This window comes from Coregonus clupeaformis, chromosome 37, assembly GCF_020615455.1.
Source record: "Coregonus clupeaformis isolate EN_2021a chromosome 37, ASM2061545v1, whole genome shotgun sequence".
Taxonomy (NCBI): Eukaryota; Metazoa; Chordata; class Actinopteri; order Salmoniformes; family Salmonidae; genus Coregonus; species Coregonus clupeaformis.
The window spans coordinates 30,036,070-30,302,765 of record NC_059228.1 but is presented as its reverse complement, the minus strand read 5'-3'; the positions used below and the strand labels follow the sequence as shown (position 1 = coordinate 30,302,765).

General features: G+C 43.2%; 3 protein-coding genes and 1 long non-coding RNA gene across 8 annotated transcripts; 1 reads left to right on the top strand and 3 right to left on the bottom strand.

Moving 5' to 3' along the window:
* The first annotated feature begins 41,424 nt into the window (after nucleotides 1-41,424).
* LOC121553454 lies at nucleotides 41,425-72,308 on the top strand. The gene is made up of 8 exons (XM_041866568.1): nucleotides 41,425-41,804; nucleotides 51,369-52,204; nucleotides 62,536-62,697; nucleotides 68,602-68,767; nucleotides 69,644-69,777; nucleotides 69,966-70,087; nucleotides 71,915-72,019; nucleotides 72,218-72,308. Exons 1-7 carry the CDS (start codon nucleotides 41,726-41,728, stop codon nucleotides 72,009-72,011), a joined length of 1,596 nt encoding a protein of 531 aa, XP_041722502.1. The 5' UTR covers nucleotides 41,425-41,725; the 3' UTR covers nucleotides 72,012-72,019; nucleotides 72,218-72,308.
* Nucleotides 72,309-80,420: 8,112 nt separating this feature from the next.
* Nucleotides 80,421-101,470, bottom strand: LOC121553733 (cGMP-dependent protein kinase 2-like). The gene is made up of 18 exons (XM_041867084.2): nucleotides 100,841-101,470; nucleotides 99,417-99,583; nucleotides 98,803-98,916; nucleotides 97,162-97,267; nucleotides 94,338-94,401; nucleotides 94,164-94,241; nucleotides 93,856-93,950; nucleotides 93,397-93,465; nucleotides 91,150-91,248; nucleotides 90,821-90,971; nucleotides 89,891-90,027; nucleotides 88,101-88,190; nucleotides 87,839-87,980; nucleotides 87,580-87,743; nucleotides 87,147-87,269; nucleotides 84,603-84,665; nucleotides 81,638-81,704; nucleotides 80,421-81,521 (listed from the first exon to the last, which is right to left on the bottom strand). The coding sequence occupies exons 1-18, from the start codon at nucleotides 101,308-101,310 to the stop codon at nucleotides 81,426-81,428; spliced, it is 2,295 nt and encodes a 764-aa protein (XP_041723018.2). The 5' UTR covers nucleotides 101,311-101,470; the 3' UTR covers nucleotides 80,421-81,425.
* Nucleotides 101,471-102,714: 1,244 nt separating this feature from the next.
* Nucleotides 102,715-228,454, bottom strand: LOC121553480 (collagen alpha-1(XIII) chain). 5 transcript variants are annotated; one of them, XM_041866607.2, is made up of 44 exons: nucleotides 227,741-228,454; nucleotides 222,938-223,007; nucleotides 176,930-176,974; nucleotides 174,665-174,672; nucleotides 169,561-169,587; nucleotides 165,844-165,879; nucleotides 162,573-162,599; nucleotides 160,268-160,318; nucleotides 150,054-150,089; nucleotides 149,251-149,277; nucleotides 148,939-148,965; nucleotides 147,150-147,176; nucleotides 146,998-147,024; nucleotides 146,805-146,831; nucleotides 145,693-145,764; nucleotides 144,282-144,344; nucleotides 142,434-142,523; nucleotides 142,240-142,281; nucleotides 142,111-142,128; nucleotides 141,467-141,493; nucleotides 140,942-140,977; nucleotides 139,381-139,407; nucleotides 138,699-138,743; nucleotides 134,734-134,769; nucleotides 134,590-134,643; nucleotides 133,797-133,883; nucleotides 133,667-133,693; nucleotides 133,445-133,480; nucleotides 133,286-133,342; nucleotides 133,164-133,187; nucleotides 132,838-132,936; nucleotides 132,550-132,684; nucleotides 130,482-130,553; nucleotides 130,238-130,282; nucleotides 130,045-130,095; nucleotides 129,893-129,919; nucleotides 129,648-129,734; nucleotides 128,558-128,593; nucleotides 127,390-127,443; nucleotides 127,194-127,247; nucleotides 126,447-126,482; nucleotides 121,761-121,847; nucleotides 108,546-108,584; nucleotides 102,715-106,407 (listed from the first exon to the last, which is right to left on the bottom strand). In XM_041866607.2, the coding sequence occupies exons 1-44, from the start codon at nucleotides 228,035-228,037 to the stop codon at nucleotides 106,378-106,380; spliced, it is 2,325 nt and encodes a 774-aa protein (XP_041722541.1). In that variant the 5' UTR covers nucleotides 228,038-228,454; the 3' UTR covers nucleotides 102,715-106,377. The 5 variants fall into 5 exon arrangements, with proteins under 5 accessions (XP_041722541.1, XP_041722542.1, XP_041722543.1 ...); XM_041866608.2 differs by lacking the exon at nucleotides 176,930-176,974 and having other exon boundaries at nucleotides 142,434-142,526; XM_041866609.2 differs by lacking the exons at nucleotides 165,844-165,879; nucleotides 176,930-176,974 and having other exon boundaries at nucleotides 142,434-142,526.
* LOC121553482 lies at nucleotides 214,492-215,338 on the bottom strand. The gene is made up of 3 exons (XR_005997537.1): nucleotides 215,183-215,338; nucleotides 215,011-215,043; nucleotides 214,492-214,610 (listed from the first exon to the last, which is right to left on the bottom strand). It is a non-coding gene; the product is annotated as an uncharacterized LOC121553482 (long non-coding RNA).
* Nucleotides 228,455-266,696: the final 38,242 nt, after the last annotated feature.

The following is a 266,696-nucleotide window of genomic DNA, read 5'->3' as shown; positions in this document are numbered from 1 at the left end:
CATTTGACATGCTGGTAGAAATTAGGTAGAACGGATTTAAGTTTCCCTGCATTAAAGTCCCCGGCCACTAGGAGCGCTGCATCTGGATGAGCGTTTTCCTGTTGATTAATGGCCTTGTACAACTCGTTCAGTGCAATCTTAATGCCAGCATTGGTTTGTGGTGGTAAATAGACAGCTATGAAAAATATAGCTGAAAACTCTCTTGGTAAATAGTGTGGTCTACAGCTTATCATAAGATACTCTACCTCAGGCGAGCAAAACCTCGAGACTTCCTTAGTATTTGATTTTGTACACCAGCTGTTGTTTACAAATATACAGAGACCGCCACCCTTTGTCTTACCGGAGCCAGCCGTTCTGTCCTGCCGATGTAGCGTGTAGCCTGCTAGCTGAATGGTATCATTGTTGTCGTTCAGCCACGACTCCGTGAAACATAAGATATTACAGTTTTTAATGTCCCGTTGGTAGGATAACCGTAATCTTAAATCGTCAATTTTATTCTCAAAAGATTGAACGTTGGCTAATAGTATTGATGGGAGAGGCAGTTTACTCGCTCGCCGTCGGATCCTTACAAGGCACCCCGACCTACGTCCACGATATCTCCGTCTCTTCCTCAGGCGAATGACGGGGATCTGGGCCTTGCCGGGTGTCTGTAGAATATCCTTCGCGTCCGACTCGTTGAAGAAAAAGTCTTCGTCCAATGCGAGGTGAGTAATCGCTGTCCTGATATCCAGAAGCTCTTTTTGGTTATAAGAGACGATGGCATAAACATTATGTACAAAATAAATTACAAATAACGCGGAAAAACACACATAATAGTACAATTGGTTAGAGGGCTGTAAAACGGCAGCCATCTTCTCCGGCGCTGTTGACGAAATTTGTGGAGTTCATTCTGTATAAACATTCCTGATATACTGAGGTGCAGTATATACAAGCAAAATATATTAGGTTGTTGGTTATTATTGTAAATATTCCATAGTAAATGTTCATCATAGGCTATGTTCATGATACTATAACCTATTAGTAACTGAAGACATCTGAATGTGATTAATGTTTTGAAATGTGTACTTTGTTTAGACAAGACATATGACCCCTCATCATAACACTATCCAAATGATAATATTGTGGTACTTTTTCCTCCTCTTTGTATCACCTTATTGCCCTCTGCTGCTCAGCGGTAGCTGCATGTATCCAGCAGATACACTGTGAAATGGAGAACCTTCAGGGTATTTTTCCTCAACCTTCAGAATTATACTCTAGTGCCTTCATCTTACCACTTTTTCATTCAACCTTGAACAGCTACAAATGTCTAAAGCCTGTATCTACCTCAGACTAGACAATAGGATCATTGTCTTTGGTTCAAGCCATAATCAGGTGGTACTATGGTGCTGGCTCTGAAATAATGAATTGAAACAAAGTTGGGATTCACAGTTGCTGTATCATGCAACAAAGACTACTGTGAATGCAGAGACTGCACACTACATTTGTACAGGGTGTGCTGGGAACCCTGCAATTTTGCCCCTGTGGCGTGGTTTCCCCTATTTCATCTTTAAGATATGAAATTATTCAGGAGGAGGGGTGTGCCTCTTCATAAACAACAACTGGTGCGCTGCTTCCAGTGTGAAGTAAATCTCGAGCTTTTGCTCACTTGATATAGAATACCTCATGGTAAGCTGCAGACCTTCTTATCAACCAAGAGAGTTCTCATCCGTAATTATCACGGCTGTCTACATCCCTCCACAAGCCAACAGAACTGTATGGGGCCATGAACAAACAAGAAACCGCACACCCAGAGGCAGTGTTTCTGGTGGGCAGAGACTTAGCTTTGGCTGGTGATGATCTGGTGATGATGAGGAATGGGGTCCGGTCAGCATCGTAGGCTCACTACCGCGTGGCAATGCTGCTGGAGTCGCATTGGCTGCCCGAGCCAGGGAGAGGGTTCACCCAGATTCCACAGCAGTGGAAGGAGGATCGAGAATGACATCTGGGGTGGACTCAGTCTCTGAAGCAAGCAACTCGTGAGGACCGGTGGGGGCTGGGAACATGACGTGTCCCTGCCCGGTCTCAAGTCTCAAATCCGGTGAGACAAAGGACCATGAAAGAGAGCAACCCGGCTCTACATATTTGCTGACCTTTGACCCACTGACACCGCCCCAGTTAGAGGGGAATAAGGCAGCCCAAGAGATAACACACACAGGAAACTTTATTTACACACACTGACCAAGATGAACATGGAGAAGTACATGGGATGTACATGATGGTGATGGTTCTGTAATACATAAATGGAAATGCAATGAATATATACATGGAATGAAATGAATAGAACAAAGTAATGAATGGATATGAATGAGCTATAACCATGTAATGGCATATGTAATATTCTATATGTTCAATATGAATAATAAAGTAATGTCCAGATCGAGTTGATGGTCGTTTATCTAGATGCATTGCATGGCTCACACACACACGTTGTCATAAACAGTTATCAATCTTACTGCACTGTCGTGCCTAAACATTACATTACTCTTTCAAAAAAAATGACAATATGGTTGTAATTCTATCGCCGTCAATGCATTTAAACTGTTAACGTTTCTGTGTATTCAAACAAACACATTTAAACTTGACTGTTACTCTTTGCAGTAAGTGAACAATTCACTCAAATGCAAACATAAAGCATTATTTTATCTCAACTGAGCATACAGTCCTTTTAAGACACAACTGTCTCTTGTTTCTGAAGTATTTTTTTATTATAATACATATTTGTTTTACCATTTCTTGTTTGGAACAGTCTTTGTTTGTAGTACATGAGACTAGTCATAGTCACAGGGGGATGATGGAGGCTGTCTGTTACACCTACTGGGAGACCTTTGTAGTGGTGGTGTGACAGTGACAGTGTCGTCATCATCATCAGACTCAGCTGAGGAGCCCTGGATCTCTGGGTTGAGGTACTTGAAGAATGAGGAGTTCCTTGTGATGTAGTGTCCATTTTTTATGGCTGTGACCATTGAGCCTTTGACCTTTGACACAGTGTAGGGCTTTGTGTTGTAGGGCGTTGTGAGCTTGTTGTGCTTGGGTTGGCTGTGTAGCACGATATCACCTGGAGTGAGATTGTTAGGCATGGCGTGTCTGTGTTTGTCTGAGTGAGCCTTCATCTTTGCCTTTGCCTTGTTGTCTCCGTTGGATTTCACAGTTTGCCACCTGGCTTGGTGGGGACAGCTGTGGGGACCTTTGTGTATATTTTGTGTTGAAACCTCAGTTCAGCAGGTGATGTCTCTGTGGTGCTGTGTGGTGTGGAACGGGACTCACGGAGGAAAGTGTTGGGGTACTGCCACGCGGATGGTTTTGCCTAGAGTGCACATGAACCGTTCTGCTGCATCGTTAGCCTGAGGCCAGATGGGTGTGATCTTGCGGTGGTGAAACCCTAGGTAGGTTGGAAACTGAGTCATTTGGTCACTGTTGAAAGGAGGGCCATTGTCTGTTTTAATGACTCCTGGGATCCCGAACATGGAGAACACCTTGTCCATGACTGGGATGACAGCATTGGCTGGATAGTGAGAATACTCATCTACAATGACTAGTAAGATACACTCCTGTGGGGAGAGGGCCTTAGAAATCTGCACTAACACTATGCCAGGGGGCTTCTGGTAACTCAGACATTTGGAGTGGTTCTGAGTGAGTGATTGGGGTATTGGCCTGACAAGCTAAGCAGTTTCTAACAGTGGCTTCTGCCTGTCGGTCTATGGAGTGAAACCATACCTTTTCTTTGAGTGTCTTGGTCTTTACAATGCCCTGATGTCCTTCATGGGCGAGCTGAAGCACTCTGCTTTGAAGAACTGAGGGTATGGCGATCCTGTTGCCTCGCAGGATGATGTCATCGTTGGTTGACACAGTAAGCTCACTACTGACTTGTTTGTATTGTGTCAGTGTAGCAGCATGTGGTGTGTCATTTGTGATTGTGTGCCATGTATTGTCTCTGATATGGGCACTGACCTTTTGTAGGGTCTTTCTGACTGTCTGTTTTGATTTCCTCCAGTGTCATTGCTTTGGGTGTGGCGTGCTGTGCCATGAAGTTGACATTCTTCTGCCACTTTCGCTGCTCGTGTGCTGTCAGCTGTCTTTGCTGGGAGCGGGTGAAGGGAGATGTAGTCTGGTGGGTTATCGGCTCCTTTTCTGTACTCGACTCTGTAGTTGTATGGATAAAGCCGGAGTCCCACCTTTCGATCCAAGCAGGTGGCTTTGACCTCGGGTTGTTCCAGATCATCTCCAGTGGTTTGTGATCTGTTACCAGAGTGAATGGGTTGCTATATACTGTATGTGCAGAAGGAAGTGTTCACAACGCCATACGATGGCTAGTGCTTTGCATTCTGTAGCATCTCTCCACGTTACTGAGCGTGCGGCTGGCGTATGCTATGGTGCGTCTCTCTCCCCTGTGTTTCTGGTAGAGAGTGGCACCCAGTCCGACCGGGCTGGTGTCCACGATGAGCTCTGTTTCTTTCTGTGGATCAAAGTATGATATGCTGGTATTGCTGGCGCGATTTCCTGTTCCTCAACCCACTGCCACAGAACTTCCTTCTTTGTGAGCTCCCGTAGTGGTGCAGTGATGGTGGCATAATCCTGGATGAAACACTTGAGCAGTAGTTGGCCATGCCTAGAAGACTCTTGATTTCACTTATATTTTGGGGATTACTGGCCTGGTGAATAGCTGTGACTTTTTTCGGGTCAGCTGAGATGCCGCCAGCAGAGAAGAACTTGAGTCTGGATTTATTGTACTCACACTTCTTGCGGTTGAGAGTCAGTCTGCTCTCCTTGAGCCTCTGGAACACTGCTCTCAGGCTGTTATCATGGTCAGCTTGTGGTGCTTCATACACAATAATGTTGTTGCTGAGGTTTTTCACACATGCAATGCCTTGGAGTGTCTCACAGATAGCATACTGGAACCCATCTGCAGCAGAAGAGATACCAAAGTTCAAACGTTTATACCTCCTCAGGCCTAGATGAGTGGAGAACGTGGTGATGTACCTGCTTTTGGGGTGTAGTTCAAGTTGGTGATATCCAGCTTCTAGATTCAGCTTGGAAAACACTGTGGCTCCGTTGAGCTCGTGGATGACATCGTCCATGGTGGATGTGATGTGACGTTTTACCTGGAAATATTTCAGCTTTTCGATTCCATTGAACAGCTCTGGATGACTGTCCACAAGTTCATCTGCCACTGTTCGCTTGACTGTTTGGGGAGACACTGAGTTGATTATCTTGATCAGGCCTAGCTCCTCAGCTGTTTGGTATCTTAGCAGGGAGTAGACATCATCTTGATGAAATAGAATGTGCTCTAAGTGTTCTTGTCTGTTGCCTCTACATTGCATGTGAGTGCACCAGCGATGGGTAGTGGGTTTGTGGAGCCATACAAGAAGATTTTGATTCTTGCTGGACTGAGCTGCGGCTGTGGCTTCACTGTATTGAAAACCACCTCACTGATAATGTTCACTGCAGCCCTTGAATCTATCAGAACTGCTACTCTGATATAATTTAGCTGAATGTGTGTCTGTGGCTGTTTAACACTTTTGTCACTGTTAACTACAAATCACTGCTTGATGAGTTTGGCCTTGCACCATCACTATGTGTTGCACCTACTTGGTTAACTTTCTGGCGTGATCTGTGTTGTTTAGCATTGTCTATGGTATCCGTGTGCTGCTCCTGCTTTGGTTTTGAGTGGCACTGCTTTGCAAAGTGATTTTGTTTCCCACAAGCTTTGCACTCTTTTCCTCTCGACGGACAGTCTCCATTATGTGGGTATTTGACTCCACAATTCCTGCATTGGTTGTTTGATTTAGCCCTTTCTATGCGCTTGTTGGCAGCTGGTTCCTTGTTGTATTGCTTCTGATGCACTGCATTGACTACAGCACCTGTGCCCTGTTCTATGCCTGTTGCCTGGATTAAAGATAATTCCAATGATCTCCCATGATCGAGAAGAGTGGTTAAAGTCATTTCAGGCTCTGTCAGCGTTCTCCTGCGCAGCCTAGATGAGGTACAGCTCTGTATCAATTGTGCTTTGATCTCCATGTCAACATCTGCAAACTCACAGTTCTTTGCCAACATGCAAAGTCTGGTGTGCTAAGTACCTAGGTTCTCGCCCAGCTGCTGAGTGGCTTTCCTATACAGTGAGGGAAAAAAGTATTTCATCCCCTGCTGATTTTGTACGTTTGCCCACTGACAAAGAAATTATCAGTCTATAATTTTAATGGTAGGTTTATTTGAACAGTGAGAGACAGAATAACAACAAAAAAATCCAGAAAAACGCATGTCAAAAATGTTATAAATTGATTTGCATTTTAATGAGGGAAATAAGAATTTGACCTCCTCTCAATAAGAAAGATTTCTGGCTCCCAGGTGTCTTTTATACAGGTAACGAGCTGAGATTAGGAGCACACTCTTAAAGGGAGTGCTCCTAATGTCAGCTTGTTACCTGTATAAAAGACACCTGTCCACAGAAGCAATCAATCAATCAGATTCCAAACTCTCCACCATGGCAAAGACCAAAGAGCTCTCCAAGGATGTCAGGGACAAGATTGTAGACCTACACAAGGCTGGAATGGGCTACAAGACCATCGCCAAGCAGCTTGGTGAGAAAGTGACAACAGTTGGTGCGATTATTCGCAAATGGAAGAAACACTAAATAACTGTCAATCTCCCTCGGCCTGGGGCTCCATGCAAGATCTCACCTTGTGGAGTTGCAATGATCATGAGAATGGTGAGGAATCAGCCCAGAACTACACGGGAGGATCTTGTCAATGATCTCAAGGCAGCTGGGACCATAGTCACCAAGAAAACAATTGGTAACACACTACGCTGTGAAGGACTGAAATCCTGCGGCGCCTGCAAGGTCCCCCTGCTCAAGAAAGCATATATACAGGCCTGTCTGAAGTTTGCCAATGAACATCTGAATGATTCAGAGGAGAACTGGGTGAAAGTGTTGTGGTAAAATGGAGCTCTTTGGCATCAACTCAACTCGCCGTGTTTGGAGGAAGAGGAATGCTGCCTATGACCCCAAGAACACCATCCCCACCGTCAAACATGGAGGTGGAAACATTATGCTTTGGGGGTGTTTTTCTGCTAAGGGGACAGGACAACTTCACCGCATCAAAGGGACGATGGACGGGACCATGTACCGTCAAATCTTGGGTGAGAACCTCCTTCCCTCAGCCAGGGCATTGAAAATGGGTTGTGGATGGGTATTCCAGCATGACAATGACCCAAAACACACGGCCAAGGCAACAAAGGAGTGGCTCAAAAAGAAGCACATTAAGGTCCTGGAGTGGCCTAGCCAGTCTCCAGACCTTAATCCCATAGAAAATCTGTGGAGGGAGCTGAAGGTTCGAGTTGCCAAACGTCAGCCTCGAAACCTTAATGACTTGGAGAAGATCTGCAAAGAGGAGTGGGACAAAATCCCTCCTGAGATGTGTGCAAACCTGGTGGCCAACTACAAGAAACGTCTGACCTCTGTGATTGCCAACAAGGATTTTGCCACCAAGTACTAAGTCATGTTTTGCAGAGAGGTCAAATACTTATTTCCCTCATTAAAATGCAAATTAATTTAAAACATTTTTGACATGCGTTTTTCTGGATTTTTTTGTTGTTATTCTGTCTCTCACTGTTCAAATAAACCTACCATTAAAATTATAGACTGATCATGTCTTTGTCAGTGGGCAAACGTACAAAATCAGCAGGGGATGAAATACTTTTTTCCCTCACTGTAAGTACATTCACCCTATTGCTACACAGGTACCTAGGGAGGAGGGGGTCGGGTTATTTTTCTGGACAGGACAGGGCCTAAGTAGACTGGCCCAATAAGCACATCCTAGAGATGTCCCTTATTGGGACAGTGGTTAGGACATTTGTCATTGGTGCTGGTGGCCTGGGTTTGAGACCCACGAGGGCAGTCACCCTACTACCACAGTCTTAGCAAAATATGTTAATTTAATTATTTGGCAACAGTTACAACACACCTATCGGATATAATTAAAATGAGTTTCCCATTGAAAGATGGGAATCTGTAGGATTTTCCCCTGAGCATGAATTATGACCACATTTCCAATACCTCACAAATTATTCATATTTATTAGTTCTATATAGCTGAGCATCTCAAAGAGAACTCTACACCACATACACCATTTAGAACAAACGTGTCATTGAGAAACTCATTTTATTAGATCAGATAGGTGTGTTGTAACTGTTGCCAAATAATGAAATGAACATACAGTACGAGTCAAAAGTTTGGACACACCTATTCATTCGAGGGTTTTTCTTTATTTTTTAAAACTATTTTCTACCTTGTAGAATAATTGTGAAGACATCAAAACTATGAAATAACAGATATGGAATCATGTAGTAACCAAAAAAGTGTTAAAAAATCAAAATATATTATACACTGCTCAAAAAAATAAAGGGAACACTTAAACAACACAATGTAACTCCAAGTCAATCACACTTCTGTGAAATCAAACTGTCCACTTAGGAAGCAACACTGATTGACAATACATTTCACATGCTGTTGTGCAAATGGAATAGACAACAGGTGGAAATTATAGGCAATTAGCAAGACACCCCCAATAAAGGACTGGTTTTGCAGGTGGTGACCACAGACCACTTCTCAGTTCCTATGCTTCCTGGCTGATGTTTTGGTCACTTTTGAATGCTGGCGGTGCTTTCACTCTAGTGGTAGCATGAGACGGAGTCTACAACGCACACAAGTGGCTCAGGTAGTGCAGCTCATCCAGGATGACACATCAATGCGAGCTGTGGCAAGAAGGTTTGCTGTGTCTGTCAGCGTAGTGTCCAGAGCATGGAGGCGCTACCAGGAGACAGGCCAGTACATCAGGAGATGTGGAGGAGGCCGTAGGAGGGCAACAACCCAGCAGCAGGACTGCTACCTCCGCCTTTGTGCAAGGAGGAGCAGGAGGAGCACTGCCAGAGCCCTGCAAAATGACCTCCAGCAGGCCACAAATGTGCATGTGTCTGCTCAAACGGTCAGAAACAGACTCCATGAGGGTGGTATGAGGGCCCGACGTACACAGGTGGGGGTTGTGCTTACAGCCCAACACCGTGCAGGACGTTTGGCATTTGCCAGAGAACACCAAGATTGGCAAATTCGCCACTGGCGCCCTGTGCTCTTCACAGATGAAAGCAGGTTCACACTGAGCACATGTGACAGACGTGACAGAGTCTGGAGACGCGTGGAGAACGTTCTGCTGCCTGCAACATCCTCCGGCATGACCGGTTTGGCGGTGGGTCAGTCATGGTGTGGGGTGGCATTTCTTTGGGGGGCCGCACAGCCTTCCATGTGCTCGCCAGAGGTAGCCTGACTGCCATTAGGTACCGAGATGAGATCCTCAGACCCCTTGTGAGACCATATGCTGGTGCGGTTGGCCCTGGGTTCCTCCTAATGCAAGACAATGCTAGACCTCATGTGACTGGAGTGTGTCAGCAGTTCCTGCAAGAGGAAGGCATTGATGCTATGGACTGGCCCGCCCGTTCCCCAGACCTGAATCCAATTGAGCACATCTGGGACATCATGTCTCGCTCCATCCACCAACGCCACGTTGCACCACAGACTGTCCAGGAGTTGGCGGATGCTTTAGTCCAGGTCTGGGAGGAGATCCCTCAGGAGACCATCCGCCACCTCATCAGGAGCATGCCCAGGCGTTGTAGGGAGGTCATACAGGCACGTGGAGGCCACACACACTACTGAGCCTCGTTTTGACTTGTTTTAAGGACATTGCATCAAAGTTGGATCAGCCTGTAGTGTGGTTTTCCACTTTAATTTTGAGGGTGACTCCAAATCCAGACCTCCATGGGTTGATACATTTGATTTTCATTGATAATTGTTGTCAGCACATTCAACAATGTAAAGAAAAAAGTATTTAATAAGATTATTTCATTCATTCAGATCTAGGATGTGTTATTTTAGTGTTCCCTTTATTTTTTTGAGCAGTGTATATTTCAGATTCTTCAAAGTAGCCAGCCTTTGCCTTGATGACAGCTTTTTTGCACACTCTTGGCATTCTCTCAACCAGCTTCACCTGGAATGCTTTTCCAACAGTCTTGAAGGAGTTCCCACATATGCTGAGCACTTGTTGGCTGCTTTTCCTTCACTCTGATATCAAACTCATCCCAAACCATCTGAATTGGTTAGAAGTCGGGTGATTGTGGAGGCCAGGTCATCTGATGCAGCACTCAACCACTCTCCTTCTTGGTAAAATAGCCCTTACACAGCCTGGAGGTGTGTTGGGTCATTGTCCTGTTGAAAAACAAATGATAGACCCACTAAGCCCAAACAAGATGGGATGGCGTATCGCTGCAGAATGCTGTGGTAGCCATGCTGGTTAAGTGTGCCTTGAATTCTAAATAAATCACAGACAGTGTCACCAGCAAAGCACCATCACACCTCCTCCTCCATGCTTCATGGTGGGAACTACACATGCGTGATCATCCGTTCACCTACACTGCGTCTCACAAAGACACAGCGGTTAGAACCAAAATTCTCCAATTTGGGACTCAAGACCAAAGGACAGATTTCCACCGGTCTAATGTCCATTGCTCGTGTTTCCTGGCCCAAGCAAGTCTCTTCTTATTATTGGTGTCCTTTAGTAGTGGTTTCTTTGCAGCAATTTGACCATGGCCTGATTCACGCAGTCTCCTCTGAACAGTTGATGTTGAGATGTGTCTGTTACTTGAACTCTGTGAAGCATTTCTTTGGGCTGCAATTTCTGAGGCTGGTAACTCTAATGAACTTATCCTCTGCAGCAGAGGTAACTATGGGTCTTCCTTTCCTGTGGCGGTCCTCATGAGAGCCAGTTTCATCATAGTGGTTGATGGTTTTTGCGACTGCACTTGAAGAAACATTCAAAGTTCTTGAAATGTTCCGGATTGACTGACCTTCAGGTCTTAAAGTAATGATGGACTGTAATTTCTCTTTGCTTATTTGAGCTGTTCTTGCCATAATATGGACTTGGTCTTTTACCAAAAAGGGCTATCTTATGTATACCACCCCTACCTTGTCACAACACAACTGATTGGCTCAAACGCATTAATAAATAAATAAATTCCACAGGGTAACTTTTAAGAAGGCACACCTGTTAATTGAAATGCATTCCAGGTGACTACCTCATGAAGCTGGTTGAGATAATGCCAAGATTGTGCAAAGCTGTCATCAAGGCAAAGGGTGGCTACTTTTAAGAAACTCAAATATAACATATATTTAGATTTGTTTAACACTTTTCTGGTTACTACATGATTCCATATGTGTTATTTCATAGTTTTGATGTCTTCACTACTATTCTTGTAAGGTGCTGTATTTATTTTCTTAGTCAACCTTGTGTTCTTGAACATAGCCCTGTTTCTTTGTGTTCTTGAACGTAGCCCTGTCTTTCATTTTTGTTAATTGATTTCACCTGTGTTAGTTACTCACCTGGTCTCATCAGCTCCTATTTAATTCAGTTCATTCTGTTTGTGCCTTGTGAGGTATTGTTCGTTTTGACTCTAAGCCTTTTCCTAGCTCATTTGTGAGAACCAGTTAGTCTTCAGTCCTAAGTTCTGATTCACCTACCTGTTTTTTTATTTTATTTTTTATTTCACCTTTATTTAACCAGGTAAGCCAGTTGAGAACAAGTTCTCATTTACAACTGCTACCTGGCCAAGATAAAGCAAAGCAGTGCGATAAAAAACAACACAGAGTTACATATGGGGTAAACAAAACATAAAGTCAAAAATACAACAGAAAATATATATACAGTGTGTGCGAATGTAGTAAGTTATGGAGGTAAGGCAATAAATAGGCCATAGTGCAAAATAGTTACAATTTCGTATTAACACTGGAATGATAGATGTGCAAAAGATGATGTGCAAATAGAGATCTGGGGTGCAAATTAGCAAAATAAATAACAATATGGGGATGAGGTAGTTGGATGGGCTAATTTCAGAATGGCTGTGTACAGGTGCAGTGATCGGTAAGCTGCTCTGACAACTGACGCTTAAAGTTAGTGAGGGAGATAAGAGTCTCCAGCTTCAGAGATTTTTGCAGTTCGTTCCAGTCATTGGCAGCAGAGAACTGGAAGTAATGGCGGCCAAAGGAGGTGTTGGCTTTGGGGATGACCAGTGAGATATACCTGCTGGAGCGCAGACCACGGGTGGGTGTTGCTATGGTGACCAGTGAGCTAAGATAAGACAGGGATTTGCCTAGCAGTGATTTATAGATGACCTGGAGCCAGTGGGTTTGGCGACGAATATGTAGTGAGGGCCAGCCAACAAGAGCGTACAGGTCACAATGGTGGGTAGTATATGGGGCTTTGGTGACAAAACGGATGGCACTGTGATAGACTACATCCAATTTGCTGAGTAGAGTGTTGGAGGCTATTTTGTAAATGACATCGCCGAAGTCAAGGATCGGTAGGATAGTCAGTCTTATGAGGGCATGTTTGGCAGCATGAGTGAAGGAGGCTTTGTTGCGAAATAGGAAGCTGATTCTAGATCTAACTTTTGATTGGAGATGCTCAATGTGAGTCTAGAAGGAGAGTTTACAGTCTAACCAGACACCTAGGTATTTGTAGTTGTCCACATACTTTAGGTCAGACCCGCCGAGAGTAGTGATTCTAGTCGGGTGGGCGGGTGCAAGCAGCGTTCTGTTGCAGAGCATGCATTTAGTTTTACTAGTATTTAAGAGCAGTTGGAGGCTACGGAAGGAGTGTTGTATGGCGTTGAAGCTCATTTGGAGGTTTGTTAACAGTGTCCAATGAAGGGCCAGATGTATACAAAATGGTGTCGTCCGCATAGAGGTGGATCCGAGCGTCACCAGCAGCAAGAGCGACATCATTGATATACACAGAGAATAGAGTCGGCCCGAGAATTGAACCCTGTGGCACCCCCATAGACACGGCCAGAGGTCCAGACAACAGGCCCTCCGATTTGACACATTGAACTCTATCTGAGAAGTAGTTGGTGAACCAGGCGAGGCAGTCATTAGAGAAACCAAGGTTATTTAGTCTGCCAATAAGAATGCGGTGGTTGACAGAGTCGAAAGCCTTGGCCAGGACGATGAAGACGGCTGCGCAGTACTGTCTTTTATCGATTGCGGTTATAATATCGTTTAGGACCTTGAGCGTGGCTGAGGTACACCCATGACCAGCTCGGAAACCGGATTGCATAGCGGAGAAGGTACGGTGGGATTCAAAATGGTCGGTGATCTGTTTAACTTGGCTTTCAAATACTTTTGAAAGGCAGGGCAGGATGGATATAGGTCTGTAACAGTTTGGATCTAGAGTGTCACCCCCTTTGAAGAGGGGGATGACCGCGGCAGCTTTCCAATCTCTGGGGATCTCAGACGTTACGAAAGAGAGGTTGAACAGGCTAGTAATAGGGGTTGCGACAATTTCGGCGGCTAATTTTAGAAAGAAAGGGTCCAGATTGTCTAGCCCAGCTGATTTGTAGGGGTCCAGATTTTTCAGTTCTTTCAGAACATCAGCTGTCTGAATTTGTGTGAAGGAGAAGCGGGGGGGCATGGGCAAGTTGAAGCGGAGGGTGCAGAGCTGGTGGCCGGGGTAGTGGTAGCCAGGTGGAAAGCATGGCCAGCCGTGGCAAAATGCTTGTTGAAATTCTGGATTATTGTAGATTTATCAGTGGTGACCCTCAGTGCAGTGGGTAGTTGGGAGGAGCTGCTCTTATTTTCCATGGACGTTAGTGTCCCAAAAAAGTGTTGAAAAAGCTAGCCTTTGCTTTCCTAACTGATTGTGTATATTGGTTCCTGGCTTCCCTAAAAAGTTGCATATCGCGGGGGCTGTTCGATGCTAATGCAGTACGCCACAGGATGTTTTTGTGCTGGTCAAGGGCAGTCAAGTCTGAGGAGAACCAGGGGCTATATCTGTTCTTAGTTCTGAATTTTTTGAATGGGGCATGCTTATTTAAGATTGAGAGGAAATCACTTTTAAAGAACAACCAGGCATCCCCTACTGATGGAATGAGGTCAATATCTATCTAGGATACCCGGGCCAGGTCAATTAGAAAGGCCTGCTCGCTAAAGTGTTTTAGGGAGCGTTTGACAGAGATGAGGGGTGGTCGTTTGACCGCGGACCCATTACAGACGCAGGCAATAAGGCAGTGATCGCTGAGATCCTGGTTGAAGACAGCGGAGGTGTATTTAGAGGGTACATTTGTCAGGATATCTATGAGGGTGCCCATGTTTACAGATTTAGGGTTGTACCTGGTAGGTTTGTTGATCATTTGTGTGAGATTGAGGGCATCTAGTTTAGATTGTAGGTTGGCCGGGGTGTTAAGCATATCCCAGTTTAGGTCACCAAGCAGTACGAACTCTGAGGATATATGGGGGGCAATCAGTTCACATATGGTGTCCAGGTCACAGCTCGGGGCTGAGGGGGGTCTGTAGCAAGCGGCAACAGTGAGAGACTTATTTCTGGAAAGGTGGATTTTTAGAAGTAGAAGCTCAATCTGTTTGGGCACAGACCTGGATAGTACGATAGAGTTCTGCAGGCTATCTCTACAGTAGATTGCAACCCCACCCCCTTTGGCAGTTCTATCGAGACGGAAAATGTTGTAGTTAGGGATGGACATTTCTGAGTTTTTGGTGGCCTTCCTAAGCCAGGATTCAGACACTGCTAGAACATCAGGGTTGGCGGAGTGTGCTAACGCAGTGAATAACTCAAACTTAGGGAGGAGGCTTCGAATGTTAACGTTCAAGAAACCAAGGCTTTTACGGTTACAGAAGTCAACAAATGATAACGCCTGGGGAGTAGGAGTGATACTGGGGGCTACAGGGCCTGGGTTAACCTCTACATCAGAGGAGGAGTAGAATAAGGATACGGCTAAAGGCTTTAAGTACTGGTCTTCTAGTGCGTTGGGTACAGAGAAAAAAAGGGCCAGATTTCCGGGCGTTGTAGAATAGATTCAGGGCATTATGTACAGACAAGGATATGGAAGGATATGAGTACAGTGGAGGTAAACCTAAGCATTGGGTAACGATGAAAGAGATAGCATCACTGGAGGCACCGATTGAGTCGGTCTCCGCGTGTATGGGGGGTGGGACAAAGGAGCTATCTAAGGCAGGTTGAGCTGGGCTGGGGGGTCTACAGTGAAATAGTACAATAAGAAATAACCGAAACAGCAATAAGCAAGGCATATTGACATGGGAGAGAGGCATAAAGCAATCACAGGTGTTATTCGAGAGAGCTAAGACAACAGCTGGTAATGGCGACAAAGTTTGGGCTGAGGCTAAACATAAACAGGATGCGGTACCGTAAAAAGGAACAGTCCAGCAGGCATCTGTATAGTTGAGTTATCATAAGGTCCGGTGAACAGCAATAGGAGAGTAGGAGGTAGTTCGGGGGTTGCTATAGCACTGGCGAGCAAGAGGCCACGGCTAGCGTGTGCTAGCGTGCCAGGGCTAGCAGATGGATCTTCGTGGTCGACATCGTAACGGGAAGCCTGTTGTAACCACATCAGACGATTTTGTCGGCAGACCAGTCGTGTTGGATCGGCGGGGCTCCGTGTCAACACTAGAAGGTCCCATCCGGTTGACAGAGATAGCCGGGAGATGGGCCTGGCTCTAGGCTAGCTCAAGGCTGATTAGCCAACAACAACGTCCATTTGGTTGCAGCTAGCTAGCTACAATGATCCGGTGTTAAAGGTCCAGTGATTCAGTGATTCCGGCAGAAAAACCGATATGTTCTGGGCCGATAACGCGCTGTGCAGACAGTGCAGACTGGCCGATAATAGTCCAGGCTAGAGCTGGCTGGTAGGTTTGCCTACCTGTGTATGACCATTGCCTGCCTGTGACCACGATTCCTGCCTTCTGCGAAGGCTAAATAAACACCTGCTGCACTCTGTGCGTGAATCTACACCTTTTTCTCCCTGAGTATTCATTACAGAATACCTCACCTAAAAAACTAAATGGATTCAGCAGAGCTACAGCGGCGCCTAACCCAGCAAGAGGAGCGTATGGAGGAAATCTGACAACTTCTCCGCCAGCCTATCCCTACTCTTCCGGTGCCCGGTATCGTATCCCATAGCCCTCCTTCATTCATATCCAGGCCTGGAAAATATGACGGTTCACCTGGGAAATGTCAGGGATTTCTGATGCAATGCAGCAAATACATTGAGCACAACCCCACTAACTTTGCCACCGACAAGAGCAGGGTGGATTTTGTTGTGTCTCTACTCACAGGCAGAGCCCTGGATTGGGCCACCGCCATATGGACTACCAACAGCACAGAACTCGGATCCGAGACCCATTTCCACACCCTCTTCAAAGAGGTTTTCGATCACTCTCCTACCGGTCGTCATATAGGAAACCTCCTCATTGAACTTCAACAAGGACGCAATTCAGCTGCCAAGTATGCCCTCAAATTCCGCACCATGGCTGCAGGGAGTGGATGGAGTGAGGCTGCTTTACTTACCGACTACCGAAGAGGGCTCAACAGGGAGCTTCAGGCGGAACTGGCCTGTAGAGGTGACCTTCAGGATTTAAATCAATACATACGTATGTCCATCTCCATCAACCGCCAAAAAACTCTGTCATCCAGGAACCCGAAACCTTCTCTTTCCATGATTCTGTCATTCCGTCCGAGTCTTCCAGAGCCCATGCAGTTGGGCCATGCTCCTCTCCCGTGTATCGAACGTCAAAGGCGGATCCAAGAAGGGCTCTGCCTATACTGTGGAGGGAAAGATAATCTACTCAGCCATTGCCCTGTTCGTCCCCCACTGAGAGATGAGAAGGGTCCCTCCGCTGCCATGCAGGTAGACGTGTCCTTATTGCTAAATGTCTCCCAGAAGCAATTCTCCATCCCAGTATTGATAACCGTGAAGGGGGTTACTAACTACATAGAGGGCTTGATAGATTCGGGAGCAGCAGGTAATTTTATCCTTCACCAGCTAGTACAAGAGCTTGACATTGATCTAACACCTGTCACCCCTCCCTTAAGGATTAACACCCTGAACGGGCAGCCATTGTGCTCGGGCTTCATTACGCACCTGACACAGAGCGTCACCCTCCAGATTGGAGTTTTCCACACCGAAACCATTCAACTCATGGAACTCTCATCCCCCAAACAGCCACTCATCCTCGGACACCCCTGGCTTTGTCGTCACGACCCTGCCATCTTGTGGCGACAAGGTGAACTACTGTCCTGGTCTTCTACCTGCTTCACCAGTTGTCTCAGCCTACCTTGCAGAGCCACCACCATTGAGGACTCTGCCTCTGCAGTGCCACCCACCATACCATCTGAATACGTCCAGTACAGCAATATCTTCAGCAAAATCAAGGCCTCCACTCTGCCACCACATCGCCCAGGGGACTGTGCTATAGACTTACTCCCTGGAGTGTCCCCACCGACGGGCCGTGTTTACCCCCTATCTATCCCGGGAAAATGAGGCAATGGAGAACTACATTGATGAAGCACTCAAACAGTTTCATTCATCCTTCTTCCACGGCTTCGTCCAGCTTCTTCTTTGTTGGAAAAAAGGACGGTGGTCTCGTCCATGTATTGATTGTCATTCCCTGAATGACGTCACATTTTTTAATTTTAGTCATTTAGCAGATGCTCTTATCCAGAGCGACTTACAGTTAGTGAGTGCATACATTTTTCATACTGGCCCCCTGTGGGAAACGAACCCACAACCCTGGCGTTGCAAGCGCCATGCTCTACCAACTGAGCTACACAGTCAAGAACCGTTTTCCTCTGATCCCAGCGACCCTTGAACATGTGGGCCGCGCCAACATCTATACAAAACTCGATCTGCGAAGTGCATATAACCTTGTCCGTATACGTGAAGGCGACGAATGGAAGACAGCCTTTATCACCGCACGAGGACACTACGAATACCTGGTCATGCCCTACGGCCTTACTAACGCCCCGCCGTCTTCCAATCCTTTATGAACTAGGTTTTCCAGGATATGATCAACCGCTTTCTCATCGTCTACATTGATGACATCCTGATTTACTCCCACTACCTGAAGGAACACATAAAGCATGTACAAAAGGTTATTCAACGGCTCCTTGACCATAACCTTTATGTGAAGACTGAAAAGAGCACCTTCCATGTAACCTCGGTAAAATTCCTCGGTTTCGTACTGACACCTGGAGGGGTCAGCATGGATGAGAACAAAGTCACCGCCGTCAGTAACTGGCCCAAACCCAACACCGTTAAGGAACTCCAACGTTTCATTGGGTTCTCCAACTTCTATCGCCGGTTCATTCGGAACTTCAGTTCTACTGCCGCTCCCCTCACTGCCCTTACCAACCAAAAGACCCGGACCCTTCAATGGACTGATACCGCCCTGACTGCTTTCAACAACTTAAAACGCCTTTTCACCTCAGCTCCTGTCCTTCGTCAACCTGATCAAACCCTTCCTTTCACCCTGGAGGTGGATGCCTCCGAAGTAGGTGTAGGAGCCATACTCTCTCAGCGGGTGGGAACACCTCCAAAATCACATCCCTGTGCTTTCTTCTCCAGGAAGTTATCCTCAGCTGAGAGGAGTTACGATGTGGGGAACAGAGAACTCCTTGCCATCAAGCCGGCCCTCAAGGAGTGGTGCCACTGGTTGGAGGGTGCACAACATCCCTTTCTCGTCCTAACAGATCATCGTAATCTGGAATATATCAGAGGGGCCAAGAGGTTAAACTCCAGACAAGCCCACTGGGCTCTTTACACGCTTCCATTTTCATGTTACTTACATCCCTGGAAAGAAAATCGTAAAAGCTGATATTTTCTCCCGCCAGTTTGACCTTCCGACCAGTAACTCAGACCCTACACCCATTCTTCCTTCCTCTTGCATTATGGGACCGGTACAGTGGGAGGTTCACTTTGCCATACAAGAAGCCCTAACCACGGACCCGGCTCCTCCTGAGACACCAGCTGGGAAGAGTTACGTACCAGCAGCTGTTAGACCCCAACTGACGCAATGGTGTCACACGTCCTTGGGGTCAGGACATCCGGGCATTACACAAACCACCGAACTTCTAGCCCATAAGTTCTGGTGGTCCTCACTGGCATCCGACGTAAGGGATTACATACTCTCCTGTCCAGTCTGCGCCCAAACCAAAAGCCCTCTTCATCTCCCTTCCGGTAAGCTTCAACCTTTGCCAATCCCTCACAGACCCTGGTCCCACATAGCTGTTGACTTCATCACAGACCTTCCTGAATCCTCTGGTAACACCACCATCCTTGTCACAGTAGACAAAAATGTGTCTTCTGGTTCCTCTCCCTCATTTACCTAACGCCATGGAATTGGCTGAGTGTATGTTCCAGCAGGTGTTCCGTCTGTATGGGATTCCGGAGGACATCGTCTCTGACCGCGGGCCCCAGTTTGTCTCCCAGGTCTGTCGAGCCTTCTGTGACCAACTGGGGGTCGTCCTCAGCCTCTCCTCCGGGTAGACGGAACGCCTGAACCAAGAAATAGGGAAGTACCTCTGCCAACAATGTTCTGCCTCTCCACACGACTGGAGTCGGTATATGGCCTGGGCCGAATACGCTCAGAACTCACTCATGCATTCATCCCTCCGCCTTACTCCGTTTCAGTGTGTACTTGGTTACCAACCCCCCATGCTGTCCCAGCTGTCGATGACTGGTTTCGGCATAGTGAGCGGGTATGGGAGACCGCTCACCGGCATCTGAAGGAAGCCTCTAATACCCAGAAACGCTTTGCTGACAGACGCCACCGACCTACGCCACTCTTTCACCCCGGACAGCGTGTGTGGCTCTCTACCAGAGACATCCGGCTCCGCCTCCCCTGCAAAAAGTTCTGTCCTCGCTTCATTGGTCCCTTCAAGATAACCCTGTCACGTACTGCCTCCAGTTACCCCCGTCAGTATAAAATCTCCTTGTCCTTCCATGTGTCTCTGTTAAAACCGGCCACCTACAGTGGGGAAAAAAAGTATTTAGTCAGCCACCAATTGTGCAAGTTCTCCCACTTAAAAAGATGAGAGAGGCCTGTACAAATTGAGATGTTTTTTTTCCAGAAAATCACATTGTAGGATTTTTAATGAATTTATTTGCAAATTATGGTGGAAAATAAGTATTTGGTCACCTACAAACAAGCAAGATTTCTGGCTCTCACAGACCTGTAACTTCTTCTTTAAGAGGCTCCTCTGTCCTCCACTCATTACCTGTATTAATGGCACCTGTTTGAACTTGTTATCAGTATAAAAGACACCTGTCCACAACCTCAAACAGTCACACTCCAAACTCCACTATGGCCAAGACCAAAGAGCTGTCAAAGGACACCAGAAACAAAATTGTAGACCTGCACCAGGCTGGGAAGACTGAATCTGCAATTGGTAAGCAGCTTGGTTTGAAGAAATCAACTGTGGGAGCAATTATTAGGAAATGGAAGACATACAAGACCCACGCAAGATCTCACCCCGTGGGGTCAAAATGATCACAAGAACGGTGAGCAAAAATCCCAGAACCACACGGGGGGACCTAGTGAATGACCTGCAGAGAGCTGGGACCAAAGTAACAAAGCCTACCATCAGTAACACACTACGCCGCCAGGGACTCAAATCCTGCAGTGCCAGACGTGTCCTCCTGCTTAACACAGTACATGTCCAGGCCCGTCTGAAGTTTGCTAGAGTGCATTTGGATGATCCAGAAGAGGATTGGGAGAATGTCATATGGTCAGATGAAACTTTTTGGTAAAAATTCAACTCGTCGTGTTTGGAGGACAAAGAATGCTGAGTTGCATCCAAAGAACACCATACCTACTGTGAAGCATGGGGGTGGAAACATCATGCTTTGGGGCTGTTTTTCTGCAAAGGGACCAGGACGACTGATCCGTGTAAAGGAAAGAATGAATGGGGCCATGTATCGTGAGATTTTGAGTGAAAACCTCCTTCCATCAGCAAGGGCATTGAAGATGAAACGTGGCTGGGTCTTTCAGCATGACAATGATCCCAAACACACCGCCTGGGCAATGAAGGAGTGGCTTCGTAAGAAGCATTGCAAGGTCCTGGAGTGGCCTAGCCAGTCTCCAGATATCAACCCCATAGAAAATCTTTGGAGGGAGTTGAAAGTCTGTGTTGCCCAGCGACACAGACTGTAAGGTTCTGTATTTATTTTCTTAGTCAACCTTGTGTTCTTGAACGTAGCCCTGTCTTTTTTTTTTTTTTTGTTAATTGATTTCACCTGTGTTAGTTACTCACCTGGTCTCATCAGCTCCTATTTAGTTCAGTTCATTCTGTTTGTGCCTTGTGAGGTATTGTTCGTTTTGACTCTAAGCCTTTTCCTAGCTCGTTTGTGAGAACCAGTTAGTCTTCAGTCCTAAGTTCTGATTCACCTGCCTGTTTGCCTACCTGTGTATGACCATTGCCTGCCTGTGACGACGATTCCTGCCTTCTGCGGGCTAAAGGCTAAATAAACACCTGCCGCGCTTTGCGCGTGAATCTACACCTTTTTCTCCCTGAGTATTCATTACAATGTAGAAAATAGTAAAAATTAAGAAAAACCCTTGAATGAGTAGGTGTGTCCAAACTTTTGACTGGTACTGTATATTGCTAAGAATGTAAGTGCAGTGGTGGAAATAGTACCCAATTGTCATACTTGAGTAAAAGTAAAGATACCTTAATAGAAAATTACTCAAAAGTCACCCAGTAAAATTCTACTTGAGTAAAAGTATTTGGTTTTAAATATACTTAAGTATCAAAAGTTAAAGTATAAATCATTTTTACATTCATTATATTAAGCAAACCAGACGGCACTATTTAAAAAAATAGCCACCGGCACACTCCAACACTCAGACATAATTGAGAAACAAAGCATTTGTGTTTAGTGAGTCTGCCAGATAAGAGGCAGTAGGGATGACCAGGGATGTTCTCTTGACGTGTGTGAATTTGACCATTTTCCTGTCCTGCTAAGCCTTTGAAATGTAACGTGTACATTTGGGTGTCAGGGAAAATTTATGGAGTAAAAAGTACAATATTTTCTTTAGGAATGTAGTGAAGTAAAATTTGTCAAAAATATAAATAGTAAAGTACTGATACCCAAAAAAACTACTTAAGTACTTTACACCACTGTGTAAGTGTATTGTTACTCCACTAGCAGATCTTGAATCCAGGCTACCAGCACCAATGACAAACACCCTAACCACTGTCCCAATAAGGGATATCTCTAGGGAGTGTGCTAATTGGGCCAGTATAGTTAGTCCCTGTCCATAAGAAACCCTAATCCCTCCTCCCTAGGCACTTATGTAGATGAAACAACTTCATAGATGTAAGTAACAGGGTGAATGCAGTTTGAAGTAAATCTCACTTATTTTAAAAGTACACTCAAAATTATTTTATTAACTGACACCTGAGACAGAGATGGTTGTGTAGCGGGAAAATTGGAGTACCGTGAACCACGAGGTTGTGAGTACAATTCCCAGGTGAGAACACGTAGAACAATGAACATGCACAATGTAATCGTGTGTCAAATATTTTTTTCTATCTTTGAGACCATTAGGCAACGTCCTGACAACTGATACGTATAAATGTTCCTGCAACGTTCCTATGAAACTTGCCTAGAACATTAACAGGTTCTGAGAACATGGCAACCATGTTCTGTGTGTGTTTGGTGGGATGTTGATGGAATATTCTCCTAACCCTCAGAAAATTGGACACATGAATGTTCTTGCAACGTTGACATGAAACCTGTCTAGAACATTAATGTCATAGAATTCTGAGAACATGGTAACCACGTTCTGGGTAAGATCTACTTGACATTAAGGGGATGGTCTCTTGGAAACATTCCTTGCACATTCCTATGAAAACGTTATTTAATGAACTAATGAGACTCTTAACTAAACTTGTGGGAACGTTTGTTTTTAGCTGGGGCATGTCGAGAGCTTCAAGTTCCTTGGCGTCCACATCACTAAGGACTTAACATGGTCACTACACTGATACTCACACAAAACCCACGCACATTCACATACACCACATATGCACACACGCGCATAACACACACGTATACCGACACAACACACACACACACACACACATACAAGTACACACGCACATACACACACACTTTCACACTCAACATATGCTGCTGCAACTCTGTTCTTTATTCTTACTCTTATTATTATCTATCCTGATACCTAGTCACTTTACCCCGGCTTTTATGTACATGTCTACCTCAAATACCTCATACCCCTGTACATTGATCTGGTACTTCCTATATATAGATAGCTTAATTATTGTGTATTTTATTCCTCTTGTGGTACTATTTATATTAGGGGTTTAAGCAGCGAAGCTGATGAAACCCTATTTTATTTGTTAGTGTTCATTATTATAATTATTATTATTCCTCTTCTTCCGTAAGGTCAAATTAAAATGCAAATTCCCATGAAATGGTGAGGTCTAGCAAGGTGCAACCTTGCATGATGGTAAAAGCCCATAGTCCACACCCTCTCATGCAATGCTATGGCAATTGGCCAGATGGTGGTGCTATAACAAGTGATTAAAGTAGCACATTTTGAAAGGCCACGGCCCTCACGTCGTGTGACCTAGAGTCATGAAGTTTAAATACACTTAGGTTGGAGTCATTAAAACTCGTTTTTTCAACCACTCCACAAATGTCTTGTTAATAAACAATAGTTTTGGCAAGTCTGTTGGGACATCTACTTTGTGCATGACACAAGTAATTTTTCCAACAATTGTTTACAGACAGATTATTTCACGTATAATTCACTGTATCACAATTCCAGTGGGTCAGAAGTTTACATACGCTAAGTTGACTGTGCCTTTAAACAGCTTGGAAAATTCCAGAAAATTATGTAATTTCTTTAGAAGCTTCTGATAGGCTAATTGACATAATTTGAGTCAATTTGTCAGGGTTTTGAGGTGGATGTGGTGTTGGAGTCAGGCGCAGGACACAGAAGCTTAGTCCAAACAGACTTTACTTGTCAGCAAATGACAATACAAAATAAAGGGCCTCAAATAACGGAGGCGAGCGATACGCAAAACAGTGCGTAAAACACTAAACATAAGCGATGCGCAAACAGTGCGTCAATACACTTAATAACAAGAATGCAAAATCCAAAACCTCAACGGACAGGCGTACAACAACACACAACTACAAACAAAACCAAAGGAAACTTATAGGTGACATAATCAGGACAGGATAAGACACAGGTGCACCAAACAGACAAAACCAAACAAACACAGAGAACATCAAACGGTAGCAGCTAGTACTCCGGGGGACGACGAACGCCGAAGCCTGCCCGAACAAGGAGGAGGAGCAGCCTCGGCGGAATTCGTGACAGTACCCCCCCTTGACGCGCGGCTCCAGCCGTGCGCCGACCCCGGCCTCGGGGATGGCCAGGAGGACGTGGAGCAGGGCGCGTAGGATGACTGCGATGGAACTCAGTCAGGAGGGATGGATCTAAAATGTCCCTCCGAGGCACCCAGCACCGTTCCTCCGGACCGTACCCCTCCCACTCCACGAGATATTGTAGACCCCCCATCCGACGTCTCGAATCCACGATGGACCGGACTGAGTACGCCGGAGCCCCCTCGATGTCCAGTGGGGGCGGAGGGGTCTCCCTTATCTCACTCTCCTGGAGTGGACCAGCTACCACCGGCCTGAGGAGAGACACATGGAATGAGGGGTTAATATGATAGTCATTGGGCAGTTGCAACCTGTAACACACCTCATTCAATCTCCTCAGGACTTTAAATGGCCCCACAAACCGCCGGCCAAGCTTCCGGCAGGGCAGGCGAAGGGGCAGGTTTCGAGTCGAGAGCCAGACTCGATCTCCAGGGGCGTAGACTGGACCCTCACTGCGATGGACATGGGCAGCGTTCCACGTCTCCTCCGAGCGCTGAAACCACTCATCCACCGCAGGAGCCTCGATCTGGCTCTGATGCCATGGTGCCAGAACCGGCTGATAACCTAACACACACTGAAAAGGGGTCAGGTTAGTAGAGGAGTGGCGGAGAGAGTTTTGAGCCATCTCTGCCCAGGGGATATACCCCGACCACTCCTCCGGCCGGCCCTGGCAATAGGATCTCAGAAACCTACCCACATCCTGGTTTACTCCCTCCACCTGCCCATTACTCTCCGGGTGGTAACCCGAGGTAAAGCTAACTGAGACCCCCAAGCGTTCCATGAACGCCCTCCAGACTCTAGAGGTGAACTGGGGACCCTGATCAGACACTATATCCTCGGGAACCCCGTAGTGCCGGAAGACGTGGGTGAACAAAGCCTCAGCGGTCTGAAGGGCAGTAGGGAGACCCGGCATAGGGATGAGACGACAGGCCTTAGAGAACCGATCCACAACGACCAGAATAGTGGTATTCCCCTGGGAGGGGGGAAGGTCCGTGACAAAGTCCACCAAGAGGTGAGACCACGGCCGTTGTGGAACGGGCAGGGGTTGTAACTTCCCCCTGGGCAGGTGTCTAGGCGCCTTACACTGAGCGCACACCGAGCAGGAGGAGACATAAACCCTCACGTCCACCAGTATTTAACACTAAGGCAGTGCACATACCTGGATGTCCAGAGGAGGGTGACGTATGAGCCCAATAAATGAGCCGATCACGGACCTCGAGCGGCACGTACGTCCGACCCACTGGACACTCTGGGGGAGTAGGATCGGTGCGTAACGCCCGCTCAATTTCCGCATCGACCTCCCATACCACCGGTGCCACCAGACAAGACTCCGGCAGTATGGGAGTGGGCTCAATGGACCTCTCCTCTGTGTCATACTGCCGGGACAGGGCGTCTGCCTTATCGTTCTAGGACCCTGGGATGTACATGATCTTAAAAACGAACCGGGTCAGGAACATGTTCCACCTAGCCTGATGAGGGTTTAATCTCCTAGCTGCCCGGATGTACTCCAGGTTACGATGGTCGGTCAGAATGAGAAAAGGGTGTTGAGCCCCCTCAAGCCAATGCCTCCACACCTTTAGGGCCTGAACCACGGCTAACAGCTCCCTGTCCCCTACGTCATAATTATGCTCCGCCGGGCTGAGCTTCTTAGAATAAAAAGCGCAGGGACGGAGCTTAGGTGGCGTGCCTGAGCGTTGCGACAGTACTGCCCCAATACCGGCCTCTGACGTGTCCACCTCTACCTGGAACGCTAAAGCGGGGTCCGGGTGCGCCAGCACCGGAGCTGAGGTGAACAGGTCCTTCAGTTTACAAAACGCCCTGTCCGCCTCAGCTGACAACTACATACGCACCGGGCCCCCCTTCAGCAGGGAAGTAATGGGAGCTGCTACCTGTCCAAAACCCTGGATAAACCTCCGGTAGTAATTGGCAAAACCCAAAAACTGCTGCACCTCTTTCACAGTGGTTGGGGTTTGCCAGTTACGCACGGCTGACACACGGTCAATCTCCATCTTCACCCCTGACGCGGACAACCGATGACCCAAGAAGGAGATGGACTCCTGGAAAAACAGACATTTCTCTGCCTTGACATACAAGTCATGCTCCAACAGTCTACCCAACACTCGGCGTACCAGGGCTACATGCTCGGCACGTGTAGCAGAGTACACTAAGATGTCGTCAATGTACACTACCACTCCCTGCCCATGCAGGTCCCGGAAGATCTCGTCCCACAAATGATTGGAAGACTGAAGGAGCATTCATTAACCCGTATGGCATGACAAGATACTCATAATGACCTGAGGTGGTACTAAATGCTGTCTTCCATTCATCCCCCCTCCCTAATGCGCACCAACTTATAAGCGCTCCTGAGATCCAGTTTTGTGAAGAACCGCGCCCCGCGTAGTGATTCAGTCATACTCGCAATCAGAGGAAGAGGGTAACTGTATTTCACAGTGATCTGATTGAGACTACGATAATCAATACACGGGCGCAAACCTCCATCTTTCTTCTTCACAAAAAAGAAACTCGAGGACGCAGGGGAAGTGGAGGACCGTATGTATCCCTGTTTCAGGGACTCAGCTACGTATGTCTCCATAGCCGCCGTCTCCTCTTGAGACAGAGGATACACATGGCTCGCGGGAAGTGCCGCACCTGTCTGGAGGTTTATCGCACAATCTCCCTGCCTATGAGGTGGCAATCGTGTCGCCCTCGTCTTGCTGAACACGAGGTCCAAATCCTCATACTCAGGGGAATGTGCATTGCGGGCACTTGGTTCGGACTCTCCACCGTGGTCGCCCCCACGGAAACACCTAGACATCGCCCAACACACTGGCCAGACCATTCCTTGAGAGCCCTCTGTTGCCACGAAATGGTGGGGTCATGGGTGACTAACCAAGGAAGCCCCAGCACCACGGGATACGCAGGAGAGTCAATTAGGGTACAACTGAATAATCTCCTCATGACCCCCCTGCGTCTTCATCTTAAGTGGCGCTGTGACTTCCCTAATCAACCCAGACCCCAACGGGCGGCTATCTAGGGCATGGACAGGAAAGGGTGTATCAACGGGCAGGAGGGGAATCCCTAACCTAGAACAAAATCTCAGATCAATAAAATTCCCAGCTGCGCCTGAATCGACTAGCGCCTTATGCTGGGAATGAGATGCAACCTGAGGAAATACTACAGGTATACAAAAGTGAACAACAGAGAGCTCTGGGTGAGTGGGGCGCCTACTCACCTGAAATGACTCTCCAGTGCGCGACCTGTTGTCCCGATTCCCTGGAGACCCTCCCCAGCACCTAGCCGCAGTGTGTCCTCCACGGCCACAGCTGGTGCAGGGGACAGCCCCCCTCGGATTCTCTCTCCTTCTCCCTCTAGCGCCAGCACCCCCGAGCTCCATTGGGATCGGTTCAGAGGTGCTAGGGAATGGAATGGACGGCCCCATCTCGGGACGTCCGCGGGTGGCCAGCAGGGTATCCAGCCGGATGGACATGTCCACTAGCTGGTCAAAGGACAGATTGGTGTCCCTGCAGGCCAGCTCTCGACGAAGTCCTCTCGCAGGCTACACCTATAGTGGTCGATGAGGGCCCTCTCATTCCACCCCGCATCCGCCGCTAGAGTCCGAAAATCCAGGGCGAAATCCTGTGCGCTCCTCTTCCCTGTCGGAGGTGGAACAGACGCTCCCCGCCGCTTTACCCTCAGGAGGGTGATCGAAAACAGCCCTGAAGCGGCGGGAGAACTCTGCGTAGCTGATGGTGGCGGCGTCTATTCCCCTCCATTCGTCGTTGGCCCACTCCAACGCCTTGCCGGAGAGACAGGAGATGAGGGCGGACACGCTCTCGTATCCCGAGGGCGCCGGGTGTATGGTGGCCAGGTAGAGTTCCACCTGCAGGAGGAACCCCTGACACCCGGCTGCTGTGCCATCATACGCCCTCGGGAGCGAGAGCCGAATCCCACTGGATTCCGGAACCGGTCTGGTGGGACTGGCCGATGGTGGTGGTACTGTAGGAGGAGGTGTGGGCACGCCTCCCCTTTCCCATCGGCGCAGGGTGTTCATGACTTCCTGCATGGCGGAGCCGAGTTGCTGGATCCTGGCGTCCTGGCAGCTGACCCGATCCTCCAGCGACTCGATCGCTGCCGCTGCTCCTGCTGACTCCATGAATGGTGTGTTGTTCTGTCAGGGTTTTGAGGTGGATGTGGTGTTGGAGTCAGGCGCAGGACACAGAAGCTTAGTCCAAACAGACTTTACTTGTTAGCAAATGACAATACAAAATAAAGGGCCTCAAATAACGGAGGCGAGCGATACGCAAAACAGTGCGTAAAACACTAAACATAAGCGATGCGCAAACAGTGCGTCAATACACTTAATAACAAGAATGCAAAATCCAAAACCTCAACGGACAGGCGTACAACAACACACAACTTCAAACAAAACCAAAGGAAACTTATAGGTGACATAATCAGGACAGGATAAGACACAGGTGCACCAAACAGACAAAACCAAACAAACACAGAGAACATCAAACGGTAGCAGCTAGTACTCCGGGGACGACGAACGCCGAAGCCTGCCCGAACAAGGAGGAGGAGCAGCCTCGGCGGAATTCGTGACACAGTTGGAGGTGTACCTGTGGATGTATTTCAAGGCCTACCTTCAAAATCAGTGCCTCTTTGCTTGACATCATGGGAAAATCAAAATAAATTAGCCAAGACCTCAGAAAAAAATGTGTAGACCTCTACAAGTCTGGTTCATTCTTGGGAGCAATTTCCAAACGCCTGAAGGTACCACGTTCATCTGTACAAACAATAGTATGCAAGTATAAACACCATGGGACCACGCAGCAAAAATAGAACTGTTTGGTCATAATGAATTGTGGTGTTAAAAAAGCAAACCATGTCGGTATGTTTTGTTTATTAGTTGTGTGGTGCATTGGCACAGATACCTGTTGGTGGAAAATGTATTGCATATATTTTATATAATTATGAATATGGCATCAAAATGTTGAAAATCTGATTTCCCCCTAGCTGATCATTGTCTGCAACCGGCTTTGATCAGTGAAGTAATTAAACAGACAGGGAGAGTGAGCTCCTCTGTGGTGGTCCGCGAACCCTCAGCCTTCTGGCCCGTAGCCCTGCGTGGCACCGGCTCTGCCACAAAAGCAAAGTAAATATTCACGTTTATAAACACAGGGTCGCTACAGTTGTTATTTGTGGTCGTAAACCTTATTTTGAGTTAATTGTATGAGGGTGGAGGGTGTTAAATGTATTTTACAGTACAATTTATTTCACAGTCCCCCCCTTCATGTGATAGGCTACTTGACAGGGAGACAGTGTGTGGAAACTTGTAAATGGTGTAAACTAGCTGCTGCTGTGTTCCTGGGTGTTGTGCCCAGGCTTAGCTAACAATGTTGTGAAAACGTGTGGTGAAGAGGTCCTCAAGAGCAAAACTGTTTTTGTTTGAGTTTGGTATGCCCATGTTTGTACAATCACTGATGTTGCTCAATCTAAGAGGACTTTCAAAGCTGAAAAAGCATGAATTATCTGATATCCAAGGGAATGAAAAGTATATTTAGTCATTTTATACAGGCTCTGCATTATTAACTGCGGTTCATGTTCTATCGACACAAATGGGCACCCCATTCAACCACAAATAGACCTTTGGTAAGATATCAGAAAATACACAATTCCCCACATCACACCCTGGCCTATATTCACATCATAGGAGTGAGTCATGCCAGTATGTGATAAGGATAAGAAAGAAACTGTGAAACAATACTATAACCCCAGGATGACTTGGCAGCTTTAGACTACAATCCCCACGCTAAGGAGCAGACGTTGGGTCAGCACGTGCAGGCTTCAGGCCCACACAAATATGCCTGGGTTATCTGTGAGGTTATCAATGAGACTCTGCTAGCTGTAAACATATGGAAACTACCCATTAACCCATTTCCTCCATTGCATCGCCCCATCTGTTAGTTTAGCAAAAGGCTCCTCAGCTATGTTTTCTTTTTGTCCCTTAGTGTGGGAAGTTTTGTGCTTTATAAAGAAAAGGCCTGTACATGTTCCTATACCCTTTGAGACTTTATAGGGCTACTGTTTCTCCGCTTTACTGTTAAAAATATAACCAAATGTTGTTAACACAAAGTTCCCCACCACCTGCCATTTTGCAATGACTTTCATTAAAGCCTCATTGTGCATTCATTTTGACATTGTTATTCTCACTATACACTCAACCAAGAGAGCAACATGCAAGAAACGACTTGTCTGGGACTTTGTTGTGGACACATCAAGGCCATCCCTCCTCATCATAAATCTAGAGGCTAAGAGGCAAGCCTCCTCCATCGAGTCAACCACAGTAAGTATAGACTTACACACTGTCTGAGAGTCAAGCAGGCTCAAATTACAGGGGAGAGTGTTCATGTGGCGATTTGGTAGTCAAGATGTGAGGAGTAAATACACTGTAACCTATACATCACAGTATTACATAGGACTCCCTGCCAGTGTCTCACAGTGGGATTCAGTGGGTTGACCTTGGTGTACACTGATGAATTATTACAATTGCTTCCTCAGTTACTGTTTGATTCTCTGATGGGATATTTCCTGAAATATGTCATGTTGAAGGATGTCTCAGGTCATATTGTTATTGTCTCACAAAATCTGAATAAAACAATTAATTTATCAAATGTTTAGCCAGGTCAAATTCTTTATGCTTATAAAGACTTTAAAACCTCTTAGATGTTATGTCCCCTATTTGGGAGACTTTGAGCGGTTCTGGACCGGTTCCGACTGACATTTTGGTACAAAGCACTCTGTGAACATCGTAGGGTCTCGCATCTTATAGTACAAGAAAGCCCCATCTCTCTGCTCTCTACTCCCACTCTCCCAGCGGGGCTGACTTGAAGTGTCAGGTTTCAGACCCCACATTTGCATAGGGAATGACGTGTCACATTTTCTGGCCTATCTAGACAAAGGAACGATTTCCTGTGTCTGTGAAACTCATGAAACGGCAGAATCTAACGGATGCAACTATACTAGTATCATCTCACTGTGATATTCTAGAGCTCTCAATGTGACAAAATACTAAATCATTTCATAGAATTGAACTAAGACCACGTTCTCTTGGTCACAGATGGCCAAAATCCCTTTGTGCTTTAAGCTGAAGTTGTAACGAGTCTGCACACATTTGAGTGGTGTCTCTGCGTCACTCAGTGGACGTTTAGGAAAAAATGATCTGTCAGAAGTTATATGAAATAGTGCTAATATTGTACTGTCACTAAGTATGACCATATTTATTTTACAGTTATAAGAAATGTGAAATCTTATAGTAAGTAGTTTATAATGAATTAATAAAGCATTTCAGTCATTTTAAGCCTATTGCCCCACTTTTGTTGAATAGGAAAAAAATCATATGATTTGTCATATTTTCATCATATTTGTACTGTGTACTTGACCTTGTGTCCTCAAAAGTGAGTACACTTCAGCAATTTATAACTATTTTTACCAGAAAGGTGAGTTCCAGACCTTTCTAAAACTATGCGACATTACCAGTTATTGTTTATGGCCATCTCATGAAAATAGTTACATTTGGGCATGTCTATTTAGGCAGAGATCAACATTTTGCCCTATCATTCATTGATAAAGCTGAGGACTTTCGTTTTTTTTTTGTGTCAGAACACCAATTATTTCCCAATTATAATGGTAGTAACAATGATGAATTACAACTGTCCACATACTGCATGTGGAAAACACTGCACTTTAAGTACTGTGAAAGACACAACTCACACACACCTTAACAAGTACAACAACAAGAAAAATTGACATTTGTAATCTTTATCATGTGTGCATAAACTAATCTCATAAAGGCCACATGTAGTTCAAAATGCCTTGTAAAGTTCAAGAGAAAACGGGACTGGATCAGAGCGGCTATAATTCCAAATCAACACACACTTTTATCAGTGGGTATTAAATACAAGTGTGCTGTCAAAAAGAGAGACCTATTTCATTTCCACTAAAGAATATGTGGGTGCTATTGTGACCATTTCTCATTTTGTTAACATTAAATCATGAATCAAACAACACACAGTATATTATCTGATTAAGGTTTTTGCCTTGATTGACATATGAGTCAAACCAATTTAGCGATGATTTGCCAATACCATTACCCTCACAATGAATTGTCACATATTAGACTGACATATTCAATAATACACCCCTATCCTATTGCTTCAGGTTAAAGGTGCGTCATTGTCCAACAATGTACCCCAGTGCTTTTAGCCTCTATGAGTTCAGGCACACCTAATACGTTTGTTAGCTGCAAAGCTATTGCAGGCACGCAGTTAGATTTATTAAAAGCAGTCGTAATGCCTTATGATAACAGAGACAATAATCCGATTACTGAGGTCATCCCCCTACTCAAGAGAGCATGATCTGGAATAAACCCCCCCCTGACCCAGTTCCTGTAAGTTTCGTGCAAACATAGTAAGTTAAGTTAACACCTAAAAAAAAAAGGACATCCAAGAGTGTAATCAGGGATTGACAGTAAATACAAATAAGCAGAGTTTATGTGGAAATGTTGATGGGGTGGGGGCTCGTTAAAACAACTCAATGGCCCTTCTCTTTGATCCTCTGACCACCAGAAGCAAATTACCCTAAATTGGGTCATTCTTAGGTTAGTCAGCATTCAGCTCCTTTTATGTCCACCCAGTAATTGTCCAAAAGCGCTCCCAAGAAAATCAGTCTGACTCTACCAAGCAGATATGATCACAGATGCTGTCTCTCCCTCGTCCTCCAAACATGAGGGGTGAAAAACAAAATGTTAGTGACAAAGCGAAAGGCTTAGATGTGTGTGTGGTGAAGGCCATGTCATTGGCATACTGTAGGAGTGTAGGTGGATGAGTGTGCCCTCATGCTTTCATTTGGTGTCTGTCCCATTGATGTCTTTGTCAAACTCACTCAATCAAAGGAAAGCAAGACAAAGGCTGTGGATCAGGTGGGAGGACGGCTCTCTGCTCGTGATGGAAAGGGCAGCCGGGGGTCTGGAACAGTGAACGTGCTGTCCACCATACGTTTCCGCAGTAACTGTCGCTCTGACCTCATCTAGGAAAGATCTGACTAAAAAGGGAAATTATACAATAAGAGCAACACAGTGAAACAATGGCAGGGTCTTGTGGGACTAAATGTGTACAAGTTTCAACCATGCCACCTGTAAACACTGCGTATCCTCTTCATGGTGTGTGCTTCAGAGTCCTTCACCAAACTCAGGGATAAAACAGAAAGGCAAAGATTGGAAAAAGTCTAGTAGAATAAATCATCCCTTTTGATCCAACCTTTATCATTTCATCAGCTAAAGAAGTATTAATTCAAAAGAACAGGGCACATTTAGAGACCCATATGGTTTTATTTATCCAAGAATCTTCTCAGACTGTAATAATTTTATAGAAACGCCAAGATATACAGCTTCCAAGTCATTTCTAAACATTAGTGTCTAGTGTTTTCTCAGAAGTAGGATTCTCAGAAGTACGGATTAACTTTAACAATATTACAGAACCTTTGCCCTGTTGTCCTCTCACGCCAACCTTACTGAAAACGATTTCTTCGTGGGCTAGATTTACCAGAGGACTCACTGTTAAAGGTGAAGAGTTGGAGGAAACAAGCAAAATAAGGATAGAGATAGACAGTTTAGAGCCATTTTTGGCGGCTCATTATGAAGATAAGCACAACGGCAGCATTGTTATACGTCAAAACCCAACATTTTGGGGCTGCGCTCTTTTCCTCTTTCATTTAGATCCTCTTTTCTGGAATCACGTCTCTGTTGGAACCCCTCAGACATCTTGCATCCTCTCAGACATCTTCAGTTCCCGGGGTTCAACACCTAATTACAGACTACCTGGCCAGACAAGCTCATGCAAGTCAAAAGTAGAACGTTGTTTTCACCTTTGTACTTTGTTGCCCGTCAATTCCCTGCGCCAATATAGTGAAGGAACAGGTTTTCTCCTGTAAAGTAAATTATCTTATAACAGGAGGTCTTTCTTCAATAGACTCTCAGTATCTGCAAAGCTACCCCAACTCCTGTTGACCATACGTTTAGTTTATCAGTGGCCCACATTGTAGCTCTGACAAGCCCTTCAGATAAGTCATGTCTGGAGAGTGGCATGCTCAATTGCTCCAACTGAGTCTGCAAATACAGGACACATATGTGTTTGTATTCTAATTGTATATTATTATCCTTTTTCATGTTATTGTATTAAAAACAACACCAGGAATAATTCGGAAGTGTGACTATCAGACCAAATTCATCCCCATTACATTTTTTAATCAGGCCATTTCATACTGTAAAGCAAGTATCTTGAACTTTACATAACAGTAACAGTAATAACCGAACCCATATGGTACAACATTAAGCCAAAAGTAACAGAGAGACCTGTCTGAGATCTTCAGGCAAGAACAGTCTGAGGGCAAGGAGTGAGATATATGTTTCTAATGCTTGAGTCAACCGGATCCCTGTGATGTCATGGTTGGAATGAAACCGTCATGAAGAAACAACAGTTGAACGTGTCACTGCTGAAACCTGCAAATTATTAACCTCTGCTTTGGAGAATTAGTCTTCATTTCCTTTACCATGTGCCATCAGAATTCGACACGTGACTAATATAGTAACTGTAGGCTATCAAAACAATAACATGCCAATAGTTAGGCAATGGCATGTGATTGCCTACAGATGTAAAATCTTAATTTGAGCCAGTTTGCTACAGCAGGAAAATAATCCTGCAGCAACAGGAAGTTATTATGTGGATTATAATTAATTAACATTTTTGTAGGGGTTGATACATTTTTCGTAAGGGGAAATCAAGTCTGAAATGTCAAAGTGGAAATTACAAACTTCAGAAACATTTTAAAACCTCAAATACACCACAAATTCTCATGCAACAGGGTGATCAAATTAAGATCCTACATATGCAGCAGCACACATCTCAACAGTTGTGAAATAACAAAATAAATCTAAATCTCATGTCTAATATACTGTAGGTGGACTGAACATGGCCCTTGGTCTGTACTTGGATCTGAGGTGTCAACGAGGCCCCAGGTTGATGTTGTTATGTATTTTTCTGCTGACTGAAAAGGAACCCCTGTTATGACATTTCAAAATAACGCATAAGATGGTCCAAAACAGCATGCGATGAGCCTGTGCAAATTCTTAAAAGTCAATATTATATAACACATGGAAAGGATCAGTATCGAACCTGCAGAGAAAGTTCCCATTCAGATCCAAGACCAACAAGACCATTTGCAAAAGTCCATTTGAAAAAGCTAACTCCGCATCAGTATGCATAAATAGTTTTCTCTTGCGGACACCATGAACAAAATCCTATTTGTATTGGCTCCAACACTCGCTTGCACATCTCATTATCTCACTTGTGACAATGTACCCAACAGTGAGTGGAGCGCTTTTGTTTTTCCACGTGTTAAAAAATATCACAGAGGATGGATGAGGACATGGGAAAGATGGGTATGTCTGATTTCCCATCACAATAATGTATGTGGGAAAGTATTCCTGTTTAGGCGCTACTGTACTAGCCATTGGTGTGACTTCAGAAGTTATGTAGGTGAACCCAGTGTGTAAATACTATAAGGTCAATGAGTACTTAGCCTACTGTAGGATATAGATTGCATTGCATCCCCTTCCTTAAAATCTGATGCAAATCACAGCTTCTGAGAAGGTATGGTAAAAGGTGGAAAAGGATGGGCTATCCTTATCCAGTTATACAAGCTTTATCAGTGCTCACTCACTCATTTCCATCCACACCCTGGAGGGATTTCACCCCTGTGTTGTCTCTCCTTTAACCTCTCCACCTGTCCCTTACCAAAGCACTGTTAATGGCCAGCACTGGAGAAAAAAATGTCAAAACACAAAGGCCTAATCTGTCTCTAAAAGGAATTTGGTATATTTAGAATCTACTCAACTTTTCCCTCCCAACAATCACTCAAACGCTTGGCTTATTCATCCAAACAACTACAAGGCTTTAATTTGTTCAACCCAGAACAAAGAAAAGCTTAATGGAAAGTATCATTAGTGTCTGAACAGACAAAAAGCTAATCCACCCCCTCATCCCTCTGCAGAGAGAGCGAAAGAGAGAGAAAGGTTTAAAGGATAAGTCTTGTATTGTGGCCGAGCTGACTGCAGCAAGTGTATGGGTGTGTCTAAATTCCATCACCTTGTTTTGTTTTCCCGATAGAAGAAAAACAGGATAAGACTTGTTTTAAAAAGGGGAGACTGGATGGTATCCAATTATGTGTCAATAATATTTCTAAGTAATATGAATATCTAATAATATCAGGACAGGAGCAACAAACGATAAGACTGGAAATTCAATGATATTTCTGGAATGTTTTCAAACGTCTCACTTAGGCTATCATTGATTAACAATTGGTACAGTAGCAGGCATGAAGTGTAGTAAAACATTTACAGATCCATTGTTTTGTTGAGATGTTATACATTAGCGGATGTCAATACATTCTGGCTTTAGCATTAACCAGCTTTCCATCCAACCTTTTTATGTGAATAAAGTACGTGTTGGATAAAAAATGTCAAGACATGCCTGATGGAAACAGAAAATGTGTCGGTAAACTTTCCAAATGTTGACAAAACAAAATAGGCTAGACAAGGTGGGATCTTTTTTTGTCTGTAAAATGTATTTACATCTGTATCCAGTGGGTTATTAGGCTACATATGAAATATATGATTATGAACTTTACAGGGGGGTGAAAGTGCAAGGTGATGCTCCTTTCAAGAATGGCGCCGGAGGGAATGGCTGCCGTTTTACGGGCTCCTAACCAATTGTGCAATTTTTTTTTTTTTTTATTGTTTGTAACTTATTTTGTACATAATGTTGATGCTATCGTCTCTTATGACCGAAAAGAGCTTCTGGATATCAGAACAGCGATTACTCACCTCGAACTGGACGAAGATTTTTTCTTTAATAGTCTGACACGAAGGATATAATGTTGCTCCCAGACAAGGCCCAAATCCCTGTAATTTGCATGAAGAAAATCAGGAAATAAAGGGGGCGGAGATCAGGGTGCCATGTGAGTGGGTAACCCGCCTGTATCATTCGTTCTATTGGCCAAAGTGCAATCACTGGAGAATAAACTGGATGAGCTCCGGTCGAGACTATCCTACCTGTCACGCCCTGACTCTGAGGACTTGTATTTGTTGAGTCAGGGTGTGTATTTTCTGTGTTGTGTTTGCTATGTCGATGTTCTATGTTTAAGATCTAGAATGTGTAGATCTATGTTGGCCTGTGTGGTTCCCAATCAGAGGCAGCTGTTGCTCGTTGTCTCTGATTGGGGACCATACTTAGGCAGCCTTTTGGCACCAGTTAGTTGTGGGATCTTGTTCCGTGTAAGGTATGTTGTTTGTAGGTTACCTTGGACTTCTCGTTTTGTTTCATTTGTTATTTTGTCGTTGTGGTGTTTATTCTATATAAATAAACATGTACGCATATCACGCTGCGCCTTGGTCCGTCCCGTTCATAAACAATCGTGACAGAAGATCCCACCAAAATAGGACCAAGCAGCGTGTTCAGGAGCAAACGCTGGGAATTAAACAGGAGGTTACGTTAGTAGATGTCCTCCTCGGTTGGGGGAGAATCATGGAGGAGTAGGCCGTCCGCTACCGAAAGGCGATGAAGGAGGATGCCCAGGTAGGAGAGGAGAAACGGCGCCAACAGTGCCGACAACGGAGACCCGAGAGGCAACCCCAAGAAAATGTTAGGGGGGGGGGCACACGGTGTGGACGACGAGGCAGCAGGAGGCAGCGACAGGGCGGATCTGCAGGTTAGGAGAGGAGGCCACCAGGTTAAGGGGGCTATTGGTTCAGAGGGAGCAGAAGTTATTAGGTCAGAGGGAGGCGCTACAGGAGGCGATAAGGGAGAAGGAGAGTGTAGAGGTACGGCGAGAGGAGCTGGTTAGGCAGCAGAAGGAGCGGGGGTTTATAAAGGAACCCAGTCCAGCTCCTCGCATCAAGCAAGTGGTGCGTGTCGCCAGTCCGGTCCGGCCCGTTCCTGCTCCCCGCATTAAGCCAGTGGTGCGTGTTCCCAGTACGGTCCGGCCTGTTCCTGCTCCCCGCACCAAGCCAGTGGTGCGCGTTGCCAGCCCGGCCCGGCCTGTTCCTGCCCCTCGCACCAAGCCAGTGGTGCGCGTCGCCAGCCCGGCCCGGCCTGTTCCTGCCCCTCGCACCAAGCCAGTGGTGCGGCGTCGGCAACCGGTCCGGCCTGTTCCTGCCCCCTCGCACCAAGCCAGTGGTGCGCGTCGTCAGCCGGTCCGGCCTGTTCCTGCTTCCCGCACCAAGCCAGTGGTGCGCGTCGCCAGCCCGGTCCGGCCTGTTCCTGCTCCCGCACCAAGCCAGTGGTGCGCGTCGCCAGCCCGGCCCGGCCTGTTCCTGACCCTCGCACCAGGCCAGTGGTGCGCGTCGCCAGCCCGGTCCGACCTGTTCCTGTCCCTCGCACCAAGCCAGTGGTGCGCGTCGCCAGCCCGGTCCGGCCTGTTCCTGTCCCTCGCACCAAGCCAGTGGTGCGCGTCGCCAGCCCGGTACGTCCCGTTCCTGCTCCCCGCACCAAGCCAGTGGTGCGCGTCGTCAGCCTGGTCCGGCCCATTCCTGCTCCCCGCACCAGGCCAGTGGTGCGTGTGTCCAGTCCGGCACGGCCCGTGCCTGTTCCACCGGTCAGCTGCTCCACTCCGGAGCCAGAGCAATCCGCTCCACCGGGGTCCAGTCCAGCTCCGGTCAGCGGCTCCACTCCGGAGCCAGAGCAATCCGCTCCACCGGGGTCCGGTCCAGCTCCGGTCAGCTGCTCCACTCCGGAGCCAGAGCAATCCGCTCCACCGGTGCCTGATCCAGCTCCGGTCAGCAGCTCCACTCCGGAGCCAGAGCAGTTCGATCCACCGTCGTCGGGTCCAGCTCCAGTCAGCGGTTCCAGTCCAGACACAGACGTCAGCCCCTCTCCAGGTTCGGGGTCTCCCACACCAGGGTCCAGACAGGGCTTGGTACGTCGTGGGAGGAAGGAGAGGGGAAGCAGCGCGCCGAGGTCCAGACCAGACCAGGGGCGCAACAGCGAGGTGGAGAGTAAGTGGTGGTCACACCCGGCCCCTACCCTGTTATGTTTATGTGGCGCGGTCGGAGTCCGCACCTTTGGGGGGGAGGGGGGGTACTGTCACGCCCTGACTCTGAGGACTTGTATTTGTTGAGTCAGGGTGTGTATTTTCTGTGTTGTGTTTGCTATGTCGATGTTCTATGTTTAAGATCTAGAATGTGTAGATCTATGTTGGCCTGTGTGGTTCCCAATCAGAGGCAGCTGTTGCTCGTTGTATCTGATTGGGGACCATACTTAGGCAGCCTTTTGGCACCAGTTAGTTGTGGGATCTTGTTCCGTGTAAGGTATGTTGTTTGTAGGTTACCTTGGACTTCACGTTTCGTTTCATTTGTTATTTTGTCGTTGTGGTGTTTATTCTATATAAATAAACATGTACGCATATCACGCTGCGCCTTGGTCCGTCCCGTTCATAAACGATCGTGACACTACCAACCAGACACGGGGCTGTAGTGGAGCGGGTCGAGAGTTTCAAGGTCCTTGGTGTCCACATCACCAACAAACTATCATGGTCCAAACACACCAAGAAAGTCGTGAAGAGGGCACGACAACACCTTTTCCCCCTCAGGAGACTGAAAACATTTGGCATGGGTCCCCAGATCCTCTAAATGTTATACAGCTGCACCATCGAGAGCATCCTGACCGGTTGCATCACTGCCTGGTATGGCAACTGCTCGGCATCCGACCGTAAGGTGCTACAGAGGGTAGTGCGTACAGCCCAGTACATCACTGGGGCCAAGCTTCCTGCCATCCAGGACCTATATACTAGGTGTGTCAGAGAAAGGCCCCAAAAATTGTCAAAGACTCCAGTTATTTTTACATTAGTTTATCTAGTAAATATTTTCTTAACAATGCAGTTTTAAGAAAATAAAGTTAAGGGCTTGTAAGTAAGCATTTCATGGTAAGGTCTACACCTGTTGTATTCGGCGCATGTGACAAATACAAGTTGATTTGATTTGATTTGATTTCCAATAAGTATCGAGGGTCTTATTCTGGTTGACATGAGCATCGATGCTTGACTGCCATTTGACAAAAAAAAATAATCTTGTTATTTTGTCTATAATCATCTCATCATGTAGGCTATACCCACACTGTATCTGCGAGCTGTAGGCTAGAGCACACGTGACAATACCAGAGTGGGCACTCGCTATTTAAGGTCCATTTTTTTGTGAGAAAATCATCAGTAGAGTTGAAAATGTGATGGAAACCCATTTAACTTGTCTTTTTTATTCAGTACATGGACATTTAACCGCAAAAGGTATTGTTATGTGTCATCACGCACAGCCTTCTATCCGCAACAAGTCTGTCGCCAATTGGATGGAAACCTAGCTAGTGGAATAAAATGAAGAATCTTTTAGAGGATTTTCTTTTGCTGTCAAAGAAGATTAGGAACTCTACTGTGAGGCAGACGGGATCATCCAATCCATATTCATTTGCTATGGTATTTCCTGGCCCATGTGACAGTTAATAATGAAAGACAGAAAAGCACATTCTCCATCCTGTCTCTATATTGAGTGGCAAAAGTGAAACAGATCTGTTTTATGATAGCATAATTGACACATGATGCAGAACCCCCCAATCACAGTAAGTTACTGAATTGTTACCCAGAAATGATTTGATATTTAGATAAAAACGGCTGCATTGGACCTTTAAGAAAATCCCCATTCTTCAATATTTCAGTGAATAATACATAATCCGCCAATCGATCCCCTCTACCTTTATCTCTCTCCTTCTATCCATCTGTTATTATTCTCTCTCGTTCACCCTCAGGATAAATTGGAGTCCCAGGCTTCTCCCTTCCTCCCCCCCCTCCTCCCTTCTTCCCAACTCCCTCTCTTCTTCCCTCCTCCCTCTCTTCCCCCTCCTCCCTCTCTTCCCTCCCTCCTCCCGCTGCCACTCCTCCCAGCGACTCTGTGCGTGTTGTACTCACATACAGACGCAACACACTACAGGCAGGCAGGCTACCAGACAGACTGGCAGACAGGTAGGCAGCAGTCAGGCACCATGACCCAAACAGTAAACAGCCTCAGCTCGGTGACCTGTGACAACAGATGTCAACCACAGAACTGAACACTGAAGTTTACTTTGAGAGCCTCAGAGGAGCTGGAGTAAGCAGAAAATAAGACAAATAACAAGACGGGATGAGGAGTGCTTGACTGCTGTTTTTTAGGCTGAGGAGGAGGGAGTATTTTACTCACTTTTTCTGCAGTTTCTGAACCTGTGGAATTCCATTCATGAGCCAGAGGAGGACTAAAGCCAGCATGGTATTCAGCTGGCAGAAGTCCTTTGCCATCCTGACCCCCTGGAGGAAAGGTATAGTACGCGTCATGTAACCTGCCTCTGTCTCATGATGTCTCATCCTACCAGCTGTCTATAGCAGCTGGATTTGCCAGGACAAATTGTAATTTGAGTGTCTGCTGGATGTGTTTTTGTGGTTTGAGACAGAGGTGTAATTTCAGTCTGAAGGTAGAGGGTGTCTTTAGTTAACAGCAGTGGGCTTTTATGGTGTCTGGATTTTAGGAAACGAATTGTCTCATCACATGAACAACTCCTCATATCCAAAAACAAACATATATTGACCCACATCCACATGGACCTTTCTCAGTAAACAGAGGAGAGTAAAGTGGTCTTGTTACCGCTCTGATAGTTCTATTGACTAAGGATGAATTTTGTGGTAGACTTAAAAGGTTGCAAGGGCAAGACAACACATTTGCTTTGCTGTGAATCTGCAGGTGCTAAATTCAGAACTTTACTGACTGAAGAAAACTGGACTTGATACATAATAAATGGTCTCTTGATTAGAATAAGCAACAGTATGCTATTTTATTACATAGCCTAGCATGGTTCTAATTTGAAGCCCAGACAAAACAATTACTTTTGCTTTCCAATGTCAATAAATGTAATTGCTAGACCATTGGGGAGTGAGATTTTTTAATCCTAATTTGTGTACCATCTGTTTGTTATATACGATCCAAGCTAAAGTGAGGCATCTTGTACAGATGTGCCACCAACAAGCAGGTTGAATCTTCAAGACTGAGCAGTGTCATTAAATAACAAAATCTAACAGAAAAGGGACATTAACAGTCGGTGCTGTGGAGCTGTTCTAAACAGGGCTATGAAACACGTTCATTCATATCAATCCTCATCCTTGTGTCTGGGGTAACTGGAGAATATTACATTACATTACATATGGTAATCAGCAGACTAAAAGCTTTATGTTATATTACAATGCAAAACCAAGTGCTTTAACAAATCACACCCGATAAAGCATAATAGCTACATATTGTGTGTTTCAGGAAAAAAGTCTGAAATATCCTGACACAAAAATAAAGTGATGTTGTTTTTAGGACCTGTTGATAGTCACAGAATCTATGGGGCCCTTGTGATACAGTGTAACCCCTCATTCTTCTTCCACTCCTCATTTCTCTGCGTTCCAAGAGTCCGCCTCTATCAGATAACGATCTCAGCTTATGTACACTATGTCCTCCACACCTGTTGGGAAGGATTGTCCCCCTCAGATCCTCAATTTGTTTTGTCCTGACACAGAGAATTCCCAGCATTGTTGTAGTTGTGAAAGAGCCTAGACCCTCCTTGGCAGGAATCACGTAGTTTGCCATGATCCTTGGGTTGGAATAAAAGGCCCATTGTAAAGATAACGCTCACATTGTGTACAGTACATCAAGACAAGGCATTTATTGGTCTATTCTTGTGGGGCCCTATTGTTGTCATTTGATTGCTGTATAGTTCACAGCAAGAGGATTGTCTCAAAAGCTGAGGGTGAAATACAATGACATTGTAATTCTTCTCAGGAAAAAAGAGCTAACAATGAGAAAACATCCATGGCTCTATCTTTGTGCATAGTTTCCCTGAGCAAATACTAAGGAATTGTATTAGTAATGTTAGACTTTAAAAAAAAAACATTGTAGCATTCAATATATCAAGAGTCCCTTCTTCCTCTCCCCATATTCATCACCTTGACTCAGAACCAGGCAGAACTGCACGTAGTGGAATTCACTGCTATATGGAATCATCCTGTGAGGAAAGGGTGACAGGAATGATTCAGATCCTGAGGAATTTGGAGGAAGTAAGAGAGTATTATACACATTTTCTTAAACTATGTATGAACTACTGTCTTGATGCCCTATTTTTTCCTGTGTGATCCTGCCACAATAATTCATGATGATCACAATAATGACAAGCCTGTTAGTGCTTGGATGAACTGCCATTTCATAGGGTCATCGGTCATAAAAATCAGCATTTAGTGGATTAGTAAATGCAGATGGAGGATGGATGGTCAGCAAAATCATCCTTTTCTTTTTCAAGAGGTAAAAAAGCCAATGGCTGTGTCGATATAGGATTCATTCATCCAACATCCAACAAGATTGGGAATTACCTATTAAAAAATATTCATGTTGATTTGCATTCAATTAAGAGGTAAACTGAGTTGGTTGGTGAGGGGGAATTGTGGGAAGATTCAAATTCCAGACCTGAGCTGTCGGAGGAAACTTACACCAAGGAGACTTGACTTGCGTTAGCTCTCCTGCACATTCTTGTGTTATCCTAAGGGCGTCTGATAGTGGGGAGCGGGGCCCCTGCTAGCTCCTAGCTCACATTGATAAAGGGAGTCTGGGATCCCTCCTCAGGGTCGACGCCACGTCCAAGGAAGAGGTGGAAAGGGAGAAAAGATACCAGGCCTGTGTGTTGAGAGACATGGAGCTGAGAGGTGCCCTTGTGGGTTTCCTTGGGTTTAGGATGGGCAAGCGATGGGGGGAAGGAGTGAGATGGAAGGTGTGTGGCAGTATTTCACACCTCATCAGATAGGACATCTGGTTTCTGTCACCTGAACTGCAGTGGAAATTATGTTGGAAAATGTTTTTCTTTGGGTCAATTGAATTATAATTGTGTTGTCCTAGAATTATAAATGTGGCTCTTGAGGAATCACCTCCAGTTACCATTACTTCATAAAGAACTTGAGGGTGAAACTTGCAAAAAAAAACAAAAAAACAATTGATGATAGTGACTGAATGACAAGTAGTGGGCATGAAGGTCTACCAGCGGGCTTGTGACCACCCAAAGTGCTAACAGAGAACGGACATTCTGCTAAACCCCCTGGCCGTAAAAATTGCAGGCTTGTCACAGCCTGTTTATGACCTTTCCACTTAGAATCCAAGCGACTTACTGAATGAACCGTTTAGCCCAGGGGTTACACATTCCATCACCCAGAGCCTGACCCACTGGGTTAATTCAATGTCTATTCCACATTGGTTCAATGTAATTTCATTGAAATGAGGTGGCTACAACGTTGATTCAACCAGTGTGTGCCCAGTGGGGAGCTAATGGACGTTGCCTTTTCCATTAGGAAGAGCACACCTGCTTGGGTAGATAGTTATGCAGAAATACGCCCTTTTTAGTGAGTGGACAAGTTCAGTTGTAGCTCTTCTTGGCCTTCTTGAAGCAATGGGAGAATTTCAGTTAAAATGTACATGCTCAGCCTAACAACAATCTGTCATGCTCTAGTTATAAATTATCTGTTTGTTGGGATTCCAGATTCTACACTTGAGGGAGAGAGCAGTAGTGTAATGTTGAGTCTGCACATACACAGTTGAACACACCTCAGGGAAGATCCATGATATCTAATGGAGGAGACTATTTACATTTTAGTAATTTAGCAGACGCTCTTATCCAGAGCGACTTACAGGAGCAATTAGGGTTAAGTGCCTTGCTCAAGGGCACAACGACAGATTTTTCACCTAGTCGGCTCGGGGATTAGAACCAGCAACCTTTCGGTTACTGGCACAACGCTTTTAACCACTAAGCTACCTGCCGCCCCGACTGTCTCTCTCACACACACACACACACACACACACACACACACACACACACACACACACACACACACACACACACACACACACACACACACACACACACACACACACACACACACACACACACACACACACACACACACACACACACACACACACACACACACACACACACGAGAGGGATGGATGTCTCCCCTCCTTACAGCACATATTTTAGCCCCTCCCGATCCAACCAGCCTCTGGCAACACACTGGTGCTGGCTGGATGTGTTTTCCCTCTGTGAGGGAGTGACAGCCATCCAGGAGCTTTAACCTTTGTTCTCACAGTAGAGTGGAAGCTCCAGGCATTTGGGAGGGCAGCAGGGCAATCTATCTGCTTTATCGAAACTCTCCTTTAGTGAGATCATTGTGAGGTAGATTTTCGAAATACTTTTTTTTGTTGGCCAACCTGAATGACAATATTATACTACACGTCTGGAATGTTAAATTAATGTTGCGGCGAAACAGCTGACTGTCATTTATGACAGAAAAGAGGGTAAATACGAGTCGAGAGGGGCGGCAGTGTGTAGCCTAATTACATGTGTGGGGTTACTCAGCCTCACTGGAAACGGGCTGACTCCACTGAGTCTGTTCAATTACAGTGTAGGATTTCAGATCTGTTTAATCTTTCCTATGATGACACCTGGAAGATGTTGACACCTGCTTGGGTGTAAGACCTGGTGATTTGTGGGATCAAGCCAAGCAGATTGTATCACAATGGCAGTAGTTGGATTACATGGTTGAATAAGCAAGGTGACTTCAGTGTGTAATTAAAGTCAATCTGGTCCCATGTTTTTGTCTGCTGCTAATTCAGAGGAACCGGCAATTACTGCATTTATAGAAAAGTTACGATAAAACAGCATAGACAGAGCAGAAAAAATACAAAATGTTATTCTCACAAAGAAAATGTGTTGTTATTCTCGTTTCTTGAACCAATTTCTCTATTAACTTTAATACATGACAGAATGTTTTTTATTCATCTCCAGCTTTTATTAATTTCCACATTCTTGGTTTTGAATATACATTTCTAGTGTGTTCAGTCACAGAAAAATAGATCAGTTTTCTCTTAATGCTGTTGTTTGGGAAAAGATGTCTTGACATCACAAATGGTTTACTCTAAGCTTATTCTATGTAGGCAACCTGAAACATAGCAACCCTATAATTAATTGCATGTTTGACTTTACATTTTTGTCATTTAGCAGACGCTCTTATCCAGAGCGACTTACAGAAGCAATTAGGGTTAAGAAAAGCGACCTTTCAGTTACTGGCCCAACGCTCTTAACCACTAGACTACAACTTTGGTTGGCTATTGAGTGAAAACCTACAGCCAAAACCAGTTGACCAAAACCTGGTCACCTTCTCCAACTCAGTCATTCCAATACTTCTTCTGAAAGATAAGTTCTTGAATAAAAAGTTTGTGGTCGAGGTTATGGAAGAAAACGGAATGGAAAATAGGCTCTCTACACAAATGTCTCTTGTTTGTATTTTACAAAACACATACCTCCACTATATTCATACTCCTGTTCACTTACAATATATTGCATTATTCACATTCCAAGCTGCCTGGAGCTGGGTGAGGTGCTGTTTGATCTCTCTGAACTGGGAGCCAGGTCTTTGGGTCGTTAATTGAAAATCCAGGGGGATTTGGATGTAGATTGTTTTCTCCTCATGGCCAACAGCAAAAATGCCCCTTCATCAGCAAACCCCTGTGCTCAATTACAAGCCCAGCACTGCTTTAAAGACTAGTGGATATCCATACCTGGGTCGTTCCACCAATTAGGTGCCTTTTGAGTATTGTAACTTGGTGAAAAAAAAAGGTTTTGTTTCACCTCATTTTAATATACTATCATAAAGAGCACATGTTAACTTAATAAAAAACGTTTTCCCATCTCAAGAAGTTACATTTAAAAAGGACTATAGTAAGTGCCTATTAAGTGCCAAATAAAGTAACAGGGTTGATCGTAACAGGGTTAACGACTTTATCTTAAATCAGCCATAAATCCCCTTGTGACAGGGAGAATGGAAGGTTTTGTATGCAAATTGTTTTTGAATAGTTTCGCCATATTAAAATGAGAGTTCAATTTACGTAACAGGGTTGACCTTAAAATGAGGGACAGTTTTTTTTTTTTTTCTTCAGAAATTACTTTGTCAAGGCAACAAAATAACTAGGGCTTTACAATGATGGTGAAAACTTGGAGAACTGTTGGGGTTAAGTGGGTTAAAATCCTCCTAGAAATCACAGAGGACGCACAGGGGGACATATCAAAATGCAGAATTTTGGCACTTTAGCAAGTCTTTATTCATATTCAATATCTGATTTATTGAATTTTCCATATGGAGTATATTAAAGAGGACTTCATTTAATATAACAGGCTTTTAAAATGTAATATTTGTGCACAATTTCTACTTAATATCAAAAGGACGCAAAAGGCACATATTTAATGGAACGACCCACCTAGGAGGTCACTGAACTTCTAAGTATAGGGTAAATGACTGCTTGTGGGAGTAATACATTAGCTGCTAGAATAAACATTAAGGCAATGTAGTTTACAATTTTCTTGCATGTTAAAGCAAGCTCGGATGAGTTATTTTTGTTGGGACAGTTGGGGGCTTTAGTTTACAGTATAGCAAATACAAAAATGTTGTAACTTTCAACCCAAAATACAACAGCCTACATGTTGTGCAGAATGTCTGTCTACACTCAGAAAAAAAGGGTTCCAAAAGGGTTCTTCGGCTGTCCCCATAGGAGAACCCTTTTTGGTCCCAGGTAGAACCCTTTTGGTTCCAGGATGAACTATTTTGGGTTCCATGTAGAACCCTCTGTGTAAAGGGTTATACATGGAACTCAAGAGGGTTCTACCTGGAACCAAAAAGGGTTCTTCAAAGGATTCTCATATTGGGACAGCCGAAGAACCCTTTTAGGTTCTAGATAGCACCTTTTTTTCTGAGAGTGTATAAAATGAAGTGCAGTACAGTAGTTGTTATGCAGGAGATCATTAGTGTTGCTCTTTAACTATCTTCTCCTTCTAATCTGTTACCACTGTGTGAGATACACCAGTTCCCATTACACTCCTGTTGATAACATGACTGATCGTAGACTGACTTCATAAAGCCAATTAAGAGATAGTCAGGGCTGTGCTGCTAGAGGGTTACACATGGACTGCAGTCTCTCATATCTCCCCCAAGGGTCCACAGCCTTATCAAGGCTTAGGGAGCTGCTGTAAATGTGTATACATATGATATTTCTTAGTTGTTTTACAGTACAGTCATACCTTGAGGACCAACCTAGACAACCATTGACATACTTCTGATTGGACTGCTGAGGTTTCAGGAGTGTCCATGCTGTGTGTTCCTCTGGGAGCGATAGAGCTTGGTTAAATGTGTCTTTCAGTATGTTTTTATTTGTTATTATTTTATTTGTTCTATTCAGGGAAGCGCCATATGATCCTGTATGAGCTTTTGTTTGGGACTTACATGCTGGATCAAAGGCTGAATACTACAGGGACATGTTTAAGAATGCTTACCTCAGAAATAACCCACACTGATACTAGTCTTCTATCTGATGTTGTTAGGTAATCTTGGACACAATAGGGCCTAAACAGTGTCTAAGTAGTTGTACTTTTGCTCTGACCACAGTGGAAACATTAATGTGCTACATTTTCCCGCCAATTGAAGAAAACAGGAAATACGTTCCCTTGCCTCTTCTGTAAGAATTTGTTTTGGGAATACGATGTCTTGAGTTGAGCTAGTGAAATTCTTTCCACATGTAACATGAGCACTATGGGAGTGAAGAAAATACGCATCTCATTCTAATCAAGTGAGACATACCAAATGACGCATGTACACCACATGCAATTATGTCGATTAATATACGAATTCATGATATGTAGCTAAATAAACATTGGGATTCTGACTCAATGTACTTTAGCTGAACACATTAAACTGGGGATTCGAAAAGAGAAAACACATGTAGGCTACACTTTACTATATATGCTTGCAAGTATTGTCTTCTGATACTAATGTTAAAGTTAATGCCCACCTTGAGAGCACTGAGCAACAGTGTAATTTCTGAATCTTTTCAAGAGGCTAACTTTATTAAATTTGTGATCTGGAAAACCCCACGTAACTTCTCCACAATACCTTGATTCACTAGCTTTGGCCAAAATCGGTAAATGTAAACTAACTGGGAAAACACAGCCATTTTGAATGGGAAGAGACCTGAGCCAGAACCAAGGCTGATAGGACCAAATAAGATTTAAATGCTATCATTGTTTTGGCAGAGCAACTATCCAATCCCAAAACAATATTATCACAACAGATTTTTTTCTCATGAAAAACATGGGTGCGCCTCCATTTCTGTGGATGTTATTCACAGTGAAATAAAAAAACAATGGGTTTTGTTTTGTGAGAAAAAGCTGCGAACAAACATGGTAGAGATATCTCCACCTCACATACCCCTCTGAAATTCAAACTTAATTCCATACTAAAAAAATCATTAAATAAAGCAATAACTCATTCATTCAACTTCAAAAAGAGGGAACCGTATAACTGTTATATGATTTATTACAATGTAATTGACTGGCTGCTTTTAAATCTGACACATCACCATCTCCAAATAGTTTGGCAGTTGATGTTATAACAAATCAATCAGTTTCATATACTCAGATGAGTGACTCATTTCCTGCCAAATAGGTTTTGGTTGTATCACTCAGCCTGAGCTCCTGTGAATTTCATTATTCCTCTCCTCCAATCACAATACGCCTGCCTAATATTTCCTAACAATCAGAGATGCAATTCCCCTGGGAGTGTTTATACTTAAATGGCCCGCGACAACTCCTTAAGTAGGCATTATGTTAGGAAGTTTTGTTTTGTTTCTGTGAGTGGTGCTGAGATTCAACTTACATCGATCCTCAAAATACTTTAGTTTTACTACTCTTTTAGTTCTTAGTTCGCACAAACGTGTCCTCCAAAAACCCAGTTTAATAAAGTTCCCTCTGAAGTGAATGAAATCACTGGATTTACAACTTCAAAGCCCTTTTTAATCAAAAATTTGCCTGGGCCAGATCTTCAATTTAAACAGTGGGTAGTCGTCAAACCTTCTCTATTGTTGAAGTTTGATCTAACAGTCTACTATTATGTTATACCAGAAAGGTGTTTGGGTTAGATTTGCAGCACAGGACAATTTTTTTTGAATTAAGTAATACTCTGATTTAAACCTATTCGCTGCTCAAGGACATGGTGGTATGTACGTTTGTTGTTCTGGAATTCAAGGTAAGTGGGAAAAAAAGTATGTTTGATTGACAGCGATGGGTATCAGATTGCCCGTGGCGAGAAAGCAGAGATATCACATATGAGTGCCCCATAATGGTATTAACTGGACCTTAAGATCAAAGCTGGACAGCCCAGTGTGGGGCACTGACAAATAGTGTGTGTACTAGGGTATTTATGTACCTCCGAAATTGAAAAATGCTGGATAGTATAAAACCAGTCCTCAGGTTTCATAGGAAGATCCTCAAAAACCTCTTAGATCTATATTTTGACAGTACATCTGTGTCATTCATGGTCACAGGAATTGGTCATGCAACTGTGAGTCTTTTGGAACAAAAACATCATCATCCTGCTTACACAAGAAGAGAGACTTTTTCAAATGCTTGAGTAGCTACAGTCTTAAATTTTACTCTTGACATCCACTGTCCTTAGGAAAGAGATATTGTAATTAGGTGTTAGTGATGTTCACAGGTATTCTATGTCTGTTGTCAAGAACAGTATATTTTTTTATCTGAAAGAGTTAACTTTGAAAGAGTTAGCTTTCTGACATAATGGTATTTTCGAAGCAGTTAGGGTACTGCTATGCAACACTTGAAAACGGGCATTCACTCAAGTATTTCTTTTGTATTTTATTTCATTGGGGATAACTGAGTGAAAGTCACTTGTGGGAACATTCGAAATAGGCAACTCAGGTAATGCACAAAAAAGGCTGTTGTACTAATTGTGCTTCTCATTATTAACAGGAAAGGGGGACAATGTGCTTGAAAATGAGGTTATCCTGACCAAGATGAAGCTCTTCAACAACTTCCATGAGAAGCTACTCAACAATGCTGTTGATTCTTCATCCACTATTGCCATGTCAGTTTCTGAGCAGGACATCTCTGAGCCTGTCAAAGGCTTGGAGGGGAATGCTGACTTGGATAACATGCCTGGACAGCCCCTGATGGAGTCAAGCTCAGACTACCTGTCACACATTTTCTCAAACTCTCAGCTTCCCAGGCTGTACAAGTTTGAGTCAGAGGACTCTGGGGTGGAACTGCCCAGTGGAACCAACTCTCCCTCCACACCCACCGGCTCGGAGCAGAGCTTTGTGGTCCACAGCCGGGAACCCTCCTATGACTCCTGTAACCTCAACACTCCTGTTCCTACCCCAGATCCACTCCTCACGTTAGATCAGTGCTCTGACACCAAACAAACAGAGGGTATGAGAGACACACCATGTATGACTGCAGACAGTGCAGTGCAGGAGTGTGATATGGTGGAGTCGGGGGCTGAACTCAACACAGAAGTTGAGAGGGTAGACCTTCACATAACTGAGAAGGACATAGATATGGAGCGGGCCCAGCACACAGCCTTGAGGGACCCCACTGAGGACAGTGAAGGGGTTTCAGAGCAGCTGGGTGAGAACAGGGCTGTAACTGAGGGGGTCAACTCAGAGAACACAAGGCCCAGGAGACAGTGCCTTACAGGGGCCTGTGACGATATGACAGGGGTTGACTTTGAGCAGCGGCCTCTGAGGAAAGGAACGACGAGTGACAGCCTGGAGGAGTATATGGAGGAATGCTGCAGACTGAGTGAGGTAAAGCCCACTTGTTATTTACTCACAACATCCTGGCTTCTCCGAGGGCTGCATGTAAGCCCACAGATATTCCTAATGTTTTATATTCTGTTTTATGTAGGAACCATAAAGTGTTATTTATGGGGAAACTATTCCTGACACAGAGCGATGACTTAGTGCTGTTTACCATCTGTGTACTTTCATCTGCAACATTAGGTATATTTGCTACTTGAACAGAAGCAGGTACCTTGTGTTTCCTTTCATTTATATATAACACATTTCCTGCTGTCTTTATGCTTACGAAGTCAGTGAGCGATGGCAATTAACGGGACTTGTTTAGACTTCCTCCAAATCTGCAGGGACTTGAGGAAAGGCCCCTTTTGGGTGGTGGACAACAAATATCTTTACGCTCCCTGTCATTATCCCTAATTACCAACCCTTCCCAGTCTCTATGTCACCAGCTAATCACAGAACCTCCAATGGGCAGGAAATTGGGGGAAATTGGGGGTATTTCGAGAGCAATTATCAACCTTGTCTTTGAGTTTACAAGAGAGTGCTAGATTAAAACTAAGGTGAATCAAACTTCTAAAAGACACTCAATTAGGCAATAAAGGTGTAGAGCAATATGAAAATGTCATACTGTTATAAGATAAAAGGGAACAAGAACTCATCTTAAACCCCTCTTTATGGGTAAAAAAAAAGAAATACAGTATTCTCATACTGAACATCCATGACGGCTATGACCTCAACTTGTCCTTAGTGAGATAGCTGAGCAACAAAACGCTACTTTACCCATTCATAAGGGCCAGTAGAGGCACGTTCCCTAACAAAAGCTTTCCAATGAGAGCTGTGTTTTCATTCATGTTTGGAAAAAAAGACATCTTCTTTTTCATGTTCCAAATGAAAAAACAGTGTCCTCTTGCGGAGCTGCACCTGACAGCTGTGGAGCTTTGCCAACCAATAATAACCTGTTTGATGTGCTGCTCAACTCATCACTATCAGCTCTCAGCACTGTTTTTGATACGGCGTCAAATGCACCTTCATCTGAATGTCTTGTTGATTTTGGTTTTGAGTGGAAATGAGAATCATGATAGCGAAACAGTTAATCTGACTGAGACACTTCGATGTTGTTCCACAAAATGTATTATTCGTTTTTGAATGTGTTTGCATAACATTTATATTACTGTAAGCTAGGCTAGTCATCGATTTAATGAGGCAGTAAGTGATACTATGTCCAATAAATGTTAACATTTTGGTTGGCTTGAGTAAGCCTGGGACACTTTGGTGTGCTGTCTCAAGCAAGCCAAGGTGAAAGTGGTGCCCATGACATCTATGACCTTTTGACAATTTCCCAGGACACAGATGGGTATCTCTTCAGATCATATCTTGGATGACACCAGAGCTGTTAGTTGATCTCAAATCCTTTACATGATACATACCATTTTCATCAATCCAATATGAATGAATGAGCAAACTAATCAGTTTTAGAATTTGAAGTGGCCAAACTAGAAAAACTTCAAAGCCCACATCTCTTAACAGATACTTCCCCATCTCTCCCTCAAAGACCTTTCACAACAATGTCACGTTCAAAGTCCCAGTCAAGACCAGGTTATATAATGGCATACAGCAGGGGAATCTAAACACAGGGCCTGGTTGCATACAGGCTGAGAGGAAAGGTGGAGAGGTCATGTGTTACAGTGCGGGGGCTTTTTTCATGCTACCGCATGTCACACAGCACCTGTTCATCTGGCTGTGGTGATATTGTCCTGGATAACCAGCCAGCTCCCCCCTTTCTCTTTCATCTGGTTCCTGCCGCTCCCTGGAACCAGGGCTGGACGTCCTACCTAGACGCATCACACAGGTGTCAAATTGCTAAAATTACTCACATATTTACCCAGATAAAGCCCCTTTGATAGCCTTTAGGGCCCCTTTAACGGACCAGTCGACTGGCCGGCGGGTTGCGATTATTTTGGGTGGCCCCACCGTGCCCTACTTTAGGGGTGCATTGCTGACAGGCAGCCCGGTGGTAAAACTCTTCATCATCATGGAGTTTGCCAAACAGCATTGGCACTTGGATTGGAACCAGTGCTATGGTCAGATTATATGAAAATAGAGCTCTTTGGCCATGCACACCAGTCATGGGTTTTGCTTCGAAAGAAAGATGCATATGAGAAAAGAACCCCATACCTACTGTAAAATATGGTGGTGGATCTTTGATGTTATGGGGCTATTTTGCTTCCACTGGTCCTGGGGCCCTTGTTAAGGTCAACAGCATCATGAACATTACCCAGTACCAGCACATTTTAGCCAAGAACCTGGTTGCCTCTGCCAGGAGGCTGAAACTGGGCTTCAAGTGGATCTTCCAGCAAGACAATAACTCCAAGCACACATCAACATCCACAAAGAAATGGTTAATTGACCATAAAAATCAACTTTTTTCAATGGCCATCACAGTCTCCTGACTTGAACCTCATTGAAAACCTGTGGTTCAAATTGAAGAGGGCAGTCCATAAGCGCAGAAGAAGGATATCAAGGATCTGGAAATATTCTGTAGGGAGGAATGGTCTAAGATCCCTCCCTATATGTTCTTTAATCTCATAAAAGGTTTTATAAAAAGGCTCAGTGCCGTTATCCTCGCAAGGTGAGGTATTGAAAACAGGGGCGGCGATAATTTAGACCCCTATCTTCTGGAGATTTTTTTTATTACTTGTTAAACAAAATCTCTTTCTCTGAACAATTGTATTAGTATAAAATAATATAATGCGATTTTTATTTTGCATACAATATAGGCAGTATTTGTAATATTTATTTTATACAGAATTTTTTGCTCAACTTTATCAATGGTGCCAATCATTTTGGACCTGACTGTATTTCACCATAAAGAGATTTATCTTAGTATTGTCATATATTATCATATATACATATATCATATGGATGTGTTTAGCTGTCCGTCTGATCTCATGCATGCAGGCCTCTATCCTTAGGGGGAAGCACAGGGCATTCAAAGCATATTTCCCCTTGCTTGGCTAACAGACTCCTTGCTCCGGCCAAACGCTACACCACGCCCATGGATGTTAGTTTCTTCTCCGCACTGAGTCTGGATCTGAGTACCTCCCTGACCCTTCACTGAATGCGAACACATTCGGGGCCATCTGATTGTTACAGAAACCGATGGGTTGGGCCAGAGACAGAACACGGAGGTTTTAAAATTCCTCATTGGCTTTGATACTCTGATGACTTTGTTTTGTACAACCCACCTAGTGCCCCTCGTCACCACACATTACTTAAATGATGGCAGTCTCAGACCAGGGCCAGCCCGCCCATTAGGCAGCGGTCTATGGCGGCAGATTGACAAGGGCGGCATTTTGCAAGCTAAACTGACCAAGACGTACCTTTAACAACACATAAAACCTCACATAATTCGGCCCAAAAACAATGACAATTTCTCTCAACCAGTGGCATATGGGCTTTTTAGATGAGCGCTGATGCCGCCCTGTGATAAGCGGTGGCCACTTTGTCAAAGGCAGGGGCGTACATTTTTTTTGCTTGTCCATTCCCAGCGCGTCTCTCCAGGGTGCTGTTGGAGAGACGCATCGCTGCAAATCAGGACTAATAAAGCCAATGCAACTGCCTGGTTTACAAACAGTAGGCCTACCACATGGATGGACATTCATAACATTCCATTGTGGGCTGACACTGTAGGCTACACCCCAATAAGCACAGACAGACTCCAACTTGTTGGACGTCTTTTTTTGGTCCTGTCCTGATCGGACGTCTTTTTTGAGTGCGTTCAAGACCAGCCTTGAACCAATAATAGACGTCTATGATTTGTTCAGATCTGGTCCAATCTGGACCAGCCTTGATTTGGCCCAAACATAGATGTCTATGTTTGGTTCAGATTTGGTGTGGTCAGACCAGCCTTGATTTCAATGTCCACGGACGTTGATTTTTGTTCTGGTCTGGACCAAATCTTAACCAATCATAGACTTGAATGTTTGGCTCAGATTTGGTCCGGTCTGGACAGGCCTTGATTTGGTCCAAAAATAGACGTCTATAAATGACATCTTTTCAACTTTCATTCAGAACCGGAAATGAACCTGATTTCAACATCCGGAAAATACGTCTTTTAAACGTCCAGAAAATATGTATTTTCACCTTTAATTCAGAACCTAAAATGAACCTAACTTAAATGTCTGGAAAATACTTGTTTTAGACGTCTTTTCAACAACATTTTGCTTACTGTGACTATTCTAGATATGCAGGGTATATAAGGGCAGCCATATTTTTTTGTCTCACCTAGGGCGGCAGAACAGCCAGGAAGTATGTAGCGAACGACAGAGCAGCGGAATAATTTTGTTTGAGTCGTCAGGCTATATTTTCCCCTCCGTTGAAGAATGTGTGGAACACTGTGAAATATGATGTCATAAAAGAATGAAGACGGGGAAAGACGGCAACCCCTGTCGAATTCCACAGCTGCAGCTGCAGCCCATAAACATGCACATGATGTACAGTACTAAACACACTTTCTAGGGGCTTCAGATTCATTCCACTGATTCATCTATTTATGATGAGCTGATCTGTGTGTATCGTGGTGCTCTTGCCTAAATGCTTTTTTGCTCAAGGCATCTCTAAAGTATGTGATAGGTGCTGGAAATACGATTTAAGTCCAATGTCAGGGATTGCAATAGGCCACCCAATAGACACCCAATTACTTCCATGGGTTATTGTTGGCAGGTAGTAAGACAAACTTAGGTAGACCAGTGTCTTGGTAAGGTGTTGTTTGTGGCTAACCGAGAGAGGTAGCTAGCATCATTGGGGTTGTTAATCTCACCTCTGACCCATATTGGCATTATGCCATTCATTCTGGCTCTCTGTAAATCCTCAAGACCCCCTTTTCCTGTCAGCACAGACACACAGTGTGTTCCCCAAAGAGCGCCATTGGAGATATACAACAGAGAAGAGAGGCAAGAATATTATCTGAACTCTCTCCCCAGATTGTGTATGCTGAAAACAAATGGGTCTTCTGGACAGAAAACCAGTAAATGTGTACAGCACGTATCGTTCTCCCTATCTCTGTGTGCATCCCACATCTGGCACCTCATTCCTTTCCAACACTGTCATGTTTAGGAAAGTATTTTTGATGCAGCAGACAGTGGAAATCTCCAGAATCAAGGCCTGAGGAGAGCCTCAGTTCTTCACAACGATCTTTGATATCAGCATATCATGCTCACATTTTCTATGTTTAGCTCGAAAAATATTAAAATCCTCAAACTGTGGAGTCCACAACTGTTTTCATATACAGTGGGGAGAACAAGTATTTGATACACTGCCGATTTTGCAGGTTTTCCTACTTACAAAGCATGTAGAGGTCTGTAATTTTTATTATAGGTACACTTCAACTGTGAGAGACGGAATCTAAAACAAAAATCCAGAAAATCACATTGTATGATTTTTAAGTAATTAATTTGCATTTTATTGCATGACATAAGTATTTGATCACCTACCAACCAGTAAGAATTCCGGGTCTCACAGACCTATTAGTTTTTCTTTAAGAAGCCCTCCTGTTCTCTACTCATTACCTGTATTAACTGCACCTGTATAAAAGACACCTGTCCACACACTCAATCAAACAGACTCCAACCTCTCCACAATGGCCAAGACCAGAGAGCTGTGTAAGGACATCAGGGATAAAATTATAGACCTACACAAGGCTGGGATGGGCTACAGGACAATAGGCAAGCAGCTTGGTGAGAAGGCAACAACTGTTGGCGCAATTATTAGAAAATGGAAGAAGTTCAAGATGACGGTCAATCACTCTCGGTCTGGGGCTCCATGCAAGATCTCACTTCGTGGGGCATCAATGATCATGAGGAAGGTGAGGGATCAGCCCAGAACTACACGGCAGGACCTGGTCAATGACCTGAAGAGAGCTGGGACCACAGTCTCAAAGAAAACCATTAGTAACACACCATCATGGATTAAAATCCTGCAGCGCACGCAAGTCCCCCTGCTCAAGCCAGCGCATGTCCAGGCCCATCTGAAGTTTGCCAATGACCATCTGGATGATCCAGAGGAGGAATGGGAGAAGGTCATGTGGTCTGATGAGACAAAAATAGAGCTTTTTGGTCTAAACTCCACTCACCGTGTTTGGAGGAAGAAGAAGGATGAGTACAACCCCAATAACACCATCCCAACCGTGAAGCATGGAGGTGGAAACATCATTCTTTGGGGATGCTTTTCTGCAAAGGGGACAGGACGACTGCACCTTATTGAGGGGAGGATGGATGGGGCCATGTATCGCGAGATCTTGGCCAACAACCTCCTTCCCTCAGTAAGAGCATTGAAGATGGGTCGTGGCTGGGTCTTCCAGCATGACAACGACCCGAAACACACAGCCAGGGCAACTAAGGAGTGGCTCCGTAAGAAGCATCTCAAGGTCCTGGAGTGGCCTAGCCAGTCTCCAGACCTGAACCCAATAGAAAATCTTTGGAGGGAGCTGAAAGTCCGTATTGCCCAGCGACAGCCCTGAAACCTGAAGGATCTGGAGAAGGTCTGTATGGAGGAGTGGGCCAAAATCCCTGCTGCAGTGTGTGCAAACCTGGTCAAGACCTACAGGAAACATATGATCTCTGTAATTGCAAACAAAGGTTCTGTACCAAATATTAAGTTCTGCTTTTCTGATGTATCAAATACTTATGTCATGCAATAAAATGCAAATGAATTACTTAAAAATCATACAATGTGATTTTCTGAATTTTTGTTTTAGATTCCGTCTCTCACAGTTGAAGTGCACCTATGATAAAAATGACAGACCTCTACATGCTTTGTAAGTAGGAAAACCTACAAAATCGGCGGTGTATCAAATACTTGTTCTCCCCACTGTATTTCTATCTTGTCAAGGCAACGGATGGTCTTGTGTATTAGAAAACTGAGAAGACCTGATCATATGTCTCATTTTAACATATGCACCTCTCCTATCTCTCTATTTCACACTTTCACAACTTTTAAGGAAAAAGCCAAGTGAGAACTCATTCTCTAACTAGTCCAAAGCCTGGGATTTTATCTGCTTGTCAGCGATTCCCACGTTTGAAACATTGTTACCCCCTCACAACCTATGGGGCCAGAAGAAGCTCTGAAAAAGGGTGGGGGCATTCCCGGACCCCTCTCTCTTACCATCTCTCTTCCCCTTTTAGGAGCGGTGATAAGATCAGTCCCACCCTGCGTCCATCACCGCTGTAGCCATAGCCGATCTGAGTAAGACATTTAAACAGGCTGCGGGGCCAGACGGAATACCAGAACACTTACTCAGAGCATGCGCTGACCAGCTGGCAAGTGTCTTCACTGACATTTTCAACCTATCCCCGACCCAGTCTGTAATACCAACTTGTTTCAAGCAGATCATCATAGTCCCCGTGCCTAAGAACGCCAAGGTAACCTGCCTAAACGACTATCACCCCGTAGCACTCATATCTATAGCCATGAAATGCTTTGAAAGGCTCACATTTACACCATTATCCCAGACACACTGGACCCACTCCAATTCGCATACCACCCCAACAGATCCACAGATGACACAATCTCTATTGCACTCCACATTGCCCTCACCGCCCTGGACAAAAGGAATATGTAGGAATGCTGTTCATTGACTACAGCTCAGCATTCAACACCATAGTCCCCTCCAAGCTCATCACAAAGCTGGGGACCCTGGGACTTAATACCTCCATCTGCAACTGGATCCTGGACTTCCTGACGGGCCGCCCCCAGGCTGAGGGTAGGCAACAATCCATCTGCCATGCTAACCATCAACACCGGGACCCCTCAGGGGTGTATGCTCATGTCCACATCACTAGGGAATTAACATGGTCCACACACACCCACACAGTCATAAAGAGGGCACGACAGTGCCTCTTCCCCCTCAGGAGGCTGAAAAGATTTGTCATCGGCCCTCAGATCCTCCAAAAGTTCTACAGCTGCACCATTGAGAGCATCTTGACTGGCTTATTCACCGCTTGGTATGGCAATTGTTGGCATTCGACTGCAAGGCGCTTCAGAGGGTAGTGAGTAGAGCTCAGTACATCACTGGGGCCGAGCTCCCTGCCATCCAGGACTTCTACCAGGCAGTGTCAGAGGAAGGCCCACAAAATTGTCAAAGACTCCAGCCACCGAAGCCATGGACTGTTCTCTCTGCTACCCACACGACAAGCGGTACCAGTGCACCAAGTCTGAAACCAACAGGACCCTGAACAGATTCTACCCCCAAGCCATAAGACTGCTAAACAAGACTCCTAAATAGCTAATCAAATCTCTACCCGCTGGTGCTACTGTCTATTATCTATCCTGTTGCTTAGTCACTTTAACCCTACTTATATGTACATACCAACCTCAATTACCTCGTACACCTGCACATTGACTCAGTACTGGTACTCCCTGTATTTAGCCATGTTATTTTTACTCGTCATTGTTATTCTTTATTCACTGTGTATTTATTCCTCGTGTCACTATTTCAATTATTTTTATTTATTTTTATCTTTAACTCTGCATTGTTGAAAAAGGACCCCTAAGTAAGCAATTCACTGTTAGTCTACACCTATTGTTTTCAAAGCATGTGACAAACAAAAATTGATTTGATTTGATTTGAAGACTGCTAATGACTGCTTGTCTCATATCCTCGGCCCATGACTTACTGTGTGTGAGGAGGAATCTCCTCCTTATCTTAAAACAGAGCTGTAAAACAGAGCTGGGATGGCCAGGCTACAGGCTAGACTAGAGTCACCTGATCACTGTCCACCCGACTGATCATCGCTGAGACCTTGGTCAGACACCTGCATGTCTGGGGAGATAAGGGGAGAGCCAGGACAGTACTGGACATCTCCACGAGCCATTGAGAAATGCTTCAAAACCACTGTCTGGGAAATGAGTAGCTGGTCAAGACTGTGTGTAATGGGCAGAAGGTTCCTTTTTCCGTCAGAGGAAAGGAGTGATTTCAGTTCTCCTGACTGTTATGATTTTGTGTCCCATTGTTGGGCCTGCGTTTCCATTAGTGGACAGGGACCTTACTGGAGTTTCACAGAAGTGGCACGGAAAAGCCTTCTGGGGGGAGAAAGGCTTCGAACTGAGCTTACTTCCTGCTTTTGTTGGGACACTGTGTGGAATGTGGATGATTGTATAAATATTTGCTCAAAATTTCCTTTTCATATTCCTGCAAACGTGAACATCTGTGCCTCTCGGGCTAATGGTCACACCATAAAACAAACAAACAAACAATGGCACACAGACATGTCTTTGTGTTCCCACACCAGTGCGGTCATAAGTTTGAAGTTTGAACAAAATCGGCAATCACTTAACTTCTGTTCCAACCCTCTCAAAGGCACTACGACTGTTATTCCAGACCTTTTACTTACCTATTTCCATTTGACCTCATAAGCGATATGCTGACATCTCCATGTTTAAGATGAACATCGTCATGACTACCATGGGAATATAACAACCACCCGCCATTACCATCAACTACAAACGTATGCACTGCCACTATGGTATGTCGAGAGATTATGCAATACCGCCAGGATGAGGCTAGACCCTAAAATACATTAAAATGAGTTGCATAATCCCTTCCAGACTCGACTCCTCCTGGTCAATGTTGACATGAAGCTGGGGAAAGACTTAATGGCCCATGGCAGCAGGGGAATGCATTTAGTTGTAAAACAGACTCAACCTATATGGTTAACATGTAACAAGTTGTAAAATATCCCATAAGAACATTCCTGTTTAGATAAAAAAAATAAAAATGTGTTGAATATCAGAGTGGATGGATACCCTCCCCGGCAGGTTACATCATCTAACATCACCCTCTTGTTAAATCCACTGATCCTTTTAGGCATATGATGGGGCACCTTTAAGGTGATGTTATGACTGGACCCAAGAATTTCAGAGGACATCATGTTTTTTTTATCCCACACTTTTTGGTGGATTAGGGACCAGTCAATGTTTAACCTTCTATCAGGCACGACAAAGGAATGACAGAGTGATATAAATCTCTGGAATCATTTGACCGTTTACCTCAACAATAGATTACAGCTCTCTCTATCTCTTCCCCTCATAAAAACACTGGGTTGAATTACCTACAAACAGTAGCCCAGTAAACCCCATTGCTTACTGGTTACCCATTGTAAAGATAAGGAACTATACAAAACAACACATTCTTACATCCTTTCCCAGAGAACATGTGGTAGTGTCTTGAAACAAAATCTGTACATTGCACATCTAGTTCTCAGCCGTAAAAGTTAAATTGGCAGCCCTACAGAGCCCTATGACCCCACTAAGCTCACCAAACCCTCATACCTCTGGTTCCTCAGGTCCACCAAGCCAGCTCCAACCCCCTGGGCTCCGGACTGGGCTACCTGGAGCACATCTGCCAGCTCATCGAGAAGATTGGTCAGCTCCAGGAGCACAACCTCAGGCTGCAGAAGCAGATCTGTGGCCTGCAGAAGGATGGAAAGATGACCAAGACCAAAGAGGTGAGTCACATACAGACAGTACTATACAGTATCATCATCAGCATACTCACACAGTGAGTGCTGGTCATTGGTGGGCACCCTGGGAAGAATCTGGATTGGACTTGTGTCGTATAAAAAATATAAAAAATTGCGTCTTACCAAAAATAGGCTTCCGCCATATTGCTTTTACATAACGTGTCCAGTCTTGTCAGATCAGAGAGGGCGAAGAGAGTAAGCACTGAGACAAAGCTTGTTTATAGCCAAACAATCTCTCTCAATGAGTTATAGCAAATAAAGGGGTGTTGACAACGTGAATGTTCTTAACGTTAGGGTATTATGATTTATCTCAGTTACTGCTGAAATTGTCAGAATTTCGAAGCTCCTAAAACTGTTAGCGTAGGACAGACCCAAATATCATCGATCTTTGATTTTCAGTTGACTGCTGTCCAGGTGGTGCAGACATAGCCATATATTCCTTGAAGTGAGTGATTATTCACCTACAGGGACGGACTGGCCACAGGGCAATTCTGGCAATTTTGGTCCATCTTTAGCCCAGTGGGCCTGTTTAAATTGGGATTTTATTGCAAAATGATCATTATTGGGCTTATAATGGGGGCATCAAGGAAGAAGAATGGGCCGATGTGGGGGCCTTGAGACAAATAAAATGGGCCGGTATGGGGGCCTCAAGGAAACAAATGTGTGGTGTGTTAGACATGCCACGGATGATTTCTGGGCTCACCCATGCTGTCCCAGCGTATACAGTGGGGGAAAAAAGTGTTTAGTCAGCCACCAATTGTGCAAGTTCTCCCACTTAAAAAGATGAGAGAGGCCTGTAATTTTCATCATAGGTACACGTCAACTATGACAGACAAAATGAGATTTTTTTTCTCCAGAAAATCACCTTGTAGGATTTTTTATGAATTTATTTGCAAATTATGGTGGAAAATAAGTATTTGGTCAATAACAAAAGTTTCTCAATACTTTGTTATATACCCTTTGTTGGCAATGACACAGGTCAAACGTTTTCTGTAAGTCTTCACAAGGTTTTCACACACTGTTGCTGGTATTTTGGCCCATTCCTCCATGCAGATCTCCTCTAGAGCAGTGATGTATTGGGGCTGTCGCTGGGCAACACGGACTTTCAACTCCCTCCAAAGATTTTCTATGGGGTTGAGATCTGGAGACTGGCTAGGCCACTCCAGGACCTTGAAATGCTTCTTACGAAGCCACTCCTTCGTTGCCCGGGCGGTGTGTTTGGGATCATTGTCATGCTGAAAGACCCAGCCACGTTTCATCTTCAATGCCCTTGCTGATGGAAGGAGGTTTTCACTCAAAATCTCACGATACATGGCCCCATTCATTCTTTCCTTTACACGGATCAGTCGTCCTGGTCCCTTTGCAGAAAACAGCCCCAAAGCATGATGTTTCCACCCCCCATGCTTCACAGTAGGTATGGTGTTCTTTGAATGCAACTCAGCATTCTTTGTCCTCCAAACACGACGAGTTGAGTGTTTACCAAAAAGTTCTATTTTGGTTTCATCTGACCATATGACATTCTCCCAATCCTCTTCTGGATCATCCAAATGCACTCTAGCAAACTTCAGACGGGCCTGGACATGTACTGGCTTAAGCAGGGGGACACGTCTGGCACTGCAGGATTTGAGTCCCTGGCGGCGTAGTGTGTTACTGATGGTAGGCTTTGTTACTTTGGTCCCAGCTCTCTGCAGGTCATTCACTAGGTCCCCCGTGTGGTTCTGGGATTTTTGCTCACCGTTCTTGTGATCATTTTGACCCCACGGGGTGAGATCTTGCGTGGAGCCCCAGATCGAGGGAGATTATCAGTGGTCTTGTATGTCTTCCATTTCCTAATAATTGCTCCCACAGTTGATTTCTTCAAACCAAGCTGCTTACCTATTGCAGATTCAGTCTTCCCAGCCTGGTGCAGGTCTACAATTTTGTTTCTGGTGTCCTTTGACAGCTCTTTGGTCTTGGCCATAGTGGAGTTTGGAGTGTGACTGTTTGAGGTTGTGGACAGGTGTCTTTTATACTGATAACAAGTTCAAACAGGTGCCAATAATACAGGTAACGCAGTGGAGGACAGAGGAGCCTCTTAAAGAAGAAGTTACAGGTCTTTGAGAGCCAGAAATCTTGCTTGTTTGTAGGTGACCAAATACTTATTTTCCACCATAATTTGCAAATAAATTCATTAAAAATCCTACAATGTGATTTTCTGGAGAAAAAAAATCTCAATTTGTCTGTCATAGTTGACGTGTACTTATGATGAAGATTACAGGCCTCTCTCTTCTTTTGAAGTGGGAGAACTTGCACAATTGGTGGCTGACTAAATACTTTTTTCCCCCACTGTATGTAGCTGTTTCCAGAATGGCAGAAGGATGAAAGTGGAAAGTGGATGAAAGTGTGTTTAATGAATAGAACAGCTGGGTCCAGCAGTCTTCAAACATATGGGGCACACATTTAGGAACGTCCTTATAGCATGGCAAAGAGACACGTTTATGTTTATATGAATGTAATTAATAACAAGCATCAGGGCCTTTTCCTGCCACCTGCTGAGAGCATAGAGGAGTTAGGGTCTGTGGCTGGGACAATGATCATAACTAGACTTCCTGAAAAATCTACATCTGAACCCCAACAACATAATATGAATAATCAGTTTATATCTGAAATGATGTCCATGTTAGCTAATCATATTCTGTAGCTATAATATCACTGTCTCACAGCTATCCAAAATTAGACATAGACAAAGGTTCAACAAACAAATGTGGCTATGGAAATGCACAAAGGCAAGCCCAACGTCAGCATTAAAATAGGGCAAATTACGTTTCTTGTTTCTGTGTAGTAAGCACCATTTAGATTAGCATTCCAGTAAGGTCTCATAAAATAGCTAAAAATCTGCTCAGTTAACAATGTATAACCTATAAAATCCCCTGGCCAGCTCTCTTGACTCTTGCTTTCTGTTCCCAAACAGGATGAATAAGTTGGCTCTGAAAGTTATCTTACCAACGCCAGAGAGAGAAAATACCATTGGTTATTTATGGGTTTTTAAAAAGTTGTGCCGTTGTTGTTTTAAAAAATCAGTATGGTAATAACATGGGAACATGGGTGGAAATTAATAGAATATAAAATTAATTAAATAGAAAATGAGGAATGTAGAGTTTAGAGTCCCAAAACTACCTCAATTTTATGTTTCAGTATCGGTTGAACCCAACATTTTCCTAAAGTGTTCATGGTTAGTCTTTCAGAATCAGCTCAACACAAGAAGAAAACCTGAACTTGAATCTGAAAAACAACAACCTTGGCACTAGATTTGGGTGACATCTTATTGCATTGTATTCAACTTTGCCCCCTCTCTTGTGACATTTGCCTGTGCTTCTAAAGAAAAGTACTTTGGCATTGTGTGGATGTCTCGCTTTCCTTTTGAGACTTTGGCACAATACCGGAGTGGCTATGTTCAGGGGGTTTCAGAGAGCTTGTTCCAAACTAGCTCTGACTGTTTGGGCCTGGGGGCCGGAAAAGCTTTCCACTGAAGCAAAGGGTGAACCCAGCAGGAGCCTACACTTCAAAGTCTTGAGAGAGAGAGAGAGAGAGAGAGAGAGAGAGAGAGAGAGAGAGAGAGAGAGAGAGAGAGAGAGAGAGAGAGAGAGAGAGAGAGAGAGAGAGAGAGAGAGAGAGAGAGAGAGAGAGAGAGAGAGAGAGAGAGAGAGAGAGAGAGACAGAGAGAGAGGGACAGTGAGAGAGGGACAGTGAGAGAGGGACAGTGAGAGAGAAAGAGATCCCAAAAAGTGCTCATTCAAAGACAACCACATCCTCTCTAACAAAAAACATCTTCAACAATCTTAGCAGGACTTACAATTCTTTAAGGTCACCAAATTCTGATATGATTTCACCTTGATAATTACATTTTCCCATTCAAATGTAAGATACATGGAGATAACTTAGGTGTTGTCATTCTCTCTGGTCCAAATCCTGACTTGAAAGATGTGCACACGATTTTCAGATGGTTTTGGGGACCACACCAGCTGTCCTCCCAAGCGTTTAGTAATTTCCCCTGCTGTGAGGGTTTCTATGGTTAGACCACAAGCTGAAACACGTAGATGACACATCAAAAGGAGGAGCAAGTCAGCTGGGGCACATCTAAGCCCCATGAATGGCGGTGCTGACACCTATGGTTCCCTGTGCCTGTGCCTAGGCCCATCTACCCCACCTTTCACATAAGCACCAGGTTCACTGCTGGGCTCATTATAAACACAGCCCAGACAATTGCATTAAAGCCCACCTACCAGGACTGGGGTGGTTTGGGGTTTCTCACGATCAGTCAGATGAACTGAGATGCACAAAAACATACATCTAGAGTCAATACTAGAGTGGAAGAAAGAAACTTGTAATCAAGTTTCTAATGTGAGGAATGAATGTGAGCTCACTCTTCAGGCCTCAAGCTCCCGTTTTTGTTATCCTAAAATAAGTACTACCTCAGACAAAGGAGCCGTCCGAAGGCTGTCCCTGGGTTATTGAGAAATGGGATGTGATGAAGGGAACATTCCAGAGCCAGAGTGTTCTGGACCTTCCCTTTTCCCCTGAGTGCACAGCAACATAATGCCTCTAACAGTTTAATCCTCTTCTTTTGGTCAGAGGTCAAATGCCTGGTGTGGGCGGCCCTCTGAGTCCCCAAAGGTGGGAGCTGCCTCCTTCTAACGGCTAAGCACACACAGATGGGGTGGTCCTTGGAGAGGGCAAAGACCACCCCTTCTCAGTAGAGGGGGTGTCTTCACCAAGGGGAGAGTGTGGTTGTGGGTCCAGCAGGCATATCAGACTGTGGTCAAAGTTCAGTAAAAACTAAAACAAAGCAGTGGAGCGTGACTTCAGTGGTCATTCATCATGCCATGCTTACCCAGTTTTCGGTATAAACGTCCAGTGGTTGCATAACAGGCCATTCAGAGTCAAAAAATGAATTCTGGGAGAGAGCACTGTCCAGAGATGATGCTATTTTGGTGTAGAGTTTTCATCTTGTGTCCAGGGTAGAGGTAACTTCAGTGCGGAGAATAAAATCATTTTGCACAAGATTAGGAAATGACTTCACCTAATGAGCCACTTGGGTTACGGCTCTGGGTTCTGAAGTTGTGCCGGTGACGGGAGTGTAACCTTCACGTGATGAAAAATCCCCCTACTGTAAAAGTGACACTGCACGTTTGATTGTTAACAATGAAGCAGGAAAAAACAACTCTTGTCTTATTCCGTTTATGCTACTGCTGGGCATCTGCGTGGTTTGAACTATAACAGGATTTTACATTAGCGTGTGACGTCCAGAGTTTCCTCAGCTGGAATAAATAGATGTGAACTTTTTCCAACTCTAAACAATGACAAGGAAAGTCTTTCTAATTTTTCTATGAACTACCATACATGTAACTGCATAGAACATATGTTGTAGGCTTACGAGAAAAAATAGTTAGGCCTACTTTGGATAAGTTAATGTAGAGTTCTGAAGTTTCTTTTTTTAGGTTAGGTTGCCATAAATCCAACTCAATCTTGAAAAGAAATAGGAAAATACACACTATGTATGAAAACAACAAATCAAGTTATTACGTTAAAGTCAGTTTAAAACAGTAAAACAAACTCAGATATCACAGAACATTTGGGCAGCATATAGGCCCAAAAATGCAAGATTGTGATGGCCAAAGCACATTTTCACTCTCCTGAATTTGTAACAGATGGTTGCTGACAGAATCAAGCAAGTACTATTGGAGGACCCTTGAACCACAAGCGAGAAAAACAGTCAAACTAGATTTGGATTTGCAAATACATTTAATATGCAGTGTTTTCTCCAAGATCATTGTTTTGATGTGGTGGTTTAATGAGTCTTTGTCCCTCCTACTCACAGTCCTGTACCTTCTCTTCCTGTCTGTCCCCCAGGATTTCTTCCTGCAGCACTGTAGCTGTGGAATGGCCGGCCTGGCCTTTCAGGAGAAGAAAAGACATTCCAGGAGTGAGTTCCTGACCACCTCCATGAGTGGCACCCTCTCTGACCTGTCCACCATCCCTGAGGTCACACGTCACACAGGACTCACAGCCAGGAGAGGTCAGTTAACTGCTTAATAACATGATAACAACCCATAATCAACATCCAATCAACTCTCCTCACTCAAAATCCAATGAATATTCCATACATTCTCCAAAAGTGTTTTTGGCGCAGTTTGACTGTAATTTCATCAGATGTTTTCTGCCCAACCCTTTCGTTTCCCTCAGAAAACCACAATGTATTATTTAATTGGCAGGTAGATCAGCACTTAATAACCTGCTCCTGCGGGACTCATTCAGTCACACACAACGACATAAGACCGAATTAAAGTAAATGTTTGCCCAACGCTTTCCTGAAACGGATCTAATTGGTTTATTAAAACCTTGTTAGTGATTCTTAGGTTTCAAAACGTGACCGGGTCACAACCCAAGGTGTGTTTCGCCTTTTCATCATCTCACATAACATTCCAAGCAATGCTAGTCACCCAGCAACAGAGTCATTTCCCCAAATGTTTTTTGCCTCCTTTTTTCGGAGCGGCTCATGTTCCCGCAGGTGGGCGGGTGACAGTACGGTGGTCTCGAGGGGACCGCTAAATTATTACTTGAGGGTAGAGGGAAATTCCTGGCATCCTGCCTATGGAAGGAACATTTAACGTACCATGGATTTAGGAATTACTTGCTCCTCCGATAGGCAGGATTCTGGAAACTGGAGCTGGGGAGTAGAGAGGATGGCGAATGGTCCTCCCTGTACTGCGATAACAGATTGAGGGGGTGGGGCGGTTGAGTGGGAAGCGGCAGCAGGGCGAAAACAGGGGGTCCTCTGGGACAGCTGATTCACATCACCATGTGTCATAACAGTTTCCCCCCACTATGAGTAGTGAGTGGTTCCAGCCCTCATGACTCAAATTCATATCATCTCTCGCTCTCCTCTCTATAGAGAGTGACCAGGATGGATGCCAGCCCCTGGTGCCCCTTTGTAGGAGGGGCCTGAATCGGAAGAACTACACAGAGGGAGAGGCACGCTTTTATCTCTGTGACAGTACAGAGGGTCTCTCTGCCCCACACAAACGGGTGAGTCACAAACATCCCTGCTCTGACTCACTGGGCTGTGCACAACAGCCTCAAGCCCTGTTTACGGTTCAAATATGTACATCTGCACAACACGATGTTACAGTAGATTTAAAAACACGCTATCCTGACCAGACAGTGGGGAAATAACCTATTTGTTAATGCTGAGATATGTGTGTTTGGTTGTGTAGCTGAGTGAGAACTACACGTGGGGCAGAGTGAAGGATCTGGTGAAGCAGACCAAGCTGAGGAACCAGAGCAGACTGGGACAGACATCCACCTCCCTGAAGAGATCCTGTCCACAGCTCTACCGGTGAAGACCTCTCAAGAAACTCTATACTCTAAAGTCTATTCTAAAAATACTGTATTTCTTACTACAGTATTTACAGTACAGTATTTCCTAAACACACAAAGAAACATTAGGATTAGCACGTTGGAAATGTCCACAAAACATAACAATCAGGACTTGGCTATTGTCTCAACCATTTGAGATTGTCTGTTCTAGCTGAAGACACTAAAAAAAAGATCACTAAAGATAACAGTTGGAGCTTGTTGTTCCTTCCAAGTTGTGTGAACATCTTGAGCTGATCATGATACAAGAAAGGAGAGGTCAAGTTGTAATTAATCACAGCTCTCTTTAGTTTCATCATCTTTTGTGGGTGTGTGTACCTATTAACTTTTAAATCCTTTAGTCTTCATAGAAAAATGAGTTCAGACTGTCATTGGCAGTAGGTCATGGGTTGTGTTTGTTGAATGACTCAACTCCTGCTTCTTAGAAAGAAACACACTGAAAATACAGAAAATGCCCGACCGACCAATATCATCTTACCATTTAGAGATAATTACTTAAAGCTGCAATATGTAACTTTTTGGGCAACCTGACAAACACTCCATTTAGTATGATATGTTATGTTTGGTATGGTTACATAAGACAGATGGTTACTTAAGCCAAGAACAAAAGGAGGGTGGTTGGTCGGGGTGGATAGGTTGGCATATAATTTGAATGTCTAGCAACTCAAAAGTTGCGAGTTCAAATTTCATCTCGGACAACTTTTGCATAGCTAATTAGAAACTTTTCAACTACTTACTACTTTTTAGCTACTTTGCAACTACATCTTCCCCTAACCTTAACCGTTTAAAATAACTCCTAAACTTAACCCTAGCCTAGCTAATGTTAGCGAGCTAGCTAATGTTAGCCACCTAGCCACCTAGCTAGAATTCGTAATATATCATACGTTTGGCAAATTCGTAACATATTGAATGCTTTGCAAATTTGTAACATATAATACGAATTGTAATTCGTAACATTTCATACGAAATGGGTGATGGACATCCACAAATTAATACATACCAATCGAAATGTAACATATCATACTAAATGAAGTGTCTCGGATTTACGTACAGAATAATGCGAAATGCTCTGAGACCAGGTTGGGAAATGGCGGAGCGATTTCAGCATAGTGCATCTTTAAATCTCTACTCTAATATTTCTATTTAAATCAGATAAATACCAATGTGGCTCCAACCTCCCTCATTTGTTGAACAAAACACAATGGGCCTCCTCTAACAGTGTCAGCTTTTTTACACACAGGAATCTATGTCAAAATATGTGTGGATATTTTGGGTTAGAAAGTGTTGAAAGCCTCAATAACTTCAGATGAGCACCAAAACTATATGACAGGTTCTTGGCAAATCATTTCAGATTATAAAAATATGCGAGTCAGTGGAAGAATTGTGGTATTCTTTTGTTTGAAGGTTGTAGAACACAGGAATCTAGTGGGAGTTGTAGGGCTTGAGGCAAGAACAGCTATTTCTTTGGCCCTTCAACCTACTCCACATGCTGGATGGGGCACTCCTCAGACAGAGGGAGAGAGCTTGGCACGGACCCAGACGATTAGCGGAGGGGTTGCCGTGTCAGGTTTGAGGTATGCTGGGAGGAGTTGGAGAATTCCCAATGTATTTCACAGTGGTCCAATGAGATATAGAGATTCTATGCATAATTTATCTAAAGGGAGACCCTCTCTTGGAAATAAATGCATGTGGAAAAAACATCCTGGTCTCAAGCATTGTGCATGGCTAATGCATTGCTCATTGTAATAGCATTGGAGCACACCAATAACAATGCCCTATTTCCCTCCAGCCCTGACCTGGGACCAGTGGAACTACCAGGAAGAAACAGGAACTCCATGGTCGCCTTGGGCCATCAGAACAAACTGGACTTCCAGTGGCCCCAGTAACAAATAAGGTACACAAAGATCTGACAATCCAAATAATGCTAACGTGTAGTGAAACATAGTGGAAGCATGCTGTGAACATACAAGCACAACTAATTTAGCAGCTATCATATGATTAATGGTCAGCATATCATAAAGATATCCATAGAGGTGAAGAGGCAACACTTTTTAAACACTGCCCGCACTGAACGTCTTTGTTTTCTACCTAGATACGAAACAGATGGCCCAGAGTGGGAAGAGACAGCCCTGAAGAGGAGGACAAAGTGAAGTTGCACAGATTCTTGACTGGACTGGGAGAGGAGGAGTGTGGAGGGGTGAGAGAAAGAACACTTGGATGGATGACAACATTTGAGTGAGGAGTGAAAAGAAAACAAAAGGATGGATGGTCATAGAGATCTATCTCTCTTGAGATACAATTCTATAATAAGGGATTTTATTGTTTCAAATAAGGGAACATTGATATGTATTTGAGAATAGAGATGCATTTACTCCACAATGTACATGAAAACGATATAAGTTACTTAATCTCGTACTACACTCGTTTTCTATACAATTCATATGGTAGCTTAATGCATTCTCTAAATATATTTTATTCATTCTGGCTGACATTTCAGTATTATGTGTTGATGGAGCAAACAATAACTATTTGATATGGTAGTTTCAACTAAGAAATAGACAATATTCTGGGGTGGAAATAAAGACTTGGATTATCAGCAATTTAATCAGAATCATATTGACAGTGATTAGATACAGTACATTAGAAAAGGTTGCTTGTTGTATCTTGCTTTCGTCTATGGTAAAGTCTGCTCCCCAATTGATCAGGGCTGGTAAAGTCTGCTGTATAATACTATTATTTACAAATGTCTGGTGATCCATTATGTGAGAGAGAAGTCTACAGTAAGACAAGTCAGGCTCCCTTGAACAAATGTGAAACATACACATATCGTACATATTTCAGAATTGTACTTTCAGAATCTATACAACATATTTAGTGTGATTTATCTTCTTGTTTTGAGTGTAGGCCTATATAGGCTAGGTGTTTGCAGTATGTACTGTACAGGGATGACAGATTGTGGTGTATATGTTGTGTGATTGTGCTGTATATAGCAAAAGTTTGTGTAATGTGTGGACAGTCAGTATGTATGTACAGGAGGGGAGTTATGCCTCTGTAAATTCCTATGTCTATATGATGGAAAGTTATCATTTTTGGAGAGAGGTTCAAGATCCCTAAAGATAAAAACCACTGCAACTTTGAGGACTGCTGTCAGACGTTACGATAACGTTTGTGATGCATTGCCCCAAGGTATTTTAATGTTCCTGTCAAACATTTATGTTAAAAAAACGGTCAATATATTGTTTTTAATCAATTGATATCACTACAAGATGTGGTTTAGAGACTGCTGTTGCTCTTGTTCATCTTCAAGATATATATTGGTTTTGGTCGGGACATGCAAGTCTGGTTTGACAAGCTAACAGTGATGTATCTTTTCTACACCACTGTTACATCACTATGAGGTTATTTAATAACAGACAGGCAAAACAAGTGCCATGGTACCTTGGAAATCTCACTGGGCAACTAGTGAAGGAAAGTTTCACACAGAAACTTTGGAAAGGATTATAAAGTTGGCTTCAAAGCCTTGACATATACCTTAAATACAGCAGCAGCTAATTTCAACTGCTCAAAACTGTCCATTGTGTTAATGACAGGAATGGAGTTAATCAAATTTTACAAGACACTAATCCCACAGAAAGAATGCAAACAATAGTTAGTTATCCAGTATGTACTTCAGCAACGTGAACAAGAGTGTAGTACAACACTAATGAGTTCTACATAATGTCATCATGTAGTCCTATTAAAATAATAATAATTTACTCTCTAACTGTATCATACTGAATTCATGTACCTCTAAATACTCGAATCAAGTAGAAAATAAATGTGTTGCAACTTAGAGGCAGTAAATGCTGTCAATATGTATGATACATTTTGTCGGGCTGGTAACTAAAGACAAAATATAGTGATATCTGTATATTGTATATTGTACAATTTACTGCAATGGATTAAATATCTCAATATGCATATTGCATCATTATTCAAAGTTATTTTTCAAAATAAAGTTGACATTTCCTAAGACATGAAATGTATGCTGTGCTTCTGTGCTTTAAGTTCATTTTAGATCACTCACTGTGCCCTCACAGGATATGAAGCAAATCATGTTTCTCATGGAAAGAGGGAGGTAAGCACTACCTCACTAGAAACTAGCTGATCTTGCAAATAAGTGGAAAGATACACTCAACTGTGTGTCCTTAGACAGAGATTCCTCTCTCTTTATGATTCATACTAATAAGTAATGAATACTGATTCTCATCCACGTAGAACTGCAGGAAGCGGACCAGCCCTTTCCAATTAGAGAGGACCTTCACAGCCAGTGACTCGGGAGATTCATACCTCTTTATGTCCAGGCTGAACATTTGTTGGATAAAAGACAGAATCCGACCCTGGAATTACAGAAGGGTATCTGTCACTATAATGAAGATGAAGGAAAACTCTTTGATCGCCACGTCATGGTAAAGTAGGTCTGTATCAAAGACAAATACTCTAACTGGATCTATGGGCATTGAAAGGATACTATACAATATTAAATTATTACAACATACAGAGCAACTGAGGAGAAAGCAAGCTAACTCACTCACAGTTGAGAGAAGGGCAACAACAAATAGGCCTATAGTATGGGTCTCTCTGTCTTTTCAGTATTTTGTCAGTACAGGACCTTTTTTATTTCTATATTCTTATTTTAAATGTATGTAGTTCTGTCCTTGAGCTGTTCTTGTTTGTTATTGTTCTGTATTATGTCTTGTTCTGTGTGGACAACAGCTAATGTGGATCCTAATAAAATACCAAATGACAAGTCACATACCCTAAGAAGGATGCAGAATTATTTGGTCTTGCTCTGTGATCCATAGGCTGCCCACATGATCTCTGGGTCTGTGTAGTCAAACACCTCATACAGGTGGTGGTACAGTCCATCAGGCCTCTACAGAGACACATGGATACATTACATCAGAACTATGCTGACATCTTCTGGTAATATGTGGTAATGCATGTACGATAAATAAAAAATATTCAAACTACTTGAATTTATTTTGCCCATAATAAAAAATACAGACAACATCCAGGCAACCGTTTTTTTCATCCTACCATTAAACACTCCCTCTTCTTCTTAATTTGTGACCAGGCATAGAACATCACAGTCTGTGAAGGCATTTTAAAACAGACAGTGACTGTAGGGCCTTGTCACTTGGTGAACGTGAACATAACATAAAGGTTTTACCTTCACATATTTACCATAAGATACAAGGTTTTATCATTGCGATAGTTAGTATGTTAAATCGTCTTTAGTAATCTCATTATAATCAATGCTGAGTACACATATCATTTACAACATTTATTTGCTATTGATTATGAGAATAAAAAAGCGTACAGTTTTCTTAGTGCCCTCTGAGATCCATGGCGTGCGTAGAGTTGGCTTTAAGATGGCTGGAATGTGCTCCTGGTATTCCAGCACCTTCAGCACAATGGACTCGTAAAATATGTCATAAAAGCCTAAAGTGTGCATCTAGAAATAGCAGGCAGGGAGCAGAGCCATTGTTCAGTGAAATATGGAGGGAACTTTTCTCTGGTATGGATGATTTACAGCAGGGAAAATCGTACTGTTCCCTTTACGTCTAAATCAGGTTTCCTAGACTCTTTCAACAATACAGGTATCTCTAGTAGCTTTAGTATTACGCTGGTTCACATGGTTCTGTGATGAACAATGTTTTACAGACATATCCAGCCAGATTTATTGCTATGTGGGGGATGAACAACAAAATAGAACTTAACAGTAATATTGAAAAAATAAGAATATAAAGTGAATATTCATGTTATAACATGATTACAATAGCATATGGTCCTATAAAAGTGAAAGCTTGGATGGAACTGATATAATGTGTCTCTATGACAGAAGCTCACCCCTGCCTCTTGGCACTCGTCAACGATGCCTGGCCAGTTTGTTGGATTTTCAGTGAATGCCATGAGCTTTTCCCATACCAGACCAAAGCCCTCCGAGCTCTACAGAGATCAACACACAACCAAACAAACAAACACTCAGAGGCCTCTAATGGCATACTTCCAACATGGGACAGATCTGATATTCACTGTGTTGGGTTTCTGAGGAAAATAGGCTGTTTTCCAATGTCCACCTCCAGAAGAATTCAGGAACAAATGTGCAATGCATAGAGAATTATGTACAAACCCACTGAGAGACATACAGACCTATTAAACCCACAATGTCACATTGCAGGGATAGTTACAACTTCAAACACTGCAGGGCTTGTCTCGATAAATGCCAAGCTCTTACAGTAGATGGGAGCTAATATAATGGAGGCAAGTATTGAATACCTACTGAAGCAAGAACCAAGAACATCTATAATGAACAAAAATATAAACGCAACATGTAAACGCAACAAGTGATGGTCCCATGTTTCATGAGCTGAAATAAAAGATCCCAGAAGTGTTCCATATGCACAAAAAGCTTATTTCTTAAAAAATTGGTGCACAAATGTGTTTATATCCCTGTTAGTGAGCATTTCTCCTTTGCCAAGATACTCCATCCATCTGACAGGTGTGGCATATCAAGAAGCTGATTAAACAGCATGATCATTACACAGGTGCACCTTGTGCTGGGGACAATAAAAAGCCACTCTAAAATGTGCAGTTTTGTCACACAACACAATGCCACAGATGTCTCAAGTTTTGAGGTAGCGTGCAATTGGCATGCTGACTGCAGGACTGTCCACCAGAGCTGTTGCCAGAGAATTGAATGTTCATTTTTCTACCATAAGCCGCCTCAAACGTCGTTTTAGAGATTTTGGCAGTACGTCCAACCGGCCTCACAACCGCAGACCATGGGTAACCATGCCAGCCCAGGACCTACATACGGCTTCTTCACCTGCGGGATCGTCTGAGACCAGCCACCCAGACAGCTGATGAAACTAAGGTGTATTTCTGTCTGTAATAATGCCCTTTTGTGGGGAAAAACGTATTCTGATTGCCTGGGCCTGGCTCCCAAGTGGGTGGGCCTATGCCCTCCCAGGCCCACCCATAGCTGCGCCTCTGCCCAGTCATGTGAAATCCATAGATTAGGGCCTAATGAATTTATTTCAATTGACTGATTTCCTTATATGAACTGTAACTTGAAATTGTTGCATGTTATGTTTATATTTTTGTTCAGTATATTTCCAGAGGGTGTGGTGGGTATACTACTAGCTACATACCTTCCCTGCTACAGTTAGCAGCCCTCCAATCAGGCTCTTTCCTGTCTCCTTCAGGAAGTGTTTGGCCTCTGGTTGTCTGAGAATGAGCTGTGACACAGGAAACAGACATGGATGAGCGGCGCTCTGTTCAGCTCTATATGTCTCTGGCTGAAAAATGACCAGTCAGGGGACTGCTTACCTCAAATGCTTGACGGATCGCACTGAGCTTGATATTGATGAAGGCATCATCCTCACTTTCTGGCAGGTAGGGCCTGTGATAAGAGTACAACGGGACGTTTAATCAAGTGTAAATGTTCCCGAGTCATGCTTGGCTGGTCAACTTGGTTGTCAAAGAGACAAGGTAGTATGTCATCTTTGCACATATTGAGCTCTATTTATTAAATTATTGGCAGAACGCTCACCTCCAGGAGTTTGGGTACATTCTCACATCTGTGTCGCCCACAGAAATGCTTCTCTCCAAGCTCACACTTCTCTGTAGGTACAGTCATTTAACAAGGTCACAACAGTCCACCCTGAATAAATCCAGTATCAAGTGTCTATGGACCAACTCTGACTCTTCTTACCTCATAGCAAGGGAAATACATCTCCTCTGAGATTGAGTCTTGCTGGAGCATCCCTTCATCTGAACCTGTATGTATTGGGAAGGAACACACTCCCTGAGCATTCATATCTTACTTACAATCCTAAAAGTATTAGGACTTGACTTGTATACAGTACCTTCTCTTTCTGAGCCAATCAGAGCCTTGCAGAGAGCCTCAGCTCCCCTCAGCAATACAGAACAACTTCAATCACGGGTCACCGTTTTCTATTTGTGGATCCCTGATTTCTCTTATATTTTAGATATTACAATTTGACACAGATATCTTTTCTCCTAAAGAAAGGTTTAAATGTTTATTTTTGACTACCTGTTTCAAGGCATTGTTCTCTTGGCTCTGCGCCTCTGATGGCTGCGATTCATGAAGCTGGTCAGATGAGGGCATCATTGCTTCCCTAAAATCTTTGTAAAGCACAATTTGAGTGGTTTAAAAAACAGCACACATTTCTACAAAGCCACATTTTCAAATAATGCCAATTCAATGATGAAATGACAAGTAATCCCCCCCAGAAAATGACATGCAGTGATATTGCTGTAAAAGGTTGTCAGTCGGTCATGCATCTGAAATATTTATTGTTTTTTCAATTTATTATGACGTCATCGCCATGGCTGTGTGACTACTTCCAAGAGCAACAACAACATTGAAAAATGTAAAGAGGTATCAGGTATCGAAAATATGTTTTATTATAAACAGAATAAATATTGTGTTAATTTTGGTAACATCTACAAAACCATATACTGCAATAGAGGTTTGCTCAATAAGTTAAGAGTGCACTTTATTTTAGGAGTTATGTAAAATACAGTAATGGCTGTATTATTATATCTTTGCACCTCAGTACCAACAATTGTTTCGCATGAATGGAAGGGAAATATATCCATCCAATATATCCATCCTCACAAATTTGCAGTACATTCAATGCAATGTGCCCCAAATTATTTGTCCAGGTTAAATAGAGGCCCAACCAATAAGGACCATCTTTCTATTTTGTATCTACAATGCATTTTCATTTACAGATTATTTACAACCACAATGACTTCCATCAGTTAGTGATACAATTGTACAAATGCCATACTGTATTTTGAGAAATGTATCTCAACTAATTCCCTAAACTGGCCCCTTCAGGAATAAAGTGGATTCATGATTTAATGCGCTGTTTTCCCAACCAAGCTGGATCAAAATAAAATAATGTATTTTGATCGGACCACACCAGGCAGATAAGGCATGATCGAAGGACAAAGCATGTGTGGAAGATTTGATAACTAACCATCGTGCTTATAGTCCCTTAATGCTGAGTATACATTTGATCAACAATTGGAGCACATTTGAAGCACAATTTCAAAAAGGAAATATAAACATACACTACATGGCCAAAAGTAAGTGGACACCCCTTCAAATTCGTGGATTCGGCTATTTCAGCCACACACGTTGCTGACAGGTGTATAAAATCGCGCACACAGCCATGCAATCTCCATAGACAAACATCGGCAGTAGAATGGCCTTACTGAAGAGCTCAGTGACTTTTAACGTGGCACCGTCACTTTCCCAACAAGTCAGTTGGGAAAGTAAGGCCCTGCTAGAGCTGCCCCGGTCAACTGTAAGTGCTGTTATTGTGAAGTGGAAACGTCTAGGAGCAACAACGGTTCAGCTGTGAAGTGGTAGGCCACACAAGCTCACAGAACGGGACTGCCGATTGTTGAAGTGCGTAGCGCATAGAAATCGTCTGTCCTCGGTTGCAACACTCACTGCCGAGTTCCAAACTGCCTCTGGAAGCAACGTCAGCAGAAGAACCGTTCGTTGGGAGCTTCATGAAATGGGTTTCCATGGCCGAGCAGCCGCACACATGCCTAAGATCACCATACGCAATGCCAAGCGTCGGCTGGAGTGGTGTAAAGCTCACCGCCATTGGCCTCTGGAGCAGTGGTAACGCGTTCTCTGGAGTGATTAATCACGCTTCACCATCTGGCAGTCCGACGGATGAATCTGGGTTTGGCGGATGCCAGGAGAACACTACCTGCCCCAATGCATAGTGCCAACTGTAAAGTTTGGTGGAAGAGGAATAATGGTCTGGGGCTGCTTTTCATGGTTCGGGCTAGGCCCCTTAGTTCCAGTGAAGGGAAATCTTAACGCAACAGCATACAATGACATTCTAGACGATTCTGTGCTTCCAACTTTGTGGGAACAGTTTGGGGAAGGCCCGTTCATGTTTCAGCATGACAATGCCCCTGTGCACAAAGTGAGGTCCATAATGAAATGGTTTGTCGAGATTGGTGTGGAAGAACTTGACTGGCCTGCACAGAGCCCTGACCTCAACCTCATCGAACACCTTTGGGATGAATTGGAACGCCGACTGCGAGCCAGGCCTAATCACCCAACATCAGTGCCCGACCTCACTAATGCTCTTGTGGCTGAATGGAAGCAAGTCCCTGCAGTAATGTTCCAACATCTAGTGGAAAGCCTTCCAAGAAGAGTGGAGGCTGTTATAGCAGCAAAGGAGGGACCAACTCCATATTAATGCCTATGATTTTGGAATGAGATGTTCGACGAGCAGGTGTCCACATACTTTTGGCCATGCGGTGTATCTACATTTTGGAAAGCTGAGAACATCCTAGAAGGTTGCTTGTTGTTGTTAAGGACACAAATGAGGCACACCACTGTCTGTCTGAGGGAAAGAAGGGAAGGGAGCACTGTCACTACCTCGCTCGCCAACTAAGGTGCATGAATTGAGGCGCAAACTGAAGTTGAAAGGAGATTCAGCAACTCTTGGAGGACAATGGAAGTAAATAAAAAAGCTTTTTTATTGTAAAACCAACATGTTTTGCCTTTGGCCTTCTTCATGGTTTTTACAGAAGTATTGTGTGTGAAAATATTGAGTGTAATATGTCAAGGACAATTGGTCAGATTTCTGCTACTTATTTAACCAATCACATCATATTTTGTTTAGCTTTTCTCATTGTGATTGGTCCCCGCGTCCATAGGAGGCCATTTTGAAATGTATAAAAGCCACATTTTTGTTCACTTCTGTAAAAACCCTGAAGCATTGGTTTTAATTGTAACAATAAATAATATTTTCTATTTATTTCCATTGTCCTCCAAGAGTTGCTGTCTGAAGGAAAGAACCCAATGGACTGAGATTACGGTTTTTGGCACTCAAAGTCTTTCAATCACTTGATGAATGTCCTTGTTGTCTCATGAGAGCTTCATGTGGCACTTGACACACTGTTCCTCCGGCCAAAAGCCTAAAATGCAATCCTTAAGAGGCAATCTTCTCCGTCTGCAGGCCAGAAAGGCAGCAACAGGCAGGCAGTCATGATGTCAAATGTATGGTAAGTATGGCAACCGCAGGGAAGAGATGGGATTACAGTATTCAGTCATGGCTGCTTCTGTGGAGTTTATTGTTTTAAGGCAGATAGCACAGTTCACTGCACTAGCGGAACACGAGCGTCAGGTAGTAGAGTGACACCACCTATTTGGAGACAAGGCTTTAGGGTGTAGAGGCTCCAGGGGCACCTCAGAAGTCCTTGTCCCAGCCTGACAGCTCATCTGGTGGCTCCTCCAGCTCTGGGGGGAAGATGTCAAAGTGGCTGTGGTCCAACGGCCCCTTCAGCTGGGAAGAGGAACATCAAAGAACACCAGTAAGATACAGTCACATCCAATAACTTCTTTAGCAGTCATGTGCTCTTTTATTTTGTAAATGGAATATTACGCATTGTAGCACTTCACCTCTCTCTTCAGTGGCGATATGAGCTTCTGGCGTCTCAGCCCCTCCCAGTTAAAGCCCTGGAACCATCTGCAGGACGTCACAAAGAGGCAGCTGTTAATTTTCTGTCAGAACTACAGATCCCATCATCCCCCAGTGCCTACACGCTACACCAGAACCAATACAATACAGCACAGTCTGTATACTGTAGATATTGCACACATGCACAAGTTACTCCACAAAGACAGCTCCCAGCCTACAGGACCCTATTTCAAGCAGTGGAAAAAAAATACAATTCTTCTACAGGAAGTCACACACACACTCACTCACGCACACACACACACACACACACACACAGGAGTATGCAATCATAGCAACACCAAAAACAGAATGACGTAGGTCTGCTAATAGGGTCACTAATGTTTTTATACCATTTTTACCAAACATCATTCGACCTTATAATTTGCTCTGTGAGTTAAAAACAAAACCATATTCCTCCTGCTTCAAACATTAGTGCTCTGATGACTTGAGAGGAAGCCAGCTCTGCCAGTCTTATGGTCTATTCAGGCTCTGCTCTGCTGAGTAGGGGCACAGCTGCACTCCTCATTCTCACGGCTAATTGCTCCCAGGTGAAAGTGCTGTTTGTTATGCAATACTGCCTGTTGTGACATGATTCTGAAGAGGAGGGAGGGGAAGGTGCTCATCACACAATTGTCTGCACAGTGCAGAAAGAATTTGACACCAATGGAAGTTTTAATACGGTTCTGATATTATTATGAATGGTGAGAGAATGATCCATTCCCAGCTAGCACATAACGTTCTGAGAACCATATGTTTCTTAGAGAGTGCGGTTGTCCTATGGTTATTTTGCATTCAACCTTCCCACAACGTTCTGGGAATGGTGCAGGATAGTTGCTTGGCTTTGGAACATTCTCAGTAAATTTAAGGAACTTGACAAAAAAAAATCATTAATTTAACAGAACGTTTCTAAAAGTTCAAACATGGTTACATTTAATTATATTTTTTGTAATGTTCTAGGAACGTTTTCCAACTGGTTTGACATTGGGAATGTTATCAAATAGTTCAGAGAATGTTAAGAAACAACATTCTTCTGTAGGAATTTCAGTACTTTAGCATAACATTTCCTACAGGTTTCCTCACGGTTCTATATAAAGTAATGTTCTCAAATTGTTCAGAGAACGTTAAGAAACAACGTTCTTTTGTGGGAATTTCAGTACATCATACATTTTTGTTGGATACCTGGATATTCGAAATACACTTTTTAAAAACTTTTTTTTTTACCTTAGCACTGCTGCGCAAGGGAGAGGCTGGTGCTCTATTGCTGCAGCTGTGGAGGTGCCGGTGAGACGGGAGCGAGCAGACAGCGGCAGAGAGAGAGACGCTACTCGGCTACAGCCAAGACTAGCTAACTTGTAGCTGCCACAATATTATTTATCATCCCATATAACAGTGCCTGTATTGACTGGAGTAGCCTAGCTAGACTGATTGATGCTACATTTGGCACTTTCTCCCCAACCCCATTCAGATAAAACAACAGCCTACCAGATGGTTGCTCTTTGTAGCCTACTCCTTCTCATTTTGCTAACTTTTAATTCCGTAATTTTATTCCATCTTGTGAACTCTCACTACGCATGTCATAAAAACTACATTGAAAAGTTTGGTGTTTTATTAAATTAATTATTTGAAATGTCATGATATATCCTTGTATGTAACAATGTCACATGGATATTTTAATTTAATTTAGAAAAAGCCTTTTCAGTGTTAAAATAGGCCTATACATTTTTGGGCCCAAAAATGAATACTCACACAAGTATTTGATTATTCGAATAACCGTGCACATCCCTAGTTCAAAGAACGTTCTAAGTTTAAGAAAACCTTCCATAAAAAACACAAGAAAACATTAGTAATGTTCTAAAGAATGTTCTAAGAATGCTAAAAACATACATTCCGTTCTCAGTGTCAACAAAACTCTCGCTATCCTCCATCTTGTTAAGGGTGTTCAGGTGTGTTGGCTACTCCACTAATTGGCCACACTTGATCTTAATGAGTGCTTGTTTCCTTTGAAATGGGGTCTGTTTGAATAGACTAAAATGAACAGCTTTGTATGAATAAAAAAAACATGGTATGTTAGCTCCATCCTGGTGGCGCAGTGGACTAATTCCATGGATAGAGAACAGAAGATCATAAGTTTGAATCTCACTGACACCATGTCACAATAAAACATAAATGTGTTTGCATTACAAATTTATTTCCATGTGTCCTATCTGTGCTTGGAGTTCAAAACAGTTAAACTAGGCTAGCAGTGTTATTAAAAGTCTTATTGAAATATTCAGTGAACGTTTTAAGGAAGTTATTTAAACATTTTGTTCAAAACATTCACAAAATTTAGAAAATGTTCTTAAAACGTTATTTACTTACCTTCAAATAACCTACCATTTCTGTTCTCAGATCACTAATAAAACCTCCCAGAAAAACGTTCAGGGAACCATAGTAAAATGTTCTCAGAACCTCCCTGCAACCTAAAACGTATGTTCCCAGGACAATACATTTTTTCTTCCGTTCTCAGAAAGTTTAATTTTTTATTTGTTTTACCGGTCAGGAAACGTATGACTTTGTTTCCGAGAACCAATGGGAAACCAAAAACGTACATTCCCACAACTTCCAAGGAACCAAATGTGCTAGATGGGTAACCTACTGGTTATGAAGGCACCACTGAGCAAGCTGTTAAACCTGAGCTGGATTCGTATTGCATTGGACCAGAAATCCATCAATGGATTAATCAGTTAAAGAACAGCAATTACAAATAATATATTTAAATAGTGCTTGTATCCTTGTATGGTGCATCATTAGTATCACAGTAGCTGATGAGTGTCTAGGATATAGGATCTGGCTAGGTGTTTAGTGGTATTGATGATGATAGGTGTGGAGTGGTGTTGATGATGCTTCATTAATAAGAAGTGGACCAACTTGTGTTTCTTAATGTCGATGATGCCGTTCTTCTTATTACCAAGCCTGTCCACAGGGTTGAGCCTAAGGGAAGGAAATTATGCATGGGTCTGTTATTGTTGACAACCATCTGGACAAACTGAATGCCGATAACATGATTGCAGCTAATACCCTATACACATGAAAGCAGGTTGATACAGTAGATATGACGCAGTCTGTTTGATTCAGAGCTGGTCTGGTTTGACATGTGATTTCCTGAAGACATCAATGCAGGCCACTCATGGACCAATAACTGTCAATGGTTTTTGTCTGGTCAATTACTACAGGCCCAATTGTTGTGTGACTGAGCTGGCCAAAGGATTTGAAACATGGTGCTCACTAGCATTATCCAGTAGCATACAGTGGCTTGCGAAAGTATTCACCACCCTTGGCATTTTTCCTATTTTACAACCTGGAAATAAAAATGATTTTTTGGGGGTTTGTATCATTTGATTTACACAACATGCCTACCACTTTGAAGATGCAAAATATTTTTTATTGTGAAACAAACAAGAAATATGACAAAAAAACAGAGAACTTGAGCGTGCATAACTATTCACCCCCCCCCCCCCAAAGTCAATACTTTGTATAGCCACCTTTTGCAGCAATTACAGCTGGAAGTCTATTGGGGTATTTCTCTATAAGCTTGGCACATCTAGCCACTGGGATTTTTGGCTATTCTTCAAGGCAAAACTGCTCCAGCTCCTTCAAGTTGGATGGGTTCCGCTGGTGTACAGCAATCTTTAAGTCATACCAAAGATTCTCAATTGGATTGAGGTCTGGGCTTTGACTAGGCCATTCCAAGACATTTAAATGTTTCCCCTTAAACCACTTGAGTGTTGCTTTAGCAGTATGCTTAGGGTCATTGTCCTGCTGGAAGGTGAACCTCCGTCCCAGTCTCAAATCTCTGGAAGACTGAAACAGGTTTCCCTGTATTAAGCGCCATCCATCATTCCTTCAATTCAGACCAGTTTCCCAGTCCCTGCCGATGAAAAATATCCCCACAGCATGATGCTGCCACCACCATGCTTCACTGTGGGGATGGTGTTCTCGGGGTGATGAGAGGTGTTGGGTTTGCGCCAGACATAGCGTTTTCCTTGATGGCCAAAAAGCTCAATTTTAGTCTCATCTGACCAGAGTACCTTCTTCCATATGTTTGGGGAGTCTCCCACATGTCTTTTGACGAACACCAAACGTGTTTCTTATTTTTTTCTTTAAGCAATGGCTTTTTTCTGGCCACTCTTCCGCAAAGCCCAGCTCTGTGGAGCGTACGGCTTAAAGTGGTCCTATGGACAGATACTCCAATCTCTGCTGTGGAGCTTTGCAGCTCCTTCAGGGTTATCTTTGGTCTCTTTGTTGCCTCTGATTAATGCCCTCCTTGCCTGGTCCATGAGTTTTGGTGGGCAGCCCTCTCTTGGCAGGTTTGTTGTGGTGCCATATTCTTTCAATTTTTTTAATAATGGATTTAATGGTGCTCTGTGGGATGTTCAAAGTTTCAGATATTTTTTTATTACCCAACCCTGATCTGTACTTCTCCACAACTTTGTCCCTGACCTGTTTGGAGAGCTCCTTGGTCTTCATGGTGCCGATTTCTTGGTGGTGCCCCTTGCTTAGTGGTGTTGCAGACTCTGGGGCCTTTCAGAACAGGTGTATATATACTGAGATCATGTGACAGATCATGTGACACTTTGATTGCGCACAGGTGGACTTTATTTAACTAATTATGTGACTTCTGAAGGTAATTGGTTGCACCAGATCTTATTAAGGGCGGCAGGTAGCTTAATGGGTAAGAGCGTTGTGCCAGTAACCGAAAGGTCGCTGGTTCTAATCCCCGAGCCGACTAGGTGAAAAATCTGTCTGTGCCCTTAAGCAAGGCACTTAACCCTAATTGCTCCTGTAAGTCGCTCTGGATAAGAGTGTCTGCTAAATGTATAATAAATAAATAAATACAAATAAATATTTAGGAGCTTCATAGCAAAGGGGGTGAATAGATATGCACGCACCACTTTTCCGTTATGTATTTTTTAGAATTATTTGAAACAAGTTTTATTTATTTTTTTCACTTCACCAATTTTGACTATTTTGTGTATGTCCATTACATGAAATCCAAATAAAAATCCATTTAAATTACAGCTGTAATGTAACAAGATAGGAAAAACGCCAAGAGGGATGAATACTTTTGCAAGGCACTGTATCGGTAGAATATAAACATGTTATTTTGTCAGCTGAAATGGTGATGCAAATAAGGGTTGCACTACAGAGTATTATTTTTTTGTGTTGGCTTTACCTCAAACAAAGTAGACAGACAGACACACTGCTTAGTTCATTCAACTACAGCCTCTAATCATCAGAGGCACAAACCCCTACTGGGTTAATAGGCATAGCCTATAGTCTCCAATTTCCCATCTCCCCAAAAGGTGTGTGTTTGTATGTGTGTGATTAATAAAAATGACTAATAGTAAGTTGTCCCTGACAACATTTCTATTGGCAAGCACGGCAGCAGTTTGTGATGCCACAGCCACATACTTGCAGAGTCTCCTGATAAGGTCATCAGGGCGCTTGCTGATCCTCTTGGGGAAGTCAACCTTTTCAATCCCATGGAGGACCATGGTGTAGATCTTAATGGGGTCGGTTCCGGAAAAGGGCGGACTAAAATAGGTACAAAACAGAAATTTAGGGTTCCTGTTAATGGTGACTATAGCAACAAAAAAATAATGGTTTTATGGACATGCTGGAAACACTTAGACACACTGTATATCTAATGCAGCACAAAAAGCTATCTCAAATAGTCTCTCATACACTCAACCTCTCCATGTCAAGCTGGTTACCATGGTTGCCAAATGGGGCCCTAATGCCTAATGGTTCCTCTCAGAGTTAAGTGTTCGTAGAGACAAATTCAAGAGCAGCACCATTTTTACTATTACTGTGAGCCACATGTCAGACTGTCATAGTGACTCACCTGCCTGTCAGCAACTCAAAGATGAGGATCCCCAGAGACCAGCAGTCAGCTCCAAAGTCATGGCCCTTGTTCATGATGACCTCTGGAGCCACATACTCTGGGGTCCCACAGAACGTCCATGTCTTCTTCCCCAGGCCTATCCTCTTAGCAAAACCAAAGTCAGCCTGAGGAAACAGACAGATACTGTAACATGAACATATTGTACATGAATATGTACAAACAACTGAAAATGAGCAGTGATCAAATGAAGGTCTATCACCATTTTGACATAGCCTTCTGCATCCAGTAGTAGGTTCTCAGGTTTCAGGTCTCTGTAGATGATTCCTCTGGCGTGGAGGTAGTCAAAGGCTTCCAGGACACAGGCAATGCAGAAGCGGGCTGTCTGCTCCTCAAAGGAACTCCTGTATCACAGCCAAGGCCAACATTCAGACACATACTAGGACTTAATACTGATGATTGATTGGTATTATTGATTCCAGGCTTTTGGGTGTTTTAGCAGATGTAAAACAACCTACACTCACATGTCCCGTAGTATACTCCACAGCTCCCCACCCAGGCAGACCTCCAGTAGCATGTACACATACTTGTCATCTCGGAATGTCCGAAACAACCTGGAACACAAAGTGACATTTAGAGGACCATCTGAACAATACTACTGTTCTGGGGTTCTTAAAGACATGAGTGCTTGAGAGAGGTCTTCTGCTCTGCAGTATATTTCTTTGGATGAAGTACTTTCAAGCAGTTAAGCTGCCATTTGTTTGCCTTGGATCTGTTTGTCAATTGAGGCTGAAGCAGATGGAGAGAAAGGACCATTTTGAGAGTGGGAAAAGAGAGATGTGTGAGGATGGATATTGCACTCAAACGGAACATTCCTTTTTGGGTGGCAGTTGGAAGCAGTGTTTGCCCAGGACTTCTATCCTTGAATGTCACAGGGCAAATAAATCAAACCTCAGTCTACACTCAGTGGTGAGACCCCGGACAAACTGACATTCTTTAAAGGGACTCCTTAGCAATTCCTTCCGGACCATAGAGAGGGGCCTCTATGAGTACAAAACCTATACGATTTTTTACATGGTAGGCCTTGCAAACATCAATATGTGTTTGCAAGGCCTACCATGTTCATATAAAGTACTTGCCTTTCACGATGTAATGCTCATATCACTTTTGTTATGATTGTCTTACATTTTAGTCATTTTAGCAGATGCTCTTATCCAGAGCGACTTACAGTTAGTGAGTGCATACATTTTTTTTTCATGTCTTCTCATTTGTTAAAATAGCTTTTACTATTACTTAATCCAACTGCTCTTGAACTGACATTCTTTAAAGGGACTCCTTAGCAACTCCTTCCGGACCATAGAGAGGGGCCTCTCTCTCGTAAGAGAGAACTACTTCTTGTTTCAAGGTCAACACCATTCACTTCCACAGTCCCTGAGAGCTGACCTAAGATACAAAGTCTTGTATCTTGTCTGTATAGGCTATTCAGTGAAATGAGACCTTTCACTTTCAAGTCATGGGAGTCAAGGCAATGGAACCATATCACTTGGGAAAAAATAAACATCCCTTTGTCGAAAACTAGAGAAAATCATGAGCATAATATTTGTTTCATGATCTTAAAAATCAAATAAAAGTATGTAGGGAAGACTGATTTAGGCAGCTACTGCCTCATTTATATTACATATTTGACTTTCTGTTTGAAACCACACTCTAAACATGCATTATTCATAGACTAGATAAATACAATACATGTTTTATTAATTTCCATTGTGTGTGGTCTGAACAACAATGAATTTGTCCTTCACTTAACTGTTCATTTATGCATTCAGTGGATACACATGAGGTCCTACTTTGCATAAATCGACCTACTGCGACTAAATGATATTGTATGACCAAATGTTGTTTTCCTCAAACAGTACAAGAGCATCTTTCAAAAAGCAATTGATGATGGGAAATAGAGTACAAAACCTATAAGATTTTTTACATGGTAGGCCTTGCAAACATCAATATGTGTTGTCTCCCTCTTGCTCTTGGGGTGAACTTGATTGTCATAAGGTCCATTTCACTGTATCATTCCAGGTGACAGCAGTCTGGATGAATGGGTAACTTGTGTTCTATTCATATTGGAACTCCTTCACACCGCTACAAACATGTATCATGTAAAGTACTCTAGGAAAACCATGCAGTTGTCAAAGCTTGAACAAAAGCATGAATAAAAAGCTTTGAATGTTTACAATGCTTTGGGGACTCTGCAATGGGCAGTGTTGTCTGAAAACAAACCTTGAGGACCAGAGCAGCATGAACACATGACACAGACCTGACTATGAAGTGTGATTTGGTCTGCTGAAGGATGTTCTTCTCAGAGTAGATGTGCTCCTGTTGTCTTGTGTCCACAATGTGCTTCTTTTTAATACACTTCAGAGCAAATGTGGAGTCTTCATCTCTCAGTTTCACCTGCAATAAAACAATTACTCATATTGTTTACATATACACTGAGTATACCAAACATTAGGAAAACCTTCCTAATATTGAGTTGCCCCCCCCTTTCAATTTATAAAAGAATTTAAAACTGTGTAGATTCACCACCATTCACCACCACCATCTACCCCCAAAATGTCCAACCAAAGGGGAAACTACACTGAGTGTACAAAACATTAAGAAAACCTTCCTAATATTGATTTGCACCCTCGCCTTTTGCCCTCAGAACAGCCTCAATTCGTCGTGGCATGGACTCTACAAGGTGTCGAAACGTTCCACAGGGATGCTGGCCCATGTTGACTCCAATGCTTCCCACAGTTGTGTCAAGTTGGCTGGATGTCCTTTGGGTGGTGGACCATTCTTTATACACACGGGAAACTGTTAAGTGTGAAAAACCCAGCAGCGTTGCAGTTCTTGACACAAACCGGTAAGCCTGGCACCTACTACCATACCCCGTTCAAAGGCACTTAAATCTTTTGTCTTGCCAATTCACCCTCTGAACGGCACACATACACAATCCATGTCTCTGTCTCAAGGCTTTAAATTCCTTCTTTAACCTGTCTCCTCCCCTTCATCTACACTGACTGAAGTGGATTTAACAAGTGACAACAATAAGGGATCATAGATTTCATGGAAAAAGCAGGTGTTCTTAATGTTTTGTATACTCAGTGTATGTTAAATTGTTTTTATATCAACTGTAGGCCTATGCCCTATGCTGCTGTTTTCGACATTGCTCCGGGTGGTGTGACCCAAACATCAGGCCACTCACCAGCTCTACTCGGCCGAAGCCGCCCATGCCCAGTGTCGCTATGACCTCCAAGTCCTGGAAGGGGTCATGGGTAGGGATGACGGCGATCCTCTCCCTGAGCCGACACACCTCCTGGGCCTCTGGGGACGAGTCGATAAGGGGGGTGATGGGCCTGTGGAAGGAGGGGGGAGGGGGAATCATTTGAGTTTAATGGTGCACTCCTAAATATCTGTTTCTGCACACAGTGAGGCCCTAAAGTTTCTGGGGTGGGTGGGTATTTGTAAATGTAACTGCCATTTGTTATTTGAATTATGTGTGGTAACAGTAATTTTGTGGCCTCCACTACTCACAGTGCATTTCTCCTCTCGTCGCGTCGGGAGAGCTCTTCGACGTATTCCTTCAGGTATGCCTGCAGTTCCTCATAAGTGCCCACCATCTGGTTGAAGTTGCTGGAGAGGTAGCATACTGTTTTTTTCCCAATCGTTTTGGTGCAATTTTCACAAATAATGTGGTACATTTTCACAACTCTTAGTACAAAACTCAAAATAGATCATCAAAAAAGCAGTTCTTTCAAAACTCAAAACACATTATCAATTGGCTGAGTACAACACACAAAATCATACAGTCACTTTTTCACCAAACGTAATCAGTGTTTCATCTAGAAATACATGTTTCGCATTGCAACGCATGTTCATATAAAGTACTTGCCTTTCACGATGTAATGCTCACATAACTTTTGTTATGATTGTCTTACATTTTACATTTTAGTCATTTTAGCAGACGCTCTTATCCAGAGCGACTTACAGTTAGTGAGTGCATACATTTTTTTTTTCATGTCTTCTCATTTGTTAAAATAGCTTTTACTATTACTTAATCCAACTGCTCTTAATTGATAATCAATTAACCATTTTGTAAACCTATAGATTTTTTACTGATTTGTCTACTATATACAGATTTGGAGAATTACATAATTAAAATGTATGTTTGTAAAGTATAAACATAAATTATGATATATACTGTAATGTACAATTATGATCATGACTACTATGATTTGACTCAGTAATTTTTAACAAAATTGGATATTGACAAGAACAGAGATGTACTGTATGTAACAAATGCATCCCCTATACAGTACAAATTAAGTTAATGGGGTCTTCTACTGAGGGTTTTTTACACTGCTTTCTTAAAATTGCATTGGCCAACAGAGTACTGTAATACATGCCATTTACGTAGCAGACGCTTTTATCCAAAGTAACAGCAGTAAGTCCATACATTTTTGTATTTGACCCCAGTAAGAATTTAACCCACAACCCTGGTGTTGCTAGTGCCATTCTCTAACCAACTGAGCCACACAGGACCCCTACAATACATAAGTACAATACAATACTGTAAAATGCAATACATGATTACCATACATATTGACTACTCGTACCGTTCAAATGCCTGGATAACGTGGGGGAAACATCTCCATTTGTGCAGCCATATCTGAAGATGGTGTGGTAGGGCTTAGGCCTCTACTTGGGTCCTACAATGCTGCACACCTCATTGAGTTCCTCAATGAGATTGAGCAGGCCTGTCAAGGTGAAGGGTTCATGTATGTCATTTTGTGGGACAATGTCAGGTTCCACCATGCAGAGGTGGTTCAGGCATGGTTTTGTGCCCATCCCCGATTCCTGAACCAATACCTGCCCTCATATTCTCCTTTCCTCAACCCTATTGAGGAATTATTTTCAACATGGAGGTGGAAGGTGTATGATCGTCATCCACATGAGCGTGCCACCCTCCTTCAGGCCATGGATGAGGCATGCGATGACACCAACCATGACCAATGTCAGACTTGGATTCGCCATGCCAAAAGGTTTTTCCCCAGGTGCATGAACAATGAGGACATACACTGCAATGTGGATGAGAACCTTTGGTCAAACGCTCAAGACAGGCTTGATGCAAACTAGTGCTGCTAAACATGATGTTTCTTTCATTTCTTTCATTTGATTACATTGTGAAAGATGTCTTCAATGATCACACCTTTGATCACTCATGGGATAGAAATGGTGGAAATTTGATGTTCAGTCAATTTTAATGGGTAGTGCAAGTATATTGCCTAATGTGAAAACAATGTAATGTACTGTAATTTACAGTACTATAGCATATTACTTTCAGGACTTCAAAGGGCAATTTTGAAACATGTATCTTGTATTTTTTTCCTATTGGATTTACTGGTTGTTAAAACAGCTAAATTGAGAAGATATCATTATGTTGTTTTGGTGATTAAACCAATGTACTCATTATATTTCACAGTAAACGTATATTTTGGACCAATGGTTGTGTGGTGAAAGATGTCTCCAAACAAAATGAATGCACAATGAAAGATTTAGAATGTAAGACTGTCTGCATTACAAGTATGACCAGTTTGGAGTGTTGTACTAAGAGGTTTGAAAATTCACCACATAGTTGTGAAAATAGTACCAAAGCGATAAATGGAAAATGTCAACACACGACTGTTGTTTAATTTCAGTATGTGTGTATGCGTGTATGAGTGTTTGTGTGTGTGTGTGTGTGCGCATGCGTCTGTGTGTGTGTGCAATGAAGCTACTCACTCTCTGTCCACCACCAAGCACTGTGTGTCATTCTCAGTGGAAATGATGTTTGCTGAACGCACATCCTCACTGGAAAGAGACAGACAGTCACATTTAAATCAGCAGAACTACACAGAACTGAAACCAATTGAAATTCACCACAGAATCATACAATAGCTGTTTGATAATGCATGTCTTTGTCACCAGACTAACATTCCACGACCCACTACTCTACAATATTGTGAAAGGATTTGATTGAAACTGAAGCGGTAAAATGTGTGGATTGTCAGTCAGGGGGCTAGCCTTAAGAATTGATTGATATACTGCAGGACAAATACATTTTAACATGGGAGAATGAGGGAACCCACAGTACAATGCTACAAGTGTGTTTGAACTTGGTGCTCAAGACAAACCAGGCCAGAGCGATTTTGCCCATTGAACATTTTGAATCGGCCAAAGAGATCAGTAAACAGCTCTTACCTTATGAGGGCTTTTTCTCCAAAGTAGTCACCCACACCCAGAGTCTTTATCTCCTGAGGCTCAGCACAGCCCTCTGTGGTCTGAGTGACACACACCTGGGCAGAAAACACAGCATGTTAAGTGCTATCTCTTTTTCCCGTGATCCAAAATGGCTGACTTGTCTGCACTAAGATTGCATGTTTTCTGCAATAAGATTGCATGATCTATCATGGTTTGATAAGAGATTTAACTTCTCTGTAATGCCAGATAGGAATGTGACTCTTTACAGCAACAAAGATGAACAATGACATTTGGGTCCTTTCTCTTACCTCTCCTTTAGCTATAATGAAGAAAGTGTTCCCTTCCTCACCCTCCCGAATGATATACTCTCCTTTATCAAAATAGTCCTAGGAATGAGACAAAATATTAACTTTTTATATCAACAAATCTTCCCAAATCACCAGTTATGAAAAAGTCTGATTAGAAAAACAGTAAAGGCTCACAATTTCTAGACAGTCAACGATTTTGGCAAGCTTCTCTTCTGGCAGGTCTCTCAGCAGAGATACACTGTACAAGGTAAGTACACAGAGATAGTTATTGGGAAAAACATGCGGCTAATAATGTTGATTTAGCAATGTGACATATTGCCAACAACTTCAAAGATAACCTTGTTGAGCTAAATCCTAACGTAATAGTATACAGTCAGGTCCAAAATTATTGGCACCCTTTATAAAGATGAGCAAAAAAGACTGTATTAAATAAATAATACAAATACTGAGCTACAGTTGAAGTCGTAAGTTTACATACACTTAGGTTGGAGTCATTAAAACCTGTTTTTCAACCACTCCACAAATGTCTTGTTAACAAACTATAGTTTTGGCAAGTCAGTTAGGACATCTACTTTGTGCATGACACAAGTAATTTTTCCAACAATTGTTTACTGACAGATTATTTCACTTATAATTCACTGTATCACAATTCCAGTGGGTCAGAATTTAACATACACTAAATTGACTGTGCCTTTAAACAGCTTGGAAAATTCCAGAAAATGATGTCATGGCTTTAGAAGCTTCTGATAGGCTAATTGACATAATTTGAGTCAATTGGAGGTGTACCTGTGGATGTATTTCAAGGCCTACCTTCAAACTCAGTGCCTCTTTGCTTGACATCATGGGAAAATCAAAAGAAATCAGCCAAGACCTCAGAAAATAAATTGTAGACCTCCACAAGTCTGGTTCATCCTTGGGAGCAATTTCCAAACGCCTGTAGGTACCACGTTCATCTGTACAAACAATAGTACGCAAGTATAAGCACCACGGACCACACAGCCGTCATACCGCTCAGGAAGGAGACGCGTTCTGTCTCCTAGAGATGAACGTACTTTGGTGCAAAATCAATCCCAGAACAACAGCAAAGGACCTTGTGAAGATGCTGGAGGAAACAGGTACAAAAGTATCTATATCCACAGTAAAACGAGTCCTATATCGACATAACCTGAAAGGCCTCTCAGCAAGGAAGAAGCCACTGCTCCAAAACCGCCATAAAAAAGCCAGACTACGGTTTGCAACTGCACATGGGGACAAAGATCGTACTTTTTGGAGAAATGTCCTCTGGTCTGATGAAACAGAAATAGAACTGTTTGGCCATAATGACCATCGTTATGTTTGGAGGAAAAAGGGTGTGGCTTGCAAGCCGAAGAACACCATCCCAACCGTGAATCATGGGGGTGGCAGCATCATGCTGTGGGGGTGCTTTGCTGCAGGAGGGACTGGTGCACTTCACAAAATAGATGGCATCATGAGGAAGGAAAATTATGTGGATATATTGAAGCAACATCTCAAGACAGGAAGTTAGAGCTTGGTCACAAATGGGTCTTCCAAATGGACAATGACCCCAAGCATACTTCCAAAGTTGTGGCAAAATGGCTTAAGGACAACAAAGTCAAGGTATTGGAGTGGTCATCACAAAGCCCTGACCTGAATCCTATAGAACATTTGTGGGCAGAACTGAAAAAGCCAAAATTCACCCAACTTATTGTGGGAAGCTTGAAGAAGGCTACCCAAAACGTTTGATCCAAGTTAAACAATGTAAAGGCAATGCTAACAAATACTAATTGAGTGTATGTAAACTTCTGACCCACTGGAAATGTGATGAAATAAATAAAAGCTGAAATAAATCATGCTCTCTACTATTATTCTGACATTTCACATTCTTAAAATAAAGTGGTGATCCTAACTGACCTAAGAGAGGGAATTTCTACTAGGATTAAATGTCAGGAACTGTGAAAAACTGAGTTTAAATGTATTTGGCTAAGGTGTATGTAAACTTCCGACTTCAACTGTATATATTGTATGCTCCTAAAAATTGGGAAACTATATTATTTTATCCTAATACAATTGCTTAGAGAAAGAGATTTTTTTCTCTCAAAAAGATAGGAGTCAAAATAATTGGCACCCCTGTTTTAAATACCTTACGACACAAAACCCACCACTGGTGTGCGTGGCCAAATAGCTCTATTTTCATGTTATCCAACAAATATAAACGCCTGGAGTTTGCTAAACAGCACTGGGACTTGGATTGGAACCAGTGCTATGGTCAGATTATATGAAAATAGAGCTCTTTGGCCATGCACACCAGTGATGGGTTTTGCTTCGAAAGAAAGATGCATATGAGAAAAGAACCCCATGTTATGGGGCTATTTTGCTTCCACTGGTCCTGGGGCCCTTGTTAACGTCAACGGCATCATGAACATTACCCAGTACGAGGACATTTTAGCCAAGAACCTGGTTGCCTCTGCCAGTAGGCTGAAACTTTGCAGCAAGTGGATCTTCCAGCAAGACAATAACCCCAAGCACACATCAAAATCAATGGCCGACTGTGGTTTTGAATTGAAGAGGGCAGTCCATAAGCGCAGACAAAGGATATCAAGGATCTGGAAATATTCTGTATGGAGGAATAGTCTAAGATCCCTACCAATGTGTTCTCCAATCTCATAAAACATTTTAGAAAAAGTCTCAGTGCCGATATCCTCACAAGATGAGATATTGAAAGGTATTGAAAACAGGGGGGGGCAATAACTTGTTAAACAAAATCTCTTTCTCTGAGCAATTGTATTAGGATAAAATAGAATTCTCCAATTTCTTTGAGCATACAATATAGCTCGGGAGTTGTATTATTTATTTTATACAGTCTTTTTTGCCCATCTTTATCAAGGGTGCAAAAAATGTCAGACCTGACTGTATATGCGTTCGCAACTCAAACTGTCATGCAATCTCCCATTTACATCAATGCCTGTTTCAGGCTTGAGGACCAAGCCCCTACATGTACCTGCGTAGGAAGCTGAAGTACTCTTCTTGCGTGGCCTGTGTAGACTTCATCATAATACTCTGGAAGGTCTGGCGGTCCAGAGCCCAGATATGAGCCTGGGATACAGCTGGGTATTAGAAATCACAAGTCCAATCAACACACCATATCAGATCAGACATTCACAGGGCCAGGTACTCTTATAATGTTATATGAGTTGGCCAAACATTGCATGAACATTTACTCATTTTAATATCTGAAAAAGGTATGGTGACTAAACTGCTTGGAGTAACCCTGGATTGTAAACTGTCAAGGTCAAAACATGTTGATACAACAGTAGCTAGGATGGGGAGAAGTCTGTCCATAATAAAGCGCTGTTCTGCCTTTTTAACAACACCATCAACAAGGCAGGTCCTACAGGCTCTAGTTCTGTCGCACCTGGACTACTGTTCAGTCGTGTGGTCAGGTGCCACAAAGAGGGACCGCGGAAAATTACAACTGGCTCAGAACATTAGGTAACTGCTTGCATCAGTTACCTAATGTGGAATAGAGTTCCATGTAGTCATGGCTCTATGTAGTACTGTGGGCCTCCCATAGTCTGTTCTGGACTTGGGGATTGTGAAGAGAACTTTGGTGGCATGTCTTGTTTTTGTAAGAAGTGTTGACATGCTGAATGCACCGAGGTGTCTGTTTAAACTACTAGCACACAGCTCAGACACCCATTCATACCCCACAAGACATGCCACCAAAGTTCTCTTCACAATCCCCAAGTCCAGAACAGACTATGGGAGGCCCACAGTACTACATAGAGCCATGACTACATGGAACTCTATTCCACATTAGGTAACTGATGCAAGCAGTAGAATCAGATTTTAAAAACAGATAAAAACACACCTTATGGAACAGCGGGGACTGTGAAGAGACAGACACACGGGCACAGACACACATACACATGATAAGACACGCACACTACACACACGTACACACTAAATGTATTGGGTAAAGTGCTATGATATGTAATGTCATGTAATATTTTAAATTGTGTATATAACTGCCTTAATGTCTTGGCAGCAGCTAATAGGGATCCTTAATAAATACAAAAATACAAATACTATTCTATGCAAGATTAGAGGAAGCACCTGTTGACTAGGAGACTGTGTGAGATTTGCATATTCTAATTAAGCAATAAGGCACGAGAGGGTGTGGTATATGGCCAATATACCATGGCTAAGGGCTGTTCTTATGCATGACGCAACGCTAAGTGCCTGGATACAGCCCTTAGCCGTGGTATATTTCCAATATACCACAAACCCCAGAGGTGCCTTATTGCTATTATAAACTAGTTACCAACGTAATTAGAGCAGTAAAAATAAATGTTTTGTCATACCTGTGGTATACCACAGCTGTCAGCCAAATCAGCATTCAGGACTCGAACCACCCAGTTTATATTGAGGTTTTAATAGTCCCTTGGTGACTTCTCATAAAATCATGTGCTGCCATGCTGCTTTGCCTCATACATGGATAATTTTGTATGTCATATGCATGGTTTGTTGCATGATATGCACTTGATTATGAACACTTTGTTTATGATGTGTGTGGGGAAGTACTGTATCTTAAAGGGGAATCAAATCCTCTCATTCTACAGACTCTACTAGTTAAACTCACCTTTCACTGTAGCAGTTCTCTTACAGTTGTACAATATAGCCAACTCTCCAAAGGCAGTCCTGGGACGCATCTCTCCGAGCAATTTGCCGTTCTGCATGACCTCTAGCAGGCCATCTGAAGAGAAAAAACCTAGCATGAGTATAGACAAATAGCTAAATATATGCTGTGTAAGTATAACTATAATATATGCTGTGTAAGTGCTATAACCCACAGGCAACCCCCCTTGTGAAGAAGTTACAAAAGTTGTAATCTCCTGTGGGAAGATTCTGTATGTAGACCGAAGAATCTGCCGGGACTGAATGGGATGCATGAGACAATGAGTAGCACTTGGATTATTATTTGTGGGTTTTCGTCACGTTATTTGGACATTATTTGGACAGGATTGGGCGAAGGTGGTTCTTAAACTGCTTCGCCTTGAGAACATTGCATGGATCGGAGGGTGGGGGTGGGGGTGGGGGTTCTTTGGCTGAGAGTTTCCTTTTGCGAGGGTGGAGAACTTTTTGCCGGAACTCTCAATTTCTAACACATATGAACACATAAGTCAATCATGCAGCAGACCAAATTACGCGAGATTTTACTTCTGGGTTAACAGAGATTAATAAAGTTGATATGACCTGCCAGCACATAGAGGTAGTTCCCTGGTTCTCCCTCCTGGATGACCAGTTGGCCCTCAGTGTAGATCCTCTCATACATGCAGTCCACCATCTCCCTCATGTGCTGCGGATCCAGCTTCTTCAGGAAGTCATTATTCATGATGGCATCATTGATCAGCTTCTTGGTGCTGGGAGCAGGAGGAGCACAGATAAGAGGTACAGAGAAACACCTCCAAGTAGACACTCTCTACTTTTAGAAGTCAAGGTTTTTTTCACCTCCAAATCAATATTCATCCAACATTCAAATATCATAATTTTATTTTGAATAATATAGTTTTATTGCCTCTGGCTAACTTTTCTGAACTAAATGATTCCATTTATTACACACGTACAGTAACAATGCATGCAGTGAGGTACTGGGATAGCACCCTCATGAGCAGATTTCACATTATTTCACCTTAAACAGCCCCCTAAACCCAACATACAATAGGGCTGCTAACTGGTGGTTGAGTGTACACGACCATGAGTAAATGCTTAAGTTAATCACAAGATACTTTCAATCAGGCCATTACTACTGTATTTTTACTACAGCATTCATGTTAGATTTTCATAGATGGACAAAGCGCTATATTTTCCCGTCTCTAAACCAGTCACGTAGAAGGAGACAAACAGTTAATGTAGTACCATTAGGCGTGTCAGTTTCCCTCTGCATCCCTCTTAACTATAAGGCCTCTAATTATTACATCAGACAGCCGAGGGCCAGTCCATTAACCTAAAATGGACCTGGTGAATGGACTAAAGCAGGAGAGTAGGGGGCAGGCAACCGAGGTCTGCTTAATTAAAGCCATAATGATCCAGTCCATGCATATTGCATATAGATGCTCATGGCTTTGTTTCCCTGTGTGCCTTCCTATTATCCCCAATGTTAATACAGGCTTTCAAATCTCCTTGGAGTGGCAGACACTACAAAGGCTTGGACAGAGCTCCATACCGTCTTATCCTTTCAAGAGGAGGATTGGGCCGGGATTCAATCCGATTCAATCCGATTTGGACAATGTGCCATTTAAAGGTAATTTACAATTAAGACGACATATGCAGTGTTTACCCTGAATGTGGTATCCGCAAACGCAGGGACATTGCCTTTAAAATGTGCATTGCGGACAAAGTGTGATCGGATTGAATCCCGGCCTTGGTTCTTTTATGTGCATGCACAGTAGCCTACACCAGACCCGCTGAGTACAAATAATGATTCAAGGTAGGCTTTATTATCGCAGATCCAGCTGATTGCTTTTAAACTTTGGGGAACATTTCTGCTTGCATGTCATGACATGTGGCCCATTATCACATACTGTACAATGCAACTGGGTTTATATGTGTTTCTGGAATTATTAACCCTCCAATAACCTCAACAATATTGTGTGGTTCTGTCGATCTCTGACACCCACCTGGAGGCCTTGCGAACACTAGCCCTCTCTATGGACACATGGTGGGCTCTGAAACCCCCACAGAAGTGCCCTGAGGTGGGCTCGGCCGACACGCCCTCCTTGGCCTTGAGCCTGCGGTGGACCTCTACAGCCACCCTGTGGAAGCGGGTGGGACCCTGGTTGATGACACTGAGCATGCGGTGGCAGTTGGGAGCCGGAGGGGAGCGGCCTAGGCTGTTGTAGCCGATGGCATCCTGAAGCTTTTCTATCTGGGAGACTTTAGCCTCCAGCTCTCTCTGCAGGCTCTGCAGCTGCAGCTCCTGGGTGTTGAACTCCTGGTCCCTCTGGGCCAGCTCTTCTTCCAGGTGGGCTATCCTGAGCCTCAAGGGCTCCGTGTCACACACCTTGAGGCTGGAGGCCAGGCAGCTGTCTTCTGGCCGTGGGGCTTTGATTGAACCGTTGCCCATGGCCAGCTGTTGGCTGGCCACCATAGGAAAGCTCTTGGTCACCCTTGTCTAGTCACTGATAGGTCTCCGTCCGGTGGCCGGTAAAACGTATAGGAATTTATTTATGTTATGCTTTTTGCTATAACGCCTTTAGGAATACAAATAGATGTGATGAGCAACAGAGAATCTTGAATCCACAGGAGACACATGCCTAGGATCCTATTTCATCAACTAACTATCTCTAAAGACGATAACAGCATAAATGGGATTAGGTTTAACCTCCAATTAATGAAACTTGTGAAAAAATGGTGTACATGACTGTGAAAATAAGGAAAACTAGATTTCTGCATTCATTGCACAGAACTGATACATTATCCTATAACATACATGTTGCCATAACTGAGATACAAAGTATCAATATATCTTGAGAACGTTATTCTAGAGAATGCAATTAATACACATAATTCTTAGCTCTAGTTAGATCCTGTATGGATATCATGTCTTAGCTACACATTCTATGGTATTTTAACACCGACATGCATATGCTGCAGAAACACCACAATAATAATAGCAAATGCTCTTATCCTCCAGAGCGATTTACAGTTAGTGCATTTATCTGAGACAACCACATCACAGTCATATATGTAAGTAAATCATTAGATAAGTTCACTTCACACAGTCACACATCCTGTTTCCTATCATAGCCTAAATTTAATTGCACGACAATATTCCAAAACAATACCATATCTATCGAATTTGAGCGAGCAAACGGCTATTTTACACACAATATCGTGGAATACGTACCCGATTCCTCGAAATGTAATGCAGTAGGCTATTTCATAAAAGCTATGAACGAGCCACTCCAGGTGTTCAAACACCTGCAGAAAAGAAGGCCATCTCCTTTGAATGGACTGTGATCTGTGACATCCTCCTCAAAAGCTTGTTCTCGTTATGTTGAGTACTGATGTGGGAATAATGGTACTTCTACTCAGTCCAATAACGGCAAAAAAGAATAAAACATCTGTTTTGCATTTGGCTACCCCTGGTGGTCGCATGGTGTTTATCAATGTAGAAACAGTTATTAAATACTGGCCAGATTCGCACATTGCATTGATACTGTAAGTTTAAATATAGGCGTGTCTTGATTACCTCTCTCAAAGCTCAGTTGATTAGCATACCTTTGACTCAGGTTGATCAGAATAGATGCTCTATACCATATAAAGTCTGGCTACTGGAGATTATTTCCGCAAGGTTTAATTGAGAGATGCCTCTAGCAACAAGAGACAAGGGTTAAAATGATAATAATTAACTTTTGTATTATTGGCAATGTTCTCAAAATGTATTGAACAGTGAAATAATGATTGGCAATTGGTGACTAAAGCTGCCATTTATGGTTTATAAAAAGTAAAAACATTTTCTGGAAGAAAAAAAGCACCTTTGACAGCATACTTAATTTTGGATTAAATTGATTTAATTTTTTTACTGATGATTCACATTGAATCTCAAGAAACAAAATGTTGACATCTCAATTCAATGATCAAATTTTACATTTCATTAATTTAAGAGTCTGTAACAGCAGAGGAAATTATAAAAGGTCACTTAACTGACAGAATTCCTCATTTTGTGCAGAAATGGCATATCAAATAAATTCCCAGTTATTTTGCTGAAACAGAACATACGTTTGTAAAATGTCACTGTTGCTGTCAAGTAGTAAATAATGCTTATAAATAATATCAGCATGCAGATGGTTTTTACATCAAATGCATTGATATAAATGCCCTCATATCCATTCTCAGTTAGCTACTGAAACTGATAGATTATCACACAAACTGGTTTTATAATATTATACATCTTGATTTCTACCTAGCACACTACATAGTAGATAGAGCGAAAACAAAATGGATGTCAAAAGCAGGTTAACTATTATACAGTACTATACAACTCTCTTCTAACATGGTTTCTAGACCTGCCTCTCCTAAACTGCTTTAAATACACAGAATGGTGATGACATCAAGAAGTGACACATCCACTTAATACAAAAAAGAATGCATTGATCAGACTGGTATAAACATATCTGTAATGTGGACTAAAGTGATGAATCAAATAACTTTACAGTGGATACAACACCATTCCTCAACAAATCTGTGTACTCTTCATATAAAAAGTGAGAGTGCATTAACTGTAAATTGGCTTTGACTAATATTAAGAATGAATTGAAGACTTAATTGAATGGTTTTTGTGAAGTGTTTTGCAGTAGAAACACAAATATTTACAAAGGACCACATTTTGTGCTCAGGTACAGAAATAATTTCACATGACCTATCATCAGTTAATAAGTGTTTTTCATGAATGACATGTTCTAAGATATTATGTGTTAAATAGTTATATTTGAAGTATGCATAATTACATGAAGAGTACACTTAATATATCAATACAGTAAAAGATGAAGACAAAGTAAAGTTAAGTCAACTGGGAAATGTATACCAAGAAATATAATACAAACATGTAATAATAATATCCAGAGAAGATATTGTAAAACTAAAGAGTACTGCCATTGTGCAAATCAGTGAGAAAAAGCAGAAATTAAATGCACACAAACTTTCAAAGATGACCCTACAGTAAATGCACTAAGGTGAATGGTGTTTTGAATACATTGTAACAAAATAATGAATGATTCTTTGAATATGAATATAGCTACTATCTTCATAGGATTATTAGGCTTAATAAAGGACTGTGGGCTGTAATGTGACATATTTACTGGGGATGATGGACTCTCTTGTTTGAAAGATTTGAGGTGAACCAAATAATCTTATAATCAAATGAAAACCATCAAATGGCCTAATTACACATGTATTATGTGTCATTGCACGAAAGTGCTCCACTAAATAGACATGTATACATAATTATTTACATCCTTGGGAGGAAGGCCGCTTGTTTAGAACCTTTGTTAAACAATACAATAAGGCAACACTTTACATTCATTTGCATTTACAGTAATTACTTTAATACAGTAACAGCACTTGACTTCATCCACTCTTATTTAAGGCATGTGTTATAGGAGCTGTTAATCCAAATTCAGAATCAACTTCATGTTGTGAACAACAGGTGCAGAGTAAGCCTAGTTCTCAGGCAAACATTCCAACCAATTGGGTGAAGAGAAACAATTCAGATACATTTAATTGTTTGTTTTTTCAAATCTGAATTTTATAGTCTAAAATGGTTTGATTATTTTGCCTTTAAACTACATTTCTGTTACCAATTTGTGTCAGTAATACTAGAGTGGTCTCAATCTTTCCCCCTCACTGCCTGCCTAGGTCAATGTGGCCTTTATCAAATCTAAAGAACAACCACAATAACTGGCCCTGGTTTGCAATACACAATTTGGATATGAATATGGACTCTAGCAAAGCATTGTGTTGTATTCACCTCTTTCAATATTCAAATAATTATCTTATGTGCATTTTGATTTAAGGTGTGAGAAGGGTTAGAAGACAGTATGACATAAGGAATGCTTCTGTTTGTGTTAAACATAGTAAAAGGCACAAGATATCATAGTCGTTGAGAAGATGGACATATTGGCAGTTCAGTCTTCAAACTTTGTTTTCACACAAGAATGCAATGAAACTGTTGATACATTTTTGGAAGAGAAAATAATAAAATACCTTTACCCCAATTGCTCAAATCAACATTTGTTTCAAGATGTCAAAATGTCATAGGCGACCTAAATAAGCAATTAATTAGGTTTAAAATGAATCTAAACGTCTGTTACCAACTGTCCAAAAGCTTCAAAACTGGTCTTGTGCCTCCAGCCACAATCCTAAATAAAATACCTTCAAAAACAGGGGAGCTTTCTTTCATCACTATGAAAGCATAATGTTTTATGACAAGTTTAGATGAGCTGTTTAATGTCAGAATTTGACATAAATATTTGCCCACAATAAAAATCTACCTTCTTTATGGTTAATATCATAATTCAAGGGTGACAAACAGTTACCATAAAGCCCACCGATTCATACAGACAGGATAAACGTGTGTCGAAATTATTCCTGCTGAAATTAGCTACCCAATACGAGTCATGATGACTTGCATTTAGTGTGGCATTCCTCAGGAATCTTATTTCAGGGTAAAGAGATTATGGTACTCTGTCTCTTACAAACTGATATGAATCAGGTCATTCTAGAATACGCATTTAAAGCTGTCAGTATGACTGCATTGATGTATTATCTAAGACAGTCTAAAATGATAGAGGATCTATGTTGAGTAAAAACATTTTGGGAGAAAATGAGAGGCTCCCATGTCACATCAATATACTATCTATACAACAACATGGAGTGAGCGCTTTAAAAAGTGTGTGAACCCTCTCCTACTGTACAATACTTACTCTTACAGCATTGATATATGTTGAGTTTTACATCTCAGTACAAGAATGTGAATAAATGTAATATACAATGTCTATTAGACATGTATAAATGTATACCAACTTAAAGATGGTAATAAAGTTATTCCTTGGCGCAGGTCAGGCAACATAGCTACATAAACAGTATGTTATATGCCTGCAACACCCAGGATATTAGAGAAGGCAGTGAGTTTGATATCAGGAATCATCAAAAGCATTTCCCTTTGTTTTTTGGTTTGTATTGGAAACACATGAACACGGAGAGATTACATCTGTCTGTTCTGTGAGCTGCTCTGAATTCTTGAATCACAGTTGTTGGTGTCAAATAAAACACAGGAAATTGTACACTCTAAAAAGTGAATGTCTCGCTTTCACATAGTGAAGAAAGATAGATGAATATCAAGCATATATCTCAAAGAAATGCATCTGTATCGCTCTGTGGCTTTGATGGCTTTTCCAACCCGAGAAGCCTTCAACAAAGAACTGCAAAGGAAAGTGAAATCCTTTTGTTTCGGAGTCTTATTGAAGTCAGTCTGCTCACTGCTGCGACTGGAACCCCCCAACGTTACTGGCTCTGTGTTCAGCCGGCTGGAAAATCTTTGAGTAAAATGACAACCCCAGGTCGGGTCAAAACTCAAATATATCTCCAAATGCCTTCAAGTTTCCATTCTGCAGCTTTGTGCGAAACTTTGTTGAGCAGATCTCTTGAACCTCTACTACTTGGCCAGTTGGAAAGGATTTTGACCCTTTCAAAGAAAAAGAGGTTTGTGTCAAGGGATAACTCTTTCCATACTAGCAATCTACAGTAATGTATATGCTTTTTACCATTCATGTGTAGTTTATTGTATATGTCAGTTCAAAGAACTCACCTCAAACAGCACAATCCATGCTTTTTGGCACACACACACACATTTAGGTCACCACAAACCATAGCAGAGCAATGGAAATAACAGACTTCAATGCACACTTCACACAATTATGTGAAATGAAACATTAGCATGATACAACACTCATAAAATGCATCCCCAGATCCCCAACTCTGCATGGTATTCAATTCAAAATGATGCCATAAAAAAGTTATATGTTATTTTTAAAGCACACAACTGTACTGTATGTACTATTAAAAAACATATGTTTATTTCTGATTGTCATTTTGAACATATAAGGTCAACAAACATATAAATGTCAATTTGAACAGATTCTCAATGATTTCTCATGAACTTTGGGTTGAAATCTAACACAAGGAGAGCAAGGCAGGGGAACATGGCACACGTTAGTATGAGGTATAAGAACATGATGAAGACTTTATTGAAGGTGGTAATCGGACTCTCTCTTAATCTAGCTATACATTTCCAGGCAGAGCAGAACACAGAGCTTTTTTTACAATGAGCAGCGGCAATGGAGCAACTCTACTCCCGTCCCCTTCATCCATTTCATCAATACTGATTCATAAGCACAGATAGCAAGGGCGACGTAGGCTACTACCTCTTATAGCACAGCTGCAAATAACAAGTGTGGTATTTCTTAACAAGATCATTGTCCATTAATAGCTTTCTTCATATAAATAAATGGATGAGGTACACTGGGCGTAGAGGCAATGTGGCTGTTGCAGCAGCATGCCTTAAGGGTCAGCAGCAATATTTCAGTCATCCAAGAGAAAGCTTGTTTCATGGGTTTGTATCAATTTGATCAAGTTCTAACAAAAAGGCAAACAACTACGGTTAAAGAGAGCCTGATAGTCAAAAAGCAGGAGGAGGTGGCCCCTTAGATTTGGTTAAAAAAATTATTTACAGATAACTTGGAGAAATTGAGGCCAGGTTATACGTGAAGCTATACTGTAGCTTAGAATGGTTGGTCATTCTGGCTGTGAAACTACTCAGCCAGTGAAAGAGCAGCAAATGCTAAGTATTTGTTCTCTGTTTCAAAATTGCTGTTTTGCTTCGGTGAAAACAACTAAAGCTTCAAATGGTCAGGTAATCTTAGTTGAAACCTCCTTCATGAGATAAAATGTTTCCCTTTTAGAGACAGCGACAAAATGTGCTAGTGTGGCATGCTGGATATTCAGGATATGTTATGGGTTTATGATATCAGAACCCTAAACGGTTAAAAGAGGATGTGTTGAGAACAATGGGTATCTGTGTGCTAGTGATTAAAATGGCTATACTGTACAGTGCAGACAAAATACAGTGCTGTCTGTCACCATGACGTGAGTTGTGTACATATTTAGACCGGATCATTTGCAGGGCTGTAGGTTTTCATCATTTTGATCTCTACAAAGAGGGTTCAACTAAGATATTTAAAAAAGCCAACAGTTCATCTTTTCAGCCCCACATAATTCAGTGCAGCATGGTCACAACAAAACAAAACAACATGATACAATAAGTTAATAGGCAATATCTGTTCACATTATGCACAAATATCATGCATATGTAGCCACATTATAATTTCTTCCTTATCCAAACATGTTGACATAATGCATAGCTATAAAATCCAATACATAAACATTATTAGAAGTAATAAAAAATAAACACTGTACAAAGATCCTGGCATATTTTTATGATTTTCTTTTTTTTTCTCATCAGTATAAGAGAGCACATAAAAAGTACAAAAATAAATATTCTATGTACAATCACACATGCCACTCCGAAGTTATCGTTACTGCAAAGAGAAGGCAAAAAAACACACATTAGTTCATGCAATGTTAATTGAGCATACAATGAACATGAATACAACTAAGCACTTTTCTACAGTATTAATTAAGTAATGACAGATGATGTTGTTGATTATACTAGCATGGGGATAAAAAAAAAGGCAGAACTGCCAAGCACTTAATCAGCCCAAGATGCAGATAGTGTACATTCAGGATATTAACTCTTTCACTTACTTTATTCCAACACCCTGATACTGGTAAGCCATCATCCCCCTGAGGAAAGAAATAGAGGGAGTGAGTCATAAAGATACATTCTGAGGTAACACTTTACATTAAAGGGATAGTTCACCCTAATTACAAAATTACAGTTTGGTTTCCTTACCCTGTAAGCAGTCTATAGACAAAGTTTGACAGCAATCCATTCTTTGGTTTAGCTTCCCTGACACTGTTTCCACATGCTAACATTTGTGACTTGTTTCAGGAAACTAGGCATATGCCGCACGTCAGTACTTCACAGGAGAACATAAACATTATTTTTTTAATCAAAATGCGTTTTTTGTCAGAAATGCTTTCTGGAACATGTGAACTTTCATGTGCCTTAATAGCAAACTTGTATTCCATCCATAAATACAAATAAAATGGTTAAATTACAAGCCTAAGTTGGTTTAGCCACGGAAAAGGTCAGGAACCTTCCCACTAGCCATGATTGGCTGAAATAATGGATGGGCTGGACATGCCGGGAGATGAGTTTGGATTGGTCTGCCATGTAGCATGCTTCTGTCTGTAACGTGAGCTGTTCAGTATGTGTTGATAGTCCTTTCTACCTCGCCGTTTTTGAAAGATATACCATTAGCCATCAAGAACTACAAAAAAGTTTTGCTACTTTTCTCAACAACATTGATGCCCTGAATTTAGTAGGCGCTATCGACAGATCAGCTGTAAAAAGTGATGGGCTACTTTCTGCACACGCCACGGTCAGTGTGAACTGGAGTGACATGACACAACGCTGGCCAAACAAGATGTAGCTACAAACAAAACGGAGTTAAATGGTTCCAATCTGCCGTGAAGCATTCATCCATGTATACAGGTAAGAGTCTAGCTACATTTTCAGATAGAAGTTTCTAATTTTGTCAGAAAGTAATTTTTATTGCAAGTTAAAGCGTACTGTTAGTTAGCTAGCAAACGTTAGCTTGCTGGCTCGCTAGCTAACGTTACGTGTATGATCTGTGTAGTAATATTATTCTAATCAGATATCTATTTGTATTGCTAGTTATAGCCTAATGTTAGCTAGCTAACATTGAACCTAGTTTCTTAGCTTTAGCTACCTGCAGATTCATACTACAGCTATGACAATATTTGTATTGGTAGTAGCATGAGTTGAGATTATGCCGGTTCATTGTTTAGATAGCTAGCTAGCTACCTAGCTAGCTACATGTCTAAATAAAATACTCCACTTCGGCCGGGTTTTTACATGACCCATCAAATTAGCCAGGTGTGTCTGGGGGTGATTACGGCAATCTATTGTATTTCATGAACATGTGTACATTTCTAGACAATAGTGACCCATGCACTTAGCTAGATGTGGCTGGGGGGTGGTTATAGCATTTCCTTCACATGATCCATCAATTCAGACAAGGGTGTCGGGTAAGCGTCATCTAATAATTATAAAATATTTATAACATTTTTTATCTGGAAACTTTCTGTTTTTGATATTGCTACTATGCAAGTAACCATTTCAGTGTACCGTTTACACCTCCATGTATCCTGTGCATGTGACAAAAACTTCGATTTCATTTGATATAGCGTGTTTCCCACATGGCCTCAAATGTGAATCCTTAAAGAGAGATAAGGCTTAAGAGGGTGTGAATGATGCTGAATGGGTGTAGACAAAGAAGTGCTCTCCAGTAGGTGTACCAAAACATTCAAGGACCATTTTCTCAAAATTGGGGTTACAAGTTTATCAACTTTCAAAGCAGAATTACTTTCCCATTGTTCCTCAACTGCAGTGTATGATATACCATTTTGTAGTCTATACCTTTATCCAATATAAAAACATCATAAAAAAGTAATTGGCCCAATATTAACATTTTTCGCACATCATGTTCAAAATCTATAAGTGACTTTGGTGAGTTTCACAATACATTTTAGATACTTTCAGATGATTTGGACATGATGCGCGAAAAATGCTAATATTGGTCCGATGACTTGAATGGGATTTGTGCCACAAATGCTAAAACGTTAGCATGTGGGAACAGTGCCAGGGAATCTAAACCAAAGCATGGATTGCTGTCATACCTTGTCCATAGACTGCTTACAGGGTAAGGAAACCAATGTGTAATTTGGTCATTTGTGTGAACTATCCCTTTAAGTTGATCTGACACAGATACAGTGGCTTGCGAAAGTATTCACCCCCTTGGCATTTTTCCTATTTTGTTGCCTTACAACATGGAATTAAAATTGATTTTTGGGGGGGTTTGTATCATTTGATTTACACGACATGCCTACCACTTTAAAGATGCAAAATATTTTTTTGTGTGAAACAAACAAGAAATAAGACAAAAAAACAGAAAACTTGAGCGTGCATAACTATTCACCCCCCCCCAAAGTCAATACTTTGTAGAGCCACCTTTTGCAGCAATTACAGCTGCAAGTCTCTTAGCATATGTCTCTATAAGCTTGGCACATCTACCCCTAAGCCATAAGACTCCTGAACAGCTAATCATTGCTACCCAGACTATTTGCACTGCCCCCCCACCCCCACCCCACCTCTTTTACGCTGCTGCTACTCTATCTATTATTTATGCATAGTCACTTTAACTCTACCCACATGCACATACTACCTCAATTACCTCGACTAGCCGGTGCCCCCACACATTGACTCTGCACCAGTACCCCCCTTTATATAGCCTCCCTACTGTTATTTTATTTTACTGCTGCTCTTTAGTTATTTGCTTTTATTTTTTTTACTTAACATGTAAAAAAAAAAGTTGATTTGATTTGATTAGCCACTGGGATTTTTGGCCATTCTTCAAGGCAAAACTGCTCCAGCTCCTTCAAGTTGGATGGGTTCCGCTGGTGTACAACAAGCTTTAAGTCATAACACAGATTCTCAATTGGATTCCAAGACATTTAAATGTTTAAACCACTTGCGTGTTGCTTTAGCAGTATGCTTAGTGTCATTGTCCTGCTGGAAGGTGAACCTCCGTCCCAGTCTCAAATCTCTGGAAGACTGAAACAGGTTTCCCTGTATTTAGCGCCATCCATCATTCCTTCAATTCTGACCAGTTTCCCAGTCCCTGCAGATGAAAAACATCCCCACAGCATGATGCTGCCACCACCATGCTTCACTGTGGGGATGGTGTTCTCGGGGTGATGAGAGGTGTTGGGTTTGCGCCAGACATAGCGTTTTCCTTGATGGCTAAAAAGCTCAATTTTAGTCTCATCTGACCAGAGTACCTTCTTCCATATGTTTGGGGAGTCTCCCACATGCCTTTTGGCGAACACCAAATGTGTTTGCTTATTTTTGGCTTTTTTCTGGCCACTCTTCCGTAAAGCCCAGCTCTGTGGAGTATACGGCTTAAAGTGGTCCTATGGACAGATACTCCAATCTCCGCTGTGGAGCTTTGCAGCTCCTTCAGGGTTATCTTTGGTCACTTTGTTGCCTCTCTGATTAATGCCCTCCTTGCCTGGTACGTGATCTGTACTTCTCCACAACTTTGTCCCTGACTTGTTTGGAGAGCTCCTTGGTCTTCGTGGTGCCGCTTGCTTGGTGGTGCCCCTTGCTTAGTGGTGTTGCAGACTCTGGTGCCTTTCAGACCAGGTGTATATACTGAGATCATGTGACACTTAGATTGCACACATGTGGACTTTATTTAACTAATTATGTGACTTCTGAAGGTAATTGGTTGCACCAGATCTTATTTAGGGGCTTCATAGCAAAGGGGGTGAATACATATGCACGCACCACTTTTCCGTTATTAATTTTTTTGAATTTTTTGAAAGAAGTTATTTTTTTCATTTCACTTCACCAATTTGGACTATTTTGTGTATGTCCATTACATGAAATCCAAATAAGAATCCATTTAAATTACAGATTGTAATGCAACAAAACAGGAAAAAACGCCAAGGGGGATGAATACTTTTGCAAGGCACTGTATAAGTAACTTAATATAAAGTGTTACTCAAACTGCTAAAACTGTAGAATGTGACATACTGTATAGTATAACCATGCAAAACACAATGGAATTTACTGTTGAATAAAATTGCTTTGGTCAGGATAATACTATTGTGTGTGTATAATATTTATGCAATGTACTATGCATATTGTGTTAAAAAGCATCAACAACCAGCCAAGCAACTAGTGGTACAGTAGTAGATGTGTATTTGTGAAAATATGACTCCATAGTCATAGGGTTTAAACATAGCCACTGGGCTGTTATTTTCTTTCATCTGGCAACTTCTATGAATGAATCAAACCTTCCATTCCCCTTTTCATTTAAAAAAATACTATATATATATATATATATAGTACCAGTCAAAAGTTTGGATACACCTACTCATTCAAGGGTTTTTCTTATTTTTTAAAACTATTTTCTACATTGTAGAATAATAGTGAAGACATCACAACTATGAAATAACACATACGGAATCATGTAGTAACCAAAAAAGTGTTAAACAAATTAAAATATATTTTATATTTGAGATAGCCACCCTTTCCCTTGATGACAGCTTTGCACACTCTTGGCATTCTCTCAACCAGCTTCACCTGGAATGCTTTTCCAACAGTCTTGAAGGAGTTCCCACATATGCTGAGCACTTGTTTTTCCTTCACTTGCCTTTCCTTCACTCTGCCGTCCGACTCATCCCAAACCATCTCAATTGGGTTGAGGTTGGGGGATTGTGGAGGCCAGGTCATCTGATGCAGCACTCCATCACTCTCCTTCTTGGTCAAACAGCCCTTACACCGCCTGGATGTGTGTTGGGTCATTGTCCTGTTGAAAAACAGATGATAGTCCCACTAAGCCCAAACCATATGGGATGGCGTATCGCTGCAGAATGCTGTGGTAGCCATGCTGGTTAAGTGTGCCTTGAATTCACAGTGTGAAATAAATCACAGACAATTTGGACTCCAGACCAAAGGACAAATTTCCACTGGTCTAATGTCCATTGCTTGTTTTTCTTGGCCCAATCAGGTCTCTTCTTCTTATTGGTGTCCTTTAGTAGTGGTTTCTTTGCAGCAATTCAACCATGAAGGCCTGATTCACACAGTCCCCTCTGAACAGTTGATGTTGAGATGTGTCTGTGACTTGAACTCTGTGAAGCATTTATTTGGGCTGCAATTTCTGAGGCTGGTAACTCTAATGAACTTATCCTCTGCAGCAGAGTTAACTCTGGGTCTTCCATTCCTGTGGCCATCCTCATGAGAGCCAGTTTCATAGTAGCGCTTGATGGTTTTCGCGACTGCACACTTGAAGAAACTTTCCAAGTTCTTGAAATTATCCGGATTGACTGACCTTCATTTCTTAAAGTAATAATGGACTGTCGTTTCTCTTTGCTTATTTGAGCTGTTCTTGACATAATATGGACATGGTCTTTTACCAAATAGAGTTATCTTCTGTATACCCCCCTACCTTGTCACAACACAACTGATTGGCTCAAACGCATTAACGCATAAATTCCACAAGTTAACTTTTAAAAAGGCACACCTGTTAATTGAAATGCATTCCAGGTGACTACCTCATGAAGCTGGTTGAGAGAATGCCAAGAGTGTGCAAAGCTGTTATCAAGGCAAAGGGTGGATATTTGAAGAATCTCAAATATAAAATATATTTTGATTTGTTTAACACTTTTTTGGTTACTACATGATTTCATATGTGTTATTTCATAGTTTTGATGTCTTCACTATTATTCTACAATGTAAGAAATAGTAAAAATAAAGAAAAACCCTTGAATTAGTAGGTGTGTCCAAACTTTTGACTGGTAATGTATATATTTAAAGAAATCACAAACAAAACAGGGTTCAACTAAAATCAATGAGGAGGCCCTGTTTTTTTTCCAAAAAAATCTTTCCCAATGCAGTTCTGTTGTCCAAAATGGTAAAGGATAAGGTGGGAAAAAAGGTGCCATAAGAGTGGTAGTGAAGGAGACAGGGATACAAATAAGAAAAGTAAGGCTATTAACTTTGAAGAGTCTTTGAAAAAAAATAGCTTGATCAAGAGCTTCAAGTGTGCCCATGCTACTTAATAAATGCATTGCTCTTCTCAAATCAAATCAAATATTTGTCACATGCTTTGTAAACAACAGGTATGGACTAACAGTGAAATGCTTAATTACGGGCCCTTCCCAACAATGCAGAAAGAAAGAAAATAGAGAAATAATAGAAAAGTAAAACACGTAATAATAAAAGCAATAATAATAATTGAAATTAAAAAATAAATAAATGATTAACGATAACTTGGCTATATACAAGGTGTACCAGTACTGAGTCGATGTGCAGGGTGCGAGGTAATTGAGGTAGATATTTACATATAACTAGGAATAAAGTGACAGATAGTAAACAGTAGCAGCAAATCAAAATACATTTTATTTTATTGGTCGCGTACACATATTTTGCAGATGTTATTGCAGGTGCAGCGAAATGCTTATGTTTCTAGTTCCAACAGTGCAGTAATACCTAACAATACAAAACAATACACAGAAATCCAAAAGATTTAAAGAAAGCAATTTAAAAATATCAGAACGAGTAATGTCAGAGTCCGGAATATAAATATACAGTGGGGAAAAAAAGTATTTAGTCAGCCACTGTCACGATCGTCATTTGAAGAAACGGGTCAAGGCGCAGCGTGGAATGCGAACATACTTTTATTAAATATTCACCACACGAACAAAAACAACAAAACGATACGTGAAGTCCTTGGGTACATACACAAACCATACACGGAACAAGATCCCACAAACACAACTGCCCAAACGGCTGCCTAAGTATGGTTCCCAATCAGAGACAACAAGCAACAGCTGATTCACGTTGCCTCTGTTTGAGAACCACCCCGGCCAACATAGAAACACATGAACTAGAAACTGAAACATATAACACAAAACATAGACACTACACACCCTGGCTCAACATAAAAGAGTCCCTAGAGCCAGGGCGTGACAGCCACCAATTGTGCAAGTTCTCCCACTTAAAAAGATGAGAGAGGCCTGTAATTTTCATCATAGGTACACGTCAACTATGACAGACAAAATGAGAAAAAAAATATCCAGAAAATCACATTGTAGGATATTTAATGAATTTATTTGCAAATTATGGTGGAAAATAAGTATTTGGTCAATAACAAATGTTTCTCAATACTTTGTTATATACCCTTTGTTGGCATTGACACAGGTCAAACGTTTTCTGGAAGTCTTCACAAGGTTTTCACACACTGTTGCTGGTATTTTGGCCCATTCCTCCATGCAGATCTCCTCTAGAGCAGTGATGTTTTGGGGCTGTCGCTGGGCAACACAGACTTTCAACTCCCTCCAAAGATTTTCTATGGGGTTGAGATCTGGAACTGGCTAGGCCACTCCAGGACCTTGAAATGCTTCTTACGAAGCCACTCCTTCGTTGCCCGGGTGGTGTGTTTGGGATCATTGTCATGCTGAAAGACCCAGCCACGTTTCATCTTCAATGCCCTTGCTGATGGAAGGAGGTTTTCACTCAAAATCTCACGATACATGGCCCCATTCATTCTTTCCTTTACACGGATCAGTCGTCCTGGTCCCTTTGCAGAAAAACAGCCCCAAAGCATGATGTTTCCACCCCCATGCTTCACAGTAGGTATGGTGTTCTTTGGATGCAACTCAGCATTCTTTGTCCTCCAAACACGACGAGTTGAGTTTTTACCAAAAAGTTATATTTTGGTTTCATCTGACCATATGACATTCTCCCAATCCTCTTCTGGATCATCCAAATGCACTCTAGCAAACTTCAGACGGGCCTGGACATGTACTGGCTTAAGCAGGGGGACACGTCTCGCACTGCAGGATTTGAGTCCCTGGCGGCGTAGTGTGTTACTGATGGTAGGCTTTGTTACTTTGGTCCCAGCTCTCTGCAGGTCATTCACTAGGTCCCCCCGAGTGGTTCTGGGATTTTGCTCACCGTTCTTGTGATCATTTTGACCCCACGGGGTGAGATCTTGCGTGGAGCCCCAGATCGAGGGGAGATTATCAGTGGTCTTGTATGTCTTCCATTTCCTAATAATTGCTCCCACAGTTGATTTCTTCAAACCAAGCTGCTTACCTATTGCAGATTCAGTCTTCCCAGCCTGGTGCAGGTCTACAATTTTGTTTCTGGTGTCCTTTGACAGCTCTTTGGTCTTGGCCATAGTGGAGTTTGGAGTGTGACTGTTTGAGGTTGTGGACAGGTGTCTTTTATACTGATAACAAGTTTAAACAGGTGCCATTAATACAGGTAACGAGTGGAGGACAGAGGAGCCTCTTAAAGAAGAAGTTACAGTTCTGTGAGAGCCAGAAATCTTGCTTGTTTGTAGGTGACCAAATACTTATTTTCCACCATAATTTGCAAATAAATTCATAAAAAATCCTACATTGTGATTTTCTGGATTTTTTTTCCTCAATTTGTCTGTCATAGTTGACGTGTACCTATTATGAAAATTACAGGCCTCTCTCATCTTTTTAAGTGGGAGAACTTGCACAATTGGTGGCTGACTAAATACTTTTTTCCCCCCACTGTATATGATGGTGTTTATATACAGTATGGACAGTATATGAATAGAAAAGGTGTGTACAGCAGTAGTTATATAGGATGAGCCTTGACTACAATACAGTATATACATATGAAGTGGGTAAAACAGTGTGTAAACATGATTAAAGTGACCAGTGTTCAATGACTATGTACATAGGGCAGCAGTCTCTAAGGTGCAGGGTAGAGTACCGGGTGGTAGCTGGCTAGTAACATTGACTAAGATTAGGGCAGGGTACTGGGTGGAGGCCGGCTAGTGGTGACTATTTAAACAGTTTAATGGCCTGAAGATAGAAGCTGTTTTTCAGTTTCTCTGTCCCAGTTTTGATGCACCTGTACTGTTTCCGCCTTCTAGATGGTAGCGTGGTGAACAGGCCGTGGTTCAGGTGACTGAGGTCCATCTTTTTGGCCTTCCTGTGACACCGGGTGCTGTAGATGTCCTGGAGGGCAAGCAGTGTGCCCCTGGTGATGCATTGGGCTGACTGTACCACCTTCTGGAGTGCCCTGCGGTTGTGGACGTTGCAATTGCTGTACCAGGCAGTAATACAGCCCGACAGGATGCTCTCAGCAGTGCATCTGTAGAAGTTTGTGAGGGTCTTAGGGGCCAAGACGAATTTCTTCAGCCTCCTGAGGTTGAAGAGGCGCTGGTGCGACTTCTTCACCACACTTTCTGTGTGGATAGACCATTTCAGGTTGTCAGTGAAGTGCACGCCGAGGAACTTGAGAGCTTTTCACCCTCTCCCCTTCTCCCCATCAATGTGGATGGGGGCGTGCTCTCTCTGCTGTTTCCTGACATTCACTGTTGTGATAGTCATTTAGTTCAGTTACTTTTGTTTTCTTGGGTACAGGAACAATGGTGGACATCTTGAAGCAAGTGGGGACAACAGACTGGGATAGGGAGAGATTTAATATGTCCGTAAACACTACAGCCAGCTGATCTGGACATGCTCTGAGGACACGGCTTGGGATGCCGTCTGGGCAGGCAGCCTTGCGAGGGTTAACATGCTTAAATGTCTTGCTCACGTCGGCCACGGAGAACGCGAGCTCACAGTCGGCGGCGGAACTGTGTTTTCCTCGAAGCAAGCGAAGAAGGTGTTTAGCTTATCCGGGATCAAGGTGATAGTCTCCGCGACGTGGCTAGCTTTGTATGCATATGTGATGAGTAAAAAAAGTTAATGCAAAAAGGGTCAATGCAGATATCCCTCGTAGCTATTTGGCTAACTATTTAATTAACTATTTAGCAGTCTTATGGCTTGGGGGTAGAAGCTGTACAGGGTCCTACCAGGGTTGGTTCCAGACTTGGTGCATCGGTACCGCTTGCCTTGCGGTAGGAGAGAGAACAGTCTATGATGTGGCTGGAGTCTTTGACAATTTTTAGGGCCTTCCTCTGACACCGCCTGGTATAGAGGTCCTGGATGGCAGGGAACTTGGCCCCAGTGATGTACTGGGCCGTACGTACTACCCTCTGTAGCGCTTTGCGGTCGGATGCCAAGCAGTTGCCATACCAAGCAGTGATGCAGCCAGTCAAGATGCTCTCAATGGTGCAGCCGTATAACCTTTAGCTGATCTGAGGGCCCATGCCAACTATTTTCAGCCTCCTGAGGGGGAAGAGGTGTTGTCGTGCCCTCTTCATGACTGTGTCGGTTTGTTTGGATCATAATAGATTCTTAGTGAACACCGAGGAACTTGAAGCTCTCAACCCACTCCACTACAGCTCCGTCAATGTGAAATGGGGCGTGCTCGGCTCTCCGTTTCCTGTAGTCCACAATCAGCTCCTTTGTCTTGCTGATGTTGAGGGAGAGGTTGTTGTCCTGGCACCACACTGCCAGGTCTCCGACCTCGTCCCTATAGGCTGTCTCATCGTCATCGGTGATCAGGCCTACCACCGTCATGTCGTCGGCAAACTTAATGATGGTGTTGGAGTAGTGCACGGCCACGCAGTCGTGAGTGAACAGGGAGTACAGGAGGGGACTAAGCACGCACCCCTGAGGGGCCACCGTGTTGAGGGCCAGCATGGCAGATGTGTTGTTGCCTACCCCCACCACCTGGGGGGGCCCGTCAGGAAGTCCAGGATCCAGTTGCAGAGGGAGGTGTTCAGTCCCAGGGTCCTTAGCTTAGTGATGAGCTTCGAGGGCACTATGGTGTTGAACACTGAGCTGTAGTCAATGAACAGCATTCTCACGTAGGTGTTCCTTTTGTGCAAGTGGGAAAGGGCATTGTGGAGTGCAATAGAGATCGCGTCATCTGAGGATCTGTTGGGGCAGTATGCAAATTGGAGTGGGTCCAAGGTGTCTGGGATGATGGTGTTGATGTGTGGCATAACCAGCCTTTCAAAGCAGTTCATGGCTACAGATATGAGTGCTACGGGGCGATAGTCATTTAGACAGGTTACCTTGGCGTTCTTGGGCACAAGGACTATGGTGGTCTGCTTGAAACATGTAGGTATTACAGACTGGGTCAGGAAGAGGTTGAAAATGTCAGTGAATAAAAATGATAGCTCGTCTTGTAGGCTCACGACACTGGGCAGCTCGCGGCTAGGTTTCCCTTTGTAATCCGTGATAGTTTGCAAGCCTTGCCACATTCGACGAGTAACAGCCTGTGTAGTAGGATTTGATCTTAGTCCTGTATTGATGGTTCGTCAGAGGGCGTAGTGGGATTTCTTATAAGCGTCCGGGTTAGTGTCCCGCACCTTGAAAGCGGCAGCTCTAGCCTTTAGCTCAGTGCGGATGCTGCCTATAATCCATGGCTTCTGGTTGGGATATGTTCATACGTTCACTGTGGAGATGATGTCGTCAATGCACTTATTAATGAAGCCGGTGACTGATGTGGTAAACTCAATGCCATTGGATGAATCCCGGAACGTATTCCAGTCTGTGCTAGAGAAACAGTCTTGTAGGTTAGCATCTGCTTAATCTGACCACTTCCATGTTTAGCGCATCAATGGTACTTCCTGTTTGAGTTTTTGCTTGTAAGCAGGAATCAGGAGGATTGAGTTATGGTCAGATTTGCCAAATGGAGGGTGAGGGAGAGCTTTGTATGCGTCTCTGAGTGTGGAGTAAAGGTGATCTAGAGTTTTTTTCGCCATGTAGTTGCACAGGTGACATGCTGGTAGAAATGAGGTAAAACAGATTTCAGTTTTCCTGCATTAAAATCACAGGCCACTAGGAGCGCCACCTCTGGATGAGCATTTTTTTGTTTGCCCATGGCCCTATACAGCTCGTTGAGTGTGGTCTTAGTGCCAGCATCAGTTTGTGGTGGTAAATAAACAGCTATGGAAAATATAGATTAAAACTCTCTTGGTAAATAGTAAGGTCTCCAGTTTATCATGAGGTATTCTAACTCAGGCGAGCAGAATCTCGAGATTTCCTTAATATTAGAGATCACGCACCAGCTGTTGTTAACAAAGAGACACACACTACCCCCCTTGATCTTACCCGACATGGCTGTTCTGTCCTGCCGATGCATAGAAAAACCAGCTAGATGTGTATTATCCATGTTCTTGCCAAATTTCCCAGAAACATAGAATATTACAATTCTTCAGGTCTTGTTGATAGGATACTCGAACGGAGCTCATCCAGTTTGTTCTCCAGTGACATTTTCCAATAGAACAGAGGGTAGAGGAGGTTTATTTACTCTCCGTCGTAGCTTCATCAGGGTGCCCGCACGTCGGCCTCTATATCGCAGTCTCTTTCTCTTCCGAGTGTCGGGGATTAGGGCCTGGTCTGGGGTAAGCAGTATGTCCTCCGCTGCCGACTCGTTGAAGGAGAAATCTTCATCCAAATCGAGGTTAGTGATCGCTGTTCTGATGTCCAGAAGCTTTTTTCGGTCATAGGAAACGATGGCGGAAACATTATGTACCAAAAAAGTTAAGATCAGCGCAAAACCTCAAAATAGCAGAATTGGTAAAGAACCCGTAAAACAGACTTTATTTGTAAAAAAAATGTACATAACTAACTGTACTATTGTGTTAGTTCAATGTTATGCTCAGGCAGCCCTGTTATATTAGCTGTTACTTATGCCTAAAGTGAATAAGAAAATGAATTGAATTGTTAGGGGGTGGTTAGGGAAGCCAAAGCATGCTGGATAGGGAAGGGAGAGCGGAAGCATACCACAGGACAAGGGGCATCCAGCCCGTCCAGGCCAGGTAGGCCTGGTTCACCCTTTTCTCCTTTAAAGCCTCGGAAACCCTGTTCGTGAAATCAACCTTGTAAACATCTGCACATTGCCCCTCCTTTAGCAGCAGTACCCCCTGCTGGCCGATGGGAGGACCTGCTGCCGCTCCGTTAGCAGACCGAAGCCTGTAGCTACAGACACACCTAAACATGCAGGCGGCCTGGGACTGACAGGAACAGACTCACTGGAGTAAGTGGGCCATGTTTCTGTTAGTCTTAACCCTGAAAAGAAAACCGCCTTAGATGGTTCATGGTCCCTGATCCTGGGGTGATTATTCTAATAATTAACTAATAATCATCCAGTCATTCAATGAATACCAAATCATTATCACTACTGCAGTTTGTATCTCTGGACTAATACTGTAGAGGACGCTTGGACCAAAACCACTTCAGGGTCTATTAGAGTCGGTTAAGAGGCAAAAGGAAGTCAGGATCAGAATCCAGAGACTCCTGGTTGTCAGTGCAGGTGATGTGATATTCTGAGGGTCGCTCCTTCCTTTTGCCTCCTGGCTGCACATTGAACGCAGGACATACCAACGGACAGGGGGCATCTAATCCGGGTGCTCCTTGGTCCCCCTTATCCCCTTTGGTTCCCCTGTTGCCTTTCTTGCCCCTCTCTCCCTGCAAACAACAGTGCATTACAAGAGACAGGCTTTTAGTTCCTCCTGGCTGGCTCGCCCACACGGTAAGCAAATATGTTTGCTTTTTGAAATCATGAAGCTTGAATTCTTACCTAAGTAATTTAGACATTTTACAGATATTGAAAGACCATAAAAGTAAGGATGATGTGCTTTTTTGGGCTTACGAAGAAGAGTACTGAAGTTTAAGAATTTAGTGGTGGGGAAAGTAAGTGGAGGGAGTTAGGGAGTAGGGATACAGGCCAATGCTATTGGTGAGCGGGTTCCTTTAGTGCCTAAGGTAATATTCACAGACTTGTTGCAGGGATGGAAACATTTCATTGGTTCATCAACTACTATAGCATATTATAAGGGTATCACTAGCCCTAACACAACATAACATGCATGAGCCATACAGTACCACAACAATATCTTAATTGTCATATCATATTTATAAAGCAGGCTATTACCAAATTTGCTGAGCTCTCTGTGGTGCACTGTCATCTATTGCGAGTTTCATTGCAGATATTGTACTCAAGGCCTGGCAAAGAACTTGACCACAAGCCATCCTTTGAGTAAAGACAACATTGATTATGTCCAGTTGTCCAACAATACACAATTGCATTAATAATTGCATTCTACCAAGCATTGTGCAAAATATGGCATAGAAATACCGAATAGTTCATACCGGTAGTTCTACTATTTTCCCTTATCCAAATCCAAAAAAGACTATTTCAATTGTGAAACAGCGGAAAAATACACTGTTTGTTTGTGTACACTGAAGGTGGCTGGACAGGCTACTAGCTGGCAACAAGTAAACAAGCCACTTACAGTACTTCAAAAGCTAATATTTTTACTCTCAAGAAATGGCATTCCTTTACTGCTGAAGTTGCAGTTATATAATGGACGTGAAGGGCTACACGTGGAATTGTTACATAATGCACCTACAGCCTATATTAGGTGGATCTATTGGATCGTGCCTCCATGAGAATGTGTGATTTACAATAAATTCAGAATTCATTAACCTAGTTGTCTACTGGGAACAGATCAAATAAAGGAGGCTAGTACTTATTGTATCATATTTCCAACCAAAGCGAACCTTGTAAACTATTATTGATATTATATATGGATAAAACCTGACCACATTATTATTCAAACATTCGCTCACCAAGATCAAGGCCTTTGAAGGGGTTGGATTAGGGGTTGGACGAGTTTATCAAGAAGGAATTGGAATTGGAAGGATAATAAACCCTGGCTAACATATAATGCTCTCACAACGTTGCCTCAACGTTGCCTGAAAACCATCAACATTGGCTAACGTTGTGGCAACGTTGTGAGAACATTACCTGTCAGTCAAGGGAAAGGAAATTACAGGCAGGCTTGCAGGGAAGGTAAGTGGTAAGAGGAGGAGGAGTAGAAGGAGGAGGAAGAAGATTAACCCGGGACTACGACATTAGAATGCAGGAGGAGCAGGTTGCCAGGGTGTGTGAGAGGGAGAGAGAGGGCAACACGACCCGGTAAAAAGAGCCACGGGAAACAGAGCAGGGTGGAGGGGAGGAAAAGGGGATAGGAAGACCTGCGGAAACAAAGGAAGACAGGACAAGAGTAAAAACAGCACCACGATCCCACAGCCGGCCACAGCACCTCCAACTGGTATAGCAAAATACCTCATAATATCAATCTCTTTTCCCCTTCTTTACACCCCAATTGAGCAGCAAATACATTTGATCCACAGATAGGAAGTCGCCATAACTGTCAATGTCAGATATTTCCTGCTGACATGAGCCCAGTTGGAAGTGCTGAGAGGGTCAATGACATGTCGTGACTTTTAAGGTGGGAGTCAGAATATTAAGTCATGTTAATAGGAAGGAAACAAACATTATCCAAGGGGAAGGGGGGACATGTGTATATTAACCAACTATTATTTAATACATTGGTATAATTAAAGTGCAGATACATTTTTTTTTTTTTTTGCAGTGGCTATTTTACAAAATGAGAGTGTAGCATTCTGTGATTACTTTAAGAACAAAATGTTCAGATACGACAGTACAAGGTAAATCTAGGTCGGACAATGTAAAAGAGGACACCTTTTTGACTTGTCTTCAAAGTAAACAGCATGTAATTTTCTAAGGTCTTTGATGTGTCCATTCACATGTTCCAGTCCTCTCATTATCAAGTACAAACATCTTCAATCTCTTTTGATCCCCTGTCTTAATTTATACTACCTCAGTCATATTTGCATATTTTAACAAGATGAATTGAACTCTGAGGTAAAAAGGCCACTGCAAAACAAATACATTCGCCTCAGAAAGGCAAAGGACATACAGTGAGGGAAAAAAGTATTTGATCACCTGCTGATTTTGAACGTTTGCCCACTGACAAAGAAATTATCAGTCTATAATTTTAATGGTAGGTTTATTTGAACAGTGAGAGACAGAATAACAACACAAATATCCAGAAAAACGCATGTCAAAAATGTTATAAATTGATTTGCATTTTAATGAGGGGAAATAAGTATTTGACCCCTCTCAATCAGAAAGATTTCTGGCTCCCAGGTGTCTTTTATACAGGTAACGAGCTGAGATTAGGAGCACACCCTTAAAGGGAGTGCTCCTAATCTCAGTTTGTTACCTGTATAAAAGACACCTGTCCACAGACGCAATCAATCAATCAGATTCCAAACTCTCCACTATGGCCAAGACCAAAGAGCTCTCCAAGGATGTCAGGGACAAGATCGTAGACCTATACAAGGCTGGAATGGGCTACAAGACCATCGCCAAGCAGCTTGGTGAGAAGGTGACAACAGTTGGTGCGATTATTCGCAAATGGAAGAAACACAAAATAACTGTCAATCTCCCTCGGCCTGGGGCTCCATGCAAGATCTCACCTTGTGGAGTTGCAATGATCATGAGAACGGTGAGGAATCAGCCCAGAACTACACGGGAGAATCTTGTTAATGATCTCAAGGCAGCTGGAACCATAGTCACCAAGAAAACAATTGGTAACACACTACACCGTGAAGGACTGAAATCCTGCAGCGCCCGCAAGGTCCCCCTGCTCAAGAAAGCACATATACATGCCCGTCTGAAGTTTGCCAATGAACATATAAATGATTCAGAGGAGAACTGGGTGAAAGTGTTGTGGTCAGATGAGACCAAAATCGAGCTCTTTGGCATCAACTCAACTCGCCGTGTTTGGAGGAGGAGGAATGCTGCCTATGACCCCAAGAACACCATCCCCACCGTCAAACATGGAGGTGGAAACATTATGCTTTGGGGGTGTTTTTCTGCTAAGGGGACAGGACAACTTCACCGCATCAAAGGGACGATGGACGGGGCCATGTACTGTCAAATCTTGGTTGAGAACCTCCTTCCCTCAGCCAGGGCATTGAAAATGGGTCGTGGATGGGTATTCCAGCATGACAATGACCCAAAACACATGGCCATGGCAACAAAGGAGTGGCTCAAGAAGAAGCACATTAAGGTCCTGGAGTGGCCTAGCCAGTCTCCAGACCTTAATCCCATAGAAAATCTGTGGAGGGAGCTGAAGGTTTGAGTTGCCAAACGTCAGCCTCGAATCTTTAATGACTTGGAGAAGTTCTGCAAAGAGGAGTGGGACAAAATCCCTCCTGAGATGTGTGCAAACCTGGTGGCCAACTACAAGAAACGTCTGACCTCTGTGATTGCCAACAAGGGTTTTGCCACCAAGTACTAAGTCATGTTTTGCAGAGGGGTCAAATACTTATTTCCCTCATTAAAATGCAAATAAATTTATAACATTTTTGACATGCGTTTTTCTGGATTTTTTTGTTGTTATTCTGTCTCTCACTGTTCAAATAAACCAACCATTAAAATTATAGACTGATCATGTCTTTGTCAGTGGGCAAACGTACAAAATCAGCAGGGGATCAAATACTTTTTTCCCTCACTGTATGAATATAATTTTTTCAAACATCACTAAAAACACCATTGAAGGTCACTTTCACTATACGACTCATCATAGGCTATTTTTCACACATTTTTCACATAGGATATTCAGAAGATGAGGTTATTGATATTTAAATAACATTTTGATTCAGATTTGCCTACTTAAGAGAGCCTTTGAATCCACCATGGGCCTGCTCATATCACCTAATACAGGCCCACCATGCTTTTAAGCTTAATAAACATGACATCCCATTGGGCTTCCAAATGATTGATTGATGATTAACTATTATTTTACATTTTAGTCATTTAGCAGACGCTCTTATCCAGTGCATACATTTGTCATACTGGCCCCCCGTGGGAAACGAACCCACAACCCTGGCGTTGCAAGCGCCATGCTCTACCAACTGAGCTACAGGGGACTACATTCTATTATGGATCTTGAATAACCAAAAAGACAAATGAAAAATGACTATAGTCTTTCAGATTAGTACTTTTCAATGAAGAATACCTTCGCTCATTTTGGTTGGGAGTATATCTAGTGTTGAGTGGAGTAGGAGCATGGAGGTTCAGCAGCAATTTTAAATCCCATAGTTTATCAGAAGTATTGTCCTCTGGTTAGAAGCACATTGTACTCCAAGAGAGCATTACAAGCAAATAATTATCAGCTGTTATCTTACCCGGTTCCCTTTGAATCCTTGTGGTCCTACTAAACCCTGAGAAGAGGAAATTAAACACAATATGATTTCCTGTGCAAGCAATCAGAGACATTACTTTGAGTAATAGCTTTGTAAGTGAAGTAAGTAGCCTATCTCCTCGCGTGAGGAAGCTTGATGTACAAGTACACCCCCGGACAGAACACTATCGCAGGGCCTTACCCCCAATCTATTTCCTTAGTAACACATCGGATCCCATTTTTACAGTGCTTGGTATGACTCGGACAGGGATCGAACTCCCAACCCTCCAATCTCAGGCCAGACACGTTAACCACAATGCCACTGAGTTGGTAATAGCTTTGTGCTGTCAATCAATGTGATCTATCAATTTCCTGTGGTCATAGCTTTGTGCTGTCAATCAATTTGATCTATCAATTTCCTGTGGTCCTCTGTAGCTCAATTGGTAGAGCATGGCGCTTGTAACGCCAGGGTAGTGGGTTCGATCCCCGGGACCACCCATATGTAAAAATGTATGCGCACATGACTGTAAGTTGCTTTGGATAAAAGCGTCTGCTAAATGGCATATTATTTATTATTATTATTATTCCTCAGACTTAATTAAGAGATTGTTTAAAGTACTAATGATGCTATGTTCCAAATTCCTCGTTCAACGTTGATTGTATTTCAGATATCGAGAAATGAAATGCTGTAAATGCAATACTGTATTCATTTGATGTTATTGAAACTTAGGTAATTGGACAAACTACTTACAGGGATGCCTTGAGGCCCAATTGGTCCTGGGACTCCGGAATCTCCCTTGTAACCCTGAATTGATAGAAAAATAACAAATAAATAATTAATCTCAAATAGATAAATAAGCTCTGTTTTGACTGATAGCTCTTATGTGATGTGTATGTGCTACTTTAGTGTGTGTGTGTGTGTGTGTGTGTGTGATGTAAGTACTCACTCTATCTCCCTTCAGTCCTGCTGGCCCTGCCACACCAACTGGCCCTATCAGACCCTTTAAGTTTAAGGACAAGACGACAATCAGTGAATGCAGACATTACAATGGGAGGATATTAAAAGGAAAGTGATTATTGCATTTCCATCATTAATAGATCAACAAGCTTTCTGGAGCACTTACGTGCCAAAAGAGGAGTTACCCAATTCTGTTTATGTTAATTATTATTAAATAATAACCTATTGATTGATTAGGTAGTGGTGTTCTCTAGGTTACCCTACTGTGCTTGTTACACCAAGCTTGTTGAGGTAAACAATGAACAGTAACAAAAAAGGAGAAAAACATTAATGATGAGTAAAAGAGGTCAGCTGCAGCTCTTTCTCCCTGTGGAAGTCAGGATTCGACAGGAGGACCTTGCATCTCAGGCAGATAGTACAGCATGTACAGCATATTGCATGACAGAGCCATACTGCCATACTGTCCTGTATACATATCAACATGCAGCATGAGCATCCCAGCATGCTCTCCTGGTATGACATCACAATGCCAGTTCAAAGCTTTACACTGCTTGCATACGATCATAGGAGAATTACAACGGTATGTTTTGAAGATTTGCAATGGCATGGACTCTGACACTCAAACAGTTTGTCATGACTTTATGCAAGTAGGCTGAATCTTGAGATCTGAATGCGTAACTCAATTGTCCTTATACATCTTCCATTGACGTCAACACATGATTTACGCAAAAGTCTGGGTTACCCATGCAAATCTCAAGTTAGGATTCAGGCTGTTATGAACAAGGGGGACTATTTATTTCCCTTTACTACTTTAAAGCATATACACACTAAGAGCAGAAGCATCAAAGGGCCCATTTTAGTACCCTAACACGTTCCAATGCCAGACAGACATGGGACACAGTCATGTGAACATCATCCCTATGCCAGAGCAATCCTCAAAAAAAATTACTAAAAACAGAACTGCTCTCTCTGCAGACAACCAGACAGACTACAAGACAGGACAGACAGGACAAGCATGGAGGAAAGGCAAGCAGGCAGACAGACAAGACACCAGCGCAGACAGACATGCAAGCAAGCCATGGGGGGAGCACAATAGAGGAGGAGGTGGGGTAGGGGAGGAATGTGTGTTGGGTGGGTACAGGACTTGCGCCACTCACCACTGGACCAGGCCTGCCGTCTAAACCATGAGCCCCCTGGACAGGGTGTAAACAGTTAGAGAGCAGAGATGGAGAGATGGAAGGGAGGTGGTTGGAGAAGGGGTGGAGGAGGTGTGGAGGGGGGAGAGGGTAGGGGGTGAGTGAGTGAGTGAGTGAAGCAGTGATTTGTGTGACTCAAAAACACATCCAGTTGTTGATGAAGGGTGATTGTGTTGTGATGACGTGAGAAACAGTTACCGTCAGTAACTCCTTTTATAGGTGCAGTTGATTATCACTATCAAATAATTAAGTCCTGACCTTAGATAAAATAGTGTTTTTCAGAAACATAAGCATGGTTCAACTTCTTTCTATGGTTGATGCCCATATAGAAAGCAGTTTGAATTTGAGTGCAGAGAAGTGTGAAGATATGTGTCTATGATGATTTTAAAATAGCATGTCTTGTATCAACATTGATTAGCATATACATAATATCCCTCATCATTTCCATATAAAAGGAGTTACTGTGCCATTGATGATGTGACTAGAACATGTACTGAATATCAACAATGACCTTTGTCTCCCAAGAAGTAAACCAGAAGTAAGGAAGAGACCCCCCAGTGATACATATCAAACGTATTCCTTAACATGCAACTAAAAATAGAACTAAAAGAGACTACATTTTACAGAATTTCAGAGAGATTATCAGAAAACTAAACAAAAGTTGGCATAATGAAGACAATTATCATTAACTCTTTCTATCACATAATTATCATTACTGAGTTATCTGAAAAATATGACAATGGTAATGTGTATTGTAGATTACATTTTTTAGTTTTCATATTAGTGATTTTTATTGCCCTTATGTATTGGATTGCAGCAACCATCCATCCATGCACTTTGAAAACATTAATGCAACTATTGAGCCATCAAACCATCCTTGGTTAGGCCTAGTTATAAAGCGACATGACAACATCAGAACAGTCATGCTGCCTGGTTCTAAGACACAAAAGCCTGAACAAACAGTACGCCCACTCTATTTTGGTTTCCAGGAGTCGAAATACAACTTATAATGGTAAAATGGTCAAAGGGATGGTAAAATTGATGTACTTACAGGAAGTCCAAGATGGCCCCTGTCCCCTTTATCGCCCTTCGAACCAGATGCTCCCTTCTCTCCCCGTATGCCTATGCCTGGCTCCCCCTAAAAGAGGCACAGAAAATACATGATTCACGTTTACTACATAGGCATTACACTAACTTACTAAAACCACTGATTTGAGAGAGTACTGAACACTACAGTATCAAAGGATTCTGGAGGTACAGTAAGACATAACATAAGCTACCACAATCAACTCTTACCTTTGGCCCTCCCAGTCCCTCAGGTCCCTGAGGGGTAAAATAAACAATTCCTGTCAATCACTTCATGTAAATATGACATATTATCAGGAGGTTTTATAGATATTTCTGAGGGCTTATATTACCTAATAGCATGCAAACTGTAGTGTACTCACCGCGGGGCCAACTGGTCCTTGGGGCCCTGGAGGCCCTGGAGGCCCATAGACCTAAAGACATTAATGCATACACTTCCTCATTAGTGGGTTCACTCTAACATCACGTCCTCTGAATCTGACCCCTCTCAAGTTCACTCAAACACGCCTGGGTAATTAAAAACACATGAGATACACAGTGAAGGGGAGCCCTTACCATGTCTGACCTTCCTCCCTTATCTCCAGACTCGCCCTTCTGACCCTGAAGCATCAAGTCACATGAATACAAGGTTAACATAGGCTACTCACATCATGGCTAGCATGAATAAAACACTACTGTACACCCAATCAACATTGTACAGATGAATAGTATTGTGAACAGTATTTCACTGCTCCCCAATGCCAGGTCAGACACTGCATACTGTATGGTCAGATGCAGTCTGAGGGGCACCATTGCGTACCATTGCGCCTGGTAATCCAATGGGGCCAGGGGGCCCAGAAACCCCCTTTTCAGCAGTAGGGCCATCTAAACCCTACAGAACAAGGAAAGGGGAAATAGTGAAATATTGTCAGTGTGTTCAAATCAGGAATTAGTTTTGGTTCATTTCCATATTAGAGTGTCAATTAATACAAAATAGATTATTTAAAATTTTCTGTCAGATGTTAAAACTTAACATTAATCTTGAATGTGCCAAAACCGTTGCCAAATATATCGCATACAGTTTTTGAGTTTTGTTTGGTTACCTCCAGATTCTGGCTGTAAGGGCATGAAACTGCCCATAATGAGGGACGCAATGCTGCCCATTCTTACTCAGTGTCTACACACTCAGACGATGCAAGACAATCACACAATTTCTCGCAAGCAGTTATTTAATGGTTAATAAACACACACATATAGTATGTTAATATAATTAACACAAATAATCATAAAAGAATGGTGAAGCAAAATATAGTCTCCTAGACCCTGCAGTATGGTGCAGTATTTGGGGTGGGTTTTGGCTACATGGTCTGATGAGTGTAGCCCACTATATATATATATATATATATATATATATATATATATATATATATATATATATATATATTAAGTTGGGTGAATTTTGGCCCATTCCTCCTGACAGAGCTGGTGTAACAGAGTCAGGTTTGTAGGCCTCCTTGATCGCACACTCTTTTTCAGTTCTGCCCACACATTTTCTATAGGATTGAGGTCAGGGCTTTGTGATGGCCCCTCCAATACCTTAACTTTGTTGTCCTTAAGCCATTTTGCCACAGCTTTGGAAGTATGCTTGGGGTCATTGTCCATTTGGAAGACACATTTGCGACCAAGCTTTAACTTCCTGACTGATGTCTTGAGATGTTGCTTCAATATATCCACATAATTTTCCTTCCTCATGATGCCATCTATTTTGTGAAGTGCACCAGTCCCTCCTGCAGTAAAGCACCCCCACAGCATGATGCTGCCTACCCCGTGCTTCACGGTTGGGATGGTGTTCTTCGGCATGCAAGCAACCCCCTTTTTCCTCCAAACATAACGATGGTCATTATGGCCAAACAGTTCTATTTTTGTTTCATCAGACCAGAGGACATTTCTCCAAAAAGTACAATCTTTGTCCCCATGTGCAGTTGCAAACTGTAGTCTGGCTTTTTTATGGCGGTTTTGGAGCAGTGGCTTCTTCCTTGCTGAGCGGCCTTTCAGGTTATGTCAAATATAGGACTCGTTTTACTGTGGATATAGATACTTTTGTACCTGTTTCCTCCAGCATCTTCACAAGGTCCTTTACTGTTGTTCTGGGATTGATTTGCACTTTTTGCACCAAAGTACGTTCATCTCTAGGAGACAGGACGTGTCTCCTTCCTGAGCGGTATGATGGCTGCGTGGTCCCATGGTGTTTATACCTGCATACTAGGATGAACCAAACTTGTGGAGGTCTACAAATTTTTTTTCTGAGGTCTTGCAGAAAATGTCAAGCAAAGAGGCACTGAGTTTGAAGGTAGGTCTTGAAATACATCCACAGGTACACCTCCAATTGACTCAAATGATGTCAATTAGCCTATCAGAAGCTTCTAAAGCCATGACATCATTTTCTGGAATGTTCCAAGCTGTTTAAAGGCACAGTCAACTTAGTGTATGTAAACTTCTGACCCACTGGAATTGTGATACAGTGAATTATAAGTGAAATAATCTGTCTGTAAACAATTGTTGGAAAAATTAATTGTGTCATGCACAAAGTAGATGTCCTAACCGACTTGCCAAAACTATAGTTTGTTAACAAGTAATTTGTGGTGTGGTTGAAAAACGAGTTTTAATGACTCCAACCTAAGTGTATGTAAACTTCTGACTTCAACTGTATGTATGTATATATATATTACTGTAGCCTATAGAAGGTCTCTAATTAGATAATACGAGGGTGGTACAAAGAGCTAGCTCCAGTCCCTTTCCTCTGGTTATGAATAGTGCTACTGTAGGTTTCTGGCTTTGGTGTGGGAGTGTGTGTAGTGGTGTGGATCTGTGGTTCCCCAGTTACTCACAGGTGATCCAGACGGGCCCATGTCCCCCTTGTCTCCTTTGGGTCCTGAGAAACCCATCAGGCCCCCTTCCCCTCTGGGACCTTCAGGGCCGGCTGGGCCAACAGGACCTGCCTCTCCAGGCTTCCCCCGAGGACCCTGACACACAAATTAGACATCATTGCCGCTGTTGTCTTTAATTGTATCATTATTGCCATCGCCATGTTGTTGTTGATGCTGTGTTTTATCATACATGACAGCTTAACAATGCACATTTCTACTGAAGAATAGACAATAGGAGGGCGCTCTAACCTTCTCTCCATCAAGACCTGAAGGGCCTGGAAGTCCAACTTCACCCTTTGTTCCTGGTGTTCCGGGGACCCCTGGAGGGCCAGGTAGTCCAGGTGGGCCCTGGGTCGATAAAGAGAGATCAGAATTACTTATTGAAAACATATGCTGTATGTCTAGTACTGTATTCATGTTAGCAAACATTGTATTGCAATTACAGTGGCAAAATAGAGTAAGCCTTTAAATGGTCTGTCGGATGACATAGCTGTCTTTTTGTTACAACGACCTGCATAAAGAAGGCCTATACATTTCTAAAGCATCATTAACAGACTTTAGAGACCTCTACTCACCATCAAAGGTACATTCCGAATATCCTAAGGAGAAAAAACACAATGTTAGAAGTCCTGTTACAATTTATAGTACTTCATGAATCAAACACTTTACATAAGGCAGTAAATAATTGGTGACATACATTTTCATTGTTGAGGATTTCTGATTTTCCTGGCTCCCCTGCTGCACCTGGAGGACCCTATAAAGTTAAGGATAAAAAATGCATAATAATTTATTTGAGAAAATCTCCCAAATCTCCTATTGACATTAATGAATGTGTTATGACAGAGCCTGCACTTACTCTTGGTCCAGCTGGGCCATCAGATCCTTCTTCCCCCTGGAGGATGAGGAAAGGTATGACAGTTAGCCTCTTTCCTTCCAAATATTAACCTCAATGCAGTGTTCAACACTAAAAGGATGGGATCGAACGTTACTGTAGCAAATTAGAGGATAATGTTTGGTGATCATACATTTCTTGTTGTGCAAAAATGTCAACTGAGGTTATGAAAAGTTCTCATCTCACCTTGAGACCTTGGTCGCCTTTGTCACCCTGGAAACGAGAACACATCATTTTAATGGGCATCCATGATATTATTAAACCAAGGTGGCTTTTTCTTACTATTCTACAGCCTCTATTTGGGTAGCTATAGTACCTTGAATCCTGAGAGGCCTGGAAGTCCTGGTGTCCCTGGTTCTCCTTTGATGCCAGTCCCTGCTGCGCTGGGTTCACCCTTGTCACCCTGCCACAGAACAGAACATGGACAGAGTTGTTATAAATTGATTATTTGTGTACCTGTTTGACATTTTACTGAATTGTTAGGAGCTAGTTAGTAACATAAGCATTTCGCTGCACCCACTATAACATCTGCTAAACTGTGTACGTGACCAATAAACTTTGATTCGATTTTTTGACAGTGTCATCAATGACTGTACAGGACAACACATTCTCTACATTGATGGGAGTTAAAAAGTACAGCACTGAAGATTAGTCTCACAAAAGACACAACGGATCTATATGGATCTAAATTACAAAGTGAATCACATGAAAACATCCAACAGCACAGCCCCTTGTCCACAGCTTTAGATCTTATTCCCTCAACACAGGCACAAACTCAAATCTACAAAGATCACGGCATTCTCCAACCAGAGGATGTTTTCACACATTTGGAACATGTTATGATGACGCTGCATCACTGCAGTACAAGCAGCTATAGCAAGAAAGACATTAAAGGCCCAGATGTTTCAGTCCATAGCTAATGCAAAGATCAAAGTACTTCTACACAAACCAATTGGGCAGACTAACAGAGGAGATAGAAGCAACTCAAGACTAATCGCAACTCTAGTCAGTCACAAAGACAAACAATGAGACGATAATAGATAATTGACTTGATGGAGCTCTGGTTGTTATGGGAACACTGATGATTGACAGACACAGAGCACAAATACCCTGTAGCCCCTCTTTCCAGGAATACCAGGTGTTCCAGGGGTACCAGCTTGACCCTTTACAGTAGAAGGAAGACAGAGTTTTAGTACCCGGATAAATTTAGGCTTTTACAATCTGTGTTAGCCACACCATTCCAAGGAAATTACCTTTCTTCCAGGAGTGCCTGGAAAACCTGGCTCTCCCTACGGTGGCCAAGATGGCACAAAGGTCAAAGGTGGGGGAAAAGAGAGAAGACAGAAAGAGTGAAAGTTGGTATTCAGTAAAGCTTGTCTCTTTTAAATCAGTAGCCATGCCACATATTCCAAACAAGCATTTTTCATTAATTTTGTAATAGTCTGAATCAGCATGGGGCCTGTTCACATCCATGTGTTTGTCAGTTTTCTTGGAAGAAAAGAATTCCCTCAGTACAACATGCACTGGGATCAATATTTGGAAAGGCATGTTGGGGTTGGTGCATTCTATGCACGCATATAGCTGGTCTGGGTTTGGACATGGAACTGTCGCTGATTGTCATTCGTCAAGAGCTTCTAGTCCACCGCAAGCCGATTAACCCTAGAAATTGGTTGTTATAAATAGTAAAGAACACATGATAGTTATTTAATTCATCTCTGTGTTTGCTCCCCACTTCAATTGGCCAGCTTAACGAGCAGACGTACGGTGGATGATGTACGGTCACAGCTGTGACCACAGGACCCACATGGGTTTATAGCAGTCACTTACGGAAGGTTGTGGCTGTGTCCCAAATGGCACCCTATTTCCTATAAAGTGCACTACTTTTGACCAGAGCCCTGGTCAAAACTAGTGCACTATCTAGAGAATAGGGTGCCATTTGGGACACAGCCTGTCTATCTCGCTTGCTTTTACTGTATCTACTTGGCTTGCTGAGACTCAAAAGCCATGTCTTAGACATTTATGCCCTATTTCAAATTACTAATCATCAATGTCAAGATATGGTTCTTAAATCAAGATGCAGGACAACCATTGGACCTGGGAGTATTATTCAGAGCCAAAAAGGCCATGCACTATATTCATCATTGGTTTGACATGTATTTTAGATAACATTTGGATTAGGAAAGGCTTTGTCAGGCAACAATACAGTCCAACAGACAGAATACTGGGAAAGAAGGCTGGTAGTTCTTTAAGCATACAGTTTAGTACCAGGTAATATATATAAGGCATTCTCAAAAGCATTTATAGATCAACGAGTCTGGGGAGGAACAATCTGGAGGGAGGAAGATACTAGAGTGCCCCAATTATTTCATCTCAGATACACTGTATGGTTTAGGACAAGGGTCAAAGGTCAGGGGCTACTTGCACATGTTGGACTACCTTCAATCCTTGTTTCCCTGGCATTCCTGGCATACCAAAGTCCCCCTAAGAGATCGCATTGATTATCAATAACTACAGTAACAATGTTCTCAAACAAGATGCAGGACAACACATACAGTATTGCATGTGTTAGGGTTGACGAAACACACTGAAGCTCAAATTAAACACACTAATTGGAAGCACATCAACCAACCAAAACATATTTATTTGTTGCCATGTCATGTTTTAAAGTAATGAAAACAAATGATCAATGTCCATGACCAAGATCCTCAAGAATACACCGGATTACATAAACAAATAAGAACAGAGACACGGGGAGGAGTGGTGGAACGTCCCTGGCAGAGGGAGCAAAGGCGTCAGTCTGACTCCTAAGGGTCTGACAAAAGGGCAGGTGGCATCGCCCAACTTGTCAACCCCTACCCTCCCCCTCCTGACCGACCGACACACAGCAAGTGCATTTCTGCTGGAGCCTCTGACAGGTGCTGTGGTTGGGGCTCACCATCGAGGGATGGTGAGAGAGGGAGGGGGAGGGCGGTGCGCCAGTAAACTGCAGACTGTACTGGAGCCAGAGCCCCGCAGCCACAGCCTGCCCAGCTGCCCCATGAACGCTTTCACACCAACCTGTCAGGGGATCGTCACGTGGGGATAGAGTGTCCAACCATTTCTGGGAAGATGAAAGCGCCGGGCGGGCCTCCTGTCCAGACCCCTGGCCAGGGTGGGATCAGGGCAGGTGAGTGGTGACGGCTTTAATCGCATGGTAGGGCCCTCAGGGGCCCCCAGCAAACACAGCACAGAAACAGGAAGCTTTGATCTCCTGCTTCTCCAATCAGCTCACACCATTCCTCCCATCTATTTAGCTATCCCTTCCCGTCAGCGTCACTCCCCACCCCCTGGTTCTATTTTCACACCGGTGTGTGTGTATGATACTCCATGGGCGTAATCTGTCGACTGACATGCCTGGTGCTTGATTTATCAATACGCTCATCTCTTCATTGAAACGACGCGGACATGGCCTTTCCAGTTCAGAGGAAATGACCTGAGGGTAACAGGGGAATAGATTCATCATCTGTTCAAAATAAGCTCTAATGATCCCTCTGATACACCAGTAAAACAGTGTGAGATACTGTAAGACGGCCTTAAAAATGGCCACTGCAGCTACAAGCACTGCCAGAGTGGATCTGAGGCAAGTGAAAGGAATAATAGCACTAGGTAGGTGAATAGAAAGGCCTAATTTCTGTCTTCCCCTCAGTTCTAATGTGCTTTCCAGCTGTGTTGGTCTAGGGCTCTCTGATTTCAAGGGAGAGTGAGGGTAGAGGAAGGGCAGAGCCCCATTCAGTCAGTCAGACAGACAGTCTGTGTCTGAAACGCTAGGCTTGGCAAAGCCTACATCCCCTAACACCTCTTCCCCCTGTGTTCTGAGCACCACTGTCACCTTATCCACTGTCTCTGGGTCTCTGTCGTCTGCTTTCGCTGACAGGAGCGTCTCGGAGTGCCCACACAGCTCTGACCCAAGGGAGAAATTAAAAGCAGGCTTTTCTAACAGTCTAACAGGCTCAATCAACCAGCCCTCCAGACCGGGGGAGAGACATCCGTCATTACAGGGCTAATGGCGAACCACTGTACAGTAATGGTGAGCTAGTTCACCATTATGAAGGCGGAGCAGAGGAGGAGGTCTATGGCTGTCCTGTCTACTTCCTCTATGTCTAGCCAGGCGTCTGTAGCTTGTCGACTGTAGCCTGGCGACTGTAGCCTGCTGAGTGAGGGCCTTGAGATTGTTCAGTCTGGAGATATATAGCTCGGTCAGACTTGTGGTCAGCACCATGTGGACATTAACGATGATGGCCCATGCCACAAACCTTTACCTGTTATTTTTATTACAATCTGGTTGTACAATACAGTAAGCCTGATCCAACATTGTGAGTACAAATATAGAACAAAGCTCCCCTGGGCAGAGGCAAACCCAATATCCTAAGGTGAATCTATTGCAGCTTTGAACCGTTTGCCTGCAAAAGCACTTTCTCTTTAGTATAAAACAATTCGAGCCATTCCTCTCACAACCCCACTGTTGCTGTGGATACCATGTCCCTGCTAAAAGCGCCCTTCCTTGAAGTGTTTTTCTCTCTCTTTCCCAATTCCTCCATCTGTGGAGTCTAATGGGGGAAACACACGCCGGCTGCTACTGCTGTTTTGGGTGTCTCGGGCCGAGGAAGCGGGGATGTTCACCATGGAAACGGTCGGCCGTGAGTCCGAGACTCAAGGGAGGGAGCTGACAGGTAAGAAAACAAATGGCCATGCTACATCAGTCGGTCACGTCACTGGAGAATGTCCCATAGAGGCCACTTCTCACTGTCTATAAGAGACTGAGTCAAAGTCAAAGGACTGAGAAGGCCTGGGGGGCACGTGTTCAAATCCCAGAGGGGGAATGGGTGGATGAGAGCAGCCCAGTTGTTGTTGAAGCATTCATGTCAGCAGCGATGGGCAAAACAGCCACATTTCTTCTGGAAGGCTCCTCCCACCCCCATTTGGTCTGTTTCTTTGATTGCATGACATGATGTTTAAGATCAATCATTCAGAGCACATTTGCCCACATATTGTGATGACTGAAATAAACATTTGCCTTCTGATTTAAGAAAACATCAATGTTAAGATAATTGAAAGACCATTTGCAATTTCAACAGCACAAACTCTATTAGGGTGATTATCTCAAACAAGCCATAACAAACTCCACAGTGATAAAATAACTTCTCAAGATGCCACACTCCACATATAGCTTCCATTATACCTTTTCTCCCCTTTCCCCTATGAGACCTGTCTTCCCCTCATCTCCCTACAGTGTGGATGGAGACATGGGCAAAGCAATCATGCTATTTCAAATAGAGGAAATCAAAAGACAACCAACGGTACCAAGGGAAATAAGTATTCCATTCATCAACATCTAAGCTTTTGGGCTATGAGGCCTGTCATGGTGGTCCCTGGACTGAAGGGGGAGGTGAATATTCCACCCTACTAACCAGGAGGGAATTACACAGGACAAGGCCACGCCACTTGGGCTTTTTGAACTGGGATGATATCTCGACCAGACTCAGGAACCGGCCCAGGGTTTGTCTATGTCTACAGATAAAGACTCCCGGTTTACTTTAGATATTAACAACCTGCTACCGGCTGGCAGCTGCACACCCACTACCACATGTTTTCACTGGGAGGTTCCTCTCCTGCGAGGCTTTTAGTGAGATAATTCAGCCCATTCATGAAAATATATTAACGGACCAAAGTCAGTGGTGTGCGGTCTCTGGGGTCTATTTGTGCTTCAGCAGGTGTCGGCTAAACAATAAGCAGCCAGAACTCCCACATTGTGTTTTTGACTGTCCAAGAAATTCACATTGAGCCTGTGAGACACCATTGCTCATACTACCTATCTAACCAACAACACACAGAGAGAGGGTGAGATTTAATAAGGCTCTTACCTTCAGCCCTAGGTCTCCCTTCAGTCCCTATGGAAGGAAAGAGAATGAAACAGAGAAACACAAAACAGTTAGTTACATATTATAAATAATTCCTTTGATTTCTTTTTCAATACATGAAAATACAGCTAGTTGAAGTTGAGAGGAAGACCCTCTCCTTCTGCCGCTGTAAATGTAGTTACACTCCTGTAGAATGCCACCAGATGGTGCAATACACTCTGAAAGCAGTGGACTTATGAGCAAACGTTTGTCGCAGCTACAGAAAGGTATTGGACCAGGGTGCAGTGGGAACATGGGAGAGTTTGTATTTCAATGCCTTCACATTTCAGTAACTCAAACACCTCGGAACATCTAAAGTGCAATACTAACTTTCAAAGGGGTGAAATTCTCCTCATAAGACCATGGCTATGATCGTCCTCTGGGTAACCTACTGTAGGGTTGACCAACCTCCTCATAAACCAGACTGAGCTTCATGGGAAAACAGTGAGATGGAGGAAAGCTGGAGTTTACAAGGCTATAACATAACCAGGAGCTGGGAGCTGTAGGTTCTTCCAGAGTTCCCCAAAATACGGGTCAAACATAAGTCATTAAATGGCAATTGTCATACAGAAATATCTATTTTACAACCTCACCCGGTTTGAATCAAACGTTCAATATCTCACTTGAGGTAGTGTACTAATGACTTTGAAAATGGATCACGTCATAGAGGGGTTGTGGTTTGCTGACAGCCAAACAGTTTGGCAGCCAAACAGTTTGACATTGCCCAGATGGCTAAGACGTTTAACCTGCTCCAGAGGCTCGTGTGGATGTGACCCTGTTTTGTTGGGGGATGTGAGAGCCTTGCAGGCTGTTGTGGTCTCTCTCTCCCTCTCCCTCAATCCCTCTTTTTTCTTTCTCTCCTACTCTTTTCTCACCCTCTCTCTACACCATTCTCCTCTTCCCTCTCTTCCCTTTTCACTATCTCTTTCCCTCTTTCTTTCTCTCGCTCCTTCTACCCCTATTCCCCCCCTCTCTCTCTGTGCAGTCACACTGTGTGCTGGCTGAGCCCAGCTCAGTGAAGGGCAGAGGCTGTGAGAGTGAGCCTTCCAGAGGAAGTCCATTAAGCCATGGAAAAGTGGAGAAGGACAGGCACGTGGAGAGTTTAAGAGGCACGGCTCTCTCTGCACCCCGCAGCACTTCAAAGACAAGGTTAGCTCCCAGTGGGAGAGTGTGTGTGTGTGCTTGTGTGAGAGGAATGCTCCCTTGACCAATGATGGTATGGGATTGTGTCCATCCCTGGATTTCCTATACAGTATAGTATAATACTAAAGGACATTGTGAGAGCAGAGGGAGAAAAAGCCCATGGTTAGGATGGAGTACGGCTGCAGTTGGGCCTGGGTATATAAATATAATTCACTCTGAGCAGTTTAAGCTCTTAATATAAAACCTGTGCTATTTCATTGATGTAGGAAGTACACTGAGGTACAGGAATGGTTGCATGCTGATTTCTGGTCCTGCTGATAGTTTGGTGAGTGGAACAGGTCAAATGAAACTTATCAACAGGTAATAATGTTCATAGAAATACCTTCGGGCCTTCAGGACCAGCAGGGCCAACCTCACCCTATGGAAGAAAGACACAAAGAAAAAACGGAGACACAGAATGAGAAAGAGGAGGGTGAAAATGAAAGAATGAAAAAGTAACAGGGTGCAGAACTGCAGATGACAGCAAGACAGATCACAATGATTTGTACAATCCACCTAACTCTTGTTCTCAACAACTGGATTTCCTATCTCTAGTCTGTAACTTCTGCTAGAGAACACAGCCCATTGTCGATCGGCACATTCATTGTATGAATGTAGCCATTCTGACAAGCAGCAAACAGCATGTTTTTCAATCAAGTCGTAGGATGATTAAATGAAATATCTTCCTTCTGGTTGTGCCTTAATCCCAGCAGGTGCTTGATAATAAATAAAAAATAATAGACGGTCATTACTTTTCCTCTAACTTGAAATATCTATCAATCATGAAATGCACAATTTGTGAGTTTCAAGAGACCACAAATTCCAATTAAGCTATGTATTTAAGCTTTAATTGAGATCCAAAACCTACCTTTATTCCTGGCATGCCTGGCTCACCCTGAAATGACAGAAAGGTTAATATAAAGTCACTGTAACAGACAGCATGTGTAGTAGTTATGCCTCCTCTTTCATTACATGGATGGGTCAACAAAAGATAACGCACTACTTTAATTCAATTTGGGGAGTTCAAAGACTGGTTTCCAACCAGATGGCCATATCTTGCCACAGTCCAGTTCAGGGAAGGTATTCCTTGTTGTGAAAGCCAATCAAAAGTTACAGGGCACACTTCTTTCAACTTCTGGCTGTGATATGAACTTGTTTTCGTTTTTTATGGAGAAGTTGGTTGGGCGAGCTGCTTTAAAGGCCCTCCCTGTCTGTTTCCATGCTCCACAATCTAAATTCCTCATTCTTAATAATCCATGGCCATAAACAGGAGAAATATAGTCCTCTAGTCCAATAGCAACACAGAGAACACAAATACACACCCTGTAGGCTTCCTAACATCAACTTCAGATACAGAATGACTGGAAGCTACACTTGACAATCGAGAGATATGTGCCAATCACGGATCATTTGCATTTCATATGTGCAGCTATAAGTAGTGGTAATTCGTGTCCATTTATGTTTAGTTTATGTATAATGGTGTTGATTATGGAGAATAAAAATGATGTTTACCTTCATCCCTGGTAGGAGCTGGAGAAAATGGGAAAGGAAGATGAAAAGGTCACAAGCACGTCAATATCAGATTTCCATTAGGAAAATACATAAGTCCAGGAAAATGCAAGAGGCATAATCCAAACTCACCCTTGGATCTTTTCCAGGTTTTCCTGGTTCACCGGGTTTACCCTACATCAGATTAAGGAAAAATATACATCACCGATACAATAATCTTCTGGGCAAACACTCATAACATTTTCACTTCCTTGGCCATAGCCTCTGCCTCAATAAGTCACTGGTCCAGTCCTGATGGTGGTGGTCAGCTGGTTGAGGGGACTCACCGGTGGTCCACTTGCGCCGTTCAGTCCGGGGGTCCCTGAGGTCCCTGGGGGGCCGGGAGGTCCTGGTGGGCCCTGAACTCCAGGCTCGCCCTGCTGAGAGACCTACAGTTACCATCTGCTACGCGATGCCAGGCCATGCCAACGTAACACATCAAAGCACTACACATACTGGGAGTTTTATGGCGGGCAATATTAGTAGAAATCAAGACTGATAGGATAGTTATAAGGGTGTTTATTTTCATTGGGCACCATGTTTGGAGAGAATACCACTTTGAATTCAAATTAGGATATATTTGTGTTTTTGTGTGCTTCAATGGTTTATCCTGTCAAAACCAGTTTGTGTTTTCAGCAGTACCAACTCATTGACATAAACAAGGGCACAAGCTGTCTTTTCTGTAGCATCTTACGATCTTTGAGTGGCGTGTTACTTCAAGGCACCAAAAACTCCAACTGATCTCTCTTTATTGTTCATCTGAGGAAACTCAACTGTGAGCCAGGGGAAATATCCAAAACAATATAGAAGACTAAACAAAATCAGGACTAAAATATTTATGAGGAACGGATACGAAGAGGAAAGAGAACCTACACCTCTACTAAACTTGTCTTGATATTCCAGTGTATAGCTCATCGTTATACGATCCCATTGATTATGTCTCAAACCGTCTACTTTCTTTACTTGACCAAACTCAGAAAATATACTTTCTTAGAAATGTATTTATTGGCTTACTTACTATACTAAAACCATATCAGTGAATATCTCCAAGGTCATTTCCTTTTTATACAATAAACAGATTATTTATTACTGTACATGTGGTTTAGCTTTAGAAACTTCATAATACACAATAATGGCCTTGAATTTAAACACTTCCTAATCACTGTGGAGTAGGCTACACCATGCTTCTGCTTCTGTTGCCAGGCCTGACATCGAGGCTCAGATAACCCGGAACACATCCATCCACATTATCAATTCCATGCAGGATGGATGTGTCTAGCTATGATTTATGATCCGGGTGTGCTTCCATTAAATGAACACATTCCGTTATGCTGCACCGGACTGATTCCAGGGGCTCAATTTAAAAAGCAGAGCCAATTCTGCCTGGGTCTGGGTGGTATTTCCCCTCTATGTCTTTAGTCTTGGATCTACCACAGTGTGTAGCATTGTCTCCAAACAAGGTATTCCATCCTGGCACAAAGAGACTGCACACCTGGGGAAACAAGATGGAGGAGGGATGCCAACAGGGGTCCACCTGTGCCAGGGGCCCTCTTTCTAACAGAGCAGGCTGGGCTCTGGGCACAGGGAGGGACACTGAGGTCCTTTCAGAGGATTGGAGAAGACTCACTTCCTGCCAGAAAAAGGTCACTTTTCTTTCCTGTTCTTTTCATATCTTTGCTAAAGTTATGGAAATCATAGAAGCTAGGCTTTTTATGTTTTGCCTAAAAACTGCTTTCTTTCCCACAGAAAAGCAGGATTTGTTGGACCAGTTAACAAGTCAAGTTGGGATTTTTCGACATTTCATTCACATTAATGGAATTTAAATTGGCCTTGAAGTCTGAGCTATTTATATAATCCACTGCATATATCTGATTTTTTTTCTTAACCCTCTATGGTCACGAATATGCTCAAAGTAAATAGTATCGTTTTGTTTATTTTTGGGATCCCAACTGTATCTACCAGGTCTGTATCTATCTCTGACACTATCCTTGTCTTCTTATCACAGAATTCAGGTTTGAGACACCCAGGTGCCATAGAGGGTTAACAGAGGGTTACGGGGGGTTTGGCGGAGGTCGACAGCGGTTGGCATCCAGAGAAAGGCAGAAAGGGGCAGGAATTGGCAGAGAGAAATGTACCTTGAGGCGCTTTAGGATTAGAGGGCTTATTTGGGGCATGTTGCGCACGGTGATGGGCAACATCTGCTGAAGTCACAAAGCACAGGTGGCCAGCGGTATAAGAAAGTCACGGGGCAACAAGTTCACCAGGAGGCCAGGGAAAGGAAACAGGACAGAATGAGAAGGGGAGGGGGGTTTGGGAAGGGAGAAGAAGAATGAGAGAAATATAAACAAAACATGAGAGTGAACAGCAAGAAAATGGCAAGGCAGGGAGAGAAGAGAGGAGGTGGGAGAGAAAGAGAGAGAGCGAGCAAAGTAACAACAGTGCAAATTAGGGGCCAGGAGTTGGTGTCAAATGGGAGTGTTGATGTGCCTTGATGGTCAGATTGGATACTGATACCATGATAAACACTACCTTATTTCAGGTCAAATACTGTACAACATAGTAATTGATCAGATAAAATGCTGCCAGTTTAAGCAATAGGCAGCCCCATTGGGTGTTTGTATAAGAGCAGCAGTTTAGTTGTTTAGACATCAAATCACCCAGATCAACTGTACTCCTGCCCCCTGTCCTGTTGTAGCTGAGTGGAGATCAGGTAGGATTCAGTCTTGCCACAAAGAGAGTACAGACTTACTGTGGCCAATCCTCCAACACAGGGCTGTACAATACGCCGCTTCTGTTGAGATTCACCAGCATTATCAGGTAAAGTTTCCCCATTCAAATACAGCAGAACCTGATCTGTACAACTTGACTACTTTTAACATAGAGTATATATTTCCAACTTGATGGAAGGGATATATATATATATTTTTTTTATTATGTCCCCACCTTTTTAATATCAAAATCACTTTATCTGAAGTTGCCAAATACATTTGTCAGTGCCAAAGACGTTTGAAACTAGATTTAACATAACATTGATCAAGTAAAATGATATGCTGAGGTATCAATGAGGAAATATATACAGTATGTGATTATTGATAAGCAGAGACAGGGAGGAGAAGGAAATAAATGAAAAGTAGGCAAGTGTGTTGTTAATCTCCCACCATTGCAGGAGCTATCCACCATACACACCCACATGCCGCAAATCGCACCAACTTAAATTGACCCAAAAAGTAGACTGAAGATGTAAAATGGCTTTTTGACACAAAACCAATAGAGTAAAATACATTATGTGGTGCATTTTCTGGCATTCAGAAATATAATGAATGAAAGAGTTGAAAATTGAGGCCGATGTCTGTCATAATATGTCCACTCTGAATCTAGATAAACAGTGGACAGTATGAGAACCAGGCCTGGTTTGGAGAACAGCACTCCTCTACTGTAACCTGTTGACCCCACTTGTGGAGGACAGAGGGGTAGGTACGCCTGGGAGTGGAGCACTGGCTCTCTTTGCGGCACGACTGGGACACAGTTTTGGGGTCACCCACAAACCTTAAACGTCAGAGCCTGACTGGAACGTACAGCAGCCAGGGTTTTCACTGGAAGATCCTGTACAAAGAGGCCCTACACCCACACGGGCCACACACCCACATAGAATAACTGTTGATATCTCCGTCTCACTGCTGAAACACCAACACACCCATGCTCCCCCCTCCCACTCTGTTGAACAGCATCCTGCTTGAGCCTAATCCCCCTCCTCCCCATCCCTCCCGGTTCCCCCTGTAGGACAAGGAGGACCTAAGTGGAACCACCCGCTGGCAGGGACCTCCCATGCAGTGTGTGTGCCGGGGGGCTCCGAGACTTGTGTGAAAACAATCCAATGCATGCACAGTATGGCGGGGGAACCAGCACAGGCTGAAGGTTTTAAACAACCCCAAATGCTCTGACCTTCTCCCTCTCAACTACACATTCTCTGCAATACTTGTTTATTTAGCCTACACATGTTGCAGAGTATATCAAATAAGCATTATTTTCAACATGCTTTGAGTTGTTGTCATGAGCTCTTTGATACCTACAGTATTCTTTACTGGGGAAACAAAATACTTTACAGAAGCCATTACATAATGGGAGGTTGAATTACATTGGAAATGGACTTAGCTATCTGAACAATCCCTGAGTACACAGAAGAGTATTTTTCTTGGCACCCCCACACATAGACCTTTATCATGTAGTGTATGCTCCAGTAGGCTACCAGTAATTGCCTTGTTTTCACTCAAACAGCCAAGCCCCTGAGAGAAGGCCTGATTTGCATAATGGGGCTGCCTGCCTCTTATGTGTTGCATGTGCTACCCATCATAGACTCATTTGTCTTGCCTCTTTTTTGATTTTGTATTACTTCAACACACTGCTATTACAGTGCAGACCCCACAATTCACTTTGTTTATGTCTGTACCTGTGAAGAGAACAATGTTATTTGCTACAGAGAACACATCAGAGACTGCAAGTCAGCATACAAGCACATTTTAGCACCATCCATTGCGGTGCTACTGTAAGAGATCACTGAGAGATAATTTTTCCAGCAACAACATTATTACAGTTCAGTATGGTCATCTAGAGTCACTTTATAAACATTCCAAGTTATACATGAATTAATATTCACTTACCCGGTGACTGTAGTCTCCACATACGCCCTAGAGAGAGAGAGAGCTGGATAGTGAGTTAGAGACTCACCATTCAAACGAAAACCTTGTGATTTTGTAATAAACACTTTTATGTTACCTTACAGTGGATTATACCACTAACATTATGGGTGAATATAGCTCTCAGAGATACAGAAAATGTCACTGAAAAACTCACCCTTTCCCCTTTCGGACCAGATTCACCCTAGTAGGTAAAAAAGGGTGAAGAAGGAGAGAGGAATGAATCATTGTGAAGAGAGAGAGACACATTAATCAACTAATGTCAAATATCAGAAAAGCTGTCAAAACCTGAAAGGAAAAGAAACTTACTGGAACTCCTTTGGGACCACGTTGACCCTAAAAAGTAATAAACAGTATATCAATCAACAGATTAAAACCATGTAAAAACGTAATGTTATCAAGCTATCAGCATTTTATAAGTACAACCTTTAATTTCACTGTACAATGCATGTGATAAAAAATATGTTTTAAGAGGATAAATGGACACTTCAACTAGATCCAATAGGCACACCAACCAAAGGGCTGTACCAACCACTTGTCATTGCCTGCTCTGCTCTGTTTGACTACACATCAAGGCCTGGGGAGAGCTGTCTAACATCTGTCAGTGGCGCAGGACTAGTTGATAAATGAACCCAGGGAAAGGGCACAGTTGGACACATCAAGCACACTCCATGACTGTGACCCTGGTGCATAGGAGTTCCATAAAGGCATTGTGGAGACTGGAAAGACTTCATCTATGCATTTAACGGACTGGCCTTCGGTACCCTTTAAAATACTGTTTGACAGTTGTTGGGGGTGTAGGAGGAGAGGAAAAGTGGCTTATTAAATTAACATTAACATTAATCAACATCGAACATTATCTATCCCACTTGGCCCCGGACAGGCATGCCATTTGTGTTGGCCCAGGCCGGCTCCCTGCACGTGAGCTTCTGTAGGAAGGCAGCACTCCAAACACGCTCCAAGCGAAAGACAGCCGACGTGAATACCCCCTAATAAAACAAAGCCCCCTCATGATAACTCTCCAAGTTCAACAAAGAGTAATGGCTTTCTAACAGAGACACAAAGGCCCCTAAAATCAGCAGCTGGCCTGATAAAAGCCAGACCGCTGGCCAGGAGGACTAGACGTAGAAACAGCTTCCAGGGGCACCACAAACATCGTCCAAGAAGAATATAGTCTTTAGGTGAACAGGTTTTTATTGCCATTGAAAAGGAGACGAGGCTCCGAATTGGAGAGGAAGGTGATCAATAAAAGAATGATTCAACCCCCTAGATGAGATATGTCCAGCGGTCACAGGGCTGGAGGTGAAGGGGTAAGGGACGTTCAACAGTCATTGTGTCTCATTCAGAAGCCTCACAGAGAGCTCCACAGGATTCATGTGGGCCTATAATGGTGTCACAGTAATGGGATTAATCGAAGTCTGTATCCCCTGACACCTCAGTGGAGAAATGTGTATATCTCTGAAGCCAAAATAAGTCATTTTGTAGTGATTCTTTTGGAGAAGAGCCTTTTATGCACCAATTTATGCTTTCTGTGGTCTGCCTGTTTTATTTGTTATTTTATACTGTATATTTAGAGGTGTATTTAAGTGTTTCCTTGGAAAACTCAAAATAATTTGACTCTCGAAGAATTAGAATCACCATATGCATGAAATGGACAAGTCAAGCTATTGTTTGCCTTTGTGTTTTATCTCAGTCTGTTTTACCTCCAGTCTGTTTGAGAACCCGAGAGTGGATTACAGCTGAAAACCCCATCTCCTTAAATACAGCCAGACATTCTCCCTGTCACTAAAACAGGCAGCCCACTGCTATCCCATTATTCAACTAAATAAAATCAGACCACAACAGTGTTTTCCCAATGGATTTAGTGGCTACACTTAGGGCACAAGGTAAATAACCTGCTAAGAGGTTCATCTGGATAACAAATGGTGCTTAAGCAGAATTTACCAACGTGCACGTTTTTATTTGTAAGGCATTCAAAACACATAAAGAGTGTGTTTGCGTCCTTTGGAAGTACAGGAGTGTATCTCTACACTACAGACAGCAATAGATCTACACTGTTTCACATTAACTGCAGAACTGTGTGTATAATTATGCTTACCAAGTCTCCTTTCAAGCCGTTCTGTCCCTGTGTGAGCATAAAAGAGTGAATGCATGTGGTAAAAGAATCAAATCGATTTCTACAGCTACGTCTCCTTGAGTTTCTAGGGGAAACTTTTTTGAAATATCAATAACACTATTACCTCCATCCTATAATAACAATAATGATACTAATAGAGATTTTATTACAATAATAACCCTAATCATTATTAACTTAATTATCCTCATCATCATAAGGTGGTGGATTCTAGGCTCTTAAAGTACTTCAATTACTCAATTATTCAACATTTGTCAGGAATGGGGTGAAACTCACAGGCTTGCCGTCCAACCCAATCGGACCCTAGGACCAAAAAAGAGGGGAAGACATTTAAACACAGGTTATAAGCAGTTAAAACGCACATAGCTGCACAGACCACGGCACTGATATGAAACTACTTATGGAGGGGAAGAAAGGTATTTCCAGGTCAAGAAAACTGAGAATATAGAGCATGTTTAAAAAAACAAGCATGTTAAAACTTAGAGCGCTTGGGACTATAAGGTTCTATCTGCATGTTTTTGTCAAAATGTAGTTATTGACATAGCCTTGTTCTGTTCAATATTCTCTACATATATAGTACTCTAAATACCCCAATTCATGTTGATAAGTTCAAAATAATACAACAGAAAAATTGCTGACACCATTCAAACCATCAGAACTTTAAAGCCAATTATCACAGAATCATCTTTTTGCAGATAGAACCATATAGTCCCAAGCTCTCGACATAAAGAGCCAGCTTTGCTATTGGACATGGTGCTATTCCTGATTAGGAGGCATAAAGGAGACAGTAGACAGGCTGTAGATTTGAATAAAACAAGACCAATAATCAAGGCACTTATGCACTTAACCAGCCAGGTAATCTCGGTTAAACCAAAAGTAAAATCTCAAGTAATTTGGTCAACTTCGTGGTTATGCAGAATCTGCCCACGGGAGATTACCATCCAGGAAACATCTTATTTCTAACTTTCTGGCATTTGGGAGCTCCGACTATATAATAAAGCTCCACTTGCAAAATAGTAACCTAACATTAAAACACAGATTATAAAGACTTAAAGACTGGGGAAGCTGCAAAGTCTTACCGGGAAGCCTGGGAAGCCTCTTGTTCCTGGCTGTCCCTAAAGTGAGTCAGAAATAGAAGTCGAGTTAAAGGGATTCTTTTTCTGCTGGAAGATTGACATGAAAATATGGTGAAAGAGGGTCAGTGTGAGAGAGTACCATTTTTCTCTTCCATAGTAATACATTTGGGCAGAGCTGTAATTGACCTTGACAGAGGGAGTGATCCCGCAGACTACCGGGAGAGCCTTCTGTGTGAGTTGCGGTGGGAAAACCAACTGACTCTCAAACAGAAGGAAATAAGAGGGTGAAACACAACACTGAAAATAGTTTTAGAATAATTAAAGAAACAAAGGATGGCGCTTTCCGATCGAATAAAGATCGACTGCGAAAGAGAAAAAGCCTAACAAACTGAATAAGTAAATGTCAATAATGATTAGTGAAAATGCTTGGTTGAAAACATTCTGCACTAGGTGTGCGGATATGCTACCCGGCCTATTCCAGGAGAAAGAGAGAGGGGCAGTAAAGACAAACTGGGAGAAAATTACAAAGAAGAGGTGAACTTTCCTAATGAAACAGATTATATGTCGGAGCCCAGACTAGTTATTGGAGGCTATGCATGTTTTCCCTCCGAAAGGGATTGTCTGTTTTGGAAAGACAGTGAAGGATATGGCTTATTACATGCTTTGCACATTAACCTTACAGAGGATCTAGAACACTGATAAAAAACTATTCACAATATGGGACCATTTTCTCTCAATCATGCTGTGCTTCTGTGTATGAACTTGCAAAAAGTGTTGAGCTGTACAGTGAGGGAAAAAAGTATTTGATCCCCTGCTGAGTTTGTACGTTTGCCCACTGACAAAGAAATGATCAGTCTATAATTTTAATGGTAGGTTTATTTGAACAGTGAGAGACAGAATAACAACAAAAAAATCCAGAAAAACGCATGTCGAAAATGTTATAAATTGATTTGCATTTTAATGAGGGAAATAAGTATTTGACCCCCTATCAATCAGAAAGATTTCTAGCTCCCAGGTGTCTTTTATACAGGTAACGAGCTGAGATTAGGAGCACACTCTTAAAGGGAGTGCTCCTAATCTCAGTTTGTTACCTGTATAAAAGACACCTGTCCACAGAAGCAATCAATCAATCAGATTCCAAACTCACCACCATGGCCAAGACCAAAGAGCTCTCCAAGGATGTCAGGGACAAGATTGTAGACCTACACAAGGCTGGAATGGGCTACAAGACCATCGCCAAGCAGCTTGGTGAGAAGGTGACAACAGTTGGTGCGATTATTCGCAAATGGAAGAAACACAAAAGACCTGTCATCTCCCTCGGCCTGGGGCTCCATGCAAGATCTCACCTCGTGGAGTTACAATGATCATGAGAACGGTGAGGAATCAGCCCAGAACAATACGGGAGGATCTTGACAATGATCTCAAAGCAGCAGGGACCATTGTCACCAAGAAAACAATTGGTAACACACTACGCCATGAAGGACTGAAATCCTGCAGCGCTCGCAAGGTCCCCCTGCGTCTGACCTCTGTGATTGCCAACAAAGATTTTGCCACCAAGTACTAAGTAATGTTTTGCAGAGGGGTCAAATACTTATTTCCCTCGTTAAAATGCAAATCAATTTATAACATTTTTGACATGCGTTTTTCTGGATTTTTTTGTTGTTATTCTGTCTCTCACTGTTCAAATAAACCTACCATTAAAATGATAGACTGATCATGTCTTTGTCAGTGGGCAAACATACAAAATCAGCAGGGGATCAAATACTTTTTTCCCTCATTGTATGTATGGTCAATTGACTTCGTCATTGGTTTATCAAGAGTAACCTATCACATCTAGTTTTATTTATTCATACTAGTGCTTTTCATCGACTACAGCTCAGCCTTCAACACCATAGTACCCTACAAGCTCATCACTAAGCTCAGGGCCCCCGGTCTGAACCCCTCCACATTGACGGGGGCCGCAGTGGAGAGGGTCAAAAGCTTCAACTTCCTTGGCGTGCACATCACTGAGGACCTGAAATGATCCTTCCACACCGACACTGTGGTGAAGAAGGTGCACAAACAAACTCTCAAAAACTTCTACAGCTGCACCATAGAGAGCATTCTGTCGGGTTGTATCACCACCTGGTATGGCAACTGCACCGTCCGCAACCGCAGGGCTCTCCAGAGGGTGGTGCAGTCAGCCTAACGCATCACCGGGGACACACTGTCTGCCCTCCAGGACATCTACAGCATCTGGCCTCACATGAAGGCCAAGAAGATCATCAAGGACCTCAGCCACCCAAGCCACGGCCTGTTCACCCTGATACCATCTAGAAGGTGGGGACAGTACAGGTTCATCAAAGCTGGGACCGAGAGACTGAAAAACAGCTTCCACCTCCAGGCCATCAGACTGTTAAACAGTCATCACTAGCCGTCTACCACCCGGTACTCTACCCTGCACCTTAGAGACTGCTGCCCTATGTACATAGAGTCATTGAACACTGGTCACTTTTGTCATGACTTGCCCTCATGGGCTGAGGATCAAAGATGCCGGCTAGGCAAAGGTTTGAACACCCCTTCTCCTGGGGGCCAGTTTTATGACCGGTCGTAAATTACTTACAGAAACGTTATTTTCCGTGCCATGCAGTATTGGGAGAGGGAATTTCCCTGTGGAAAAAAGGAAGTCTTCCCGCCAAGACTCCAACATCCAAAAGTGGATAGTGAAACAATATTCCTACTTAAAAGAATGTGGGAAATGGTCGGTGGGGACTTAAAGAACAATCATGTCAAATTCGTAACTATGTTGTGATGTCATTAAAGACGGTGGAACAACATAACTGTATCTCTGGGGGTGTACACTTCCCAGTTATGAGGTTTGCATCTAATTGTTGTATAAAATGAATAATAATACTTTTGTGAAGATAATGTGATTTTAGCATTCTAGATGAGATGATTGTTTTCCATATTGATTTGTTCTCAGTCAGATGAGCACAAACATGATGAAACGCCCCCTTTTCTACTCAAGTATAATACCCCTCGTGACGAAATTCACCTCAGACCATGCAGATTACGGTGTAAACCGGATGTTGCAAATGGTTGAATTAACATTAGACCAGGAAGCGTGAAGCTGAAGCAAACATGGCTTAAAATGGTTAGACCAAGAAGACCAGGAATGGTTGACACTCTACAGACCAGCAGACGTGAAGTGTGAGCTAAACGTTACAAAATGGTTAAACTCTACAGACCAGCCGCCATGCAGTGCGAGCTGAATATGGCAAAATTGTGAAACTCTGAAGCTCTCAACCTCTACACAAGGTGAAGAAGAAGACAACGCACTAGACCTTAGCATTACCAGTCTGCAGCTGGCATGTATAGTCGTCTAGAGAACTTTCACTAAAGACACGAGTTGGGAAGGACAATCCCTCTCTGACAACCGTTGGTACATCTGAAATATCTATTCTAACAGATCAACTCTACGAACTACAGGGTACGCTGAAGTACCCATTCTAACCACCACCACGACCAGAAACTCTACCAAGGACATTGGGATCTCTGGGGGGCAAACCAGTCCTACATCATTAACTCAACTATCGAGGACAGTTACACGTAAATACATGTTGCATTTCAAATCCGAATTAGCAGTTATTAGGGTGCATAGGTATTATGATTACTGTGAGCATAGTTTCCAAAGTAACAAGGTATAGCTTGAATCTCTGTCTCTCCCTTCCATTCTGTCCCTCCTTCTACCCAAGCATTCATGCTATTGTTCGTCCAGTCCACTAGGGACCTGTTCTCAATAACCTATGTGTGTGTGTGTTTGTATTCTGTGTAAAACATTTAGTTAGTTAGTAAATAAATAATTAAGACAATTTGTGTATTGCTGATTCAGCAATAAGGTTAGGGTTCTTGCAGGTTCAAGGATTATGCGACATTCAGAATGAGACTGATAAGAGGTAATTATTTAATAAGTGACTGTTATCGTTATATAACATATATCTTCTAAGAGTTTAATTTGGGAGATGGTAACTCGTTAAACAACTTATTCCGTGGTGCCCCAAATTCCTAATGAGTTAATTGTTACATGATTCATTTAATTGAGTGACAATTAAACATAGTTAGGTGATTCGATAAATAACAGTCATTCAGGACTATCCGTAATCATGGTGGCATCCACATTCAACTAAAATGGGGGGACTATGTACAAGAAGCACTGTAATTTCTAAACGGTTCACCCGACATGGATGAAAATACCCTCAGATTAAAGCTGACAGTCTGCATTTTAACCTCATGGTCATTGTATCATTTCAAAACAAAGAAAAATATGTCACTGTTCCAATACTTTATAGCTCACTGTACATTCTGTATTCTCGACATAGCTCATCCTATATAACTACTACTGTACATACCATTTTCCTACTTATATATTGTCCATACACACCATGTATTTATATTCCGGGCTCGTTCTGATATTTCTTAATTTATTTTTCCTTCTTCATTTTCTATTCTTTCTTTCTTTCTTGGGATTATTTGTGTATCAGTATTGTATTAGACATTTACTGCACTGTTGGAGCTATAAACGCAAGCATTTAGCTGCACCTTTAATATCTGCTAATCTGTGTACGGGACAAATAAACTTTGATTTTATTTGATTTAGTAAGGATACAACGCTATTGCGATTACGCATTTAATTTAACTTTAAGGGCTAATTCATCTGGACAACATATCTTAACATACGCTACAGTATGATTCAATATGCTAATTGTATGTATTCCATTTACATAGAGAACTAATCTGATACAACCGTAGGGGTCCTTTCCCCTTTGTTTCCCTATGGTCAGGTTGCAGTAGAACAAGGTCTTGTCTATACTAATCTGTGAAATGACAGTGTACAGGACACGGGCAGATAAGAGGTTGCCAGGCTACCCATCCACATCACTCTGGCCAACTGATGTTTCTTCTCCCTGATGAGTCTGGACGATTTCTAGAATGTGAACACATTCTGACTGTTCTGATTGGTCCCAGAAACCGATGGGTTGGGCCAGAACCGGCCTACATGATGATGTTATCAACTTTGATACTCCGATTGGTTAGAGACGATCCAATTGCTAATTAATTAGTTTTGAACAATGCCCCTCATTTTGAAGCCACAAAAACAACTTCTAGCATGGCAGTTTCAGACTGAATGTTTGTAGCGATCGATAGAGCAACGGAATTAAATTCAGGGTGAGTCGTCAGGCAAGATAAGAGCTGGCTAACCTAAGCTGTAATTTCTACTCTTTTCTCTCCACCAAATCAACTCCCTCACCCTTTCCTAAGGTCAAGAGAGAGTCTCTCATGTCGACCTCACCTGCTGTGGGAAATCACATATTAAGTGCCCTTGCTTGACTGGTTCTCTGTGTGCTCCTTCACTCTCCTGCTGGACTTTACTTCCTCTGTAGCCTGGTGTTCATTAGAAAACCCTTATTACCGGCCAGGGTAGTGGGCACACAGGTATGTAGCTAATTATCAATTGGGAAAACAGATGTCTAGTCCTCCTGAGTAGCCAGTTTATTGGCTCTACAGCAAGGTACTGTAACCCCGCTGTCCAAAAACCAGGGCGGAACAAGAAAACCTCAAAATAAAACATGTCAAATTCTTCACAGCATAATCAGAAAGGAAATTGCACAACTGAGGTTCAACACAGTAACCCTTTTGTCTGTCTACTAATAAAAAAGAAGAGAAACAGGGAAGAAAGGAGTTGAATCAGAATAAAGTCTTATTTTATCTCACAAACATCAATTATTTAATACAATAGGGACATTTACATTACATTTTAAATTTTAGTCATTTAACAGACGCTCTTATCCAGAGCGACTTACAGTTAGTGAGTGCATACAGCTACAGGGACCATTGGGTTCTGGTGTCTAGAATACTTTAAGAGGTAGAGGAATGTTTTCACTTCTCATGCTGATGAAACACGGAATGATCCAGATTACAGCCAAATCGAAGTTTTGGCTTCCTCAGAAAATGCCAAAGTACTCTCATACAACCTGTAATTATCAGTTTTCAATCTCCATTAGCTCTGTAGTGGACTAGCTCAGGAACTTGTTCTGGAAAGTCCTGACAGGCAAACATGTAGAATCTCTGGCATTTTTTCTATATGGTCATTAGTCTGGGGTTCATAATATACAGTACCAGTACCTACTCATTCAAGAGTTTTTCTTTATGTTGACTATTTTCTACATTGTAGAATAATAGTGAAGACCTAAAAACTATGAAATAACACATATGGAATCATGTAGTAAGCAAAAAAGTGTTAAAAAAAATATATTTTATATTTGTGTCATGACTTCCGCCGAGGCTGCCTCCCCTCCTTGTTCGGGCAGGTTTCGGCGTTCGTCGTCACCGGCTTACTTGCTACTGCCGCTCCCATTCTCATCACTCCACTTGTCTTGTCTTGTCAATCACACACACCTGGTGCTCATCCCCTAATGAGTCTGTGTATAAGTGTTCCCTCTGCCCCCTTGTCTTTGTGAGTGATTGTTCTATGTGGGGGGAGAGTAGCTTGGTTGAGATCCTCTCTCATTTATTTTGCCAGGGTTGATATTCCCCTGTGTCATTACATTTATTGTATTTTCTGAGCCTGTGTTTGGTCAGGGAGGATTGTTTCCCCTGTACCTGTTCCGATTGCCGTTGTAGGCGCATTGTATGTCTGGAAGGAATAAATCTGCATCCGGTTATTTTACTCCTGCACCTGACTCCGTCCATCATTCACCACAGAATCACTCACCCGCTGATATGGAGTCAGTAGGAGAAGACCGCATGCCTGGAGTCGTGGCAAGGGTCCAGGAGCATTCCACGATGCTGGCCAGCTTGGGGGAAGCGATGGATTGGGTTCTTCAGGTCGTCCAACGCCTGGAGAGGAGAGGACCCGATCTGGCGAGACCAGCTGGCCAACCGGATACAGCCACCTACACCCCAGCACCCGGAGGGATCCAGATATCCCGACCACCGGCATTTGATGGGACGGCAGCGCGCTGTAAAGGATTCCTTCTCCAACTGGAGCTGTATTTCTCCAGTATCAGGCCGGTGCCATTGGAGCGGGAGAAGGTATCCGTCCTCGTTTCCTGCCTCTGTGGGAAAGCCCTGGAGTGGGCCAGCGCGGTGTGGAACGAAGGAGGAACCGCGTTGGAGGACTACAGGGAGTTCGCTCGCCTCTTTCGGGCGGTTTTCGATCACCCGCCCAAGGGTTGAGAGGCGGGCGAGCGGCTGGTCCAGCTGAGGCAGGGGACGAGGACCGCACAGGACTACGCGCTGGAGTTCCGGACGCTGGCAGGGGGGTCTGGGTGGAACGAGCGGGCCCTGATCGACCATTTCCAGTGCCACCTACGGGAGGACATCCGACGGGAGCTAGCCTGCCGGGATGCCATGCTATCGTTCTCCCAACTGGTGGACATGGCCATCCGGCCGGACAATCTGCTGGCAGCCAGAGGACGTCCTGGTAGGGGTCTGCCCATTCCCACCCCGGACGACTCGGATCCCGAGCAGATGAAGCTGGGTGGAGCCGCCAGTCGAGAGAGCGGAGGAGGACAGCAACAGTGCCACTCTGGTGGCACGAAGGGACAATACACCTCACGTCGCGGTCAACGTTCTTTTGGGTCTGGAGGCGGTAGGCAGGGCACTCACGCATCACCCCAGGTATCAAACATCCACACTTGTTCAGAGCCCTTTGCGGCGCACTATACCCTATCTATCTCCTTTCCCGATCACATGGTAGTTCCCCAGTATAAGGCGCTAGTCGATTCAGGCGCAGCTGGGAACTTTATGGACAGGGCATTTGCACGCCGTCAAGGCATTTCATTGGTTCCCCTATCCATTCCACTCCCCATCAGAGCCCTTGATAGTCGACCATTAGGGTCCGGGTTAGTTAAGGAGGTTACTGTACCAGTCAACATGATCACCCAGGAGACTCATTTTGAGCAGATCACCTTTTTGATTATTGAATCTCCTGCTTACCCTGTAGTATTAGGTATCCCGTGGTTAGCCCTTCACAACACAATTTCTCATGGCCGCAGAGGGTTCTTACGGTGTGGTCGCGAGAGTGTCCGGGTAGGTGTCTAGGTGTTTCCGTTGGTGCAACAACGGTGGAAAGTCCAGACGGTACCCCCACCGTACACATTCCCCCCAAATACCATGATCTGGCGCTCGCGTTTTCCAAGACGCAGGCGACTAAATTACCACCTCATCGGGAGGGGGATTGCGCGATAAACCTTCGGGTAGACGCTGTACCCCCAGGAGTCATGTGTATCCCCTGTCACAGGCTGAAATGGAGGCTATGGAGACATACGTCACCGAGTCCCTGGGCCAGGGTATATACGTCCATCCTCTTCACCTGCTTCCTCGAGTTTCTTCTTTGTGAAGAAGAAAGATGGCGGTTTACGCTCGTACATTGATTATCGACCACTGAACAAGGTGACGATACGATTTAGTTATCCTCTTCCCCTCATTCCTTCAGTGATTGAGTCAATGCATGGGGCCCGCTTCTTCACCAAATTAGATCTCAGGAGTGCCTACAACCTGGTGCGTATTCGGGAAGGGGATGAGTGGAAAACAGCATTCAGCACAACCTCGGGCATTATGAATACTTGGTGATGCCCTACGGTTTGATGAATGCTCCATCCGTTTTCCAGTCCTTTGTGAATGAGGTGTTTCGGGACATGCATGGTCGCGGTGTGGTGGTCTACATCGATGACATCCTGGTGTATTCCGCTATGCGCGCCGAGCATGTGTCCCTGGTTTGTAAGGTACTGGTCTGACTGCTGGAGAATGTGTGCCTTGTTAAAAGTTAATTAGTGGAATTTCATTCCTTCTTAATGCGTTTGAGCCAATCAGTTGTGTTGTGACAAGGTAGGGGTGGTATACAGAAGATAGCCCTATTTGTCCATATTATGGCAAGAACAGCTCAAATAAGCAAAGAGAAACGACAGTCCATCATTACTTTAAGAACTTTTAAAGTTTCTTCAAGTGCAGTCGCAAAAACCATCAAGCGCTATGATAAAACTGGCTCTCATGAGGACTGCCACAGGAAAGGAAGACCCAGAGTTACCTCTGCTGCAGAGGATAAATTCATTAGAGTTACCAGCCTCAGAAATTGCAGCCCAAATAAATGCTTCACAGAGTTCAAGTAATAGACACATCTCAACATCAACTGTTCAGAGGAGACTGCGTGAATCAGGCCTTCATGGTCAAATTGCTGCAAAGAAACCACTACTAAAGGACACCAATAAGAAGAAAATACTTGCTTGGGCCAAGAAACATGAGCAATGGACATTAGACCGGTGGAAATCTGTCCTTTGGTCTGATGAGTTCAAATTTGAGATTTTTGAGACGCAGAGTAGGTGAATGGATGATCTCTGCATGTGTGGTTCCCACTGTGAAGCATGGAGGAGGAGGTGTGATGGTGTGGGGGTGCTTTGCTGGTTACACTGTCTGTGATTTATTTAGAATTCATGACACACTTAACCAGCATGGCTACCACAGCATTCTGTAGCGATACGCCATCCCATCTGGTTTGCGCTTAGTGGGACTATCATTTGTTTTTCAACAGGACAATGACCCAACACACCTCCAGGCTATGTAAGGGCTATTTGTCCAAGAGGGAGAGTGATGGAATGCTGCATCAGATGACCTGGCCTCCAAAATCACCCGACCTTAACCCAATTGAGATGGTTTGGGATGAGTTGGACAACATAGTGAAGGAAAAGCAGCCAACAAGTGCTCAGCATATGTGGGAACTCCTTCAAGACTGTTGGAAAAGCATTCCAGGTGAAGCTGGTTGAGAGAATTCCAAGAATGTGTAAAGCTGTCATCAAGGCAAAGGGTGGCTACTTTGAAGAATCTCAAATATAAAATATATATATAGTGAAGACACTTTTTTGGTTACTACATGATTCCATAGGTGTTATTTCATAGTTTTGATGTCTTCACTATTATTCTACAATGTAGAAAATAGCAAAAATAAAGAAAAACTCTTGAATGAGTAGGTGTGTCCAAGCTTTTGACTGGTACTGTATATTCTTCTATAACTGTTGACAAATTCATGACATTACAATCATGCCAGGCTTATTCTGAGTGGCAGGTCATGAGTCATTGAACTGAAGACTTACGGCTTAGTACAAAGGAGAATTGAAAGCAGCAGTGAACAGTACAGGTTATGCACATTATTATTCGTTTTAGGAAGAAGTGAAGACACTTACAGGAGGTCCTCGTGGCCCAATGATAGAAAGGCCTGGCTCCCCTGGCGCTCCCTATGGACAGATAGACAGATAGTGAGAAGATGTACCAACAGTGGAACAAAATAACGGTATAATACCTCTCTCAAAGTCCTAGCCAGCTCACCAGATGTTCTCCTTAGTAATTTTGTATAATATGTACTGTACTCTACATGAATACAATGGTAAATGAGGGATAGGATAAAGTAATCCTTCTACCCCCCCCTTACCCCAACCCAAACCCCCAAAAAATAAAAATAAATAAACATTGTGAAGTGGTGATCCCACTGGCTATAAGGTGAATGCACCTATTTGTAAGTCGCTCTGGATAAGAGTGTCTGCTAAATTACGTAAATGTAATGTAATGTAAATGGAAACTATTTCAAAAATACCATCTGTAACACATACAGCAAGTGTAGTTCCTACACATACTTCATCTTTCCCACATTTTAAGCAAACAAGCCTAAGAGCAAAAGCGTTCTTATTTCTATAAATGTTCAGCAATGTCAAAAGTTCTCATTTCAGAGCCATACTTTAAACCTTGACAGCAGTGCTCAGACGGTCAGCAGCACTGCTGTATAAACAGGGGAAACCCCTCTGGGCTCCTCTGGCTCAAAGTGGGTGATTTGCATTGTCAGCCCCATCCATACAGACCTACGGACCCTCCCAGTAAAATCTCAGAACCCATTGGGGCCAGACAGGGCCGGCTCGGGTTTCCAGCACTTTCCCTAATTAGCATTCTCCCCAGAAACCCTATCACTGAGACATCTTTGATGGCCCAACCATCCATCATAAATGCAGGTGATTTGAATGTTTCTCAACAAATGCCTGCTGGGAGGGGAGGAATTTGTTTTCACACTCTGGTTAGGTGTGTTTGTCGACTCGCAGCACTACTGGAGAAGATGGATTGATGGTGCCTGTGCCTCACAGTGGTCAAAAGGCAAACCACTAAGAACAATGGTTTGCTACAGTGCAGAGGTCTATAGTTACTCCCATCGTACAGAGATTCACCAAACTGGACAAGTAAAAATCTACAGATGCCCTTCTAGAGCGGTCAGATAAATGGTGTTGGAAAGGGTCAACCTCAAGACCAGAAACCACCCCCCAAAAATACACAAATTTACAACCCAGGCCTATGAATTACCAAGGACAGAGACAGCCTTTGAGATTTAATTTCCTCCAATATGAAATCTTCCCATACCCATAAAGTCATCTTCCCATACCCATAAAGTGGCCATGTGGTTCTCTCTCTGCTTAACCAATTCATCATTGTTTTCCTTTTCTCTGGTATTGCTGCCAGTCACTTGCCCCATACATTACGACACACCACACAAACCCACAGAACTAATCTGTTTTAATGTTTTAAGAGAAGGATACAAAAGCTGCCCAACCAGAGCTGGGCTTTGCCAGTTCCCCTTGTGTCTGTTCTGGAGAGGATGTTTTCATATTTAATTAAGATCTTCAGCCAAGCCTCACTGTCCAACCCCTGTGTTTCCTCATCCTCTCTCCTAGCAGCCAGAGCTAACCACACACAGGGAAACGGGCCACAATACTACACCATATTGGAGTTGTTTGGCTAGCTTGCTACTCTCTACAGTATGACAGTGAAGAATGCAATGCATGTTTCTCCTCTAGCCGCACATTCAACTCTGCACATCACAAATCACCTCAAGTTTGATGAAAGTGAATCCACAAAGCGGTTGCTTTGTGGATAGATCTGATCGCTTTCGCAACTGTGGCCATTTAGTGGACTGGAAACGTCTCCATGGTCAGATTACTATAGGCCATCCGAGGAAGTGAACACATATCGAGATCTTCGAGATGGAAATAAGATGTCATGGTGATGCAATGCACCACCACCAACGCAGATTTGTCATCATTGTATATAATTTCAAGTCATAGGGTTCTGAAACCTATAGTGGAATCTGCTTATACCATGATCTCCATAAATGTCATAAACTTTCTAGAGGGAGCCTTAAGTTAGAACTCTGAGACTCTTATGTGACAATTCTTTGCTATTCTGTTTCATTGAGAGAAAAAACACAGGTAATCCAACCAGTGTGGGAAATGGTTTTCAGAATGTGACTCTAACACCCTTTAAAAATACAGACCCAGGGCCCTTGAAATAAATCAACTGTAACCTCCAAACACTACTGTACAGTGAACAAGTGTGTGCTTCTAACCACTCCCAGCACCACCACCCACTAAGACTGCTGAAGCCTCTCTCCCTGCCTTCTCTCCTACAGGCTTTGGAGGGTGGTTGTTCCTACTGACGTCCCTATACACTTACCTTCTCCCCTGCGTATCCTTTTAACCCCTGGTCAGTCACAGCAGACACAGTCGCATGCAAAGTGTGAAGGAGGAGAGAGACACAGAGAGAGAGGAACCGGGGTTAGACAGGCACAGAGAGACACAGGGCATGCATCAGCCTCAGAAGTGGTCACGGGGAGAGGAAGGGAAGGGAATGGGGGGGGCTGGGCTGGGCTGGGCTGAAGTCTAGGGCCACGGGGAGCTGTCTAGTGTCGAGACATACTTTCTCACAGAAGTAGTAGTGACTGAAGGGAGGGGAGAGGCAGCGAGCCTGGGAGCGAGGGATAAGCCAGAAAAAAGGACTTCCTTTGAGGAGGTACTTGAGGACCACAAAGTAGTTTAACTCCTCTACACTGTGTGAAATATTGAGTGCTCTGCATGGGCCTCACAGTTGGATCGACACTGCAGAAAGCCCCACGTTGGGGAAGGAGGGAGTGTTTTTAAAGCCAGAATTTCAAGCCCACAAACAGGAGTCGGATTTGTACAAATTCACTGACGACTGAGACGACTGAGAAAAACAGAGAGCCGAGGTGCTGTTATCTATCTATATGTTGTGGTGGTAAAATTGCCTTGAAATATGGCCGTATCCAAAATACACAAATCTAAATAAATGAGAAAACTAAAAGCCTGTGTGCAACATGTCAGTGCAACCTGTTTTCCTCATCTTTAAAATAAAGAATGTCTCCTGGCAATTCCAAATCTGGTAAATTTTTTTTACATTTTTAGTCATTTAGCAGACGCTCTTATCCAGAGCGACTTACAGGAGCAATTAGGGTTAAGTGCCTTGCTCAAGGGCACATCGACAGATTTTTCACCTAGTCGGCTCGGGGATTAGAACCAGCGACCTTTCGGTTACTGGCACAACGCTCTTACCCACTAAGCTACCTGCCGCCCCGAGTGGTAAACAAGTAGCATTTGATTTGAACCTTTGCCTAAAGGCTTTCTGAAAACTACAAAATACACATGGAATCATAAAAACATTAGAATATATTCAGTATCAAGTCAAAAAAGAAACAGATAATAAATATGGGGAAGTTGCGTTTCTAATACCTACAAAAATTAAAATAAACAATTGGCATAAAACAAATACAAACACATTTTAAAGCAAAATCATTGTGTTCTAATAAACGAATGAACAAATTGAAAGCTACAAGTGTGAAAGAGGGTGGGAGGGGAGGGGGGAGTAATTGAATATTGGATGATGCTTTACAAAACAACAGAGCATTTTCAGATCGGTGTCTTTTTGACATTTCTAAGACATTTCAGTGATTTGGCATGTTTGTATGCAGCTAACAAGATCAGCTCCATGCAAATATTAGGTGTTATGAGCAATCTATAAATGCCATCACCGCATGTAAGAGCCTTGTTTGTGAAGTTGAATTGTCAGCATCATGCAAACATGCCAAGTTACAGTACAACTACTGTACATACAGTGCATTGGGAAAGTATTCAGAGCCCGTCCCTTTTTCCACATTTTGTTACCTTAAAGCCTTATTCTAAAATGGATGAAATACAAAACATTCCTCATCAAGCTACACACAATACCCAATAATGACAAAGCAAAAACAGGTTTTTAGAAAGTTTTGCAAATGTATTACAAATAAAAACAGAAATACCTTATTTACATAAGTATTCAGACCCTTTGCTATGAGACTGGAAATTGAGCTCAGGTGCATCCTGTTTCCATTGATCATCCTTGAGATGTTTCTAAAACTTGATTGGAGTCCACCTGTGGTAAAGTCAATTGATTGGACATGATTTGGAAAGGCACACACCTGTCTATATAAGGTCCAACAGTTAACAGTGCATGTCAGAGGAAAAACCAAGCCATGAGGTCGAAGGAATTGCCCGTAGAGCTCCGAGACAGGATTGTGTCGAGGCACAGATCAGGGGAAGGGTACCAAAGAAGTTCTGCAGCATTGAAGGTCCCCAAGAATACAGTGGCCTCCATCATTCTTAAATGGAAGAAGTTTGGAACCACCAAGACTCTTCCTAGAGCTGGCCGCCCGGCCAAACTAAGCAATCAGGGGAGAAGGGCCTTGGTCAGGGAGGTGACCAATAACCCGATGGTCACTCTGACACAGCTCCATAGTTCCTCAGTGAAGATGGGAGGACCTTCCAGAAGGACAACCATCTCTGCAGCACTCCACCAATCAGGATTCTCTGGTCTGATAAAACCAATATTGAACTCTTTGGCCTGAATGCCAAGCGTCACGTCTGGAGGAAACCTGGCACCATCCCTACGGTGAAGCATGGTGGTGGCAGCATCATGCTGTGGGGATGTTTTTTAGCGGCAGGGACTGGGAGACTAGTCAGGAATCGAGGGAAAGATGAACGGAGCAAAGTACAGAGAGATCCTTGATGAAAACCTGCTCCAGAGCGCTCAGGACCTCAGACTTGGGTGAAGGTTCACCTTCCAACAGGACAACGACCCTAAGCACACAGCCAAGACAATGCAGGAGTGGCTTCGGGACAAGTCTCTGAATGTCCTTGAGTGGCCCAGCCAGAGCCCGGACTTGAACCCGATCAAACATCTCTGGAGAGACCTGAAAATAGCTGTGCAGCGACGCTCCCCATCCAACCTGACAGAGCTTGAGAGGAGCTGCAGAGAAGAATGGGAGAAACTCCCCAAATAGAAGTGTGCCAAGCTTGTAGCGTCATACCCAAGAAGACTCAAGGCTGTAAACGCTGTCAATGGTGCTTCAACAAAGTACTGAGTAAAGGGTCTGAATACTTATGTAAATGTAATATTTCAGTTATTTATTTTTAATACATTTGCAAAAATGTGTAAAAACCTGTTTTTGCTTTGTCATTGTGGGGTATTGTGTGTAGATTGATGAGGGGGAAAAAAAACAATTTAATCAATTTTAGAATAAGGCTGTAACGTAACAAAATGTGGAAAAGTCAAAGGATCTGAATACATTCCGAATGCAATGTCAAACTATACCAAACCCATTCCTCATATATCTTGATACACTGTGATACCTCCGTTTTATCATTGATGAAGGGGCACCAAGGGTTGCAATCTGCAATGGGCAATATTAAACTTCATAATAATTACATATGCATAAATAAATAAACATATTAATGAACAAAGAATGTCAGAAAAACCTCGATCTGGTTATAACCTGACCATTGGTGCCCTTTCTCTTCAGTCTTTTCTTTAAAATTCTCAAGACATGCTACTTAAGTGATTACTCAGTGTCCTCTATTTGTTTCTACACACTACTTGGTTGCACATTCTCACTCACCAATCTTCCAGGAATTCCCATTGTTCCTTTGTCACCCTAATAAGCAACGCAAAGTCAAGAGGAAAGGGGTAAACAATTATGATATGCTCCAGCATTACTACAGTCCCAGCCAACAGGTTAACTTGACCAACTTATAGTGAGATTTCATTATGTCATGCCATCAAAATGTAATATTATGCTGTTTTCAGCAAACACAGATTACAGTATGTATTTGTGTTTAAATTGATGGCAGACTGTTGGGCTCTGTAGGTAAACTCTGGTAAAGTTAAGCCACTGTGTAGGTTTGGAAATATTCCTAAACATTATAGTAGGTTGAACAATTTTGATGCAGCCGTGCCCAGAACTGTAGGTTCCCTCAAGGCCCATGGCTAGCCACAGTATGCCAGACCTTGAAAGAAGTCAGTGCAGCCAAGAACCAATGGTGGTCAGAGAACAAGCCTCATGAGGGATTATTTGAAACAAATAGTTCATAATGGTAAACATTATGTCAGAACTAACTAATATACTGTATTAGTTTCACTTAATGCTTACACATCAGATACTTGTCAGAGATGAGATTTGCCAGCTGACCACAACTAACAGTGACATTCCCTATGTGACAACTAAAGAACTCTCTAGCTCCTCATGTATAACTAAATAAATTGCTGGAACATATTGCCCCTTTTTTCTTATTTCTCCCATAGAGGGTTACAAGACATCTGGGTGGAAGTCGTAAATACTGTATCATGACCATTTTGGGACACATTGGGTTTAACAGCTATTTTTTTGTTTGCAACACTGTAAACATCACCAGTGGACGTGACAGTTCATAATGACCTTCCTCCCCCAAGTCATGCCCTTGTCCATCTGCCATGCATAACCTTTGTTCACACTATTCTAAATGACCATAAACTCAGGACGCGCTGAAATGATTTATTATGCAAAGGTGTTCATTCCTAAAGCCTCTTAATAGGAGCAACTCACCCCTCACTCCCATGACAGGCAGGGGCAGTGCATCCTGGAGTAGGCTGGCGATGACAGCTTTTTGACGACTCACTCCAATGACGTGTTATGGAAACAAGTTCCAGGTTGAGGCTAGCCCCATAAGTCATTCCAACGCACAGCAACGCAACATGTGCTGGATACCTGAATTTGTGAGAGGTGTTGGATGGAGAGGCCTGGGTTGGACTTCCACTCTCGCTACAACCTCCTCAATATAGTATGGACCTAATTAATAACTTAACATGGGTGTTCATCAATATCAAGCTGACTATCTTTCAGTGAGTCCCACTGCTTAAAAAGGTGATGGCTATTTTGATGAAATAAAGAGACAGAGTTGCCTAATTACACAAAAACAAACAGCTACAGCTCGCTGTGATTAAAAACAATGATCCCAATACTGGAGCAATGCTATCAGGTCTCTAGAGATATGCTGGTTTAAGGCAGGGCTCTACATGCCCTGTCCAAGGTCCTGATTCAAGACAAGGCCTTGCAATATCATAACTGCTCAAAATTCCCCCATATTCAGTATTATGCCTTTATAAGGAGTAGAACGTGCAAAAGTGAGACAAACCTTTTCCTATGGTCACTTAATGCTGCGTTCACTCAAACTGTTGATTTCCGAGCATCAGATGAACAGCCGGCTCTCTAACCTCTATCCCGCACAGGGCCAAGTCTGTTATTGTGCTAGGCAGCATTCCAAGAGATCTCAGACAGAAATCTGATCGCTCCCCACCCTATTCCTCAATGTGTATTCCTTGTATTGTTGAAGTATTTTGCCCTAAAAAAAGATAAGAGTTGAGGGGACCACTTTCCCTCCACACACCACCCCCTGTTCCCTATCTCTCTCCCTCTGCAGCACCTGTCACTCCCAGTCTGGGCTATAGAGTTGCTGGGGCTGTGGCAGTCTCAAATTCACTGGTCCCTGACCACACTGCTGACCCCCCTCTGAACACACACACCCACACACACACACACAACTCCCCCTACACCCACCCACACAGTACAGTCAGGATTCAGGACAGGAGGATTTACACAGGGCCTCAGTGGTGCAGTGTGGAGGCCTCTCAGGTGTATTAAAGGAAGATTCCACCCAAAAACTATATTTTGGTATTTGTTTCATTCATCCATTGTTGACATAGTCCCAAAATGTTTTGCAGTCAGCAATCAAGTTTTCAAGATACAGTATGTAACTTTCAAAATACATAAATCATCCCCATATGATGCAAAATGCATCATATGATGCAAAACGCAGCATCATATGATGCAAAATCCATCATACGGGGATGGTTTCTGTATTTTGAAAGTTATATATCTTGAAAATTTGATTGCTGACAAGCATTTTGGGACTATGTCAACAATGGATGAATTAAACAAATACCAAAATATAGTTTTGGGGTGGACATTTCCTTTAAGAGGAGTAATGAGACTCAGCTGGACTATAGACTCGGGTCCAGCACACTCCCACAGTCATAACGGCTCCTCTCACCACCGCTAGCACGGCTTCAACATATACACACTCACACCCCTGCATTACTTTAGATGAGGCATGACTGAAGGAGGATGTCTAGGGCTTAAAAGTATTATGATAGTAAACACACATCTTAATGTGATTATTATGTGAAGGTATTGTGAAATGTGCCAATAGATCACATGAATATACAGCAGGCTTGAAGTAGAAAAGAGTGAAGTGTCAGTGTGACAGGACTGTATGGAGCTCACATCCTTTGATAAATCATGAAAGGAAAAAGCGCTTAGAGTTCATATATCATGCAAGGTGGTTTTTCTCTTTTGTTCAAAGCTCAAATCTGATATACAACACTCTATGGTAAAAGGGGAGAAATTACTGATTTGAATGCAGACATGTTCCCCCTCCAAAACCACATCCTTCCCAAGAAGAGAAGAGAGCACTTCTGATATAATTACCAGTTCTTTGACAGCATCATCAATCAAAAAACCTGGACGGGATCACATCCGAACTTTGACAAAACCATCTCCCTTGAAAAGCTTGCCCTGTGAGCGGTCTATTCAACCAGACTGTTTTATGGGCCTGTTTCACCAGTGAGCCTGAAAGGGCTGAGGAGGGTTCACAGGTTGGAACTGGCAGCTGGGTCAAAGGTCATATCTAAGATGGCCTCCTGTTGCCATGTTATGATGGAGACCATGTGGATTTGGCTGGTTAGGAGTTAGTCATGTTAAAGCTGGGTAACCAGGAAGCTGACAGGGACACAGTAAGCAAAGAGCTAGGCAAAAGAGGGTCTGAGGTGATACCAAAACTACTGTACTTATGTCTGGGACGCTCTGTGGAGGTCTCTCATTCTTATACAATTGGGTTTCTAATGGACTGTTCATGAAAAGGGGCATATTATATGTCCAATCTAAACGTAGTAAAAGTAAAGACTACTGTAAATCTTATTGAATACACCGTATGTCTATAAAGGCATTCAAACTCACTCAAAGGAGTGTATAAACTGCGAATATAATGCACTCAGTCTCTCTGTTGAGCAGATATCTCTGAGGTATCTTAGCTGAGAAGTTGTCAATCACAGTAAATAGAGATGAATGAATTTCAAGTCATCAAACTCCTGGGTTTATTGTCCACTATGTGTGTTTTTCCAATGATCATTCACTGAATTGAGATTATTATCCTGGGACAAAAACAACTTCTCAGTAGAGAAATCAGAGAGATCTCAAAACACAGACAGACCGTCAGATGGACACAAGTTAAAAGACAGTTACCGGAAAGCCTGATCGTCCGGGTGGACCCTGAAAAGGGGTGAGAGAAATGGATATAAAATAGAAAGTGAACTTGACATTATTACAGAGATAGTTCACATCACACTGAGCCAGGCCAGAATAAAATGGTCAAAAGAGCCAATTTTTGGTGGACAGTTTTCTACAGTATTATGTCATTATTTTACTTTCTAATTGCAGAGTATTTGGATTTTAACTAATACTGTATCTTAAAAATTGTTTTTTGGGTGCTCATTGTATTTTGGCAGGTTCAGTTATAACAGGCAGGCACAAAAGAAAACAAAACACATCATTCCACAACAAAATAATAAATGTCATTTGGTTTGATAGACCTAGTTGATTTTAACCTGTTTAACTCTGAGCAGTTGTTCTGTCCCCCCCCCAAAAAAATAAAAGATTGTCCAAAAATAGAAAGTGACATATAATTTCAAAGCTACAGCCTTTTCGAACAGTAATTGTAATTGGTAATTGGTATTTATGTCAAACCTAGACTTTCAAATCTCTTATTCCCCAACATTTAACAATCGGGGCTGCTGTATCTCAGGCTCTGTAATAGTCACATTGTGTCTGACACCATTATCAGAATCCCACATTTCTTAACTTTCTAACAGTACTCTAAGCATGTGTTTGTAGGACTTATAATTTTTAAACCGAATTGTACTTTATGAGGGTAGTATACAATATTATGTATCATTTAAAAAATGCCACCAGAAGGCGTCAGAGTTGAACAGGTTAAAGAACTGATAACATGCTTATTTAAGTTGAGGATGAATCATAAACCATAGCAGTTTAAGTTTAAGGTATTCATTATCTATAATATACTGTAGATTCTCATCAACATTAAAGAACATACCATAAAATCAATTTGTTTCAATCAGTATGTAAATGCATGCAAAGACAGGTCTTGTAAGAAGGCATGCCATGGATTCATCTATGTAAGTTATTTATTCAGCTGGTGGCTAAGTTGAATGAAAAAATATTTTCCCCTTAGGCTTAGCGTCTTGAGCAACCAACAAAGCCATAAGGATGTCCGATACAGCATTCAATATTGCCAAAGGAACATTTCCTCCAATATTGAGTGTTTTGTTTTCAGTGAGCTACGGGAACATAAATCAATAGCTCTTTTGTCCGTGCTGTTTCAGCAAAGGACACAGCACTAATGACTGGTCGGACGGAACAGGAACTCTTGACATTTCCCAAAGCCACTGGCCATTGTTTGTCCACAGAGGAGTATGTTATCTCTATGGAGGAGTTCTAGGGCTTACAGACGGACATTTTGACTCTATTCTTCACTGAAAAGCCAACAAGAGTCATGGTTGCGTCTGCTTCCTATACTGAGTGTGTGGGCCACTATTGGCCAACAGTTCCAGATGGGAAGTCATTAATCTTGCATCAACAATCCATCAAAAATCCTAAAGGGAATATATGCTATCACACACCCCATCTCCGCTCAGAATGTTATTTAATCTTCTTTAGTCAAGTAACATTTTATAGATGTTCAAGATCTGGGGAGTGAATCAAGTGGCTGCTGTTAGAATACCTAATGATCAGTGCTTCTGTAGAGCACCTTGCATGGTCCTGGAGGTCTGGGGCAGCACTGAGGTGAGGTGCAGGGCCAGGTACTGAGTGAGAACACACTGCACATGGGTGTCTGCCTGCTACAGGGCCTCTGGGGGCTGTCTGCAGGGGTCAGGGGTGCCCCACCTCCGGAAGAAACCCCTCATTGGAATTACGCAGTAACCTGGCACATGTGGCTCCCATTTGGGCCGCGTGCTAGTGGACGAATGAGAGGGCCTCCGCTAGGGGCTTCCGTGGCCCCTGGGTCCCCTCTGTACCCTTAGTAGTGAGGGTTGAGGTGTGGGAGAGAGGTTTGGACTTCATTACTTCCCTCAGACACTGGCAGCAGCAGGATTTACTGTCGATCTGAAGCTGATTGTTATCTAACCAAAAGGCTGACAAAAAAGGCTACAAAAGGGACGACCAAATTAGTATCTGTAAAACAGGTCTGTTAGCAATTCAATTTCAACAATACGTTATTCTCAGACAAATGTACACTTATAATGGTCAACTGTGTGTGTTGAGCAATGCTGAACCTGAATCTGAGCTTGAGAACGGTGGAGCGTGATGGAGAGCTCTTATGCTGTTTAGTTTCATTTGAGTCTAAAAGGTGTTTCCCATCAACACTGATTGTTTTAGAGTGTGTTAAACGCACACGGCCACAGTGAGGGCAGGAGGTCATGAAGAGTGACCTATGAAGAATGATAGACTATTATGTTTTTAAAAGGACCAAAGCCCTCGGTTTCAGGGAACAGGAAAGCACCAATTTCATGTCGTTTTACAGTTGCAATCACATGGGTAATTGTGTTAGCTTAACATCCCAATGTAAATAGAGGCTAAAATTATTTATACAAATCGTCTGTCCTCAACTCCTCACTCAATTGTCAAAGGCCACAATATGGCGCAGCGTGTTAAGAAAAGCTGAGGCGATTCATCAAACACAGAGTGAAGTGCCATATTGCTCCCTCTTACTACTAAAAACAAACACTAGCATTTAGTCACTGTGAAGTGATTGTCAATTAATCCTTGACCTGGATAAAGAAAATGTGTTTTTGATTGATTTACAGTATGTCTTAAAATACCCTTTTCATATCTAAGCAGTAATTTAAACCGTATCCTGATAAATGATTCACAGTGCTATTCCTTATGTGAAAGTTCACTTGCGGGGTAAGTTCCGGGAGACCTGTGTGGTAGCGTGATTCTGGCTCTCATGTATAGCTACACTATATATACAAAAGTATGTGGAAACCCCTTCAAATTAGTGGATTTGGCTATTTCAGCTACACCTGTAGCTGACAAGTGTATAAAATTGAGCACACAGCCATGCAATCTCCATAGACAAACATTGGCAGTAGAATGGCCTTACTGAAGGGCTCAGTGACTTTCAATGTGGCACCGTCATAGGATGCCACCTTTCCAACAAGTCAGTTCATCAAATTTCTGTCCTGCTAGAGCTGCCCCGGTCAACTGTAAGTGCTGTTATTGTGAAGTGGAAAGCAACAACGGCTCAGCCGCGAAGTGGTAGGCCACACAAGCTCACAGAACGGGAACACCGAGCGCTGAAGCGCGTAGTGCGTAAAAATCGTCTGTCCTCAGTTGCAACACTCACTACCGAGTTCCAAACTGCCTCTGGAAGCAATGTCAGCACAATAACTGTTCGTCGGGAGCTTCATGAAGTGGGTTTCCATGGCCGAGCAGCCGCACACAAGCCTAAGATCACCATGCGCAATGCCAATCGTTGGCTGGAGTGGTGTAAAGCACGCCGCCATTGGACTTTTCATGGTTCAGGCTAGACCCCTTAGCTCCAGTGAAGGGAAATCTTAACGCTACAGCATACAATGACATTCTAGACAATTCTGTGCTTCCAACTTTGTGGCAACAGTTTGGGGAAGGCCCTTTCCTGTTTCAGCATGACAATGCCCCCGTGCACAAAGCGAGGTCCATACAGAATTGGTTTGTTGAGATCAGTGTGGAAGAACTTGACTGGCCTGCACAGAGCCCTGAACTCAACCCCATTGAGATGAATTGGAACGCCGACTGCGAGCCAGGCCTAATCGCCCAACATCAGTGCCCGACCTCACTAATGCTCTTGTGGCTGAATGGAAGCAAGTCGCCGCAGCAATGTTCCAACATCTAGTGGAAAGCCTTCCCAGAAGAGTGGAGGCTGCTTTAGCAGCAAAGGGGGGACCAACTCCATATTAATGCCCATGATTTTGGAATGAGATGTTTGACGAGCAGATGTCCACATACTTTTGGTCATGTAGTGTAAGTGCTTCTTTACATAATAGTATGAATGGCTAATGCATTTCAAGTGGAACGGTTTTACACAAAAGTACATAATGGCACTTAACTTCCAAAACGATTCCAACCAGAACTCAAACCTCCATCATTTTGAAAGGTTCCTTCCTTTGTTGATGTAATGAAAGTATAAGTGACAGCAATACCTACCCAGTGAAATGTGCATCTACTGTATATCCTAATGCTATCAACTTCATCATTATGTAATCGCTAACCATGAACTTTTCATCAAGTGTGCAACGCAACCACCCTGGTATGAGTGTCTTCTTCCGGAACACACAAACCCACTCCTCCCTGGCCTGCCTGGCTGTCTCTGGCTATACCTGGCCCTGGTCTGGATGTCCATCCCTGTCTGGCTGCGGCTGACCGATCAATCACTGCCATGGCCCAAAGCTGGGCCACGACCTTCACCCTCTCTTAGCACCAGGTCGCAGCTGTGCCCAATTTTAGCGCCCTGCCCAAGATGTTCCATACTGCCCTCCCACAGAACCTGGGCTAAGACTAGAAGGTTAGCTCTGAGATGCTCTGAGAAGGCTGACATGGCTACGGATCCCTGAGTATTGGCAGGATACAGGGGAGACAGGGAAGACGTGCTCTCAGACATCCGAAAGCTTCTTGAGTTTTTAGTTCTCAAATAGAGGCATGATGGAGGAGTTTGGGAGTGGAAAACACGCCTGGGCTCCTGACTTCATAAGCACCTTTAAAGACTCCTCAGTGGTCCTATGATTCATATTTTCTAAGGAGTGACTTTTAGTTGAAGGCCTAATAACATTCACAACACTGTGTAAATGTGCTATTCATAATGTGAAGACCACTTGATATTTCACTGAGCTTAACCACTGAAATGCTTAGCAGTCCTGATAATGTAATTACTGTGCACTAAAGGGAGAGAGACTTAAAATGTATATTTGAATAAGGATACCTGATTAACTTACGAATGCAAAGTTTTTCCACCCCACAAACAATGCAAGTAGGAGCAACTATAATGACCATGTTTAAGAAGTTGCCTTGATCTGCTCACTGATATGCCTTGAAAATCATCATGTCACCACTCTTTACAAGCTCTCTGCAAACACACCACACAGCAACACCAAAAGGGTGCATCCATGTAAGATGGGGGGTGCTATCAAACAGAGGTTTCACTGGACGTATCCATTGCACAAACACTCCCGAACACAAAAACAGTCACTTTACCACTCTCTGCATGGTCACACAAGGCATCAGGTCTACTTACAGGAGGTCCTGCAAAAGAGAGAGAGAAATATTCAATTAGTCATACAGTATAGAAAAACATTGATCAAATTGAGTTAAGACAATGTGAATTGGAAAGTTTTTGAAGTGTTCTGCAGTTCAGCTTACAGCGGTTTTCTGCTTTGGATTTGTTCTGTACCAGTACAATGCCTCACCCTAAAAACCTTAATGCCATTGACTGATTCATAGAACAGTAAATATCATGAATCAAACATGTCTATTTAGTTAGGAGAAGGTGTTTTCACCAATTCCATCTACAAAACACAAATAACAAAGGTGGATGTCTCATCCAGCCCTGTGAAGGTAAAGAAGATTTTATTAGACCAGTGAGAAAAAAACTCTTTGTCTAGCCCTAACCACCTTTAAAGGCACAGAAGGGAGTACTGTGCCATATCCACAAAGCGTCTCAGAGTAGAAGTGCTGATCTCCGATCAGTCCACACAATCTTATTCATCATGATCTATAATGCAAAACTGATCCTAGATCAGCACTCCTACTCTGAGACTCTTTGTGGATACGGGCCCTGTGCACATATAGGCAGGTCATATTTTCCGTGTTGGCGCATAAATCAAAATATTCATTTTGGGAGCCGGACTCCAAAATCTCTCTTAGCCCTCCTATAAGACGGTCATTCCTTGAGATGTTTCCCCTCCCTGGTAGTATTGGAAATAGTCTGGATTGATGAGAACAGGGATGGAGAGAGGGAAACTGGTGCCAGGAAGACGCCAAATGACACTACACAGCCTGTAGCCTGAGCCCAACGCCAAACTGGCGTCGCTCCTCAAGAGCTTCCTCCACACCCAGTTAAGATGAATACACTACTCATTGCATTGACTTTTTCCATTGCGGAGAGACATCCCCACAGACATCCTTTCTCCTGGAATAAAAAGCACTTTCAATGTAGTTTCTCTTCTCACCATGCTTAAACTAAATCCTGGAAACTGGCTCTTTGAAAATAAAGCCCTAAATTAACATTTTATTTCACTCCTACGTTGGACTCCATGAGCACCGACTGATCGGTTACATAAACCTTTAAAACTCTAATCAGAAACACATGGCAGGTACAGAGGCAATGCTCCACTAGTAATCAGAGCCTAGGAACAGGTATATGTCTTACATTGTGACCACGCCCCCCTCTGACCTTTCAGAGGGCTAATCAGAAAGACCTCAGTCACCAGACAGAATCAATTACTGCAAAATCAAGACAGGGTCACACAAGATGGCGTCACATCAATCACAGAACAGTGAGGAAAATCACTGATGACAAATCCCTTCCCTTAACGTCATATAAAATCACCAGCATTATCTTCTCAATGGCTTATTATGTCTGGTCCTAGTTTAGGATTGTATGAAAAAAATTAAAGCCTGTCGGGGGTGAGCAAAATATTCCCAATAACAATCAAACCCAGCAGCTGAACTGGAAGAAAAAATAGGATAATGAGGTTTTCCAGACTGTTTGCATTAAAAACACCATGAAAAATGGTTTCTCTGTTAAATGGTCTGGAGCCAGACAAGTAGTCTGCCCAGTGAGGAGGAGACAGAATCCTGGGGCTCAGGATCCCAAGAACCATGACATGGAGCCACACTGTAATGAAGGAGGCCAGAGTCTAAAGGTCGCTCTTAAATCTGACTTATTATACTGTAAGAAGCTGTCACAGACATAACAGAAACAGCCCTAAAAGAGGTAGCCGCCCTTACCCAAATCACTCTCCAAACGGACAGAGGGAGTGCAGACTGTCTGGCCACTCCTACAGGCCTGAGATCAGTCTGACATGAGCAAAAACATCCAGGAATAACAGATGATCTAGTCAAGGGTGACAAAACCTTCCCTTTGGGGGCTGCATTATTCTTTCCTTTCCTGTTTTTTTGTGCGGCTGTTTTTCTAGTAATTTGAGGAGGCATTTTTCTAAACTTCTGCTGACTATTTTGGACGCGACCCTCGGCTATAGTAAACCTAGGTGTCAAACCTGACCCGTTTTACTTTCACTTCATCACAATGCAGAATCAGAACACTAAACTCAATCTGGTGGAACAGTCACCAATATCATCACCACAATATATTACTCAAAAAACACATGCACACACTAATTATATTGCTTTCTCAAATAAGGTCATTGTCAGCGTAACATGTGAGAGGAGATTGCCGATTCCATTGAATTGAGTGTGTATGTTTCTTCACGTGTTTTGTGTTACAGGCCTACAGGTGTCTAATGGACAGTGGAAGGCAGGTACAGTACTGTAAACCTACCTGGATCCCCATTGCGACCTCTCTTTCCCCTCGACCCAGGACGCCCTGGTTGAGAAACAACCAGCAGTTAGTCACTGGTTACACTCCACACCCACTAAAGCAATATCCCTTTACCCAGGCTGGGCCTACTCATACCAAGCCAACATCTTCACATATTGCACAGTCATTCTAGATCTGTGCTGACTGTGTATATGCAGCTCTGAATGTCCTGGAAAGGGATATTGGCAGCTTATGAAACTAGAAACTAGAGAAACTGTGCTGAGCTATGTGTGGAAGTGCTGGCCAGCCTTCAATATGCAGCCAAAAAAGGAATAATTCAATTAAAAAAGCCAGAAATTAAGCATTGCATTGCAAGCTCGTGCACAGTGCTAAGAGACGGGATGCTCGCCAAAGCATGCCCATCCAGCACAGGCTGAGTCACTGATGGGCGGAGCAAACATTTTGGGGTGCTCCAATAATTATTGTGGGGGTGAGCAGCCCCAGAAGCGAAAGCCTAAACCCCCTGCACGTAAGCATTGGAAAGCAAGCATGGACTCAGATTCCAGCAGCATTCTGGGCTCACCATCACATCCTGTTGACCAGGTCGGCAGGCCGCTCTGGGACATCTATAGACAACCTTGGTACAAAGGCATGGCACTGCAAATATAGCCCATGTGATGGCGCCCACACGACTCCAGTAATATAATTCAGGGGCTCTGAAGCCAAAGCTTTACATGCTACGGGCCAAAGGTGACACACGCAACACAGACAGACAGACACACACATAAAAGAGGAAGTTGTTTCGATGCAATGATATCGAGCATGCCAAGCACCAAGCTTCTCTTCAGTTGAGCTAAATGCTGTCAAAGTACGACTGACACCTGTTGTCCTGCTTATGTAAGGGCCTGAGCTGCTGGCGGTCGGAAATGGATGTCTAATGTTGCATGTTTACATGCAAACTCTTAGGCGTGTCCCCGTCCCTCACCACATAAAATAAATAGTTCAGAGGCCAAGCATCTACCCAACACTGAGCAGTGGAGGCTCCTCGGAGGAGGAAGGGGAGGACCATCCTCCTCAGTGAATTTCATAAAAATAAAAATAGTAAAACATTTAAAAATTGATGCTTTTTAGATAAAACTATACTAAATATATTCACATCATCAAATAATTGATTAAAACACACTTTTTTGCAATGACGGTCTACAGTACTCTGTAGGGTAGCACCATGGTGTAGCCGGAGGACAGCTAGCTTCCGTTTTCCTCTGGGTACATTAACTTCAATACAAAACCTAGGAGGCTCATGGTTCCCACCCCCTTCCATAGACTTACACAGTAATTACGACAACTTCCGGAAGACGTCCTCCAACCTTTCAGAGCTCTTGCAGAATGAACTGACATGTTGTCCACCCAATCAAAGGATCAGAGAAGGAATATAGTACTGGAAGCATAAGCTACAGCTAGCTAGCACTGCAGTGCATAAAACGTGGTGAGTAGTTGATTCAAAGAGAGAGAAAGACAATAGTTGAACAGTTTTGAACAAATTAATTTCTTCCAAAAAATGAATTTCTTCCAAAATGAAGAAAGAGAGAGAGAGAGAGAGATTGTAATTTTTGTTCACTTTCAGTTTCACTTAATTAGCTAGAAAATGCAGCTAGCTAGTTTAGCCTACTCAAACACCCTGCTCAAACAGAGGGATGATATGTTAGCTAGCTGGCTATGACTATCCAACACAACACTGGACTCTTCCAAGTCAAGGTAAGCTTTTGGTTTTACTAATTTATTGCCACCGGGGCCCGCTGGTGTAAGCGCTAAACTGCGTACTGACTATACACTGTAACGTTGCTGCATGATTGTAGCGGGTTTACTAACACGTTAGTTCTATTAGCTATGCTGACTATGACGTTACTTTAGCTAATATGGTGACAACGATGTAGGCTGTGTGTAGCGGTTATGATATGGTTTGGCGTGGAAAGGTTTTTTCGCCTACTCACATACAGCGGAAGTGTTGTGCATTGAAGTCCACAAGCGAATGGAAAAGGTGAGAGGAGGAGAGTGCATTGATGCGAGAAGGAATACAACGTGGCTGCTATGAAAGTGAACTGTGTTCACGCATGGTCAGAGGTGTATTCATTCTGCCGATTCTGTTGAAAAAAGTTTCTTAAACAGAAGCAATCGGAACAAAACAGGGATACACATACCTGAATTTGTCCAATAGAAACTCTTGTTTGCAACTTTTGGACTAATGATTACACCTTAGATCAGCTAGATGGAGGCAAGAGTGTGCAATGCGGTATTGAATGTGTCACTGTCTGTCCATGTGTCACATTTTTCTCTCGACCTGTGCGCACCTACGTTGTAAACTTTCATTCATAGGCTAGGTTGTAGCAACCTCATGATGGGTATAGGGAACATGTGAGTATCATGTAGTAGCCTAAACCTATGAATGACAGTCATCCAATAAGGCGACGCTCATGAAAAAGAAAAATCGTCCTCCCAGCACCGACTGCCACTGACACTGAGCTTTGGTTTGAGCGATAGTTATGTCTGTCTTCAACTCCACAACAGACACAAAGCTCATTTTCTCTGCACAATGAGAGTTTCAGCATCACCAACTCCTCCAAAACTAATAACCAAAACACATACTTTTCTTTCTTTGGGGGGGGGGTGGACTTTTTCATATCCATCCACAATAACTCAAAACTTCAAAAATAGTGTCATATGCCTAGCTTGATGCTAAATTCACATGACCTTTTGTGTCGGTCGAGTACACTGGATCAGAGGCCTAAGGGCAGGTGGGTTACCATCTTGAGACGATCCGTGTCCTGCGATATATATCCAGGAATAACCCACGGAATTCCAGTGCTGAAAATACCCTCCCAACCCCCTCTTCCTGAGCCAATCTCCTGGATTCCCTGCTCCTCCAATTGCCCTTGTAAACGAGTGGTCGGCACAAATGTGAAATGTACTGTAAGGGTAGTAGAGAGTTTCTAATACACTAGACCAGACAGGAGAAACAACAGGGTGATATGGAATAGGCTACAGTGTAAGGACACTGTCTGTTTTAGCCTTATATAAGATATAGCCAATACCCAGGGGTCAGTCTCATTGGACATTTTTAGGGTGAGAACTTTGCAGCATTCAAAAAGTCAGCTTTGTGATGTGGTAAGTCTGGAGACATGCTATTGAATGGACTTTGGTGGTGCTAATGCTGAAATAGAACACCCTTGTTCTACAGCAGGGTTGGGTATGGTTGGTCGGCACTTGTATTAAAGACAGTCCAGGACAGGTTGCTGCTGGAAGTGGTGTCAGAGGGGCCAGTAGGGGGCACTGCTTTCAATAGCCAAAATTACAACAGGGTGTGTGCCACAGCCAGGTGATAATTTAATGATGCTATTTTAGGCAGAAAAACTGTCACATTTCCATTATCAACAGAACTTGCTCTACCACACGCACCGAAGGGCTATCATAAATCGCATAATGCTCAAACCACGAAACATTCACATTTCCTGATTTGAAACTAATACTTTGCAGTAACAGACAATTGATTTTGCTCTCTGCAAATGTACTTTTACACTTTTTCAGTTACAATTGTGCAAGTAGAGGATGGGATTTACTCAGGGGTGTGTACCTGTTGAAGAATAAAAAGGGATTGAACTTTTGCACCTCTGTCATTGAGAGAAAAATGTCCACCTCTTATTGAAATCTGGAAAAATCATTCTGCAAAATTCATGCCTCTTCACTAAGGTTATATATAACCTTGTCACATATATAAACTTGCTCGGTTTCCAAATAAAAATATGGATATGTGACTGGTCCAAAAGGCGAGGGAGATTAGTTGACTTCTTTGAAAGAATGGGATTGGCCTCTCCCTGCACCTCTGCCGTCCTGCCATCCACAGGGAACCAATAAACGCTAACAACGGCCCTATCAGGTTCCCAGCGCTCCACAAAAATATCACGTTTAGACAAATCAACAGTTCATCACACATCCCCTTCCTCTGCTCATTTCAACTGGTCCTGGGGAGAGAGTCCTTGTGAAAAGACAGCATGTCTAGAACAGTAGACAGCAAGCCAGAGGGAGCCAATGTTTAGCAGAGAGATCCAATACAGACAGAGGTCCCCCCGTCCTCTCAGTGTACCCAAAGGTGACAGTTCACAGACCCGTTCACAAGGAGCCCTTGTTGGTTTGTTGCCTTGTTAAACATGGCTCATAGTTTTAAAGGCGCTAGGGATTTCTTTGGCTCATGCTTCGCTGACCTCATGTTATGAGAAAATGTCACAGTGAAAAGAGGGGAGGCCAATGTTCATGAAAAGATGCTCTCTACTACTGCTGAGAGACGACTTTAAACCCCACGAGTGATATTGCTTTGGCCGTCCAACAAAAGCAGAATACTGTGTACACATTTCAATGGAACACAAACATACACATCCAGACACATTTTCTATGTGTCATTTAGTGTATAAGCTTGTTCATGGCGAAGAGGTGGGTGTCGATGCACGAAGGACTCTGGTTCCATTAGTTACCATGGGACATGGAGGCCATTGGAAAATAACTTTAGTTAAAAAGCCAATAAGGTAAGGGGGAGTGGGGGAACCACATGGTGTACACCTTCTTTTTCAGGATGGAACAACAGTTTCAGTGTCAACTTAACCGACCAGATCGAAAGCATGCAGAAAAGATACTGAACTATATATATATATATATATATATACACACACACAGTGGGGGAAAAAAGTATTTAGTCAGCCACCAATTGTGCAAGTTCTCCCACTTAAAAAGATGAGAGAGGCCTGTAATTTTCATCATAGGTACACGTCAACTATGACAGACAAAATGAGAAAAATAAATCCAGAAAATCACATTGTAGGATTTTTTATGAATTTATTTGCAAATTATGGTGGAAAATAAGTATTTGGTCAATAACAAAAGTTTCTCAATACTTTGTTATATACCCTTTGTTGGCAATGACACAGGTCAAACGTTTTCTGTAAGTCTTCACAAGGTTTTCACACACTGTTGCTGGTATTTTGGCCCATTCCTCCATGCAGATCTCCTCTAGAGCAGTGATGTTTTGGGGCTGACGCTGGGCAACACAGACTTTCAACTCCCTCCAAAGATTTTCTATGGGGTTGAGATCTGGAGACTGGCTAGGCCACTCCAGGACCTTGAAATGCTTCTTACGAAGCCACTCCTTCGTTGCACGGGCAGTGTGTTTGGGATCATTGTCATGCTGAAAGACCCAGCCACGTTTCATCTTCAATGCCCTTGCTGATGGAAGGAGGTTTTCACTCAAAATCTCACGATACATGGCCCCATTCATTCTTTCCTTTACACGGATCAGTCGTCCTGGTCCCTTTGCAGAAAAACAGCCCCAAAGCATGATGTTTCCTCCCCCATGCTTCACAGTAGGTATGGTGTTCTTTGGATGCAACTCAGCATTCTTTGTCCCCCAAACACGACGAGTTGAGTTTTTACCAAAAAGTTATATTTTGGTTTCATCTGACCATATGACATTCTCCCAATCCTCTTCTGGATCATCCAAATGCACTCTAGCAAACTTCCGACGGGCCTAGACATGTACTGGCTTAAGCAGGGGGACACGTCTGGCACTGCAGGATTTGAGTCCCTGGCAGCGTAGTGTGTTACTGATGGTAGGCTTTGTTACTTTGGTCCCAGCTCTCTGCAGGTCATTCACTAGGTCCCCCTGTGTGGTTCTGGGATTTTTGCTCACCGTTCTTGTGATCATTTTGACCCCACAGGGTGAGATCTTGCGTGGAGCCCCAGATCGAGGGAGATTATCAGTGGTCTTGCATGTCTTCCATTTCCTAATAATTGCTCCCACAGTTGATTTCTTCAAACCAAGCTGCTTACCTATTGCAGATTCAGTCTTCCCCAGCCTGGTGCAGGTCTACAATTTTGTTTCTGGTGTCCTTTGACAGCTCTTTGGTCTTGGCCATAGTGGAGTTTGGAGTGTGACTGTTTGAGGTTGTGGACAGGTGTCTTTTATACTGATAACAAGTTCAAACAGGTGCCATTAATACAGGTAACGAGTGGAGGACAGAGGAGCCCCTTAAAGAAGAAGTTACAGGTCTGTGAGAGCCAGAAATCTTGCTTGTTTGTAGGTGACCAAATACTTATTTTCCACCATAATATGCAAATAAATTCATTAAAAATCCTACAAGGTGATCTTCTGGATTTTTTTTTCTCAATTTGTCTGTCATAGTTGACGTGTACCTATGATGAGAATTACAGGCCTCTCTCATCTTTTTAAGTGGGAGAACTTGCACAATTGGTGGCTGACTAAATACTTTTTTCCCCCACTGTGTATATATATATATTTGTAAATAATACCATCTTTGAGAACTAACAATCAAATACAAGCTAGACAGTCAGGTAGAATCGAACATTTTAAAAAAGGTCATTCAGGGCACATTCCCATTGATTTTGTGTTTGAGCAGAGGAACACAACATTAGCCATGGCAAAATGCATAGAATTGCAGGAAATTAGCTATAAAACCGCAAAATTGTCTCTCAGCTCCATGCCAAACTGTGTAGAATTGCTGGAAATTAGCTTTATAACAGCAAAAAATGTATATACCCCACCAAGATACCTTTATAGCTAACAGACTATGTTTACACCTTTTCCAATTAAATGTGGAAGTCAAAATAATGAAACTGTCTAACAAATCTATTCATTTTAAAATGTTGATTACTTTTCTTTGCCATTATTATTCACCTGATGACAAGACGAGACGTGACTTAATTATTTTACTAACATATGATGGGGGTCCCTGGGTCGCCAGTTTGAGGACCTGCCTTTTACTTTCTGCACACAAATAAAACATCTTGATTCAGTCCATCACAAAGTGATTCAGTTCTGTTTCTTTTGGACCATTCCTTGAATGTCTGAAAGAGAGAAAATGACCTATTACGCACCCTATGCCGAATGGCTTGGTTGAGACTGAAATATTTCCCAAACAACTGTTGGACCAGAGAACGTCACTAAGCCTGAGATTAAATAATTACACGGTGCCTCTTACAGCAGATCACCACAAAAACGCCATTGTGTTTGAGCCAGAAAAGCCACCATTAACCTGACTTTACCATTATTCTCACAAATTGCTCTCGGGAGGGAGGCCATACATTTAAAAGTTGAACAGGCCTCCAGACTGGGCAGAAAGGCTTCCTCCACTCCATTGAAGTGAGTAGTTTAATGGAGAAGTGCATAAATCTCCCTTTGTTTCTGCAACCACCATATTTTCCTCTATTTAAATCATGGACTTGAAACAGCAACAATTGAATTGTGGCTCCAGTGGAATCCAGTTCCAATTACAGGTTCTGGATCAATTCCAAGAGCAGGATCCATTTCAGGGGTGGCAAACTCATTCCATGGAGGGCCTAATGTTTGTGGGTTTTTGGTTTATCCTTCCAATTAAGACCTAGAGAACCAAGTGAGGGGAGTTCTTTACTAATTAGTGACCTTAATTCATCAATCAAGTACAGGGGAGGAGCGAAAACCTGCAGACACTCGGCCCAATGTGGAATGAGGTTGACACGCGTAATCTATTTAAACACCCTTGGATAGCTGTACCCGTCCGCTTTTGACTTGTGAGTACTGTATGTACTGGCAGTATATTCATGGTTTTGCATGTATAGTGATGAAAGATACTATAAATGTAGGCTGCTGTACATTAGTATTTTTGTGTTCCTATGTGTGGCAGCCACTTAGTGTCCACGCCCTCACCAGCACCACAAGCCATGTAGTCAGCCTGGAACGCACCCACTGGCTTGAAAAAGAACAGGCACAGCTGACTTCAATAGGCTCATTAAGGGTGTGGCTGGCTACTCAATCAGCCACCACACTTATCAGCTGCTGGGTTCCTTCACTAGAGAGAGAGGCCTGAGAGCACGGGTAGCTCTGTTTGCTGAACATTTAGGTTGTAACCTTATAGGCAATAAAAGCGCTTTTGTTTTGAATTTACCGTCTCATGAGCCTCTGTATTTGAAATCTAGCCTAGCTCTGGTCAGTGGCACCACACCTCTCCACTGGCTGCCACATTTGATGGAAAATGCTGGTAGCGCCCTACTGGACGACCTTGAACTAGGTTGTGTTTCTGGTACATCGCTCCTTGGAGGCATGGTGAGTCATAGTCTCTGGGTTTAGATGGCAAAGACAAAGGACAAGAGAACTGCAAGTATGGTGCCTGTACCCAGGAGTGTGTGAGTGGCTGGGAGAAAGCGGTGCAAGGTTCCTTCCCATGGACTACATTGAAATGGTTCTGGACTTAATACAGGAGGAAGAAAGAAAGGCGAACGACATACAGCAAGAGTGGCCCTATCTGAAAAGGTCCCTCAAGGCTGTTGTCTTCATGCGCTTCTACCAACTACCCTGGGAGAAGAATTGGTGGGCTGGAGATGAACGGCGGCGCACTTTTGATCTCCCCCTGTTCCCAATAAGTCTAGCAGTGTCCCTGAAGACCTCCCTGGTCTGTGTGAATGGTGTGGAGAAACCACACACCATTGGACTCTGACCTTGCTGTCGTGTTGACTGGTGTGGCAGCTGTGAAATGGATCAACAACAGTGGAAATGATGCCCATGAATCCTGAGGTTCATGCAGTTTTACCGAAGATTACTGACTCAGCTGCAAGAGTTGCGAACACACCAAAATACAGTTAAGGTGGCGCAGGTTCTATCAGACTCACTCTGCAGAAGAAGATAAACTCTTTCCTTTCATGGTGGCCTGCTGGAGCTGACTTGCTGCTGGCCTGTTCAATGTCAACCAGAAGAGCCTGTACAGTCACTGCCCTCATGCCCTAAAGAAGCATCTCTGCAACCCCCTATCCCTGAAGAAGTACCTCCACTGCTGCTGGAGCCAGAGATCCTGGACTCCAAGAGGGAGCAAGAAGAGCTACCACTGCCTCCCTGCTCTGGGTTAACTTCAGGGGGTTATGACGAATGAATGGGAGACCGACCAGAGCTGGCCTCTCTCTCCTGTTCCCTGATGCATAAACATTGAAGAAATTCCCTACCCTACCATGAGGGAATTTCTTCTGTGGCAGCCCCAGTGGTAGGGTAGGGAATTTCTTCTGTGGGGCTGCCACAGAAGAAATTCCCTCATGTGCCACTGGGGCTGACACAGAAGAAATCCCCTACCCTACCACTGGGGCTGCCACAGAAGCCACAACAAGCCATGTGGTCAGCCTGGAACGTGCCCATCAGCTTGAAGCCTTGGGATGGGTAATCTGACAGCCTTCCTCATGAGAAAGGAGTGTGGCGCCGTGAGCAGCAGCCACTTAATGTCCATGCCCTCACAAGCCATGTAGCTAGCCTGGTATGCACCCACTGGCTTGAAAAAGAACACAGGCACAGCTGACTTCAATAGGCTCATTAAGGGTGTGGCTGGCTACTCAATCAGCCACCACACTTATCAGCTACTGGTTTCCTGCAAGAGCGAGGCCTGAGAGAGCAGGTAGCTCTGTTTGCAAGTTATTAGCTGAACATTAAGTTTGGTTCTTGAAGAGAATTTAGGTTGTAACCTTATAGGCAATAAAAGCTCTGTTTTGTATTTAGGATATCATGAGCTTTTGTACTAGAAACCGAGCCTAGCTCTGAGCCCAATACTACAAATCAGGTTAGAGGAGTTAGCGAGGTAACTTTGGTCAACTATGGATAACCGGTACCACGAAAGTGGCTCCCCTTTTAGCCAGGTACATTTCTATGGCAACGAATCCTTCAGAATGAACCTGCTCTGGGGCAGGCTAATACATTTATCCTGAATGAAGTTTCTAAACCACGAGTTGGGGACCAATGAAATCAAATACCCTCCCTCTCGCTATGATTGTCATCATCCCCTTCATTTGAGCAAGATTACTTATTAAATATTTAATTAAGAGTCTGACTTGGGTGGCTGGAGTCTTTGACCATTTTTAGAACCTTCCTCTGACACCGCCTGGCATAGAGGTCCTGGATGGCAGGGAGCTCGGCCCCAGTGATGTACTGGGCCGTACGCACTACCTTCTGTAGACACATAATCCATAGATGACCGTTCCCATTCAAGTCAAGACTGGCAGCCATTGCTAATGTACCCATGAGTTTAACAGTCAAATTGCCAGGTTTAGAGGTCCCAAAACCCTTCTATGGATTATACTATCTGTCTATGGCCACAATGCAACAAGCTGCTCCACAGTTAGAAGAAGCGATAAGAGTGTGATAAGCACAAAAGACGGCATTAACGATAAGTCATAAAATAATGGCACTTCTAAAAGCCTATTTCACACCATTGCCTTCTGAATTTGCAAGATAACCTTTCTTTAATTCAGCACAAATGAAAATGTGGCACTGACTCGCCCATGAATTGATGTTTCAGCATTGTCTCAATTAAGAGTTTGCCATTCGATTAGACATGTGCGACATGCAAGCCTGCTGGAGTTAGCAGCAGGCGGACGAGCAATATCCACCATCGTAGTATGGATGAAGCCTGACCTGGAATGTGAAGCTAACTGAAGCTGGCTAGATTTATAAAAGCCTGAGTAGATCTAGCTTGCTTCATAGTATACCACTCTGGTTAGTGGCAGTACACCTCCCCACTGGCTGCCACACTATGTAACGAACACTGTACCCAGAGCATTTGAAACATACATTTTAAAGCATAAACTATGTCATTAGAAAATTTGGTTAAACAGCAGTGCTGCAGGATACTAGGTTACATTTCCCTGACTTGCTCATTCACATAATCATTGGAAATGCACCGTCAGGCCTTTGCAACTGAGCATTGGTTTTAATGAGGGTTCATCCTGTCTCCTCTTTCATTGACTTAATAGCGGGTTTGCATTCAAATTGCACTGAAGTTTCATTCAGGCTGACATGATTTTCTTTTGTACAGACTGAGCTGTTGTTGGACCTTAAGGCAATGAAATAAAAGTGGCACAGGGGGAGGGAAAAAACTATTTGACTTCATTGCCTGAGAAGAAGGCCTTTGAACAGACAGGAATGTGAATGGAGAGGTAGAGGGCAACCTCATCTTTTAAACCACAGCTACTGGTCTGCAGTTCAGGCTCTCACACACAAATAAAGCTACGATTAAAAGGAAGAAGATTGTATTAACACCTGCATAATCCGGCAGATGCTAAAGAAATTAGGCTATAACTTACTTTAAAACAGGGAGGGACCGCGGGAAAAGGTCAACTCCACCGAGCAAATACGTGCCGGGTTTCAGGAGATTTTACCAGCAAACTCCGGAAAAGCCGCCTCAACGCCTTCTCAAGGATGTTCCCACTGTAACCCTAGAGGGCCCTAATGTAGCTGTTAAATAACCTTCACAAGTCCACGGGTCTCTGTCATGAAAACCAATATGTCATGCACTGCACACTTCATAAGCTGTTTGTCATCAGCCAAAGGAAACAACCTATTGGAGTGATTTGAATGCGTGGCTGGGAGAGCACGTGGCAGCTACATTTGATTTACTTATGTTTAAAATCATCAGGAGTTATTTGGACATTATCCTGTGGTTTTTGGACCGGGGCCCAAAGCGGCTGGTGGGTTTAGTTTTATCAGAGGTGGAGAGGTTTAAGGGCAGAGCCAGTGCTCTGTTTGCTGGGGTTTATTGGGAGGGATTTGGTATGGTACTGCTAAATACAATGCTTAGCAAAAAATGAATGGAGCTAACAGCCTATGATAGATGATAGGGAAACGATGTGTTAGGTAGGTCTCTCTTGATTTCCTCTCGTCTGACGGAGTAATTGCGATTGGATTATTTATCATGCCTACTTCCCCAAATAAAATGCTTAGGTCTGTCCTAATAGTTTGCCGCCTAAAGGTTACCTCAATACCAATACCTAAATGTGGATTAGGAACAATAACATTAATTGACAGTACTTCCTCTCTTACAACCTTTTTATAATAGGACTGGCACGTGTGCATGGTGGGCCATAGAGCATACGACTGTTAGCTACAGTATGTAGCTAACGGCAACAAGGCGCCATGCACTTCCCCTTGGCCACACAGGCAGGGGGCGTCATCGAGAGGAAACCCCACCACTTCTTGACCCACAAACACATTATTTACCCAAGACAAATGGCAACGTGGGTAAGGTTAAAACAACATCTCTACAACAGGGGGACAAAAAGTCCACTACTAACATTGGAGCACTTTGGAGTGTTTTATTCTTGCAACAGTAAATTGTGCAAGCTAGCATTCCTCCATTCATCCTTTCAAGGCTAATGTATATGCATATCCACTGACGGCTTTGCTGAGAGACGGATCTGAGACATGATCTAGGCGTGTGTTATTGTTTTCAAAATCTGATGAATTAATCAATGGTTGACCCCTGTAAAAGCAAACCTACAAAAACAAACAAGGCAAGGTACAGTCAGTAAACCATATCAACAGGTGGCCAAGATATATATAATTTTCTATGGCTTGTAATATTTGGTCATGTCTGCAAATGAGTCTTATGCATACTATTCTAGTGTTTCAAGAGTTATGAATGTGTAAGACCTTGCAGTTGACTCTTACAATCCTTCGTTTTTTTAAAGCTGACATTATGGATTTACTGCTAAGAACCTTTGCTTGGCTGTGACCACCAAGGGCTGCTGCAGTTTAGCATATTACATATGACATCAGTGCTCCATATATCTCAGTGTGCTGCTGACATATATCATAATTTGGTCAAAATCAAATCACAGCTTGACTTCTACATGGCAATTAGTCACATTCATAATCCCTCCAGCTCTTAAAACAACCAAAACAAGCTTGTAAGGTTCCCTGAGGTTCCACCTCCATAAGGACTTCTCTCATCTTTCAGGGCTGAGTTAGACAAATGCATTCAGCCAGCTATAACACACTGGTAATGTGACATAGCACAGACATCAGAACTCTCCTAGGACCACCGGGTTAGAGGCTAAATCCCCACTTCAATTCATAACCAATGACTCTGCTGCCAAGAGCAAAAATGAGGTACGATGTGGATTTTAGGAGCCAATGCCTCTTCATGTTGGGTTACAAGAGAAAGAAGGGCGGGGTCTTGCCGTGCTTGAAGTTATTAAAACAGAAGCTCAGAGAGCAGACATTGGTTGCATTGGTGAAATAAATGGGGAAGAACTCAATGTTTTTACCATGTGTGCTGAAGGGTTGGCATTTGGCCAGCTTTACACTACACACCGAGTCGAGTGTTAAAAGGGGCTATAAAATGAGTATTGGCTGTTGGATAATTAGAAAAACAGAGCCAGCAGTGGCATAAACAACCCAAATCGTACCTGCTTAAAGGGACCAAAACACAGCCTGGGTTTGATTATAAGAGGAACAACCCTGAATTGTAGGCCTACAAATCTGGAAAGGGAAAACAGTCTACAAGCTAAAATATTTTACCCTGTCTTAAAATATTTGTATCTATGTGTTTGATATTTGAGCAGGAAAGACTGTCCGTGTATAAAGCTAACTGCCATTGTCTGGGGTAGACTCATACAGGGATGATTTCTGTATTTAGAAAGTTACATACAGTATGTTCACTTGATTGCTGACAAGCAAAACATTTTGGGACTATGTCAACAATGGACTAATGAAGCAAATAGCAAAATATAGTTTTTGGGTGGAGTTTTGCTTTAATCTCGAGGTGAAGTGATGCTGAGTTTGAAACATATCTGTGAGGGAATGAAAATAGGAACTGCGCAAAAAAAAAGGTGGTCTAGTGTGGGTTCTGGGAAAGAATTATGTCCTGTCTGTCTATGAAGCTCGGGTCAGTCACTCTGTATTTTCCCATAAAGAACGTTTTTTAGTACTGCTATATAATTTTCACGAATTATGACCAAGCACATTCAGACCAAGATGGAAGACCACAGGATATCACTGCACTTCCCCTGAGAAATATCAAGACTGTGCCCAATCAATTGTCTATTTCTGTTCCCCCAAACAGAATATCAAAATAAACACAGGCCTGATGAAGGATGACATGTCCACTGCAAAGACAAACAAAGTGAAAACCCAAATCACACGAAAGTATTGGGTTTCTTCCTCGAGAAGGTGGAAGTCTAAATGGGAAAAACAGACTTGGCCGCAAACACAAGCGTACGTCCAGCAGAGTGGAGTTATGACTGACAAGACATTCTTACATTCCTTCAACCACAACCCCCCTGAACCCCATTTCCCCCCCTCCCCTCCTCACTCCTCCCTCCCCCTTTCAACTGGAACAGAGGCTCTGAGATTTGTCTCTGAAAACTGAGCAAAAATAAAAAGGATCAAACATGCATAATGCTGCTTGTAAATTGTTACTGCTATTTGCAACGATCCCTATTGATTAGTTAAGGACTGTTGCCAGGGACATGAGAACATTTTCTTCACCCCTCTCGGTTGCATCTCTAAATATAACCCTGTATAACCACACTGGAGTAACTGGGGGGGTTTGAAGAAAATATTAAGTTATTATTGGATTCAATATTTTAGATTAAAATAAGTTTGAGCACTCATATTTCTGAGCACAGCAGAATGTTTCTGAGTATCTCTGTGTTCGTCCTTTATTTGCGTCACATTGTAATGATGATGTCAAATGGGAGGCGCCATTCATTCTAAATCTGTAGAGATTTTGAAAAGCTGAACTTCTCGTCTCAGTCTCATCTGTCCCTGTCTGGCCGTAACTACAGACAACACTAACCAGAGTCAGTTCCTAGAACCTGCTCAGTCAATACAAACATCCACCACTCTCTCTCTCTTTCTTTCTTTCTTTCTTTCTTTCTCTTTCTCTCTTTCCAGATGTCTTCCGCTGCTACACAGAAGACAGGCCTGCTGTGACCTTCATCTGCCTCTCATATCCACTGAATGCTCAGGCAGAAACCTCTGCAAACCTCAACTCCCCCCTATACCAACCCAACTGTGAACCCCTGAAACCCAAACTTGGTCTATTCCAAGGGTCCCCCTGAGAGTGGATCTCTCCAATAAACCAAACATGCCCTAAACCTGCCTACTGGTCTCTCTCAAAACACTGCTGGCGCTGGTGTCAGACTGGCAGGTAGGGCTGCTATGGACCTCTGGGCCTGCCCTGCCAACAGCAGTTGTACTCCATGGATACGGGTGACATGGACAAAGAGGTGGATAGGATTGAATCAGATATTGCATTCCAGGAGAGTCAATCAAGGTGCATAGACTCCAGCTCACCCTCCCTTTGGGAGACAGGACCGAGATCCTTTTCCACCTGGGAACCCATTCCACTGTAGGATGCATGCAAAGTGGAAAAAAAGGCCAGAGAATGGGAAAGGGACTGAAAATGCTCCCTTAGAACACACACACACACACACACACACACACACACACACACGCACAGCTCCACAACAAAATGTACGGCTCCACAAAGCATAAATTATTTGTACATTGATTCAATCAAAAGCATGTTATGATGTCCTAAAGTGGATCTATGAAATGGATGTCCAAACAGTGTCTAACTAATAATAATATAATATGCCATTTAGCAGATGCTTTTATCCAAAGCGACTTACAGTCAGTAATAGGTTTGAATGGCTGTGTAAAGCACATACACAACAGTGTGAAGAGACCCGTCACGTTACACATAGCATAATAAACCTCTGTGGCGTAGTGACCTCCTCCATGTACACACACACTCAAAAAACATTATACTACATCAATAAACAGGGAACAGGCCTTGTTTGTCTCCATATCCCATTTAACTGGAGCATATGGACTCTCTCACAGTCCACAGCAGAAATTAGGCACGTCTCGTTTCAGAGAACTCCCATAAGGTACACTTGCTCCAGGGCATTCCAAAACAGGGGGAAGTCAGCTCTTCAAGAGAAAACATGTCCAGCCTCCCTCTTACACTCTCCTCAAGGGGCTCAACAGACTTCACTCACAGGCCAAAGGATAAAACTTCAGGTAGGTACAGCCTCAGGCTAGGCCTTCTGAAAAGATGAGGAAAAGCTCAGGGAATTCTGAATTGATCAGTCAAAAAGGGAATTGCTCTGAGAACATCTAGATGCTAGATGTTGAGTTTGTTCAACAATATGACCTATTCTATATTATGAGGACATTGAGGATCATTTCATTCTCTGTTTAACTTCAAAATGTTTGATTACACGTTATAGAAGTATTACATCATTCACATGTGCACCAAGACTGTCCAATCAGTCTCCAACTACTTCTACCTACTTCACCAGATCCAATTATGACAATTGTCTGGCGTATCCATGGTTACCGTTCATCTGACCACGGTCATCATCCATGACTGTGGAAAATAAGGCCTTTTAATGTAAACCCTCCATGATGTGAAAGGAGTGGGGGTTTATGACACTGGGGTGGTCACTGGTCATGCACCAGGAATTATAGACTTCAAAACATGAAACATGGACCCAAGGCCTGAAATGGACTCCAATAAAACAATACCAAATTGCACCGGACTCCTTGTGGTGATAATTAAAATCTGGACATTTCCGGACAAAGGAAGCTCCAGGATATAGAAGTGGGCCTCTCTCTGATGATGCTGGAGCTGGTGACCACATTGGCTCACAAACCATCTGCTGTTTGATTGTTATCCCCAGAACAAAACGGGCCCCCCCCTGCGCAACGCCTGCCATTCTTCAGCCCTGCATCTCAGATTGGCCAAGCAGAACCCTTGACCAAACTCCCCCATCACTACTGCAGTTCCCACCACTACTACAAACTACAGCCACATAGATATCATGCTGCAAGCCAGGGACTCATGGAATCCATTTTGGCTCGCTGGAGTGAGACCAATCCACCATGGCTACACAGTGGTATCTAACCCAGCTCTCTGTTAGCCCTCATAATCTGGGATATCCATGTCACCACGCATCAGTAATCACAGGAGGCTCAAGCGTGACGGCAAATACTGATAAAGAGGCCTATCTTTAAGCTTCCAATTCACTGAGCTTGTACCCAAGCCTACTGAAATACCTAGCATTTTGAAGTTCTCTTATACAGTAAATATTATGGTGGTAGTGTAGGCCTGTTTCACAAAAGGAAAAAAACTTTGGTAACTAGGTCAGAATTGACACACATCACAAGCTGGGCCAGAGAGATTCAACCTGTGGCCAAACACAGGTGTTTGCGTCTCCCAAGTCCATTCCATTCCAGAGGCATGGACACCCATGACCCACAGCCAAACATTTCCGACAGGCCACATATTACTCAGGCATCCTAGGACAAAGGCCTATGCTGCTCTCTGATGAAATAGCCCACATGGCTCATTCCCAAGGGCCGCATTCGGTCTTCAACGCCGCACAAAAAATTTGCTATATTTCCTCGCCGTCAAAATTAGCTAAAATAGTCTAACCAGGACTACCTGAGGCTGCAGATCCAACTTTTCTGGACCCCTCTTCCCGACAGCTAAAGGTCCCGAAGCTTCTGCGCACGTGCAGGATTCTCTACTTTACACACGTCTCTGCTCTACTTTTTGAGAACAGGCTACTCTGGCGAATGGTGCTTGTTTTACACACACATTTTTGTGGTCACCCTCCCACATTTCTCACTGTCAATCGTGAATGATTTTTATTTTAATTTTTTACCAGTTAAATGTTTATCAACCATCTGATGTCAATCAGTTTCATGAGGATATGCATTTAGATCTTCTTGAGTTATACAGTGTTGTTTCGAAGTAGCCTACAGTGTTGTTTTGAATATGTACAGTGAGCAAATTTTAGACTAGATGGTGTCAACAAATTGTAGCATGGCCTGCCTATGTGTAGTTTCAATCGAAGCACATCTTTTTTCCCAGTGGCACACGCTGTTGAGTTTTGGCCACATGACTGAACAATTTGGCCATTTGCACAATCATCTTAAAATCTCATAAGAAATTAGGTGGTGTTTGTCTTACAGTAACGTTATACTATGCTATTATATTTGGTTCTGTTATGTAGAATACTATCATTATGTGACCTTGCAGACATTGATTCAGCTTTGATCGAACTTTATTAAAACAAACATCATTTGTCAGAGTAGCCTGTTCTCTACAAGTAGAGCAGAGAATGTGTGTAAAGTAGAGAATCACACATGCACAGAAGCTTCGGGACCTTTAGCTGTCAGGAAGAGGGGTCCAGAAAAGTGAGATCCACAGCCTTTCTATAATTTATGGATAGTTCACAATTTCTAACACAAAATCTAACACAGTATGCCTGTCTTTGGCATGTCTCTACCATCTAAGCATCTTCGGTAGTTGAATGACCCATACATAGTTGGCTGTATTCTAGATGGCCACTGTTACCATGGGGGAGAGAAACGCAACTCCCCTCTCCGACCAACCCCCAGTGGATTAGACTCTAACATAAGTTCCCTGTCGAGCTGATATTGATGATGGGTAAACAGGGGGGGATGCAACCCACACAAACAAAACCTCCACACACACACACACACACACACACACACACACACACACATAGCAGGGGATCTAATCCTCGATTACTATGAATGGCCTTGACAGGCTGAGAACACTACTTGCCGCCCTACCCCGCGGCCCCGTCCCCACCATCACCACCTCGACCTGGCTGTGAAAGCCTGTCTACCCCCCCTGGCCTGGCTCTGAGCTGGGGGATGTAGTGAACTACAGTAAATTATGATATCAGGTTTGGTGGGTCTGTGCCTGGGAGAGCAGAGGGGGTGCTTTATCCGGAGGGTGTTTTACATTTCACTGTGAGGCCCAGGTCTTGGCACCAAAACATGGAGGGGGAAACCACTGACCATATCAACTAGCTGGCCATCACACTGGCACTTCCGTGTCAGAAAAAGACCCACACAGAGAGAGGAGGCCCAAGGTGGACCTTAAACCAGGAAAACAGGTCTTTGAAGAATTTTAGTAGAGTTTATACTCATAACAATTTCTGCCTTGGTTCATTATGTAACAGCAAAACAGACTTCCTCTCTCAAAAAGACATTTAAAATGCTATGACTGAGTATGCTTTGAAGTACCGTTGTTGCTTTTATTCCCTTAGTCACAGATTAATTTTAGGCCATTAGAAGGTCTCCATCTGAAAAGAGATTCAAACCTCCAGAAATGTCTTAATCATTCTGATTAAAAGGGACCTCTAAGCGTATGTGACATGTACACTAACCCCTGCTCTCAGATCTAAAGACACCATGGTCGAGAACACCAACTCTTCTTTTGTCTCGCGGGCACACACACACTGCTAACACAAACATTTAAACACACATCTGCCAGACAACCCACCGAGGGGTTGTTCTGTAGAGAGCTGCCACCGATGCTGGCTCGTCACAGGTCTCCAGCACTGTAAATATCCTTGTTTATCTTGGGGACATCAAACGGCTGTTTAACGACTAGATGAGCAAACCAACTGTCTGGACGGGGGCCTTTTTCTCCCAATGCCTGGCACGGCTGTTTGGTCGCCCCTCTCACCCCTCCCTCCCCTCCTCCCTGCTTTCGGTGCACAGGCTCTCTCATTTCACAGCTGGGGAAGTCATTGTGACGGATTGGTGTCATCATCTCCCCTCTCTCACAGCCCCAGGGGACACAGCAGCAGGGATGACCTCTGACCCCTAGATAAGGGCCGTCAGGTACCAGAGATACAGAGTCAGATAACCTCTATTCACAACAACTGACAATGCCCTCTGATATCTGAGGGAATGTGTCATTATAACTGCTAGGAACTAGGGCCCTATTTCCACTACGAGAGATGAAGGAGAGGAGCGGAGTGGCGAAAGACATTTCTACTTTTCAATTCACATGACATCCTTGCCTTACCTTTCAATGTGGCTGGCAAGGCAAAATTTTTGGTCCACAGCTCAAATTGACCGTAAATATAGCCAGTAAGCACAAACTATTTAACAATCCGAGCAACTTTTCTTCTAAAACGTACACAAATATTGAATAATGCAAGCAAACCATAATACGATACCAATATAAAAGTACATTAACGTTATCATACAGTGTCATTCATATTATAATATAGGCTACACAGCTAGGTAACGTTAGCTATCTAGCAAGCTAGCTATCTAAACAAAATCATTTCTGTACCCTTACATAAACGTACTGGCTGTAGCTGAATGCTGACGTTTAGCTGATCTATAGCTAGCTACAGTTAGAGATCTAAAAGCTCAGACACACCAGTAGGATTGTCAAACATTTGCCTGCCGACAGTACTTAGCACCTCTGAACAGAGTGTCGGCAGTGAATCTCTTTTGTGTTCACACAGCAAAGACCTTAGAAGTCGTCAGCCACTCAGCCTTGTTAAAATACTCCAAACCAGAAGGTGGCAGTAGCGTTGTTTGACAACACATATCCATGCATATCGCTTATGGTCTAAATTCAAAGCTATCTGCGCTAAAGTTGCTATTTTGTAGAAAGCCCTTGTTGATACTAGCCAGATGGCCACAGCTAGATAACTACCTAGCAAGACATACAACTGCAAAACATACAGAATGCTGCAGTACTGACTAAGACCAGACGGAGAGCACACATTACACAGTTTTTAAGGTCTGGCTGCTTGTGAGTTTTCTAATTAATTTAAAGATTATTCTGTTGGTTTTTAAATCAATCCACAATTGTGCACCCCAATACATGTCAGACATGCTTTTGAGTTATATACCCAGTAGGTCCCTCACGTCCTCTGGCACTGGCCTTTTAACTATCCCAAAGCCTAGGACCAAGAGGCATAGAGAGGCAGCCTTTAGTTATTATGCCCCCAGCCACTGGAATAGCCTGCCAAAAAACCTGAGGGGGGCCGAACTGTGGACATTTTTAAAAGAGATCTTAAAAACACACCTTTTTAGCTTTGCTTTTCCTTAGGGCGCTTTTTAGTCGTTTAGTTTAGTTTTTTATCCTCTTATGTTTGTTGTGTAGTAAATATTTCAGTTTTTATTTTCATTGTATTGTCTTATTTAATTTTTTTGGAAGCACATTGAGTTGCATTCCATGTCTGAAATGTGCTGTATAAATAAAGCTGGACTTGATTTGAAGATGAAAAAGAAACAATTGAATTCACGCTCCATAATCCCATACTGCCAGTGCAGCTGTTTCATGGAAACGAGCTAATCCATTGTGATTTAATTATAATGTCAATACTAGCTACAGTGGTTAGCTAACTTGGAGGAAGTATTTAGTGTTGTGTGCATTGCGTCTGTGCACTTAGCTAGCTACCATCCCATAGCCTACATTGCATATGAATTGTGACTGGCTCATCCGTGGATGTATGCAGAAAAAGGCTTATTTTTGTTGTTGACATAATGGGACTCATCTTGTCCAAAGCGTTGACTCAAGTTTGCTATAAAGGACCTGGAAAAACCTTGATGATCATCAAGACTCTTGGAAGAATGTTCTATGGACAGATGAGTCAAAAGTATAAACTCCATTCTGTTTCTTTTTTATCCTTAACTATTACAAGCAAACCCATAACATGATGCAGCCACCACTATGCTTGAAAATGTGGAGAGTGGTACTCAGTAATGTGTTGTATTGGATTTGCCCCAAACATAACACTTTGTATACAGGATGAAAAGTTAATTGTTTGCCACATTTTCTGCAGTGTTACTTTAGTGCTTTGTTGCAAACAGGATGCATGTTTTTGAATATTTTTATTCTGTACAAGCTTCATTCTTTTCACTCTGTCAATTAGGTTAGTATTGTGCAGTAACTACAATGTTGTTGATCCATCCTCAGTTTTCTCCTATCACAGCCATTAAACTCTGTAACTGTTTTAAAGTCACCATTGGCCTCATGTTGAAATCCCTGAGCGGTTTCCTTCCTCTCTGGCAACTGAGTTAGGAAGGACGCCTGTATCTTTGTAGTGACTGGGCACATTGATACAACATCCAAAGTGTTTGCAATAACTTTACCATGCTCAAAGGGCTATTCAATGTTGTATCAATGTTTTTACCCATCTATCAATGGAGGCACTGGAAAACCTCCCTGGTCTTTGTGGTTGAATCTGTGTTTGAAATTAACTGCTTGACTGAGGGACCTTACAGATAATTGTGAGTGTGGGGTACAGAGATGAGGTAGTCATAGAAAAATCATGTTAAACACTATTATTGCACACAGTGTGAGTCCATGCAACTTATTATGTGAATTGTTAAGCACATTTTGACTCCTGAACTTATTTAGACTTGCCATAACAAAGAGGTTGAATACTTATTGACTCAAGACATTTCAGCTTTTCATTTTTAATTAATTGTTAAAAATTTTGAAAAACATAATTCCACTTTGACATTATGGGATATTGTGTGTAGCCCAGTGACAAAACAATCTCAATTTAATCCATTATACATGCGGGCTGTAACACAACAAAAAATTCAAGGGGTGTGAATACATTCTGTATGTGTATCCGAGGGTATTTTTGAGAAAAGTCTAGTAAGTAGGAAGTCCATTTGTCTCTTTGTCGTTGTTGTCCCGTTCTACCTTTCCATACCCATTTATCTAAGCAGGGGAGGTTTCAAACACAGTAAAATAACATAGGTAGCAAGATGTCAAAATGTACATATTGCAGTTATAAAATACTACTGCCATGCTAAAAAGCAGACCAATGTCTATCCAATTACTTTGAATTGGGAAATTGACAAATTATATGAGATCAGTCAACATAGCTGGAGTTACTTTTTCTGGAATCGCCAAGCAAATAATGACCTCCCCATCTCACAAATTGTTTCATGTAATTTCCCAACAAGGAGCATGGAGCCTTTAACAGTCGAACCAGGTCTGGCAGGCATTTTCTCCGTCTTTTGATGTGTGTTTGATGGTAGGTCTCTGGGAAGCCTTAGCTCTGTTGACAGGCCTGCAGCCCTGACAGAACAACCCTTTCCCTGGTTAAGGCTTCTAGGCCCTGTAATTGATAAGAGCCCGTTATATGTTCTGCTGTGTGTGAGAGGGGCTGGGGAAATGATTAACCTCGCTTTACGTTTCTGACCTCTACCCTCATCTCCCGCGCTACGCTTTCCCAGACCTCCACCACACAGCCCGTCCTCTCCTGTTTCCAAATAGTTCCCTTTTGAATTCCATGAAAAACGATAGAATGACAAACCAATTAAATATGTAGGCTACTATCTTCTCTCTGGTGGTGGCGAGAATGATGAAGAACTGTAGGCTGTGTGCGCAATGCGGAGGCCTGTTAGATTCTTGACAACTTTAGCCAATCAGAAAGTTGAAAGAAAAATCAAAATTCACTGTGTCTATTCACTTGATGTTTATAAAACTCCACCGACCCCCTCTTACGCAGTGAAACCCAGAACAATATGTGACCACTTGGTTACGGCGACCGTTCTCCCGAGGACACCCAAACCAGTGGTCACCCCAAAGCCCAAGAGCCTGACCCTCTCTGTAAGTTGCTGTAGCTCTGCTTTGGATATTTAGCCTACTGTATATTAGCTATTGGTTGAGATGCAGGAGTCATTCTAGCTTGGTATGTGAGGGTGGGAAATTGGAAATGTGAATTGGGCCAAGTTGGAGGTAATAATGCATTTAGGTTATAGTTTATTGAGATGCATTAATACACCACACCAAAAGCTTGATTTTATGGCTGTTTTAAAACGAATTTCCTGCCATTCTACGTAGAAATGATTTATGCCCACTACTTTCAATTGATTTGATGATTTAATCTATGCAAATAAATTCTATGAATTGATAGTTCACCTCTCTGTTTTATTTTATTCTGTAATAGGGTATTTTGTATCCATGTGTTCAAGCTAATCAAATCAAAGTTTATTTGGCACTCCAATAAATAAACACTCATCAAGATCTGTTGCCTATGCCTAATAGTCCTACTAATCACTTATTCACTTATTATTAATACAAATATAATATTTCTCACAATGGTGCTCTTTTAGTAAAGTTAGCAGCCAGGTCACCCGTGATACAAGTCAGTATTCGACGTCCATCCATGCCTGAGCCATGCCTGAGGACGTCGGGAGATTATGTGGAAACTGGCCACTAGGGGCAACGGTGAGCACTATTACCTTCAAGTAGGTTTCGGTTATGCTAAGATGTTGCTAGGGTATCTGCCTCTGATTCCAAATGTTGCAAGTTCGAATCCAGCGATAGAAAGTTGTTTTTGAGATGATTGTTTTAAGCCTATCCCAAACCTTAACCCTTACCTTAACCATTCAGAGTTAATGCCAAACCTTAAGATGTCGAAGTTAATGACTAAACTTAACCCTAACCTTAAAAATTCAGAGTTAATGCTTAAATATTTGACATTTGCAACAACTTCGTAATTTGACGTTTGCGAAACATGGATAAATGTCTATTTCTGACATCAGACTGTGAGAGCTAGATAAAGGTTAGATCAAAACTGAATCAATGTCTCGCAAGATCACATAGCGATTAATTAGAATGTTACATAACAGAACCGGATATAATAGCATAGCATAGTAGGCCTATAACGTTACTTTTACACCAAAAACACCTCCTCTTTTCTAATGAGATTATAGGATTGTTAGCTGAAGCTGAATAGTCAAAAAAATATTCTCATGTGCCAAATCTTAACAGAGCCACTAGGCAGGATGAATGCTTTGATTTAAACAAAGAAAGGCTAATAGTTTGTTAACACCATCTGCTCTGATTCGCTCACGAAACAGTAATTCAAGAAGATCTAAATGAATAGGCTATTCCCATGAAACTAATTGAGATCAATCCGATGATTGGCATGCAGATGTATCATTCACGATTGACAGTGATGATGGCCTATTTTGAAATGAGGTATGCCTAACTTGGTGTTGGAGGCAATATGTGTGGGCATAAGCAGACGTTGCAATCGGAGGATGCATTTGATGCATATTCTATAACAGGGCACTCCAACCCTGTTCCTGGATAGCTACCATCCCGTAGGTTGGAGTGAAACCCTACAGGATGGTTGCGCTCCAGGAACAGGGTTGGAGAGCCCTGTAATGACAGGCTATTCAATGGGCTACATCTATCGGTGCGAACTTTGACTGAGGAAATGATGACTTCATTTACATATTTTTGGCGCTCCCTCACCTAAAAGAAATTACACTACACCACTGTAGCAGACAAACGGATGGATGGACGGACAGATACCCAGACCCCGCTAGGGATGGCCTTAACAGGTCCTCTGATGATGCAGAGGTCACAATGATAGGCTATACTCAAAATGTGAGGCCTGGATACACTTTCTGTCTCCAATGGTGCCTGAGCAGAATTCTGAGGTAACTGGTATCTCATGTAACAATGGAATCCCAGCAATTCAATAGCCTCTCTCACTGTTTCTCAGTTAACTCTGTTAGTGAACCAGGGTCGCCGCTATGGGCTTGTGGTGGATCGACAGCCAGGCCGGGATCCAGTGTTCCTGTTAAACGCATAAAGCTCTTCCACATTTTTCTCCTCACCTCAGAGATTTGTGGCTCTAACGTATTTGCAAGACAAAAGGGGAGAAGTAGCTCATACGTGGGAGCAGGAGCATTCTTTGACCTGAGAGGAATCCAAAGCACTCTGGACTTACTTCCAAGTCAAAACAGCAACAAAGCTTCCATTGAAGGTGGAGAGATGATTGTTTCCTTAAGGAACTGGAATAATAGCTGAATAAGAAATGGATGGATTAAGAGGGATTGAGGAGAATTTCTTGGTCTTCCGATATTTACTTTTTGAAGATAATTGAGTGTTGTGAATAAAACTTACAATAATTTATTTGAATTGAAGTTGTCACACAACTTGACCTCTACTGAGAGTACTCCAATAAGTGTACTTCAGTTGGATCCAGTATGATACCTAATAGGTGTAATTCAGAATGAAACAACGATTTGGTGTATTAGGATTGCAGGACAAATGTAAAACATGTGAACATCGGTGTCCTTTTCCTCCTCTGATCCAGCGATAAGGAACTCTAGAATGCTAGCTAGAATGTCAAGAGCAAGGGTGACAGACCTGCATAGTAAACTAAATTAGATAGAAATATGAAGACCTGACCTTTTCCTTCAGTCTCCTTGACTCCAAAGAGGAAACATTAATATTGTGCCTCTCGGAAGTCCATGGATAAGCCAACTGATAGCTACAGTTCATCATAAGCCAAAGCATTTTTCTGAATTTAGAGAAGTCTGAAAATTACATTTGAAAAATCTTCAGATGTGTTACACAAAACAGCTCGGACACAGTATCAAGTTGTACCAACTTGCCATCACACGCAATTCAAATCACCAACAAAACAACCTACTTGACTGAATTCTGCAATTATATTTTTGTACTTGTAGGTAACATCCATAAGGTACACGTACAAAACAATCATGATTTGCAGACAACAGATCCACTGTTGTCCAGATCAGATTTGAGTTATTTTATCGACATATTTTTCTTTTCAGATCAAATGTTCTTATGAGGGGGATAAGACACCAACAGTAGATTAATGATGAGGGTTGTGTGTGGGAGTGTGTGAGTGTGTGTGTGTGTGTGTGTGTGTGTGTGTGGGCTGGACAGAGGAGGGAGAAAACAGAACCACTATCTGATATCTGTCTGATTCAAACGTTGTGTAATATACACTGCATTCTGTAGACATGTAGCTAGACAGGATTTGAGGGAGAGAGAATGAGAATGTGTGTGTACTCTGTCCTTCACAGGGCTCCAGTATACATTCCCAAAGCATTGTGGGTCATTATAGGCAACTGGGGGTGGGCAGGGGCAGAGGTCAAAGCGACCCGTAAGAGTGTCTTGGGCCTGAAATGGATCCCGCTCCCCTAGACTGGCGGCAGCCCTTTGGTGTCTGTTTGTGATGCAACTCAACTCCTCCCTGTAGCAGGGCCCTGCTAGCTAGTTACTATGTTCCAGGAAAAGCCTGTGCTCTGAGAGGACCCCTTGTATCATGACTATGATAGGCTGGCCACTAAAACTCCCAGGAGGGACACTCCTTATGTCACACTGGTATTCCTGACACAATGTGCCACTCTGTGAACATATAGGTACAGTATAGGAGAGATATGAGTCACCTTCTCTACTCCATTACTGGCCTTTACAAAGATTGGGACTGAGTTGTAATAAGTGAGTAATACTCATTCAAGTCAAATCAGGTAACATAGGCAATCGTTTCCCTAACTTGTCTAAGTCCACAGTCCTGCAATTAAAGTAATAATAAGAAGTCCACATTTTTACCAGGAAATGTCACTGTTTAAAAAAGTCACCCATATAAAGTGGCTCTGTGGATTATGGTTTCATATGAAAAGGCAATTGAACATAAGGGGAAATAGCATAAGCCAAGCCCCATCTACGAAATCAGTGCCTGATGTTAACACAAAAGCAAAAGGTAACCCATCTATGGGAGGAGCCCTTTCTCAGATTTGACATCTGGAAAAGTCCTCATTGGTAAAAAGACAGCATGAAAGCCAGGCTTTTATTAAGAACGAACGATCCCGTCATTGATTTGACCTTGCTTTGAAATGCCTGATATTTCAGAAACGTAAATAGCTCTCTCTGATGTGACCACCATTACCTATACTTTTAGCCATTTATATATAACGAAAACCATTTGCCTGTATGCTTAAATGCAGCATATGCAGCACCAGGCACTGAAATAAGTCAGTCAAAATAAACATAATCCTAAGAGTAGAGGGATCACTCTGATTCGGATCCCTTTAATGTGCAGTCGATAATTCAAATCCTATTTTTAACAGAGGGTATCAGGGTGTCACATCACATTCATTGAAGAGTTACATTTCCACAGAGTTCCCACTAACATAAGAACAAGCTCTTCCCAAAAGCCTTATTCTTCGGAATATGGAAATAAAGAACTCCCAGTGCTGCTAGCTTTCTGTGGCCCTCCTGTTCCATGGGCTGAAAAGTGGAGAGAGTACACAAAGTCTGTAAGTATTGACTGCATGGTGCAAGTTAGCAACCATTAGATCTCTTGTTTGTTGAGGGGAAAGCATTACGGATCACAGTGGTCAGGACTTTTGGCCCAGATCTAGCATCATATCCTGTACATTATATCCAGTACTGCAGAGGTTGTATTTCAACATTCCAGAAGTTTTTTTCTCTGAAGGCACAGCACTTTTGGTTTGAGGTGAATGGGTAATGAACGATAGGCCTACACATGTCAACAGAACCTGGTACGGTAAAAACCACTGAAATAAATTCACTGACACAGCCTTATCATCCTGTATATAAGCCTATCATCATTAGCAAGATGTGTCAGACAAGAAAGTGTAAAACAGAAACGTCTTATGTGGAACTTCTCCAGGACTCAGGAGAAGGGCAACATCCATCATAGTCAAAATGGTAAAAAACCACCCCCTGCCCCCCGATTGGATGTTGATGTTTCAGCTGGAGGGATACTGGCAAACACAGAGGTCTTGGAGGATAGTCCTAGAGAGACTTTTCCCACCAGAATATAATATTATTCAAGGTTCCAGTCCATCGCCCAATCAGAGTGTGATGGGAAGCAGATGTCCCACTTCTTTAGCCCCATTAGACAAGAGGAATACTCATCCACGCTCCTAATAGCCCTTATTAACAATCAGCACTCAAGCGCTTTCATTTGGCCAATCTGCTGGCGAGTTAAACACGTCAATTCACGCGATCCATCTACAGGAGGTGGCAGAAAGCCATTCTGAGGGGCGCCAGTGTACGGTGTCCCCTCTTGCCCAAACTTTCAACTCCCTAATTATGCCTGAACTCCTAAAGGTAATACATGACCTTTAGCAAATGAGCTACTGCAATTCCAACTACCGTTGCCCTCCATAGCCGACGAGAGAAATAGAGAAATACAGTTTTCCCTAAATTTCTATGAAACATGTTGCTGTTGGCAGGCGTCCCAGTTCTGTTAACATAAGAGTGTGCTCCCTGTGGTACGCTGGCTGTGGTATGCTCTGATACCCACAGGATGTCTGGAGCGAGCGAAGGGGCCACTGTGAACGGTGCCAACATACAGAGGGCCCTCAGGGGGCCCCTCAGGGCCTGGGGCCACACACTCACATTACACCTGGTATCACGTTTTGGCCCATTATTGAATAAAGTATCTTTATAATAGAAATTAGGTAGGTATAATCAACCTATCTACACAGACACAAGGGGCATATTTTGTTGTTATTGTTGAAAGTTATATGCCACGTTGAAGTAGCTAACTGTTGAGGTGGTTAGTTGATATTTTCCAGTCATGACACAGCAAATTCTCAGAAGCATTAAAACTGTCAAATACAACAAGCAGCAAGAAATCTGTAAATCTAGATAAGGAAATAGCGGGTAGGAAGGCAATCTCCATCGTACAGGGAGAGTAAAATTACTTGACAAATACATCTCATTATGACTGAAAACACAGTGTTGTATAAACAACCAACAACTTTTCATTGAGTCTTCCCACGCAGTGACTCCAGGGGTTACCACACCTAAAGGGTCTGGCCGTGACGCCGATTAGGACATGATTAACTTTCCAAGGCAGCAGCCTTTCTGTGTTCTAAGCAGTTCTCAGGCTCTAGTATATTTAATGCATAACTCAAAATTATGAAGTTATGAAATTCTCTGTCGACACAGATGATAGAACAGATATGGTCCCCTAAAAATCCTGTCAAAGCAGGGCCTGGCTTTAGAAGTACTGTATTCCCACGGGGGGGCAGTATGAAAATGTATGCACTCACTAACTGTAAGTCGCTCTGGATAAGAGCGTCTGCTAAATGACTAAAATGTAAATGTCATATCGAATGTGGCTTCCATTTTACAGATTTTCTGTTGCTAGAGTAGTTACAGTGAAACAAGTTTGACACACAGGGACTAATTATCGGTGTCAAACGTCTGAGGTTTGTGGTTGTGAACAATGTGTCAGAAGAAATGTGTGGAATTCAACTAGGAACTCAGATACACACACTGTAGTTTTAGTGACTCGTTCGGTGAGCCAAAGAGATTTTATAAGTTCAGCTCAGACCAATGCCAGCTATTTTGCAATATTGGCATTCAAACATGCCTGAGATGTCAGCTTCAAAATCAATGGAACTAATCTTGAAGCGTTTCTATCGGATATCTCTGCTTCGTTTAGACTGGAGTCCCATTGTATTGTATTGATAGTTCTTCCGAATGTCTGTGCCATCTGGAGAACTACTGAACCCTCAATCCCACATCTGAATTTGAAATTGAAGCATAGATGTTTGTGTTGGTTGGTCTCCATCCAAAGAAAATGATCAATTCTTTGCTCTTGCTAAGTTTACATTTTTAGATCTTCACATACATAGGTGCATGAATGTTCCTAGGCCAAACATCTGTAATGTTCTCCAGAACACTGGAAAATAGCCCTGGTATTCCAATATTCCTCTGAGAATGCAGGACTCAGGACTTTGAAAAGTGTATGGTCAAGGATAATTGAAACTGTGAGAGGGGCGATTTATTAAGGTATAATTCACCACAAATGAAACAAACTTTTTTTTTTTTTTTACTGCTAGGTCTTTTGCATATCTAATGGCACCTCCATTTCTTTGTTTCTTTGTCAAGGTCAATGCAAAATATGCATGCTGCACCAGAGTTGGCTATCAAGCTCAGTTACATCTACAGTCTACAGCCCTTGGCATGTTCCAACAAAACATACAGAGATACATTCATGTAAACAATTCCTTAATTAAACCTTTAGGGTCAGATCGCAACAGAATGGCATGGTACTGTATTGGGTTTTCTACCCATGATTAAACTTCTCCATGCCAAGACAGTCAGTCTCCATTTTATTTATGTTTTCCCATCCAAAGCAGGCCAACTATAATTGTCCTGGGGGCTCAGTGGTGGAACCTGGAGGTCAGTTTGTATTACATATAATTTCACCTCTATGTATTCACTATCATGCTTTTATTTGTAGCAGCACAATTGGTGCTAATTGGTGGCCAACTCAAGCTGAATGACCATGCATTTCCTAAAGCCTATTCACACAACATACAGACCAAAAGCCAATGTGAAATTGGATGCATACAGTGTAGGCCTATATGTAGATAAGGAAATAATGGGTAGGAAGGCAAATAGCCATAAAGGCGTTTCCACCTGAGTGAAGCATTACGTTGGCTGTGAAAGATCTACAAACAAGATGCTAACAAGTTTAGGATGTGAGTGTTCTGTTGGAGATGGAATAGTGGGAGGGGGATGGAGTGGCAGCAAGCTCTTTGGTCAGGATCAGACTTATGTAGATACCAGATGGTAAGATAGCTCTACTGTGCTCTGACGGCTCTCTGTCCACCTTTCTCAGTGAGTCGTCGTTCTCTCTCTCTAAGTATGGCCACACACTGGCAGCTGCGCTGAAAACTAATTACAGGCGAAGAAAGGGGATCCGCCAACCCCTCTTCCTGTCAGCAGGGATATCAAGGTGAACTTGGGGACTCCTTAAATAACCAGCCCCACGACCTCTTCACCCCCACCTCAGCGCAAAGATTAGAGGAAGCCTCTTGTTTACAAGGGCAAACAGGGGTCTTGTTGAACTACATTATCATCTGCAAGGAGAGTATAAAAAAAAAAGAGGCTCAAGATCTCTCTCTCTCTCTATTCTTAAATGGAACAGTGCGGTATCCCTCAGGGCAGTTGCCTTGGGCCGCTACTCTTGATAGTCTTTCATGGTTGAGGAGACTACTTCTCTTCTAGTCATTTTAAGAAACATTTGTGTGTTGAAAATGCCTAACCACTTGTATAATCTATTTGCATACACTTCAAAAACACATGCATACCCCCACCAGACACGCCACTATGGGTTTCTTCACTGTACACAAACCAAAAACAGATTTAATGCAGAGCTCAGTTATGTATAGAGCCATGTCATTTTGGAATGCTCTACCACCAGAAAAAAGTAAGTAAAAAAAAAACATAACTAAAAAACATATTGTATTTAACTGTATATAAGAATATGAATATGTATATATGAAGTGTAAATATAATTTGTCTCTTAGTGTCTTTTCCAATATCTAACTCTCTCTGCTGCTCTTTCCTTCTCTGCTGATCTCTCTCTCTCTCTCATTTTCCCTCTCTGCTGATCTCTCTCTCTCATTTTCCTTCTCTGCTGATCTCTCTCTCTCATTTTCCCTCTCTGCTGATCTCTCTCTCTCTCTCTCTCTCTCTCTGCTGATCTCTCTCTCTGCTGATCTCTCTCTCACACACACACACACACACAAACGCTGCATTGGTCTGTCAGCGAGCAGGCTATGGGCATGCACTGAGTGCCCAGCGTGCCAGTTAGTCAATGAGCGCCACAACCCTGCAGAGAAACTGGCACTGGAGCCACTCTGACAAGTGTTTGTACCTTGGGCAATAAAAAAGTCACAATGTTTGCACATAGCGTTGTCTCCCCAAGTGGTCCTTCTCCTCCTCTAAACAAGTCCAATTTAGATTGATGGACAAGCATAGATTAAGTCCTTCACTGCTAATGTAGACTCAATGGGAATGGATTGTCTTTTCAGAACGCTGACACATTTTGATACACAAGATGTGCATTTAACATCTGCATTTAAAACTGTACTTTAAACATCTGAAAAATAATGATTAAAATAATAAAAAAAGAAATACAAATATTGTAAAACAAAATAATACAAGGAAATAAAGAATATGCATTATGCTAATGTGACATATGGAGGGAGTGTTGGAGAGAGTTCTGTCTGTGTCATGCAGAGCTGTGTGTGTCTGTCTCCATGCCCAGCCTCAGGCCAGATGGTGGCTTTGTGAGGGCCAGTGGGTGGCAGCGCCTGCCTGCCTGGCTGGCTCCCTCATTGCCCTGGATTCTGTGGGTGGCGAGGGGGTAGAGCAGGGGTCAGCTATGCCAACCATGCCAGGCTGCCAGCCCTGTGGCAAGTGGCTCTGATTACACCCTCTTCTGTCTCTGGATATGGCTTCCCCTCGGACCTCGACCAGGTAAACTGTCAGAGCCCACTTCCTCTCGGGAGGCAGGCTTTAAAGGCCTTTATCCTCTGGCCCCTTCCTATTATCCCCCATTCCCCCTTTTCCCCCTGGATTAATCCTCCCAGATGGATGGGACAAGAGCTCGCGCCCTGCTCTTTTCCAAAGCAATGTGGAGATGATAGATCCACTCTGGCCTGCCTGTCCCAGGACATTGTCCAACAAGTGCCAGTGACATGCTCTTCCAAAGATAGAATCCCCCCCTTTAGCCTTACATACACCGTCCCATCCCTCCTAGCTCAATGTTGGTCACTGTTGTGATTTCAAGCCACAAACCAGCTAAATCCACGGCGTTAGCTTCTTTGGTGAATTGGAAATGTGAATGACAAGAGTGGGGTGGGCTCGCTCTCTCTCTCTTCTCTTTTTGCTGACGTTAGATCCAAGAAAGTGCCACTCAGCTTGTCGGCAAACAATGTGTTGATTCAAGTCAACTCTGGAGTCAACTCTTGGAACATGGGCCTGGATCAATCTCCCGGTCACAGTCATTTTCCTACACTTTGACAGATTATTAGTTGTATTAATTCGGTACAAAATATTAATATATATAATATAGTTATAATTATTGAAATATTGACATATTAATGTTATTAATTTGCTACAAACATGTACAAAGCCACCATATCGCCATGCGTGACTGCTCTGATGGCATAGATATCGAGGTAAACACTGTTGATGACAGCGCCGATAAATAGTCACTCACACACATTTTCACACCCATAAATCAGAGGGTTAACATATACACGCTGTATCCTCCACGCATGAAATAATACAAATGCATCACTCCCTTTGTCTCTCTGTTTATCTGACTGTGACATGAAACTTCCTGCTGTCCCTCTCATTGTTACCAAGATCATCTCACATTATGATTATGTTTATGAGCATTTCTCCTTGAATTACCTATACATTTACATACATTTGAGAATGTTTTATTTTCATATTCATAAAATCATATTTATGCAACTGGGCACGTTAATGTGATAATCAATTCACCACAGTTATACGCAATAGTTCAGCTAATACATTTCCAAAATCCAGAATAAAAACCAAACATCCAAGCCATTAAAAAGAACATGTCTGATCTGTGAATTTCCAGCCAACAAAAACAAGTCTCAGAGCCAAAGGCTTTGTGAAATATGCTAATCCATGCTGCTAAGAATATGACTGTCGCTCTATTTGGCGTTGATCAACATGTGACCATTAACATGAGGTAATGGGAAGGTGACACATGGAGGGTCTTACTGATCCAGCATGTGATGCTTTTTACACACTCAGGGATGTACAGTACACATCTCTGCATACCCAGACGGTTCTTGGTCACAATTCAGCCATTGGCCACATCTGACTCTTTATATCCGGCAACTTGGTATGAGACAACATTAGAGAGTCGTCAGTGCTATAACGGCATTGAGGAGTTGTGCCACAAATTGTTATAAAAAAGACATCATAATCATGATACTTACCGTAAATGAAAACTTAAATGTTTAAAGCATGCTAACTACCCAGCTCCGTTTAGCATGTCCCAACGAGAGGACTTTTTTTACAGCTTCTCACTAACATGTCAAGCCGTGATTAATGGCTAGTGTCCTTCCAGTGAAGTACTCACACTGACCACAGTTTAAAAAATTCCACTCAACACCACACCGTACATACTGCATTTATCTCCTTTGCACCAAAGGGACAACTATGCAGACTTTACAATGATAATTTAATTTCAGTCCAGCGAAGCTGTAGTTCAACAGTAGTTCATTTCAGTCAAGCGAAGCTGACAACAAGGTCACAATCAATCAAATACTACATCTGTTGATGTTTGAGGGACAATTGGAGAGCTCTTCAGGACGAAAGCATTCCTCTTCAGGCAACACAGCAACCACTACTTAAATAAACAAAAGAATGGGAGCCATGCGGACACTGTGTTCTGCCCTGATTGGCAGGGGCCAGATGGACACTGGGAGCACTGTATAGCCATATATTCAGTGCCTTCAGAAAGTATTCACACCCCTTGACTATTTCCACATTTTGTTGTGCTACAGCCTGAATTTAAAATTGATTAAATTGAGATTTTTTTGTCACTGGCCTATACACAATACCCCATAATGTCAAAGTAGAATTACAAGTTAATTAAAAATGAAAAGCTGAAATGTATTGAGTCAATAAGTACTGTATTCAACCCCTTTGTAAGTTCAGGAGTAAAAATGTGCTTAACAAGTCACATAATAAGTTGCATGGACTCACTCTGTGTGCAATAATAGTGTTTAACATGATTTTTGAATGACTACCTCATCTCTGTACCCCACACATACAATTATCTGTAAGGTCTCTCAGTCGAGCACTGAATTTCAAACACAGATTCAACCACAAAGACCAGGGAGGTTTTCCAATGCCTCGCAAAGGGCATCTATTGGTAGATGGGTAGAAATAAATAAAAAAGCAGACATTGAATATCCCTTTGAGCATGGTGAAGTTATTAATTACACTTTGAAAGGTGTATAAATATACCCAGTCACTACAAAGATACAGGCGTCCTTCCTAACTCAGTTGCCGGAGCGGAAGGAAACCACTCAAGGATTTCACCATGAGGCCAATGGACTTTTAAACACTTACAGAGTTTAATGGCCGTGATAGGATAAAACTGATGATGGATAAACAACATTGTAGTTACTCCACAATTCTAACCTAATTGACAGAGTGAAAAGAAGGAAGCCTGTACAGAATAAAAAATATCCCAAAACATGCATCCTGTTGCAACAAGGCACTACAGTAACACTGCAAAAAATGTGGCAAAGCAATTCACTTTTTGTCCTGAACACAAAGTGCTATGTTTGGGGCAAATCCAATACAATACATTACTGAGTACCACTCTCTATATTTTCAAGCATACTGGTGGCTGCTTCATGTTGACAGAATTTGGAAAATAATACTGCGCAAACGTTGCACAATCCAGGTGTGGAAAGCTCTTAGACTTTCCCAGAAATACTCACAGCTATAATCGCTGCCAAAGGTGCTTCTACAAAGTATTGACTCAGGGGTGTGAATAATTATGTAAATTAGATATTTCTGTATTTAATTTTCAATACATTTGCAAAACTTTCAAAAAACATGTTTTCACTTTGTCATTATGGGGTATTGTGTGTAGATGGGTGAGAAAAAAAATATTTGATCAATTTTGAATTCAGGCTGTAACACAACAAAATGTGGAATAAGTCAAGGGGTATGAATACTTTCTGAAGGCACTGTACATACACATATCCCACAGTGCACTGCTTCAGCGTCCTGGTGGTAGCCTGCAAAGGGACAACAGCCACACTGTCCTGATGAACCGAACCATCTGTCATTGTTAAAGGGCGACTGCACTTCCTGATATGACCTTGTTTTTCATCAATGACCATTAAGAATTGCTAGTGGCCATGACTGAAGGCAAACAAGAGTGGTCTTGGGGGTGTGGTTTGATGTGGGTGTTTCTTGGGTGTGTCTTTGCCATTCAGTTGAGGACTTCTCCCCTCCTGACTGACTCGCCATCTCAAGATGGTCAGCTAATTCAGTTCCATGTTTAGGCTAAAGCCTGCGCTGACCTTGTATTTAGCCAAGCTGACAGCAGCTAGCTAGCATAGCTTGGTGATAGCTGCAGCTGGCTATCCTATCTAGCTGATCTTTTTCTGTCAAACCAGTTATGGCAAGATAGCGAGAGTCAGTGTCTGGAACGCGTTTCATAAGACACTCGTTCTACAATGCATTGCTTGCAATGTGGTTTCAACGTTTCATCACATCCTGTAAATACATGTTACTGTGGAAATGATATCAACTACAGCGAGTTGAATGCCTGCAGTCTTCAGTCAGCTCAGCTGTCCTACAACACAATATTCTAGTTTTGTCTCGTCTCTCCTTATGTCTGCTGTTAGATCTTTCCCAGGAGACAAATGCCAGAACTAATATCCCTATAGGTGTAGGCTACATGTGGACATTGCACAAACGTCGCCCAGCTTGACTGTAGATACATCAACAAAGAAATTATGGATGTGTTCGTGTTACTAAGACAAAACATTTTCTGATGTAAATATCATATTGGATGTGCTTATAAAGACAGTATGCCTACTCTTAACCTAACAAATCAAAATCTGTTGTGTGTAGATTCCAACTTCAGCTGTCTAACCAGAACTAGAAGGACATTTCTACTTCTATGGTCTATTTGCACGAATCTAAGGATTTGTCTGTCTAACACCCTGACATGCACAACTCTCTGGGTGAGGTTCTGTCTTCAAGTCTCCAGTGGGTGATGAAGTCCCCTCCATCTATGTCATGTATTCCAGGTTATGGACATGTGCAGTCAGGTGGCAGGAGAGGTAGAGTGGATGAGACTCCATCCTGGGTATGACAGAGTTTGCCTCATGGGTCCAGCAGGCAGAGTTCAATAACTACAGGCAGATGTGAGATGCAGGAGGATGGCCCTCTCCTCATTCTGAGTAATATGAGAAGAATGCAATTGCTGAACTTATGTAGATATTCTAAACAAAGTGTTTTGATAACTTTCAAGTTTAACAGATCCATGTTGAATAAACCATCCTTCACATAATACTGTAGAAGCAGTGTTCTGCTAATATAACAATGTGCGAATATTACACGTCTGTCATCTTCTATTGTCATTCACAGCCGATACAGATACTGGACATATCAACATTTTGTCTGTGGTGCTGGGGCTAACTCGCCAAACATGTTAGTCGTCATACCTTTCTCTATGGTGTCCCCCCCAAAGATAGTACCATTAAATTCAATAAAGACAAAAAGTAATAGATGTGTCTTGTATAATTTTAATGCTGATTACAAGGTCTTTCCCAATTCAGACATCAGTATCAATCCGTCTGTCAGTCAGAGGACTCCATGACCAAAGCCTCTCTCCTGTCCTTCATCTGTAGAAAAATGAGGTAGAGTTGATGACTGACATATGTATTGAAAAGGTGGTGTTATCTTGTCCTTATATTGAGTTTGTCTGTGCGTAAATTCTGTTTATTGTGGCAGTGAAGGAGCCTGACTTACAGATCCGACCTAGCTCCTACCACAGAGAAAGAGAAAGAAAAAAGACTGTTTCCATACAGTCTTGGAAGCAAACAGTAAATACACAGTTGAACATAGCCAATCAGAGATTATGATTCACAGCTAATTCACAAGGGACATGTGCCAGCATGGCACTGACTGGTTGGCATTACTCATCCTGGCCCAGGAGTAGTACATTGTGGCACCATGGACAGAGGGCACATACAACATACAAGACACAAACACAATGGTGGTTATGTCCTTCATTACGCTCACCTTATCTGGTGAACTGTCATCATTACTTTTGCCCTAGAAAATAAACAATAATGTTGTTGCCTGTTGTTTGGGGTTAGCTGAAGCCCTCAAACGCTAGCTAGCTAGTGTTGTTGATTATTTGGCAGGGATCTTACAGTAGCTAGCTAGCTATAAATAAAATGTAGATACTTACCAACAACACACCAGTCTCAGGTTTGACGGTTGACAGCCCAAGTAGAAGCTAGTCGGATATAATACATATCCTGGCCATCTGCCCAAGACTGTTGAACAACAAACTTTATGGAAGCCCATTTTCACTAGAGTAGCTATTTCCCAAGCAAGGGCAAGTACTAACCACATGTCTTGTCTGGGGAAGATAATCCAGTGGGCGAGTTCGTTTTGCATGACCCGGTGCCCCCGGTGGATGGGGTTTGCTCATTTTCTACCATTCCATTGGTCCACCTAAGCAGAGGTCTCCACCCGCCTGGGGCACCAGGCCATGCAAAGCAAACTTGCCCAGTCTTTTCCCAGAAAACACAGTGCCACCACGTGTTAATAGGCAAAAGGGAGCATGAATTGTTTACATAATTGTAATCTAAACCAAACCCTCAAGTAAGTCATGACGGAATCACTTACCAAACTCAGTTTTGGACGAGACTGAATTTATGACCAAAATTATCCTATTTACACTTTGTAGTAAATGGCCGTTTCCACATAGGCTGTTTTCAAAAGGAGAAGTTTGTTTTCAAGGGCAGTTGACCTTTAAGGGGCCATTTATAGAGAGGTGTATGTTGGGGTACAATAACAGAACAATTGAATAACTGTATGGATCCAGCTCCAAGGAGAACTTGAGTTCCTCAGGCAAAGAGGGCATTCTTCATGCTTAGTGAGATGGCATTTGGAACCAGCCACGTAGGCACGGGTGGGCCTGGGCCCACCCACTGGGGAGCCAGGCCCACCCAATCAGATTGAGTTATTTTTTATGCTCTCTACTTCTCAGTGTGCAAAATGGGACATTATTAGTATTTTTACCTAAACATGCAAACACCATCAGATAGAATTCATAGCAAGCAGTGCACTGGTATAAAATTCAGATGAACTGGAATGACATTCAGTCTCATGGGATGGGTGGCCAAAAATAACTAACTGAAAGCCAAACCCCCAATAAGGCACGAATATGACCGCATTGAGGCATATGTCACTGTGCTTATATGGCTATATGCACCATGCCACTGCCTACTTCATGTGTTCATTTATCAAACAAGACAGCTCATAATCCAGTGCCTTTATCACAGTCAACACGCCTATATTTGAGCTTTAATTAGCTATATTTTATCAGAATTTTTTGGAGGTGCAGCCAAATTTCTGCAGGCCCACCCACCAAAGAATTTCTGGCTATGCTACTGTTTAGAACTGTCGTCTTCTTACCCTGACAGCTTAGGTCAGCAAACCAAAAGTACAAGTTTTACATGAAGTATATTCAGGAATGGTTAGCCTAAAGTATTTAGAAAACATATATTTTGAGAAATTTTTGAAAAACTTCCAAAATAAAAATGGAAACAAGGCCACAGATGTACATTTAGCAGCAGTTTTTGAGATGTGTGACCAGGAACTGCCAAACAGTCTGCCCAGGCCATAAAACACACGCCATCTGGGATGGCTCCAGTTAAAAGGCTCTCACACCTGAAAAGAAAGGGTTCCTCTCAGAAGCTCTGACAGCGCGTCCACCTTAACTGGTTTTCACGGGACCTCCGAAGACACTTACCGGTCAGTTAAGACCCTGACATCCTATTGACAAGACCAATTAGCATTAATTATTAGCTCTCACCTCCGCTGGTTCTCACAGGCCTGTTCCGCTTAGGCCCATTCACACTCACACACACACACACACACACACACACACACACACACACACACACACACACACACACACACACACACACACACACACACACACACACACACACACACACACACACACACACACACACACACACACACACACACACACACACACACACACACACACACACACACACACACACACACACACACACACACACTCTTTACTACTTAATGACTGACACCTGGGGGCTTGAGCAGAGAAACAGCAGGTGGGCTTAATGACAGAAGAACCTTTACCAATACAAGTTTTCCTTGTCAGACACAATGCTTCATGTTTGCTGACAGCCCAAGATAAAGTATGTTCCAGAATGTTTGGTACTAATCTAATATATGCCATAGGTAACTAGCTACTTGCTATTAGCCACAGTTAGCGGTATTTCACCCAGAACATTGGATTTTTCTGCCGGAATAATTTAATCACTGGACATGAATCACCGGATCGCAACTAGCTAGCCGCAACCGAATGGATGTTGCTGTTTGGCTAATCCCCACTGCCCCCGATGCAAGCACCAGTTAGCCTCGAGCTAGCCTAGAGCCAGGCCCATATCCCGGCTATCTACCTCTCGGTCTACCGGACGGGAGTAGCCAGCTAACTAGCTACTTGCTATTAGCTACCGTTAGCGGTTTTACACCATTGTCCGTGGCCTGCACCACCAACCAGCCAGCTCTAGCCTGGACTATTATTCGGCCAGTCTGCACTGTCTGCACAGCGCGTTATCAACCCAGAACATAACAGTTTTTCTGCCGGAATCACTGAATCACTGGACTTTTAACTCCGGATTCATCGCTACCAGCTAGATGCAACAAAATGGACGTTGTGGTTTGGCTAATCATCCTGAGCTAGGCCCATCTCCCGGCTATCTACCTCTCTGTCAACCGGACGGGACCACCTAGTGTTGACACGGAGCCCCGCCGATCCAACACGACTGGTCTGCCGACTAAATCGTCTGATGTGGTTACAACAGGCTTCCCGTTACGACGTCGACCACGAAGATTCCATCTGCTAGCCCAGGCCCGCTAGCACACGCTAGCCGTGGCCTCTTGCTCGCTAGTGCTTTAGCAGCCCCCGAACTACTTCCGAACTATCCTATTGCTGTTCACCGGACCTTATGATAACTCAGCTATACAGCTGATGCCTGCTGGACTGTTCCTTTTTACGGTACCGCATCCTGTTTATGTTTAGCCTCAGCCCAAACTGTGTCGCCATTACCAGCTGTTGTCTTAGCTCTCTCAAATTACACCTGTGATTGCTTTATGCCTCTCTCCCATGTCAATATGGTTTGCTTATTGCTGTTTCGGATATTTCTTATTGTACTATTTCACTGTAGATCCCCCAGCCCAGCTAAACCTGCCTTAGATAGCTCCTTTGTCCCACCCCCCATACACGCGGAGACCGACTCAATCGGTGTCTCCAGTGATGCTCTCTCTTTCATTGTTACCCAACGCTTAGGTTTACCTCCACTTTACTCATATCCTTCCATATCCTTGTCTGTACATAATGCCCTGAATCTTTTCTACAACGCCCGGAAATCTGCCCCCTTTATTCTATGTACCCAACGCACTAGAAGACCAGTTCTTAAAGCCTTTAGCCGTATCCTTATTCTAGTCCTCCTCTGTTCCTCTGGTGATGTAGAGGCTAACCCAGGCCCTGCAGCCCTCAGTATCACTCCTACTCCCCAGGCGCTATCATTTGTTGACTTCTGTAACTGTAAAAACCTTGGTTTCTTGCATGTTAATATCAGAAGTCTCCTTCCTAAGTTTGAGTTATTCACTGCGTTAGCACACTCCGCCAAACCTGATGTTCTAGCAGTGTCTGAATCCTGGCTTAGGAAGGCCACCAAAAATTCAGAAATGTCCATGCCCAACTATAACATTTTCCGTCTAGATAGAACTGCCAAAGGGGGTGGAGTTGCAATCTACTGTAGAGATATCATACTATCCAGGTCTGTGCCCAAACAGTTTGAGCTTCTACCTTTCCAGAAATAAGTCTCTCACTGTTGCCGCTTGCTACAGACCCCCCTCAGCCCCCAGCTGTGCCCTGGACACCATATGTGAATTGATTGCCCCCCATTTATCCTCAGAGTTCGTACTGCTTGGTGACCTAAATTGGGATATGCTTAACACCCCGGCCATCCTACAATCCAAACTAGATGCCCTCAATCTCACACAAATTATCAACAAACCTACCAGGTACAACCCTAAATCCGTAAACATGGGTACCCTCATAGATATCATCCTGACTAACTTACACTCTAAATACACCTCCGCTGTCTTCAACCAGGATCTCAGCGATCACTGCCTTATTGCCTGCGTCCGTAACGGGTCCGCGGTCAAACGACCACCCCTCATCACTGTCAAACGCTCCCTAAAACACTTTAGCGAGCAGGCCTTCCTAATTGACCTGGCCCAGGTATCCTGGATGGATATAGATCTCATTCGGTCAGTAGCGGATGCCTGGTTGTTCTTTAAAAGTAATTTCCTCTCAATCTTAAATAAACACGCCCCATTCAAAAAATACAGAACTAAGAACAGATATAGCCCCTGGTTCTCCTCAGACTTGACTGCCCTTGACCAGCACAAAAACATCCTGTGGTGTACTGCATTAGCATCAAATAGCCCCCACGATATGCAACTTTTCAGGGAAGTTAGGAACCAATATACACAAGCAGTCAGGAAAGCAAAGGCTAACTTTTTCAAACAGACATTTGCATCCTGTAGCACTAACTCCAAAAAGTTTTGGGACACTGTAAAGTCCATGGAGAATAAGAGCACTTCCTCCCAGCTGCCCACTGCACTGATGCTAGGAAACACTATCACCACCGATAAATCTACAATAATCGAGAATTTCAACAAGCATTTTGCTACGGCTGGCCATGCTTTCCACCTGGCTACCATTACCCCGGCCACCAGCTCTGCACCCTCCGCTGCAACTTGCCCATACCCCCCGCTTCTCCTTCACACAAATTCAGACAGCTGATGTTCTGAAAGAGCTGCAAAATCTGGACCCCTACAAATCAGCTGGGCTAGACAATCTGGACCCTTTCTTTCTAAAACTAGCCGCCGAAATTGTCGCAACCCCTATTACTAGCCTGTTCAACCTCTCTTTCGTAACGTCTGATATCCTATATCCATCCTGCCCTGCCTTTCGAAAGTATTTGAAAGCCAAGTTAACAAACAGATCACTGACCATTTCGAATCCCACCGTACCTTCTCCGCTATGCAATCCGGTTTACGAACTGGTCATGGGTGCACTTCAGCCACGCTCAAGGTCCTAAACGATATTATAACCACGATCGATAATAGACAGTACTGTGCAGCCGTCTTCATCGGCCTGGCCAAGGCTTTCGACTCTGTCAACCACCGCATTCTTATTGGCAGACTAAATAGCCTTGGTTTCTCAAATGACTGCCTCGCCTGGTTCACCAACTACTTCTCAGATAGAGTTCAATGTGTCAAATCGGAGGGCCTGTTGTCTGGACCTATGGCAGTCTCTATGGGGGTGCCACAGGGTTCAATTCTTGGGCCGACTCTTTTCTCTGTGTATATCAATGATGTCGCTCTTGCTGCTGGTGACTCTCAGATCCACCTCTACGCAGACGACACCATTTTGTATACATCTGGCCCTTCATTGGACACTGTGTTAACAAACCTCCAAACGAGCTTCAATGCCATACAACACTCCTTCAGTAGCCTCCAACTGCTCTTAAACACTAGTAAAACGCTGCTGGCACCCGCCCACCCGACTAGAATCACTACTCTCGACGGGTCTGACCTAGAGTATGTGGACAACTACAAATACCTAGGAGTCTGGTTAGACTGTAAACTCTCCTTCCAGACTCACATTAAGAATCTCCAATCCAAAGTTAAATCTAGAATCAGCTTCCTATTTCGCAACAAAGCCTCCTTCACTCATGCTGCCAAACATGCCCTCGTAAAACTGACTATCCTACCGATCCTTGACTTCGGCGATGTCATTTACAAAATAGCCTCCAACACTCTACTCAGCAAATTGGATGTAGTCTATCACAGTGCCATCCGTTTTGTCTCCAAAGCCCCATACACTACCCACCACTGTGACCTGTACGCTCTTGTTGGCTGGTCCTCACTACATGTTCGTCGTCAAACCTACTGGCTCCAGGCCATCTATAAATCACTGCTAGGCAAATCCCCGCCTTATCTTAGCTCATTGGTCACCATAGCAGCACCCACCCGTAGTCTGCGCTCCAGCAGGTATATCTCACTGGTCATCCCCAAAGCCAACACCTCCTTTGGCCGCCATTCCTTCCAGATCTCTGCTGCCAATGACTGAAATGAATTGCAAAAATCTCTGAAGCTGGAGACACTTATCTCCCTCACTAACTTTAAGCATCAGTTGTCAGAGCACCTTACCGATCACTGCACCTGTACACAGCCCATCTGAAATTAGCCCACCCAACTACCTCATCCCTATATTGTTATTTATTTTGCTCTTTTGCACCCCAGTATCTCTATTTGCACATAATCTCTTGCACATCTATCATTCCAGTGTTAATACTAATTGTAATTATTTTGCACTATAGCCTATTTATTGCCTTACCTCCATAACTTGCTACATTTGCACACACTGTATATATATTTTCTGTTGTATTTTTTGACTTTATGTTTTTTTTACCCCATATGTAACTCTGTGTTGTTTTTATCACACTGCATTGCTTTATCTTGGCCAGGTCGCAGTTGTAAATGAGAACTTGTTCTCAACTGGCTTACCTGGTTAAATAAAGGTGAAATAAAAAAATAAAAAAATAGGTGCACAGCTCTGTGGCATACGTTTTCCAATGGAAGATATATGAATGTTTTTTCTTGGCAGTCATTGCTGTTCCGTTCAGTCCACCCATACTATAAATGCAGGGTCAGTTGTGTAGCGGATTTGGCTAGTTATCAGTGGGCTGCCGTGCCCTGTAATGCCTGCCTAGGAATGCCCTGATGATGGCACCACGTCACACCAGCTTGCATCATGACCCAATGTGACACAAAATGCCCACACCACCAACCACTGCCAACTGTGCCCAAAATACACCTACACCTGTCGTCATAATGAAGCTAGCCTGAGGGCACATGTGCAAAGGGAGGGCAAGATTTGGCATATACTGTCTCAAGTGTACACATAGTAAATCCCAGTAAAACCTGTTGGATCCTTGCATCTGTTGCCCCTCCTAAAACTCAGACAAGGAATCCTGCATTGTGCGTTAGTGCCATAGCTACTGCATCAATAAAATCTTCCCTTACTTGCTTTGATCTTGTTTGTCTTTTCATCCTCCAACCTTGCGGTGACGTTTTTAGTGTTTGCATGGTTTGCTTTGTATCTCTAATGGCTGTCAGTTACACACTTACAACAACAGAAGCATGCATAAACATGCACACAAGTTATCAGTACCCAATATCAATCAGCAGTGAATCATAAAAGTGTCATTACATGCACAGAGTGCTATTAGGCACCTCATTCTCTCATCTTCCGCTTATGGCATGAGTGTTAGACACTGTTCCCATTGACAACCTAAGTACAGTGAATGACCGCAATCAATTATATCACACTAATAAAGAAAACATTGAATTAAATGTTGCTATAGCAACACCATTATACAAAAAAATTATGCTTTTAGAGACATTTAAAGATCCTTGTATGGTAGCCTGATCCCAGATCTGTTTGTGCTTTGCCTACTCCATTGTCATTGTCGACAATTCCATAAGAAGTTGGCAAGAGAGCAGAAACAGGCTGGCACCAGGCCACCCAGATCTCACTATCCCTACTCAACCCTCCACCATACAGCAGCGGTTTGCCAAATGTAAACACCCCTCCCATGCTTACATACTCAGGGTAGTGACCCATTTAAGCAGGGCAAACTGAGCTCGCCCAGATGGGTGAAACCAAAGCAGGATTTGAACAGCACATATTAGTCGCGGTGGATAAAACCCTTGATTAAGCCTGAGCACAGCTGCAGAGGTGTGCTAGAATCAGTCAAGGGTGAGGGGTCAGAGATGAGAGGTGGGCGGGACAGAGGCATACCTGGTGGACAGACACAGCTATGGGGCGCTTCTCTGGCCTCTCGTGTTTTGGGAAGTCGAGCCGCCAATTTCTGCACGTGAGAAAAAAAAACGGAAGAGAATGTTAGTCTGTGGATGGTGATGAATTCAGAGTTCAAAAGCACATCAACCTAATTATCTAATGACAAAGACCCCTCATCTTTAACCAAGGTATCAAAGTTTGACAATATTGTTTGCTTTTCAACCCTGAACTAACACAGAACTTACATTTACATTTACATTTTAGTCATTTAGCAGACGCTCTTATCCAGAGCGACATACAGTTAGTGAGTGCATACATTATTTTATTTTTATTTTTTCATACTGGCCCCCTGTGGGAATTGAACCCACAACCCTGGCGTTGCAAACGCCATGCTCTACCAACTGAGCTACATCCCTGCCGGCCATTCCCTCCCCTACCCTGGACGACGCTGGGCCAATTCTGCGCCGCCCCATGGGTCTCCCGGTCGCTTCCAGTACTGTCCCACTGCATAGCAGTCAGGGCCATTCATAGTACTTACCATCAGAGGCATGCCAGTGTGCCGTTTAGAGGCCTCCAACAGGTGCTTGAGTTGACATGTTATAGTTATGAGTGTTCTGTAATTCTAAGCATCGGGTACAGTAAATGTACTGTGTATGTTAACTCAATGTTCCTATCCGGCCTCTAACCAAGATACTGCACTACAGACCCTGGAATGGAGCAAACTGGTCATGGAAAAGGGAATCCATTATTGGTATCAACTTAAAATGTATGAATATGTTATAGCTCTTCTGTACATATCACTGACTCAGGTCTGCAAGGGAATACGCCATTATGGTCATGTCAAACCGGCCAGACATGCTCCAGCTGGCGGGTGACATGTGGCTGGCGGGCTCTAGATAGCATAGGATTGGAAGTAAAGCACTCCGTCATTCAATATTAAAACTCTCATGCGAAATCAATCTCAAACGAAATCAGTCTCTTTTGACATATTTCTCTAAACCTACTTTATATTATTCATGAATGGTTCCAGGAATGTATTTGGTTGATACTGGCAAGCCTTTCTCTCAGACTCAGCTGGAGATCTATTTAAAAAATACCAGCCTCAATGAGAGCTACACGCTCTCGAGGCATTTTCTCTACTGATCTCTGAAATGCCAAGTTAAATAAACGAAATACCGACATTTTTTAAGAATTCTCCCACCTGGATAATGGCTAGAAACAAAGACAATACATAGTGCTGATGCTCTTGAATCTCAGCTGTCACGTGACACTAAAAGCTTCCGAAACCACATCAAGGGTCACAGTTGACAACCACAGGCACTTTAAATCTCAATGAATAGAGAAGTCTGCTGGGAGGAGCAAAATATGTAATTACAGGACTTCAAACGACAAATATTAACTCAATTTGCAGGCATATCTTTATTTAGATTATAACTTTATTTAGATTAAGAATTAATAGGGTGGTCCCTTTACTAGCTGACTGACTTGAGAGTGATAACAGGTATCATGATGTGGATAGATGGATGGTGAGGAGTTATGGTGCATACATGGCAGCTGAGGCTCTCGCTCCTTTCGGGTTTATGGGAGAGAGACAGGGAGGGTAAAGAGGAAGGTACATTCTCCGCCTCTCTGCCTCCCCACTTTAATGGTAACCCGATGCCAGAGTTTTTGATCTGGTTTTAACATTCTATTTTAAAAGGATGACAAAACATTTTACAATCCTAAAGTCAGATTAATACTAAGACCCTCCGACTTTGCTGCCCAGGGGCCCTGCTATGGAGGTACTATAGTGAGCGCTGTTCCCCTGTCCTGTCCTGTGGCTACATCTCTGTTACTGCACTGAGGGATTCTCCATAGCTCTGCTGTGAAACCTATACCCCACTTGACTCTCGCTGATTTCTCTAACAGACGTGCCATTAACACATTGGTATCATCAGTCACATGGTCTTAAATAATTTAACGCCAGGACATAAAATACATTATTGATCCTTTTGTTCTAATCAACAATCAATCATGTTGTTTCCATGTGTCATTAAGAAATTCATCTCCAAACTCTTTTGCCCTCTATAAATTATGCTCCCCGCGCACCCTACGGACACGCCAAAAATCCACAGGTGTAGATTGTTAAATGAGCTATAAAGGAACTTCTTTGCTTTCTGAGGGACCCTAAATCTACCATACACACTTAGAAAAAAGGGTTCCAAAAGGGTTCTGCTGCTTTCCCCATAGGATAACCTTTTCTGGTTTCAGGTAGAACTCTTTTGGGTTCCATGCTGAACCCTCTGTGGAAAGGGTTCTACATGGAACCCAAAAGGGTTTTACCTGGAACCAAAAGGGGTTCTTTAAAAGGTTTCTCCTATGGGGACAGCTGAATAACCCTTTTTGGTTCTAGATAGCACCTTTGGTTCTAAGAGTGCACATCTACAATATACAACCTTTTCCTTTGAGCCTGTGGTTGTTTTGAAATGGCTTGGTTTCCAAAATATTGATATACAAGAAGAGAATTGTAAAGTGATTCCATAATGCACTTGTGTTCTACAGAAGTCTCAGCCCTGATCCTTCACTGAGACCTGAACCCTCTTACTGCTAAATCACTGTGAGAGGTTGAGCTCTGGTCTCGGCCTCAGCCCTACAGTATATGGCTTGGACTCTATCATATAACTTTACTTGGAGAAAGCACAGAGGCACTTCTCCTAGAGTGTGTTGTTTTTATTACCCTGTCTTATTAGCACATGGAGCTTTTATCCACACTACGCCGCTGGTGCTTTCTGCTCTATCGAACTGCAACAGTAGATTACATGCAGAGAAATGGCAGGTGGCTGTGTGCTCAGTGCTCAGCGATGGTCTGGCTGCCCAGAGCACCTCAACACCACATCTAGTTTACACACTGTGGGGTGACAGATCAGCAGGGACCAGAGCGAGGAAACCAGGCAAGGGGAGACCATATTTCTCACTTTTCTACACCTCCGAATATGGACTGAAACTCACACAAGCTTGAAGAGGGAGAAATGTGCACTAGGCCTCTGTCAAGCCTACGGAGAACACTTTGTGGTCAACTTTAACGTTGAACAGGCCAGTTTTAGGGTGACATAATGATGTGTTCAGGGGGAGTCAGATAATTTTTGGAATGAGTGTCTCTCAAGACTCTTGATTTTGGGACATTGGATTTGGAATGTTTCAATCAGTGGAAGAAATAATCTATTTCTACAGGAGTGGCTTAAACTGCATAGAAACAGAACCTCACAAGTAATTTTTACTGTACAGCTACTGTGCTTTTTCAGAACAATACCGAGATACAGAGCAGGAAATATGTATTCGAGCAACAAAGGTTAGAGTACAAAAACATGAACCACAAACATTATCCAATAATGTACGGGATATTTCCTCAAATCAGAAGGTGAATAGTGGGTAATAATTTAGGCTTGTGCAGCTACATTTTCCAGAGAGGATTTCAACTTGCACTAAATTAATAAAAACTGTTGGAGGTTCTGGAATGTGTTGTGTGAAACACGCAAAGGCAGTCGGCTAGAAGTGGTCACATCTGCTGTTCCATCACATTAATAACAGGCATTTATATAAACAGATCTAAACAGCAAGACTGGAGGAAGATTATGTTTATAGGGCCCCACTAGCTCCATGCTAAATAGCAGATATTCACTAACTGCAATAAGGATAAGTATCAAACCTATAAGATCCTTGGGTATTTGTGACATGCACAATGTCAAGTCTGCAACTTCCAAAAGCTGATATTCACTTTCATTGTAGGCAATCTTTTCTAATGCACTGGGAGAGGTTTTTCTCTTGTTCATCTTGGATTTCAATCTGTGTTGTTAATTTTCTATTGGAACACATAAATGTGTATCCTAAAAATAGAATGTGGTTACCATGATTGCAGTGAAAAAAAAAGTTTTTCTGCACCCCTTTGAGGTGCACTGCTGTCTCTACAAAAAGTGCATTTACAATGATGTCCCGAGTGAAAGTGGAGGGGAACATAAAGGTAGGCTAAAGTAAACAAGGGAAGGGAAAACGGGGGCACTGCGGACTTCAATCACAAGATAAGAGGTTGTTGGTATAGCTGTGGAAGTGGTCAATTAAAGAGCAAGGGTGCGTTGAAAATCAGATTTTAAAACAACAGACGTGATCCCAGGGTCATTCACAGTCTTGTTATCTAAACCATGATGATGCCCCAAAGACGGACGCAAATTCTCCTCCCATTCGCTTTCAATTTAGGGATAAAATTAGACTTTGAACTAAAGCCAGCGTGCTATGGATGTGACGCGCTTTTCCATTCATGTGTTTATCCATCGGAATCTACAGGTAGCCAATGAGACTACACGTGATTAAATCAAATATATGTATCCGCAAATTAATATATTTATTGTTGAAAAGTATTATAAACAAACTTATTTTAACTTTGGACATTATATTCTCGTGCATATTAACATGAGCAGCTGGTCTAATACCAATCGGAACTGCCACTGCATCAAACACTTGTGGAATGAGTGAGAGACATCGATATTATGCGTGGTAGGCTACACATCCTATCCATGCGCTTTAAAATAAGACATGTAAACAAAATACAGAATATGATTTTTTGAAAGTAGGCTAATCAATATTTTCAGTAGCGTGACCAACGGAATGATTAAATAGTAATTTAAAATATGTTTCCACACAGGTGTGTAAAAACATTTTTCATAACCTATAGCCTATTCATTTGCACAATGCTACAGTAAGTAAGCCTACAAAAGTAAGAATGTGGATAAATACATGTTTCATATGGAATAATTTGGCCATAACCCTTACCTCTTCCAGAATCTGATCTATTCGCCCAAAGATAACTGGTTCCACCTGCTCGAGTGAGATCCACGCGGAGAGCTGCGTCTCTCTCTGTTTTTCCAGGTTTATGATCCTGGACTGAAGTTCCGAGGTTCTCAGGTAAACGAGAATGCAAAATCCAAGAGACAATACAGAGAATGCGATGCAGACAGTTATACCAGACAAATCTTTCCAATTCCTCCAAAAGCGTTTTTTGCAAGGGTGCTCACTGCAAGTCCTACCTACACTTCTACCAGCAACTCCCCAGTGTTGATCTTCTTCCATGTTTGTTGTGTTTATTAGATTCCAATATTCATCGGGAGAAAGGTGAAAAGCGAATTGTAAGGGATATTAATCCTTACGACCTAACTTTTGACAGGGGAGTTGCCTTGGGCAAGTTGCAGCTGTCCTCTTCTCCAACCACCTTACTATCTTCAGATGAGTGTCTATATCAAAGTAATATGTGGCATTCTGTAGATTTGGATCAATCAATCAGTCATGTCCGATTTGAAAGGGAGCTCTATTCATTTGCCTTGTGGTTCAGCTTTGCCATTTGACGAGATCTTCAAAGCGGTCCTTCAGTGTCCCAGACGACAGTCTCTATCTAGCCTTCTATCTCTGCAAGATCACCAGAGCGCTCTCTGAACAGCTGAAACCCGACCCACTCACTCGCCTCTGCTCTAAAGTGGTTATCGTGGGCCTTTTGCGCCACTGTAGAGTTGTCTACAAGCTCCTCCTATTAGTTTATTTAGGCTAAATGTCGGGGCGGGATTCACGTCGGTGTAGCAGCCCCGGTTGATCCAGCACTAGCTGAGGATATTTTTAGGTCTGCACTGTCTAGATGCGAAGGGAACATGGTAACCCCTTGCTCACCGAAGTGCACGTTATAGACACTTCCTCATGAGTAGTCAGTTTCAGTATAATTTCGAAGAGTAGGAAATCAAGCACTCAGTTCACTTAAGTAGGCCTATATGATTAATCGAATTGCCTACTGATTTTGTTGGCCAATGCCTAGCCTATGTTTGATTAAAATGAAGAAGAATTCCAACACCATCAACACCAACCTGCAACCCCCATCTCTGATCAATGGTACTCTCCTTCTCAGGTGTGTTCCAACTGTCATGTTTCTTTGCACATTAAAGTAACTATTGTAACAATAAGGCCCTACCTGTGCCTACCTGAACCACTTCCTTATACACTATGTATACAAAACTGTGTGGACACCCCTTTAAATTATGTTGCTGACAGGTGTATAAAATTGAGTACAGAGCCATGCAATCTCCATAGACAAACATTGGCAGTAGAATGGCCTTACTGAAGAGCTCAGTGACTTTCAACATGGCACTGTCATAGGATGCCACCTTTTCAACAAGTCAGTTCGTCAAATTTCTGCCCTGCTAGAGCTGCCCCGGTCAACTGTAAGTGCTGTTATTGTGAAGTGGAAACGTCTAGGAGCAACAACGGCTCAGCCACGAACTGCAATTCCAAGCTTTGGCTGGAGTGGTGTAAAGCTCACTGCCATTGAACTCTGGAGCAGTGGAAACGCATTCTCTGGAGTGACCATTCACGCTTCACTATCTGGCAGTCTGACGGACGAATCTGGGTTTGGCGGATGCCAGGAGAACACTACCTGCCCCAATGCATAGTGCCAACTGTACAGTTTGGTGGAGGAGGAATAATGGTATGGGGCTGTTTTTCATGGTTCGGGCTAGGCCCCTTAGTTCCAGTGAAGGGAAATCTTAACGCTACAGCAAACAATGACATTCTAGACGATTATGTGCTTCCAACTTTGTGACAACAGTTTGGGGAAGGCCATTTTCTGTTTCAGTATGACAATGCCCCCATGCACAAAGCGAGGTCCATACAGAAATGGTTTGTCAAGATCGGTGTGGAAAAACTTGACTGGCCTGCACAGAGCACTGACCTCAACCCCATTGAACACCTTTGGGAAGAATTGGAACGGCGACTGCGAGCCAGGCCTAATCATTCAACATCAGTGCCCGACCTCACTAATGCTCTTGTAACTGAATGGAAGAAAGTCCCTGCAGCAATGTTCCAAAGTTTAGTGGAAAGCCTTCCCAGAAGAGTGGAGCCTGTTATAGCAGCAAAGGGGGGACCAACTCTATATTAATGCCCATGATTTTGGAATGAGATGTTCGACGAGCAGGTGTCCACCAACCTTAGGTCACGTAGTGTATCTGTTCTGGTATTAACCTTGAAGCTGCTGGGTCCTAATATCCCACTACTACACTAGTCTGGGTGTAGGGTAATTGCTATAGCGTTTGATTAAGTTCTCAAGTCCATTCTAGTTGCTTTACAGGACTTTCCCTTTTTCTTTCATGCCTGCTCTGGTCAAATAAATCAAAGGTTGGCACTCCCGCAATGTTGAAGCCCACTTTAATCGGCCTCTCCCTTTCATTGGAGATAAGGGAACAAGCTATCTTAGGACTTTCTGTGTCAAGGGTCAGGGCAGGTAAAGATGGAAGAGGAACATTATTCTCAACCACACTGAAAATGGACTTTGAGACTGTTGTCCAGTCTTTCGCCAGCATCAACCCCAATTTACTTGACTCCAACGGCATCATGGGCACTGGCCGAGAGTGAGCATTTTCTCACATGCGACAGTTTTTTTTAGGTTGATTCTTTCTTACACTGTAGGAATGAATACCTCATGGATCTGGTTGCCCTGTCAGGAGAGGGTATAGCCCGGTCAGGGAAAGACAAACATCCCTCCCCCTTTGATTAGTTTGCAGTCATTGTTTCACCCACAGGCAAATAACAGTGTTTAGTTCAGTCTCAGGGCTCTTTGAAGTACAGCACTCCCACCTCATTAAAATGACGATCCAGCCAGAGGCACAATAAAGCTGCTGAGCTGGGTTCTGTTTGTGCCACTTTGTTTGATCAGGTAGTGTATGGCATGTGCTATTGTTGTGTGTGTGTCTGTGTGTGTGTTGGGGAAGTCATTACTCACAACTGTTTATCACAATCGTGCTAAATGTAAGGTTACATGCATTGATACAACATGATACAACAGTAGTGACTGTAGCCACAAGAGGAAATAAAATGGGGACCTGACCCTATGCACCAATTTTCAATATTTGCAGTATCTCTAACAGGGCACAGAGAGTAGCAGTGCGCCGTGCTAGCCTAAGGACAAAAGGACACCTGTCCCCTGGACGCAGAGTGCATGTGAAAGCTGGCACAGAGGACAGTATTTTGCACAGCCTAGGAGCAGAAATGTATGGGAGAGACAGAGAGAGCGACAGAGCATGGAAGTGCATGTGGGCGTATGTGCGTATCTGTGGTGAGGACATTTGTGGGGTGTGTTTGCACTTTCTGATGCCTGCCAGGCATTGTAGTCAGTCGTACATAGCCATGCCACTCGAGCCATGCATAGGCTAATGGGTGAGGTCCTTAGTGAGGTCCTCAGGACTGCTCTAGAATTGTTGGTCCCATCCTTGTTCCATATGTGTTTTGATTTAGTTATGGCATTCTAATAACCACAACATGTTTATTGTCATTTATTGTCCAAATATTTACCAGATTAGCATAACCAGATAGCATCTATACATTAGTATCCACTCTTTTGTGAGACAGGTAAAAATGTATGAAGATAGCCCCTTCAATTTTGCGTTCTCTAATTATATCCTTTTCACAGGATATTGATTAATCCTTCTAATTGCAGGGCAGTTTTAATAACGGGAGCATTTATTTGCTATTGCGTTGTAGAAACTGTCTGTAGCAACTACCACTGAGTGCAGATGACTCGTCGGCCACCAGAATCAAGATGGCCGACCTCAACCAGTGGCTGTCTAATTGCGTTTACAAAACCACACGGGTGGTTTTGCTTATGGTCACATTTCCACGGCACCACAGAAACCGTTTTCAAGTTATTTGTAGTCAGACCAAGAGATGTCCCCTCTGTCAACCACATCTTACGGTGCTACGGTCCTATACCAGGGTTTATGACTTATAGTGACTTGGGTCCATCCAGAGCATGTAATGAACCTATGCTGCTGTAAACCCTTGTAATTACAACAGCTGGCTTTGTGATTCAGGGAGCTAAAAACCTACTTAGAAATTAACCTCGTAAAAATACACATTTATTGCAATCATGGGGTGCATTTTTTTTTTCTAACACTACACAGCTGATTCAAATTATTAAAGCTTGATGATTAGTTGATTATTTGAATCAGCTGTTTAGTGCTAGGGCAAAAAACTAAACGTGCACCCCTTGGGGTGCCGAGGACTGAGTTTGGGAAACCCTAGGTTGGAGTAAAATTGTGAATTTTATATTTATTTCTCTCTGCCTCTCATGTTCAGAAAAAAACATTCAGTCAATTTAGAATGGTGTTACCGCTTCAAGAAAGCACCCTGCAATATGGGCACCATATAAACTGCCAGTAAGCATGTCTTCACATCTGGTCAATACCAAAAGCATCATTATGATGCATTATTATATGAATTTCATAGTTTTAACTTGTGTCACTTTGTTATGAATGTCCGGATGCCTGACAGGTGTTGACATCTCCTTGAGGGAAAACTGAAAATCATTAATCTGGTGTGTCTTCTGAACACGGTTGCAACATGACAATGCAGGTCTGACAAAAGTTAAGGTGGAAGCTAGGCATGTGTTCTCCAGACGCCATTTGTCTGTTATTTACCCCTTCTTTACTCTATTGCCAGAGCAGAGAGGGTAGAATGGGGCAGTATGTCTTCATTGGTTCACTGGTTCTTTGCTCCCCCGGACTGGTCATTCTTCATTAACGGCCGGTGTTTGAATGGGAGAGAGATTTAAGCCCCTTTAAATAGATATCTGCAAATCCAAGTCCTGTGTGGCAACAGGCAACATCAAACCCTTGTTAAATCATAGAGAAATCAGAGCATTGATTACAGTAAGTCATATTGTGCCGACCTGTAGTCATTAGTAAATAAAAAAACTATTTTGTGAATGGGGTCCTCTGCTGTGGAGGCGCTGAGGCAATGCTTTGTTTAGTTGATCAACTTCCTCTCCTTCCACATCAGGGGGTATTATTAGTGTGTAGTTACATAATGCTTGTGTTAGTTTGGTTGTTGAAAATGTATGTTGCGTAACCTTTGACAAGACTAATTGGTTAGATTGACTACAGGCCCACTTTTTGGCATGTGAGTACATTGAGGAAAATCTCTGGACTTTATAAGTCACTGTTAATTAAATGTGTCCCATGGTGTGTTTTACTCTATAAGTAGAAACCATGGCTCTGTACATGAGCCATGACCTGAACAAGCTAATGGCCTGTATAGCAGTCTAGCATGTTTACAGATTCATAGTGGAAAGTTCTGCTGTGGATGAACAAGGAGACATCACTCTCACGCTGTTGAGAGTTGGGGTTTTAAAAAACAAGGCAATCACCCTAAATGGATGGGCGAGGCCTTTCCTGTGATGTGGGGACAATTGCTGTGATCCATCTTGAACCATCGCTGTGCCCCTCTCATGTGATGCTGAGGGGAAAACTCTGGGTTCAGGAGGATGTTCACAGTCCCTAAGGCTAATTATTACAAATCACCTGCAGGTGTGTCCGGAGAAGGACCTTGTCCTGTTAGCTAGTGAGGACCTGTCCAAAGCAGCATGCAACTCCATTAAGAACCAGAGAGAGAACACATCACTTCCCCATGTCTGTGATTGGACAAAATGTGTGCGTACTCTTGATGCAAGGATTCTGCAGTGTAATCTTTTCTTTCCTTCTGGTTTACCACATTATCAAACAGCTGTGGCTTTTTTAATATGAAAATTACAACCTTTCTGCTCTGCACTGCATAATTATATGGTGGGACAGTCACAGGGCTGCACTCGTTCAAAGACCTGCTCAATCCTACATGGACTCTAATGAGGTAGAGCTGGCCTCCGTCTCCCAATGCCAGTGTCCCTGTCCCTGTCTCTCTCTCGTCTCTGTCCTTTACGGTGAAGGGAGGCCAAAACACAGAGCTGCTCCATTTTAAACAAAACGAGGTGAGGTAGATTACTGCGCCTGGGCGTCTGTGGTTGTAGCCCTCGCCTCAAGCCTTCTGCCGGTGCTTGCGGTTTTCTCACACTTTTTTATTCTCCACTTCTATAATGTTATTTTCTTTTTGGATATTAAAGTATTTCTGACATCCATGTCAAATAAATTATAGGCCCTCGGTGGACTTATGGTCCGGTCATTTCGTTTTGGGGAGAGCAAGAGCTTTCCCCTTTCAGCTCGACATCCGCTAAGGGATAAGGGAAGGCACCTGCCAGGCCATGGGCATTTCAGCCAGACCATGAACTCTAAACCCAAGCACATGTCTGCGCTGAATCAACACAGCTCACCCCTAGGACTTGGTATGGATTTTCATGACCTATATGTACTGTATTTACATTGCCAGTGGGCAAGGGCTTGAATTGCATTACTAATGGAATGGGACCTGCAGGGTTTTAGATAACCGTTTGTAGCCTTCACATGTGTGTGTTAAGTCATTAAAGCTCAGTACTTGAAATATTGGTGAACAGCAAGTGACTAGCATCAACTACAACATTCAACAAACATGTTACATTTGATTTATTCCTTACAGTGGGGAAAAAAAGTATTTAGTCAGCCACCAAATGTGCAAGTTCTCCCACTTAAAAAGATGAGAGAGGCCTGTAATTTTCATCATAGGTACACGTCAACTATGACAGACAAAATGAGAAAAAAAAATCCAGAAGATCACATTGTAGGATTTTTTAATGAATTTATTTGCAAATTATGGTGGAAAATAAGTATTTGGTCAATAACAAAATTTCTCAATACTTTGTTATATACCCTTTGTTGGCAATGACACAGGTCAAACGTTTTCTGTAAGTCTTCACAAGGTTTTCACACACTCTTGCTGGTATTTTGGCCCATTCCTCCATGCAGATCTCCTCTAGAGCAGTGATGTTTTGGGGCTGTCGCTGGGCAACATGGACTTTCAACTCCCTCCAAAGATTTTCTATGGGGTTGAGATCTGGAGACTGGCTAGGCCACTCCAGGACCTTGAAATGCTTCTTACGAAGCCACTCCTTCGTTGCCCGGGCGGTGTGTTTGGGATCATTGTCATGCTGAAAGACCCAGCCACGTTTCATCTTCAATGCCCTTGCTGATGGAAGGAGGTTTTCACTCAAAATCTCACGATACATGGCCCCATTCATTCTTTCCTTTACACGGATCAGTCGTCCTGGTCCCTTTGCAGAAAAACAGCCCCAAAGCATGATGTTTCCACCCCCATGCTTCACAGTAGGTATGGTGTTCTTTGGATGCAACTCAGCATTCTTTGTCCTCCAAACACGACGAGTTTAGTTTTTACCAAAAAGTTCTATTTTGGTTTCATCTGACCATATGACATTCTCCCAATCCTCTTCTGGATCATCCAAATGCACTCTAGCAAACTTCAGACGGGCCTGGACATGTACTGGCTTAAGCAGGGGGACACGTCTGGCACTGCAGGATTTGAGTCCCTGGCGGCGTAGTGTGTTACTGATGGTAGGCTTTGTTACTTTGGTCCCAGCTCTCTGCAGGTCATTCACTAGGTCCCCCCGTGTGGTTCTGGGATTTTTGCTCACCATTCTTGTGATCATTTGACCCCACGGGGTGAGATCTTGCGTGGAGCCCCAGATCGAGGGAGATTATCAGTGGTCTTTATTATCAGTGTATGTCTTCCATTTCCTAATAATTGCTCCCACAGTTGATTTCTTCAAACCAAGCTGCTTACCTATTGCAGATTCAGTCTTCCCAGCCTGGTGTAGGTCTACAATTTTGTTTCTGGTGTCCTTTGACAGCTCTTTGGTCTTGGCCATAGTGGAGTTTGGAGTGTGACTATTTGAGGTTGTGGACAGGTGTCTTTTATACTGATAACAAGTTCAAACAGGTGCCATTAATACAGGTAACGAGTGGAGTACAGAGGAGCCTCTTAAAGAAGAAGTTACAGGTCTGTGAGAGCCAGAAATCTTGCTTGTTTGTAGGTGACCAAATACTTATTTTCCACCATAATTTGCAAATAAATTCATAAAAAATCCTACAATGTGATTTTCTGGATTTTTTTCCCTCAATTTGTCTGTCATAGTTGACGTGTACCTATGATAAAAATTACAGGCCTCTCTCATCTTTTTAAGTGGGAGAACTTGCACAATTGGTGGCTGACTAAATACTTTTTTTCCCCACTGTATGTTATTCAATTGCTACATGCCCCATTGTTTGATTGATATTGATGAATTAAAACACTAACACATCCTATAAGACCACTTGTTTGTGTCTGAAATAGCAGTGAGCAGAGAGATGTGTCAACAAACATCTGGACATGTCTCTCTGCAGCCTTCTCACTGAGGAGTCCCACAAGCATGAAGAAATGCACCGGGTGCTTATTACCGTTTTTGGGGTCATCCTCCACCCCACGCCCAATCCACCCTCCATATCCCACATTCACTTGAGCCTGCTGGTGAAGTTTAATCATGTGTAAGGAACTATAAATTAGAAACAGCTACACTGAGGTTTTCGAAGGCATGGAGTCGTTCAGCACAGATGTGGAGCGACAGTCACTTTAATGAAGAAAGAAAAACTATCAGAGTCAGTGGAGGAAAATCGTTTGGTCATGATCTATGAGCTTCATTTGTTGCCGAGTGCTGAAATTGAACTCTCTGTGTATCATTTATTTTCTGTCAAAGTGTGTCATTGGATTGCACAGCTTATTTGCTTAGTTGCATTTGATTTATTACCGATTTCCACAGCTAGTTTTCTTGTCTAAACATGTTTCTGTGTCCCACCACATAATTGAACCCATGGCTCACACCTTAGCTTCAGCTGGGTCCCATTGCTGAGCGTTAAAAGTCAATTTCCCAATTAGTTCACTACAAAAGCACTTTTAAATGCTGTGATTTAAGGTTAAAAAATACAGATATTTTACAAATGAGGGGAAGTGGTTTGGTTTTGTGAAATTGAGGGTATAGTTTCTCTTTTGGGGTTTTAAGGGTTTCTTCTTCTATAATTAATGTCAATATGAGTGACATAGTTTTCCTTCAAATCTTTTTAAATTAAGTATGTTAAAAAGCAGCTTTTCTGTGTTGAATGGTTGGGGTGAACCCAAACAACAGAGATTGCGTTTGTAAATTCGCCCTGGCTATCTACTCCGATTTCAGAGCACTCTAGTCTCAGTGTGACAGAGAGCAGAATAACTGATGAATTTACGAACGCTCAACACCAGTTGAATATGGCCGGTGTCAGAAAACGTCCTCTGTAGCTCAGCTGGTAGAGCACGGCGCTTGTAACGCCAAGGTAGTGGGTTCGATCCCCGGGACCACCCATACACAAAAAAAAATTTATGCACGCATGACTGTAAGTCGCTTTGGATAAAAGCGTCTGCTAAATGGCATATTATTATTATTATTATTATTTAAAAAAAAACAAGAAAACAGCCTAACCAGCTCTGCTAGGGTGAGTAAAATGATCAGTGAGGTGTTTTCTCATTTATGTCTGGAAGTAGCTAGCAAGCTAGCCAACGTTAGCCAGTTAGCTTGGGTGCTTGACTGCCGTTGTGTGGTCAGAACGCTCGATCAACCCTACTCCTCGGCCAGAGCGTCCAGTGTGCGCTCTGAACGCTCCGAGAGCGAAATGCTCTGAATTTACGAACGGACAATCTGACAACGCTCTGAATTTACGAACACCCAGAGCAAACTCTGGCACTCCAGATTGAATTTACGAACAAACCCAGAATGGTGTGGGCATATACTGGTAATAAAAAATATGAATGCAAGTATACTGCGGATTGGCCAGCTCATCCTCCTCAGAAGGATGACATCATCATCTATGAGGAAATAGTTAGCATTTTTTAAACAGTTGGTTGGAGATAAAAATTTTGGTGGGTTTTTTAAAAGTGTTTTTTCTTCAATATATGCTTTGGCCACAAATACGAGTATAGGATGAGTAAATAACATTATTTTGGTATGAGTTAACATAATATGAACTTCTAAAAGGGATTTTCACTGGACGGTTACTTTAAGGGTAAACAATTGATGTATACAGTGCATTCGGAAAGTATTCAGACCCCTTGACTTTTTCCACATTGTGTTACTTTACAGCCTTATTCTAAAATTGATTAAATTGTTTTTCCCCCTCATCAATCTACACACAATACCCTATAATGACAAAGCAAAAACAGGTTTTTATAAATTTTTGCAAATTTCAAAAAAATACAAAACTAAAATATCACATTTACATAAGTATTCAGACCCTTTACAGAGTAGTTTGTTGAAGTACCTTTGGCAGCGATTACAGCCTCGAGTCTTCTTGGGTATGACGCTACAAGCTTGGCACACTTGTATTTGGGGAGTTTTTCCCATTCTTCTCTGCAGATCCTCTCAAGCTCTGTCAGGTTGGATGGGGAGCGTCGGTGCACAGCAATTTTCAGGTCTCTCCAGAGATGTTCGATCAGGTTCAAGTCCGGGCTCTGGCTGGGCCACTCAAGGACATTCAGAGACTTGTCCCGAAGCCACTCCTGCGTTGTCTTGACTGTGTGCTCCTATTGGAAGGTGAACCTTCACCCCAGTCTGAGGTCCTAAGAGCTCTGGAGCAGGTTTTTATCAAGGATATCTCTGTACTTTGCTCCGTTCATCTTTCCCTCGATCCTGACTAGTCTCCCAGTCGTTGCCACTGAAAAACATCCCCACAGCATGATGCTGCCACCACCATGCTTCACCGTAGGGATGGTGCCAGGTTTCCTACAGGTGTGACACTTGGCATTTAGGCCAAAGAGTTTATCAGAGTTGGTTTCATCAGACCAGATAATCTTGTTGCTCATGGTCTGAGAGTCCTTTAGGTGCCTTTTGGCAAACTCCAAGCGGGCTGTCATGTGCCTTTTACTGAGGAGTGGCTTCCGTCTGGCCACTCTACCATAAAGGCCTGATTGGTGGAGTGCTGCAGAGATGGTTGTCCTTCTGGAAAGTTCTCCTATCTCCACAGAGGAACTCTGGAGCTCTGTCAGAGTGACCATCGGGTTCTTGGTCACCTCCCTGACCAAGGCCTTTCTCCCCGATTGCTCAGTTTGGCCGGGCGGCCAGCTCTAGGAAGAGTCTTGGTGGTTCCAAACTTCTTCCATTTAAGAATGATGGAGGCCACTGTGTTCTTGGGGACCTTCAATGCTGCAGACATGTTTTGTTACCCTTCCAAAGATCTGTGCCTCGACACAATCCTGTCTCGGAGCTCTACGGGCAATTCCTTCGACCTAATGGCTTGGTTTTTACTCTGACATGCACTGTCAACTGTGGGACCTTATATAGACAGGTATGTGCCTTTCCAAAAACCTGTTTTCACTTTGTCATTGTGGGGTATTATGTGTAGATTGATGAGGATAAAACAAAAAAAGTAATCCATTTTAGAATAAGGCTTTAACATAACAAAATGTGGAAAAGGGGAAGGGGGTCTGAAAACTTACCGAATATAGACTTCATCCAGCCTCATCTCCTGTTGGACGTCTATATGATCCCTCGTGTTATTATTGTAGGATTGTAATCTGTAATCTGTATAACCAGTTGTCAATAGATACAGTTGAAGTCGGAAGTTTACATACACCTTAGCCAAATACATTTAAACTCAGTTGTTCACAATTCCTGACATTTAATCCTAGTAAAAATTCCCTGTCAGTTAGGATCACCGCTTTATTTTAAGAATGTGAAATGTCAGAATAATAGTAGAGAGAATGATTTATTTCAGCTTTTATTTATTTCTTTCATCACATTCCCAGTGGGTCAGAAGTTTACATACACTCAATTAGAATTTGGTAGCATTGCCTTTAAATTGTTTAACTTGGGTCAAACGTTTCGGGTAGCCTTCCACAAGCTTCCCACAATAAGTTGGGTGACTTTTGGCCCATTCCTCCTAACAGAGCTGGTGTAACTGAGTCAGGTTTGAAGGCCTCCTTGCTCGCACACACTTTTTCAGTTCTGCCCACACATTTTCTATAGGATTGAGGTCAGGGCTTTGTGATGGCCCCTCCAATACCTTATAATATATAATAATATAATATGCCATTTAGCAGACGCTTTTATCCAAAGCGACTTACAGTCATGCATGCATAAATTTTTTGTGTATGGATGGTCCCGGGGATCGAACCAACTACCCTGGCGTTACAAGCGCCATGCTCTACCAGCTGAGCTACAGAGGACCACAACCTTGACTTTGTTGTCCTTAAGCCATTTTGCCACAACTTTGGAAGTATGCTTGGGGTCATTGTCCATTTGGAAGACCCATTTGGAAGACCCATTTGCGACCAAGCTTTAACTTCCTGACTGAAGTCTTGAGATGTTGCTTCAATATATCCACATAATTTTCCTTCCTCAATATGCCATCTATTTTGTGAAGTGCACCAGTCCCTCCTGCAGCAAAGCACCCCCACAGCATGATGTTGCCACCCCCGTGCTTCACGGTTTTTCTCCAATGATGGTCATTATGGCCAAACAGTTCTATTTTTGTTTCATCAGACCAGAGGACATTTCTCCAAAAAGTACGATCTTTGTCCCCATGTGCAGTTGCAAACCGTAGTCTGGCTTTTTTATGGCGGTTTTGGAGCAGTGGCTTATTCCTTGCTGAGCGGCCTTTCAGGTTATGTCGATATAGGACTTGTTTTACTGTGGATATAGATACTTTTGTACCTGTTTCCTCCAGCATCTTCACAAGGTCCTTTGCTGTTGTTTTGGGATTGAGTTGCACTTTTCGCACGTTCATCTCTAGGAGACAGAACGCGTCTCCTTCCTGAGCGGTATGACGGCTGCGTGGTCCCATGGTGTTTATACTTGCGTACTATTGTTTGTACAGATGAACGTGGTACTTTCAGGCATTTGGAAATTGCTCCCAAGGATGAACTATACTTGTGGAGGTCTACAAAAAAAAATCTGAGGTCTTGGCTGATTTCTTTTGATTTTCCCATGATGTCAAGCAAAGAGGCACTGAGTTTGAAGGTAGGCCTTGAAATACATCCACAGGTACAACTCCAATTGACTCAAATGATGTCAATTAGCCTATCAGAAGCTTCTAAAGCCATGACATCATTTTCTGGAATTTTCCAAGCTGTTTAAAGGCACAGTCAACTTAGTGTATGTAAACTTCTGACCCACTGGAATTGTGATACAGTGAATTATAAGTGAAATAATCTGTCTGTAAACAATTGTTGGAAAAATTACTTGTGTCATGAACAAAGTAGATGTCCTAACCGACTTGCCAAAACTATAGTATTTTTTTAAATACATTTGTGGAGTGGTTGAAAAACGAGTTTTAATGACTCCAACCTAAGTGTATGTAAACTTCCGACTTCAACTGTAGCTATTTCAGTCGGTCCCAAAGAGGCCATCCAAGCTTTAATAATCTTACCCAGCCAATCAAGATTTATGAAACAAACCCTGAGGGAAAATTAAATGAAAACATACCCAACCACTTATCATATATCATTACTATCATTAATGAGAAGTTAGATGACATATCTAAAGAACAGAGCCGAATGATTTAATTACACTAAGTGAGATCATTGGAAGAGGTTTATTTTGAGAACCACAGTCTGATGAGAAGTGCTGTTTCAGCACCATGTCCTGGTTTCATGGTTTGGGCATACTTTTGTTTGGTCATGCCCTTTGGCTACAGACTGCACTGTGTGCCCAGACCCCAGTTGACTAATTTAGATCTTGGTTTGGCCCGCTTGGATCCTGAGTCGTAACCAATAGCAAAAGATGGACCAGTCCTTCACTGCACTGTGGATGGTCAAGATCTGCCTTGCTAAATTAAAGCCATCTATAAGAGTTGATGTTTACCGGTAAGAGTTTTTGGTTGCACTTAACATTGTACCCTTATGCCTTATAGTTACTCCATAAACTTTGATAACCAGAAAGTAACCCCACATGGTAACTGGAAATTAAAGGAAAGTGGCTATTTTCTGTTCAAATTACTTACTCACATATTTACCCTTTAGTGACATGTAATTACACCACTTTAAATGGCAAGTGTGCAAATTGATGGAACGTTTGATATTTTTTGTGCTATCTTCTGCTGTGTGCTTCATTGTTTAATTTAGACTGTGAATGAGTCTCATCAGACAATTCAATATTTGTCTATGAGCAGGTAATCTCTCTGTCAACACATAGTAATGGCCAGATGAAAAACATATCAGCCTAAAGGAGCTGAAGAACTATAGAGTTAAGAGACAATAAACAGAGCAGTCTGAGAACCTCTGCATCCAGTCAATCAGCCTGTTGGCTTCTATCTCTCACTGTGCACAGCAGTGTGTGTGTGTGTGTGTGTGTGTGTGTGTGTGTGTGTGTGTGTGTGTGTGCGTCCCCACAAAATGCACGCACACACACAAAACAAACATTTGACCAACTGGGGACATTTTGTTTGTCCCCACAAGGTCAAATGCTATTTCTAGGGGTTTAGAGTTAAGGTCAGCATTAGTGTTAGGGTTAGAATTAGGGTTAGGGAAAATAGGATTTTGAATGGGACTGAATTGTGTGTCCCCACAAGGTTAGTTATACAAGACTGTGTGTCTGTGTGTGTTCTGTTTTCTATCAGTCGATGCAGCTCTAATTGACTCGGTTCAGTCGAGGCAGGCAGAACAGGTGGGAGGAAAGGAAGCATCCGGCACTTCCGACACTAAACTCTATCATCTATGACACCTTCAGCCCCCTCCTTGCCCCCTCCCCTCCCTCCCCCTGTGATGTGCCTTTGGCCAGGCAAGGCCAATAAAACAGAGGAGGAAGCTGAGCGTAGGAGCAGAGTGCCTTTATTGACCTGGCCTTCGGCTCAAATGGCTAGCACGGTCACGCAGACCTGCTACAATAGGTTTGACTGTAAGCCGGTCTACTGTCTCCTGCATTGGGTCCAGTCAGCCAGAAATCCTTGCATGTTAGCCGGCACGTCACAACAGTGAGCTGGAGGCAGTTCAGACAGTCTGGGAATACGAGAGCAGAGGAACACTATGCCTCCTTGAGGTGCAGCCAAAAGACATAAACCAGAGAGCCCCGGGGCATTGGTCCTGTAGCACCTGCCCCTAAACCAGCCAGTGGGCTCTTTAACAGATTTACCTCCTAGAGGTGCCACTGCCTCACCACAGGAGAAAATCCAAGCAGGCTGAAACTCCTTATCTCCTGTGTCTCACCAAGCACGCAGCTCGGTAGTTCACAGAAATGATATGGATACTCCCTAACAGAGTCTGCTCTTTTTGGTGTTTTTCTCTCACTGTCTGCATGGAGGCTGAGCCCTAGCGCAAGCTGTGAAAGTACTTTTGGGTATGATGCAATGCATCTCCTCCAGGTTTTTCCAAGTTTTTGTTTCATTTCTGGTTCCAAACACCTTGAAGATCTATCACTGAATATTTTTAATGGATCTCTAATAATTTAAGTGCAGGTCATTGAGTTCCTATGAAGATGCAGCTTGCCAAAGGGATTGGAATCTAATTGCATATTCACAATTCCAAGCTGGAAAAAATTCAGAAATAAAGGGACAACTACTGTATGTTAATTCTTGCCAGGTCAGTGAGATGTAGGTGCCTTTACTCCATTAAAGCAACATTTAAACACCATAAGTAACTGCTAAGACTGGGAAGAACACTCCTAGATGTGCTGTAGACAACATTGGGAGAAGAGTACTGGCCAGAGCGTTTTCCAGCGTAGTAATAGCAGCTATTTGGCAGGACAGTATGACAATAACAAAGAGGCCTTTGGGTGGGATTCATTTTCATCAAAGCTCCTATACATCAGAGTTAGGATCAGACATCCAGTAGAGTTTAGGGTCCTCTGAGAGAGGATGAGACAGTCATCTTAGTGGAACAAATGCCTCCCCAACACAGCAATATTTGTACATTTATGAATAGAGGAAAGCAATGTTTATGAGATTACATTAGTGATACGTGTACACAGTAGGTTGTGGACAGAATTTTATTTGGAAACATACGGTAGGTATCTTAACCCAGGTTTCCTGAAAGTTTCCATGACTTTCCTTCAAGCTATTACTCAAATGCTCCTTGGTCTGTTTATGCTGTTTATGTCTGCCTTCAGATATCCTGTGTGTGCTGTGAGAGAAAGACAGTCTCATTAATATTGGATCCATAAGCATACTTACAAGATGCAGAGTAACCCTGTTACTTCAAACCTGAAAAGAGACTGTCTCTAACAAAGTTACAAGATAATTCCCTAGAGCGGCCCAAGACAATGTCTGCCAGCGTGAGGATCTGGGCTAAGTTGTGGAGCATGGCAATCGATGTTCCACCCCAGCCATCACTCAGGAGCTGGAAGGACTGAGCAGGAAGAGGCCTGTCAGGGCTCCGTGGTGTGATGGCTACCTCCCTCTGGTCCACAGCGACATCAAGGAAAAAAGGAGGAACCGCTTTGATGCCCCTCAGGACAGTTTCCACCCATCACTCTCTCTCACTTCTCTCTCTCTATCCAACTCCTGACACGGGTCTTATGAAAGGCCTGTCTAGTCCACTCTAAAGTGACCCTTAAGGCAGCTGAAGGTACAATAGAGGTGCAATATGAAGCAGGAGGAGACTGCATCAGTCTGCCAGATTGATTTCAGGGTCGTGGTAGTTAGGTGACCTTGGCATTGTTCAAGAGTGAATGACTTGATAGGCCTCTGTAAGATTTTTTAAAAGTATGATTGAATTGAGACAATATCTCCCTTAAAGATGGACTATGCAGAAATAGATCTATAACTCACATTTCTATGTGAATTTGGTCGGTCGCCCAAAAAGTTACATATTGCAGCTTTCAGACTATACTAAGGCACTATGATCATTAGCTCAGTAGCAATGTGCATTGTGCATCGCATATTGTTCTTCTGTCAACACGAGATAATACAAGACAACACGCTATGTCAGGGTTCTTCAATTCCGGTCCTGGAGGGCCGAAACACCTCTGTTTTTCATCCTCTCCTTCTAATCAGGGGCTAATTCAGACCTGGGACACCAGGTGAGTGCAATTAACCAGCAGGTAGAAATAAAAAACAGAAGTGTTTCGGCCCTCCAGGACCGGAATTGAAGAACCCTGCGCTATGTTATGTGAAATGGTTGGAATGGTGTTGATTATATAACTTGCAAATAATGGTAATCCAACTATAGCCAGCTCAAAAACATTCCAAAAACAAACACAGAGTGGATTATACATTTTGGCTCCGACAAACATCAGATCTTTGTCCTCCCCTTGGTGCATGCTTAGACAAATTCAGTAGCAGAAGGTTCCTGAAAGACTAGTGGAACATACATACCTGTCTGAGCCTTTACTAATGCTGAGAGTCTACGACTGTTTTAGGATGTTTTAGGTGAAAGGGGATTTCCTTCTGCTGTGAAAATAAGAACTTTCATGGCCATTTTCTTCACCTTTTGTATCAGCACAAAGTACTGACGTTTGTTCTCAGTAGGCTTTGAAATCCCTGCTCTGCCTTTGTGTCCTTTGAAAGCCTGTTATGACTACTATCTGTCAGTTGCTTGTCAGGGGTTGACTAATACCTTCAATGTGATGAAATAGGGAGAAGCAAATTGGGAAAAACATAAGTGCTAGTTCATTTAATATTTTTCTGGTTATTAAACAACTGACCACATCGGTTCAATTACTTGAATTCCATTTAGTTCTTTTTTAGTTTTAGTTTTTAGCTTAACACGTGTTTCTCTAGAGAGAAATCAAATCATTCACAAGAAATCAAGTCAAGAATTACACTACATGACCAAAAGTATGTGAACATCTCATTCCAAAATCATGGGCGTTAATATGGAGTTGGTCCCCTCTTTGCTGCTATAACAGCCTCCACTCTTCTGGGAAGGCTTTCCACTAGATGTTGGAACATTGCTGCGAGGACTTGATTTCCATTCAGCCACAAGAGCATTAGTGAGGTCGGGCACTGATGTTGGGCGACTAGGCCTGGCTCACAGTCGGCTTTCCAATTCATCCCAAAGGTGTTCGATGGAGTTGAGGTCAGGGCTCTGTGCAGGCCAGTCAAGGTCTTCCACACCAATCTCGACAAACCATTTCTGTATGGACCTCACTTTGTGCACGGGGGCATTGTCATGCTGAAACAGGAAATGGCCTTCCCCAAACTGTTGTCACAAAGTTGGAAGCACAGAATCGTTTAGAATGTCATTGTGTGCTGTAGCGTTAAGATTTCCCTTCACTGGAACTAAGGGGCCTAGCCCGAACCACGAAAAACAGTCCCAGACCATTATTCCTCCTCCACCAAACTTTACAGTTGGCACTATGCATTGGGGCAGGTAGTGTTCTCCTGGCATCCGCAAAACCCAGATTCGTCCATCGGACTGCAAGATGGTGAAGTGTGATTCATCACTCCAGAGAACGCGTTTCCACTACTCCAGAGTCCAATGGCGGCAAGCTGTACACCACTCCAGCCGACGCTTGGCATTGCGCATGGTGATGTTAGGCTTGTTTGAGGCTGCTCGGCCACGGAAACCCATTTCATTAACCTCCCAACAAACAATTATTGTGCTGACGTTGCTTCCAGAGGCAGTTTGGAACTCGGCAGTGAGTGTTGCAAACAACGACAGACGATTTTTATGCGCTACGCGCTTCAGCACTTGCCGGTCCTGGTCTGTGAGCTTGTGTGGCCTACCACTTTGCAGCTGAGCCGTTGTTGCTCCTAGACGTTTCCACTTCACAATAACAGCTCTAGCAGGGCATTAATTTGACGAACTGACTTGTTGGAAAAGAGGCATCCTATGACAGTGCCATGTTGAAAGCCACTGAGCTCTTCAGTAAGGCCATTCTACTGCCAATGTTTTTTCCTATGGAGATTGCATGGCTGTGTGCTCGATTTTATACACCTGTCAGCAATGGGTGTGGCTGAAATAGCCAAATCCACTAATTTGAAGGGGTGTCCACATACATTTGTACATATAGTGTATGTGGGACGCTGGGCTGAAAGGAGTTGTAGTTTTCATTAATCAAATATTCAACCTAGTTCAGTGCAGAAACGTGGTAATTAACTAGAATGACCATAATCTATTGTGCCTGTCCTTCCCGGCTCGGACAGAGACAGATACACACAGACTGCATGAGAGAGGAACACAACACAACGACAAGAGGGATACAGTTAATGAGGTAGCTCTACCCGATTGATAGTTGTAGTAGTTGGTAATAAGCAGTCTTGAAAGTATGCCTTATCTACTTTGAACTAGCCTTGCTAAATAGGAACTAGTAAATAGATTTTGTCAGACAGCTCTGCAGCATACATAGGCAGCTACTAGCCTAGCTAAATAGGAGGACTAAAGACAGTACAGTATACGGAGCACAGAGATAACATTGTCTGGCTGTCTGCCTGCTACTGCCTGACCAGAGATGAGATGATGACTTTAATGAATGAAAAATAATAAATTAATCAAATAAAAACTAAGTTATATACACAACTGAAATATTTAATTATTTCATAGTAATTTCCTATTTTTCTATTGATGTCTACCCAATGTGGACCTGACAGAGACAATGGAATGTTTTCAATGTTTTGGCAATTGAATGTTCACTATTTTTGGCTTTGGAATTTATATTAAAAAGCTCTAAAATCATTTTAATGTCATTATTTCATAACGCAAAAATTATCTAAACCTAAATCTCTGATTTAAAAAAATAATAATCTAACCAAAACGACCTCAAAAAGCACTAATTGCTCAGCATTATAAGAGCATAAAAAGAAGGTTCCAGTGACAACCGACAACTATTTGAGTCAGTCATACTTAACCAATGTCCCAGACACATTATTCTCTTCGTTACCTCGATTACCAGATATCATCTCAGGACAGTGGGTAAACATATCCCTTCCTGGAACCCAGTAACACCTGTAACTCTGTCTATAGATGCCATTCCATACTTTGTCTATTAGAAGCAAACAGACCTAATTGCTTGCCTGCAGCTAGATTGGCTCGGCTGTCAGCTGAGAAAACATGAGAGCACTGCTGGTAATCGCTGCAATTCAAGGGCTAATCAGACGCCTAGAGAAACACATTAGACTGGCAGGGATCACTGAAATACCAGCCCCAAGCTCCCCTCTGTCTTAGTGGAGCCATCCACCACCACTTCATACACACTTTTCATCCCAAACACTATCTCTTCTCTGTCCTTCCAACAGTAGAAATATTGATCTGTACGCACATGTGCATTCCAAAAACCCAAGCCCTGGCAGTTTGGTCTCTTTCTAACCACAGGGACTGTGCCAAGTGCCATTTCTTTCTACACAAGATCACAACAACTAAGTAAAGGAAGGATGCAGGTTGCACAAATAGCTTTTTTCGTGTTGCACAGCTGGGACATCATCAGGCTCCGAGAGTCACAGTCTTGAAGCAGCTGTTCTATAAATTTGCACTGGCAGTATCAGCCCCAATTAAAGGCTTTGTTACTGTTTCTTTGGCATAAATCAGAACTTTAACCCCAGGAAGCATTTGATCTTGCCCACCTTAGCTGTCCATGTTTATATTTAGTGTTGGGAAAGATAAGAGAGTGGAGCTGTAAACTTCCAGTGAAACCCAACCGGCATGTGTGTTTGACGGTTCAAGCAGTTCTTATGCCCCAATAGTCCCCACACAGGTGCATTTGGAGACACTGTGCACTCTCTGTTCCTCTCTGTCTGACATAAAACGTAGGGTGGCTAACTTTGCAGTAAAGTCTGCACCAGTAATCTGCATGATAATTCCTAAACCCTGTCTGTCATCTCATCACTACGGTGACTGCAGATGTTCCAGGTTCCTACCACTGGTTACTGCCGGTCACACGCAAACCCTACTCCCACGGGCCCAGGGACGTGGACCAGTAATACTTTGAGATTACTGGTCCACGTCTCTTTGACACATGGCATACATGTCAAATTCTTCTCATTGCTTGCTTGATGCCTATTGTAACACCTTGGATTAATAGTTCAACACTGCAAATCTGAATGCACACAATGCTTTTAATGTTATAAGACTGTATCATCATAAGCATTATAAACAATTGCATGTAATTAACAGCTAATAAGAGCAGTATTACAGTTAAGAGACGTCAGCCTTGACATCAACATACTGTACAACACTCGCTCTCTCTCTCTCTCTCTCTCTCTCAGAGCATGCTGGGAGCGTTTTGTGGTTGAGAGGTCGTGTGGAGGGCTCTGTCCTTACTTATTTTCTTGATTCTTTCCTTGGTCTTTTCTTTCAATTTTTATTTTCTATAGTGGAAGGTTAACACACTGTTTGTTTTAGCGGTACCCACAGTTTTTTTTCAAAGTTAGGGAGGAAGAGGACGAAGTTCTAGTTTCTTGAGGTTTGAACGGTGTGATGTGCGCGATGGCTTCGCAGCCTAGCGCGGAGGAGACGCTGTCGTTACGGCATGGATTCAGGTGGGTTCCTGAGAATGTAATTAAGATGGAGGAGGTTCTGCTCGCGGTCGGTGAACAGGTAGGAGCTAAATTTATACATTCCGCATCCAGAATGAACAAAGCTGTGGTTGTGTTCATGAAAAGAACAAATTTGGTGGGTAGGCTCATTGCTAGTGGAATATTTGTAAGGGATGTGTTGGTGCCGATTTCTCCTCTTTCGACTCCTTCGACTAGGGTGGTAGTTGCAAATTTGTCTCCATTTATTACAGATGATCAAAAGCTAAGTTGTTTTGGTAAATTTTCTAGTGGTTTTCGTGTACTGTCGGCAGGTTTTCAGGCAGATGCCATTAAGCATTTTGTTTCGTTCCGGAGGCAAGTGTTCTTGTTTCTGAATAACAATGAGCAACAGTTAAATGTGCATTTTAAAGTGAGGCATGGGGAGGGGCTCTATGCGGGGTTTGCCAGCACAGATAGGGGATTTGGGACATAAGAGCTTTGTGTGCCCACATAAAGGCCATAGACAAGGTGAGGGTATAAGCGCCAGTGGGGAAAGTTGAGGTCAACGTGCAGGGGGCCATGAGACGCAGGCAACAGAGGCTGGGCCTAGTCATGCTACAGATGGTGGTGTAGCTGAGGCTGAGTCTAGTCATGCTATGGATGGTGGTGTAGCTGAGACTGGGTCTAGTCATGCTATGGATGGTGGTTTAGCTGAGGCTGGGTCTAGTCATGTTATGGATGGTGGTGTAGATGAGGCTGGGTCTAGTCATGTTAGGGATGGTGGTGTAGCTGAGGCTGGGTCTAGTCATGTTAGGGATGGTGGTGTGGATGAGGCTGGGCCTAGTCAGGTTATGCTAGTGGATGAGGAGTGTATAGTGGGGAAGGGGAAGCGACCACAGGGGGTAAGTATTTGACCCCTCTGCAAAACATGACTTAGTACTTGGTGGCAAAACCCTTGTTGGCAATCACAGAGGTCAGACGTTTCTTGTAGTTGGCCACCAGGTTTGCACACATCTCAGGAAGGATTTTGTCCCACTCCTCTTTCCAGATCTTCTCCAAATCATTAAGGTTTCGAGGCTGACGTTTGGCAACTCGAACCTTCAGCTCCCTCGACAGATTTTCTATGGGATTAAGGTCTGGATACTGGCTAGGCCACTCCAGGACCTTAATGTGCCTCTTCTTGAGCCACTCCTTTGTTGCCTTGGCCGTGTGTTTTGGGTCATTGTCATGCTGGAATACCCATCCACGACCCATTTTCAATCCCCTGGCTGAGGGAAGGAGGTTCTCACCCAAGATTTGACGGTACATGGCCCTGTCCATCCTCCCTTTGATGCAGTGAAGTTGTCTTGTCCCCTTAGCAGAAAAACACCCCCAAAGCATAATGTTTCCACCTCCATGTTTGACGGTGAGGATGGTGTTCTTGGGGTCATAGGCAGCATTCCTCCTCCTCCAAACACGGCGAGTTGAGTTGATGCCAAAGAGCTCCATTTTGGTTTCATCTGACCACAACACTTTCACCCAGTTCTCCTCTAAATCATTCAGATGTTCATTGGCAAACTTCAGACGGGCATGTATATGTGCTTTCTTGAGCAGGGGGACCTTGCGGGCGCTGCAGGATTTCAGTCCTTCACAGCGTAGTGTGTTACCAATTGTTTTCTTGGTGACTATGGTCCCAGCTGCCTTGAGATCATTGACAAGATCCTCCCGTGTAGTTCTGGGCTGATTCCTCAGTGGGCAAACGTACAAAATCAGCAGGGGATCAAATACTTTTTTCCCTCACTGTACATGTCCAGGAATCAGAGCATTTTAAAATGTTTAGTCATTTAGCAGACGCTCTTATCCAGAGTGACTTACAGTTAGTGAGTGCATACATTTTTCATTCTGGCCCCCCGTGGGAATCAAACCCACAACCCTGGTGTTGCAAGCGCCATGCTCTACCAACTGAGCTACATGGGGCCAGAGCAATAGGCTGTTGGGTACTACCATTCTCCCGGTGGGTTTTTCGGATCACCATATAACCATGGCTCGGCTGTCTATTTCACCAGGGCCTCGGCAGGCATCCAATTGGAAGTTTAATGTAAAGCTCTTACAAGATGGCACTTTTTGCTCAGGTTTCCAGACTTTTTGGGAAAGGTGGGGGCAGCGAAGAGAGGAGTATGAGTCTCTGAGTCAATGGTGGGATGTGGGAAAAGTCCAAATTCTGCTTTTCTGTCAACAGTATGCAGCTCTCTTATCCTCAGAGGTTAGGAGAGTATTGGGGGAACTCGAATGTAGTATCAGTGAATTGGAGGTAGAGCTGGTAGGGTAAGGCAATGTAGGCCTCCAGGCTAATTTAGCTGAATTACGTAGGAACCTGAAAAGTTTTTTCCAGGTTAATGCAAAGGGAGCACTTGTAAGAGCTAGGTTCTCCATGCTCAAGGAGTTGGATGCTCCCAGCTCCTGCTTCTTTGGTTTGGAAAGACAGAGCGGTGAAGCCAAGGGTATGCATTGTCTATGGCTGTCAGATGGGCGGGTGACCTCTGTGGTGGGGGAGATGCAGGAGTAGACTGTGGAGTTTTATACTGAGTTGTATAGGGCAGAACTGTGTGATCCTATGTGTGCTCAGGTTTTGTTTGCAGAACTCCCTAAGCTCTCTCTGGCACAGAGGGATGAAATGGACATTCCCCTGTTGTCCCATGAACTGGCAGAGGCCGTATCCCAGATGTCATCCGGCCGTGCACCGGGTCGATGGACTCCCAGTGGAGATTTATAAAACATTCTGGGGAATAATTGGACTGGATATATTTTTTGTGTTGCGTGAGTGCGTCGGGGTAGGAGAGTTGCCGATGAGCTGCCGTCGGGCGGCTCTGACTCTCCTGCCCAAAAAAGGGGACTTGTGTGAACTTAAGAACTGGAGGCCTGTGGCATTGCTCTGTGCGGACTACAAGATATTTGCCAAGGTCCTCGCTAACAGACTGAAGTCCCATCTGGACTCTATAGTACACAAGAACAAGACATATGATGTACCGGGACGCTCAATCACAGACAACTTGTTCTTAATCAGGGACATGTTGGACTTGTTGAGAGGTTCTAATGTGAACTTTGGACTGTTCTCTTTAGATCAAGAGAAGGCTTTTGATAGAGTGGACCATGAGTATCTGTTTATTGTGATGTCTATGTTTGGGGAAAGGTTTTTGGCCTGTGTGAAGATGTTGTATGTTGGGGCGTCATGTATGGTCAAGGTTGGAGGGGGGCTCAGTAGGCCAGTCTGGGTGAGGCGGGGCATTAGACAAGGATGCCCTCTATCGGGGCAGTTATATACACTAGCCATTTTTGGGCCTGCTATACAGGAGACTGCAGGGAGTGTGCTGGACAGGCATGGGTGCGTTGACAGGCATTACAGTGTCGGCGTATGCAGATGACTGTCACGCCCTGACTCAGGGGACGCTTATATGTTGAGTCAGGGTGTGTATATTCCTTGTTGTGCTTGTTCTATGTATGGGGATCTAGTATGTCTAGTTCTATGTTGGCCGGTGTGGTTCCCAATCAGAGGCAGCTGTCGCTCGTTGTCTCTGATTGGGGACCATACTTAAGCAGCCTATTGGCACTGTCTAGTTGTGGGATCTTGTTCCGTGTAAGGTTTGTTGTTCTGTACTACCTTGGACTTCACGTTTCATTTCCTTTGTTGTTTTGTCGTGTTGTTTATTACGTTAATAAACATGTACGCATATCACGCTGCGCCTTGGTCTGACCCATCATTCAACGAACGTGACAGAAGATTTCACCAAACGAGGACCAAGCAGCGTGCCCAGGCGGAGCGAGTAGCCATGTCATAGGTGGGCAATTTGTGGTCATGGGAAGAGATATTTGCGGGGAGAGGACCATGGGCTAAGGTAAATGCCCAGGCAGGAGAGGAGCAACGGCAACACGGAGGAGGCCAGTCGAGGAGGAAGCCCGAGAAGCAGCCCCAAGAAAAAAAAATGGGGGGGGGGCACACGGGTGATTGGCGGAGCCTAGTGTCAGAGCAGAGCCAACTCCCCGTACTCACGCGAGGAAGCGTATGACTGGGCAGGCTCCGTGTTATGCGGAGCTACGTACTGTGTCGCCAGTGCGCCGGCACAGTCCTGTACGTCCTGTGCTTCCACCACGCACGTGCCGTGCGAAGATGGGCATCCAGCCAGGACGGGGTGTACCGGCTCAACGCTCCTGGTCTCCAGTACGCCTCCTCGGTCCCGCATATCCTGCGCCAGTTCTACGAACTGTATCGCCAGTGCGCGTACACAGCCCAGTGCGTCCTGTGCTGATGCCTCACACATACTGTGCGGAAGTAGGCATCCAGCCAGGACGGATTGTGCCAGCTCTCCGCTCCAGACCTCCAGTCCGCCTGCACAGCCCGGCCCGGCCTGTTCCTGCTCCTCGCACCAAGCCAGTGGTGCGCATCGCCAGTCCGGCTCCGGTCAGCGGCTCCACTCCGGAGCCAGAGCAGTCCGCTCCACCGGTGCCTGATCCAGCTCCGGTCAGCGGCTCCACTCCGGAGCCAGAGCAGTCCGCTCCACCGGTGCCCAGTCCAGCTCCGGTCAGCGGCTCCAGTCCAGACCATGACGTCAGCCCCTCACCAGGTTCGGGGTCTCCCACACCAGGGTCCAGACAGGGCCTGGCGTATCGTGGGAGGAAGGAGAGGGGAAGCAGCGCGCCGAGGTCCAGACCAGACCAGGGGCGCTTAACACTCTGGAGAGTGAGAGGTCGTCACGCCCCGAGCCGGATATGCCTCCGAGGTGGAATGCCCACCCGGCCCCTACCCTGTTATGTTTATGTTGTGCGGTCGGAGTCCGCACCTTTGGGGGGGGGGGGATACTGTCACGCCCTGACTCAGGGGACGCTTATAAGTTGAGTCAGGGTGTGTATATTCCTTGTTGTGCTTGTTCTATGTATGAGGATCTAGTATGTCTAGTTCTATGTTGGCCGGTGTGGTTCCCAATCAGAGGCAGCTGTCGCTCGTTGTCTCTGATTGGGGACCATACTTAAGCAGCCTATTGGCACTGTCTAGTTGTGGGATCTTGTTCCGTGTAAGGTTTGTTGTTCTGTACTACCTTGGACTTCACGTTTCGTTTCCTTTGTTGTTTTGTCGTGTTGTTTATTACGTTAATAAACATGTACGCATATCACGCTGCGCCTTGGTCTGACCCGTCATTCAACGAACGTGACAATGACGTTTATGTGTTGGTCAGGGATGGGCAGGATATGCAGGTTCTAGAGACTACTCTGAAGGTGTACGTGGGAGCATCGTCAGCTAAGGTGAACTGGGGCAAGAGCAAGCTCTGTTATGTGGGGCATTGAGGGAGGGTGCTGATAATCAACAACCTGGCGGCATCTTCCCTGTGGCATTTACTGTCTGTCTTCATCCCCCCTGCAGGTCTGCTCGAAGGTCTGCAACGCAAGCTGGTGGATTTTTTCTGGTCGGACCATCACTGGCTGAGGGCGGCAGTGTTGTATATGTCCATACAAGAAGGAGGACAGGGCCTGGTGGAACTGGAGAGCAGGGTGGCTGCATTCCAACTAAAGGCGGCGCAGAGACTGCTGTACCATACTGATGTCAGCTGGAGGGAACCAGCATGTGCGCTGCTGAGGAGAGCTGGCGGATTAGGAATAGGAAATGTAGTCATTGACAAGGTTAGAAATAATGATATTTAATTGAAATAATAATTGTGTCCTTCAAACGTTGCTTTCGTCAAAGAATCCTCCATTTGCAGCCTTTGGCATTCTAGTTGTCAATTTGTTGAGGTAATCTGAAGAGATTTCACCCCATGCTTCCTGAAGCACCTCCCACAAGTTGGATTGGCTTGATGGGCACTTCTTACGTACCATACGGTCAAGCAGCTCCCACAATAGGGTTGACATCCGGTGACTGTGCTGGCCACTCCATTATAGACAGAATACCAGCTGACTGCTTCTTCCCTAAATAGTTATTGCATAGTTTGGAGCTGTGCTTTGGGTTATTGTCCTGTTGTAGGAGGAAATTGGCTCCAATCAAGCACCGTCCACAGGGTATGGCATGGCGTTGCAAAATGGAGTGATAGCATTCCTTCTTCAAGATCCCTTTTACCCTTTACAAATCTCCCAATTTACCACCACCAAAGCACCCCCAGACTATCACATTGCCTCCACCGTGCTTGACAGATGGCATCAAGCACTCCTCCAGCATCATTTAATTTGGTCTGCGTCTCACAAATGTTCTTATTTGTGATCCGAACACGTCAAACTTCGATTAGTCTGTCCATAACACTTTTTTCCAATCTTCCTCTGTCCAGTGTCTGTGTTCTTTTACCCATCTTAATCTTTTATTTTTATTGGCCAGTCTGAGATATGGCTTTTTCTTTGCAACTCTGCCTAGAAGGTCAGCATCCCGGAGTCGCCTCTTCACTGTTGACGTTGAGACTGGTGTTTTGCGGGTACTATTTAATGAAGCTGCCAGTTGAGGACCTGTGAGGCATCTGTTTCTCAAACTAGACACTCTAATATATTTGTCCTCTTGCTCAGTTGTGCACCGGGGCCTCCCACTCCTCTTTCTATTCTGATTAGAGCCAGTTTGCGCTGTTCTGTGAAGGGAGTAGTACACAGCGTTGTACGAGATCTTCAGTTTCTTGGCAGTTTCTCGCATGGAATAGCCTTCATTTCTCAGAACAAGAATAGACTGACGAGTTTCAGAAGAAAGTTATTTGTTTCTGGCCATTTTGAGCCTGTAATCGAACCCACAATTGCTGATGGTCCAGATACTCAACTAGTCACAAGAAGGCCAGTTTTTATTGCTCCTTTAATCAGCACAACAGTTTTCAGCTGTGCTAACATAATTGCAAAAGGGTTTTCTAATGATCAATTAGCCTTTTAAAATGATACACTTGGATTAGCAAACACAACGTGCAATTGGAACACAGGACTGATGGTTGCTGATAATGGGCCTCTGTACGCCTATGTAGATATTCCATTAAAAATCAGCCGTTTCCAGCTACAATATCCATTTACAACATTAACAATGTCAACACTGTATTTCTGATCAATTTGATGTTATTTTAATGGACAAGGAAATTGAAACAAGGAAATTGACCCCAAACCTTTGAACGGTAGTGTATGTATACATATACATATCATTTAAAAATATATATTTCCCTTTATTACTTTCCAACCACTCCACCCCTTCCCTAATTGGAGTAAACTAGTGAACAACAATGCTTAGGCCTCTACTTTAATTTTTGTCATTTAGCAGACGCTCTTATCCAGAGCGACTTACAGTTAGTGAGTGCATACATTTTCATACTGCCCCCCCGTGGGAATCGAACCCACAACCCTGGCGTTGCAAACGCCATGCTCTACCAACTGAGCTACACGTGACTTGCTTCCAGCTTATACATACTATATACATTTTATGGACACAGTCAATCTTACAATAATTCTATTTTGTTTGTTTTTACTCCTGAACTTCCTCTACCCTCAACCTCTCCGATCATTTTCATGATGTCCATCCGGTTTGCTTCTATATGCCATATCTTTCTAACTGTGCTCTTTCACAAAAGCTCTCAACCTATAACCTATATACTTATTATGGACACTGTCACAAACGAGACTCCCGCTGTTCCTCCTGCTCACCACCAGAGGGAACCCTCTCCTGAGTATTAAACCCCTGAACTACATTTCCCACATACCTGGCTCTGATTACCGTTGCACCTGACTCCCATCAGTAGACTATTTAGGTGCTCTCAAACTCTCTCTCTTTGCGAAGTCTTGTTTACCCTGGTGATCCTTTCTGAGCGTTTTCGCCTGTGTCTGTCTGCCCGTGGATTTACTCTGGACTGTTTTTCCCTCCTTGATTCTTTGCTGCCTGCCCTGGACTATATTCTTTACTGGACTGATTTTGGTAAGCTTGCTGCCTGCCCTGACCTTATGTCTGTACCTGGATTACGAGTTGCCTTATCCCTACTGTTGTGTCTGCTGGCAATTGACCCTGTTTGTACGACCCAGATTGTAATAAAACTGCAAATGGATCCTCACTCTCCTGGAGCGTCATTACAGAAGACTTCGCCAACACACGATCCAGCAGCTCTGGTTCAGATGTCCACGGAGATCTCCACTCAAGCTCACCAACTCGCCATTCATCAACAGCAGCTAACCCATTTAACTACAGTAACAGAGGAACTCGTCAGGACGCTACAGAGGTTGCCGGTGTCGCTAACGAACCCAGCCCCTCCTCCACCGAACGCGAGTGTGGGCGCTTCTCCACCACCGTCACTCACAGTTAACCCACGTCTGGCTCTCCCTGATAAGTTCGACGGCAACCCAACTAAAAGTAAGGGATTTCTACTGCAATGTTCATTATTCATTGATCACCAACCAGCTATGTATGTCACCGATGCCAGCAAGATTTCCTTGGTATGCTCACTCCTCGCTGACAAGGCGTTAGAGTGGGTGACGGCGGTTTGGAGAGAGGATGGCACTGCTTTTCCATCGTTTGGTACCTTTCTTCAACGCTTCCGGGAAATATTTGAACACCCGGAGGGAGGTATGAGAGCTGATGACCGACTACTTGCGTTGAGCCAGGGCAGGAATACCGCAGCAGAATATGCTTTGACATTTCGCACTCTAGCAGCTCAAACCGACTGGGTGGAGAGCACACTTAAACTGCTCTTTCGCAAGGGACTCAGCTTGGAGTTGCAATCCGAACTGGCCTGCCGAGATGAAGGGAAATCGCTGAATCAATTCATCGAACTAACCATTCAGATTGACAATCTGATTCGTTCACGTCGTCCACTCAGAACGGTACCCACCAGCACACAATACCCGGTCACTCTGTCTCAAACTGAACCCATGCAGCTCGGATATACTCACCTGACTCCGGAAGAACGAGAACGCCGCATACGTCAACATCTCTGCCTCTATTGTGGTCAACCGGGCCATCTGAGGGCGTTTTGCCCCACAAGACCACCTCCTCGTAATCCCTCTTCGGTGAGTCCTTGTGTTCAAGCACATCATTCCAGTTCTTGCATCAAAGTACCTATAGTATTATCTCTAGAGGGCAATCATATATCCACATCAGCTCTATTAGACTCAGGAGCAGCCGGGAACTTTATGTCTCACGAGTTTGCCCAACAACAACAACTCCCATTAATCTCCTGTAACTCTCAATTGGCAGTGGAGGCGCTAGATGGACGGCCTCTCGGCGATGGGAGGGTCCTGCACACCACCGTGGACCTTCAACTACAGACCGGTACCCTTCACACTGAGGTAATTCGTTTCTACGTCATCTCATCACCTCATAACCCGGTTATTCTTGGACTCCCCTGGCTACGTCAACATAATCCCCTCATCTCATGGAGGGAGGGTCGTATCATCAAATGGGACCCGTCATGTCACTCCAACTGCTTAACTGGCAGCCCTTCACTCTCCATTCAGACCGTCACGCTAAAGGACGAGCCGGTCCTTTTCCCCACTCTTCCCATTGAATACTCTGACCTCATCAAAGCTTTTAGCAAGACCAAGGCGATGGAACTCCCCCCCCACCGATCAAGCGACTGTTCCATCGAACTATTACCAGGCACAACACCACCTAAGGGCCGAATCTTCCCCCTATCACAACCCGAATCAGAAGCCATGAACAACTACATCGAGGAGGAACTTTCGAAGGGGTTCATTAGAACGTCGACATCACCTGCAGCCTCTGGCTTCTTCTTTGTTAAAAAAAAGACGGTGGCCTACGCCCTTGTATCGACTACCGGGGTCTCAACGACATCACCGTCAAGTTTCGATATCCTTTACCGCTGGTACCAGCTGCCCTAGAACAACTCCGCAAAGCCAAGTACTTCTCCAAACTGGACCTCCGCAGCGCCTACAATCTCATTCGCATCCGGGGACGGTGATGAATGGAAGACAGCCTTCTCTACCAGCACTGGGCACTATGAGTATTTGGTGATGCCTTTCGGGCTGTCCAATAGTCCGTCCGTATTTCAGTCGTTTATCAATGACGTCTTTCGGGACATGCTTAATCGTTGGGTAATTGTTTACATCGATGACATTCTCGTCTATTCCAACACCTATGAGGAACACGTGCAACACGTGAGAACAGTATTACAACGACTCATTGATCACCAATTATACGCCAAAGCAGAGAAGTGCGAATTTCACCAGACTTCCACGTCTTTCTTGGGCTACATCATCAACCAGGAGGGAGTCGCCATGGACGAGAAGAAGGTCAAGGCCGTTCTAGACTGGCCACTGCCAGTAACCTTAAAGGAGTTACAACGCTTCTTGGGATTTGCGAACTTCTACCGACGCTTCATCAGGAATTTCAGCTCGGTAGCCTCTCCCTTAACCTCTATGACTAAGAGAAATGCACCACAATACTCACTGTCATAGATCGCTTCTCCAAGGCCTGCCGGTTGATTCCACTTCCCAAACTGCCCACAGCATTGGAAACAGCCGAACTCATGTGCAACCTTGTGTTTCGCTTCTATGGCCTGCCTGAGGACATCGTGTCGGACCGGGGGCCCCAATTCACATCCAGAGTATGGTCAGCATTCTTCCAACAACTCAACATCAACATTAGCCTCACTTCAGGATATCACCCACAATCTAATGGTCAGACAGAACGCCTCAATCAGGAGATCACCCGGTTTCTCAGAGCCTACTGTCATCAGAACCAAGCAGACTGGAGTCGATTCCTCATGTGGGCGGAGTATGCACAGAACTCACTCCAGAAACCCTCCACCGGTCTAACTCCATTCCAATGTGTAATGGGCTTCCAACCTCCCCTATTTCCATGGTCAGGGGAACCCACCGAGGTACCCTCTGTCAACGACTGGCTCCAGAGAAGCGAGGACATCTGGAGTCAGGCTCACACCCACTTGCTACGTGCTGTCAGGAGACAGAAGTTGCAGGCCAATCGTCACCGTCGCCCCAATCCCGAATATACTCCAGGTCAATGGGTCTGGCTATCCACTCGAGACCTACGCCTCAGACTTCCTTGCAAGAAACTCAGTCCCAGGTATGTAGGTCCCTTCCAAATTGTTAAACAGATTACACCAGTTTCCTTCCGTTTGGCATTACCCTCTAATTATCGTATCTCTCCCACTTTTCATGTATCACTTCTCAAACCCGCTGGTGGTCCGAGAGCGGAGGAGGAGGAGCAGACCAGTGATCAGGGCCCCCCCCACCCATCTTGGTGGACGGCGAGGAGGCATATCAGGTTCGAGATCTACTCGATTCCAGACGCGCGGGGCAGGCTCCTCCAATATCTGGTGGATTGGGAGGGGTACGGACCGGAAGAGCGATCCTGGGTTAATACAGAGGACATACTCGACCCCGCACTCATGACTGAGTTCCATAGGACGCACCCGGAGAAACCGGCCCCCCGACCTCGAGGAAGACCCCGGCGTCGTTCGCCTCTTCGCGTCAGGAGCCGCTCGCAGGGGGGGGGCTCTGTCACAAACGAGACTCCCGCTGTTCCTCCTGCTCACCACCAGAGGGAACCCTCTCCTGAGTATTAAACCCCTGAACTACATTTCCCACATACCTGGCTCTGATTACCGTTGCACCTGACTCCCATCAGTAGACTATTTAGGTGCTCTCAAACTCTCTCTCTTTGCGAAGTCTTGTTTACCCTGGTGATCCTTTCTGAGCGTTTTCGCCTGTGTCTGTCTGCCCGTGGATTTACTCTGGACTGTTTTTCCCTCCTTGATTCTTTGCTGCCTGCCCTGGACTATATTCTTTACTGGACTGATTTTGGTAAGCTTGCTGCCTGCCCTGACCTTATGTCTGTACCTGGATTACGAGTTGCCTTATCCCTACTGTTGTGTCTGCTGGCGATTGACCCTGTTTGTACGACCCAGATTGTAATAAAACTGCAAATGGATCCTCACTCTCCTGGAGCGTCATTACAGACACAGTATGCTTTACATTAGTTATCTTGTTGTTATTAGTTGTTGTTAGTTGTTATTAGTCCCATCCTTCAGCTCCATTCAACACCTCCCATCTATCTCTTAAAACCATCCATATTGGATTTCTATTTGCCATATATTTTTCAACTGTACTGTGATGTTTCACAAAAGTTCTGAACCCTTCTATTCTCATTGTGTCTACAGATTGTAAATTGAAAATATATTTTTTTGCTGAAAGTATTATTATATTATTGTTTGATTGACTATGACTTTTCAGATCACCCAGTAGTGCTATCTACAGGGTTAGCTCCAGGTAAATATTGCAATCCTTCAGCCATTACTGGACCTGTGACCAAAAACAAGCTACAAATGGACAGTACCAAAACAAATGATGTAATGATTCTGTCTCTTCGCAGCAAAATCTGCAGAGCTGGGAAGATTGTATCCCCCATATATTATTTACTATTATTTAATGGGATGGTCTCTGCGTGCCTTAGGGTGTAATTTGAGTTTTATAAAATGATAAAAAGTGTGGAGATGTTTCAGGAGATATGGTGTGTCGGGGGGGGGGGCTGTCTGTACAGCTGGGGAAGATGGGTTGGATATATGGTTGTAGAAGTGGTGAGGTTTTGGTTATTGTGATGTGTGGTGTTGTTTTGTATCGTGGGGTAGAGGGCAAGGTGAGTATGAGGTACAGGGGTATTTATTTAAATTTTTAATGAGGTTTTAATTAAATGAGGATATATCATTAAAGAAAGACACAAAGTCAAAATTCTCTCTCTCTTTCTCTCTCTCTCTCTCTCTCATAGTCTTTCTTCCTTCTCCCCTCCCTAACGCTAATCCTGGCTGGTACAGCCACAGTAAAACATTTTGTGGTGGTCTTTATTTGGGTTGGGAAGTACAGATTACTCGGTCTGTACTACTATCTGTAATATCGGTATCCCCTTCCTCAGTTCCCCATTGGATAACCCTGTGGTTTCCTTGAACCTTATTCTTTGAGTTATCCATGAATCTCATGTTTTGAATCCAAGTGTATTGATTCCAAGAACAACACGTTTCCAGTGAGATAACAGCATTAAGATAGAAACAACAGAACAATGAAAATAAAAATTAAAAATGGAGGTTAAACAAGGTTCTCTGACATGGCTTTCATATGGAGACTTCAGGAAGACACATGGCTGGGAACAAGATGTCTCGGTCTGCGGAGGTCACTGCATGCTTTTGAGTTACAACTTCCTACAGTACGTTCAGGTAGAGATCAGCCAGGGGGTGGTCTGAGATGACTGACACGTCCCTGATGATGATGGAGGCTCTGGGGTTCCCTCCTTAAGGACCCGTCATACCACTGAACCACAACCCTGCTCCTCTGTATGGACAGGGGGTGTAGGGGACCACCTCTGTGTGGATGAAGGGGTGCAGGGGTTTCATCCTCCCTGGGTCAGCACGAAGGTTAAGTGTTTTCAAGGCAATAAATCGAGAATTTACACTTTCATCCAGCATGGGGCTCTGTTGTAATTGCCTCACCTCTGGCATGGACCTCGATCACTCCCCTTAGTGGATAGTGGAGGGGGTGGGTATGGTGGGGAGGGGGTGGGTATGGTGGTGGGGGGGGTATGGTGGGGAGGGGGTGGGTATGGTGGGGGGGGTGGGTATGATGGGGGGTATGGTGGGAGGGGGTGGGTATGGTGGGGGGGTGAAGGGAAGATGAGGCATGTCAGGGGTTAAAGATTTTGCCTAGTGATCCCCTAAACAATGGCAGATTACGAGTCAGTGTTGGCCAGCATTGCTGGATGGCCACACTTCATATCTTATTGGCTACAAACTGTGTGTTGTGAGAGCTGCGAGCAGCTCTGGTTTGAAATGGATAGCTTGTGGAGTTGTATCTATTGATACAGGTGAATGTAGGAAAGGATGTCCTGAACGACAGCGTAAAGCACAGGCATCAATATTGTATTACAGTGCCCATAATATACTGCTGCCTAACATGAAGCCATCATTGAAATATGTTGATCTGCGGATGTAAATACAGTATAGCCTGTCTCCAAAATATTTATATAGATTTCAGGTTGACATGTAATACACTGAACGCTTCAATTAATGAGCCTCCTTAACTTGACACCTTCATGCAAGTCTTGTACAGTATGACATTAGCCATCTGTAAAATACTGGCCATCAGTAGCCCCTCAGGACCTTGCTAACAGGAGCTCTGAATAACATTAGCACTGGTCTTGGCCCGTGCAATCCTTCTGTACTAATGTATCACATCAACTGAAGTTTGTAGTTATTGCTGATGGCTAGAGAGACTGTTCCTACAGATGCTCACAACTGCTCTGAGGGGAGTGGACTGTTCCGTTCCGTTAGATGAATGTCAATGACGAGTAATTGCAGCCATGTCACAGTTGACTAGAATCTGACTGGACTAAACCCCTCTCATTACACCAGTGGCTTGCTCTGTTGACTCAGGTGTGGGACATCCCATTAATGACCATTGCAGAAGTTAGTGGGTGGCCATTTTTTCCAGAGCACTTGATTCATTTTTTATTTTTGAATGACAGCTTAAGTGCATCTTACACTGATTTAGTACATTTTTAAGGTCAAGTTACTGGAGTCAAAAGTAAGAGCCAAGTCAATAAAATGAATCAATTGTGGATGTTTCATCAGTTGCAATTGACTGATTTTGAATACTTCTATAAATTGCATGGTCATCATGCTAATTTAATAGGTTTGGATTTGTCCTTATTATTGGTCCTCCCTTTTCCTGACCAGGGTAAGTTCAGAAGCCCTGAGAAATTGGACATGTCTTCTGGTGGAGGGGGAGAAATTCCTTTCACACAAAGCACCTACAGGTCATTTCCAAATGAGTTCAACGTGAACAGTTCCATTTTGTTTTTTTATATGCGAGCAAATCTTAAGAGGCGTACAATTTGGTGTGTCCTGTTGATGACCCAGCAAATGATATTTCCAGCAACGGCTGTCTGTCTGTCTCCTAGAAAATACCATGGGAAAGTTGTACATAAGAGCCAAGACACTTGAAAAAATGTGAAACTCAATATCATGTCAACAGATCTGGGGTACGTTACAGTAAAAGGGGCTATTTTATAAAGTGACACTGCATTGCTTGAAACATTACAGAAAACTCAGCCTACTTTATGAAAAAATTATATCTAATTTAATTTAATTTGTGGTAGTATTTTAGTATTTTCTCTCTTTAGTTTCCAGTCTTCCTTTTCACTGAGAACCAAAGGCCCATTCACCACAACTTCAAGGGATTCTAAGCGACTTTTGTAAACTTTTCGGGTGATTCATCCATTTTCAATGGAGACTAATAGCAGATGACAGTTCACAGGCAAAGAAAGTAGCAATGATGAGGCATTCCTAATATCAGAGGGGTAAGTGTGTAGAATTGAGGCCAGGTAAACATTCTGCTGTCGCAGCATTGTCTATAATTGCTAAAGGTCTGACAGCTACAAGTTTCATACCATGTTTTCATTAAAGAGATGAAAGAGATGTCCTAAATTAACATCTATCAATTTCATCAGGTTAAGTTTAACGTATCTTTTTGTTCTCCTCAAAGAGTTGTAGCCTCAGAAAAGTAACTCAATGTAAGGATAATTAGGGTGATTTCTCTCCTTCAGTTTAATGTATAGCCTACAATCTAGACACACAACACACATACATGCACATGCACACATGCACATGCACACACGTGCACACACAGTTTGGGGAGGCGGGCACTCTTTGTACCATCAGAGATAAGTGTTTTATAAATCAGTTAGGAGGTAGCCTACAATTGCGTCCTTGGATGAAAATGCAAGTAATCATCTTATTGTCCTGAAATAGAAAAGTGGCTTACCGCCTTTTGTGCTTAAAAGAAGTGCTTGACGTTGGTTAATTGCAACAATATCAATTTTGTAGTGAGCGTCAGGACAAAAGGCCAAGGAGACCTCGCAAAAACTGGGCATGACGCACAATAAGACAATATAGTTCTCGGTATTACAAAAGCAGTGTACAAACAACGGGTTTCCGTAGCACTTGTGTTGATAATGGGGATATCCTGCTGCTATAGATGCGTCAAACTCTTTGAAAGAAGGGACATATCACCTTCTATTTAAGTCCACTGTTAGGTGCGGTCTGTATCTAGCACCAGGTTGTAAAACCTCATCTAACTGCCCAGATCAAACCGCAGAGTCAACATCTCTACCGTACATCCAACCAATTCATCTGTTTTTACGTCATTCCCATCCAGAAAACATACATCCTTGACCTTTTCTATTTCTTACCGTTTCCTAATGATAAATTAAAATGCTGCCTTAAAATACTCCACGGAACCTCATATTTCCCTGTTGGTGAAGTTGTAAATAAGACATTATTGTGTTCAAGTGCTTTTGAAGTCGGATAATAATTCTTAAACCATTGAGATTTTAGCTAGCCAGATGAGCTAGCTAATGTTGCTAATATTAAATTGAGCTAGCTTGCAAACGTTGTCAAACTAGCAATATTATCCACATTGTCAAAGAGGAACTGTCTCAAAAATGAAGTTATCCGGTTGAAAATGTGGCATCGGTAGTAGTCATGTACATCAACTATAGTCCTAAAATTGATAAACAAGTGTACAAATTATAATTTGGACATAAGATCTGTATTTTATAAAACGGGAAAGTCTGAAATGAGGGGTATCCATGGATGATCAGTCATTTTTGAGAATGGTTATATTTCTCAAGCCTCATCCCTCAGCTGTTTACCAAAACAAGTGGCGGGGTAAAAGCTTTGTTATTGTTTGAACTCCATATTGGCCCTTTAATGCGGAGGAGAAAAACCAAGGCAAAATCAGCCAGTACAGCCCCTCTTTGACAATTTGTAATTCTGACTTGAAGCATCATTGAAGTAGTTATTTGCGAGTCGGAAACTCGTATTTCCAGATTTCCGACAGCACTTGAAGGCAGCAATATATTTAGGTACATCGATATTATGCACTTATAGCCACATTATATATCCATAAAATCCTGACTGGATTTAAAAGGGTGTGGGTGTTGCACGGTCACTCTCTGATGTGTAGCAGCTGGATTTACTGTCTCCTCTTAAGGAGTGGCTGTAGGGTGGCAAATGGTCTCTTTTGAAATTGTAGCCTTATTTCCAAAATATGCTCTCTTGACTTCTGGCAAAGTTGCACTGCATCTTCCAAAGGGCCCATTGACCAGTTGTAGTAAAAACAGCAGCAACAGATGGATAATCCATTATTTTACCACTTTTGGACCATTACCAGAACAATTGAAAGTTGTTAGTGTAATTGAAGCTGCCTGCTTTTTGTCTCAGTTCCACAGAATGGGGTCACTCTCAGATCTACTGAGTTGTTTTGTTTTCTGGAGAAAAAATTACCTTTTGAGCCATTTCATCATAACAGGAGCTTGCATACTATATGCATATGTTCTTAATCTTATAATTAAATGATTGGATAAACTGGCTTGTTATATGAAGTTGCTAATAAAGCAAATTATATACCTGCTGTCCTGCATGTATGACTGGTTTGAAGAGCACTAGGTCAGCAGATATTAAATATTTTACGGATAAATGGTTAAAAGCAACAACATGAATAACATATTCAAGGTAAAGTTTTAATTGTTTTCCATGTATCTTACAATTAGCCCCAAGCACATGGGGAAAACATTACTTGTAATGCACTCTTTAATGTCTACATAGGCCTGTGTTCCTGCTCTTGTT

What these genes read in the sequence shown, in the direction of transcription:
- LOC121553454 (XM_041866568.1), top strand. Translation starts at nt 41,726, where the DNA reads ATGAGCCAGAGGAGGACTAAAGCCAGCATGGTATTCAGCTGGCAGAAG. An exon ending in CCTGACCCCCTGGAGGAAAG is followed by an intron (nt 41,805 to 51,368) that starts GTATAGTACGCG and finishes CATTATTAACAG; the next exon opens with GAAAGGGGGACAATGTGCTT. An exon ending in AGATGACCAAGACCAAAGAG is followed by an intron (nt 62,698 to 68,601) that starts GTGAGTCACATA and finishes TCTGTCCCCCAG; the next exon opens with GATTTCTTCCTGCAGCACTG.
- LOC121553733 (XM_041867084.2), bottom strand. Translation starts at nt 101,310, where the DNA reads ATGGTGGCCAGCCAACAGCTGGCCATGGGCAACGGTTCAATCAAAGCC. An exon ending in TACTTCAGCTTCCTACGCAG is followed by an intron (nt 94,402 to 97,161) that starts GTACATGTAGGG and finishes TACCTTGTACAG; the next exon opens with TGTATCTCTGCTGAGAGACC. An exon ending in TCATTATAGCTAAAGGAGAG is followed by an intron (nt 93,951 to 94,163) that starts GTAAGAGAAAGG and finishes TTTTCTGCCCAG; the next exon opens with GTGTGTGTCACTCAGACCAC.
- LOC121553480 (XM_041866607.2), bottom strand. Translation starts at nt 228,037, where the DNA reads ATGGAAGAAGATCAACACTGGGGAGTTGCTGGTAGAAGTGTAGGTAGG. An exon ending in ACGGCTTGAAAGGAGACTTG is followed by an intron (nt 147,177 to 148,938) that starts GTAAGCATAATT and finishes ATTACTTTTTAG; the next exon opens with GGTCAACGTGGTCCCAAAGG. An exon ending in TTGGGCCTCAAGGCATCCCT is followed by an intron (nt 126,483 to 127,193) that starts GTAAGTAGTTTG and finishes TCCTCTTCTCAG; the next exon opens with GGTTTAGTAGGACCACAAGG.